At 37.5% G+C, this 243793-nt stretch overlaps 1 protein-coding gene across 1 annotated transcript; it reads right to left on the bottom strand.

Moving 5' to 3' along the window:
• Positions 1-2499: 2499 nt before the first annotated feature.
• On the bottom strand, positions 2500-197673 carry Arp10 (Actin-related protein 10). The gene is made up of 13 exons (XM_090370814.1): positions 197503-197673; positions 166176-166248; positions 161519-161598; positions 154576-154684; positions 109305-109412; positions 92226-92293; positions 85845-85927; positions 60257-60292; positions 46461-46552; positions 39320-39393; positions 39093-39174; positions 20542-20743; positions 2500-2712 (listed from the first exon to the last, which is right to left on the bottom strand). Exons 1-13 carry the CDS (start codon positions 197577-197579, stop codon positions 2582-2584), a joined length of 1215 nt encoding a protein of 404 aa, XP_090226940.1. The 5' UTR covers positions 197580-197673; the 3' UTR covers positions 2500-2581.
• Between the last annotated feature and the right edge of the window lie 46120 nt (positions 197674-243793).

The raw sequence follows: 243793 nt of genomic DNA, 5'->3' as shown, positions 1-243793 counted from the left end.
GAAAACAACAATGGACCCAAAACTGAATAACATTAGTCCACAAAGAGCAGTGCCCATTGATTACCACTCTCTGTCTTCTCCCACTCAACCATCCCTTTATCCATAGCAGCAATTTGCCTCCAATGCCACACTGCTCAAATTTGGGCAGCAGCCTTCCATGTGGAATAGTATCAAAAGCCTTTCTAAGATCCAAATATACAATATCAAAATTATTCTTTGCATCCAGTTCCTTTGTGACCACATCATAGTATCCAATCAAATTGGTCTGACAAGACTTCTCCTTAACAAACCCATGCCGTGGCTAAGCTATAACTGAAGTCTTGTCTAGATGATCCTGCAGTAATTTAATTTTAAACAAAGAATTAAAAAAAAATTTTTGTTAAAATATTACAGTGGGCTTTATATAATTGAAAATATTGGTTATTTTTTTATATATATAAATAGATGTAAATAGATATTTAAATAGATAAAAATAAATTTTACATAATAGATGACACAATTACTAACGATGTAGTAGTAACTTCAAAACACATATTTGGCCATTTCTTATTGGATGACGAAATGGCAAGCATGTCTGCTGGTGCCTTTGTAAATATCAATTCTTTATTTAAAATTAAGTTACTATCTGTTGGACTAATGTGCCTTTCTTGGCACATTACATCAAAATTAGCCTTATGTAATGTTTATTGAAATACTTTAAAAAATTTTAATATTTACAATGCTACTCCATTATAAGTTATTTTCTGAGCTTTGGGTCTGTTTCGTTTTGCTGTAGTAACCAATCACAAAACTCTATAAGGAGGATAATCCACAGGCTACTATCCTTTTACTTGAAAGTATTGGGCACAACTTTGTGCCACAGAGCATGGTTCTGGCAGGCAAAATAATTGTTCTACCACCCATAAGCTACTTACAGGGTTTTCTTCAAAAGGTGCAATCACGTCCTCTTCAACCACATGTCTGTACTACAGCCATCTTCTCTGTGTGTGAATCTTGACTCCACCTTAACCACCCCAATCGGCAGCCAAGTTTCAAGGGGGTCATTCATTGCGGCATTACTTGTATGCATTACATTCTTTGAATATAGACATGTATTCAAAATATGTACACTCAATGTACCGTTTTATGCATATATGTGTAAAAGAAGCAAACATGTTAAATACACTAGCAGTGAAAGCTGAGTGAGTGAGTTCAGAGCAGTAGTAGTATACTCAAGTCTATTAGTGCATGGTTTTAAAGACAATTAAAATAATACATACTAGAGAGCTTCGCTCGCCAACTCCCCCACATACGCTTTTCTACATAAAATGTAGAGGTATGACGGAGTAAGTCAAATTTTTTCTATGTAAAATACACACTTGTCAAAATGCACTGATCTATATCCAATCAGGAAATGACCTATGTAATTATTTACCTGTGCATTTGTAGTGACGTAATTGCCCTGCCCACTTGTACAGCATGACCCACACCTCTCTTCCCCCTTGGCTACCCCACCTGCCATGCAAAATTCTCGAGGTCGAATAAATATCACTATATAATTATTTACCTGTGTTTACATAGGTCACTTAGGAAAAGGCCTTTTGTTTTGGGTTGCACAATGCATGAGGAATATTGTTGCATCCAAAAGTGCAGGTCTAAAATATTTACAAACTATACAGATATTTAAAATATTTACAAAATACTAAACTACTTACAAATATACACACTATATTGGGACAATGGGTCCCTTCATCTATTTTTGATTAACTGATATACGTAGAAATATGATTATAAATATTTTAGTATTTTGTAAATATTTGTATAGTTTTATTATTATTTGTACAATAATAACATTATGCAGTACTAATATAATGCACTGAAATCTAATCAGGAAATGACCTATGTACAGTGTAATTACAGTGGATTCCGGTTTATTTGGGGAAAATCTTAAAATACAGAACCCAATCGAGAAAATAGCCAGGGTTCACTTTGCTTAATTGGGACAACATGCCGTTTAATCGGGGCAGGAGACCGCAGCACTGGAGATCACCCTACAATTGTCTCCGACTGTACCACGCGCTTACTACACATCGTATAGTGAACGGTTCTTTACTATTGTGAGTCCATCGTAATGTGATTCGATTGTACAGTGAACCTATTGTAAAGTGGGAGTCCATTGTATTTATAACTTTTTTTACGTGAAACTTCGGATAATTGGCGCAGCCGCTTAATCGGGCCAAAATGCACTAGTCCCGACGTGTCCCAAATAACCGGAATCGACTGTATTTACCCGTGCATTTGTAGTGATGCAATGATGCATCTGCCCTGCCCTCTTCTCCCATTGGCTCGAATAAATATCACTAGGAGGAAAACCTTTTTAATGTATAGAGAGATATACATATAATATTTTAATATTTTAAACATTTGGATAGATTACATTTATAAAATACATCTGTATTACTGTAAATGGAAAAACAATTTAAAATAACAGAATAAAGAAACATTACTGGTCTGCTGCACTAGAAAACCAACAAAATATAACTATTTTAAATCAAATAGAGAGAAAAGTTCAGGTATAGACTTCCTCTGCCTCAATTACTATTCACGTTAATGACTTTCCACTTGTATCATTCCATCTTTGATCAGACCAGTCAGGAATGTAATTCTGCTGAATGTACTGTTCACGGGTAAGAGTTCTTGTAACTACAGCATCTGTGGCTCCAAACATAGATGCTGAAAGGGAAACAGTGAATGATTAATTATATAGCACATTTTTAAGAATTATATTATACTTGAACATAAGAGCAAGCCTGTTTTGTTTGCTGGGTCAAAGTTTTATTGAATCCATTGCAGGATGAAAAAGTTGTGAATTATCTCAAAGAAAACTTACAGTACAATACAGTACAGTACATAGTATATTATAGTTGTCTTCTTCTTTGTCCTTGCCTTCTACCCACATTCATATGGGGTCGGCATCTGCTCTTTCCATTCATCGTCCCAATGTTCAATGTTCCTATTCTAACACTTTTCAACTCCTTCTTCATCTCTAGCTGAACTAACTTCTTTAACCAGACCAGTCCTTTGTTTGGTAGCCCCTGACACATCTACTTTCCATCAATCAACTTTGGTTTTGGCATATTTTTTATGACCGGATGCCCTTTCTGATGTCAAACCTCACCATTTATCTGGGCTAGGGATTTAAGCTGCCGATCTGCCAAGCATTATGCAGCTATATAGAAGTGGTAGCTCTTATACAATGGTGATGTTGCAATTTATGCCAAATTTCTAATTCCACCGAACAAGCAGGTGGCACTGCTGTAGTTCTTTTATCTCATGAAAATGGCTGACTCAGTAGAATGACTGTGACCTTGAAAATAACAGTAATAATAACTCAGCAACACGTGAGTATTTTTACATACAATTTAGTATCCTGAAAACTTCTACCGCAAAGCTATCAGGTAGCACAACTATTCCGCTAATAATTCCCAGTGACTGTTTATAGTTCCTTAAAAATTTAATGACCTTGAAATTTCCTATGTTTTCCTATATCCAAGAATAGTAATGATAGCTATTTTAAAAAAAGTTCACAGTCGGAAAATGAAACCAATGTGTAAATACCTGTTTCTGGGATTTCAGCCAATTCCACACGTACATAGCAAATGAATTAGGATTTTAATAATATTTTAAAAATGGGATTAAGCGGAATTAAATAGACAATGGTTTCTGTGCACTGAAAATCAAGAAAACGAAGATCGAAACTAACATAAAACAAGCAGTAAGAAAACCATAATACAGCTGGCTAGTTTTGATGTGGGAGTTTCTCATCAATTAGTGTATAACATGGCATGGCAATCTTCTGAATTTTCAGTTTGCATAATAACCAATGGTTGCATGCATGAGACACTCCTTGACAAATCTTTGTGAGAGGTTTCATTTTTATTTATTTATCTTTTTTCAGAGAAATCACAAATGTATTTTTCTGAAAAAATGAGTGACAATTTCAGAACAATTTCAAAATCAGGGCATAAAAATACAGCAGCATCATTTAATTTAGAAATGATTAGTTGATTAGAATTTCTTAGCATATCAACTGCAATGGTCACTCTGCACCAGTTTTCATATAAAAGACTGATCATTTAAATAATGCAAATGCGTATTTTTTTATTTTATTTAAAAAAATTTTTTTTTTATTAATCTGTTCAGAAAAGTGCATATGTACTTTTCTTAAAATTTAAATTTTGCTACATTCATACATGGCCGCCTTAGTTTGGAGAATTCAAAATCAGTATATTTTTTTCCCATTTAATAGGCTTTATTCATGAGAACCTTCCCAACTTTTTTTTTAAAACTCTACCTTGTGGTATCTTTCTCTTTATCAAGGCACTATTCTTATTACCTTTTACATTATTATCTCTGCAATGGTGGTGGGCTCAGTTTTTAGCAGATATGGCGGCAAGGTATCTGAGAGGTGTCATTTTTCTTTTTAATTGGAAAACGTTTTGAGTCTTTCTTGAATTCTGTTTGAACAATGGCTATATCTATGAGAATATTTATATTGATTTCAATGTTTTTTTTTTTTTTCATATTTTCTTAATGGATTGCCATACTTATTCTATTTAATTTTAAGTTTTAATAAAAAATTAAAATTTTAAAACATGCTATGTATTTTACTCACTATACTTTTTATACACATTAATCACTATATCAGTGATGAGTTAAATCTACCTCCTATTTTTTTTAAATTCTCAATAATGATAAAAAGATAAGATTCAAAAAACAAAAGAATTATTAGAGAGAAAAAACAATATTAGTATATATCTACATATTATTTGTATTAATATGCTTGTATTCGGTTTTTAAATCGATTAAGCCAACCGCTGTTACATACAAAATTGTCCCGTCCAAACTGCTTAGCAAATTTTTGCACTTGAGCCTTCAAGATCGGACTGTCTATTAAAATCCAGCACTTCTTTGTGTAGTGAACCATTGAAGCAATGCTTTATCAACGTTTGTAACTTCACACTTTCTAAAATTTTTTTTTGGTTATGTTCTTTTCCAGTGATTTGATATGTAAACATGTTTATTCTTTTCCAGTGATTTGATATGTAAACATGTTTATTCTTTTCCAATGATTTGATATATAAACATGTTTATTCTTCCACAAAATTGATACTGTTGAAGAGGACACAGAAAACTTTTTACATGCTTCAACGTTTTTTGCACCACATTCTAACTCAGTGCTACTCAAAGTGTGGTCCACAGACCAATGCCGGTCCATGAACTGTTTGTTACCAGTCCGTGACAAATTGGAAATCAGTTGCAGATGTTACAGGTCCCCAATGATTTGTCCATTACCGGTCCGTGAGATTTGTATTTTACAAAAGTACTGGTCTGCGACAGATTGGAAATAAACGAAACTGGTCCTTCATCACAGATAGTTTGAGAAGCACTGTAATCTAATTCACGAATAATTTTGACTTTTTCGCAAATCAAGAGGCACTTTCTTTTGTTAGTAGACATGTTTCCAAAGGAAGGGTTTGTTTCTAATTGATTTTACTTTAAAATGACAGTAAAGTGATCTGCATACAAAGTTCTTAGAAGTCCCATTTCCAAAATTCTTAAAAGCCCTGAAATAAATTTAAAGTTCAGTGAATACAAGACAATCTGTAAATAGGGTAATGCGACAAGCGGAACGCCAATGCACTACTGTATAGCCCCTCATCCCTAAAAGGACAAGGTCATAAACCGGCCACTAATCCGATGCGGGTGGTCATAAAAGCTAAGTCGCCCTTTTCATTTTTATCCCTAATCCCTAAAAGGACAAGGTCATAAACCGGCCACTAATCCGATGCGGGTGGTCATAAAAGCTAAGTCACCCTTTTCATTTTTGTCTATTCCAAGAATTGGGGTTTTCGACTATCCGAAAAATTAAGAATGTTTACATAGTTACCAAAATTTGTACGGTATATCCATGTAGTACACTCATTATAACAGTGAGCAATTGTATGGGATTACACAAATTAAAATCATTATGGCTTTTTGTTCATTACAACCGTGATCTTGTTATTTCCGTGCTTGTTATAACCAAGTTTAACTGTATTAATTCTGATTTAAATTTTAAAAAAAAATTATACATAAAATATAAACATAAATAAATCTATTAGTCAGTTCCATTTTCTAATTTTTTTTAATTAAAACCCCAAACACAAGAGGTATTAGAACCTATAGTACTTAGTACCGTAGTTGGGTTGGAGGTTGAGAAGACGAAAAGAGATATTTGTTGACATTAGACTTGAACTTCTGTAGCCTGTAATTTTCAGGAAATATGTATGAAGGAAGGTTGTTCCAGAAAACAGCAGTTGAATGAATAAACGAGGAAGATGAAAAGTTGGTTCTGTGAGTTTGAAGTTGGACAGTAAATGGATGTTCGCTGGTGGCGGCATGTGTTCAGACTGTTTTGAAAGAGAGAGTGGAAATTATAGAAGCCAATTCAGAAGAACAGTACCCATGGAAGTATCTGCAGAAAAGGCATGCAGCAGAAACAGTACGTCTATGAGACAGCGAGTGGAGAGACTCTGTTAGAGAGGAGTCATTAATTAACCCAACTGCCTTCTTCTGAATGGAATCGAGAAGCCTGAGAGAGGTTTTGGGGACAACACCCCAGATGTGGGAAAAATATTCCACGGTAGAGCAGATTTGCAATTTTTACAGAGCGAACAGCTGTTTGGAAGAAAAGAAATGTCAAGAGCGAAAGAGAAAACCAAGTTTTTTAGATGCAGAGGAAGCAATATTTGTAATGTGCCAAGGGAGATTAGAAGTCAGGGTAATCCCCAAAAGAGATATATCATTTTGCCTAGAAATCGGAGTGTCACCAAAGATAAGCATAGGAGCAGAAGAATCCTTTTTGTGAGATATAAGACAAGGCTGGGTTTTAGCAGGATTGAAATCAACTAAGTTGTCTTTGCACCACTGGAGAATAACCTGGAGATCGGCATTTAAGGAATTGGTAGTGGATATTCGAGATGTTGAAGCTGATTGAGCAGGGCAAGGTTTCTCAAACTGGAAAGTGGAATGCAATGTACTATCATTGGCAAAACTATGGATAGGAGTTCCAGTTAATGGAAGAAGGTCATTAATATAGAAGAGGAAAGGCGTGGGGGAAAGACCTGAACCTTGGGGGATGCCAGCATTAGTGGAGAAGTTAGAAGACAGAGAGCCATCTACCATCATCCTCAGTGAGTGATCAGAGAGAAAACTGGATAACCAATTATAAAAAACAGTCAGCAAACAATAAGATGGAAGCTTGTTTAGAAGACCTTTATGCCAAACACGATTGAAAGTCTTTGAGATGTCAAGGGCAACTGCTTGTGTTTCACCGAGATTTTCCATTGAATTTGTCCATAAATGGGTAACATAAGCCAGAATATCAGCAGTGGATCAACACTGACCGAATCCATACTGGCAATCGGTGATCAGACGAAAGGTTTCTAGGTAGTTTAAGAGTTGGCAGTTAATTAATTGCAAATGGGACGATAATTGGATGGGAGGGATTTGTTACCCTTTTTATGACCTGGTTGGATATGAGCAAATTTCCAAGCAGAAGGAAAAACACATTTGGAATAAGAAAGTGAAAAAAGGCAGCAAAGAACAGGAGTAAGTTCAGGAGGACAGGTTTTGAGAACAAGTGGAGAAATACCATCAGGACCTGGAGCTTTATTACCAACAAGATTCGTCAAAATCCTTCTGACTTCCTTTTGACGGAAGACCACAGGAGGCATTGAATGGAGTGTGTTGGGAATGGTGAGAGGTGTTTTACCAAGATCATTAATACATAAGTTGGGAGAAAAATGTAATGGGATTAATACATGAGTTGGGAGAAAAAAGTGACAACATAACCATCTGGTTTTGACAGAGGAGGGAGCAGATGGGAAAAAGTTGCAGCCAATAGCTTTGGCAAGAGACCAGAATGCTCGGCTAGCATTAGGGCAAGAAGCAAGTTTTCTACTCTTAGCCTGTTCAAAATCTAGTTTAGACTGATTAATAACTGCTTTAGAATTGTTGAGAGCTTTGCTGTAGGCAGAAAATGAAACTGAAGAATTGGAAACAAGCCAATTACAATATGCAACGTTCTTCTCTTGAACAGCCTTAGCACATTTAATGGAAAACCAAGGTTTAGTTAAAGGACGAGATTTTAAAGTGGAATAAAGGATTCCATTCCCATAAGAATAATTTCACTGACACAATCTGAGCAAACGTTGACATCAAAAGTTTTGAAACAGTAATCCGACCAAGGAAAAGAAATCTCACATCTCATCCCATTTTGCATTCTTGTAATGCCAAACAATGAGGTTAGGAATAGCCATGAGATAAAGGCTCCATTGGGGAAGAGACAATCACCAAGTTGTGATCTGAGGTGCCTAAAGGACCACTCACTTTGAGCATGTACTTAGAAGGGTTGTTTGTGAGAAAAAGATCAAGCGTGTTGGCTCTATGGTTAGGATTGTCCGGTATTCTTGTAAGTAAATGAACAATATTCTTGTAAGTAAATGAACAAGCAAGGTCATTAGTAATTGCAAAAGCCTCAGTATCTCGACCAACTGGGTCGGTGTGACTAGAAAACGGAAGCCAGCTGGAGTAGTAGTGGCATGTGATGCAAGAAAGCATGTGTATGCGCTTATGCAGCATCAGCCCAAAAAAAAAAAAAAAAAAAAAATCACACCATTCCCTCCAAATGCCTGTCCAGTTCTTCCTTAAATTTATTCAACCTATCAACTTCCACAACGACAGATGGAAGTTTGTTCCAGCAATTAACCACCCGCTGGCTAAAGGCAAATTTCCGCACATCTATTCTACATCTGTCTTTCCTTAATTTGAATTTATGCTCCCTTAGGTTTGTAATCTGAACAAGTGGAAGGATGCCATCAGAATTCAGCGTGCTCAACCCATTCAAGGCCTTATACACCTCAATCAGATCACCGTGCAGGTACCTAGTCTCCAGCCACTGCAATTTGCAGAACTTAAGCCTCTCTTGGTAAGAGGATCCCTTCATTCGCCTCACCAATCTTGTTGCCCTTCTCTGTACACGTTAAAGTAAATCTACATCCTTCCTAAAATGAGGCCTCCAGACCTGTATGCAGTATTCAAGGCGTGGCCTGACCATTGCCTTATACAGAGAGATAATCACCTCCTTTTCCTTTTCCCTGCTAGGAAAATTCCTATATATCATTGACATGACCCCATGACCTGCCCTGGCAGCCTGTTTGCATTGTAAACATTAAAATCACCAAGGAAAATTACCTCACTGTTAAGAAAGTTGGACTGGAGAAAGTCAAGTTGCGAAGAGAGGAAATCAAAGAACTCCGAGAGACTAGTGGATTTGGAAGAACAGTAGAGACAACAGATGAATTTGACAGAATTAGGAAGAGAGATTTTAAGCCAGAGAAGATCAAAAAGAGGAGATTCCAAGTCTCTGACAGGGAATATCGGAACGGACATAAGCACAAGTACCATCTTTGAGGTGAAAGGAATCATATGCGAATAACTTGGGCAACTGAGATGAGCAGTAGTTGAATCAACCGATAACTGAGATTCTGTCAGAAAATGTACATGTGGTTTGGCAGACTACATGTGGAAATGGACATCATTGAGATTAGAATTGAGACCGTTGAGATTAGAAATGAACTAGGAAGTGTTTGGGAGGTTTAGATCGTTTCGCAGATAAGCTAACTCTACTAGTTTGACAATTCATGATGTATTCAATAATAAGAAAAAGTTGGGGGGGGGGGAAATGCTGTATGAAGTAATTAAATTTTTTGGTATAGCGTACACATGGTAAGAATATACCCAGATCCTTGACATAATGTGGCCTCGACAATACCCTCCCACATACACGCTACTTGGACTTCCTCCAGTCACTATCTGGTATTAAGAGGCAGCAAGATTATACACTAGGTGATCTGGAAGCCTCCTAAAGACTTACCAATAGGTTCGGTCTGGTGTACTAACTAGTGGCCGGCCTGCAAACACCGTTTTAGAGCTGTACCCTCGAAATGTAAGGAAGATTGGATCTCGCCATGGTGTTCATCATAACCTCAAAAGTCATCAGTCATACTACAGGATGGAAGAGATGGGCAAGGGTTGACCGGAACTTAGCCCTGGAGACTAAACATGGGTTCCACCACTTCAAGCCTCCAATAAGCAAAGTGGCGGTATTGCACTGGTTGATGAGAGTCATCTACTACCTAGTACTGCCTAGTAACACAGAGTGGCAGCATTCCTCCATGTGGTGTGGGCGCCACACCTCGACCCCTGCTTATGTTGGTTCACACCTGGGTGGTCACCCACAGCGTGCTTGCACATGGGGGTTATACCCAGGATTACTAACAGTCCCACCATCATGAAGGTGCAAGCAGAGGATTTAGCTGTCAGAGACCATCCGGACTTCACCGAAATTGGGTTCACTTGACTTGAGTATCACCAGAATATCAGTTCCATCACCGTTTTAGACTCCCAGGTAGCAAGTACAGCTTGTCTCGCCTATCTATGTCTGTGACAACCTCAAGGACTTATTCCAGCACTTCTTTATGTAGTGAACCATTGAAGCAATGTTTCATCGTTTGTAACTTTCTAAAAAAAATTTTTTTTTTCGGTTATGTTCTTTTCCAGTGATATGTAAACATGTTTAATTTAAAAGAGTAGTGTGCAAAAGTTTGAAAGTGTGCATGTGATATATTTGTAAGGTCACCTGACAGGCAGCCAACTTTCTTTTTAATTTCTAGGAAAAGTTACTTTTTTTAAATTCTACTTAAATATTTAAAATATGCCGTGTCTGCTACATTTAAAAAAAATATTATTGTGCTGAAAATAAAAAAAATGTTTTAAATAAAATATAAACATATATTTTTAGTCTCTTCTGCCTTCCAGTACAAAAGACTGTTACAAATATGAACTTTCCAATGTGTGCAAGAGCACATACTGTTGCTTATTACTTCTACAAATATAAAAAAAAAAAAAAAAAGCACACATTTGATACTATTAGTTTCTTCTATTTTAAGATTTATTTAAAATTTTGAACACTTCACAGTGTGAGAAATTTGATATTACTTATGTTACTTCCTGCAGAGTAGCATTCATTTTGATAGAACATGGTTTTGTGTTCTTATCTTTATTATGTGAAAACAATAACAAATCTTATTAACATGGGATTTATTTTGGAAAGGCACCTGTCAGGTACCCAGAACAGCCATCATGCTATTATTTATATACATATTTACCAATCATGTAAGTGTGAAAATCTCCATTATTGTTATTTGAAAAAAGAGGGAAAGAGCACTATTTCAAATCACAACTACCAGCAAATTTCACATACCTGTAACTGGCAACCTCATTTTTTTAAGTTGTGCTTAATAGTAAGCATAAATAATTGAGGTGATATGAAATGTTTAAAAAAAAAAAATGTGCATTTTGAGTAAGATAATTAAATCAAAGAATGTAAACTGTTTAAAAAAAAACAAAGTTTTTAAAACAACTTGCAAAATAAAAACAGAAAACAACTTAGCCGATGAAGTGTTGCTCAGTCCAAAAGAACCCTTAAGAATAGATTTTTATTTATTTATTTTTTGTTTAATGTACAGGCTTTGTTTAATATATAGAGAATCAACAATATTAATTCACAGACATTCTACCATGTATACATCTAGATATGCTATCTCTGCATATCTAGATATGCATCATATCTAGATATGCATCAAAAACAGATAGATCTGATATTCAGATCCCACTTTTGAGCCAAGTGGACTGAATTTCAGCAAAATATTGTTTTTTCTACAACAACCAATCCTCTCCTTGTACCTTCACAATGGTGGGACTGTTAGTAAACATCGCAATATAACCATCTGCAATTTCAGGAAAACTGTACTTGGGTATACTGGAGGTGACCACCTAGGTGTGAACCAGCATATGCAAGGGCTGAGATGTGACAAGTGCATCACACAAATGAATGGTCAATTCTCTGCATCATCAGGCAATTATAAAGTAGTAGATGACTCTCAATACTAGATGCAATACCACTAGTTTGCTTAATGGAAGTCCAAAGTGGCAAAATTCATACAGACACAAAAACAAAGCTCCCTCCATTTCCTCTGCCATTCAGAATGGGTCATATCTTTAAAGGTTGTCATGGGCATCATGGAGAGATCCAGTATTTATTACATTTCAAGCGTATAGCTAAAATGGTTTTTTTTTGCAGGCCGGCCACTAGACAGTCCACTGGATAAAATCTATTGCTGATTCTCTAGGAGGTATCTGATCAGCCAATGCATGATCTTATTACCTCTACTCTGCCAGCTACAAACTGGAGGGAGTCAGAGTAGTGTGTATGTGAGGGTACACTGTCAAGGAGCTGAGTATATTTTTGCTCCCAATAATTTTTTTCTGAATGCATGAAGAACATTTAAACTGAACAGAACTTATCTGAAAAAAAGATCAAAACTGCCCCAAAACTTCCTCATTCATTTCACAAATATACACGATCCCAGGTCCTATCTCAATGTTGTCCATTTCCACTTACAATTTGTCAAAGCCTCACACTTACATTTTCTGACAAAATACCAATCACCAGTTGCATAAACCACCACTCACCTCAGCTGCCCTAATTATTTGTCCTAAGATTCTTTTCACTTCAAAGGTAGTACTTGTGCATATGTCTGCTCTGATATTCCTTTTCAATGACTTCCTAATCTGGATTCTCCTCTTTTTGATCTCTGGCTTACCCCACTTTGTCATATTCGTTTCCTCTAACATTTTCTCAATTCTGCAAATCACTGAGAGCTTTTTTACTTCCTTTCTTAGAAATTCCATTTTCTCCAATCCACATTTCCTAATATAGTTTCCACAAAGTAGTTTTCCTTGGCAATTTTAAAGTTCACAACTGCAGCAAGCTTAAATTTTCTAGTTACCCAGATCCAAATGGTTGAGATGCTGAGGCATTTGCAATTATTAATAACTTTACACAACCTGTTCATTTACCTATGAAGATACTAGACACCCCAAATCACACACTTCCACTCTTAATCTTCTGCTTGCAAACAACCCTTCAAAATGCACAATCAAGGTTAATGGTCCTCCATGCACCTCCAATCACAACTGGTTGTGATTGGAGGTGCATGGACTTGGTGATAGACTCTTCTCCAATGGAGCCACTCTTTCCTGTTGCCGGTCTTAGCCACAATGTAAAATTGGATGATCTGCAATCTTTCTATTCTTCTTTTCATTAGTTTTATTACTGTTTTAAATCTTCCAAATTAATGTTTGGCCAAATAACTTTGATATTATATATTTGGATCTTTGAAAGGCTTTTGATACTGTTGCACATGGAAGACTGCTGCACAAATTGGAGCAGTGTGGCATTGGTGGCAAATTGTTGCTATGGATAAAGGGATGGTTGAGTGGCAGAAGACAGAGAGTGGTAATTAATGGACACTGCTCATCGTGAACTAATGTTATTAGTGGAGTCCCTCAGGGTTCAGTGTTGGGTCCATTGTTGTTTTCTGTATTTATAAATAATATTGATGATGGTATATCAAGCTTAATGTCCAAGTTTGCAGATGATACAAAGGTTGGCAGGGTTGTTAAGGATGCTACTGACTCTATGCTGCTGCAACAGGATCTGGAAAGGTTGAGCAGATGGGCTGAGAGGTGGCAAATGAAGTTTAACATTGACAAATGTAAAGTACTAAATATAGGAAACAGCAACCCTCGAGTAACGTATCAACTCAGTGGTACTACACTGACAGTGGTAGAGAATGAAAAGGACCTGGGGGTAATTGTGCAGGCAGATATGAAGTTCTCTGCAGACGGGCTGGAAGAGTAGCTCATGGTGTCTTATCAATGATATACAGGAATTTTTCTTGCAGGGATAGGGAGGTGATTATTCCCTTGTATAAGGCAATGGTCAGGCCGCACCTTGAGTACTGTATACAGGTCTGGAGGCCTCATTTCAAGAAGGATGTAAAGCTGCTCGAACAAGTACAGAGAAGGGCAACAAGGTTAGTGAATGGAACGAAGGATTGCTCTTACGAAGAAAGGCTTAAATTTTGCAAATTACAGTGTCTGGGGACTAGACACTGGCGAGGTGATCTGATAGAGGTGTATAAAGTCTTGAATGGTTTGAGCATGCTCAATGCCGATGGGATACTGACTCTTTCTCAGAATAATCACCTGAGAGGGCATAAATTCAAATTGAGGAAAGACAGATGTAGGATAGATGTGTGGAAATTTGCCTTTAGCCAGCGGGTAGTTGGTTGGTGGAACAGACTTCCATCCCTTGTTGTGGAAGTTGATAGGCTAAATAAATTTAAGGCTCAGCTGGACAGGTATTTTGAACGAATGGAGGGGTGAAGTGGAACGGTTTTTTTTTTTTTTTTTTTGGCTGATGCTGCAAAAGCTTGCTTTCTTGCATCATATGCCTCTACTAATGCTCAGGTAGCTGATAAAGTGAATGAGTATTTTGCATCTACCTTCATACATAAGGAGTTATTCAATGAATGGAGTGCCAGAAGTTCATCAAACCCTAACAGGGAGATAAGTGATTTTGTAATTACTGGGAGCAAAGTGGAGGAGAAATTGTTGAAGTTAAACATAAAAAAGGCACCTGGGGTGGATGGGATCTATCCAGTTATATTACAGGAGGCAGCAAAGGAAGTAAGCAAATTCTTAGCCATAATTATGAGAGCTTCCTTGGACTTTGGGGAGGTTCCCATGGACTGGAGGTGTGCGAACGTATTACCAATTCACAAAGGGGGTTCAAAAGGTGACACAGATATCTATAGACCTGTTAGTTTAACTTGTGTTCCAGAGAAAATAATGGAATCACTGGTTAAAGAAGCAATTGCAGGATCATCTAGACAAGAATGCTGTAATAGTTAAGACACATTAACTATTTTGTGTCATTAACTAGTTTGTTAAATGGAGGTCTTGTCTGACCAATTTGATTGGATACTATGATGTGGTCATAAAGGAACTGAATGCCAAAAATAATTTTGATATCATATACTTGGATTTCAGGAAAGCTTTTGATACTGTTGCACATGGTAGGCTGCTGTAAAATTCGGAGAGGCATGGCATTAAGGGTAAGTTGCTACAATGGATAAAGGGATGGTTGAGTGAGAGACGACAGAGAGTGGTAACCAATGGATACTGCTGTTCGTGGACAAATGTTATTAGTGGAGTTCCCCAGGGTTGGGCCCATTATTGTTTTGTTTATTTATCAATGATATTGATCAGGTTTAATGTCCAAATTTGCAGATGATACAAATGTTGGCAGGGTTGTTAACGACAGTAAAGGCAGTATGCTACTCCAACTGGATCTAGATAAGTTGGGCAAATGGGCTGAGAAGTGGCAACTGAAGTTTAACAGTGATAAATGTAAATTACTGCATACGGGTAGTAGTAACCCAAGAGAAATGTACCGTGTGGTACTACACTCAGGGAAGTGGAGAATGGAAAAGACCTGGGGGTAATTGTGCATTCAAATATGAAGTTCGCTGAGCAGTGCAGATGGACTGCCATGGCAGGTCCTGGAGTCTTGTCAATGATATATAGGAATTTTGCTAGCAGGGAGATGGAAGTGATTATCCCATTATACAAGGCAATGGTCAGGCCACACCTAGATTACTGTGTACAGGTCTAGAGGGGTGAAATGGGAGGGTTTTTTTTGGCTGATGCTGCATAAGCTTGCTTTCTTGCATCATATGCCTCTACTAATGCTAATGCTAAATCATGAAATTATTCTTGTAGGGAATAAATTCTATATTCTTCATTTCACCTTAAAATCTTATCCTTTTTTCTAAACTTTTGTTATCCAATAAATGTGTTAAGCTGTTCAAGATAAAAATGTAGCATACAGGGCTTACAATTTTTTTCAGGTATTCAAATACAGATATTGATTCAAAAATACCGGTTTTTCGGTACTAATTAAAAAAAAAAAAAAAGTTTATAATTTAATCACATAAAGGTTATAAAATCACTTTTATGTGATTACGACATCCTTATCTCTACTAGCAAATGTTCGATAAATCATCGATAGGACACCATGCAACATTGCAACCTGTCCACAATTCTCGGACAACTTCATGCCTGACCGCATTGTAACTCCCAAGTCCCGTTCCTCCACTACTGACTTTAGTTCAACTCCACCACCAAATATATAAGTTATTTTGGGGTTGCTGTTCCCCAGGTGTAAGACCTTGCAGTTTGCTGAATTAAAGCATATAGCTGCCACTTTTCTGCAACCTCTGCTTGGTGGCGATCATTAACTACTCTACTGATCTTTTCATCATCTGCAAGTTTAGACATTACCCTATATCCCTTCATCGATGTCATTTATGAAAATCATAAACAACAGTGGTCCTAATACTCATCCTCATGGAACCCCGGTTCTTATATTAACCCAATCTGAGGAATAACCATTTATCACAATTCCCTGCCTAGTGCCCTTAAGCCATTGTGCTATCCACCTAAGGATTTTCCCTATGATTCCAGCCTGCTCCAACTTATAAAGTAACTGCTCATGTGGGACTGAGTCAAATGCTTTTCTGATATCTAAATAAACAATTTCGAAATTATTCTCTAAATCCAGCTCACAAGTGACCTGTCAAAATGGCTAACCAGATTTGTTAAACATTATTTTCCCTTTACAAAGCCATGCTGAATCCATTTCCATCTAAATGATCCTGAATTCCACCCTTGATCATTGCCTCCATGATTTTTCCTACTACTGAAGCTAGACTGGCCGGTCGGTAATTTCCCGTTACACTCTTAGAACCGCCTTTATGTTCCAATTTACACCAATCCAACGGAATCTCTCCTGAGTCCAGCGATGCTCTCATAACTAGCCTTAATGGTTCAATACACTCACTTACCGCCTCCTTTAAGATTATAGGGTATGTGCCATCATCCACAGGGGCCTTACTCACCTGTGTGGCGCAAACGTTTTCTCATTAAATCAACATGTGAAATTTCAACATCATTAATTAAATTTTTTTCAACTTCACCCCCATAATTTCTCATTGACGTGAAGGCCTTTTCTTCTGTAACTATCGATGCAAAGTAACTGTTGAGTTCATCTGCAACATCAGTTGGGGTATCTAATACTATCCCACGCAAATACATATGCATCCGATCTGATTTGTCCTTCTCTTCTTTGCATTTATACATGTGAAGAATTCCTTAACTGCACTCTTTGCTCTCTCCCAGACTCAGTAAAGATACTATAGTGAAAATTATACTTTGCTTAATAAAACGTTTCTCCTTCAGAAAATGATGAACATAATTCAAACATGGAAGACCAACATGGAACAGAACATCAGTGTTCTGCAAATTCTTTCCAAAATAAGAAATTGCCTGACTCCAATGAGATTTTAAAAGATGGACTTGAGTCAGAAATTAATGAAATACTTAACTAATTTTGCTAAAAAAGTTCAAAGCCTAGAAAATATGGACTGAGATCATCTACGATTATCTCAGCATAATAGTACCAGAATAGAATCCGAAAGGGCGTTTTATGCCGCTAATCAAATACTGTATGTACCAAAATTAGATCCATTTTAAACGATAATACTATTGATTGCTAATGTTTCTTAAGAGCTCACTTTATTCGGACAGGTAGTGTGGATGCTTAAACATAACTAAACTTTGCAGTAACAATGTGTTTTTTTGTTTTTAGAATAACTGTATTTTTAATGATTTTTTTTCAGAATATTTATTATCGCAATAAATGTTTATTTAAAACTTGAATTCAAGTACTTGTTTTTTCCTTACTTTATTAACTGTCATCAAAATTTATTGAGGAAAAACGTTTGTTTTTGGAATACCAGTATTAAGATTTTGACTGGTACTGTAAGCCCTAGTAGCATATCACAACTGGTTTGTATCCAAATTTCCAGCTGCATTTTCTGCCTACACTAAAGCTGGCAACAATTGTAAAACAATTATTAAACAATCCAAACTTGATTTTGAACAGGCTAAGAGTAGAAAACTGCTTCTTGTCTGAATGGTAGTCAAGCCTTCTCATTTCTTGCTAAAATTAATAGCTGCACCATCTGTCCATCTTCTATAATTCCACTTCTGTTACAATCTAATGGTCCTGTTGTATCCTCAGCTAAACACAAAGCTGACTTACTAGCATCTTATTTTTTTTCTAATTCTTGTACCAACAATCTTGGTAAAAACCTACTGTCATACCTGATACATCCACTCAATTCCTCCTTATGGTTTTCCAACAGAAGGATGTTAGAATTCTGAATAATCTTGATATCAAGAAAGCTCCAAGTCCTGATGGCACTTCTCCACTTGTTCTCAAAACCTGCTCCTAAGCTTGATCCTATTCCGTATTGCTTTTTTATATTTTCTCATTCCACTGGTGTTTTTACTTCTGCTTGGAAATTTGCTCACATCCAGCCAGTTCCTAAAATGGGGACAAATCTCCCCCATCCAATTATCGTCCCATTGAACTCACTTATACTATACTATTTCTAATGTAATGGAGAAATCCATTAATTGCTACCTCCTAAACCATCTCGAAACCTTTCATCTCATTAATGATCACCAATATACAAATTCCAAAAGGATCAACTTAATGGTGATATATTAGCTTATGTTACTCATCTTTGGACAAATTAAATGGAAATATCAAGAGAAACTCAAGCAGTTGTTCCTGACATTCCTAAGGCTTTTTATCATAAAGAGGGAGCTTATTTAGAAGATAAAGGTCTTCTAAATAAGCTCCATCTCATGGCTTTCCAAATGTTCTTTGCTATTCGGTAGCCAGTTTGTTCACTGTGGGTGATAGAAGATGGCCCTTTGTCTTCTAATTTCTCAACTAATGCTGGTATTCCCCAAGGTTCAGTTCTTTCTCTCACTCTTTTCCTCTTATATATGACTTTCTTCCAGTAAATGGGAATTCTATCCTTAAATTTTTTATTTTTTATTTTTTATGATAGCACACAACATTCCACTTTCCAGTGTTTCTTATTTCTTGCAAAAAGAGTATGTGATTATTCAATGATAGTCAGATTTCTAGACATATCACATCTTTATTAGGATCACCCTGACATTTACTCTGTCTGAGTAAACACATCACAAATACTGCTCACTCACTGCATCAAAAAAACTGGAGGTTTTATTTTTTTGCTCTTGGCATTACTTTTCTTCTCAACAGCTACTCTTTAAAATACCTGAAATCTACACTACCATCCAGGATACTACTAAAACCTCTCTCTCAAGCTGCTAGACTCCATTCAAAAGAGGGCACTCAGGTTAATTAATGATCCATCTCTTATAAAGTCTCTCTACTCTGTCACAAACATTCAGTTTCTGCTGCATGCCTTTTCTGCAGATACTTTCATGGGTTGTGTTCCTCTGAACTGGCATTTATGATTCCATAACTTTCTTCCAAACCAGTCCAAACATGTGCCTTAACCACTCAATATCCATTCATTGTCAAACTCCAAACTCACAGAATTAATTTTTTTCCCTTCCTCATTTATAAGTTCTGTTTATCAGAACAATTTTTTTCCTGAAACAATGTATTTCCTGAAAATTACATCCTACAGAAATTCAAATATAATGTTAATAAGTATCATCTGCATTATATATCTTAAACTCATGTACATATGATATACTATAGGTTTTAATAGGTCATGTTGGAGGTAATACCTGTTCTGTTTTCATTTAAAAAAAAAAAAAATCATTTCAAAAATGTAAATGATTATAATCTTTGAACAAAGTGAAATGTAAAGCTACACAAATAATATATTTGTTTCAAGGATAAAAAAAAACAGCGTGTGTACCCTGTACACACAAAAGATGTTTCATTTTATGTGAAAACATCCTTGGCTTGGAAGAAGTTAAAGAATCCGAACATGTTTAACATTTTAAAGCATTTATCCTTTTTTAACAATTTACTGTTGATGCTGTGTTTCAAAGACATTTAGACTCTTTACAATTTCAAGTGTACATTTCCTATTTTAGTTATCATAAACCCATTATAAGTAATTTACCTACTAAATATGTAGATAAGCTTTGTTCATAACTTGGAACAGCTAGAACCAAAGTTATGAACGATGTAATGTTTTATGTTTTGTCAAAGTTATGTTTTATGCTCACACTCACAACTTACTCTACTAAATCAACGTTAGTGACTGAGTTAGCATCATTCAGGAAGTGACGTCATTAGCATCATTTCCATCTTGCAATTCCGCTACCAATCGGTTTTACTTCAGTCTGAAATATTTAGTATGAACGATGTAATGATTTATGCTCATGCCTGCTACTTACTCTACTGAATCAACATTAGTGACTGAGTTAGTGTCATTAAGAATGTGATGTGATTTGCATAATTTCCGTCTCACATTTTCATTACCAATCAGTTTTACTTCAGTCCGAAAAATTTATTAATTCAATAGGTGTCGCCAAAAATGTTTTCACATCAAAAATTTATTTTGTTAGAAAGAAGGTATCACTAAACTCTGGTTTAACTATTGTTTATATAAGTTATCTACTTACCTCCAAGCCATCCAACGTAGTTCTCTTTAGCAGGAGGATGATGGATTTTTACATCCTTTATTGGTAACCGACTATTATAATAAGAGTCAGCAAGAAGCGACCTGACTTCAGCAAGAAAACGATGTTTGAAACCTGGTAGCATTGTTGTACCTCCAATAAGAATCAAATTGGAAACTAGTGTCTTGCGGGTATCTATAGGACACTGTCAAAAAAAATGTATTTTAAGAGATCAAATTCTCACGTTTAATTTTTTCTCTCAACTTGCCAAATACTTGTCAACTTGCCAAAAAACCTAAAATTCTCCCTCCCAAATAGGTGTTATAATACTAATCCCACCTGTTTTCGGACCTTTCCACGAAGCTTTGTGTCTTCTTTTTAAATCCAAGTGTAGATCTAAAAAATTGCCTTGGGGATGTTTTTTAAATCTACACCTGGAGATCTAACACCTAAAAGATCCTGCATAAAAAAAAAAAATAAAAAAAATAAGGCAATTAGAGTATTCCAAGTGCAGTCTCATAAATGCCAGACAGAATGGAATTATAACTTCCCTATCTCTACAAGCAACAATCTCCTTGGTTCTCCTTACTGTTTGTCTGCACTGCACAGAGAACTTTCATGTTTGCTCAAGTAGTGATCCCCCAAATCCATTATTTCTAATACTGTTTTAATTCAAACACTCCAAGTGCATAAGTTATTTGGGAATGTTATTGCTCAGTGTAAAACTTTGCAATTTGTAGCATTAAAATGTAGCTGCCATTTATCTGAGCATCCCTAAAACTTATCTAAATCATCCTGAAGGAATAGCATTCAACTCTTCCAATCTTCATATCAACTGCAATGATTTCTCTTGCTCTGTGGATTATAACAAAACTGATGTTACTAAAGATATTATCTGTTCTTATTATCCAATAGTACACTATTATTAATAAATTTTTAGATCAGTAAAAATCATTTACTAATGAACCTGGTTCAATATCATCTATTTTATATTATCCAATTTTTGTTCACTACAAAAAGATCAACATATTACATAAAAAAAAAGGGGCCTCCATAATCAAGTGGTCAGGAGTGGGAATGCAATAGCACACGCTCTTTACGAGTAGACTGGGTTCAAGCCTCTGACTGCTAAATACGGTCGATCTGCCAACCTGTACTGGACCAGTGTGGCAGATTATGGTCTATTTCCCTTAACACGAATTGTTGAGGAGGCTTCCATCCTGCAGTGGATTGATGATGGCTACATATTACTCATGAATTATCAAATCTGAATTCTTCTGAAAATATTTTTAAGGCAAGTAAAATCAAATTTAAGAGTACATTGTTCCTTGAACACAGTCTGATCTATATATTTTAGCAAGTACTTTTAGTTACGGTGAACTATATTACTATAGTTAAACAGAACACTACTGATGATGTGGCTAATTTTACACACTGGATAGGACAGTGGCTTTTTTTTTTTTTTTTTAAATTAACAATCGCATACTTGCTTGAGGGAGAATTTGAATGTTGTGCAAAATAAAAAACCAACCCTCACTGGGAGGTGGAGGGGATCAATATCTCTACTGCATATTAACTAACAACAGCCTCAACAGAACAGGCCTAAGAATTCCTCTAGCCCGACAGAATCTTAAACTTTAAAAAAAAAAAAAAACAGTAGTGAATCTAGTAAGCTGAATCTAGGACAACTGAACAGTATTAGTAGTGGCAAATGATATAAGAAAACAAACTTATACAGTGGGAGAAAAAAATTTCCACTTCACCTATCCATCCCGTCAAATAGGTTGTCTAGTTCTTCCTTGAATTTATTCAAACTATTCACTTCCACAAAAATGGATGGAAGCTTGTTCCAGCAATCAACAGATCGTCAGCAGCAGCATACTTTCATTGCTGTCATTAACCACCCTGCCAACCTTTGTATCATCTGTAAACTTAGACATTAAGCCTGATATACTTTCATAAGTATTATTTATAAATACAGAAAACAATGGGCCCAGTACTGAACCCTCAGAGACTCCACTAATAACATTATTCCACAAAGAGCAGTGTCCATTGATAACCACTCTCTGTTTCCTCCCACTCAACTATCCTTATATCCATAGCAGTAACTTGCCTTTAATGCCACACAATGCTTCAATTTGAACAGCAGTGTTTTATGTGCAACAGTATAAAAAGCTTTCCCGAAATCCAAATATATGACATAAAAATTTTTTCCATTCAGTTCCTTTGTTACTGCATAATTTTATCTAATCAAATTGGTCAGACAAGATCTTCCCTTAATAGACCCATGCTATGACTGAAGAATAACTGCAATTCTGTCTAGACGGCTTTGCATTACTTTTTTTTTTTTTTTTTTTTTTTTAAACAGTGACTCCATTATTATCCCTTTAACAAAAGTTAAGCTAAGATGTCTATAATTACTCATAACACTTTTTCAGTAACCAACCCACCAGTTCAAATCAATATCTGGAAAGTTAAAATCCTCATTAAGAGACATTCTGTTACTGGCCCACTATTTCTCTGTGTAGTTATTTGTTGTACTCATGACAATTTAAGCCTATAACGCATTCATACTCTCATTTTTGTTTTCCCAGTGCTTATGTCACACCAAACTCACTCGCCATTGCACTGGCCACCCATGTTGGCTGGATCCACTGCCTTAGATTTTATGCGATTATTAACTAAGCACATACCCCCTTCCCCACTCCTGCACTGTCCTGTCTGACCTTCTTGTACATATTGTGCACTCCCCATGTTAAAATTCTGAATCCCTTATATCTGAGTAACAAGATATTTTTGATATCCCTACAATTTCTGCATTTGATTACTTCACCAGCACTTCAAATTCATCAAATTTATTTGCTATGTTCCTAGCAATGGTGTACGTGTAAGTATACATGCACTTCTTCTTACCCTTAGTTACCCTAACACAGCTCATGTATTTCCTTATTCCATGATGACCCACAGCAGTTCTTGAAATCCCAGATAGCTTGCTTTCTGGGCTGCTGCAATTTGCACTGATTCTTCCGATACAAGCAGTGGCAGTGCAAGAATCACTTTCACCACTGCATGCAGCTATGTCAATCTTTCTGTGTATCCCCCAAAGCTAGTAATTTTCCGACCTACCTAGCACTGCCTTAATAGCATCAGCAAATATTTTTGAACCCTTTCTATTTAAGTGTATTCCATCCCTGTAAAGGCAGTCTCTCCTGTTAATAAGCACAAACCACGCTTTTAAAAATTCTACCCCATGAGTCTTGCATATTCTCTCCAGGGTTAAACAAAGTGAAAAGGATCTCATGATATACTCCCTCTTATCATGTCTGGGCAGAATTGCAGACTTTCAAATTTAACCCTAACTCACAACTTTTTCTTAGCAATGCCCTGTATTTGTTAAATCCTCAGATGAACTCTTAAATGTCATTAGTGTAAATGTGTAACACCTTTTGTGTCCTTAACAATATCACCTTTTGTGCCCTTAAAAGATGATATTTGCTCTACATCATCAACTTTTACCTCTGGCAGACACATCCTGGTCCCTTTATATTTATTGACCACATTTACAGAATATAAACTTTTTAAGAGTGGGCATAAGAAAATCCCTATATGTCAATGAGAAATTATGGGAGTGAAGTTGAAAAATATGTAATTAATGATATTGAAAATTTCACATAATTATTTAATGAAAAAACTTTTGAGCCTACAGATGAGTAAGATTCCTGGGGTTGATGGCATATACATTATAATTTTAAGGGAGGTGGCAAGTGAGTGCACTGAACCATTAAGGCTAATTATGAGAGATATTTAAAACATGTTCACCATAAATGGAATAAATGAATTGGAAAAGATGTTCCGCTATAATAATAATAATGAAAAAAGCAAGGACTTTTTAATGCCACATATTGCCAATACATAAAGGAGGTTCTAAGATTGCAGTGGTAAATTACAGACCAGTTAGTCTAACTTCAGTATTAGGGAAAATCATGGAGGCAATGATCAAGGGTGGAATTCAGGATCATTTAGATAGAAATGGAATTCTGAAGAATACACAGCATGGTTTTGTAAAGGGAAAATCATGTTTAACAAATCTGGTTAGCTATTTTGACAGGGTCACTCATGAGCTGGATTTAGGAAATAATTTTGATGTTGTTTATTTAGATTCCACAAAACATTCGACTCAGTCCCACATGAGCAGTTACTTTATAAGTTACATATAAGTTACTTTATATGGAACAGGTTGGAATCACAAGGAAAATCCTTAGACAGCAGGATGTCTTCAGGGCAGGAAGGCAGAGGATTGTGATAAATGGTTATTTCTCAGATTGGGTTGAAGTTTGTTTGTTTGTTTGTTTTTTGGATTTTAGGAGCATTAGCAACAAAGGCCATATTGCTCCGGAATATGCGGTGGTCATTCCCTAACCTTTCTGCATCCTCCGTATTAGGTGGTGACGGGCTCGAACCCCGGTCTAATCAAGAAGCGTGTGCTACGCACTGCTGCTCCTTCCCATCTGGCTACCAAAGTGTCTTGGGTTGATGTAAGAAGTGGGGTTCCCCAAGGATCTGTACTGGGCACTGTTGTTTTTAATTTTCTTAAATGACATTGATGAAGGGATAGAGGGAGTGATGTCTAAATTTGCAGATGATGTAAAAATTCAGTAAAGTAGTTAATGATCACTGCCAAGCAGAGCTTCTTCAGAGTGACCTAGAATCATTTATAACCAAAATTTTCACGGTTATAAATGATTCTAGAACTAGGGGCCATAAATTCAAGCTATGGGGGAAAAGAGAAGTTTAGACTGGATTGCAGGAAGTTTTATTTTAGCCAGCAAGTTATAGATTACTGGAATAAGTAATTTATAACTTGCTGACATTAGAAAACAGGCCTTGAGTGTTGGGCTGCATCACTATAAAATTTCTAGTAATTACCAACAAACTGGTTTAAGTTAAACTTAACTTTATTAAAATAAATAAATAAATAGATATATATATAAATAAATACATAAAAGCATTAAAAAAATATATAAAAAGCAATAAAATAGAGAAGCTTTTGAGGCAAGGTGTCCCTTCATCAGCATAATGTAAAATAACAAGACGACTGGGCATGATCGTAAATCACAACTCCGGTGCTGGTAATGCAGTATTATGCATGCGTAAGGAATGCCAGTGCTCATCGCACTGTAGTTATGGCATTTACTAATTCAACATCTATTTCCAATAGAGATGATCTTCCCAAGGGCAATTCAAGTCAAAGCATAAAGTCATCTGCGATAGACACTACATTTCTAGAATATCTTACATGGCAGTCATGTGTTCACAATTTGCATGTTACTGCAGTCCTGGATGTTGAATTGTCAGGTATGTCCCGTTTTATTTTTAAAAATCTAGTCTCCCTAAGTTAAGGTCTCAGACCCATGACGGACTTATTGCAGAAAGGGAAAACCTTTCATAATTTGGAGAGAGGACCAAATCCCAGCATCATGTATGCAATCCAGGGTTAAGTCTTTGTGAGGACCTTAAAAAACATGGTGAGGGCTCCAAGGATCAATTGTTTAGTGCTAAAATAAGTTGTTCATGCATTTTAAGGTGAGAACAGACTTTCACAATATTAACTACCTGACAGATGACGCTGCTAGACTAATGAGAAGGTAGCTAGTAAAATTCCAGTAGCCCAATTGGCAAAATTATTAAGAAAGAGGACAACTGTATTCAATGTGGATGAAACAGGATTGTACTGAGAGAAAAAAAAAAAAAAAAAAAAGTATTCAGAGACCTATACAACCAAAGAACCTAATTTTAAAGTAGATAAGAACAGACTAATTTTATAGTTAATGTTGCTAATGCTGCTGTTGATTTTAAATTGAAAACACTGCAAGCAGAGCATCCCTTGGATCTGAACAATTTGAATTGCAACATTAAAGGTGTTGCTTCTGGCTAGTTTCTCACCAACAAGTACAGTGTCCTCTGTGATAGTACAGTGGTGTAAACCCTTGTTACTTGTTTGGATAGATCTGGATTCAAGTTCAATCACAGACTGAATGATTTTCTAAAGGCTTCTTCAATGAAGGCTGTAGTTAGCCAATCTTAGGTAGGAGTAGGTTTTTAACCAGCAAGTTATTCTGGGTTTTCTACCATAATGTGTATTATGTCTGAACACACTAATACAGACATAATAAACATGGTATAACATGATCTAAGTTGTTGATGTGTCCAAAACCCAATAACAATAGAAGATATTTACTTCTACCAATTTCAGGACAAAATTAGTGACCCTTTGACATTCGTATATATATATATATATATATATATACTCATGAATACTACTTTTAAGCCTATGTTCTATTTTTATTAAATTTTCAGTTGTGACAATGCTGCAGTTATGCAGCGTTAATGCAATTGTAGAATTAAACAATTAGACATTATACACGCATTGATATATTAGGTCAAAGTCGCAAATGATTTTTGTTTTGCGAGTGGTGGTGAAATTTTTTATTGTTATTGAGCGGGAAGCAATAAAAAATGATCCATTTAATTAAGGCCTAACTAACTGGCTAGCCAGAGTTGTTCTAGCAGTTGTTGGTTCACCTACAGTTCCATGTTAACAATTAACATGGAATCAAGTTAACAAATATATAAATGTAAAGTTTGGAAAGATTTAAAGTAAGAGGAGAGAGGAAATATGCAACCTCTTTAAATTTGTAATTATTAAAGATTGAGTCAATAAATATTAGGAATATAGCTAGGAAGAATTAGGAAGGTAACATTCCTTCACATGGCCGTCTCTCAGCTACTTCCTCAGGGGTTTTGAGCAAACAGATAGCTATACTAAAAGAATGTCTCATGCATACCCATTTCTGTAGTCTTAATAACAGTTTTGCTTAGTAAGTATTCACATTTAGTTATGGATGTCCTAAAGTAATAAGGCAAATAAAATTTAATTGTTAATTTATTTTTAATTAATTTAGTTTTAAATTTTTGGATTATTATTATTATGATTAAAGAGGCCTGTGCACTCTGGATTCATTATCAAAACTAAAATTACTGTAACACAGAGCGAAAACGGATACAAAAATAGATTGTGACAAGTTTAATAATAGGAAATATACATATATTAGATTAGATTCATACAAACGAAAAGCTTTCGGTTGTTTTGTCAACCTTCCTCAGTTTAACTGAGGAAGGTTGACAAAACTAAAATTACTGTGTTACAGTAATTTTAGTTTTGATTTTGGATTATTATTTTCAAACTGTGATTGAGACCCAAAGCCCTACGTGTATGCTTCAGAATAAATATAAAAAAGTACATGTATAGGTATTTACCTGCGATCACTATAGCTGGTGGTTGGTACGAAAAAACACTTGCAATCTGCCCAGGAGCAGCTTTATAGGACGCCGGGGTGCCATCTGGTCTGACTTGTTGGTTAGTCTGTCATTAATAATTATATATGTATAAGGGATGGGTTAATTTGTTTGTTAGTGATTATGCGACCTGTATTAAATTTGTAATCGATGGTTAGGGATTACGGTGCCTATATAGATGTTTGAGTTAATACATTTTAAGATTACATTTTTTTAAAATCAAATTGGTAATGTTATCCACTGGACAAGCACTGGTATAATCTTTCTACAGCATAACAGTTCATGTATGCCCAGTGGGATAACTATATACATATTTACATACCCCCCATCGGTGATTTTAACCTTGCAGTGCTTTGGACTTTACTATAATCTGAAGGAGTGGTGTAGCGTGTTTGCGTTTGTTGCTGTTTATATCACTTTGCTGTCAATTTTATAATATCCAGTGAAGTTAGTACTATAAAGGGTTGGGATTGCTATGGGGTTTAATGTAGCCAGGGTCAGCAAGAGAACTCCTATTATAGTTATTGTTGTAGTATTAGGAGTTGAATTTGGACATCCGGGTTGCAGTGCAGTCAGACAATGAGCCTTGTCTGAGCACAATGAACCCAGGGGTCTAATAGGGGTCCAAACAGTTGCTCTGTGATCCTATTAGGATTAGTATTGGGGTGATGTAGGATTAGTATTGGGGTGATTTAGGGTTAAATTGGCTTGGATGGCTGCTTTAATATGGTATCAGATGAACTTAACAGGCATTTTGTTCTGGATTAAATTAGTTTTCAGTTTTTGTAATGTATCCAGTATGTTTTCCTGGTTACTACAGATGTGTATTATTCTGTTAGTTTGATTTCTGATTACATTACCATGTATTTGTTTTATTAAACTGATCTCCCAGTTTGTGAGTGTAATGGCTTGGAAGTTGAAATGGTCTCTTTTGTCAATGTGTCCTATGTAGACTATTTTCTTTGATAGTTATTTCACTGTCAAGGTATATGGCTTGTAGGTGGCTTTTAGGGTTGGTGTGTTCGATGGTCAGGTCTATGAGATATATTTCCAGTGCTAATCTGTTGAATTTATCACAATTGACAACTAAGACATCGTCAATTATCTGAAAAAATTATGTCATCTTTAATTTTGTTTTTGTAGTAGTGCAAGTAAAAGTTGGCAATGGAATTCGAGCTGCTTGCTCCCATTGCCACCCCCTTACTTTACACGTAGATGCTGTCTCCCATAAGTATGTAGTTACTAATTACGCATAAATTTATTAGGTCTATCTAGCCAGTACTGTTTATTACAGCCTAGAATTTCCTAATTTTCTTCGTAGTAGTCTACCAGCACTTTTTTTAAATTATCGTGTGAAATGCTAGTAAATAGATTTTTAAAATCGTAGGTGTACACTTTACTGATATTATTATTTTTGATATATTCTATGTATTTTCTATTGTCCAAAATGAACTTGGCATTGGTGAGTTGGTAGATATTGTTTAGTTTGGCCTCCAGTTTTGTACCGGGGTTTTTAATGTAGCTCTTCCTGCATGTGGTAATGAATCTGCAGCCTACAGGGACTTTATAGAAACTTTGGTATCCAATAAACAAATGGAAATCTACAGAATGAACAAATGGAAATCTGAAGTCTTGTCTAGATGATTCTGCAATGCATCTTTAACCAGTGACTCCATTATTTTACCCGGAACAGAAGTTAAACTAACTGGTCGGTAATTACTCGTGTCACCCTTCGATCCCCCTTTGTGAATTGGGGATACATTTGCACATCTCCAAGCCGTGGGGACCTTCCCTGAGTCCATGGATACGCTCATAATTATGACTAAGGGTTTGCTTACTTCCTTTGCCACCCACCTCCTTTAATATAACTGGATAGATTTCATCCACCCCAGGTGCCTTTCTCCACTTTGCTCTCAGTTATTACAAAATCATTAAGCACCCTGCTACAATTTGATAACCTTTTGGCATTTTCAAACCTTAATAACACCTCATGTGTGAATGTAGATGCAAAATACTTATTAAGTTTGTTTGCTACCTGAGCAGGATCATCAACAGTAGAACCATCGATATCAAGTGGACCAATCAGAATCATCCCCTTCCTTTTAGAGTTTATATAAGAAAAGAAATCCTTGCTGTTTTTCTTAGCATCCTTTGCGAAAGATTTCTTGTAATCTGCCTTCGCCTGCCCAACCTCCTTTGTGACTCGATTACAGACTAGCTTATATCTGCCATAAGCTTCTGTGTCTCCTGATAATTTATATGCATCCCATGCATTTTCTTCTCTGTCACGAGTCTCATTAGTTCATTTGATAATCATTAATCCTAAACCTTGAACAATATTTCTTAATAGGTATGAAACTTTTAGTAGCTTGCAAGATTAATTCCTTGAATGCTTCCCACTTAGAATTTGTGTTTTTGAGATGTATGTTTTTGAAGACGTATCGCAGGCAAATCTTATTTAGGGGTTTTATTTTGCTGTGCTTTAGTGCAAACAGTGTTGTAGACAGTTTAATGTTAATGGGATCATTATCCCATTCGGTGAGCAGCAATTCAAAATTGTTAAGTTTTTGTGCACTGGTAAAGTTGTAGTGACTGTATTCTTGCTGAACTTTATTGTTTCTTAGAGCACTTCTGTGTATATTTTTAGCTAGTTGGAATACTGTGTATGTGCATTGTTTCACCCCAGGGTAGGTGAAGTTTCTGCCATTGAACCTGTTGTTCAATCCTTATGGATATAGAGATTTGTATTGTAATATGTAGAGTTCTTCCAATATTTCCCCTTTTTTTTATGTTTTCTTCTATAGCTAGTATAACTACAGATATATTGGTGAACTGGTGCTTTTGGAAGTGTTTTAGTTCTAACTCCTCGGTGTATTTATCTAAAGTTATAGTGGTTTTGCATTGTATACGAACTTTGGTGGGTCTTTCTCAAAATTTCTTAATTTGTGATCTGTGCAGGTTCAGTCTTATATGCAATTCTGTACTGGTTTGTCCGACGTATTGTATCCCGCATTCTTTGCATGTAATAAGGTTTGTTGTTTGTTGTTGTTGTTATTCGGTTTTTAGGAGCATTAGCAACGAAGGCCATATTATGTAATAAAGTAAATGATGTTTTGGATGTGGCAAAATACTGGGAAATTTTCTGTTGTGGGGCTGTGCTTGTTGTGCATGTATGGACACATCTTACATAATTTACTAGAGCGTTCCTTAAATTTTAGTTGGTTCTGCAGGAGTAAACTATCTATATAAGCTTCAATGTATGGGAAAAATCTATTTCAATAGGGACCTTCCGGTTTCTTTTTAATCACCGGTAGGTGGACTGCATTGAATGCTATTTGACTGTTTACAAGAATTAACTGGTCCTTTGCAGTCTTGTCTAGGCCCGGGGTGCAATTTTTACTGTGATACTTTGTATATTATCAGTGATATTGATGAAAGTATATCAGGTTTAGTATCAAAGTTTGCAGATGATACAAAGGTTGGCAAGGTTGTTAATGACAGTAATGGCAGTGTGCCACTGCAACAGGATCTAGATAATTTGGGCAGATGGGCTAAGAAGTGGCAACTGAAGTTTAACCTTGACAAATGCAAAGTACTGCATACGGGTAGAAGTAACCCCAGAGAAACGTACCAACTGTGTGGTACTACACTTAAGGTGGTAGAAAATGAAAAAGACCTGGGAGTAATTGTGCAGTCAGATATAAAGTTTTCTGAGCAATGCAGACAGGCTGCCAGGGCAGGTCATGGGGTTTTGTCAATGATATATAGGAATTTTGCTAGCAGGAAAAGGAGGTGATTGTCCCTCTGTATAAGGCAATGGTCAGGCCACACCTTGAGTACTACGTACAGGTCTGGAGGCCTCATTTTAGGAAGGATGTAGATTTACTTGAGCATATACAGAGAAGGGTAACAAGATTGGTGAGGGGAATGAAGGGATCTTCTTACCAAGAGAGGCTTAAGTTCTGCAAATTGCAGTGGCTGGTTAGGCACCTGCGCGGTGATCTGATTGAGGTATATAAGGCCTTGAATGGGTTGCGCTGAATTCTGATGGGATCCTTTCACTTATTCAGATTACGAACCTAAAGGGGCATAAATTCAAATTAAGAAAAGACAGATGTAGAATAGATGTGTGGAAATTTGCCTTTAGCCAGTGGGTGGTTAATTGCTGGAACAAGCTTCCATCTGTCATTGTGGAAGTTGATAGGTTAAATAAATTTAAGGAGGAACTGGACCGGCATTTGGAGGGAATGGTGTGATTTTTTTTTTTTTTTTTTTGGCTGATGCTGCATAAGCTCATACACTTGCTTTCTTGCATCACATGCCACTAGTACTACTATTTGTACAGTGTTTTGCTACTTGTCTTTGTTCTATGCATGGTGGTTATTTAGTAGTATGGAATTTAAGGCTATATATATAGACAAATGTTTATATATTCAGTGTATAGGGAAGGGATGCTGACCTATCAATTGTAATTACTGTGAAAAAATTGAGAAGGCCTGTAAGGTGAAGGAGATAACCTGAAATAAATTGATTACCATAAAAATAAAAATAATAACGATGATATCTAAAGTAGTGGGTCCTAGGGCTTTAACTACTTCTTCAAAGGGTCGGCAGCCAAAACTGTAGGAGCCACCACAATAAGCAGGGTCTCTGTTTTTGTTATGATGTATACGTGCGAAATGTATAAATCATAGCTGACCCGACAGACAAAAAAGAAAGGAATAAAATTTAAACTTCAAAAAAAATAAATAATAAATAAAAATAATGCCAATAAAACTTTATTAAAACAAAAAGAAGAATAAAAATTTTTTGAAATCAAAAAGACCACTACATTACAAAAATTAAAAAAGTAACTGTAGCTTACAGGATAAAGCCAACTTACTGTGTGTTTGTTCTGGAATCGGTGAAATAGCTGCATGCAGTGTTTATAGAGAAACATTGGAGACTCAAGGAAGAAAGTCGATTGATCTCCCTTTTCTTCCTTGGGTCTCCAATGTTTCTCTGTAAACAGCACACACAGCTATTTCACCGATTCCAGTCCAAACACACAGTAAGTTGGCTTTATCCTGTAATCCACAGTTACTTTTTTAATTTTTGTAATGTATTGGTCTTTTTGATTTCAAAAAAATTTTATTCTTCTTTTTGCTTTAATAAAGTTTTATTGGCATTATTTTTATTTTTTTTATTTTTGAAAGTTTAAATTTTATTTCTTTCTTTTTGGTCTCTGTCGGGTTGGCTATGATTTATACATTTCGCACATATACATCATAACAGAAACAGAGACCCTGCTTATTGTGGTGGCTCCTACAGTTTTGGCTGCCGACCCTTTGAAGAAGTAGTTAAAGCACCAGGACCTACTACTTTAGTTAACATTGTTATTATTTTTATGTTAATCAATTTATTTCAGGTTATCTCATTCACCTTACAGACCTCCTCAATTTTTCCATGGTAATTACAATTGATAGGTCAGCATCCCTTCCCTATACACTGAATATAAACATTTGTCTATATTTCATTAAGGTTGCCAGAGTTTCTCTACTGTAACTAGTAGTATCCAGGATCCATGACACAGTTTAATAATTTTGTTTTAATACTTTGCTTGATTACTTTGTCATTCAGTAACCTGATTATTTTTATCAATATTATATATATAAAATGTGTAAAATTAATATTAAAGATAATAATATAGAAGGCAAATCAGTCAAATAATACCAAGCAGGAAACTAAGAAAACGAAAAAAAAAAAAAAAAAAACCATGCAAATTCAGCTCAGGGTCCTACTATAGGAATGGGTTTGTGATCCCAGGCATACCCGAGCTACAACTTATATCTTGTACTGTCTTTAAGCTGTCCTACATTCTTTGTTCTTATTTCTCCGAAATTATTAGGGTAATCCAAGGATTTAGGAGAAACTATTTCTTACCTATACTACTATTTTTTCGCCTTTATGGAGTTCAGGTTCTATTATTCCTACTCTATTAGTTTTTATTCTTACTATCTGCATGTTTTTCTCTTTGCATTAACTTAAATTTATTTAATTAATTAATTGATTGATTAATTAATTATTTTTATTTATTTTGATTTATATTTTTACCATATCCATCACATAGAGGGCACCACATATTAACTCACTAGGGGGATAGTTATTTTGACGACTATTGTTGTTATTACATTATGTCCTGGATACGGTAGATATGCATTATATACTATATATCTAATCTTATTTTAATTTTTAATTATTAAATTATGTTCTCTGTTGGGTCAACGATGATGAATATATGCTTACATTTAAAATTTCTTATTTGGTTTAGATTCAAATTACTTTATATATTAGCATATATTGATCATTACAGAAACAGAGAACTTTTGTCATTTTTTGCCTTCAGTCTGGGTGTTTGGCCCCAGTTGACGTCATCTGGATTGTGGGTAAACAGCGATAAGTTTTTTTTTTTTTTTTTTTTTTGTGTTTTCCTAGTTTCCTGCTTGGTATTATTTGACTGATTTGCCTTCTATATTATTATTTTTAACATTAATTTTACACATTTTATATACATTATGGTTGGAATGCATAATTGCTCCGCAACTGCATTGACCTATAAATATTATTTACAGTTTGTTACAATTATTAACTTTCTTTCATTATTACTCATATATATATATATATACTATTATTTGCTTTATGCTACTTTGCTATCTGTCGGGCTAATAGTCATCTCGCCCGTAAACTACAAATCAAAATCTGCTCATTACCAGCATTAGGCCATGATATCTTAACATTTCTAAACGACTTTACTTACTTCATTTTGGCTTATTATCAACTTTCGGCCTTTATTTCATAATACTGCCAAATTTCTTGATTCACTATGATACTACTGTATTATTATCTTACTATCTTATTTTTATAATACGGCTAAAATTCTTTATTCTCCATGGTATTACTTTATTACCTTTTATATATATTCGAAACTAATTTTACAGGCGGCTGACAACAGAAACAGATAGTTACGTTAATTATGGGCTGATATATTGAGAGGGTTAGCCCTAGATAAAGTCCCTTTCAATATATCTACTAACCCATAATTAACACATTTTATAATTTTTATAATTTTGCTTTATTATGTTATTTTTATATTATATTTTATTTTATATTTTTTGCTCTATCATATTTTGCTCTACCACATTTCTATTTTTGTCACTACCACCACTACTTTTTTCGCCTTCTGCTTTACCGTTTTACTTTACGTTCTATCTCATTTTGTTTTACTCTCACTTTACTTCTAGGTTTTTGCTACTGTGCTGGTGCTGGGACTTTGCATGTTACTTGGGCGTTTTTGACGCACAGGTTTTCCGCAGACTGTACCTAATCTTACTTAACTTGCTACCTCATTGCCAATCCGATAAATTTTTTATTTTTCTATCATATCTAGAACATATCAATACAGACCGATGTAATGCATAATCTGTCACTTAGATGGCATTAATCGGTGCTGATCTATATTAAAATTTAGTGAGTGAGTGAGTGAGTTTAGTTTTATTGGCGCAAAAACGACTAAGATTATACTGCGCCAAGTATCAATTAAAAGATCAACAAATATAAATTCTGGTAACCTTTAAAAAGGTTACCTCGTCAAATTGTTATTTCTATATATAGAGCAGTATAAGTTTAAAAGTAAATGATCCAATTTATATATGTTTGTATATATTAATGGCTTGTAAAAACTTAAAAACTGCTGACACGTGGTCGTTGTCTGATAAAATCTGACTGAGTGTATATGGCTCAGTCGGATGAGTAAAAGCGGTAAAATATATATTGCGAATATCGGTAAAATTAACGCAATCTATTAAAACATGCTTTACAGTTAAAATGGTGTCGCAAGACTCGCACATAGGAGGGTCATCCGCCCTCAGCAGAAAACAATATGTCAGATGAGTGTGTCCTATGCGGAGTCGGGCAAGAACAACTTCCTTGCTCCGATTCCTGTGCAGACCGGACTGCCATGTTTCAATTACAGGCTTTATTTGATATAATTTATTTGTTCTCTCTCTATGCCATAGTTCTTGCCATTGGGAATATATATTTTCTCGTATTATTTGCCTGTAGTCTGTATAGGGGACTGACAGGCAACGATTATTAGTGGGAGCTGCTGATTTGGCTGCAGTGTCGGCCAAATCATTTCCCTTTATCCCAATGTGGCTAGGAATCCAGCAGAATATTAAAATTTAGAAATAATATTTACAAATAAATTCTTTGCCTAATACAGATTGTGTGTATATATATATATATATATATATATATATGAGTGTCTCAAAAATACACGGCATAACTTCAGGAATGAGTTCCTCATATGTAAACAATAAAAATATTTTATATCAACATAGTTCCGGAAATATGAGGAACTCATTCCTGAAGTTATGCCGTGTATTTTCGAGACACCCTATATATATATATATATATATATATATATATATATATATATATATATATATATATATAATGATAAAATTAGAAGTAATTAATAAAAAATACAAAAAGATGGAGAAGTAAATAACACAAGGTGCCTTTCTCCCTAATAGGGGGAAAGAGAAGAGAATGAGAAATTAAAAAAAAAAAAAAAGAATGTTAAGAACCTAAAAATAAAAAAAATATAGAATTAAAGGCTGAATTGAGAAGCCAATTATATGTACATGAGCCGAAAGGGAAAGAAGAAATTAATCAATGTTAAATAATAGAGAGCATCAAAATGAGGGTGGTAGGAAAGGTAAATAGGAGAAGGAAAAAAAAAATCCTTTTGATGCAAACTAAATAAAATTGGTACATAGATCAGGTATTTCATCAGGGGACTACACCTGATCATGTACCAAAACACAGTGTTTCTATGCAAACTTATGTTGATAGAGAAAAGATTAAAATATAACAAAAAAGGGGGGGGGGGTGAAAGATAAAACCTCCAAAAACATAAGTAAGGTAGCCCCAACGCAGTGTATGTAATTAAAGTAAATTAAAGCAAATTAAAGTGTAAAAGCCTTATTTTCATCTACATGGCTTAAAAGTATAAAATGTAATGTAAAAGCCTTATTCAGGTACATGGCTGAAAAGTATAAAATGTAATGTAAATTCTGAATCATCTAAAGGATGAAAAGTTTGTAAAAAATTATTTTTACCATATCCATCACATAGGGGTCACCACATATATACTCACTAGAAGGATTATTATTATTATTTCATGATGACTATTGTTGTTACTACATTATGTCCTGGATACGGTAGATATGCCTTATAGATATGGCTTATACTTTACATTTATTCTTATTTTAATTATTAAATTATGTTCTCTGTCGGGTCAACGATGTTTAATATATGCTTACATTTATACTATCTTTCTTTTGATTCTAAAAAATTTTAACTACCTTTAATTGGTTTAGATTCAAATTACTTAATCTTTGAATTTATATATCTTAGCAGATATTGATCATTGCAAAAACAGAGAACTCCTTATCGTTTTTTGCCGTCAGTCTGGGTGGTCGGCCCCAGTTGAAGTCACCTAGATTGTGGGTAGACAACGATAAATTATATGTATATATATATATATATATATATATATATTTTTTTTTTAAATATATTTATATCTCTTGCGTTTCTTTAAATCCATCTCAGTACTGTCTGCTTGAATTATCTTCAATATTATATAACATATTTTATATATATATACACACACACTGTGCTGCCACTTTATTATGTACACCTACCTAGTAGCGTGTTGAGCCTCCTTTAGCCTTCAAAACAGCCTGAATTCGTCTAGGCATGGATTGAACAAGATGCTGAAAACATTGTGCAGGAATGGAATACCATGCAGACATGAGTGTGTCATGTAGTTCCTTGAGATTTGACAGAGGTGTAGGCATGCAGCAAAAAGCCCTTTCCAACTCATCCCAATGATGTTCAATAGGATCGAGATCCACGGACTGAGCGGGCCACTGCAGCAAAGAAAAGTCATTGTCATGTTCCTGGAACCATTCCATAGTGATTCAGGCGCATTATCCTGCTGGAAGTAACCATCTAACTGAGGATAAACTGTCAACATGAACGGATGCACTTGGTCAGCAATGATGTTTAGGTACGATGTGGCATTCAGACATGAATCTATGGGTATCAATGGACCCAATGTGTGCCAAGAAAACATTCCCCACACCATAACACTGCCCCCACCACCTTGCACAGTAGTCGTCAAACATGACAGATCCATGGATTCATGTTGTTTTCACCAAATTCTGACCCTTCCATCAACATGATGCACCAGGAACTTCAACTCGTCAGACCAAGCAACTGTTTTCCAATCCTCGATAGTCCAGTGCTGGTTTTGCTGTGCCCACAGGAGGCGTGCTCTCTTGTTCTTCATTGATAACAAAGGTATGCGATGTGGCCGTCGGCTGTTGTACCTCATTCGCGACAAAGTGCAACTAGTGGTCCATTGCGATATTTTGTTCTGCGCCCCAAGGTGTATTCTGAAGGGATGTGCGACATTGTGGCCCATCTGTTTGCTTGCACAATTCTAGCCATCCTCCTCTGACCTCTCTCATCAACAAGCGATTTTCTTCCACAGGAGTGCCGTTGAGAGGATGTTTTCTGTTCGTTGCACCATTCTCGATACACCCTTGAAACTGTGGTGTGTGAAAAGTTCAGGAGAACTGCCATTTCAGAGATGCTTTGTCCAACATGTCTTGCACCTACTACCATGCCATGTTCGAAGTCCATTAGATCATTCCTTTTCCCTATTCTTGCTATGGTTCGTACACTTAACTGGTACTTAATGCTGATACTAGAAAGGCTGTTCTGCTGCATTTATATCCACAACTGTGGTCATGTGACTTGCAACGTTATGGGACAAACCATTTGTGTGCACAGCATGAGTGTACCTAATAAAGTGGCAGCTCAGTGTGTATATATTCATCTTAGGGGACATGATCATACCCATAGGGCATCCAAAACCATGGTACAAAGAGATGCGGTATACTGAGGTTATATTATAGTTTTTCTATATTGATAGGCTGGTGCTACAATCAAATTGCCAATTTGCTGTTTTATTTAAATCTGCTCAAAATGTAGCAAAACACAATTAAAATAGTTCTAAGCAAAAAAATTCATTATTTTCTAGTTAAAAATAATTAATACCTATCAAGAAATTGAAGGATAAAAATTACCTTAAGTAAGGAATCTAATAGCATGGTAGTTACAGACTGCTCATCTCCATCTCGTTCAAACAACGCCTCTGGTGCCCATTCCCTAAAATTTTAAATTATGAAAAAGTAAATTTTTTTTTCTCCCTAAAATACAATTTTTTGGTGAAAGTTATTTTCATTAATTTATCTATTTATAGAAAAAAAAAAAAAAACCGCTTCATTTCACTAATAATAAAAAAAATAACTACCTGACATGTCCAGGAATTGTCATAATTTGTTCGCCATCTAGAGGATAGGTGACATCAAATGGAGGAGATGGCCGCTATAATAATAATAATGAAAAAAAAAACAATGACTTTTTAATGATATACCATACATTTGTATTTACAAAAGAAAAAAAAAACAAATGCAATACTTCATTTCCTGAACTTGTAAACAGGAATGCTGCATCTCTAGTATTAGTAGCAGCATACGATGCAAGCTTAAACAGCATTATCAACACACAAACGGCTAAGGTTGAAATAAAATTGTCGCACATCTACAGTGCAACCATCCTTTTTCAATTTAAATTTATATATATCCTCTTATATATGTTGTCTGAGAAAGCATAAGGAGTCCATCAGTATTTAGTTTATCAATTCATTTAAAAATCTTAAACACTTCAATCAAGTCTCCACACAGGTACTGTTATTTGCAGAAGTTTTGCTCGGTAAGAGATCCTTTTGTGCTCCTGCCTAACCTTGTTTTTTTCTACACCTGTTACAGCAGATTCACATCCTACCTAAAATGAAGCTTCCAGACTTGTATGTAGTACACAAGAAGATGTCTAACCACTGCCTTATACAATAGGATAATCATCTCCTTATTCCTGCTGAAAAAATTCTTATATATCATCAACCTATATGTTGTCCTAGCAGTCACTCCACTGCTCAGAAAACCATGTTTGACTGTACCCTAGGGTTTTTTTTTTTTTTTTTTTTTTGTTCTCCACTACCTTGAGTGTGATAGCACCCAATCAGTATGTTATTCTGGAATTGGTGCTATCCAAATGCAATACCTTACATTTATAAATGCTAAATCTCAATTGCTACTTTTCATCCCATCTGCCTAGTTTCACTAGGTCTTGTTGCAGCAATGTATCCTGATTCCTGTCATTAATTACCTTACCAATCTTGTATCATCTGTAAACTTAGACATTAAGCTGAACACTGACATATATACAAATCTCTCCGAATTGTGGGTTTGCCAAATGTGGATTTGAGATAACACAGTTTTATATTTGATGATCAAAATTTTACAATCCATAATTTTTTATGTATACAAATTTCAGCTGGCTCCAAATAACATGATAATTATTGCTCCCACCTCTTGTAGCTCACATTGGCAGGTCTAATGGGAGATAAGTTGTGTGTTAAGCTATAAAGCAACTAAGGATACGAGGCATCAGTATATTATCTCTAATTGTGGGTATTCTTTGATCAGTTTGCTGTTTGATGAATGAAACCCCAAATTTCCATTAAGGGAAAAAACTGTACATTGCAATGAAAATCCATAAAAATTACTCATGTTGTTGATGCAATTTGAACTCAAGCCATTTCCACTAGGTGTGGGAAGACAGTGTTTATAACAACTATACTACCAAAATCTGGCATTACCCAGTAGGTAATGCCAGATTTTGGTAGCTTGGGGATTCTACTGCACATATTTTTAGAGGCCCTGAAAATCAGTCAAAAGGAGTCCAAGACCAAAAGTTGTTGTTTCAAGGTTCCCTGTAGGAGTTGGACTTTGGTACAACTGTGCCACTGCACCTCAGTAAATCCACCTGCTATTGCATAGAGCACAGGGAAAGCATTTGTTTACATTCTGCCCTTTCAGTGACACACTTGTCAGACACTTAAATACCAGAGGTAATCAATTAATTTTCTTTTTGCTTCATATTAGTAAAATTGTACCTCCGGATTTTTTGGCCTAAAATTAATAAAATTAAGTACCGTATTTTCCGGTTTATAAGACGCTGTTTTTTTCGCGAAGAAATAGCCAGAAAATTACCCTGCGTCTTATATGGTCAATGTCAGATTAGGCCTAACGACTACTGCAATGCATCTTAAATGACGCAGTGCCGGTAAACTGAGTTCTGAAAACCTCCCTTTCAAATTCACACGAATTTTACTTAAGATTTATCTGTTGAAATATATTTTTAACAATTATCAGTGGTTACAATCTATGGCAACAATACATACCAGTAATCTTTTTTTCGTGGAAAATTTGTTGAAATCTGCGAGATATGATTCTCACAATCAGACGTTAGTAAAAACTTGTTTAATTTTCCCATGTGTTTGCTTCCTCTATAATATGATCTCACGCTTTTATGGTATGGCGGGCTAATCAGACTGGATCGGGATTTTTCAAATTCCATCCGCCTTTTACAAAGAGAAAGTGACGCCCGTATTTGTCTTAGGGTGAGTAAGAATTTCTGTTACGTTACTTCTGTCAGCTTTTTTCAGAAGCAAACATTTCATTATTGGTTGAACATTTACCCAAGCGTATACCATAATTTTGAGAAAAATATATTACTGTATTTAATTTTATTATTATTATTTTCTTTATCAATAATTTTTTTATAAATTTTTATTTACATCAGTCGGTAAAAGATCGCTTCTTAGTTTCGCCGTAAACAGTATCGAAGGATAATAGAAGGGTTATTATTTTTTCCAAAATATGAGGGCAAAACTAGCCCGTGCTAGTATGCCTGTGCATCTTATAAGCCGGAAAATACGGTAAATAAAATATCATATATTTTTAGTATTAGTGGCAAATGATGCAAAAAATAAAAAATAAATAAAAAAACCCCACTCTACCCAATTCATCTACATCCCATTTAATTTGTTGGCTTCTTCCTTAAATTTATTCAAACTATCCACTTCCACGACATCAGATGGACGTTTCTTCCAAAAATTAACCACCATCTGGCTGAATGCAAATTTTTTCAAATCAATTCTACAACCATCCTTTTCAATTTCAATTTATGTTGCTTTATGTGTATTGTCTAAGAATGACTAAGGATGCTATCAGCATTTAGTTTACTCAATCCATCTCAGGTCTTGCAAATCCCTAGTTTACAGGTGCTGTAATTTGCAGAACTGAAGTCTTCTATGGCAGTGATACACTTTTGTGTCCATAACTAAGCTTGAGATTTGTTCTTCTCTTCACCAATTCCAACAGATCTATATCCTTCTTAAAAAAGAGCTTCTAAAACTGTATACAGCACTCAAGATGCTTAGACAACAGGATAACTGACCCTTGTTCTGGTTAGCAAAATTTCTGTATATCATTGATGAGCTGTCCTAGCAACCTATCTGCACTGATCAGAGAACGTCACATAAAACTGCATAATTACCTCTGTTTCCTTTTATTGCAGAAGAAGAAAGTTGTATTTAATGTAATGTATAATCAGTTTTTTAACTACAACATGTCAAATTAAGGGAATCTGACAAAAAAATGCATAACTAAATAATTATTTTATGTGGAAAAAAAATATTCACTTACGCTGATTTCTTTTTGATCCACGAAAGACTTTTGATGGTAAACACTGACATGAGATATTTACATATTTTGTATTTGTTTTCAAAATTCTCGTTTGAATTCTCTTTGTAAAATTAATTTCTCACTGCCTGTTCCTCATACTCATCACTTACTTGGTAGTCCTCTGTTTCGTTTCCTTCAGGTATTGAATAATTACAACATTGATTTTACACTTAATCCATCTATGTATAAGAATTTGCTCCTTACTCTGTTTTCTTAATCTAAATTTTGTATACAGTAATACCCCGAAGTTATGCGATAGGCGGGTCCGACGAAAATCGCTTAAGTCGAATTCACGTAAGTCGGGGTACAACTTTGCATATAAATACATATAAATTTTGTTTAATTGGGACCAAGGACTAACAAAAACACTAGTTTAGAAGAAAAATATTAATAAAATTGTAGTTCTTTATACATATTAATACAAAATATGTATTAAAAAAATAAATGACTTACGTAAAAAAGTTATTTCAATGTCGATGGCTTCATAAAATCTAACAAATTCGTCTGACGACACAGCGCCTCTTTTTTTCCCGCAGGATTTCTTCGTAGCAAGCTAATAATTTTTTTATTCCTTGCTTTGTAGCTATAACGCGTTCTTCGTTGGAGTCTGTTTTCTAAAATTTTTAAGCCCTTTTCAATTGAGCTCAGACCTTCTGTCAAGTTTGCAATTATCATGTGCTTTTCGCCATTGACTCATTTAGGCCTGTAGCACTTGCAATATCACATGGTCTTTCATTTCGCTCAAAGCGTTTCACAATTTCATATTTTTTCTCTATCGACAGAGGCGGACTAGCCATAAGCCTTACTGGGGAAACCCCGGTGGGCCGGTGTAATTTTGGCCATAAACCATAGTATGAGGCCACTATAAATTTTCCCGGGTAAGAATTTTTGACCCAGTCCGCCTCTGTTTATCGATAATTGCTTTTCTTTTTCTCTCTGAATCTGCAGTGTCTTCACCAGGATGCTTCCTTTTCACACCTTTTAAGTATTTTACTCATTTTTAGGGAATAAAGCACAATTACAAAACGAGGAGGCACGCTTGATACGCATAAACAAAGCTGCACGCATGTAGAAACTGAATAAACAACACCATAAAGGCAGAGATACATTATTAACACCTCACATTTCTAGGGGTTACTACCATAAAACAATAAAAATCCAGTTGCGTTTCTGCTAGTGGAATCTGTTATAAACTGGTAGTAAACTCAATCTAATTGCATACCGATAGCTGGAATTGTGTTGGTTTTTACGTTATTATGGTGAAATGTGTTTCCCCTTCACTGATATAAAAAACATAAATACATTTTCAGAATCTTTTCTTCATTCCTATCTTGTTGCGTTCGGTTGGGATGATTCTGCGCTCGACTGCCATTTCTTGTAAACACAAAGACGAATCGTGCATAAGCCAATTCGGTTCGTGTTATTTTATAAGATATCGTTACCATATTTATAAATAGTGTATGATCGAATTTGTGTAGTGTAAACACGTGTTATACGAGTACTGACTGTATACGGCTCGACCGACGCGATCCATTTCTCTCGCGAAAACGATGTAATTTCCGACAAAAGTTGAGCACGAATTCGAATGCACACATATAAATATGACAGTTGGAATACAAATTCTTGTATTGTGTGCAGCTCATGCGCAGCAAAGTTGAATTTTGTTCATCTTTCCTTCTCGCTCTCCGCCGTCGCACTGTATATCTCGATAACATATGAAAAACGACCTTGAAGATAGTGGGCAGCAGTTTGCCAAATGAAAAAATCAAGAACCGCGTAACTCCGAGTTCGTGTAAGTCGGGGTATTACTGTATATTTTAATGCTAGTTTTGTATTGATTATTACTGTTTTGCATTTTCTGTAACTCTTAGCATTCTCACCATTATTTAGTGTCTGTGTGCCCTGTGTGTGAGAAGTCTGTACATATTTTTATTTATAAAATAAAAAAATGTTTTTAAGATTACTATGTTTGTTAGTTTGTTATACAATAATATTAATTAACATAACATTTATTTTATCTTTCAAAACATATTTACATTGTGTAAATAGAAAATGAAATTTACTATTTTTTTTCATATATTTTATTGGCCCACTTTCCCCATTTTCTATAGGGCCTTAGTCCTCCCAATCAAGGTTTTGCCATAACATGGTACTTCTCATGAATATATCTCCCATGTTGGCAATGGATTCCTGTATTAAAAACAAAGGGTACAGCAATGAACCCTGAGGGATTCCACAAATAACATTAGTCCAAGAACAGCAGTGCCACTTAATAACAACCCTCCCAGATTACCATATTGCTCAAATTTGTAGAGCAGTCTTGCCTGCAGAAAAGTCAAAAGCTTTACTGAAATTTAAGTGTACGATGTCAAAATTCTTTTGTATCCAGTTCCTTTGTAACTAGAACACCCCTTAACAAATCCATGCTGTGATTGCCATATAACCACGTTTCTGTCAAGATGATCCTGCATTACTTCTTTAACAAGCAATTCCATTATTTTCTCAGAAACAGAAACAGAAGTCAAGCTTACATGTCTGTAATTATTCACTTATCCCTTTGATCTCCCTGTGTGAATAGGAGAGAACCAAAGGACCTCTTATAATTATAGTTAAGGTTTGTTTATCTCTTTTGCTGCTTCCTTTAATATAAATGGAAGGTCTATCGGCACAAGAAGCCTTATTTATTTTTAATTTCAGCAATTTCTCTTTCACTTGCCTCTCAGTTATTACAAAATCATTTAGCTCCCTGTTAGAGTTTGACATACTTCTTGTCTCCCCATCCCTGAAAACTTCTTCACATATGAATATAGATGAAAAATATTTATTATCTGTCAGCAACCTGAATCAACAGTTAGGCCATTCATAGCTAGTGGACAAATGTAGTTCATCTCTCCTCCTCTGGTGTGAATGTAAGCAAAGAATTCTTTGCTACTTTCCTCATATTCTTAGCCAAAGACTTCGCATAATCTTACTTAGCTTGCTAAACCCCATTAGTGTCTTGATTATAGACTAGTTTGTACTTACTGTAGATTTCTGTGTCCCCTGATAATTTATAACACATTTTTATTCTGTTACTAGTCCCATCAGTTTAAATGACATCCATTTAAATATACTGTAACCTTCAACACAGTTGGTATAGAAAGCTTAATAGCTTCTACAATAACTTCCCTCAACATTTCTCATTTAGAATTTGCAGCTGTTAACATATATTAGTCCAGATGAAGAGAATTTGTGTAAGACCACTGTAGTCAACTCTCAATGCATGAACTACTACAGCTCATAATGCAATTAAGATTATTTCTTTCTCTTGTTGCCTCTCTAATATGATGGTGTACAAAGCAGTCATCCAATAAATATGGAAAATTTCTGTAACTGTGTGAGTGATCAACCCACAAGTTCCAGTCAGTACAGGAAAAGTTAAAAACCACCATCATAAAAGATTGGCACATATATTATAATGTATAACAAAACTATAAACTGTATAATAGCAAAAATTTTTGTTATTGCTCCATTCAATTTTTATTTAAGGGTAGCTGCTTTCTGCAGCCTTTTTGAATTAGACAAACTATTCACAAATCACAATAGCTAATTCAGGCTATGAATTTCACTGCAGACATATTTTGAATTATCAGTAATAAAATGATATAAAACTTTATATCGTTAGTCAGAGAACAGCTGTGATTTTGAAATACATCACATTTGAAATCATCGAGTATCGAATTAATGAGGATATACTATGACTGTAACTAAATTAAGTATTGTTATCATAATTATACTTAATTTCACCAAATTTAACTTTCTTACCTCTGGAAGTTCAGCTCCTTCAATTCTTTGAGCAGCTTCATAAGCCTGGAGCCTTTTGCCCCTTTCCAAAGGTGTTACAAAGCAGGTTCTGACTGTTCAATTAAAAAAAATATATAAATATGTCTTAAATACAAAATACAATACAAAATGATATCACTTCCCACAACACTGTTAGGTTACAGTAGAATTCCAATCTGCATTGGGCGCTGTAACTTGGCTTTTGGATCATCCTACAGCGCCAGTTGTGCTTACTAAAAGTGGCCCACAGGGCACTCACATCCTTTCATCCCGGACTTCGAGTCAAGCTGTTGTTGTTGTTGCTTAGGGGCTTTACGGCGCAAGGACAGCAAAGGCCATAATGTGCCTAACTATGGTGATGTCAAGTACATAGTTCTATCTGTATAGATGTTATTCAAGTTTATATCGTGTTGTATAGTTTTATCTGTTTGAGGAAATCAAAAATTTTGGTCACATGTGGTGTGTCTGCTAGTAAGTCAGAAATACTGAGAGAGGTGTTCATCGTGGGAAATGAGATAAGCATAGCTTGTCGCTCAGTACTGTACTTGGGACAATCAATAAGTAGATGGTGGACAGTGAGCTGAGTGTTGCAGTTTGTACACAGTGGTGGGTCAGTGGCTGCAAGCAAATAAAGATGTGTCAGGTGTGTGTGACCTATCCTTAATCAGGCTAATACGACTTCTTCATGTTGGTTTTCACGTATACTAGATCTCCATGGTTTCAGATCTTTTTTTATGCAAAGTAGCTTATTGTTGGCTTGATTCTTCCAGATATGTTGCCATTGTTCAAGGCATCGTTTATTTATAATGTACTTATAGTCAGATGTAGGTGTAGTGAAGGATTGGTCTATAGGATCGGTAGCAGTTTTGGCAGCTAGGTCGGCCTGTTCGTTTCCAGAAATGCCAGCGTGACCAGGGATCCAACATAACAGAACTTGTTGTTTCTTCTGGTTTAATTTAGTCAGAGTATTCCAGATCTGTCTAAGTAAGGGGTTATCATTTTTTGTATTGTGTTGTATAGCTTGGATGGCACTAATGGAGTCAGTATAAATAATGCTGTGCAGTCTAGTTCTTAAGAGCGTGTAGTTTTTTTTTTTTTTTTTTTTTTTTGGTAGTTGTTGGTGCATCAGCTTCTGTGGCCATAGTGCACCTCCCAAGGTTTTTGCAGTACTTTGATCCAAGCCCGAGGCAGGATTTGAACCCATGACCTTTGGGTTGCCAGGCAGGCACCTTACCCACCTGGCTAGCCTGGTCGGCGAGCGTGTAGTTTAAGGCTATGTGGATAGCACAGAGTTCTGCAGTATAGCTGCTACATTCAGTGGGGAGTTTTTTTGGACAAAGTGATGTTAGGAAATACTGCTGCTGCACCAACATGATTGTCTGTTTTAGACCCGTCTGTGTAAATTGGTGTGTACTGGCCGTGCTGGGTTCTCAATGCGGCGTACATTTGCAGTATGTTCTGTTGAGATAAGGTGTGTTTTCCCCAGGCTGTGAATGAAAAGTCACATGGCGGTATATGATACATCCATGGTGGGGCTGCATGAGAGGCAGTAGGCTGTATCTTACTCGGGTCAATTTGCCAGTCAGCTTGTAGTGAGCGAAGACGTATCCTGGTTGGTGGGTTTATAGATGGGTAAGCTCTATAAAGGTTTTCCCATTTAGGGTGGAAAACACCGTTCCAAGTGGGGTGGTTTGGATGCCCTTTGAGTTTTGCGGCATAATTTAATAAAAGCATTTATCTGCGTAGCTGTAAGGGTGTTTCATGCGCTTCGGTATATAGGCTCTGAACCGGTGATGTACGGTACACCCCCAGTGCAAGACGAAGAGCACTGTGGTGTACAGGATCAAGCCAATGTAAAGCGCTTGGTCTAGCAGAGCAATATACGACAGAACCATAATCCAGACGTGACCGTATTAGTGCACGGTAGAGATGTAGCAGCGTGTAACGGTCAGCTCACCACGTTGTGCCCGATAGAACTCTTAAAATGTTAAGCTTTTTAAGACAGTTAGTCCGGAGTGTTTTTATATGATCAAGGAAAGTGAGTTTTTGGTCGAATATCACACCCAGAAAGCAGACACTAGGGACCACTGGTATGACTTTATTTTCTAGTCTAAGTTCAGGATGTTGGTGTAGGTTACGATTCCTACAGAAGTGTATCCCAACTGTTTTTTGGTGTGAGAGACGAAATCCATTGTTTTGGGACCATTTAGCTATTTTGTTGATGGCACATTGCAACTGCCTTTCTATCATTTGCATGTCAGGTGAATGGCATGCGATACTGAAGTCGTCAGCGTAATATTGTTTGTGGTAGGTCGTGTGTCATTGAATTCATTATTATACTAAAGAGAGTGGCACTTAGCACTGACCCTTGTGGTACTCCTTCTTCTTGGATGGATTTTGAAGATAAGTGGTTGTGAACTTTAACTTGAAATGAGTGACAATGCAGCAAGTTTCTGATAAACTGTGGTAGGTGTCCGCGAAATCCCAGATCGTATAGGGTTCGCATAATACCATATCTCCAAGAAGTGTCAAAAGCTTTTTCGATGTCAAAGAAGACCACTGCAAGATGTTCTTTTCGGACGAAGGCATCACAAATGTTTATTTCTGTCTTGACCAAAAGTGTGGATCTACCTTCCCGGAAACCACATTGCACAGGATTTAGGAGATCATTTTGAGCTAGAAACCAAGTTAGTCGGGCGTTTACCATTTTTTCCATGACCTTGCTCATACAGCTAGTGAGTGCAATGGGTCGATAATGTTGTGGATTTGTAGGGTCTTTGCCTGGTTTTGGAATAGCCAGAATGTACGCATGATACCATTTGTCGGGGAATGTGTTTTCTTTGAATATTCTATTGTAGAGGAGTAGCAGAGTCTTGAGAGCCGGTTCGGTGAGTTTTGCTATCATGATGTAGTGGATACCATCTGTCCCTGCTGCAACTTCAACAACAAGTGATATCAACTTCAACAACAAGTGATGGAAGTCGGTTCCACCAACCAACCACCCGCTGGCCAAAGGCAAATTTCCGCACATCTATCCGACATCCGTCCTTCCTCAATTTGAATTTATGCCCTCTGAGCTGATTATTCTGAGCAAGATGAAGAATCCCATTGGCATTGAGCATGCTCAAACCATTCAAAGCCTTATACACCTCTATCAGATCACCTCGCCGGTGCCTAGTCTCCAGACTCTGTAATTTGCAAAACTTAAGCCTTTCTTCGTAAGAGCAACCCTTTGTTCCATTCACTAATCTTGTTGCCCTTCTCTGTACCTGTTCCAGCAGCTCTACATCCTTCTTGAAATGAGGCCTCCAGACCTGTATACAGTACTCAAGATGTGGCCTAACCATTGCCTTATACAAGGGAATAATCACCTCCTTATCCCTGCTAGAATGGCGTATTTATGACTTTGCTTTGTTTATTTTTCGTTTGGTGCGTTGGTACTGGGGACAACAATGACCTTGCCCATTCAGCTAGTGATTTACTTGGTGGTATAGTTACCTCCGTTTGGGTAGAAATTGATATGTGTTTTGTGGTTATTTGTGCATAAGTGGGCTTATTAGTATTTGGAACCGGTAGGGATTTTTTGGCCTCTTGGTAGGTTACGTTATGTTCGGTTTTGTACCGCTGTATCTTTTTTTCACGCTGCCAAAGGGAACACTCTTTGGAATATGCTGGGTGTGCCTCTTTACAGTTCAGACAGATTGGTCTTGTGGCTGTGCAGTCAGTACTAATGTCTTCAGTAGATCCACATGTGGCACAGGCAGATACTCCTCTGCAGACTGTCTGTGAGTGCCCAAACTTCTGGCACTTATAGCAGCGTAATGGGTTCGGGATGTATGGTTTAACTCAGCAGTTAAGGTAGCCTGCTTTTATCACTGTTGGTGGCTTGGGATTATCAAAAGTAAGTATTATGTTCCGTGTAGGAACTAGTATGCCATCTTTCTTTGTCATAATTCTTCTGACATTAATGATTCCTTGGTCGTGTAATTCTTGTTTTAGTTCTTCGTCTGACACGTTCATGAGGTCCCACTCGGTGATGCCGCCTCTTGACGTGTTCAGGGAAACGTGGGGTGAAACGGTGATAGAAGTTCCACCAAAAGTTTTCAGTTTTTGTAGTTGCTCAGCCTGTCGAGCAGTGGCAACTTCAACTAGTAGGTCTCCTGATCTTAGACGACGAACTGTCTTTGGAGTACCTATTGTGCTTTCTAGGCATTTCTACACTAGAAATGGAGGGAGCTTTCCAACTGGTTGTTCTTCAGTTGAATGAATAATCAAGAAGGTTGGAGTTCGGATTCTGCCTATGTCAGTGTTTTGACGTTTTGCTGCGACAGAACTAGACTCCCCTTGTTCTTGCCTTGTCACGGTTTCTTCTATGCACCCAGTGTTTTTCTGGGATTTACGGACTTCTTGCTCCATTTTGCCCTGGAAGGGAGACCTTTTCCCCTCCAGGTTACTGGCCCTGCCACGTGGAGGCAGGAGCAGTGCCAACTTTGTGATTCGAGTCAAGCAAGCCGGACTTCTCACCCATTTAAAGTTTGGGAATAGGTTGAGGTCGTTTTGGCCCCAAGGCCTCTAATCATTCGCTTTACCAGAAGAGACTGATTCACTCGAGTGCCGGCTATCTGGAGAGAAACTTTGGAGGGAACCAGCTACTAGATGGTTTGACTAGTCATTCGCCCCAATACACCAGTTATCAGAAATTTCAATTAAATAATTTTTTTTTTTTTTTTAATCTTTTTAAATAATTTTACTCAAAGAAACTGACGCAATTAATATTTAAGTGTAACAAATAAAACTATCATACGAATGTAATACAATTATGATTCCATAAAACTATGAATGAAGCAAAGAGTACATTTAATCCATGTCACTTCTTGTATAATACTAACCACACACAAATATCATCCATAAAATTTTCAAAAAAAAAAAAAAAAAAAAAGGCCACAAATTTATTAATACATTAATACAAGACAAAAAAAAAAAAGTTGTAATAGTCAAGTTGTATGATAAAAATGTAGCTAAACAAAGATGCAGGCAATCCAGGCTATCATGGTTTGATAGATGACAAAGCAGTTTCATCAGAGATGAAACTGAAAATAAAGAGGAACATTACAATAAAAGTAAACCATGAAAACTGACAGTTAGTGAAGCATTTAATACTCTTCAGACCGCTGTAGATGGGCCAAATCACAAAACAGAACTGAGTGCAAACTAATTATATATATTCCATTACACTGCTTTTCACAATTTAACAATGCCAATTTCAAAAATAATTTGCCTTTTGTTCCATTTTGCCAGCGTTTTCTCTAATTGGAAAAAATGAATCTTCTTGTAAACCCCACTTTGACTAACATGAGTTTGGTTAACATAAGTTCTCTTTTTGCACAGTAGGTCCCATTACAGTGAATACCATTTTCAGAAAAATTTGACTATAATGAAAATATTTCTATGTTCTGACTGAATTCTCTTATTATTAGTACTTTGTAAGCATAAAACTTAAATGAAATAGTTTTGAAGAAAAATTCGGTGAATGAATTATTTTCAAAGTTCACCTATGGCTAAAATGTAGTTTACAAAGAAGGAAAACACTTTATTGGAAAATTCCTTTCCACTTTCCAGTTTCGTAAATATGGATAAGGAAACATTTGCCTAAAGGAAAAACAGAGAAGTTTTAAAATATACAGCAAAAGGATTCAATATCACACCTCTATTTATTTTTACCACATTTTTCATTGATTAAGGTTTTTTTTTTTAACCTCTGCAGTATTGTAATGGCACTGTTTCACAAAAAAATAATAAAAATAAACAAATATATCAGATGATCTGTAATCAAGAATTTGAGTGCAGTTAGGGAAAAACAATGCTCAAACCAAAGAACACACATGAAAAGTAGATATGGCAATGGTAATGAAAGGGCCTCACATTTTCATGGTCAAGTCTTGAAAAATTCCTTTAAGCAGTTGACTCAACTAGCAAAAAAAAAAAAAAAAAAAAAAACTCTATCAGAATTAGTAACTGAATTCAACTTAGTGCAATCTGAGCCATACATTTTTGGTTTAATATATGAAAAATAAGTTGTTAGTTAGTTATTTGGTTTTTAGGAGCATTAGCAACTAAGGCCATATTGCTCCGGGATATGCGGTGGTCATACGAACCATCAACATATGAAATTATATTGAAGAACTTCCTGAAGATTTTGATCCAAAAGATTTGAGTTCAAATGAATTACCTGAGGATTTTCAATTGATTCCTGAACCGGCAAGACAGAGTATACTGCAACAACCAGCTTCGACTTTGAGGGCCTGCTAGAACGTAGTCTTGTCGGTTTGCTATGGCTGGAGAAATCGATTTAGAAGCCGTACTGATCGCAAAAAGAAGTGCGAGTGTTTCGTTGAATAACAACAGAATGATCTTGGCTAAACAAAATCATTTTCCACTAATACTGGCTTGTGCTATTACCATCCATAAATCTCAGGGAGATATTTTTGATTCCGTAGTTTATGAATGCAAGAAATGTCACTAACAACAACTAGCTTATGTTGCATTATCTCGAGTTACTGATATCAATGATCTTTACATTATTGCTGCAAATGGAGAGAAGAAATTTTATCATGGACTGAGACACGCTACATCCACTCACATACTTCATGCTGAAATGACCAGGTTGCCAAGTAATTTACCATGCTATATACTCTATTACTATATTTACCATGCAAGATACTTTATAGAAGTTCATCAGTAAATGACAAGATCTTTCCATTCTAATTTTAAATTGTCAAAGTTTACATGCTCACAGTGACAATCTCACTGAAGACGTCACACAACAATCCAATTTACTTCTACTTTCTGAAACGTGGCTAAATAACAAAGTAAGCATACCTAACTTTGATTGTCGTTTAATTTAAACGAGAAGATCAACAAGCTGGTGGTGTAGCAGTTTATCACAAGAGAGAAAATCATACTCATGTATGATTTTCTACCTGGAACAGATTAACTTCTGTTCCAGGTAAATTAATGGAGGCACTGGTTAAAGAAGCACTGCAGGATCATCTAGACAAGAATTCAGTTATAGCTCAGACGCAGCATGGTTTTGTTAAGGGCAGGTCTTGCCTGACCAATTTGATTGGATACTATGATGTAGTCACAAAAGAACTGGATGCAGGGAATAACTTTGATATTATATATTTGGATCTTAGAAAGGCTTTTGATACTGTTGCACATGGAAGACTGCTGCACAAATTGGAGCAGTGTGGCATTGGAGGCAAATTGCTGCTATGGATAAGGGGATGGTTGAGTGGCAGAAGACAGAGAGTGGTAATCAATGGACACTGCTCAACGTGGACTAATGTTATTAGTGGAGTTCCTCAAGGTTCAGTGTTGGGTCCGTTGTTGTTTTCGGTGTTTATGAATGATATTGATGATGGGATATCAAGTTTAATGTCCAAGTTTGCAGATGATACAAAGGTTGGCAGGGTCGTTAAGGACAATACTGACGCTATGCTGCTGCAACAGGATCTGGAAAGGTTGAACAGATGGGCTGAGAGGTGGCAAATGAGGTTTAACATCGACAAATGTAAAGTGCTGCATATGGGAAACAGTAACCCCAGAGCAACGTATCAACTCTGCGGTACTACACTGACAGTGGTGGAGAATGAAAAGGACCTGGGGGTAATTGTGCAGGCAGATATGAAGTTCTCTGAGCAGTGCAGACGAGCTGCAAGAGTAGCGCATGGTGTCTTGTCAATGATATACAGGAATTTTTCTAGCAGGGATAAGGAGGTGATTATTCCCTTGTATAAGGCAATGGTAAGGCCACATCTTGAGTACTGTATACAGGTCTGGAGGCCTCATTTCAAGAAGGATGTAGAGCTGCTGGAACGGGTACAGAGAAGGGCAACAAGATTAGTAAATGGAACAAAGGGTTGCTCTTACGAAGAAAGGCTTAAGTTTTGCAAATTACAGAGTCTGGAGACTAGGCACCGGCGAGGTGATCTGATAGAGGTGTATAAGGCTTTGAATGGTTTGAGCATGCTCAATGCCAATGGGATTCTTCATCTTTCTCAGAATAATCACCTCAGAGGGCATAAATTCAAATTGAGGAAGGACGGATGTCGGATAGATGTGCGGAAATTTGCCTTTGGCCAGCGGGTGGTTGGTTGGTGGAACCGACTTCCATCACTTGTTGTTGAAGTTGATAGCCTAAACAAATTTAAAGCTCAACTGGACAGGTATTTCGAACGAACGGAGGGGTGAAATGGGAGTGGGTGTTTTTTTTTTTTTTTTTTTTTGGCTGATGCTGAATAAGCTTGCTTTCTTGCATCATATGCCTCTGCTAATGCTAATGCTAATGCTAATGTTTTTATTTCTTATATGAAAGTGATTTATTGACAAACTGTTGGCAAATCCGTGAGTGTTAGACCTGTTGGAGACATTTATGCAACTGAATGCCTTCTTTCTGATGGTCAAACGATATTGTTGGTAGTCACTTACATTTCACCTAACCAAAAGATTGAACGCATCATTGAATTCATCCATTTCGTTTTACTTCCTTACACGATTGAAGGAGATGCATTGCTACAACAATTTTCTCACAAGAAATGCGACCGAATATCAATGATACTTAGTGGGAATTTCAACATTAATTTTGCAGATACTCAATCCAAACCTTTGATAGATTTCTTAGAAAATAAATTTGTAAGTAACCCATTGTAAGTAAATTACCTATTGAACATGTATTGCAACCTCAAATTCATGAAACTATAGGGAAAAAAAAAAAAAAAAAATGCTTTAAAATGTTCGGATTCTTTTCATACTAAACTCCTTTAACCTCGTCCAAGCCAAGGATGTTTTCACATAAAATAAAACATCTTTTGTGCATACAGGGCACACACTGTTTTTTGAGACAGATTGTGTGGCGATATTTAATATGGTCTATAAATTTAAATTTATTATTGAGAGTTAGTCCAAACAAGCAGATTGTGATTGTAAGAGGTATCAAGTTACTTTTGAGTATTATTTTAGGTTCAGGATGCATTTTATGTTTTCTGCAAAAGTGTACTACTGGTGCTGTTTTTTTGTTTGGAGAGGTGCCCATTGTCCTTGGTCAAAGTTTCTTTATTGTGCCCCGAAGTATTCTTAATCATATGCATGCACTGCAAGTGATACAAGATAGAAATTCTTGCATAGTGATAGGTTTCCACTATGTCATGTACATGTTTTATAATAGAGTTTTATAAAAAGGCTGCAAAAATTTCGAAGGAAGAGACCTGAATTGTGGAAGGATAGTTGGATACTCCATCAAGATGATGTTCCAGCACACAACACTCTGTTTACCAGTTTTTGGCCAAAAAACAAATCCCCGGGTGTGAGAATGCACCCTACATGACAGACCTGGTCCCTTGTGACTTTCTCTTCCCTAAACTGAAAAGAGAGAAGCAGCGATGACACAGTTTGTGGGACTCGTTGTTGTTGTGAGGGTTTACAGTGTAGGAGCTACACAGGCCATAATGTGCCTATCTTATGGTTATTATCAGAAAGTTTCTGCTATTAGCGAAATTAGGTGTTATATGGCATTATAGCAATTTTTTTTTTTTTTTTTTAAATTCTGTTTCAGGAAGGAGAAAAAGGAAGAGAGAGATGACCAAGCTGTCCAGTATCCATGAAAACTGATAAAAATGTGGACCAGGTAAGGACATTAATCAGAAATGATTGTTGCTTAAGCATTAGAATGGTTGCATCAGAACTCAATAAAAACAAAGAAACATATTTTAACTGAAAATTTAGTCATGAGAAAAGTGTGCCAAGATGGTGCCAAAAATTCTGAATGAAGATCAATGAATGAGACAGTGGGACCAACTAATGATGTTACCAACAGCAAATTCTAAGTGGGAAGCATTCAAGGAATTAATCGTGAAAGCTACTAAACATTTCATACCTATTAAGAAATATTGTTCAAGGTTTAGGCCTAAATGGTTGTCAAATGAACTAATGAGACTCGTGGAAGAGAAGAAAAATGCATGGGATGCATATAAATTATCGGGCGACACAGAAGTCTATGGCAGGTATAAGTTAGTCTGTAATCAAGTCACAAAGGAGGTTAGGCAGGCAAAGGCAGATTACAAGAAATCTTTGGCAAAGAATGCTAAGAAAAACATCAAGGATTTCTTTACTTATATAAACTCTAAAAGGAAGGGGATGACTCAGATTGGTCCACTTGATATTGATGGTTCACTGTTGATCCTACTCAGATAGCAAACAAACTGAATGAGTATTTTGCATCTACATTCACACATCAGTTATTCAGGATTGAAAATGCCAGGTTATCAAATTGTAGCAGGGTGCTTATTGATTTTGTAATAACTGAGAGAAAATTGGAGTAGAAATTGTTGAAGTTAAACATAAGAAAGGCACCTGGGATGGATGGGATCTATCCAGTTATATTAAAGGAGGTGGCAAAGGAAGTAAATAAACCCTTAGCCATAATTATGAGAGCATCCCTGGACTCGAGGGAGGTCCCCACGGACTGGAGATGTGCAAATGTATCCCCAATTCACAAAGGGGATTGAAAGGCGACACAAGTAATTACAGACTAGTTAGTTTAACTTCTGTTCCGGGTAAAATAATGGAGTCGCTGGTTAAAGATGCATTGCAGGATCATCTAGACAAGACTGCAGCAATAATTCAGACAAAGCATGGGTTTGTTAAGGGAAAGTCTTGTCTTCCAAATCTGATTGGATATTATGATGTGGTTACAAAGGAACTGGATGCAAAAAATAATTTTGATATCACATACTTGGATTTCAGGAAAGCTTTTGACACTGTTGTGCATGGAAGACTACTGTACAAATTGGAACAGAATGGTATTAAGGGTAAGTTGCTACAACAGATAAAAGTATGGTTGAGTGGGAGAAGACAGAGGGTGGTAATCAATGAGTGCTGCTCTTCATGGACTAATGTTATTAGTGGAGTCCCACAGGGTTCAGTGTTGGGTCCACTGTTGTTTTGTATATTTATCAATGATATTGATGAAGGTATATCGGGCTTAGTGTTGAAGTTTGCAGATGAAAACAAAGGTTGGCAGAGTTGTTAATGACAGTAATGGCAGTGTGCTACTGCAACAGGATCTAGAAAATTTGGGAAGATGGGCTGAGAAGTGGCAACTGAAGTTTAACATTGACAAATGCAAAGTACTGCATATAGGTAGAAGTAACCCCAGAGGAATGTACCAACTGTGTGGTACTACACTTAGGGTGGGAGAAAATGAAAAAGACCTGGGAGTAATTGTCAGTCAAATATGAAGTTTTCTGAGCAATGCAGACAGGCTGCAGAGCAGGCCATGGTGTTTTGTCAATGATATACAGGAATTTTGCTAGCAGGGTAAAGGAGGTGATTGTCCCTCTGCATAAGGCAATGGTCAGGCCATGCCTTGAGTAAAGGAAAGCTTTAGCCAGCGGGTGGTTAATTGCTGGAACAAACTTCCATCTGTTGTTGTGGAAGTTGGTAGGTTAAATAAATTTAAGGAGGATGTGGACAAACATTTAGAGGGAATGGTTGCGTGAATTTTTTTTTTTTTTGGCTGATGCTACATAAGCTCATATGCTTGCTTTCTTGTATCACATGCTATGATTACTATTACTATTAGAAGACTCCAAAGTTTGTGAAGATGTTTTTTTAAAAAATTGAAGATTTAAAAATTTTCTGAGTAGAGTAATACCCCGACTTACGCGAACTCGGAGTTACGCGATTCTTGATTTTTTCGTTTGGTGTATATCTAAAATTAGCTTACCAGTGATTTGGAAGTCAAATCATAAAGCTTGGGTGACAGCTTCCGTTTTTGAGGACTGGTTTGGTCACCACTTCATACCCGATGCAAATGTTATTGCAAGTCTAAACAGATTCCATTTAAAGTGATGCTTCTTATTGACAATGCACCCGGTAACCCTCCTGCCACCCTAATTAATTTCGACCCACGTGTGAAAGTTGTGTTTTTGCCTCCAAACACAACCAGCTTGCTTCAACCGATGGACCAGGGAGTCATCAAAACATTCAAGGCTTACATGAGGCATTCATTTGCATGTCTGAATGAAGCTATGAGACAAAACAGTGAGATATCTGTTAAAGACTTTTGGAAACAATTCAATCTTTTAGATGCCGTAAGAATCATTGAAGAATCTTGGGATGAAATTCACAAAAAAATATTGAATGGTGTCTGGAAGTAACTTTGTCCATTTTTTTTTCAAAACCGAGACGAAAACAACACCAGAAACTGATCATGTCACTAATGTGATAGAAGAAGTTGTTAATCTTGCCAGGCAATTAGATTTGGAAGTCAATGGTGATGATGTCAACAAGCTGTTGGATTCACATAGTCAGGAGCTGACAATGAATGAGCTCATAGAGATGCGTGAGCAAAACGTCACTGAAGTATCCGACACTTCAGACCCAGTTCCACCAGAAAAGCACATGACAATTGCAAGCTTGATAGAAGGTCTCAGCTCAATTGAAAAGGGCTTAAAAATTTTAGAAAACATAGATTCCAAAAAATAACACGTTATAGCTACAAAGCAAGGAATAAAAAAATATTAGCTTGCTACGAAGAAATTCTGTGTGAAAAAAAGAAGGCACTGTGTCGTCAGATGAATTTGTTAGATTTTATGAAGCCATCGACATCAAAATGACTTTTTTACGTAACTCATTTATTTTTTTAATACATATTTTGTATTAATATGTATAAAGAACTGCAATTTTATTAAATATTTTTCTTCTAAACTAGTGTTTTTGTTAGTCCTTGGTCCCAATTAAACAAAATTTATATGTATTTATATGCAAAGTTGTACCCCGACTTACAAGAATTTGACTTAAGCGATTTTCGTCAGACCCACCTACCGCGTAACTTTGGGGTATTACTGTACTGTAATTACTTGCAATGAAAGTTTGCTGTTCCAGTAAGACCCAAACTATAAAAGACAATCAATGCAATGAAAAACAAAATAGCAAGAAAGTTGAAATCAAAAATGAAAACCATGACTCTAGTTTTATTTGATATTAAAGGAATTATTATGGCTGAATATATCCCCACCAAATCAGACTGTCAATCAAATATACTAAACTGAAGTTCAGTTTAGACAAGTTCAGTTCAGACAAGGCTGTAAAAATTTTGAAGGAAAAGACCTGAATTGTGGAAGGATAGTTGGATGCTCCATCAAGATGATGTTCCAGCACAGAACACACTGTTTACCAGTTTTTAGCCAAAAAACAAATCTCTGGGCGTGAACATGCACCCTACATGACATACCTGGTCCCTTGTGACTTTCTCTTCCCTAAACTGAAAAGTGTACTTAAGGGAACTCATTTTCAGCAAATGAAGACATTCAGAAAAAAATGACTGAAGTGTTAAAAAGGCTTACAGAAGATGATTTCTACAATTGTGTCTGTGCTTGAAAGAAACATATGGAACAGTGTTTTTAAGGCCAAGGCAATTATTTTGATGAGGATAACTTGTGAGTTATGAAATATTTCATTATATTTATTTTACTGCAACAGTCATTATTTAATAGCCACACCTCATATGTACTTAATTTCACTGCCAAGCACTTCAGAAAAACCAAACTGATAAGGATATCAATTAAGCTTAATCAACATAATATAGCAAACGACAACAACAACAGAATAACTTATTTAAAAAAGATAATAGAAAACTAAAGCAAAATCTCATAAATAGAAAAACAAAAGAGGAAAAAAATTCTAGAAAATAAATAATTCCAGTTGATGCTTTTTACCTTTAATATCTTCTAGAACTGCTTCCTTCAATGGTTCTGAAATGAAAAAATAATTTATTAGCATTTATGTTTAATAAATTAAGAGAAAATTAAGATTAAAATAATTACAGAAAGAATTACATTCTCCAACAGGAAGTCAGTTTTCGGTGAATGGTATATTTTCCTTTTTTACAAATTGGCAGGGGCTTGAAAATAGTATTTCTTCAAATGCTTCAGAAAAAAAAAAAAAGTGGTGAACATATTGGATGTACCTAAACAGTCACCAGATATATAAAAACACAGTGACCTCATACTGTTCAAGGAAACAGTAATGCAGGAGGAAACATGGAACTAAATAGTTCCATGTTTCCAACTTGCTATCCAGACTAGCAAGTTTCCACTGAGAAGTTGTCCATTATCTTGTTCCCACTTCTAATGAATTATATCTTGTCATTGCTGTTTTAACTCTTTGCAGTCCAAGTCTAAAATAAAAAAAAAAAAAAAAGGCGAAGGTAAAGAAAGCCTGCAAAAGTTCAATGAAATTTACCGGTAAAAGTACTTTGCCGCAATGGCATTTGTATTGTTGCTCAGTAAACAGATGGTGGGTGTTATTGGTCAGGAGTAGAAACTGAATCCCATGGGAGATTGAAACCCTTCCAAAGTGGAGGGGGTAACCTGACCTTTTTTCTTTAGAATCACTGGTGGACTAGTGGATAAATTGTTTATTAAGAAAAAAAAAAAAAAAAAGCCAAAGGAAGCCCACACGAGAAACACGGCAATTTTTCGAAAGAGTTTACTGGTGAAACTATGTTATGAACATTTTTTATGACACCGGAACTTCCAATATGACTCTGTTCGTGATTCAATTAGTGATTCTAAAGAAAAAAGGTCAGGTTAACCCCCCCCCCACTTCGGGAGGGTTTCAAGCTCTCGTGGGATTCAACTTCTACTCCAGACCGATAACATTCACCGTCTGTTTACCGAGTGAGCAACAATACAAATGTCATTATGGCAAAGTACTTTTACCGGTAAATTTAATCGAACGAGAAGCACACAAAAGTTCTTTACCTTAGCCAAAAAAAATTACTACTCAGAATGTAACATTAAAAAATTATTTATTTTTGGGTTTACACGAGCTATTATAAAAACTGCATGGTAAGATAGTTTATAAACTCTTTATACATTTTAAATGTTAATTATTTATGATTTTAGTGTGTGCTATGTCATGAACTTTTCAAAATCTTGATTTTTAGGAGCATGTCTCTCAGTATCAAACTCTTTCTTTCCTCCTGTTTCTATTACTTCTGTCATTGCATACTGCACAGTTTTCTTCTTAGATTTTTATCTATTCTCATCACAAAATGAGGAAAGACATTCAATCTGACTTTGGCATCTAAACTTAATAGCCTTTTTTTTTTCTTAGATTAGAGCAAAAATAAGAACATTGAAATAATGTACAAAATATGAATATTCTTTCTTAGAAAGAATGTTCTTATTTTGGACATTACTACTATCTGAACAAGCAACTCCTTTTTGAAACTGCTTGAGATGAAGGTTCCTTGAGATAGATCTGCCATTTTCATCAAAATGACTCTGTTTGCAAATAAAACTTCTAAAAGCAAATGAGACTTCTTAAGTATACCTCCTGTGAAGAAGATCTGAAGATGAGATGAAGCATGATCCATGAGGTGAAAGTCTGGTCTAGTCTTATCAAGTCAATATTAGGCCTTCCAAAATATGGCATTATAGCTCTCATATCACCTGTTTCTAGTGAGCTGAAATAAGTACAGAGGCTCACTTTGTTGTTGGCTTTTGAGGGCTTGACATTTGAATGAAATCTGCTAATGAACCCAACAGTCATTCAATCTAATGCAATAATTCTTTCTAGAAAAAAATATTCACAAAGCTTTTCATTGAGCTCACAAAACCCTACTTTGAATTCTTTTTGTTTTTTATTTTGTTGGCAGGCAGGGCTGCAATATCCAAAATATCAACAGAAATCCCTCCTTCCTAAATATATTCTTAAATGGAATTCTGTCTGTCCATTCTTCATATAGGTTTTACTTCATATTAGCTTTTTTTATTTTAGTCCAATGTTAACACCAATAAATGCATTTAGTTCAATCATATTCTGAATCAGAAAGGCTGCTCATAATGTTGACACAGGTTTAAATACTTCACTTCTAAGAGTATAAGATACCCTTTGACTTCTAAAATGAAGAAAAACTACTATTGCCTGTTGTTAAAAATTGAATATAAACATTTACACTGTTTGTATAAGGTAAAAATAGATAGCAGTAGGGTAATTATGTCAGCTCACAGTGGGAAATAAATTTCATAATTGGCAACACCAACTGCCACACAACAGTGGTTCTCAAAATGTTAAATTCTTGTTAAAGTAATGGCTTTTTGGGGTTGAAACCTCTAGCAAAGTTAGGGATGGAACTTGCTTAGAATTTTTAGGAGGGAGTGCTACTCAGTAATCGCTGGGTAATGACACAGGCCAGTATTTAGTATACATTTCAGAAACAAAGTAGCTAGGGACCTAACCAGGAGCAGACCTAAAATTGTTGGAAACTGAACTGCATGCACAAAATCAAATACGAAAAGTCTAGGGAATACAGAATCAAAGCAAAAGAGATGTTAAGTTGTACTTCCATATTAATTCTATATTTAAATCTTTTCTTTTAGAAGCTATATTTGTTAACCAACAAGGTAGATCTCAGAAAGTTTACATCTGGCCAATATGTTGCCAACCACTGGAATAAAGAGCATCTCTGAGTGGTCAAGTCGAGAATCTGGTGAAATCTGAAGTGAAGCTGGCCAGATCAGTACCTTTTGGAGGCAGAAAGAGTATGATAAGAATGGATAAGTTCTTTTTGTCAGTAATGCTCCATATCACCTAAGCAAATTTGATAAGATAAATTAGTGATGGGATGGTGTAGATGGAATGATGAAGTCCATATTCTTTACCCAATGCAAAATCAATCTTACAACCCACGAAGAAAAAGAACCCAGTTTAAGTGCATTTTGGAAATTCTTCAAAGTCAAGAATGCAATGAATAAAATTGTAATTGCCTTCACTGACTTCATCATGAAGTCAATTCCTACTCCACAAATACTACAGAAAAAAATGTTATGGCTAAAATATCGGAATCTAAGAGGAGGCACTTGAAAACATGCAGGAAAGGATTAGTGAGTTTGGAATAAGAGCCTGTGATGTTTAAAAAAGAACTGATGGTGGTGCATACCAAAAAACTCAATGCTCAAGGCAGTTCAAATGAGTGAATTCAAAGCCTCAACATAATTACTTGATGGTTATGTGATGAAAGACAGATAAGAAAACAAAAGTAAGAAATTCAAAAATGACAGATTCCTTCAAATAAAGGGAGGCAATGAAGGAGCTTTTAAAAATGAGTACCCAAAAGCAAAGAGATTGTTTGGTGTGAAGAATATCTCAAATGTAGAGAAATCTTCCTCTTAGCAGCAAATTGGTTTTTATTTGGCTTACTGGCTTTCCTCTCAATCAGGACAAGGAAGTCCCGAATGAGAGGAAGAAAGCTAAGATATAACCAACTCCAGATTCCTTTTGCAAGAATGATGACACTGTCCTCAACTTCTGGATTTTAAGTTCCTGGTGCGTACATCGAGAATGTTTCATTCTTCAAGGAGTAAAATGATATGCATATTATATATTTAAATCAATAAAATTATCATTAAGCTAGTTTTTATTGAATAAGTTCAAAAAAAGAGTTAAGTGCTCAAATTTACAACTTTCCTGGAATCAATTAGTATAAAACACAAGTCTATTGCTTTGTATCTGTTATATTTTTCTGGAACCAGTTAATGGTGGATATTGAGAGCTCATTGTACTTGTCTTATCTTGGGAAATACCTGGCACACTTGAATAGTTGCCATGCCAGTTTTTATAATACTATTTCATATGGTTGTGGTGTGTATTATGTCTGTACAAGTGCATATATTCGCAAGCCAATTTGCACTCTGTGCAGACTGAAAAGCTCAGAATAAAATTACACTGTAAACTGGAATTCAGAGGAGTTTGCTGAAAGGACAGAATTCATGGGATACCTGGTTCCTAGGCAAGCAATGCTGTCACCCTTCTCGCTAGTGGATGAACCCACAGCTTGGCAAGTATATAGATACACTGCATTCACGTAGATGGTAATTCAATGTCAGTACGGATAAACGTCACAAGTCAACCGACTTTGAAAGAGGAATGATAGTGGGTGCCCAATGCATGAGTCACTCTATTGCAGAGGTGGTACAGAAATTGCAATACCCCTGTTCGACAGTATCAAGAGTGTATTGAGAATATGCCATTTCTGGAACAACATCTCATTGTGGATAGTGCTATGGGCGGAGAAAGGTGGTGGATGAATGTGGCCGTCGATGTCTGCCTCACATTGTTTCAGCCAACAGAGAGCAACAGTAGCACAAATAACCATTGACTTCAACGAGGGAGGTGCCAGAAATATCACCAAGACCATCATGTGATCATTAGCCGCAATAGGTTATGGGTGCTGCCAACCCAACAGAGTCCCATTGCTAACACCACGACACAGGACTCTAAGCCTCAACTGGCCAAAAGAACATTGGCACTGGACCTTGGATGATTGGAGATGGATTTCCTGGTCCAATGAGTCCATTTAAAGTTATTTCAAGTGGGATGGGAGGATGTGTATCTGGCCGAAACCACACACAAAGCTATGCACCAGTCATGTCAACAAGGGGCTGTTCGGGCAGGTGAATGATCGGTCTGGGGCGTGTTCAACTGGCACACGTTGGGACCTCTGGTACATCTAGACGCATCTCTGAACAGTCCAAGTTACATGCCCATCCTTGCAAACCATCTGCATCCCTTCATGGTCATTGTGCCCCACAAGGCAAAGGACTCTTCCAGCAGGAAGATGCGCCTCCACACAGAGTTGTGGTGACTAGAAGATGGTTTGAAAAGCATTCCGCAGATTTTACCACAATGGAATGGCCTCCCTGTTCACCGGACATGAACCCTGTGTAGCATCTTTGGGATGCTGTGGAAAGGTCCGTTCGTGCTTTGAATCCTCCACCCAACAATGCAACGGAATTATGGACAGTGGTGCAGCAAGCATGGATGGAAATACCCGTGGAGCTTTCGTGAACTAGTGGTCCTGGGAAAAAGGTGGGCCTACCTGTTACTAAGTAGGTATCTACTGATTTCTTTTCACTCAGTGTACATACATATACACGTCATTAATACATTTCTAAGGCATAGATGAGTTCTAACTTAAAAAAAAGGTTATAATCCATAAGTTCTTACTAATTTGTATAACTAATAGCACCTATTAGCACTATCAATTGTTTAAAAAAGTAGAAGCTAGATTACAGTTGAGAACATTAAGGCAAATAAGTTAGGGTTCAGGAACTAACTGCTTGTTAAAATATTTAGGTGAATATTAGGTAAATTTAGGGAAATAAGACAAATTCTAAATTCTTGATAAACCCACTTAAAATCCTATAATACAGCAGAATCTCAGAAATCTGGTGACTCTTTAACTTAACCCTTCTTAAATTTGTTAAATTTTTGAAATCTAATAATGTATAGTTCCAATAGTATTAAAGTAGAGGAATAAGTCAAAAGTAGCTAAACTTTAAAAATTTTCAATGTGCGCTGACAGTGGCAAAAAACAAAGACAGAGTTTTTGTGCTTATTTGTTATAGATTGTTGAAGTAGCCACTGGCAGCAATACATTACAGAAATGGTGACATACACTGGTGCAAAAAAGAGCACAATTCATTTTTTGGATAGAAGGAACAAAATCCACAATGAGTTAAGCACAAATTTCATACAAGATTCAACAAAACCCCAATTAGCAGACATTTATCTATGATTGACATGAGACTTTTGTAGCTAGGATGTTCTGTGAGTCAAGGCAAGAATACCAGCAGACTTTCCACAAGTGAGGAAACCTCACTTGCAGTAGGCCTGCTGGAAGAAATTCCTCTCCTTTCCAGTTGAGAAAGTAAGGAGTTTCTTTCACAGTCCACAAAATTCAATGTATAGAACATGGCGTACCACAAAAAACAGTGCAGATAGTGTTGCATAAGTGGTTGCATCTAAAACTATACAAGTTGCAGATGGTAAAGCCATTACTGCTAACAATCTCTGAAATCAGATCTGCTAACAAGATCTGATTTCAGAGATTCTGTGCAGAGATGTTTACTAAGATGGTAGAAGATGAAGAGCTGCTTAAATTGTGTTTAGAGAAGAGTACATGTTCCATATCACAGGCAAGGTGACTACACACAATGTGAGAGCACAAGGAAGTGAAAATCCAACAGAGTTTGGGAACGTGTTCAAGACAGTCCCAAAGTTAATTGTTTTTGTGCTGCATGTTGCAGAAAGGTGTATAGTCTTGTTTTTTTTGCAGAAAGAATGACCACTGGCTCTGCATATTGAGACAATAATTATCTTATCCACAAATTGCTCAGGATGATCCAGACAACAATGTACTTTTTCAAAAAAATTCAGCATTCAGCACAAAAGATGTTTTATTTTATGTGAAAACATTCTTGGCTTGAACAAAGTTAAAATGTTTTAGGAATGAAAAGAATTAACCAATTGGTAAAGAAAATACAGGACGGAAATGATGTCACCTCCTAAGTGACAATAATGAAAATCAAAATCATTTAAATTTCACCCAAGTTATGAATGATGTCACGTTTTATGCTCACACCTGCTACTTACTCTACCAAATCAACGTTAGTGACTGAGTTAGCATCATTTGCATCTTGCATTTTCGTCACCAATCGGTTTTACTTTGGTCCGAAAAATTTAGTAGCTGCCGCCAAACCTGTTTTCACATCAGCATGATGATGCACTTCCTCAAAAGGATGTTCAAAGCTGTTTGAATAACCATTTTCTATGTCAATGAGTAGGGCTCATAGATCCAATTCTGCAGCAATCACTGGATCTCAACACAATGAACTTCTTTTTGTGGGGATACAACAATAATTAACAGAATTGTCCAAACACAACTGTGGTAAAGATCATGGTATGATACGAGTGGACAGTCTGTAGACTTCTCCATGATCAGGTCAGTTTTTAAGATGAGTAGGTTTTTGTTTAATTAGGACTTGCAATGAGATGCTTGAAAAATTCTCCCATGGTTGCTGCTCTGCCAAGGAGAGAGAAACACACTAAAATTGTCAAATCTGCAACTGACCAACAAATACACAATGAAATTAATAACGTGATTTCTAGTTTTAAATTCTTGGAAAAGGAGAAACAAAAAAAAAAAAAAAACATGTTTATATTTAAGTTTATATGACATATACATAATAAATCTGAATAATAGTAACTGTAAATTTATTAGGAGCAATGAGAGACACAGATTTAAGGAGTTTAATTCACATCAGAAAAAATGCTAATTTGGGGAAATGCAGCAAACTTTCTGTTGGTTATATATAATTTTCAATAGCAAAAGCAACATTTCAAGTGTTGGAATTCTGAAAAATTTCTGGTTTATTATTATTTTGGTAGCATTTCAAAAAAATGCTGGAGAATTGTTGATTTATGAGGTTTTACTCTACCAACTATTTACAGGAAAAAAAAATATTGGGAAAGAAGGAAAAGAATCACTTACCTAATACTCCTTTGAAAATGCATTTCAAATAAATAAAAATAAAATATTACCTTTTATCAAAAAAGTGAGAAATTTGTATTTTGTGGTTATACTGAAACGCAATAAAAAAAAAAATCTTATAATAAATAAATATCAAATTGCATTGCATATCATGTCAAAATATCATTTAACTGAATTTCACTAAAATGAAACAATGTAATACACAGATAAAGTTTCATAATTTGCATAATTCATATTAGATATCACATGGAACTTGAGTGACTACAAGTATATAAATAATTTAAAAATTATCACATTCAAATATTTCTGTCTTCTCAAGACTTCTTTCTTTTGACACTTTTTACTGTCTCTTTACTCTTTTGCTGGTCTTCTACTCTTTATATTAAGAGTAGGAGACCGGCAGAATTACTTAACAAGTACAAGACAATGCTGAAAAAAAGCTGCGAGTTAGGGTTGAATTTGAAAGTGTCTGCAATTCTGCCCAGACACGATATGAGGAAGTATATGATGAGAGCCTTGTCGATCAATTCGGCCCTGGAGAGATTGTGCAAGGCTCAAGGGGTAGAATTTTTCTCAGCCTGGTCTGTGCTTGTTCACAGGAGAGACTATTTCTACAGGGATGGGATACACTTAAATAGAAAGAGTGCAAGAATATTTACTGATGCTATCGAGGCAGAGTTAGGTGGTTCGGAAAACTGCTAGCTTGGGGGAGGAATACACAGACTAATAGATTAACAGTAGCCGCTGGCAGAGGTAAAAGTGATTCTTGCACTACTTCTATTGAAATGCAATTGAGCAGCAGCCTGGAAAGCAAGGCAATGGGAATTTCTAGGACTGCTGGGAGTCATAGTGGAACAAGTAAATACATGGGCTGTGTTAGGGTAACTAAGAGTAGAAACAGGTGCATGTATACCAATGCTAGTAGTATAGTTAATAAATTCGATGAGCTTGAAGTACTAGTCAAGACATCAAAGGCAGATATTGTTGGGATATCAGAGACATGGTGTCACACAGACATAAGCAATGCAGAACTGGAATTTGGGGAGTACAATGTGTACAGAAAGGATAGAAAAGACAGAAAGGGAGGAGGGGTTATGCTGTTAGTTAAGAAACACAAAATCTAAGGAAGTGCATCCAACTGATGTTGGTGAACAATGCAATGTTGAGTCTGTTTGGTGTGACATAAGCACTGGAAATGAAAAAATGAGAGTAGGTGTGTGTTATAGGCCTAATGAATCTATGAGTATAATGAGCAATTGTGCAGAGAAATAGAGCGGGCCAGTAAATTAGAGTGTCTTATAACAGGGGATTTTAATTTCCCGGATATTGACTGGAATTTGTGAGTTGGTCACTCACACACTAGCAATGCTTTTGCGGATTTATTGGATGATTGTTTTCTACAGCAGCATGTTCGGGAGGCAACTAGAAGGAGTAATACTCTTGATCTGATTATCAGTGATGATTCTTCATGCATCAAGAACCTGCAGATAAAGGAACCACTAGGTGGCAGTGATCACAGTGTGCTGAAGTGGGATTTACTAAAAGAGGTAACTACCATCAACGGTAAAGGGAAGGGTTTTTGCTTTCGTAAAGGTGACTACGGTGGTCTGAGACAGTATTTAAATTCTATACGGTGGAACCAACTGATGATGTTACCAACAGCAAATTCAAAATGGGAAGCATTCAAAGAATTAATCTTGGAAGCTACTAGGCTTTTCATACCAACAAAGAAATATTGTTCAAGATTTAGGCCTAAATGGATGCCAGATGAACTAATTAGACATGTGACAGAGAAGAAAAATGCATGGGATACATATAAATTAACATGTGACACAGAAGCCTATGATAGATATAAGCTAGTCTGTAACCAAGTTACAAAGGAGGTTAGGCAGGCGAAGGCAGATTACGAGAAATCTTTGGCAAAGGATGCAAAGAAAAACAGCGAAAAGTTCTTTGATTATGTAAACTCTAGAAGGAAGGGGATGAATCAGATTGGTCCACTTGATATCGATGGTTCAACTGTTGATGATCCTGCTCAGGTAGCTAAAAAACTAAATGAATATTTTGTGTCAACATTCACATATGAGGAGTTATTCAGGGAGGGGAATGCCAGAGGTGTATTCAACCCTGGCAGTAAGCTAGATAATCTTGTAATAACTGAGAGTAAAGTGGAGGAGAAATTGTTGAAGATAAACACAAGAAAGGCACCCGAGGTGGATGGACTCTATCCAGTTATATTAAAGGCGGTGGCAAAGGAAGTAAGCAAACCTTTAGCTATAATTATGAGAGTTTCCCTGGACTCAGGGGAGGTACCCATGGACTGGAGATGTGCAAATGTGACCCCAATCCAAAAAGGAGGATCAAAGGGAGATACAGGTAATTACAGACCTGTTAGTTTAACTTCTGTTCCAGGGAAATTAATGGAGGCACCGTTTAAAGAAGCATGGCATGATCATCTAGACAAGACTTCAGTTATAGCTTGGACACAGCATGGGTTTGTTAAGGGGAAGTCTCATCAGACTAATTTGATTGGATACTATGATGTAGTTACAAAGGAACTGGATGTAAAGAATAACTTTGATATCATATACAGTGGATTCCAGTTATTTGGGACACCAGTTAATCAGGGCAGCCGTTTATTTGGGGCAAATCTTAAAAAACAGAAACCAATGGAGAAAATAGCCATGGTTTACTTCACTTAATTGGGACAACATGCCGTTTAATCGGGGCAGGAGACTGCAGCACTGGAGATTACTTTAGATTGTCTCCGACGGTACCACGTGGTTCGGTCGAAATTCTGGAGGTCACAACCATAAAACAATAAAAACAATTAGCAGTCACCTGTTTACTGGGCTTTTCTGTTAGTGAAATGGACAGTAAACTCGATCTTACTGAATTTGTGATAATACTGACAGCTGGAATTCTGTGGGTTATTATGGTGAAATGTGTTTACACTTCCATGAAATCTTCAATCATATAAAAAAATTAATTTTCAGATCTTCTCTTCATTCATATTTTTAAAGCTTTGTAACTCGTTACTCGGTTCTCGCTTGCGCGTATTGTGTTACTTGCAATTTGTGTGTGCCGTGTTCTTTGTTATTGATTGTTTATCTTTTTATTGTTTCAAATTTTACCCCCCACCCACAAATGTCAGTGAACAGAAATGTCAACTAGTTCTAATACATACTGTAATATGTACATATTACAGTATGTATTAATTATTCCGATTATCACGTATATTCTTCCGATTTTCATGTATTTTTTAATTGGCAAGGTAATAAAGGGTAAATTTCTGCTTAATATAATTTTGCTTTTATAGCCTGTGGATAATAGTCCTCCTATTTTCGCTAATTAGAATCGCTGTTCAATAGAATTAAAATTCAATTCACAAACGTGATCACAATGGCCGGCGCTTACGGCACATTGTATATTGAATGGTACTTTACTACGTTGAGTTCGTTGTAACGTGATTTGATTGTACAGTGAACCAATTGTAAAAAAAAGGGGGGGTTTATATTGTATTTTTAACTATTTATGTGAAATTCGGATAATTGGGGCAGTCGCTTAATCGGGCCAAAATGCACTAGTCCCGATGTGTCCCAAATACCCAGAATGGACTCTATTTGGATCTTAGAAAAGCCTTTGATACTGTTGCACATGGAAGACTGCTGCGCAAATCGGAGCAGTGTGGCATTGGAGGCAAATTGCTGCTATGAATAAAGGGATGGTTGAGTGGGAGAAGACAGAGAGTGGTAATCAATGGACACTGCTCTTCGTGGACTAATGTTATAAGTGGAGTCCCCCAGGGTTCAGTGTTGGGTCCATTGTTGCTTTCTGTATTCATTATTGATATTGATGATGGTATATCAGGCTTAATGTCCAAGTTTGCAAGCGATACGAAGGTCAGCAGGGTTGTTAATGACACTAATGACAGTACACCGATGCAACAGGATCTAGAAAAGTTGAGCAGATGGGCTGAGAGGTGGCAACTGAAGTTTAACATTAACAAATGGAAATGTACTGTATATGGGAAGCAGTAACCCCAGAGTAACGTATCAATTGTGTGGTACCACACTGACAGTGGTAGAGAACGAAAAGAACCTGGGGGTAATTGTGCAGGCAGATATGAAGTTTTCTGAACAGTGCAGACGGTCTGCAAGAGTAGCTCATGGTGTCTCGTCAATGATATACAGGAATTTTTCTAGCAGGGATAAGGAGGTGATTATCACCTTGTATAAGGCAATGGTCAGACCACACCTTGAGTACTGTATAAAGGTCTGGAGGCCTCATTTGAAGAAGGATGTAGAGCTGGAACGAGCAGGAAAGGGCAACAAGATTAGTGAATGGAACAAAGGGGGTGCTCTCACAAAGAAAGGCTTAAGTTTTGCAAATTACTGTGTCTGGAGACCTGCGAGGTGATCTGATTGAGGTGTATAAAGCCTTGAATGGTTTGAGCATGCTCAGTGCTGATGGGATTCTTCCTCTTGCTCAGAATAATTGCCTGAGAGGGCATAAATTCAAATTGAGGAAAGACGGTTGTAGGATAGATGTGCGGAAGTTTGCCTTTAGCCAGCAGGTGGTTGATTGCTGGAACAAACTTCCATCTGTCGTAGAAGCTGACAGCTTAAATAGATTCAGGGCAGAACTTCACAAACATTTTGAGCGAGTGGATGGGTGAAATAAGGGTTTTTTTTGGTTGATGCTATATAAGCTTGCTTTCTTACATCGTGTGACTTTGCTAATGCTAATGCTCACCACATAGTTGAATATAATAATGCTTGTTTCCCTGCATCATTCTGCTGATACTAATAACATTAAAAAAGAAATTTAAATAAACATCCTGCTGCCATTTGGAATGCTAATTTTGGATGACCAATCACAGATGAGCATTTCTGAACTTAAAACCACAAGGTCACACTCAAAGCGCTATCATTATTGAGAGGACAGAAAATGGACTGAAAGTATCTACATTCAGTGCCTCATCATTCTGTGTTTATATTCTATATAGATATGCCAACAGTCATCTTGTCTGAACAAGATGACTGTTGGCATATCACCATGTTTGAGTCATTACCTTGCAAATGTTCATGGAGGATATGAAATCGAAGAATGCCATGGGACATGTGATTAACTGATACTATGCGATGCCATTTGCAGTATATGGGGGAGGGGGACAAAATAATGGAAACCTGTGATAAGAGTCAGGTATGCACTAATATGGTTTTGGCCAACCCTTTTCTTTTAAACCAGGTTCTATTCTACGTGGAATAGGTTCATAAATCTTGAACTGTCTTGTGAAGAATACTGGACTATTCTTCATGGAGAAATGTTTCAAGCTCCTTGAGTGATGAAGGTGGAGGAAATTTGCTTCTCTCTCTCCTTCCAAACATGCCCAGTGGCTCAATAACATTTAAGTGTGGTGATTGTACAGGACATGGGAGGTGCTTAGCCTCAGTTTCATGCTCCTCAATCCTGGACACACCTAGCTGTGTGTAATAGAGCATTGTCATCTTGAAACATCGCACTGTTTGTGGGAAACAATATTTACACCATGGGATGAACCTGGTCACTCAGAATATCAAGGTAATGAGGGAAATTTACCTGTTCAGTGATGATAGGATCTAAAGAATACCAAGATAATGTTGCCCAAACCATTGTTGATCCTCCACCTCCTCCCCTATCAATGTTTAATGGTTAGAACAAGACAGTCATGATAATGTACTCCCATTGGCATTTACCAAAAGTAAACTTTCCCTGATGTTGCAAAATGTGTAAATGATGATTTGTCTGAAAATGTGACATGTTTCCAATCAGATGTCCAGTTTTGTGCTCCTGACACCTCTTCGTAGCATCACCATCAGTAGAGAGTGGCTTGGAAATAATGGCATTACCATAAATTTCAACTTTATAACGTTCTTACTGAACTGTTTTGCTACAAACTGGATGCTGAGACTCACATAAGTTCTATAGTTATTTTTGAGGTGGTAGTTTTTGTTTTTAGGCTACAATTCTTTTCAGTGTCAGGTGGTGGTCTCTTTCAGTCAGTTTTAATTTTCTGTCACAATTCATACTATCAGATTTTGTTTTTCCATATTTGGTGAATGCAGACATCAGTTTGGATATAGTGCTCTGGATACTTTAAACAAATCAGAAGTTTTAGTCACCTGAAGCACCTGCTAAATGTGCACCAATAGTGTGACTTTGAAATTCAAATTCAGACAGGCTGGCCATTTTCTTTATGTACTTTTTTTATATCATCTCTAAATAAGCATCAGCTTTCATCATCTTTCCTTTACAGTATTACCTGCAAGAAATAAAAAAAAATCACTGCATGCAAGTTAGTTCATTGGTCTGTCTGTGGCCAACTTGCCTGTTGGAAAGTTGAATACAGGCCAATAGGCTAATTTGTACGTTGTATGAGCTGAAAAACCCAGAATAATTCATGGGGCCTACCATCTCCACCTGAGATTGTCTAACTGCAACATTGATTGAGAACTTTCTCTATCATAGATAGGAGCTGAACCCAGACCTCTCCAAACAAGTGACAAGTAATGAAATCACTACATACCAAGTGCAGCAATAGTTCTCGGATTGGTGCTATTGCAGTCGTGTTTGATGAGTTTGAAAATAAACAGAAGTGGTGTGTTGTAGGTCAAACTTCTTCCAACAGAAGGTGGTACAGAAATTGTCCAGCATGCTGACAGGTTAAAAGTAACAACCAGTTTCCTTAATAGTGTTAATGTTCCATGTCATGATTTTGCAATGGAATTTGCAACAAATATCAAATTTTGCTTTAAATGGGGAAAATCACCAAAAAATGTATAAAATACTAAAAACCATTTATGGTGATGAAATGTTAATGCATATCAATGTGTTTGAATGGTATAAGTGGTTCAAAGACAGATGTGAGGATGTTCATGATGACCTAATAAGTGGGCATCAATCAAAATTTGTGTGTGCATGCACACCCGCACTGATTTAAAACTAAGGTTCACTGCCACTATCGCTTACAGAACTATACTTAGCAATACATAAGAACTTCTAATATTCAAAGGTCTGAGAGAATATAAATAACATTAACATTGGAATGATAATTTCAGTTCATATGTTAATGTTCCACCACATTTAATGCTGTCTTTCTTCTGTGTGGTTAGCACCACTCTACAACCAATCACTATTGTGCAAGTCAAATAAACTTATTCTATGCTTTGTTAAAAGGTGTTTTGCCTCTTGTATACATGCACATAACTGACAATGAACACGTGATGTCATATTGCCAGCCATTTTTTATCAAAAACTTGGTCTTGTAGACTGTTGTTTATTCTGTTTCCAACAGTTTTATAGCCAGCAACATTACACATTGTGAGTATGCAGGATTTTCCTAATACTGCATAAATAATATAGTTATATCACTAAAAAATTATACAGTAAATGACTAAGTTTACAATTTTATAATTTTGAAAAAACTAAAAAAAAAATAAATAAATAAATAAAAAAATAAATAAATAAAAAAGGAATAAAAAAAATAAAAAATATAAAAATAGTTTTTTCAAACAGTGTGATTAATAATTCAATTTTAAACTGAGTAAACAAACATAAAAAAAGTTGCATAAAACAATTCAATTCACATAAATATATATAATATACAGGTAACCCTCGTATAACAGGGTAGTGAGAAACTGTGTTATATGGGACTAAGAACCAGTACAAAAAATGGGGTTATGATCCAAAATCTAACAAAAATACACCATTTTTTTATAACTATCGGAAACTTAATTTTTATTAAAAATAGTAATAACTGAACAAACATCTTAAAAACTGTGATACATATGTCAGATAATGTACATATATTTAATTTTCGTCCTCTTCATTGCTGCTAAGTATAATCAAACAAGAATGTTTTCTCTGTTGCAGAATATCGCCATCTGAACTTTCTTCTGAAGCATCTAGATTTTGTGCATCTTCTGCTCTCTTTAAAAAATCAGCAATCTGGATTTGTTTGCTTTTGCTTGATAGATCTTTGTAAATTTCACGGTATAGAGCTACCCATTTTTGAAACTCCCTTTTGAACTTTGTGCTCCTTTCAGTCAAAGGATCTGCATTTGAAAAATAAAAATAAGATTCAAATTGCTTGGCTAAGTTCATGCCTTCCCATTTGCTTTTTAGTGGAAAATTTGGAACGTCAGAATTTCCATCTGTGCTATCATCCTCTGAATTGATTTGGTTTACCTCCGATACCATTTCCACCAAATCTGCTTAGCCAGCCTCTTTTTCTACCAGTAATTCTTGAGTGTCTTCAGTAGTCTATCATCAAAACCTTCCCCTCCTACCAACTTAGCAAGTTCTATTATCGCATTAATTCCATTTTCTGACAGTTCAACCATATTTTCTGAATGAACTGACTCTGGCCATACATTTTTCCAATGTGCATTTAACATTGACAGTTTTACTTCTTTGAGCAATAAAGGTATATTCTGATACAGTCCACAATTGAAAAATGTTTCCATGCCTCCATCACTTCAATAGATTTGGAATCAATTTTTTTACAAAATCCATTGTAACAATTTTCTGATGTAATGAGTTAAAGTTAGATATAATGCCTTGATCTAATGGCTGAATTAAAGAAGTTGTATTAGGTGGTAGGAACATTACTTCAACTTTTGGATGGCCTGGTATGTTATCCAATAGTAACAAAACTTTGAAATCTAGATTTTTCCACTTTAAATAGTTTTCCACAGCTGGCACAAAACAAAATTTAGAAACCATTCTTTAAATAAATTGGCAGTTACCCAAGTTTTTTTATTTCCTTTCCAATATACTGGTAATGAGTTATTATTTACACCTTTCATTGCACGCGGATTAGAGAATCTATAAACTAGCAAAGGTTTTATCGTGTAATCTCTTGATGCATTACTGCAGGTAAGTAACATTACACTATCTTTTGATGTCTTAAAACCTGGTGCAGTTTTCTCTTTTATTGAAATTAACATTCTGTTGGGCATTTTTTTCCCGCCAAAGACCTGTCTCATTGGCATTGAAAATTTGATGTGGTGCGTATTCGTGTTCTTCAATAATTTTTTGAAATTCCTCTGCATACTGCTTGGCAGCTTCATTATCAGTCAATGCATTTTTCCCTTGAATTCTTATGTTATGTAATGAGAAGTGATTTTTAAATTGCTCAAACCAACCTTTACTGCCAATAAACCCAGGTTAACAGAAGGTTCTCTCTAACCATTTAAAAGAAAAGGTTATAAATTTTTAGTACCTCTTGTTTAATTACACTGCCATCTAATGGAATCTGTTTTTTACTGCTATCGTCAATCCAAATACTGAGTGCTTTTTCTATTTTCTCAATTATTGGTGCTCGGGAACGAGCTGTCATATTTGCAAAAATGAAAGATCCTGCAGCAATAGCAGTTCTAATTTTCTGTTCATTTTTCTTTATGGTCCGGATTGTTGCTTCTAAATGAAGCAAGAATCTGGAAAATTAAAACCTTTTGCAACGTATGATACCTTTCCTCTTTTTAGAGACGATCCAAAATTTGTATCTTTGATTCTAGAGAAATAAAGTTTCTCTTGAGCAGTGCTTTTTTACTTTCCTTAGGCATAATTTAGAGCTTGAATTTAATTCACAACAAGAAAATTATTCCAATATGGTTCTTAAGAACAAAGTTTAGTAATACATACCCAGAAAAAGTTATAAACGATCAAATAAAAACCAAAATAACTTTACAAAAACCTTAAAAGTGACGAACTGCATGCTTCAAAGGCACAATTTTTTATGGTCTCAAACAAGCACAACAGCACAGAACCTAACATGTGGATTTCCAAAAACAAAATAAAATATGGAGATTTTATTGACTAGCAAGTCAGCAGAGGGGATTCACAAAAAAAGAATGGAAATGTTGAAAAATTACATCCAACATAATAGTAGGATTTTTCCCACACAAAAGCTGAAAAATATTGTATTTAGCGAGGATTGCTGCAATTTATCAATCCTGTTAGAGTGAAACTGTGTTGCAGAAGTACCGTGTTATACAGGGGTTGCCTGTATACTGGCTGACCACACAGATTGTAAATTTTTTACCGTTATGATTTTGTAGCTGATCACGCTTCATGGTTATAATAATACGAGTATACTTTCAGGTATTCATTATTAGAAAGTGCAAGTTGATCAGGAAAACTCAGTATACCACTGAGTAATATTAATACCTTGCCTGTGTTACTACAATGCATATCGAAAGATAATAAGCTTAAAATCATTAGCATTAGCATTAGTAGAGACATATGATGCAAGAAAGCAAACTTATTCAGCATCAACCAAAAAAAAAAAAAAAAAAAAGCACAACCACTACTCCCATTTCACCCCTCCATTCGTTCGAAATACCTGTCCAGCTGAGCCTTAAATTTGTTTAGGCTATCAACTTCAACAACAAGTGATGGAAGTCTATTCCACAAACCAACTGCCCGCTGGCTAAAGGCAAATTTCCGCACATCTATCCGACATCCGTCCTTCCTCAATTTGAATTTTGCCCTCTCAGGTGATTATTCTGAGAAAGAGGAAGAATCCCATCGGCATTGAGCATGCTCAAGCCATTCAAAGCCTTATACACCTCTATCAGTTCACCTCGCAGTTGCCTAGTCTCCAGACTCTGTAATTGGTAAAACTTAAGCCTTTCTTCGTAAGAGCAACCCTTTGTTCCGTTCACTAATCTTGTTGCCCTTCTCTGTACTCGTTCCAGCAGCTCTACATCCTTCTTGAAATGAGGCCTCCAAACCTGTATACAGTACTCAAAGTGTGGCCTGACCAATGCCTTATACAAGGGAATAATCACATCCCTATCCCTGCTAGAAAAATTCCTGTATATCATTGACAAGACACCATGAGCTACTCTTGCAGCTCGTCTGCACTGCTCAGAGAACTTCATATCTGCCTGCACAATTACCCCCAGGTCCTTTTCATTCTCTGCCACTATCAGCGTAGTACCACAGAGTTGATACGTTGATCTGGGGTTACTGTTTCCCATATGTAGTACTTTACATTTATCAATGTTAAACTTCATTTGCCACCTCTCAGCCCATCTGCTCAACCTTTCCAGATCCTGTTGCAGCAGCATAGCATCAGTAGTGTCCTTAACAACCCTGCCAACCTTTGTATCATCTGCAAACTTGGACATTAAGCTTGATATACCATCATCTATATCATTTATAAATACAGAAAACAACAATGGACCCAACACTGAACCCTGAGGAACTCCACTAATAACATTAGTCCACGTTGAGCAGTGTCCATTGATTACCACTCTCTGCCTTCTCCCCTTCAACCACCCCTTTATCCATAGCAACAATTTGCCTCCAATGTCACACTGCTCCAATTTGTTCAGCAGTCTTCCATGCACAACAGTATCAAAAGCCTTTCTAAGATCCAAATATATAATATCAAAGTTATTCCCTGCATCTAGTTCTTTTGTGACTGCATCATAGTATCCAATCAAATTGGTCAGACAAGACCTGCCCTTAACAAAACCATGCTGTGTCTGAGCTATAACTGAATTCTTGTCCAGATGATCCTGCAGTGCTTCTTTAACCAGTGCCTCCATTAATTTTCCTGGAACAGAAGTTAAGCTCACAGGTCTACAATTACTTGTGTCAGCCTTTGATCCTCCTTTGTGAATTGGGGTTACATTTGCACATCTCCAGTCTATGGGTACCTCCCCTGAGTCCAAAGAAGCTCTCATAATTATGGCCAGGGGTTTGCTTACTTCCTTTGCTGCCTCCTTTAATATAACTGGATAGATCCCATCCACCCCGGGTGGCTTTTTTATGTTTATCCTCAACAATTTCTCCTCCACTTTCCTCTCAGTTATTAGAAAATCATCTAGCCCACTGCTAATGTTTACTTCACCTACGACATTCCCTTTCCTGAATAACTGCTCATGTGTGAATGTAGATGCAAAATACTCGTTTAGATTGTTAGCCACCTGAGCAGGATCCTCAACTGCTGAACCATCAACATCCAGTGGACCAATCTGATTCATCCCTTTCCTTCTTAGGTTTAAATAGGTAAAGAACTCTTTCCTGTTTTTCTTTGCATCCTTTGCCAAGGATTTCTCATAATCTGCCTTTGCCTGCCTAATCTCCTTTGTGACTTGGTTACAGACCAACTTGTATCTATCATAGGCTTCCATGTCACCCATTAATTTGTATGTATCCCATGCATTTTTCTTCTCTGCCATATGTCTCATTAGTTCATCTGACAACCATTTAGGCCTAAACCTTGAACAACATTTCTTCGTTGGTATGTAAAGCCTGGTAGCTTCCAAGATTAGTTCCTTGAATGCTTCCCATTTTGAATTTGCTGTTGGTAACATCATCAGTTGGTCCCACTGCATAGAATTTAAATACTGTCTCAGCCCATCATAGTCGCCTTTACGAAAGCAAAAACCCTTCCCTTTACCTCTGATGGTAATTACCTACTTGAGTAAATCCCACTTCAGCACACTGTGATCACTGCCACCTAGTGGTTCCTTTATCTGCAGATTCTTAATGCATGAAGAATCACTACTGATAATCAGATTAAGAGTATTACTCCCTCTAGTTGCCTCCCGAACATGCTGGTGTAGAAAACAATCATCCAATAAATCCACAAAAGCCTTGCTAGTGTGTGAGTGACCAACCCACAAATTCCAGTCAATATCTGGGAAATTAAAATCCCCCATTATAAGACTCTCTGATTTACTGGCCCATTCTATTTCCCTGTACAGTATCTTATTATACTCATCAGAGTCATTAGGCCTGTAGCACACTCCTACTCTCAATTTTGATTTACCCATGCTTATGTCACACCAAACTGACTCGACACTGCCCTATACATCGATGTTGACTGGCTTCACTTCCTTGGATTTTATGTGTTTTTTAACTAATAGCATAACCCCTCCTCCCTTCCTATCCTGTCTATCCTTTCTGTAGACGTTGTACTCCCCAAATTCCAGTTCTGCATTCCTTATATCTGTGTGACACCATGTCTCTGATATCCCAACAATATCTGCCTTTGATGTTTTGAGCAAAACCTCAAATTCATCAAATTTATTTACTAAACTCCTAACATTGGTGTACACGCAAGTATACATGCACCTGTTTCTATTCTTAGCTACCCTAACACAACCCATGTGTTTACTTGTACCGCAATGACTTCCAGCAGTCTCTGAAATATCCTGCATATTGTTTTTCAGGCTTTTGCTCATTCCAATAGAAGCAGTGCAAGAATCTCTTTCACCTCTGCCAGTGGCTACTGTTAATCTATTTGTCTTTGTCTCCCCCCAAGCTAGCAGTTTTCTGACCCACCTAACACTGCCTCAATAGCATCAGCAAATATTCTTGCACCCTTTCTATTTAAGTGTATCCCATCCCTGTAGAAGCAATCTCTCCTGTTAACAAGTACAGTCCAGGCTGAAAAAAATTCTACCCCTTGAGCCTTGCACAATCTTTCCAGGGCCGAATTGATCGATAAGGCTCTCATCATATACTCCCTCCTATCGTGTCTGGGCAGAATTGCAGACACTTTCAAATTCAACCCTACTTCACGGCTTTTTTTCAACAGTGACCTGTCCTTGTTAAGTAATTCCGCTGGTCTCCTACTCTTAATATCATTAGTGCCAACGTGTACAACGTCATCAACCTTTGCCCCTGGCAGACATACCCTGGTCCTGTTCCACCTATCCTTTTTACAAAGCATGTTCCCCGTTTCCCTGACAATGGAGTCACCAACAACTACTCATAGCACAAATACTTAACCAGCACCAATTTAAAATATCTTTGAATATAATGGCCTACTCAAAAATACTTTATTATCAAATTAAATATATCAGTTATTATTACTGTACAATAAAAGATAACAAACAATTAATTAAAAAATATATACAGACACTGGATAAGAAATTAGTCACCTGTGTAATTTTTCAGTTAATGTGTAACCACTCCTTTAAAGAACAAGAATTACAGAATCACTTCACAAATTGTTGTTGCTAGTGTCCCTTTAAATAGTTTATATCAATATTAGGCCATTCTTAAAAGCCTGTAATTGGTTGTTAAAGTTTAAGAAAAATGATCTTAGTATCAAACTTATTGCTATGTTCTTGAAGCAAATATCATTTTATATAAATAACTGGTATGCCCCCTATAATATATGTTCCTGATAAACTATTTGTACTATTTCAACAGATATAAAAACTGTTGTGGTTTGACAAAGTCTACAGAATTGGCATTTTCTATAAGACTTAGCAAATTGTACAATATTGACTTTAACAAACTTACTTCTCTCTTTCCTCTCCCTTCCTCTAGCTTGCGTATTGTTTCTGGGTTAAACTTTGTGATAAACTTTTTTAAAATTTAAAAAATATATAAATTATGTTTTCATTTTGATTGATTAATAATTTCCTTTCCTTCATTGATAAATAATAATTACTCATATTTCAAATTTGGTATAAAAATATTTTTGAAAGTCAACTATATTCAAAGATATCAGCCAAAAAAAAAAAAAAAAACAACAACTCAACCCTTCCTACAAGACCTGTCCATCCTATCTAATAGTTTATCTAGTTCTTCCTTGAATTTATTCTATCCTGCAACCATCCTTTCTCAACTTGAATTTATGTCCCCCTCATGTGTAGTCTCTGAACAAGAAAAGGATGACATCAGCATTGAGCTTGCTCAATACGTTCAATACCTTAATCGCCTCAGTCAGATCTCCTCATATATATATATATTTTTTTGTTTTAGTTGTTGGCGCATCGGCTTCTGTGGCCATAATGCACCTCCCAAAGTTTTTGCATCTTACTCTGATCCAAGCCAGAGGCGGGATTCAAACGTGCAACATTCGCTGCGGCATCACTCACAGCATTGCAAAAGGACAACCCTGCACCTTCCTTGGCTTTACAGTAAACACAGCTGCGAATCAGAAAGAAGAAAAAATCAGACTACAAAGGCACTTACAGCAGGTATGGCAGGATCGATGGACTGCCACAACCAAAGGCGAAATTACAAAGAAATTTCTGCCCACCATAGACAGGGTGTACCCCAAGCCCCCACCCTGGTTTCAACCCGGTCTTTTTACAACCTATTTGCTGACAGGCCACGGAACGTTCAACGCGAAATTAGCATCTTTCAGAATCCTAGAGGACCCACGTTGCTCTTGTGGAGAGCCAGAAACCTGGACACACATAATGTATGAATGTACCAACTATGAAGACCTACGCTGCAGACTTATGACAGCAACCACATACTTCCCAAGACATCTCGAGTCGCACCTACTAGATTCATGCGAAGAGTACAAGGCACTAGCCAAATTCGCGCAGGAGTTGTTCACCCGGCGAAAAACACGAATTGCTGTTCACAGGGAACCACAATAATAAGGAGAAACTTGTGCAAGAGCTGCTTACCCCTCCAGCGCAAAACACAACTTCTGAATATAAGAAACTTCAATAAGGAGGGACCTCGCGGACTCTTAGCAAAACAACCTATCTGATAGAGACGCGGAAATATGAATGACGAGTGTGAGGATACCCGCTCATGCATCGCCTGCACAAAAATGGATATACAGTACTACTACTAGACAGGTCAGGACTGTCCCAGGAATGACGAACTTTCACGGCTTGGACACTTCAACTACTGGGACTACACGCAGCTTTGCTGCCGACGCCACAAGGCGATCCTACACCTGTGCTCACTTGCACAGGGCTTTTACTCCAATTCCTGGGCGGGGGAGAGAGGGGACGGTTCTGCTGTTTTTCTCTCCCCCTCGCCCACCCCTCTTTTCCTCCTGGTGGAGCATGAGCATGCCCCACTGACCTTCTCTGGGGCCGTCTTCCCTATTGACCCCATATTTCTGACTTTCCCCCCCAGCCTTGAGTCTCCTCCTCACTCTGACTAAATATCATAGTGTATGCCCCACACTACCAAAATTTTAATTGTTCAAATCAAGTCACGCATGCCCTTTTGGCCTCTAATAATCTCTTAGCATCTTACCCTGAAAATTGCCGCGTGTTGCATTACATTTTTTTTTTTTTTTTTTTTTTTTTACATAGGCCCTAGCCACTGAAATCTCAGGAAACTAGGTGGCAGGGCCTGCCAGAGTAACACTCCATACTACTGTGTACCTGGTCTGCCTCCACAGGGCCAAGTGTGGGCAACGTTGGGCCTCAGTAGGGGTCCAGCAGCTAAATGGCCAGATGAACAACGATACATAACATTACACTTATACAAAATCCATACACTTTTAAATCTCTGGCCTTCCCAGTGAACTGGTACACCCACAATGAAAGCAACGCGGAGATGGGGGGAACCCCTGGTGCTGTTAGACATCAATACACTTTACCTTTGGGTTGCCAGGCAGGCAGGCACTTTACCCACCCAGCTAGCTCAGTCGGCATCTCCTCATATATGCCTGGTGTAAAGATGCTGCAATTTGCAGAACTGCAGCCCTTCTTGGTAAGAGCACCTTTTGTTCATCCTCACTAATCTTGTTGCTCTTCTCTGCATCCATTCCAACAGATCAGCATCCTTCCTAAAATGAGGCATTCAGACCTGTATGTAGTACTCAAGATAAAATGGCCTAACCATAGCTTTATACAACAGAATAATCAGCTTCTTATATCTGCTGGCAAAATTTCTGTACATCATGGACAAAAACCCCATGAGCTGTGCTGGTAGCATGTCTGTACTGTTAAGAGAACTTCATATCTGACTACACAATTACCCCCAGGTCTTTTTCATTCTTCAGTACCCTAAGTGTGGCATCTGGTATGTTAATCCGGGATTACTGCTACCTATATGCAGTACCTTGCATCTGTCAATGCTAAACTTCAATTAGCACTTCTCAACCGATATGATTAATTTTTATGGATCTTCTTACAGTAGCATACATTGATTACTTTGAGTAATAACCCTGCCAATCTTAATATCATCTGCAAAATTAGACATTAAGCGTGATACGTCTTAATGAATATTATTAATAAATATAGAAAATAACAATGGTTCCAGCATTGAATACACTAGTATTAATTGCTCAGCCATTGTTGGTATACAGTGCTACAGCAAAAAATATTGGCATTCTTTAATGCATAAACAAGTATTAATTGCTCAGCACTAGTATTAATTGCTCAGCCATTGTTGGTATACAGTGCTACAGCAAAAAATATTGGCATTCTTTAATGCATAAACAAGGCAGTAATTTTACACTTACCCAAAGCTATACCATAATCTGCAACTAATACTTCATTTGTGATTGTTTGTGATACATGAGATCCAAGCAGATAACAAAATACCTAGCATTATGGTGTTGAGTTGTTATTAAATAACAAATATATTATATATACAAAAATTGTGTATATATATATATATATATATATATATATAAAAGACATACAATTTTTGTATGGATCTTCTGTTTATAAACTGATATAAACTGTTTTTGCATTATTTATTTATTTATTTATTTATTATGTCAAAAATAAAGGTTACATTTTAATGTCTTTATTCCCACTGATAAGCTTTCACATTTACAGTACATTATTTTCTTTTAATAGGAGTTAAAAAATAATATTTTCAAAGTTCACAGTTGAATAATATGTATATTCACGCATTAATTCTTATTGTATATTCTATATTCACTCACTCATTTGCCCACTATGCTTCATTATGGCATATTCTAATTTTCCACAATAGTGAGCAGCTAAATTGCATAAGTTTGTGATAAAAGCAAAACAATTTTCAATTATGTAAATCCATAATTAAAAAAAAACATAAGCTATTTAATTCTATACTAATTCATAAATTTGATAACTTGTCAAGACACTTTGAAATATACCTTTGTAGATGCAAAACTCAGGGGAAAGACATGGGAAAAAATATAGTCAAGAGTTTGATAATGTACTGTTTAGGTTTTAAACAAAATTTAAAACTGAACTTACCAGACAAAACAGCTCCTAGAGGCTTTTCACCCGGCTCCCTAGTTTTCACAGTAGCTTTTTCCATAAGTTCTGCTTCTATCCTTCTAATGTGTTAGACATTATTAAAATTTTCTTAAATTTGGTTACATTAAATTGACATTTTTACTAATAATCATTTAATTAAGGTAATGGCTTCAAATGCTATAAATGACGATAAAAAACAAACTTAAATAAAAATAATAAACCATTCTTTATTTAGATTAAATTTTAGGTTATAAATTAAGAAACAATTAATCTAAGACATGATCATAAACTAGTTCCAGAAGAACTATTTTTTTTTATATCAAAACTTTGAAGTGTATAAATAAATTAGAAATACTACTGAAACACTTTAAGGGCTTAAGCCTCAGACTGCGAAAGAATTAGACAATGTACAAGTTAGTGCAAATGCATTACAGTAATACCCCGACTTAAGCGAACTCGGAGTTACGCGGTTCTTGATTTTTTTTGTTTGGTGTATATCTAAAATTAGCTTACCAGTGATTTGGAAGTCAAATCATAAAGCTTGAGTGACAGCTTCCGTTTCTGAGGACTGGTTTGGTCACCACTTCATACCCGAAGCGAACGTTATTGCAAGTCTAAACAGATTCCATTTAAAGTGATGCTTCTTATTGACAATGCACCCGGTCACCCTCCTGCCACCCTAATTAATTTCGACCCATGTGTGAAAGTTGTGTTTTTGCCTCCAAACACAACCAGCTTGCTTCAACTGATGGACCAGGGAGTCATCAAAACATTCAAGGCTTACTACACGAGGCGTTCATTTGCATGTCTGAATGAAACTATGAGACAAAATAGTGAGATATCTGTTAAAGACTTTTGGAAACAATTCAATGTTTTAGATGCCACAAGAATAATTGAAGAATCTTAGGATGAAATTCATAAAAAAACATTGAATGGTGTCTGAAGAAACTTTGTCCATTTTTCTAAAAAAAATGAGACGAAAACAACACCAGAAACTGATCATGTCACTCACGTGACAGAAGAAGTTGTTAATCTTGCCAGGCAATTAGATTTGAAAGTCAATGGTTATGATGTCAACGAGCTGTTGGATTCACATAGTCAGGAGCTGACAATGAATGAGCTCATAGCGATGCGTGAGCAAAACGTCACTGAAGTATTCGACACTTCAGACCCAGTTCCACCAGAAAAGCACATGAAAATTGCAAGTTTGACAGAAGGTCTCAGCTCAATTGAAAAGGGCTTAAAAATTTTAGAACACATAGACACCAATGAAGAACGCGTTATAACTACAAAGCAAGAAATAAAAAAAATTATTAGCTTGCTACGAAGAAATTCTGCGTGAAAAAAAGAAGGCGATGTGTCGTCAGACGAATTTGTTAGATTTTATGAAGCCATCGACATCGAAATAACTTTTTTACGTAACTTGTTTATTTTTTTAATACATATTTTGTATTAATATGTATAAATAACTGCAATTTTATTAAATATTTTTCTTCCAAACTAGTGTTTTTGTTAGTCCTTGGTCCCAATTAAACAAAATTTATATGTATTTATATGCAAAGTTGTACCCCGAGTTACGCGAATTCGACTTAAGCGATTTTCGTCGGACCCACCTATCGCGTAACTTCGGGGTATTACTGTATATTAGTATGCAGCCTACTCTGAATTAGCAAAAACAACATTGTTTTAGTTAAATTTCATATTGTGAATACCTTCACAACAAGTTGACATGATATTGCACTACTTCAAATAAGTAACACTTCACCAAAGAAGAAGACTATTGTTACTTATTCTCAGCGGCTACCACCACCCAGACGGCACCGTTTCTTTGGTTGGTGGGTGGGTAGGTACCCTGGTGATGCAATGATGACAAAACAGTTGTGAAGTTTAACTCCACAATATGAGAGATGTCTGATGGTGTATAAAGTGAATTTAGACTGAAACACTTTAAAGTCTTAAGCCTGAGACTTATTCGTGCGATATGTAACACTATAGTGCAATACCATGGCAACTCGTTATGAAGGTATTCACAATATGAGATTTAACTAAAACAATGCCGTTTTTACTAATTCAGAGTTTGCTACGTACTAATATGATGTGTTTGCACTAACTTGTACATTATTAGAATACTACATAATGTTCTTTATTAGTCAGCTGCTTATTTTAAGAGTTCCTTAGATATCAACTATTGTAATAACAACAATAATAGGTCCTATAAATCTGTTTCATCATTTATTACCCTTTAAATGATGAAACAGAAGGTTACAATAACAGACCCTAGTTAGCTCCTGAGTGACAAAATTTTAGTTTTCCCAAATAGTGGGGAGGGGTGACTTTGTACAGTGCTTCTCTTGAGAAGTTAGAGGTTTACACGTGTCTGCATATCCACTTTAAGATCCACAAGAGATGGACCATATTGGAGAGATCTATTATTGAAAAAGCTAAAATAAATATAGGGATTTCAGGATTATTTTTTAGTTTATTTACTTTAAGTACAACTTGAGAAGCCAAAAAGGGAGTTGAATAGTTTTTTTGTCAGTGCCCAATGAGTGTCTCTGAAGTTTTGGATGGAATGGGCACTCTAAAAAATTTCAACAAAGGAAAACCACAGTCAGAGGATTAATGATTAACACATTCACTGCATCATGATGCAAATATGTGGCATCAGATTTTCAATCCACTTGAAGGAGGAACCCACTGACTTTCAGAAATTTTTTGTCCGATTTGACAGAAGAAAACCCAGATATTTTCATCAAGCAACCTTTCCCAGTGGCTGACTAATTCAGTCATATTGAGAATAAAGTCCAAAAAAAAAAAAAAAAAAGCCTCCCCAATCCAGTTTTACTAAATCCTAGGTCAAAAAGGTTATTGGAGAATCCAGCAGCAGAAGTGTTAAAGATATATAATTTATTTTTGTGGGAAATCAGCTTAAGATAAAAAATGCTGTTAAATTAATAAAGAAAATTGTTAAATAAGTAAATTTGTTTGTATAGGTTCATATCATTCTCATGTATGAGGATTGAAGTTTTAGATGTGGATTTTTGATGTGGAAGTTTGATGTCAATTAAAAGGAGTGAATATAGTGGATATAGAGAATAATTAGGGAGGCCAGCTTGGAGAAGTTTTCTTTGTGACAGTAAGTTCGTAAATAAACAGTGAGCCTACCAAAATCAGGAAAGATCTGGCCAATGAGCAGACTAAATCACCTACAAAAACAGAGAAAACTTCCTGAAGCAATAGCATGCTCATTATGAACAAACCCATGTGAAGCTGATGAAATTCAGAATGATCCTATTCAACCAGAATAAGTTTTAATATGGACCAAAAGCCCCTCCATGACGGCTGATTTGATATTCAAGCCAGCTCCTGCCTCTCACTTGCCTCATAAGTCAAGACAAGGAAAACAAGTGGAGGATAGTGTTTTATCATTGGAGCAGCTTATCAAGGTCATAAATGGATAATCCTAGGGGTCCTCAAACTTTGATCTACTGCAACTCCTGAAAATGATAAATGAATCTGAAACATGCTCACCTTGAATAACACTAACAATTTTATCATTAGAGTTTGACAAGAAATAAGTATAGCAACTTTTATTAATTAACCACATATGAAATAAAACAGGTTACCTTACTGCTTACTAGGGTTGGGGGATTGTGAACCACAGTCTGAAATAAATACATGCACTGCATATTTTTATTTGTATATAACTGATTTATTCTTGCACATTTTTTTTTTGCCAGATTCTCTAATTTTTTTGTCAGGGAGGAGGAAATTCCCCCAATATGATGATCCAAGTCTGAGGCAGGATTCGAACCCGCAACCTTTGGGTTGCCAGACAGGTACTTTACCCACCCGGGTAGCCCGGTCGGCTTTCCATCAATTGCACTATGAACATACCTACATGATGTTGTTGTTGTTATTTGGTTTTTAGGAGCATTAGCAACTAAGGCCATAATGCTCCGGGGATATGCAGTGGTCATTCCCTGACCTTTCCGCATCCTCCGTATTTGGTGGTCACGGGCTCGAACCCCGGTCTAATTAAGAAGTGTGTGCTACCACTGCTGCTCCTGCAATACCTACAAGAGACTGAGGATGAAGGTCTTTGAAAAATTTATACAACTAGGAACCTACTACTACATACAACCACTACTGTTTCAGTCAACTTGACTTCATACCTATATGTCTTTCACAAGAAATCAACACTATAAATCAAATGGGACACCTAATTCAGAGTACTCAATGACAGATCTAAACCTTCCAACTTGGAAGGCTGTCTGAGGTATGCCCCAAAAAGGAGTAGTTTTGTTGGAGTTGCTGCTTTGGAGTCATTCCTGATGATATACTCTCTTTCCTATGCAGATATTTTGAGATGTTATATGAAACTTCCCCCCCCCCCAAACAACTGAATTTATCAGTTGTTAGGGGGTTCACTCTACACATATCAAACCAGATTTAACTTCTTGAAGATTACCCGGCAATGAGAGGTCTACATCTGAATTACTCTAAGTAATCCCATCTCCTTCACTAAAAAGAGATCAAAGTTATGAATAATGATCGAGTATAAAGCATGGTTCATCCCACACTGACCTCAGCATCACCTTTTATCATTTAATGAAGAACAGGACAAAAACCTATGTGTCATTATATGGGACATCTTGAAGGGGACTGCCCAAGTCTCTAGAAGCACAGCGTTCCCAAAAACTGTGCATTCACTTGTGTGAAGCAGTATATGATGGATTTTGAACTTTGGAAACTTCTGATTCTCACATTTTGTGTAAAGGACATGTGGATGTCTAATGAGATTTATTAAATATGAGGAAAAAACTTTTATACCAAATGAAAAATACCTTTTCTTTCATTTAATGTTTTCTTAATATTAGTCCAGTGGGCAACATGTAAACATAAACTGCCTAATAAAAAAATTGTTTACAAATGACCTTTTGAAATGTACTAACAAACTCATCAAGCCAAGGTTGGGTCCACATACTCAGTGTATCACACTATTAATTAATTAAATATTGCACAGATGAGAATTACAGTTGGAATTGAAAAGTATGTTTTATTATGTTTCCCATTCTTCCAACACTATCATCAGATTCCACTTGGCACATTATTTTTCCAGATTCCAAATTTCCCAATTTTATTTAATATGTAATCTTATAATTTTACTCTGATAGCAAATAACTATTTGTTATCATATGACAATAAATATAACTATTTGTTACTCATCAAATAATTAAGTAAATTGAGGGCAAAAGTTTTGTGCCATCAGAAGTATATATACATTATTGTAGAGATTAGCCAATAGTTTTAGTTGTGTGCAACTAAGCAAACTGTTTGCTACGAAATGTATCATACTATTGTGAAGGTACTTCATCACAAGTTGCCTCAGTATTGCACTTCAAATAAACAACAATATATTTCTCCCTTTGAATCAGTGCTTTTTATTTAAAGTATGAGGTAAAATGTCGTGGAGATGTGAAGTGCCTCCAGAAAACAATATTATAGCATTTAATAGCAAGCTTAGTTTGCTCACAAGTATGTACAATTGAGACTAGTGACCTGATGTACTGGCTTTGTAGCCTAAAGCTTTTGTCTTAAATTTCAGCTTTAAAAATTCTGTACAATCAAGCACTCATATATTGTTGATAATTCTCATCGCTCAAATGTTAGGTCATTCGTTTATGGTACCTACTTACCCACTAAGCACTAAAACTGCAGTATGGGCAATGGCATGCATTTACATAACAACATATTTCTCCCTTTGGAGGAGTACCAATTATGTGGGTGCTATACGAAACAACTTGGGGTAAAATATTTTCATAATATGAGATTAATGCATTCAGTAGCAATTTTGTTTGCTCATAGCTACATACAAAACAAAGGCTACTGTTCTAATCTCCAGAACTACTTATGCATTGTAATTGTATATTACAGAGTTTCCCAACCTCCTCAGCCCAACCTGAAAATTTTTCATAGTGCATCCAGAAACACTGCCTTTAAACAATTTTATTTATTGTATGGCACCAGGGTGGGACTGTTTACATGTAACCCATTGTACCAGCATTAGGAACCAATGCTAATGTTAGAAATACTAACATTTTTACAGCACACAAAAAAAAAAAAAAAAAAAATGTAAACGCCTTCTGATTCTGCCTTGGATAAATCATACTTCTTGTGATTTTTAAGATTGAAAAGAGAGAAGTTAAATATTAAGCCTTTCACAGTAATGCTCTTATAGGTTTCAGAGCAATGTTAATGTTTTTAAAGGTAGTGACCATCATAATGAAACAAATGGCTGTCTACCACTAGATGAAAGACTTTTAATATGAGCCTGATTTTTAACAAAGTGTGTCATATGGTACTACAGAATCTTACCTGTGTATAGCCTGACCTCCAACAGGAAGAACATGACATGCATTTAGAATTGGTACACCTTCATATATGTAATAAAGTTAAGATTTTATCAGTGAAATAAAACATAATCTTCAATATACTTAATTAATTTCAACCAAACTCAATTCAGCATAAGTCACAATAGTAAAATTCTTGGAATTTTTATTCAATAAGCTCAGATGATGAGCTTAATAGAATTATCATCAAAATGCTGAATTCTATCAGGTATGGTTTTTAAGAAATACTTTACCTTTTTGTAAAAATTATAAAATCTGCAATTTAGTTCCTTCTGTTCACTTAAATAACAGATGAGTAAAACTTCACATATTTATGAAGTTTCGCTTATTTATTATTTACAGCTGAAATGTAGCAGCAATAGTGTTATGATGATGTGTTTTAATACCAGGGTCATATAATTTAACAAATATTGAAGTATGTTGTTGCTTGCGATTTCGTAAATTTCATTTTTGAAAGTAATTAAAATTAATGTTTTTAAAATTTTATTGTGTGTTATTATAAATTAAGTTACTATGTCAATAAATTATAAAATAGCCAAAACTATCTGGCCTAGTTGATAAAACAGTAAAAAGCACAGGACTACCATTTTCATTTTCTAATGAAGAACTAGAAACAGGCTGTTATAGCATTGTCCTGACTTTTAAATAAGTTGATTATATCATTTGTTTGAAAGTAGTTCAATGCCTAGGTAACTTGTGAAAAAAAGGTGGGGTTCATTCTGATATTACTGTTAACATTTTTTTTTTTTTTTTTTTTTTGTGGTTTATTTCTGGAAGTTGAAAAAAAAAAATTAAACTTCATGTGCTTTAAACTGTATGATAATTCACTATAGAACGTTCGGTGAAAATACACCATTCTTTGTACATAGCAGTGAACTACATCATAGTATAAAAGGTATCAATTTAATTGTATCTCATATTGTGACTACCTTCACAAGTTACCATGTATTGCACTACCAGACAGCACCGTTTCTAAGGCTTACTGGCATATCACCAGTGGGTTTTCACCAACAGAGAAGACTATTGGTCTTCTCCATTGGTGAAAACGTTACTTATTCGAGGTAGTGCAATACATGGTAACTCGTTGTGAAGGTAGTCACAATATGAGATATAATTAAATCGATGCCTTTTATACTACGATGTAGTTCACTATTATGAACAATGAATAGTGTATTTTCACCGAACGTTCTATAGTGAATTTCGTGAATTTCAAATTCATAATGTATTATGCCTTGAGTATTTATTTTTATTAAGTAATTATTACTATGTACATCTTTTAGCATCTCTCATAGTAGAGTTATACTTCATAACTGGGTTGATATGGTTGCAACACCAGAGTACCTGCCCACACACCGACGATAGGCCAATAAGCCTTGAAACAGTGCTGTCTGGGTGGTGGTATCCACTGATGAGCGTTACTTATTTGAGGTAGTACAATACATGGTAACTTGTGAAGGTAGTCACAATATGAAATATAATTAAATCAATACCTTTTATACTAAGGCGTAGTTCACTATTATGAACAAAGAATGGTGTATTTTCACCGAACATTCTATAGCAAATTTCAAATTCATAATGTATTATGTCTTGTGCATTTATTTTTATTTACTGTATAATAATATAATTTTCACATTTAATGTGAAATGAAGATTCATATGAATCTGTTTCTCTGTTACCTTGCATACTACTTGAAGAGAGCCTCATGGCTGTTTATTTTTTTTTTTTATTCTTCAGCATAACATGTATTGTTCAACTTATATGAATAATTCGTGATTACACCGAGCAGACTTTAGAACATATTTATTATACAAATATACAGTTAAAATCAAAATAACACTGCTTAAAAACATAAAATGGAAATATTGCATTAAAATGTTAAAATAGACTGGTTAAAAGAAATAAAAAAAATAATAAAATTTAAAAACATAGGCATTTTTAGCAATGGTGCCTTTATCAACTGTAAAAATTACATTAGAGATTACAGGGGTATCAGACAGAATAAAAGTGAACCTGGGTGGGGGAAGGAAAAAAGGGAGGAACATGTGAGGAAAGTGTGGGGAAGAGAACAGCTCAACTTGCTCATACCTATAGCCATGTCTTCAACTGTGACATTATAAAACTTGCTAATTACCTTACAAGTTTGCATTCTGCATAATTCAAGTAAGCTGAAGTTGTCTCGCAAGCATAGCAGATCATACCATACTGCCTAGGGATTAAATAGATATTCATGGGTTGTCATATACCCAAAGGACATTTCCCAGGCACTAAAAACAAAGCTTGATGCACATAGTTTTATAGTATGAACCTGTTTTATGTGGTTTCAGTTTGGTCCAATGGTTATGACCTCTTTGAAGAACTCACCTGCATTATGACAACTCTTCTCTTCAGGAAGGATCCACAATTGTATTGCATAACAATGCTCTGTGTCAAAGCAAGGTTAATAAAACAGTATTTTAAGGGAAGTAATATGGTACACTTCTAGCCTAGAATTCAGATCTGAATTCAACACCTCTGGAATATTTTTGCATAAAAACTAAGAGCCAGAAGAATACATCCAGGTATTTAAACAGAGAGCTAGCTGAAGTTTTTTTGTTATTTGGTTTTTAGGAGCATTAGCAACTAAGGCCATATTGCTCCGGGAATATGCGGTGGTCATTCCCTGACCTTTCTGCATTCTCCGTATTTGGTGGTGACAGGCTCGAACCCCAGTCTAATCAAGAAGCGTGTACTACACACTGCTGCTCCTTCCCACCTGGCTACGGAGGCGCCAGCTAGCTGAAGTAGGAGTGGAGCAAGATTCCACTATTCACATACTAAAAACTTGTATGTGATTAAGACCGATGTTGATTATAATTTAGTGTCCCAATACGTTACTTTTTTTAAATAAATTTTCCTATAATGTATTCAATTTCACAATACATCTGCTTGAAAGGAAGCAAAATTTATCAAACTCTTCAATCCTAATATTAATATAATTTATATTATAACAAACCAATAAAAAGTTATATATCTATAGATCATACAAGTCAGATACAATAGACATATGTCCTTTAACAATAATTTAAAATTACATTATTAAATTATCAGAATATAGGAAATGCTAATCTTGCACAGTCAGTTGCAGGAATATTTTTATAAATCTCCTGTACTGTGCCAAAGGTGTAAATATGTTGATTTTTGATTCATTCGTTTGAAAACTCAGTTAAAGTGTTGTATAAATGTTCGGGAAAAGTTCATTTCTAATACGGGCACTCTCCGACTTACACAATACTCAACTTCCGTAAATTTGATTTTACGTATGTTTTTTTCTGGCCTGTGCAAACTTAAAAAAAATAGTGGAAACGTATTTTGCATCCCATAGGAATAAATGGAGATACTGTGAAAACATTGCAATGTGAACCCAATAATACTTTTTTTTTTTTTTTTTTTTTGTAATTCGTTCAAGACCTTAGAAGTTGAAATTTTCACTATATAACTAAGCTATTTATATCTCTAAAAGGTCATTTTTATAATGGAGCACTACCCTTTCATCGTTATCATACATTCCATTATGAGAATCAATTTTAAACGCCTTTGTAACATTTTTCTAAACAATATTTCTTGATATTTCTACCATAAAACAATAAAAACAATTTCCACTTTCCAGTTTATTGGGCTTTTCTGTTAGTGCAATCTATTATAAATGTCGATCTTATTGCATTTGCGATAATCCCAATAACTGGAATTGTCTGGGTTTTTACATTACAGGCATACCTCGAATAACGAATAGGATGCGTTCCACGAAATTACTTCGTTAAGCGAAACTTCGTTTTCAGAGGTAAAAATACTATGGCCAGAATAGGGATACGTTCCTACGTAAAGAAAATGAAAAGCTTTTTTTTCGAACAAAGAAAAGTTTTATTAAATAAACAGTCAACTTACATACAAAGTGAAATCACATTTTAAAATATGAGTCTAAAGTTGATTGCTTATGCTTTTTTTCTCTTTCATTTAACAATTGCCTATACGGAGTTATTGCATTTAACACTGATCGCTTAACAATAAAACTTCTTCCTAAATCAGGATCATTTTCACTAAAAAAATTTAAAACGTTTTCAATGTCATTTAAGCCTTTTTAAACCTTTGGTTGTTAACACTTTTTCAGCAGGAACTTCTTTAACTTCGTCTTCATCTTTGTCTTCATTGCTAACAAGGTTTTCTAAATCTTCCACTGAAAAACCATCATCTTCTGCATTCAATAAATTTCTAACATCCTCTTCATCAACATTTTCGAAACCTATTGATTGAGCCATCTGGATAACTTCATTTCTAATTTCTTGGATGTTATTTTCTTCTTCTAGTACAACTTATGGCCATATTTTGCGCCAAACTCCATGTAAGCATTTCTTAGTGACTTCTTTCCAAGAACTATCAATGTTTTCAATTGCGTTTTTAATGCTGTAGTTTTTCCAAAAAGTTTTAACTGTCATTTCCTCTTTATCCTCTAGTTCAGTTAAACTGCTTAATGTTCGACGCAGATAATAAGCTTTAAATGATGCTATTACTCCCTGATCCAATGGTTGAATTAGGGAAGTTGTGTTTGCTGGAAGAAACACAACTTTGACAGAATGCATGTGTCCAACGTGTTAAGATCAGTAGGATGTCCCTGAGCATTGTCTAACAACAAAAGAGCTTTTTCTTCAAAGTTGTTTTTTTGACAATACCGTTTTACTTCAGGACAAAAGTGGTTAACAAACCAATCAGTAAATAACTCCTTGGTAACCCACGCTTTTCTATTTGCTTTCCATATTACAGGTAAATTCATTTTTATGTTACCTTTTAACGCCCTTGGATTTTCTGAATGGTAAACTAATAACAATTTTAATTTATAATCGCCAGAGGCATTTGATCCAAAGAGTAACGTTAAATGGTCTTTGGCTGCTTTGAACCCAGCAGCTGATTTTTCTTCAATAGAAATGAAGCTTTTTGCTGGTAGCTGTTTCCAGAACAAACCGCTTTCGTCAACATTGAACACCAAATTTGGTGGAAATTTTTGACGTTCAATTATTTCCTTTAGTTAGCATTAGCATTAGTAGAGGCATTTGATGCAAGAAAGCAAGCTTATGCAGCATCAGCCAAAAAAAAAAAAAAAAAAAAACCCACTTCCACTTCACCCCTCTGTTCGTTCAAAATACCCGTCCAGCTGAGCCTTAAACTTAGCATTAGCATTAGTAGAGGCATTTGATGCAAGAAAGCAAGCTTATGCAGCATCAGCCAAAAAAAAAAAAAAAAAAAAAACCCCACTTCCACTTCACCCCTCTGTTCGTTCAAAATACCTGTCCAGCTGAGCCTTAAACTTATTTAGGCTATCAACCTCCACCACAAGGGATGGCAGTTTGTTCCACCAACCAACCACCCGCTGGCTAAAGACAAATTTCCGCACGTCTATCCTACATCTGTCTTTCCTCAATTTGAATTTATGCCCTCTCAGGTGATTTTTCTGAGCTAGAGGAAGAATCCCATCAGCATTGAGCATGCTTAAACCATTCAAGGCTTTATACACCTCTATCAGATCACCTCGCTGGTGCCTAGTCTCCAGACACTGTAATTTGCAAAACTTAAGCCTTTCTTCGTAAGAGCACCCCTTTGTTCCATTCACTAATCTTGTTGCCCTTCTCTGTACTCGTTCCAGCAGCTCTACATCCTTCTTGAAATGAGGCCTCCAGACCTGTATACAGTACTCTAGGTGTGGCCTGACCATTGCCTTATACAATGGAATAATCACCTCCTTATCCCTGCTGGAAAAATTTCTGTATATCATTGACAATACTCCATGAGCTACTCTTGCAGCCCGTCTGCACTGCTCAGAGAACTTCATATCTGCCTGCACAACCACCCCCAAGTCCCTTTCATTCTCTACCACTGTCAGTGTAGTACCACAGAGTTGATACGTTGCTCTGGGGTTGCTTTTTCCCATGTGTAGTACTTTACATTTGTCAATGTTAAACTTCATTTGCCACCTCTCAGCCCATCTGCTCAACCTTTCCAGATCCTGTTGCAGCAGCATAGTGTCAGTAGTGTCCTTGACAACCCTGCCAACCTTTGTATCATCTGCAAACTTGGACATTAAGCTTGATATACCATCATCAATATCATTTATAAATACAGAAAACAATAATCGACCCAACACTGAGCCCTGAGGGACTCCACTAATAACATTAGTCCACGATGAGCAGTGTCCATTGATTACCACTCTCTGTCTTCTCCCCCTCAACCACCCCTTTATCCATAGCAGCAATTTGCCTCCAATGTCACACTGCTCCAATTTGTGTAGCAGTCTTCCATGTGCAACAGTATCAAAAGCCTTTCTAAGATCCAAGTATATAATATCAAAGTTATTCCCTGCATCCAGTTCTTTTGTGACTGCATCATAGTATCCAATCAAGTTGGTCAGGCAAGACTTCCCCTTAACAAAACCATGCTGTGTCTGAGCTATAACTGAAGTCTTGTCTAAATGATCCTGCAGTGCTTCTTTAACCAGTGCCTCCATTAATTTTCCTGGAACAGAAGTTAAGCTCACAGGTCTATAATTACTTGTGTCAGCCTTTGATCCTCCTTTGTGAATTGGGGTCACATTTGCACATTTCCAGTCTATGGGTACCTCCCCCGAGTCCAAGGAAGCTCTCATAATTATGGCTAAGGGTTTGCTTACTTCCTTTGCTGCCTCCTTTAATATAACTGGATAGATCCCATCCACCCCGGGTGCCTTTCTTGTGTTTATCTTCAACAGTTTCTCCTCCACTTTACTCCCAGTTATTTCAAGATTCTGTAGCTTACTGCTAGAGTTGAATACACCTCTGGCATTCCCCTTGCTGAATAACTCCTCATGTGTGAATGTCGATGCAAAATATTCATTTAGTTTGTTAGCTACCTGAGCAGGATCATCAACAGTTGACCCATCAATATCAAGTGGACCAATCTGATTCATCCCCTTCCTTCTAGAGTTTACATAAGTAAAGAACTCTTTGCTGTTTTTCTTTGCATCCCTTGCCAAGGATTTCTCGTAATCTGCCTTCGCCTGCCTAACCTCCTTTGTAACTTGGTTGCATATCAACTTGTATCTATCATTTGTAAGTATCCCATGCATTTTTCTTCTCTGCCATATGCCTCATTAGTTCATCTGACATCCATTTTGGCCTAAACTTTGAACAATATTTCTTAGTTGGTATGTAAAGCCTAGTAGCTTCCAAGATAAGTTCTTTGAATGCTTCCCATTTTGAATTTGCTGTTGGTAACATCATCAGTTGGTCCCACTGTATAGAATTTAAATACTGTCTCAGTCCATCGTAGTCGCCTTTACGGAAGCAATAACCCTTCCCTTTACCCCTAATGGTAGTTACCTCTTTCAGTAAATCCCACTTCAGCACACTGTGATCACTGCCACCTAGTGGTTCATTTATCTGCAGATTCTTAATGCATGAAGAATCACTGCTGATAATCAAATCAAGAGTATTACTCCCTCTAGTTGCCTCCCGAACATGCTGATGTAGAAAACAATCATCCAATAAATCCACAAAAGCCCTGCTAGTGTGTGAGTAACCAGCCCCCAAATTCCAGTCAATATCTGGGAAATTAAAATCTCCCATTATAAGACTCTGATTTACTGGCCCACTCTATTTCCCTGTACAGTTCCTTATTATACTCATCAGAGTCATTAGGCCTATAGCACACTCCTACTCTCAATTTTGATCTCCCAATGCTTATGTCACACCAAACTGACTCAACACTGCACTGTCCAGCGATGTCGACTGGCTTCACTTCCTTGGTTTTTATGTGTTTCTTAACTAATAGCATAACCCCTCCCCCCTTCCTATCCTGTCTATCCTTTCTGTAGACGTTGTACTCCCCAAATTGCATTTCCGCATCCCTTATATCTGTGTGACACCATGTCTCTGATATCCCAACAATATCTGCCTTTGATGTTTTGAGCAATACCTCAAATTCATCAAATTTATTTACTAAACTCCTAGCATTGGTGTACACGCAAGTATACCTGCACCTGTTTCTATTCTTAGCTACCCTAACACAACCCATGTGTTTACTTGTACCGCAATGGCTCCCAGCAGTCTCTGAAATACCATACATCTTGTTTTTCAGGCTTCTGCTCATTCTAATAGAAGCAGTGCAAGAATCTCTTTCACCTCTGCCAGTGGCTACTGTCAATCTATTGGTCTTTATCTCCCCCAAAGCTAGCAGTTTTCCGACCCACCTAACACTGCCTCGATAGCATCAGCAAATATTCTTGCACCCTTTCTATTTAAGTGTATCCCATCCCTGTAGAAGCAATCTCTCCTGTTAACAAGTACAGTCCAGGCTGAAAAAAATTCTACCCTTGAGCCTTGCACAATCTTTCCAGGGCCAAATTGATCGACAAGGCTCTCATCATATACTCCCTCCTATCGTGTCTGGGCAGAATTGCAGACACTTTCAAATTCAACCCTAATTCTCAGCTTTTGTTCAACAGTGACCTGTACTTGTTAAGTAATTCTGCCGGTCTCCTACTCTTAATATCGTTAGTGCCAACGTGTACAACTATATCACCTTTTGTGCCCTTAAAAGATGATATTCGCTCTACAACATCATCAACCTTTGCCCCTGGCAGACATACCCTGGTCCTGTTCCACCTATCTTGTTTACAAAGCATGTTCCCCGTTTCCCTGACAATAGAGTCACCAACAACTACTAGTTCCTTCGGGACCAGCGCATTCTGCCTTGGGGGTTGTCTCTGTGTCACGCGATGCCCAAGTGCAAGCTCTGGCGTTGATGTGGGCAGCTGAGAGCTTGATGGGCCCCTCAATTTAGTTTCTTCGAGGGCATCCACCCTGTCCTTCAAGCTCTCATATAGGCCCACAAGAACGCTGAGTTGTTGCCTGATATCGATACACTCCTTGCATCGTGCACACACAAAGACATCCCTCTTGGCAGTATCATGTCCCGTACCCGATTGCTCTGCAAACATCAAGCAAACAGTGCATTTTATAAGGCTGTGAGTCAGAGGACAACTGCCCCCCTCAGTTCTGCTCTGAGCCACGGCGCTTCCATTAGCTTGAGCCTTTTGCTTATTTATTTATTTATTTAGGCTATCAACCTCCACCACAAGGGATGGAAGTCTGTTCCACCAACCAACCACCCGCTGGCTAAAGGCAAATTTCCGCACGTCTATCCTACATCTGTCTTTCCTCAATTTGAATTTATGCCCTCTCAGGTGATTTTTCTGAGCTAGAGGAAGAATCCCATCAGCATTGAGCATGCTTAAACCATTCAAGGCTTTATACACCTCTATCAGATCACCTCGCTGGTGCCTAGTCTCCAGTCACTGTAATTTGCAAAACTTAAGCCTTTCTTCGTAAGAGCACCCCTTTGTTCCATTCACTAATCTTGTTGCCCTTCTCTGTACTCGTTCCAGCAGCTCTACATCCTTCTTGAAATGAGGCCTCCAGACCTGTATACAGTACTCTAGGTGTGGCCTGACCATCGCCTTATACAATGGAATAATCACCTCCTTATCCCTGCTGGAAAAATTCCTGTATATCATTGACAATACTCCATGAGCTACTCTTGCAGCCCGTCTGCACTGCTCAGAGAACTTCATATCTGCCTGCACAACCACCCCCAAGTCCCTTTCATTCTCTACCACTGTCAGTGTAGTACCACAGAGTTGATACGTTGCTCTGGGGTTGCTGTTTCCCATGTGTAGTACTTTACATTTGTCAATGTTAAACTTCATTTGCCACCTCTCAGCCCATCTGCTCAACCTTTCCAGATCCTGTTGCAGCAGCATAGTGTCAGTAGTGCCCTTGACAACCCTGCCAACCTTTGTATCGTCTGCAAACTTGGACATTAAGCCCGATATACCATCATCAATATCATTTATAAATACAGAAAACAATAATGGTCCCAACACTGAGCCCTGAGGGACTCCACTAATAACATCAGTCCACGATGAGCAGTGTCCATTGATTACCACTCTGTCTTCTCCCCCTCAACCACCCCTTTAGTTTTTCTGGAAACTTCTCCTGTTAATTTTACACTATGAATCCTGGCCCGCTTTTTAAATTTCTCGAACCAACCACGAGAAGCCCCAAAGGTTTCCGTAATTTCTTCAGTTTGTTTAGATTTCAGGTGATTAAACTGGAATATTTTTTATGTTAAATGGGGCTTGAAATTGCGGACTTCGTTATATCGAAGCTTCGTTATCAGAGGTAACGTTAACCGAGGTATGCCTGTATTATGGTGAAATGTGTTCCCCCTTCACTGAAATCTTCAATCATATAAGAAACATAATTAAATTTTCAGAATCTTATCTTCATTCCTATTTACTTATTACAACGATGAAGGAAAAGTGACCAATGGAAAGTGCAAGTGGTGGCAGTGCTAGGAAACAAAACAAAATTGATTTAGAAATGAAGATGAAAATGATTAAGTACGAAACAGGAAAAAGTTTGTCATCTATTGCACGGAATTAGATCTTGCTGCTTCAACAGTGAATGCTATTTTAAAGGACAGTGCGTGTATAAAAGAACATGTTAAAGGATCAATGCATTTAATATCAACTGTGATCACAAAACAGCGTTCAGGCACTATATCAAAGATGGAAAAGCTATTAATAACATGGATGGAAAATCAGATTCAGAAGTGAGTGCCACTGAGTCTAATGGCCATTCAAGCAAATACAACAAGTATTTATGAAGATATTAAGGATGAGTATGGCACACCCCAAGCCAAGTCCGTGGCAAGTAACAGGCGGTTTAATAGGTTCAAGCACCGCACTGGTTTCCACAACATTAAAGTTTTGTAAAATATAGAGTTCAACTCATACCTTTTTATAGAAAGTTCTTTGGCCCGACGCTCACATCAAAATAATCAAATTAATACATTATATAAAACTAAATTTATGACACAATATTATAGTTTAAAATTTTTAGTATATAGGGGTTTCTAAAAATAATCCTATATTCAATTTCCATTATCTACTCACTGCCAAAAGGAAGAGCAAAGTGAAGCCGATGCACATCAACTCACTAAAAACTAAACCAACTAGCAATAACTAACTGGAAACTGAAGACAATTGTGAAATTTACTAAAATATTTTAGACTAAACCTCTTAATAAGGGACTAAGTTATTTCGAAATGGTCCATGCTCACAAGAAGTAAAGTGACACTTAACAAAATCTCCACTCTCTTTTATAATAATAAGATTCAATTTAGCATTCCGCGATGAGATTATTTTTATTAACCAATGTAAATAATGTTATTTACACATGCGTGTAAAGGCCCACGAGTCCGAAATGGTGTATGGTCTACGTACATTTATAATGTTATGGTTTAACTTCATTTCGAGTGTTTCGACAATTAGGAGTTTTGTATATTCATATTGTGTATTAATTACTCTTGCCTCATTAAAAAGAAACACATGGTTTTCATGGATGGCATGAAAGGAAAGTTCAGACGCACCTGTCCTTTTTGCCCTCACAGTTGCCTGGTGTTGTTGTATTCGCATTGAAAGATAATTTTGGGTAGAACCAATGTAAAAAGAGTTATATTCCCCACACGCAATGTTATAGACTATGTTGGTACCATGTTAACAACTGTAGTTTTCTTCCTCATCTTCAATACTGTGTGGAGTTTACTTATGGGCTTGCACAACAATTTTAAATTCCGTGTTTTTAAGAATACTAATGAATTGTCTATACCATTGTTGTACATAAGGAACTTTAATAATGTATTTTTGTGTAATGTTTTTATTATTAAGCGAAACTGATTCTGATTTTTGTTTGGCCTGTCACTGAATATTCTCAACTGTGCCTAATATATATCTCCTGTTCAAAAATCTTGTAGAGTTCCCTAAGTTCATTATTAAGAGATTCCTGTGTAGAACTATATCTGTATGCATTATAGAATTGGTTAAAAATGATACTTCTTTTATAAGTAAAAGGAATTAAACCAGGAGAGAAATCTATAAATTTTCTTAATTTTACGTTAACTAGGGTCAACAATAACATACATTTTAAAATATACCGCAAAACAACAAACACAGGAAAATTTTTACATTATTCAAGTTATCACCCTTTTACTTATAAAAGAAGTATCATTTTTAACCAATTCTATAATGCATACAGATATAGTTCTACACAGGAATCTCTTAATAATGAACTTAGGGAACTCTCTACAAGATTTTTGAACAGGAGATATACATTAGGTACAATTGAGAATATTCAGTGACAGGCCAAACAAAAATCAGAATTGGTTTCACTTAATAATAAAAACATTACATAAAAATACATTATTAAAGTTACTTATGTACAACAATGGTATAAACGATTCATTAGTATTCTTAAAAACACGGAATTTAAAATTGTTGCACAGCCCATAAGTAAACTCCACACAGTATTGAAGATGAGGAAGAAAACTACAATTGTTAACATGGAACATACCAACATAGTCTATAACGTTGCGTGTGGGGAATATAACTCTTTATATTGGTTTTACCCAAAATTATCTTTCAATGTGAATACAACACCAGGCAACTGTGAGGGCAAAAAGGACAGGTGCATCTGAACTTTCCTTTCATGCCATCCATGAGAACCATGTGTTTCTTTTTAATGAGGCAAGAGTAATTAATACACAATATGAATATACAAAACTCCTAATTGCCGAAACACTCGAAATGAAGTTAAACCCTAACACTATAAATGTACATAGACCATACACCATTTCGGACTCATGGACCTTTATGCGCATGTGAAAATAACATTATTTACATTGGTTAATAAAAATAATCTCGCCACGGAATGCTAAATTGAATCTTATTATAAAAGAGAGTGGAGATTGTTAAGCGTCACTTTACTTCTTGTGAGCACAGACCATTCTTAGTCCCTTATTAAGAGGTTTAGTCTAAAATATTTTAGTTAAGGTAATAAGAGCTATTAGATGCTCAATATCTCCTATATTATATTAATTATTACATAATTAAACATCACAGTAATCCCCATTTAATTACATAAAATATTTTAGTAAATTTGACAATTGTCTTCAGTTTCCAGTCCATTATTGCTAGTTGGTTTAGTTTTTAGTGGGTTGATGTGCATCAGCTTTGCTTTGCTCTTCCTTTTGGCAGTGAGTAGATAATGGAAATTGAATACAGGATTATTTTTAGAAACCCCTATACATTAAGAATTTTAAACCATAATATCATGTCATAAATTTAGTTTTATATAATGTATTAATTGGATTAATTTGATGTGAGCATTGGGCCAAAGAACTTCCTATAAAAAGGTATGAGTTGAACTCTATATTTTACAAATAGTATTTAAGTAGGAAAGACTGAGCTTTATTTTCTTATATATTTTGAACAACGTTAAAGTATGCAGTGAAGTCATCAGTGCCGATTCTGCAGCAGCAGAGAAATTTTGTGATGTGTTGAAAAAAACCCCTTCTAAATTTCCACAGCCCTCAGCCTCTGCAGCGGCATACTTAGCTGGAGATGTTGATTCTGGCAACAATGCATTATGCCTGTCACCTCCCTTTTTTTTGTAATTTTATAATTTTGAAAATCACAGTTTTGTAATTTTTCCTATGCATGAGATAAAAAAATTGAACAAATAATTCTATTTACATGTTCATCGAACATTCCTTTTTTGCTTCAATCAAATTCAGCAAGCATAGCTGTGAGTGCTGCATAAGCCTTTAGGGAAATTCTGACTTACATAAAATTCGACTTACGCAGAGTACTGCAGAACGCAACCCTTACGTAAGTTGGGGAGTGCCCGTAAATCCATATTTCATAAGCTCTTGGGAAGACAATTAAAATTTAATTCTGGCAGCCACTCTACAGCATTCACCTTCTCTATTACCAACTTTTTCAAAAACGCCAAGTCCAAACGGTTCCTTAATTTAATTCTGGCAGCCACTTTACAGCATCCACCTTCTCTATTACCAACTTTTTCAAAAATGCCAAGTCCAAAAGGTTCCTTAAAGATGACTACACCACTATTTGTCCTTTTTTTTTTGCATCATAATTTAAATTGAATTTAAAACAGTACTTTATTAAATCCACAAGCTCTCGAGCCACTTTTAATAAGTGGCTCGAGAGCTTGTGGATTTGCTCATCTAATAACAATACTATGAATAGGGACAGGGGGCGTGCGGCTTCACCCCCTTTTTGAGGCTATAGTCCTCTCAAAAGATGAGCATTTCAGTTTACCACGTTCCCGAGCTGATTCCGGTTCTGGTGCACGTGTAGGAACTTTTGCTCATGTGCCTGATCAACCACGTGTGCCGTGAACCTGATACTTAAGGATGTGCTGCAGAAGCATTATTTCTTGTTGAAAAAGGAGGCTGACGCCCCCGAAAGCTACAATTGTACAGTTTTAACGCTTTTAAACCTTATATATTTTATTGTATTTTAAAATTTTGTATTTTATTTTGTTTTTAGGTTTTATTCACAATCAGTTATTGCAAATAGATTATGTTACAGTATCCTCTGTATTGTTTGTTTAATGTACAGTATTAAATTATTTTAATTCAAAGAACAGTTGGTGTATTAATGTAATATCATGAATATGAACTTTCCCAACCTCAGAGGCCTTTTTGAAGATACTTTATTAAATCTTTGGCAGAAGGGAAAGAGACCCACATAATTGGTGCCTATTCTATTTCAGGTGTAACAACAGCTTGATAAATTTTAAGTAAACATTTTGGTTAATAATGTTTGAGTTTACAACAAGTATAATACAGATACTTTCTGAACAGACCTAATATATTCTATTTTGTGAGAAAATTAGACTTCTTGTAAAAATCCTGATTTTCAATTCTTACTGTATGTTTTTGTCATTTTCCCGCCCTCATGTTCTCTCCTCTACACTCTCAATAGAGGTATCAAATAATAGGAAAGACATCAATAACACCAGTAACACAACTTGCAAGTATAGTAGACTCTCGATTTTCCAGGATAGATGGTAAGAAACAAATCCTGGATAATTGATTTCCCAGTTAATCCAAAAATACAGAAGTCCCCGACATACGTAAGAGATACGTTCCAGTACTTCTTACTTCATCAAGTTTTACATAACTTGGGAATGACTAGTAACATATTGCTACTATATTATTATTGACAAAATCTGAATTCAGTGCAATACTTGTTAACATTTGACCATTTTCATACAGCCTTATTAGTTTAATTTTCTGATCCAAATCGATCACTTTCCTTTTGTTGATAGATTTACTTGTAGCACTGTCACTTATTCTCTTAGTTGGCACCACGATAATGGTCAAAATGAAATTTTCTGGAAAGAACTTCACAGGGTTAAGGCGAAAGCTCACTATTATCACCCCGCACGAGCTCGCATTTTACTAAAGCACATTTCTGGAGGTCACCAAAAAAAAAAAAAACCAATTTGCACTTTCCGTTTTATTGGGCTTTTCTGTTAGCGCAATCTATTATAAACGGGTAGTAAACTCGATCTTATTGCATTTGCGATGATACCGATAGCTGGAATTCTGTTGGTTTTTATGTTATTATGGTGAAGTCTGTCCCCCCTTCACTAAAATCTTCAGTCATAAAACATAAATAATTGTAAGAATCTTCTCTTCTTTCCTACTTTTTTGCTTGTTACTCCAATCTCACTTGTGCAATTTGTGCGTGCCGTGATCGTCGTTATTGATTGCTTATTATTATTTTTTTGTTGTTGTTGTTTTAAATTTTACAATCCTAAAAAAAAATAAATAAAAAAAATTGAGTGAAAACAAATTTACGTATATCCATAGTTGAGTAAGGCGGGGACTTACTATATCGAAAAATGTTCAGCAACCTACATAAAAAATATGGCGACAGATAAAAAAACTTACCACGTACTACTCGCTTGTCCAATACGATGCTTCCCTTTATTTTTTACAATTTTGCGTATGGTTTGATCACCAACATTATAATGGTTCATTAGAGATTTAACGAATGCACCGTTTTCAAACTTTAATAATTTCAAGTCTTTGTTTAACTGAAAGTGCAACTCTTTTGCGTCTACCCATCATTTAAAAAAAAAAAAATTTACTATAAAAAAAAAATGTCGACATCCCTGACATAAATAACAAAACAAAATTTATCTTTTTGCTTTGCGACAGAACGCGACGCACTAAAACAAACTAAACATTTCTTCTCCCTCTCTCTCTTTTTTTTTTTTTTTGAGGGGCAGGTGTGAAGACAGCAGGGGTTGCAAGATAATAGGCACATTAATCTCCCAATGACGACTTATAATGCCAGTCATTGTCGCTTATTTATGATTTGCAAGACATTTGTTTATACCTATTCTAGTTATTACTTGAATTTTATGATTTCTGGTTGGGTTTTGTTTTTTTTTTAATTTAGAGTCTTGAAGTGTCCCAGTTAATCCGATCTCTGTAAATTGAGAGTCTGCTGTATTACTAATGTTACTTCACTAGTTTAACATTTAGTTTATCAGGTGGTAGCAGATCTTTCTTGTTGTAGCTAATATTTTAAAAACAGATTAAAATGCACTAAATAAATATAAAAAGTTTTAATACCACAAACAAAATGACAAATATTAAAAAAGACCCGTGATCAACACATAGCAACTGACTAAATTAGAGTTAAATATCTCTTTTGAAACAAAAAGTTTAATAACTTTAAGAAGTGATAGTAATTGGTTCTCAAATTCATGACTGACTTTTCTGCTTTTGCAAGTGCAAAGTATGGAATTCACACCCCACACTCCACCCTAATGAAAAATGTTTGAAATATAGCAATTATATACATGTGGCTTGGCTATTAAAATATTCAATTTGTAACTATTACTTAAATGAAATTCAAATAACAAACTGACAAAGGAATAAGATGCTAAGAAATGCTGAATGAATTCGAAAAATAACAAGTGTGATGAGGCAGATTACTTGTTTAACCTTAACATTATATTAAAAACTCACAGCTTCTAGTATAGCTTTTCAACAATTTAAGGAAACTCACTATTTACTAATTTACATTTAAAAAGGATATTGGAAGTACTACTGTTTCTGTATAGCCAGAATCTAACACTAGGGCTGACGATATCCCTAATGTAAACAGTGCCATCAGATGTGAAGGAACAAACAGCAATGATGGAACCTAAAATAGAAAAATGAATAAATGCAATATAAGTAAAGAATGGTAAGTTAGTTAAAAGCTGTCACCTCATTATTTCACCAAGTGACACTTTCAAGTAAAAGTAAAATTTAACCCAGGGATTAGTAGTTGTTACTGTCTGTACCTATTTAATATTTCCTTTAGTCTTGTGTGTACTCTTTTCTTTCTTTTTTATTATTCCATTGTGTTCAACCAAGTACAGTTTACTGTATAGTGAAATGCTGTTTTTCAACATAATGGTATGTTTTCAATACCCAAAAGCATCTCAAAGTTTACTTATATGGGCATTATTGTGGAAAATAAGACAAATTCCAAGTAGAGTTTATGGCTATGAACAGTAAAATCATCTAATGCCAGTGAATTTTCAAGTAGTGAATGTCACAAGAACCTTAGGGAAAAAAACAAAGGATATGAATGGAAAACAAAAGGATGTCTACAGGTGCAGATGCACCTGTTCACAATTTCAAAAAAAACCTTCATGTGTATCTGTTACATGCATGTGGATAAGACAGAAAAAGGATTGTTATTGCTTATGAGGTCTCTACATTAAATTCGACCGTTAATTCCTTTAACGGTCGAACCATTAAATTTTTTTTTTTTTCAAATATAATTTGAGGAAAAAATTGATAAATTGTTTCTTCTGTATATTTTGTAACTACATACAAAAATACAAGTTAATTAAGGTATATAGTGCATCACATTTCAAGCATGTTAGCAAATAGTAATAATTCATGATTCATAACAACAAAACCGCAGCCGAGTGGTCAGGAGCGCAGGTGCGGTAGCACATGTTCTTTGAGTGGACCAGGGTTCGAGCCCATGACTGCTAAATACAGTTAACAATTTGTATTGATTGATTTGTGACCTGGTGGTTGTGCTGGAGTGTAAACAAGAACATTTTTTATGGGTCTGACATAGCCCAGTGATCAGGTGCGAGAGTGTATCGCATTAGTGCATTTGAGTGGACCGGGGTTCAAGCCCGTGACTACTAAATACGATAAATATTTGTATTGACAATTTATTATAAACTCTACTGACCTTGGTTGTCATGCTAGAGTATAAACAGAAAATTTAATTTTTAATTAAAAAAAAAAAAATCAAAAAAGCAATGACTTTATGCACAAACTGAGAGCCATTTGTTTCTGCACATCTACCATACTGTCTATTCATTCCTCTAATCAGCACACAGCAACAACATTATATCCAGTGCTTTGTCTGCAATATAAAGTATATGGATAGCCTGTGTGATATGCATGAAAAAAGAAATAATTGCTGGATTTCTATTGTCCAATTTTAATAAAATTTGGTTGGCCCCACAAGTTTCTTTAAAAGAGCTAATTTTTAAAATTTCATCAAAATCCACACACTAGGAGTCAAATTATTACATGTGGATAAACAGACAAAAATAATAATTACAGGATGCCTATTGTCCAATTTTAATGAAATTTGGGATGACTCACCAAATTTTTCTAAAAGAGTGAAATATAAAATGGAAATCCAGCCATTAGGAGTTGAGTTATTATATGCAAATGGATGGACACACACAGTGAAAACAACAGGTGCTTTACACATATATATGCTAATGCACTTAACAAGGGTCAGTCCATAAGTAATGTCTCTTGAGCAACAAAAGTTTTTGTAAAAGAGTTATCAACAAAGTTTTAGATACTGCTGGTATAGATATTAAGACATAAATATGCTAAAATAAAAGTTTGTCTATTACAGATCTGAAATTATGTACAGTAAAACTAATGTTTGTCTTTGCCAACAGCTAGTGAGAGAATTCCTTTTTTCGTTAGGAGAAAACTCAGCTGCCCTGATTCATGAAACATTGAGGAAAGTATACCAACAAGACAAGACACTACTGAAATAAGCAATGTTTGTAGATGGCTTGCACGTTTTAAAGGAGGAGTCACTGACGTTTGTGACCAAAGTGCATTAAAGAAAATACCAAGATTTTGGATGAAATGATTCAAAGAGATAGGACAATAACCACATATGCAATGATTTAAGCAATGGGGCATTGAAAGAGAAATGCATTTACCATATTAGATTATAGGAGATTATACTGCAAATGAGTATCCAAGCTGCTAACAAGATGAATAAATTCTCCATGCAGAAAATTAACGCAAACTAATTTCAGGAGTGCAAAAACTTTCAAGGAGTTTTTTTTTAAAAAGGCCTAATAACAAGTGATAAGACTTGGATATTCAATTATGACCTATATTCTAAACATCAGTGTTCTGGGATAGAGAGGTCCCAGTTTTGGTTAATTTTTTTAGAGCAAGGTCGGACTATAAATATGGAAAGATACTGCCAAACACTTGATAAGCTTAATAGGGCTATAAAACAAAAAAGAAAAGCTCTAACAAGACACCAAATCAGATTATTACAGTCTGGTATTATTGCCATGATAATGCCAGGCCATATTTTTTTAGATTATAGGAGATTATACTGCAAATGAGTATCCAAGCTGCTAACAAGATGAATAAATTCTCCATGCAGAAAATTAACGCAAACTAATTTCAGGAGTGCAAAAACTTTCAAGGAGTTTTTTTTAAAAAGGCCTAATAACAAGTGATGAGACTTGGATATTCAATTATGACCTATATTCTAAACATCAGTGTTCTGGGATAGAGAGGTCCCAGTTTTGGTTAATTTTTTTAGAGCAAGGTCGGACTATAAATATGGAAAGATACTGCCAAACACTTGATAAGCTTAATAGGGCTATAAAACAAAAAAGAAAAGCTCTAACAAGACACCAAATCAGATTATTACAGTCTGGTATTATTGCCATGATAATGCCAGGCCACACAATGCCCACATGATTCAGAAGAAAACTGCGGACCTCACTGTTGCCACCCCCCCATTTGGACATATGAAGTGTTATCTTTGTGCAAAACCCTTTTTGAATGATGAGGAGCTGAAAAAAAGACAGTAACAGGCTGGCTTCAAAAGCAGGGTCCATCCGTTTACTACAGTGCATATGTGAGTTTGAACAGAACAGCAAAAATGTATTAATAAACAAGGGGAAACATATAATAATGTGTACATGCTCCCGAAGGTTTAATAATGATATAAATTTCACCTTTGTATTGTTTCTGTTGTCTTTATACTTTTATTGACAAAGAGGCTTAATTACAGACTGTATATAGAAGAACAATTAGCAATATTCATGCAGTTTCAATAATGTGATACACATTGTGTAGGGTTATGCTTATAAGTTTATAAGCACTTAAACAGAAGCGGCGCCTCCGTAGCCAGGTGGGAAGGAGCAGCAGTGCATAGCACACGCTTCTTGATTAGACCGGGGTTCGAGCCAGTCACCACCAAATACGGAGAATGCGGAAAGGTCAGGGAATGACCACCGCATATCCCGGAGCAATATGGCCTTAGTTGCTAATGCTCCTAAAAACCAAATAACAAACAAACTTAAACAGAGAGGATGCAAGAATATTTGCTGATGCTATCGAGGCAGTGTTAGGTGTGTCGGAAAACTTCTAGCTTGGGGAGGAAACATAGACAAAGATTAACGGTGGCTGCAGGAAGAGGCAAAAGTGATTCTTGCACTGCTTCTATTAGAATGAGCAGCAGCCTGGAAAGCAAGGTGCAGGGAATTTCCAGGACTGCTGGGAGTCATGGTGGAACAAGTAAATACATGGGCTGTGTCAAGGAGCGTGTGCTATGCACTGCTCCTCCTGCCCACCTGGCTACGGAGGCACCCTAGAAACAAGTGCATGTATACTTGCATGTATATCAACACTAGAAGTACAGTTTATAAATTTGATGAGTTTGAAGTGCTAGTCAAGACATCAAAGGCAGATACTGTTGGGATATCAGAGACAGTGTCACATAAATATAAGCAGTGCAGAATTGGAATTTGGGGAGTACAATGTGTACAGAAATGATAGATAGGGCAGGAAGGGAGGAGGGGTTATGCTGTTAGTTAAGAAGCGCACAAAATCTAAGGAAGTGCACCCAATTGACATTGGTGGACAATGCAATGTTGAGTCGGTGTGGTATGACATAAGCACTGGGAAAGGGAAAGTGAAAGTAGGTGTGCTTTATAGGCCTAACGAATCTGATGAGTATAATGAGCAATTGTGAATAGAAATAGACTGGGCCAGTAAATTCTTGAGGTTGTCACAAACATTCTCTCAGATATGCCAAACAAGCTGTACTTGCTACCTGGGAGTATAAAACGCTGATGGAACTGATATTTGGGTGATACTCAAGTCAAGTGAACCCAATTTCGGCAAAGTCCAGACGGTCTCTGACAGCCAAATCCTCTGCTTTCACCTTCACGATGGCGGGACTGTTAGTAATCCTGGGTATAACCCCATGTGCAAGCATACTATGGGTGACCACCCAGGTGTTTACCAACGTAAGCAGGGGTCGAGCACACCACATGGAGGAATGCTACCAATCTGTGTTATTAGGCAATACTAGGTGGTAGATGACTCATTAACCAGTGCAATACCACCACTTTGCTTATTGGAGTCTTGAAGTGGTGGAACCCATGTTTAGTCTCCAGGGCTAAGTTCCTGTCAACCCTTCCCCATCTCTTCCATCATGCAGTATGACTGATGATTTTTGCGGTTATGATGAACAGCATGGAGAGATCCAATCTTCCTTACATTTCGAGGGTACAGCTCTAAAACGGTGGTTGCAGGCCGGCCACTAGTTAGTACACTGGACCGAACCTATTGGAAAGTGTTCAGGAGGCTTCTGGATCATCTAACGTATAATCTTGCTACCTCTACTCTGCCAGATAGTGACTGGAGTGGCGTGTATGCGAGGAGCATTGTCAAGGCCACGTTATGTCAAGGATCTGGGTATATTCTTACCATGTGTACGCCATATCCAAAAATTTCATTACTTCATACAACATGTCCCCCCCACTTTTTTTTTTTTTTTTTGGTAGTTGTTGGCGCATCGGCTTCTGTGGCCATAATGCACCTCCCAAGGTTTTTGCAGTACTTTGATCCAAGCCCAAGGTGGGATTCGAACCCACGACCTTTGGATAGCCAGGCAGTCACTTTACTCACCTGGCTAGCCCGGTCGGCCACTTTTTTTTACTATTGAATACACCATGAATTGTCAAACTAATAGAGTAAGCTTATCTGTGAAAAGATCTAAACTTCCCAAACATTTACTAGTTCATTTCACAAATATACATAGTCTCAAAAATAAACTCAATGATGTCCATTTCCACTTATGGTCTGCCAAACCCTATGTACTTTTTCTGACAGAATCTCAGTTATCAGTTGATTCAACTACTGTCCATCTCAGTTGCCCAAATTATTCGCTGAATGATTCTTTTTGCTTCAAAGGTGGTACTTGTGCATATGTCCGTTCTGATATTCCCTGTCAGAGACTTGGTAATTTGGAATCTCCTCTTTTCGATCTTCTCTGGCTTAAAATCTCTCTATCTCATTCTGTCAAATTCATGTGTTATCTCTACCGTTCTCCCAACTCCACTAATCACTTGGAGCTTTTTGACTTCCTCTCTTTGCAACTTGACTTTCTCCAGTCCAACTTTCCTAACAGTGAAGTAATTTTCCTTGGTGATTTTAATGTTCACAACTCCAGCTGGTCGAGATACTGAGGATTTTGCAATTACTAATGACCTTGCAAAGATTTTTCATTTACCGACAATCCTAACCATACAGCCTACACACTTGATCTTTTTCTCACAAACAACTCTTCTACGTACATGCTCGAAGTTAGTGGTCCTTTAGGCACCTCAGATCACAACTTGGTGATTGTCTCTTCTCCAATGGAGCCTTTGTGTCACGGGTATTCCCAACCTCGTGTTGTTTGGCATTAAAAGAATGCTAAATGGAATGACCTGCGAGATTTCTTTTCTTCTTGTCCTTGGTGGGATTACTGTTTCAAAACTTCTGATGTCAACGTTTGTTCAGATTGTGTCAGAGAAATTATTCTTGTAAAAATGAAATTCTTTATTCCATACTCCACTTTTAAATCTCATCCTTTATCTAAACCTTGGTTTTCAAATAAATTTGCTATGGCTGTTCAAGAGAAGAATCTTGCATATTGTAATTGGCTTGTTTCCAATTCTTCAGTTTCATTTTCTGCCTACACCAAAGCTAGCAGCAATTGGAAAGCAATTATTAATCAGTCCAAACTGGCTAAGAGTAGCAAACTTGCTCTTGCCCTAATGGTATCTGATCATTGTGGTCTCTTGCCAAAGCTATTGACTGCAACTTTTGCTGTTCTCTGCTCCCACCTCTGTCAAAAACAAATGGTTCTGTTGTTATTTCAGCCAAGGATAAAGTTGACCTTCTAGCATTCCATTTTTCTTCCAACTCATTTATTAATGATCTTGATAAAACACCTCCCATCATTCCCAACATGCTCCACTCAATGCCCCCTGTGGTCTCCCGTCAAAAGGATGTCAGAAGGATTTTGACAAAACTTGATACTCAGAAAGCTCAATGTCCTGATGGTATTAATCCACTTGTTCTAAACCTGCATTCCTGAACTTGCTCCTGTTCTTTGTTGTCTTTTTTCACTTTCTTATTCCAAAAGTGTTTTTCCTTCTGCTTGGAAATTTGCTCATATCCAGCCAGTTCCTAAAAAGGGTGACGAATTCTTCCCATCGAATTATTGTCCATTGCAATTACTTCTACTCTTTCTAAGGAGAAATCAATTAACCGCCAACTCTGTGCAACGATCGCCAGTATGGATTCCGCTAGTGTCAATCCACTGGTGATATTCTGGCTCATTTATGGACAAATTCAATGGAAAAGTTTGGTGAAACAAGCAGTTGCTCTTGACATCTCAAAGGCTTTCGATCGTGTTTTTCATAAAGGTCTTCTAAACAAGCTTCCATCTTATGGTTTGCCAACTGTTTTTTGTAATTGGTTATCCAGTTTTCTCTCTGACCACTCACTGAGGGTGATGGCTCTCTGTCTTCTAACTTCTGCACTAATGCTGGTGTCCCCCAAGGTTCAGTTCTTTCCCTCTTGTGTATTAATGACCTTCCTCTATTGACCGGAAATCCTATCCATAGTTTTTCTGATGACAGCACGTTGCATTCCACTTTCCAATTTGAGAAACATCGTCCTGCTCAATCAGTTTCAACTTCTCGAATATCTGCTACCAATTCCTTAAATGCCAATCTCCAGGTGGGGCAAAGACAACTTAGTTGATTTCAATCCTTCTAAAACTCATTCCTGTCTTATATCTCACAAAAAGGATTCTTCTGCTCCTATGCTTATCTTTGGTGACACTCCGATTTCTAGGCAAGATGATATATCTCTTTTGGGATTTTTGTTTTGTTATTTGGTTTTTAGGAGCATTAGCAACTAAGGCCATATTGCTCTGGGATATGCGGTGGTCATTCCCTGACCTTTTCGCATCCTCCGTATTTGGTGGTCAAGGCTCGAACCCCGGTCTAATCGAGAAGCGTGTGCTATGCATTGCTGCTCCTGCCCACCCGGCTACGGAGGCACCCTTTTGGGCATTACCTTGACTTTTAATCTCTCTTGGCACAAGCACATTACAAATATTGCTTCCTCTGCATCTAAAAAACTTGGTTTTCTCTTTTGCTCTCGGCATTATTTTGCTTCCAAACAGCTGTTCACTCTGTACAAATCACAAATTTGCCCTACCATGGAATATTGTTCCCACATCTCGGGCGGTGCCCCCAAAACCCCTCTCAGGCTTCTAGATTCCATTCAGAAGAGGGCAGTTAGGTTAATTAATGACATCTCCAACAGTCTCTCTCCACTTGCTGTCTCATAGACGTTCTGTTTATGCTGCATGCCTTTTCTACAGATACTTCCACAGGCACTGTTCTTCTGAATTGGCTTCTATAATTCCTGCACTATCTTTCAAAATAGTCCGAACACGTGCCGCCACCAGCCAAAATCCATTTACTGTCCAACATCAAACTCACAGAACCAACTTTTCATCTTTCTCGTTTATTCATTCAACTGCCGTTGACGCCTCCATAGCCAGGTGGGCAGGAGCAGCAGTTTGTAACACACGCTTCTCGATTAGACCGGGGTTCGAGCCTGTGACCACCAAATACGGAGGATGCGGAAAGGTCAGAGAATGACCACCGCATATCCCCGGAGCAATATGGCCTTAGTTGCTAATGCTCCTAAAAACTAAATAACAAACAAACAACTGCCGTTTTCTGGAACAACCTTCCTTCATATGTATTTCCTGAAAATTACAGTCTACAGGAGTTCAAGTCTAATGTCAACAAACATCTTCTTTCGTCTTCTCAGCCTCCAACCCAATTACAGTACTAAGTACTATAGGTTCTAACAGCTCTCGCGTTTGGGGTTTCATATTAAAAAAAAAAAAAAAAATCAGAATGTCTTATAATGGGTGATCTTAACTTTCCAGGTATTGACTGGAACTTGTGGTTGGTCACTCGCACACTAGCCAGACTTTTGTGTATTTATTGGATGACTGCTTTCTACAGCCATCCATTTTTTCAACTTCAGGAAGCCACAATTTGTGTTTGGAACCATGAACTATCAGTTGATTATCTTCAGAAATTGATCTTGTCAATGCCTCGACGGTGTGCAGCTGTCATCAGGTCCAGAGGCAGTTCAACTAAATATTAGTTTGCACCTGGTGAACTTTTCATTTTCTTTCCATTTAAAATGATAAACAGAACCAAACTGAGGGCTTCTGATAATATTTCAGCCGTAATTGTTGTGTTTACCAAAACTGTTGTATAACGGTTGCAAATGCTCAATTTGGAGTATTTTGAGAGCACATGTCAAATATTACTTAGCTTTGCCTTAACTATTAATAAATATCTTTTGTTTATATTTCTATCTGTGATGCTATTCATTAATGTAACGTACCATTGTGAAAAAGGATTAGAAATGTGAAACACCAGTGTATATAGGAATTTTTCTAGCAGGGACAAGGAGATGATTATCCCATTGTACAAGGCAATGGTCAGGCCACACCTTGAATACTGTGACAGATATGGAGACCTCATTTTAAGAAGGATGTAGAGTTGCTAGAACGAGTACAAAGAAGGGCAACAAAATTGGTGATGGGAAACAAAGGAGTGCTCTTACCAAGATAGGCTAAGTTCTGCAAATTGCAGCATCTGGAGACTGGGCACATGTGAGGTGATCTCATTGAGGTGTACAAGGCCTTGAATGGGTTGAGCAAACTGAATGCTGATGGGATTCTGCCTCTTGCTCAGATTAAGAACCTGAGGGGGCATTCAAATTGAGGAAAGCAGCCAGCAGGTAGTTGACTGCTGGAACAGACTTCCATCTGTTGTTGTGAAATTTGTTAGTTTAAATAAATTTAAGGCTGAGCTGGACAAGCATTTGGAGTGATAATGGGTGAAATGGGAAGGGTTTTTTTTTTGGCTGATGCTGCATAAGCTTTCCCCCTCACAGGCCACGGGTCGATACAAGAAAAATTAACGTCTCTGGGCATCAACAGATGATGCACGCTGCCACTGTGGCACTGATGAATCTTGGCATCCCATAATGTATGACTGTCCTGACTATGAAGACTTGAGATCTATTCTGATCACAAAGATTATTAATTTTCCAAAGGACCAAGAACATATACTAATTCATACCCATGACAATTATAAATACTTCACCACTTTTGCACAGGATGTCTTCAACAGATGAAGAACATTAAGGAGCCTAAATCACCAAGAGCAATAACTTGAGACTGATTCTGGGCACCCCTCTACAGTAGCATCAACCACCAACCTCATCGAAGTTCAATTGAACTGAGATTCACTTCCTTCATCCAAGTTCCACTGGGCTGATATCCGCAACTGAATCTCCAGGCATGATCAACCAGTACCTGATCCCACTGAAGACTCCAAAATCCAGACACTGGAGACACCAGCAGCTTTTCTGCCACGAGACACATTGACGATCAAACCGAGCACTCTAGCCTGGTTTTCTTTTACTCCTCCCCGGCAGGGGGGAGGAGATTGGTTCTTGTCTCCTCCCCCTGCCACCCCCTTCTTCCGCCTGGTGAGGCCTGGGCCTGCCTCACTGATTTTCTGGGGTCGCCTTCTCTATCGTCTCCATACCTCTGTCTTTTTCCCCCAGCCTTCAGCTCCCCCCTACTCTGTCTATCTCACAATGTACACCCCACACAACTTATCAATTAATAACATCCAAATTTAAACCATGCTTACATATTACTCTTGGTCTTTTATATTCTAGCATTAACCCCCCCCTTTTATATATATATATATGTATTTATATATATATATATATATAATATATCATCATCATCATCAGCCATTTTCAATCCACTGCAGAATGAAGGCCTCTCCAGCAACTTTCCAGTTCCTTCTGTTTTGAGCACTGGCCATCCATTTACTACCCACAAACTCATGAATTTCATCTATCCATCTCCGCCTTTGTCTTCCAGGTTTTCTTCTAGCTCCTCTTGGGTACCATTCTGTTATTTTCTTAGTCCATCTGTCATCATGTCTTCGAGCTATGTGTCCTGTCCAAGACCATTTTAGTTCTTTAGTTTTGATAAGAATGTCCTTTACTTGAGTTTGCTGCCCAATCCATGTGTTTCTCTTCATATCTAACAGTCTGATTTCCAATATAATTCGTTCCATTCTTCGCTGTGTAGTTCTCAGCTTCTCTTCCATTCTTTTGGTGAATGCCCAAGTTTCACTTCCATAAGTCATGGTGGGGAGTATACATTGATTCATTATTTTACGTTTCAGACAAACTGGGATATTGCTCTTCAGTATGTGACTATATTTCCTGAATGCTATCCATCCAAAATTTATTCTTCTCTTGACTTCCAGCCATTTATCATTATTACAGCTAATAACTTGTCCCAGATAAGTATATGACTCCACCTTTTCAATTACTGCTCCTTCAATCATTATTTCCCTTTCCGTGGCATACTTGTTATTAATTACTTTTGTTTTAGCCATATTCATCTTTAGTCCAAAATCCTTACTAACTGTGCATAACTGATTAAGATTTTCCTCTAATTCTTTGGGATCGTGGCTTATAACCACAATATCATCTGCAAATCGTAAATGGTTTAGGTACTCTCCGTTCACATTGACTCCTTTCTGCGACCAGTCTAATATTCTGAAAGCTTCCTCAAGGGCAGCAGTAAACAGCTTCGGAGATATGTCTCCTTGTCGAACTCCTTTCTCGATTTTAAATGTGCTACTGTCTTTGTCTAGTCTAATAAAGGAGGTAGCACTCTCATATATTTTCTTCAAAATCATAATATATGGTGTATCTATGCCTTGTCTTTCCAGTGCCCGAAATTGGTGTATGGAGTCAAATGCCTTTTCATAATCCACAAATGCCAGGCATAATGGTGTTTTATATTCATTTGCTTTCTCCATTAGCTGTGATATTACGTGAAGGTGATCCATAGTTGAGAAACCTGTCCTAAAGGCAGCTTGCTCTTTTGGTTGATTCTCATCAAGTATTCTTTCTAATCTGTTAGTAATGACCCTTGTGAACAACTTGTAGATGTGGGATAACAAGCTAATTGGTCTATAATTTCCAATTTCTGATTTATCTCCTTTCTTATGCAGCAAAACTATGATTGCATTATGCTTTCATACTTTCGTAGAGAAGGATGCCTTCTCTGCTGTTTATAAGTACACCATCGCTATTCTTCAGTTTCAGTATCATCTGTCTTTCTGTATTACTGCTCAAGGCTGTTGATTTAAATCCTTTGTTTTCCCTTAATGCTTGTTCTACTTTTCTTGTGTTAGTTGTTAATCCATTTGGACTCTTCCATGTCCACTTTCTGTTCACCCTTTTCTTGAAAAAAGTGTTCATTACTGACAGTCCTTGAGATTCTGGAAATTCCACAAGTCTTTCACCTCTTTTATTTCTTTCACCAATTTCAAAGTTTCCTATAGTTCCTCTTTCTGCGCTGTTATGCCTTTTTCCAACTTTAGCATTGAAGTCCCCCATAATAATAGTGTAGTGGGTTTTCTACTCATCTAGAAGACTCAATTTCGGTGTACATTTCTTCAACCTCTTCATCATCATGGCTTGATGTTGGTGCATAAATCATTATAATCTTTAGCTTGTACCTCTTAGAAATCTTGAGTATTAGCCTTGACACCCTTGGTGATGTACTTTTGAATTCCAAAATGTTGTTTTTAAAATCTTTATGGACCAGAAACCCAACTCCACCTTCACTCCTTTCACTGTTTCCATTGGTGTACAGCAGATTTCCACTTGATAAACTTATAAGTCATTCATTTCTTCTTCTTGTTTCAGCCAAACTGATGATATTCCAATTCACATTTTCTAATTCCTTTTCCAGCTCTAATATCCTGTCTTTACCGATGAGTGATCGTACGTTATAACAGGCCAAGTTCAGTTTCCGTGCATGGCAGCCTGGTCGTACCCAGAGATTCTTAGCACCCTCTGCTTCCACTTTGATCCTCTCGCTGCCGTAAGAGGGAGAGTGAAAGCTGCTGGGGACTGAGGGCCATTTGTATTGTTGTGCTCTCATGCTGGAGGGTTTGGTCTTTTCCTCTTCACGCTGACCAGGCGTCTTGAAGAGAACCACTCTACACGTTCGTTGTCACCTAAGTGACATAACAGGGCTTACCATCGAGAAGGTGTGCATGAGTGGATTTTAGGGAGGCAGGCCAACCGGACTTCTCCTAAATCTTCTGTAATAGAGAGATATTGGATCCATCAGTGTTTTAGGCTGAGTGTCTGATAACACACAGGATACCTGTTCCCCTCTAAGCCCCCTATATATATATATATATAGGCCTTTGCCACTGAAATCTTTGGAAACCAGGTGGCAGGGCCTACCAAAGTACAAAAATCTACTGGGTATACCTGACCTTCCTCCCCGGGGCCAAGTACGGTAACGGTGGGTCCCAACAAGGCCCAACAGCTAAATGGTAAGAAGAATAACGGTACACAACACTACACATCCGTCGAGGTGCCTCCGTAAACAGGTGGGCAGGAGCAGCAGTGCGTAACACACGCTTCTTGATTAGACCGGGGTTCAAGCCCGTGACCACCAAATATCAGAAGATGTGGAAAAGTCAGGGAATGACCACCGCATATCCCCGGAGCAATAAGGCCTTAGTTGCTAATGCTCCTAAAAACCAAATAACAACAATACACATCCGTCCACTCCCCACACACTTTTTAGGATGGTAACATCATTCACAATATATCTTCTGTTAGTGAGGATGAAGTCGATTTCATTAGTTGTTAATCCATTTGGACTCTTCCATGTCCACTTTTATGGACATGGAAGAGTCCAAATTTATGGCTTGTTTGTTATTTGGTTTTTAGGAGCATTAGCAACTAAGGCCATATTGCTCCAGGATATGCGGTGGTCATTCCCTGACCTTTCCGCATCCTCCGTATTTGGTGGTGACGGGCTCAAACCCCGGTCTAATCAAGAAGCGTGTACAAATCTATGGCCTTCACAGAGTTCTGTACTACACAACATGGAGATGGGGAAAACCCCTGGTGCCGTCAGACAACTAACACACTTTGCATACGCTTGCTTTTCTACATTGTATGCCTCAACTAATGCTAATAGGTTTTTATTGCAAAATAAACCTCAGCAAAGCTTTACAAATATCTTTAAATACGATTTTAACACCAAAATTCACCTTAAGCAATGCCTCGACCCAACTAAGTGCTTAAGGTGAATTTCTGCAAAATTAAACCTCAGCAAAGCTTTAACAAATATCTTTAAATATGATTTTAACACCTAAATTCACCTTAAGCAGTGCCCCGACCCAACTAAGTGCTTAAGGTGAATTTGGTGTCAGAAGCTAGACAGCCCTCATTCAGGTTATACTAGAAAACTCTTAGCCTACTACATAAACAAATTTGCTTATGTGTAACTTGGTTGTTCCTTGGTTATGCCTACAAACAGTCATTAATTTGGCCAGTTAGCAGATGCTGGAAAATTGTTTAGCCAATAGTTAAGTTACACATAATTGGAATTGTATAACTTAACTTGATTACACGTATGAAGGTTGTTTGATAAGTGTCTAGCCTAGCACAGGAGGTATTATCCGATAATGCCATTACACTATTTTTCAATGTAGTCTCCTTGAAGCTCAATGCATTTTTTCCAACAATGTTTAGATTTGCAATCCCAGTTTTGTAGTCATTTTCTTGAAGGTCATGAAATAAAGGAAAGTACAGCTACTATACTTTATTATCTAATGAAATTTCCTTTCAAACAAGTTGGTTCTGCAGTTTCAAGAATACACAGAAATCATATGGAGCAAGAATATGTTGGGTGGAGCAAAAATTCACAGCCAACCTGATAAATTGCAGCCACAACAACTTATGTGCAAACAGGTGCACTGTCCCAGTGAAACAAAGCAAAACACCTTTACTCACCTTTCTTGGCCTCTGACTATCAGAGACGGCTACTATTTCTTGAATAGTTACTTGTCGATCATCAATTACCATGTCATGAAATTTACTGATCTTTCTCAAGTGGTTGCTGTTGATGAACATCTACTGTGCGGTTCATCTCTGATGCTGCTTCTGCCATGTTTAAATTCATCCTCCTAATTTTTGGCAGTTCTACATGATGAGACAGATTCTCCTAATGTATTTACCATATATAATATCTTCATGAATAACCCCTTTTTTGTAGAGATATTTTATTATGGCCTGATGTTCAATTTGAAAACTTAAACATTGAGCTTTATTTTTTAAAATTGAAACAAAAAAATGTGTGGAGCAAAAATCTTCTTTCTACAAGAGGCTAGAAATTTACCAAAGAACCCTTGTATAGCTATGGCTGTTAAACTGTTAAAATAAAATGACACAAATAAAGTGTCATTATAAACCTATCTACATAATTTCTTTACACACCACATTCTTTATGCAAGTTATGGTCTATGAGAATTTTGATACCATTTTATGATTTACACGATGACATTGCTGCATACAGCTGCCCACATAAAGAACTCCACTGGCCCTGCAGCTTGTTGATGGTGATTGCAAAGACCGACAGTACTGGAAACTGTATGTGTTGCAGTACAGATGGTGTCCAAATCAATAAATACAAGGAATAAAAATGACAGACTGGATTTATCCCTAGTAATTACCTCACATGTAAGAACCCTGCAGTGGGACTTTACGCACAATCAGGCATGGCCAACATCTGATTATGTGTAAAGAAAGCCAGAGTCCCAGAAGTAACGTTCACATTCCACAATGTTATAACAACAATGATCCTTCAGCAACAAACTGTGTGGTAGCAACCTAGGTAGTATCAATAACTAAGATTTTTGATACCTATGACCAAAATCACTAGAATATCAGAAATGTGCCTTTATTTTCATAAATGTAATTAAATTACTATATAAATTATCAAATTATTGTCAAAATTATACTTTTTATATAAAAGCAACAGATTTTTATAATAATTGATTTTAATAATAACTCTCATATTTTAAAAATAAATTACAGATTTTATTTTAAGTCTAACTCCACCTAGAGCCTATGATGAATCAGTGTTTATGGCTGCAGCCACTCCTCGCCATACCTTAATTATACACCACTGAATGTGAAATCACTGTGTTAGTCATTGGTGAAACAGATATTTTTTTATTTTTTCAATCTCGCACTTAGCATCAAACTAACAATGACACCATTAGTAAAGCAGTTTGTTGACAGATGGTGAAAAATTAAGTTACATACGAGCAAATTACCTAGCAGCAGGTCTTTTCTAATAATAATAAAAAGCAACTGTTTCACCCAAACACAAAATGTAAATTATGAATGAATTAATAATAATTTATTTATCCCTATTTTATGTTACACTTTTTTGGGAGATACCAGCAAAAAGGGAGGGAGAACACATAACCAATGGCTTTTTAGGGGGTGTTCCCTTAAAAAATGTACAGTTCTGAAATTGTACAGGTAATGTTCAACAGGAAAGACAAATAAACTGGAGTTTTTTGTAAATTTCTTTACAGAATACGTTGAAAAGCATCACTACTTATAATATCATTGTGAACATTTTTACAATTAAATGAGGAGAGAAAAGAAAATTGATGAGATACGTGCACAGAAATTTACAAACTATTTGCCAACTGCTTCCCCTTTAACATTTGTACATTATTTCCATGTTGGTGTTTTTAAAATCCAAGAGTTGAGTGGAAGGTAATTTGAATCAGACATCCCTGGTGATGTGTTCAATTAGTAGTTTCTTGAATTGATTTAGTGAAGTGACATTTTTGATTTTTGCAGGAAGTTTGTTACAGGTTTTAGCACCTCTGTATTTTATACTTTCTGACCTATGGCTTTTCTGAAAAGCGGAATCTTCAGGTTGGCTTCATTTCTTAGATTGTATGATATTTCTTCTTCGTCTGTGGTTATGAAAAAGGATCTGAAGAGCAGGGGAAAGTTTGCTGTCTTCATAGCATTGTAAACAAGGATCGCCTCGGCTTTCTGCAATAGCTGGTAGGTGTTTAGGAGTCTAACTTCCTTGTATCTCAAACTAACCGATGCATTCCAGGGAAGGCCCAAAATTGAACAAATGCACTGACTGAGAATTGAGTTGATTCTCGCAAGGTTTCCTTGGCTGGTGGTACCCCATGAGATGATTCCATAGGTGAGGTGTGGCTGAATTAAAGAAAAGAATACTTGTCTGAGAAGAGAAGGAATTAAGAAAAATTCTTTCCCCTATATTAAAATGCAGAAGGGAAAGAAATTTGAAAACTGAAAAAACAAATATTTGGCCAGACTCAGAAGGTACAAAAAAAAAATAAATAAATAAATGAAAATTATAAATAAAAATAAAAACAAAATAAAAATATCCTGTTCTGCCAACAAGCAAATACACCATAACATTTCACTGGATTTTAATCTCATACTCAGCATATAGACTAAACAATATCCACTTTAAACTGTAACAATAGCAGTCATGTGGATTTTATATATTGGTTTGTTTCAATTAAAAGGCATCAGGTTTATCTCTCTTATTTTTGGGTTTATGCTGTTTGTCACATGGACCTTTTTTTGTCATACCTGAGCTGAAATTTTTGAATTTGACGTTTAGATTTTATTATTTTTAAATTAAAATTGTGACTAATCAACTGCTTTTTTCTCAATGAGAAAGTTATTCCTCATCCTCAGTTTAGTCTAAAAACATAACTAGTGTAGTTACATAAACCAATTTTATTTGAACAAAAAAAATAAGATCGGTTGTAGTATGAGCAGATGCAATACAAACTATTGCCCTTGGACAGCCAGCTACATTATACAGCTGAATGCTGTGCACTGAAAAATGAACATTATATACAATCATTGTTCATTTTGTTTTTTTCTTTGAATTAAATTCATTTATTTTTGTTTCAGAAAAAACACTGATGGCACATTTAGACTAAACTGAGGATGGGAAACAACTTTCCCATCGAGAAAAAGAATTTTAAATCAAATCAATTTAAATTCAGAAATTGTACAATCTAAATGGTTACAAGCAATCCAATTTTAAAATCAAATTCAGAAATTTTACCCAAGATATAATAAAAAAGGTCCAAACAACAAAGAGCATACATAAAAAAATAAGCGAGATAAACTTTGTCATACTTTAACTGAAACATCCTATAAGATATCTGTGTGTGTGCGTGTGCAATTGATTATGCAAGGTTTGGTGGGATCAAGTCTGCCAACCGCAGGAGAAAAAAATTCATCAAGTTACTTTGATAACTGCAGCAAACCATTTTAAGATACCTATTACAACAAAATTTTAATCTACGCTGAGGTGAATAATTTATAGACACCCTGTATTACCTAATAATGATATTACAAATTTTGATATCAGGTTGCAATACAACCTGATATGTCAAAAGTTATCTTGTGTTCACTAGAATAAGTGCTGAATGTCTGAATCCATAAACCACTATGATGGATCATAACAACAATTGCATGATCCACTGTTAGCACAACTGTTTTACCTACCACACCAATGGAGCTATATAATTCCTCTTTTTTGATTATAAATTATCTGTCTTTAAACTGCAACAGCCAAGGATCCATGAGTTGGTTTTAAAACCGCTTCGGAACAGATCTAACTTTATAAGATGTTGTACTGAGAATAAAATTAGGTGTACCAATATTTTTTTTTTACAGGCTTAATAATCAGCAATTTATTTTTTCCAAGATTATTTAAAATTCTCAATTCTTTGAGGTCTGATTGTCCCCACCCCATTATTTCTATTGTCTTGCTGTCTGAAATGGCCACTAACATATGAGGGGCATTCAATAAATTATCTGCCTAAGGTAGTTCCCATAGTTATATTTTAATGATTCATGATTTATCATGTTCCTACGTATCTCAACTTGAATCATACTAATTTTGATCCCATTATGTTTTAAGTTTGTGCTATTGTAACAGAAAGAAGGAAGACATCTGTATCAAATTATGGATTTGCTGAAATTAGAGTATTCATAAAGTTTCTCACCATAAGGTTCAATCATAAAGTTTCTCACCAAAGAAGAAAAATGGGCCAAAGGCCATACATGAAAGGATGGTGGCTGTGTATGGCAACATAGCACATTCAGAATACCAGGTGAAATTCTGGTCAAAACAATTCAAGCGATGTAGAGTCCATTGAAGATGATCCACGTCCAGAAATGTGCCAAGCTGTGGAAACCCTTGTGCTGAATGAACATTTAAAGGTGTCCCAAATCTCTAGGGAATGTGACATCTGAGTGAACAGTTATAACCATCCTCCATGAACATTTGGGGATGAGTAAGGTCAGTGCAAGGTGGGTCCCCAGATTTCTGACTCCTGTGCAGAAGCAATTCACAGTAATGTTGTGAGGAGAATTTAGAGTTTTATGGAAGGGATCCTGAAGGGATCATCTTCAGAATTGTTATGAGTGATGAAACATGGGTTCATCACTAGGATCCTGAGACCAAGCAAGAATCAATGCAATGGAAGCACAAGGGTTCTCCACCACCCAAAAAAGTTCAGACACAACCTTTAGCTGGAAAGATTATGGCCACCATTTTTTGGGATGCTGAGGGAATTTTGTGCATTCACTACAAGGAACACAAACAGACAGCCACTGGGGAGTCACATGCACCCCTACTGTACAGCCTAAGGGATGTCATAAAGGAAAAACGGCATGGAAAACTTTCCAGAGATGTTCTGCTTCTTCACGACAATGCACCAGTGGTCACATGGTGTTGCTGCTGTTTTGAGAGAATGTGACTTCATAGAACTTACTCATCCACCTTACAGACCGGATCTGGTGCCCAGTGGCTATTTCCTGTTTTGATGGCTCAAGAAAAACGTATGTGGATGTTGCTGTGTTGATGATAATGAACTGAAGTCTGTTGCTGCATTCTTTGATGGACTGGACAAAGAATTTTATTTGTCTGGTATTTCCTCATTGTCAACAAAATGGAACAAGTGTAATGAAGTTCAGGGGGCACTGAAAAATATAAACGAATTTTTGTCCCTGTCTCATTTCCTTCTTAGATAGGTAGATAATTTATTGAATGCCCCTTGTATGTGTGTGCATTATGGATGTTTAGTAGTGCATAAGCTGCAGTGAATATAGTGTGCCTATTCATGGGAATATATAATAAAAATAACTAAGTGTAACCAATTCATTTTTATTACAGAAACCAATGCAGAATTCATGATATGCTCCAGTTTTTTTCAGAAAACAGAAAAATTTGTTGATGTCTGCCTCATCGGCAATAATATGCTGTAGTGTCATAGGTTCTCAAAGATTAGTCGGAGAAAGCAGGATGGTGTTCTGTCCTGATAATAGTGAGGGCAGTCGATCAGAATATGTCTGACTGTTAAATGTGCTGAACAGTGCAGACACTGAGGAGGATCATTGCCTGTGAGAAGATGAAGGTGGGTCGGATATATACCCACTATTGTAGTACTGCTTCTTTTCACACTATCTTAAAAATAGAATGCCAAAGCTTTGGGTCCTATTTCAAGTCAGAAAGTTGATTGCTGGTTTGGATGTTCCATGCTTTTTCCAATTTGCAAAGAAAAATGTTGCTCGTACGACTTATAGTCAGAGGCTAGTACAGGGATGGAGGTCAAATCTATAAAGTTGACATGGAGGTCAAATCTATAAAGTTTAGCAGCTTTATCAGCCATTTCATTCCCCTTCATCCTCGAATGTGCTAGGACCCAACAAAATGTCACTGGTTATTATTATTATTAGCCATATGGTGCAAGGAAGCCTGAGGCTTATACTGCACCAGCCAAAAAAAAAAAAAAATTTCTGAATTATCCCGAGAGCGAGAGAAGTAGAAGGGAATCACCAAGAAAGAGAAGAATGATGACATCCAGCTGGGGACCCTGTGTGTGCCAAGCCCATACTCACCAGATGTGAGCCCATGGTTGATGATGTTCTTCAATTTGCAACAGCAGGCTCCTGATTTGGCTTAAAACAAGGCAACTACAGCAATGCAAAATTCCTTCTTCGTAGGAAGAATTTTGCATTGCTGTAATTGAACTGGGAGTATCAGTGTATACTATACATTTTAAAGAAAGATATATAGAGATTCAGATTTGCTAAAGCTAATTTTATTGCACATAGTTCCACTGAGAAGCTGCTATACTCAGGTGGAAAGGAAGCTGAAATGATAGCAGAGGGAAATACTGCTGCTCCAATTTGAATGTGATTTGGAACCATTAGTATATATTGGCAAGAAATCAACATACTTCTGAATATGGTTTGAATAGAGTTGTAAATTGAGTGTTAGTAGGAGATTCTTTCCCCATTGACAAAGATAAGTATCAGAGGTCAGTTGATGAGAATGGGGAGAGTCAATGGTGGCTGGCATTAATTCATTACCTATTGACAATAGCAACTTTCCAACTCTGTGTTACCTCAAGGTGTAGGCCTGCTAGTCTTATTTTGCAAGGTTTATTTGTACAGAGATTTTGTAGCGGTGGATTGAAGCAGTATGGTTCAATAGGATGCAGACAGCAAACTTGTATTTTGGCTGCACAGTTAAGTGGTAGTGTTTTTCTGTAGAGGTATAAAGAGGGAATTTGTGTACTTCAATATACAGGGTGTCAAAAATATTGGTACAAATGTTCAGGGGAGGTGGTAACATCTAAAGGAATGTGAATCGAATAGGAACCCATAACCGGAAACATCACGGGAAAATAGTAGCAGAGGCACAAGAAGCAGAAATGACACAAGACAGTAATTAGTGGCAAACATTAATTTGACATTATATTAACAATGGAGTACGAGATGGATGCATTTCATGTTACAACAGATGCTCGAAGGTTCCACCATGAGACACAATGCATGCGTGACACCGACGCAGCATGAATTGGTGGACACGGTCAAACACACCTGGAGTTTCTTTGACAGTAACAGCAGCACAGACAAGTCTCACCACGAGATCCATTTCCGTCTCCACAGGCGATTCATACACGATAGATTTGAGTCCCCCCACAGAAAGAAATCATGGCTCGATAAATCAGGTGAGCGTGGGATCCAGGCAAAGGGTCCACCACGGCCAATCCATCGACGCCCAAAACGCCTGTTCAAATGGTCACGAACACACCTTCCATAATGGGCAGGCGCCGCGTTATATTGAAACCAAATGTTGCGTCTCACATTTGCTGGAACATCATCAAGTAACCCTGGTAGAACTTGTTCAAGACAGATTCGATATTTAGCAGAGTTCATGCGGGTGGTAACAGGTATGGGCCGACTAAGCAGTCACTGACCATACCTACCCACACATTTATTGCGAAGCAATGTTGTTCCGCATGGGAGCACACACTGTGTGGGCTGTCGTGAGCCCACACATGAGCATTATGCTGATTGAATAAGCCTTCCCGAGTGAAATAAGCCTCATCCGTGAACAAAACATAGGCTGGAAAATTCAAGTCTTGAACACTTTCTTGGAGAAACCACTGCACAAAAGCCACACGTGCGAGATGATCTTGGGGGAGCAGTAACTGAACCCTTTGGAGATGAAAGGGGTGTAAGTAAACGTCGTGCCAGACACGCTGTACACTGCAACGAGACACTCCTAAGGCAGAGGCAACGGCACGTGTGCTGATAGTAGGATTATTCTGGACGGCATTCAACACACTTTCTTCAATGGCAGGAGTTCGCGTCGAACGTCGTCTGCCCGCACTACTCCTGTTACCTCTAAATGACCCATAATCGCACAAATTTTGATGCACACGCGCAAACAAATGGTGGTCAGGTACATGTCTGTCTGGGAAGCGTTCCCCATAAATTCGTTGAGTGGCTCGTCCACTGCCCTCTACTAATCCAAACACTAGGTGCATGTCTGCCAGCTCACAGTTCGTATATCGATGCATGCTCTTCGTGAGGCGACTACTGCTTGAATGCATAAACCAGAAATTTTCCCTATCGTGAACTGATAAACAGCACCGTGTACCAACTTACGGTGACGTTTCCGGTTATGGGTTCCTATGTGATTCACATTCCTTTAGATGTTACCTACCTCCCCTAAATGTTTGTACCAATATTTTTGAGACACCCTGTATAAACTATGAGACAGAGATGTCCTGAAAGCACCAAATGCAATCTGCAATGCATTGTGCCATATAGGATCAAGCCATCGCAGTACACTCCTTCGGAGGGAATCATAGATTAGAACACCATAATCCAAACATGATCTAATCAATGCTCAATATAACAGCAGCGATCTGCACCCAAAGTACAGGGAAAATAAAGGTATGTTCAGTTTTTGAGACAGGTAGTATGTACAAACAATGTGCCTAAAGAAATTTAACTTGCTGTCAAGGATTAATCCAAAGAATCTGATGTTGTTGGCAATCAGAACGGTAAAGTCTGACATCTGAAGTTCAGGATCTGCATACAATTTATCTTGACTGCAATAGTTTTCTGTTGTGAAAGACAGCCATTGAGCACTGCCCACTTCTGTACTTTATTCAGGGATATCCGCAATTGCGATTCGGTAGATCTTTTCCAGCGAATGGCAAGAAATAGAGTTCATCAGCATAAAGGTAAGCCTTCAACGGTATTTGGGAGTTGTTTTGTAATAGAATCAATTCTAAGATCAAAAAGGGCTGTACTCAGTAGACCTTTGCAGTACACCATCCTGCAAGGATGCAATAAATAGAGTTTTAATGTTAAACTTGAAAAGAATGACTCTGGAGGAAGTTCCTAATGAATATAGGCAAGTTACTCCATAGACCAAGAGCAAGGTCACTGATAATGCCATAACACCAGGTAGTATCAAATGCCTTCTCTATACCTATGGAAACCATAACAAGGTGTTTGCTTTTCTGCAAAAAGCACTGAAATTGCAGATTTGGCCTTGATCGTGAAATCTAAGGATAACCTGTTTTGGAAAAAAAACCATGCTCACTATTATTCATGAAATGTTGCATTTCAATTATCCAAACGAGTTGACTGCGAATCATTTTTTCAAAGATTTATTGAGAGAGCTGGAGAGGGAGATAAGGTTTTAACTATAAAGACTAGTGGGATCTTTACAGGTTTTCAAACAGGCCAGAACTGTGGCATAGTACCAAGAAGTGGGATAAATGTTTTCCAAGAAGATTTGATTAAAAAAGACCATCAGCAGTTGTAAATTCTTGTCATCAAGATGCTGTAACATTACAAAATATATTCCATCCCATCTGACCCAACGGCAACGTTGCAAGTTGTTCTAATAGATTGTATAAGTTCAGAATATTGAAGAGACTGGTTATATGAAAAGAACAGAGAGGTTCGAAAGTTTATGGATTGCTGTTCAGTAGCAGTTTTAATTTTCTGGAATTCCAAAGAGTAATGTGATGCTGCTGAGACTTGGGCAACAGATTACAAAAGGCATTTGCTAAATCCAGAGGAGCAGAGAGTTCTTGCCTGTTCCAGGAAAGAATAGGGGAAGGGATGGTTGGAAATTTCCTGGAAAGCTGCCTAATTTTCTTCCATATTAATCTAGAGTCAGCATTTCTATTTACAGTAGATGCAAACAAGTCAAGGAATCCCTTCTTGGCTTGTTTTCAAGTGGGATGTGCTTTTGCCCTTAGCTTCTTGTAGTTAATAAGTTAAACTGTGGTTGGGGATTGACAAAATAAATTTTACGCTTTATTTTTTCCCTTCTTTGCTTTGTGAATTCATCATTCCATCAACAGTTAATGCCGTCAGGTTGGGGGATTTGATAATGGAATTGAGTATTTAGCTGCAGATAAAAGGTGCGATGTGATATAATCCATGACTTCATCTATGGGCTGAAGTCGTATAATATTCTTATCTGGGGTGATAGCTGACTAAAATTTTACAAAATTGGTTAGAGAGAATTTACAATTGCTTCCAGGTGGCTAATGGTGGGCAAGAAGAGAACAGATTATAAGCAATTGGAAAAAGGTCACTGCCCTATGGGATCATCCAAAATGGACCATTTCATGACTGGAAACAGTACCATGGAGCAAATCAAGAGATCAACTGCAGAAGTTTGTCCAGATGGTAACTGCATATGAGTGCACATGCCAGTATTAAGAATAATAAGGTTTCATTTATCCAGAAAGGTTTCAATAAATCAGCCATGCCCATCTAATTTAGGAAATTCCCATAAGGGGTGGTGGCCATTGAAATTGAACAACAGATAGATCAGGGAAGGTAACTGTATTAGAAGTTTTTCAAGATCTTTGCAAGAGAACGTATGTTTTGGTGGGAAATAGACTGAAACTAGTGTTAACACAATCTGGGTAATCAAACATACAGCAATGGCTTCCATTTTCAGTTTGAAGAACAATCTGCTTGGTTACACACCACTGTGCAGGCAGATATGAAGTTCTCTGAGCAGTGCAGACAGGCTGCAAGAGTAGCTCATGGTGTATTGTCAATGATATATAGGAATTTTTCTAGCAGGGATAAGGAGGTGATTATTCCCTTGTATAAGGCAATGGTCAGGCCACACCTAGAGTACTGTATACAGGTCTGGAGGCCTCATTTCAAGAAGGATGTAGAGCTGCTGGAACGAGTACAGAGAAGGGCAACAAGATTAGTGAATGGAACAAAGGGGTGCTCTTACGAAGAAAGGCTTAAGTTTTGCAAATTACAGTGTCTGGAGACTAGGCACCAGCGAGGTGATCTGATAGAGGTGTATAAAGCCTTGAATGGTTTGAGCATGCTCAATGCTGATGGGATTCTTCCTCTCGCTCAGAATAACCACCTGAGAGGGCATAAATTCAAATTGAGGAAAGACAGATGTAGGATAGACGTGCGGAAATTTGCCTTTAGCCAGCGGGTGGTTGGTTGGTGGAACAGACTTCCATCCCTTGTCGTGGAAGTTGATAGCCTAAATAAGTTTAAGGCTCAGCTGGACAGGTATTTTGAACGAACGGAGGGGTGAAGTGGAAGTGGTTTTTTTTTTTTTTTTTGGCTGATGCTGCATAAGCTTGCTTTCTTGCATCAAATGCCTCTACTAATGCTAATGGCCAGCATTTCATATATTACGATCTTGTCGATAGATAAAAAATAGTTCTTTACAGAGGCAGAAATTTGAGCAATTAGATGGGTTTCCTGCAGACAGAAACTAACTGAAAAGTAATTTTGCTATAAAATCCTCTGCAATTCCACTGTAAAATGAAAGGCATTATTTGAATTTAGTACACAAAACTGAATCTGATTGCTTTTTTAGTGTGGCAAGTTTGTGGCATTCAGACTTTAGTTGGTCTTTCTTTTTTTTTTTTTTTTTTTGGGAAGACAGCCCAACCAGTGTCCATACCTTTTTCAACATATATTTCTAATTTCTAGAATCGATGTGCCTTGAATATTCTTTCTTGATTTGAAACTTGGACTATAAGAGTAGGAGACCGGCAGAATTACTTAAGTAGGAGACTGGCAGAATTACTTAAGTAGGAGACCGGCAGAATTACTTAACAAGTACAGGTCACTGTTGAACAAAAGCCGAGAATTAGGGTTGAATTTGAAAGTGTCTGCAATTCTGCCCAGACACGATAGGAGGGAGTATATGATGAGAGCCTTGTCGATCAATTCGGCTTTGGAAAGATTGTGCAAGGCTCAAGGGGTAGAATTTTTTTCAGCCTGGACTGTACTTGTTAACAGGAGAGATAACTTCTACAGGGATGGGATACACTTAAATAGAAAGGGTGCAAGAATATTTGTTGATGCTATCAAGGTAGTGTTAGGTGGGTCGGAAAACTGCTAGCTTGGGGGGAGACAAAGACCAATAGATTGACAGTAGCCACTGGCAGAGGTGAAAGAGATTCTTGCACTGCTTCTATTAGAATGAGCAGAAGCCTGAAAAACAAGATGCTTGATATTTCAGAGACTGCTGGGAGCCATTGTGGTACAAGTAAACACATGGGTTGTGTTAGGGTAGCTAAGAATAGAAACAGGTGCAGGTATACTTGCACCAATGCTAGGAGTTTAGTAAACAAATTTGATGAATTTGAGGTATTGCTCAAAACATCAAAGGCAGATATTGTTGGGATATCAGAGACGTGGTGTCACAGAGATATAAGTGATGCAGAACTGGAATTTGGGGAGTACAACGTCTACAGAAAGGATAGACAGGATAGGAAGGGAGGAGGGGTTATGCTATTAGTTAAAAAACACATAAAATCGAAGGACGTGAAGCCAGTCGACATCGGTGGACAGTGCAGTGTTGAGTCAGTTTGGAGTGACATAAGCATTGGGAGATCAAAATTGAGAGTAGGAGTGTGCTATAGGCCTAATGACTCTGATGAGTATAATAAGAAACTGTACAGGGAAACAGAGTGGGCCAGTAAATCAGAGAGTCTTATAATGGGAGATTTTAATTTCCCAGATATTGACTGGAATTTGGGGGGTGGTCACTCACACACTAGCAGGGCTTTTGTGGATTTATTGGATGATTGTTTTCTACATCAGCATGTTCGGGAGGCAACTAGAGGGAGTAATACTCTTGATTTGATTATCAGCAGTGATTCTTCATGCATTAAGAATCTGCAGATAAATGAACCACTAGGTGGCAGTGATCACAGTGTGCTGAAGTGGGATTTACTCAAAGAGGTAACTACCATTAGGGGTAAAGGGAAGGGTTATTGCTTCCGTAAAGGCGCTACGATGGACTGAGACAGTATTTAAATTCTATACAGTGGGACCAACTGATGATGTTACCAACAGCAAATTCAAAATGGGAAGCATTCAAAGAACTTATCTTGGAAGCTACTAGGCTTTACATACCAACTAAGAAATATTGTTCAAGGTTTAGGCCAAAATGGATGTCAGATGAACTAATGAGGCATATGGCAGAGAAGAAAAATGCATGGGATACTTACAAATTAACACATGACACAGAAGCCTATGATAGATACAAGTTGATATGCAACCAAGTTACAAAGGAGGTTAGGCAGGCGAAGGCAGATTACGAGAAATCCTTGGCAAGGGATGCAAAGAAAAACAGCAAAGAGTTCTTTACTTATGTAAACTCTAGAAGGAAGGGGATGAATCAGATTGGTCCACTTGATATTGATGGGTCAACTGTTGATGATCCTGCTCAGGTAGCTAACAAACTAAATGAATATTTTGCATCGACATTCACACATGAGGAGTTATTCAGCGAGGGGAATGCCAGAGGTGTATTCAACTCTAGCAGTAAGCTACAGAATCTTGAAATAACTGGGAGTAAAGTGGAGGAGAAATTGTAGAAGATAAGCACAAGAAAGGCACCCGGGGGGGATGGGATCTATCCAGTTATATTAAAGGAGGCAGCAAAGGAAGTAAGCAAACCCTTAGCCATAATTATGAGAGCTTCCTTGGACTTAGGGGAGGTACCCATAGACTGGAAATGTGCAAATGTGACCCCAATTCACAAAGAAGGATCAAAGGCTGACACAAGTAATTATAGACCTGTGAGCTTAACTTCTGTTCCAGGAAAATTAATGGAGGCACTGGTTAAAGAAGCACAGAAGGATCATTTAGACAAGACTTCAGTTATAGCTCGGACACAGCATGGTTTTGTTAAGGGGAAGTCTTGCCTGACCAATTTGATTGTATACTATGATGCAGTCACAAAAGAACTGGATGCAGGGAATAGCTTTGATATTATATACTTGGATCTTAGAAAGGCTTTTGATACTGTTGCACATGGAAGACTGCTACACAAATTGGAGCAGTGTGACATTGGAGGCAAATTGCTGCTATGGATAAAGGGGTGGTTGAGGGGGAGAAGACAGAGAGTGGTAATCAATGGACACTGCTCATCGTGGACTAACGTTATTAGTGGAGTCCCTCAGGGCTCAGTGTTGGGTCCATTATTGTTTTCTGTATTTATAAATGATACTGATGATGGTATATCAAGCTTAATGTCCAAGTTTGCAGACGATACAAAGGTTGGCATGGTTGTCAAGGACACTACTGACACTATGCTGCTGCAACAGGATCTGGAAAGGTTGAGCAGATGGGCTGAGAGGTGGCAAATGAAGTTTAACATTGACAAATGTAAAGTACTACACATGGGAAACAGCAACCCCAGAGCAACGTATCAACTCTGTGGTACTACGCTGACAGTGGTAGAGAATGAAAGGGACTTGGTGGTGGTTGTGCAGGCAGATATGAAGTTCTCTGAGCAGTGCAGACGGGTGCAAGAGTAGCTCATGGAGTATTGTCAATGATATACAGGAATTTTTCCAGCAGGGATAAGGAGGTGATTATTCCCTTGTATAAGGCAATGGTCAGGCCACACCTAGAGTACTGTATACAGGTCTGGAGGCCTCATTTTAAGAAGGTTGTAGAGCTGCTGGAACGAGTACAGAGAAGAGCAACAAGATTAGTGAATGGAACAAAGGGATGCTCTTACGAAGAAAGGCTTAAGTTTTGCAAATTACAGTGTCTGGAGACTAGGCACCAGCGAGGTGATCTGATAGAGGTGTATAAAGCCTTGAATGGTTTGAGCATGCTCAATGCTGATGGGATTCTTCCTCTTGCTCAGAATAATCATCTGAGAGGGCATAAATTCAAATTGAGGAAATACAGTTGTAGGTTGGATGTGCGGAAATTTGCCTTTAGCCAGCAGGTAGTTGCTTGGTAGAACAGACTTCCATCCCTTGTCTTGGAAGTCGATAGCCTAAATAAATTTAAGGCTCAGCTGGACAGGTGTTTCGAACGAACGGAGGGGTGAAGTGGAAGTGGGTTTTTTTTTTTTTGGCTGATGCTGCATAAGCTTGCTTTCTTGCATCAAATGCCTCTACTAATGCTATGAGAAGTAGTAGAAATCACTGGAGGGAGTGGAGACATCGCTGGTATTGTAAGGAGTATCAGTTGCCTAGTTGGGGGTGCTTAGGTACATTGGACTGCTGCCGAGAGAGGGCATATCAATTCCCAAGCCCACTCAGAGGCTGATAAGTTTGGGGTGGCCACTGCTTGTTGTAACTCAACAAACATCTTACAAACTGCGACAAGGCGTTGAAAATTTATGAAAACACCTTGTTCTGTCTAAAAGGCAATAATTATATAAATATCACAGTACATCTATGTCGGTTAATATGCACAAAATATGTTAGATAATGTACATTCATTTAATTTTCTTCCTCTTCGTTGCTGCTAAGCATAATCAAACGAGAACATTTTCTCTGTTGCAGAATATCATCACCTTCTGTACTTCCTTCATGGTTATTTCGTGCATCTTCTGCTCTCTTTAAAATATCAATATTCTGGGATTGTTTGCTCGATAGATTTTTGTAAATTGCATGGTATGGAGTTAAGCATTTTTTGAAGATCCCTTTTGAACTTTGTGTTCCTTCCAGTCAAAAAGATCTGCATTCAAAAAAATAAGATTCTAATTATTCGGCTAAGTTTATGCTTTCCTGTATGCTTTTTAGTGTAAAATTTGGAACTTCAGAAATTTTATCTGTGCTATCATCCTCTAAATTGATTTGATTTGGTTTACCTCCGGTGCCATTTCCACCAAAGCCGCTTTGCCAGCCTCTTTTTCTACCAGTAATTCGTGAACGACTTCAGTAGTCATATCATCAAAACTTTCTCCCCTACCAACTTATCAATTTCTACTATCGCACTGATTCTGTTTTCTACCAGGTGGACAATATTTCCTGAATGAACTGACTCTGGCCATACATTTTTCTAATGTGCATTTAATGTTTAAGGTTTTACTTCTTTAAGCAATAAAGGTATGATTCTGATACAGTCCACAACTGAAAAATGTTTCCATGCCTCCATCACTTCAATAGATTTGGAATCAATTTTTTCCAAAATCCCTTGTAACAATTTTCTGATGTAATGAGTTTTAAAGGTAGATATAATGCCTTGATCTAATGGCTGAATTAAAGAAGTTGTATTAGGTGGTAGGAACATTACTTCAACTTTGGGATGACTTAAATCATTTGGATGGCATGGCATGTTATACAATAGTAACAAATCTTTGAAATCTAGATTTTTCCGCTTTAAATAGTTTCCACAGCTGGCACAAAACAATTTAGAATCCATTCTTTAAATAAATCAGCAGTTACCCAAATTATGCCCAATTTCCTTAGGCATAATTTAGGGCTGGAATTTAATTCACAACAAAGAAATTATTCCAATACACATCCTATGAACAAAGTTTAGTAACACATACCCAGAAAATTTAAAAACAATCAAATAAATAACAAATTAAAAATTCTGTACCAGCTACATAATGTGTCCTGCCGCTAGCATATTTAAATTGTTTTCCATTTAAGAGTAATCAGCAGGCTTTAAAAGCGATTTAATTTTCAGATATTAATAAAATTCATGGATAATAATATAACAATATTTTTATTTTATTAATAATAATTACATATCGGTTACTGAAAGTGTGATGACTAAAGTAGGATATATAATTTTTACATTGAAGTGTTCACGACTAAATACACCATCTATAGTTGTTCCATTACATGTAGTATTTATCGAAAGACATGTACAAACTGAAGAATGTTTTCATAAATGTACAGAACTTTTTTCCAGCCTCAGAGCTTAATTGTAAAGAAAAAAATTACATTCAATCTGAAAACATCAGGTCACTTGAAAACAGATGCATTTTCGAATTAATGCATTTTTCAGTTTCCAAAAGTTGGAAACCTTAACATTTCTGTTTCTAAATTCCTCAGCTTTCCAATGATATGCTATACATCCACATTATCCCATTTGCTGTGTGAGAAAATTTCCTTGATCACATGTTCATATTTTCCACTCTCCTGGAAAAACTATTGCAATTTTCAGAGGTTTGAAAGTTAGTTCACCTAGTTTAGAGCTAAGATGAAACTCCATGCAAATTTTCATTCAATTTGGTCCAGTAGAAGATAAATTATTGTTGCCATCATACAAGTATGACTGCAACAATATAAGTTACAATAATTCACTTCTGGCGGAAGCTGAAATGGCATCACTTCCATAACACTTTTCACATGATGGATTTTAGTCACAAAATTTTTGGAATAATGACAGTAAAAACGTTTTTAACATCAAAAACAAAATAATCTTTAAAAAACCTTAAAAGTTATGAACTGTACACTTCAAAGTCTCACATTTTTAGGGTCTCGAACAAGCACAGAACCTAACACGGAGATTTCCCAATAATTTTTTTTCTGCATAAGGACTAGCAAGTTAATAGCGGGGATTCACAAAAAATAATGCAAATGTTGAAAAATTACACCAAACATAATAGCAGGTTCCCCCCACCACAAAAACTCAAAAATACCGTGTTATGTCTGGTTTTCCGCAATTCTGTAACCGAGTTAGAGTGAAACTGTGTTGTGCAAGGACTGCTGCAATTTATCAATCATGTTAGAGTGAAACCGTGTTGTAGAAGTACCAACTTTATTTTACAATTTTTTTTCTAGCCTTTCCATCTATACCTTGAGTATGCAGGACGGTTGCTTTTTCAGGTGGGGAAGATTATTCTGTTGTCAAACAATCACTTTGAGTGTGATCAGAGAACCAACAGTTGGGGAAAACCAGGTTCCTTCTGTATGTCATCTGAGAGTGGCCATACTTTTGGCACTTAACATTTCAAGGGATTGGGAATGTATGGAAGAATGTGACAAAGTAAATAATGTGCTTTTACTAATGTGGGAACGTTTGGGGTATTAAAGGTAAAAATGATATTCCTAGTAGGTTTTTAAATCATAATTCATTTGGCTGCTATTACATTTTGTCCCTGAAGCTCGAGTTATTTCTTCCTCCGTGACATTTAACAGATCTCAGCTAGATATAACACCCTTAGACGTGTTTAGGGAAGTACTTTTGCTGGAATTCCAGCAAAATTTGTAATCTGTAGGAGTTTTTCCTGAATGCCCCGCAATTTATGGTTTCACTAGGAGAGCTCCTGATTGCAATCTCATAAATGTCTTAGGAGATCCTGCAATACTTTCCAGGAGTTTTCAGATAAAGAAGGGAGATAGTTTACACAGAGGATGATCTGTGAGTAAGCAAAATATGAGAAATGCAGGAAAGTCTCTTTGCAACAAACTTTCCTGCATTTCTGCAAAGAAACTAGTTTTGAATCTCTTTGGTGGGAAAGTGTCCTGGTCAGTTTCTGTCTATGGCTGAGAGCCTGTCAGTTCTAAAGGTGAAAACACATTGTGTTCCATATTTGCTCCTTGTGGCCCTTGGCAGAGCAACTTTTCAGCCAAGGTTTCTGGACCTGCCATGGTGAGGCAGGAGCAGTGCCTGATGTGACCAAGCAAAGATTAGTAAGGGTTAGTACCTAAAAGAAAGGTAGCTTTCCTTTCTCGCTCTCTTAAAAAAAAATTTTTAAGAGGAGCTGCTAGGAAATAAGGAGTTTTAATAAATGTGGAAACTTAAAAGAACTATCTTGGTGATAGCACATATAAATTTCTTAATCACAATCACTTGGCACCTCGTGCTAGCACTAGCATGTATTGGATCTTCCCTAAAAAAAAATGCTCAAATTTAATTGAATACAGGCAACCCCCGTAATAAAATGGTACTTCAACAACACGGTTTCACTCTAACAAGGTTTGAGAATTGTGGCAATCCTAGTACAACATGGTACTTATATAATATAGTTTCACTATAACATGGTTTGAGAACTGCAGGAAATCTTGCACAACGCAGTATTTTCGAATTTCTGTTGACTCACTAGTCGTTATCGCCTTTGTGATATTTTTCCAAAGCACATTTTTGGAGGTCGCTACCATAAATCAATTTGCAATTTCCGGTTTATTGGGCTTTTCTGTTAGTTATTAAAAACAGTTATTAATAACTGTTTTTATTTCCGATAGTTATTAAAAAAAGTGTATTTTTGTTAGCTTTTAGGAACGTAACCCCCTTTTTGTACTGGTTCTTAGTCCCAATGCAGTTTCTCATTACACAAGATTTTGTAGAAACCAAACTACTGTGTTCTATGAGGGTTACTTGTACATATATATATTTACCAAAAATATATCAATGCACTTGTACCTCTGAACAGAAATCTTAGGAAAGTAGAAATCACACGAAGACATTTTTCAATATGTAACATCAGCATCAAAATATTTCATAGCTCTCATTGATAGGTGGAACAGAACCAGGGTATGTCTGCCAGGGGCAAAGTTTGATGATGTTGTAGAGCAGATATCTCTTAACGGCACAAAGTGTGATATTGTTGTACACATTGGCACTAATGATATAGAGTAGGAGACTGGCAGAATTACTCAACAAGTACAGGTCAAAGCGAAAAAAAGCCATGAGTTAGGGTTGAATTTGAATTCTGCCCAGACACGATAGGAGGGAATATATGATGAGAGCCTTGTCGATCAATTCGGCCCTGGAGAGATTGTGCAAGGTTCAAGGGGTAGAATTTTACTCAGCCTGGTCTGTGCTTGTTAAAATGAGAGACAGCTTCTACAAGGATGGGATACACTTAAATAGAAAGGGTGCAAGAATATTTGCTGATGTTATCGAGGCAGAGTTAGGCAGGTTAGAAAACTTCTGGCTTGGGAGGGATACACAGACTAATAGTTAACAGTAACCGCTGGCAGAGGTGAAAGTGATTCTTGCACTGCTTCTATTGAGATGAGCAGCAGCCTGGAAAGCAAGGCAATGGGGATTTCCAGGACTGCTGGGAGTCAGTGGAACAAGTAAATACATGGGCTGTGTTAGGGTAACTAAGAGTAGAAACAGGTGCATGTATACTTGCATGTACACCAATGCTAGGAGTATAGTTAATAAATTTGATGAGCTTAAAGTGCTAGTCAAGACATCAAAGGTAGATATCGTTGGGAAATCAGAGAAGTGGTGTCACAGAGACATAAGCAGTGCAGAATTTGAATTTGGGGAGTACAATGTGTACAGGGAAGGATAGACAGGACAGGAAGGGAGGAGGGGTTATGCTGTTAGTTAAGAAACATAAAATCTAAGGAAGTGTGCATCCAACTGATGTTGGTGGACAATGCAATGTTCAGTCCATTTGGTGTGACATAAGCAATGGGAAAGGAAAAATGACAGTAGGTGTGTGTTGTAGGGCTAATGAAGCTGATGAGTATAATGAGCAATTGTGCAGAGAAATAGAGCGGGCAGTAAATCAGAGTGTCTTATAATGGGAGATTTTAATTTCCAGATATTGACTGGAATTTGTGACTTGATCACCCACACACTAGCAAGACTTTTGTGGATTTATTGGATGATTGTTTTCTACAGCAGCATGTTCGGGAGGCAACTAGAGGGAGTGATACTCTGGATCTGATTATCAGTAGTGATTCTTCATGCATTAAGAATCTGCAGAAAAAGAAACCACTATGTGGCAGTGATAACAGTGTGCTGAAGTTGGATTTACACAAAGAGGTAACTGCCATCAAGGGTGAAGGGAAGGTTTTTTGCTTTTGTAAAGGCGACTACGATGGTCTGAGACAGTATTTAAATTCTATATGGTGAAACCAACTGATGATATTACCAACAGCAAATTCAAAATGGGAAGCAGTCAAAGAATTAATCTTGGAAGATACTAGGCTTTTCTTAACAACCAAGAAATACTGTTTAAGATTTAGGCCTAAATGGATGTCAGATGAACTAATTAGATATGTGATCGAGAAGAAAAATGCATCGGATACATATAAAATTGCCTATGATAGATATAAGCTGGTCTGTAACCAAGTCACAAAGGAGGTTAGGCAGGAAAAGGGAGATTACAAGAAATCTTTGGCAAAGGATGCAAAGAAAAACAGCAAAGATTTCTTTACTTATGTAAACTCTAGAAGGAATGGGATGAATCAGATTGGTCAGCTTGATATCGATGGTTCAACTGTTGATGATCCTGCTCAGGTAGCTAACAAACTAAATGAATATTTTGCATCTACATTCACAGATGTCACAGGTGTATTAAACTCTGGAAGTAAGCTGTATTCTCAGTTATTTCAGTAACTGAGAATACAGCTTAACTTTATTCTCTGTTATTACAGTAATCCTGTAATAACTGAGAATAAAGTGGAGGAGAAATTGTTGAAGATAAACATAAGAAAGGCACCTGGGGTGGATGGAATCTATCCAATTATATTAAAGGAGGAAGCAAAGGAAGTAAGCAAACCTTTAGCCATAATTATGAGAGCTTCCTTGGACTCAGGGGAGGTACCCATGGATTGGAGATGTGCAAATGTGACCCCAATACGCAAAGGAGGACAAAGGGAGACACAGGCAATTACAGACCTGTTAGTTTAACTTCTGTTCCAAGGAAATTAATGGAGGCACTGGTTAAAGATGCATTGCAGGACCATCTAGACAAGACTTCGGTTATAGCTCGGACACAGCATGGGTTTGTTAAGGGGAAGTCTTGTCTGGCCAATTTGAATGGATACTATGATCTAGTCACAAAGGAACTGGATGCAAAGAATAATTTTGATATATATTTGGATCTTAGAAAGGCTTTTGATATTGTTGCACATAGAAGACTGCTGGACAAATTAGAGCACTGTGGCATTGGAGGCAAATTGCTGCTATAGTAAAGGGATGGTTGAGTGGCAGAAGAGAAGACAGAGAGTGGTAATCAACGGACACTGCTCTTCGTGGACTAATGTTATAAGTGGAGTCCCCCAGGGTTCGGTGTTGGGTCCATTATTGCTTTCTGTATTCATTATTGATATTGATGATGGTATATCAGGCTTAATGTCCAAGTTTGCAAGCGATACGAAGGTCAGCAGAGTTGTTAATGACACTAATGACAGTACACCAATGCAACAGGATCTAGAAAAGTTGAGCAGATGGGCTGAGAGGTGGCAACTGAAGTTTAACATTGACAAATGGAAATGTACTGTATATGGGAAGCAGTAACCCCAGAGTAACGTATCAATTGTGTGGTACTACACTGACAGCGGTAGAGAGTGAAAAGGGCCTGGAGGTAATTGTGCAGGCAGATATGAAGTTTTCTGAGCAGTGCAGATGGTCTGCAAGACCATCTGCACTGCTCATGGTATACAATGATATACAGAAATTTTTCTAGCAGGGATAAGGAGGTGACTATCCCCTTGTATAAGGCAATGGTCAGGATACACCTTGAGTACTGTATACAGGTCTGGAGGCCTCATTTTAAGAAGGATGGTTGGTTGGTTAGTTGAGTTTTATTGGCGCATCAGCAACTTAGGCTATAATGCGCCAAAACTTTGTCAAAAAAATTAGTAAAACATTCAGTGACCTAATGAATTAGGTCACTCAGTCAGAGTATAAAACAATTATAAACTGTAAAAGACAAATATCTGTAAACAAGTAACAATAGTAAATCTTAAAATAATAAGATTTTTTTAAATATGAGTTAAAAGGTTTTTAGGAAACTAAAAATAGCAGACACATGGTCATTGTCGGATAAAATCTGACTGAGTGTATATGGCTCAGTCAGATGGTTAAAAGCGGTAAAACGAGCATTTCTAAAATTGGTACAGTCACATAAAATATGTTTAACGGATAAAATGATGTCGCACTGCTCGCACATAGGAGGGACATCTTGCTCGGCTCCGCATAGGACACATGAGTGTCCTATGTGGAGCTGAGCAAGAACAACTTCCTCTTTGCGATCCCTGCGTAAGCTGGACCGCCAAGGATGGATTATAGGCTTAATTTGACATAGTTTGTTTGTAGTAATCAGTCGATGTCACGAATCTTGCCACTGAGATTGTAGGTTACTACGGATCACTTGCCTGTAGTCTGTATAGGGGACTAACAGGTCAAGATTACCCGTTAGGGCTGCCGATTTGGCTGCAGTGTCAGCCAAATCATTTCCTCTAATCCCGATGTGACTGGGATCCAGCAGAAGCGGATATCGAATCCACTTACATAGAGGCTGTATATTATCTGCTGGATTCAGCACAGGGTTGGATGATTAGTGTGTGACATCGCTGATAAAGCCTGTAGTGCACTCATTGAATCGGCATATATAATACACCGTTGGTAACGGTGTTTTCTTATGTGATCTAGAGCTAACTCTATGGCATGCAGCTCTGCAGTGTAAATGCTGCAGTCAAGGGGTATCTGCTCTGATATGGTATTATTTGGAAAGACAGCAGTAGGTCCCACATACGATTCTGACTTCGAACCGTCTGTGTAAACTGGCAGGAAGTCAGAATGTTCTGCACGGTGTTGTGAATAGAGCTGAAGGTAGACAGAAATTGGAGTATTCGACTTCGTCACAATCTTGAGCGAGAAGTCACATGCTGGTGTTTGTGCATGCCAGGGTGGAAGGGGCTCCTTTGGTGATCGAGCGACCTTGTCTACCGAGATGTTAAGCTCATTGAGTAGCTCTTGAACACGAATGCCGAATGGGCGATTGGCGGTCCGTTGTGTGTTGTAGAGATTTTCCCATCGTGGCTCGAAAACGGATGTCCACGTGGGATGGTCTGGCAGGGACTTCAGCTTGAAGGCATATTGTAGAGACAACTGCATTCGTCGAAGCAACAAGGATGGTTCATTTGCTTTGACATACAGACTTTGGACAGGTGATGTTCTTAATGCACCGGTAGCAATACGAATGGCTTGATGATGGATGGGGTCAAGCCAACAAACAGCGCTATTTCTGGCAGATGCATATACCTAAGACCCATAATCTAATTTTGAGCGTACAAGTGCACAGTATAGACGTAGGAGAGTGCATTGGTCTGCACCCCAAGAGGTAGGGGAGAGAGAGAGAGAGAGAGAGAGAGAGAGAGAGAGAGAGAGAGAGAGAGAGAGAGAGAGAGAGAGGAGGATGTTAAGCCCTCTCGTGCACTTTGTGCGAAGCTGATGGACGTGTTGGACAAATGTCAGCTTTTTGTCAAAAATGAGTCCCAGGAATTTCGCCTCTGATACAATTGGAATGGTGCTTTGTCCAAGTCGTAATTCAGGCTCAGGGTGGAGGTTACGTTTGCGACAAAAATGTACGCAAACAGTCTTCTCCGGTGAGAACTTGAAACCATTGGCCGTGGCCCAGGAGTTAAGACGGTCAATAGCTTGTTGTAGTTGTCTCTCAATAACCCTCATATTGCATGATTGAGAGAATATGCTGAAGTCATCGACGTAGAGTGCACTGTTTATAGTTGGAGGAAGTTGTTCAGAAATAGAATTTATTTTAATGGAAAAAAGCGTGACACTTAAGACAGATCCTTGTGGTACCCCCACCTCTTGGCAAAAGGGCCGCGAAAGGGAGGATCCTACACGAACTTGGAAATAACGGCAGGATAAAAAATTTTTAATAAAAATTGGAAGGTGGCCTCTTAGACCGAGGTTGTAAAGGTCTTTTAAAATACCAAATCTCCAAGTTGTGTCGTACGCTTTTTCCATGTCAAAGAAGATGGACACCAAATGTTCTCTTTTTAGGAAAGCATCTCGGATAGATGTTTCCAGTCTAATTAAGTGGTCCAGTGTGGACCTGTTTCTTCGGAAGCCGCACTGAAAGCGGGAGAGAAGGTCGTTCGATTCTAAATACCATAAGAGACGGGCATTGACCATTCTCTCCAATATTTTGCACAGACAGCTGGTCAGAGCAATGGGACGATAGTTTTTTGGACATATAGGATCCTTTCCTGGCTTAGCAAAAGCAAGAATAGTTGCCTTGCGCCAGGTATCCGGAAAATGCTCTTCAAGGAAGATTCTGTTGTACAGGAAGAGCACATGGTCCATGGATTCTGGTGAAAGATGTTTGATCATTTCATAATGGATGTTGTCTGGTCCAGCAGCTGTAGCCTTTGTACGGGCGAGTGCTGTTTTCAGCTCATTGATATTAAATGGCCCATTGTATAGGTGGGAACCCTTCGATGTGAATTTAAGGGCCTGTTTTTCAATGTTGTGCTTTAAGACCAGAAACTCTGGGGAGTAAGATGATGTTACAGAGATGTTAGAAAAAGTTTCCCCAAGAGCATTGGCTATTGCAGTAGAGTCTGCAATAGTACATCCATTATATTCAAGGACCGATGAGGGGTGTGCTGTGTATTTTCCCTTCATTTTCCGGATTTTTTCCCAGACCACCTTAGTACTGGTCGTCTGGGTAATGGATGATGTGAAACGGATCCACGATTCCCTTTGACTCTGACAGCGGATGTGGCGTGCTTTGGCTCGGGCACGTTTAAAGGCTAATAGGTTGACTGTGGTAGGATATCTTCGAAATATCCCCCAAGCCTTGTTTTGAGCCTTTTTAGCTGCTGTGCATTCTGGATTCCACCATGGCTTTGGAAATGGAGGAAACCGGGTGGATGTTTTTGGAATTGTAGTTGCAGCTGCATGGACAATATTTTCTGCTATGTACGTAACTGCATCATTGATAGGCTCCTGACTGACTGTAGAGTTGTCAAATTTTGCCAGGTGTTGAAAGGCACTCCAGTCAGCTTGATCAAACTTCCACCGCGGTAGCCTGACAGGAAGACAAGGTCTCCCAGTAATTAAGGTGGTTATCACGGGGAAGTGATCACTTCCATACAGGTTCCCTTCTACCTCCCAGGTAAGTGACGAGAGAAGGCGAGCTGATAGAAAGATCAATGGCAGAAAACGTATGGGTAGGCATGTGGAAAAAGGTGTTTGTTCCCACATTAAGAAGGCAGAGGTCACTGTCAATGAGCATACGCTCTATGACTCGTCCTCTTCTATTAATGCTAGCACTACCCCACAGGGTGTTATGTCCATTAAAGTCCCCAAGAAGTAAGAAAGGGGGAGGCAACTGCATTACGAGATCACCAAGGTCTTTCTGGCAGATGTCAGTACCAGGTGGCAAATATATAGAGCAAATGGTTAGTAAAAACCCCACTGTTATTCGAATTGCTATTGCCTCTATGATGGTAGTAAGTTGCAGATGCTGAAAAGGGGTATGGTTGCCCACAAGGATTGCGACTCCTCCATGAGCGGGGCCCTCCCCAGTTCTATCCTTGCGAATGATAGTAACGTTGTGCATCCTGGGGTTATCATTTGCCCTTAGGTAAGTCATAGGTATACATAGGTATACCTTAGGTATACAAAAGCACGATGGTTTGTGCTTTTGCAGGCGTGCCTTGATGTCTTCTGCATTTTTCCGGAATCCACGACAATTCCATTGTAGGAATTTAGCCATTATTTTGGCTTGGTAGGTCCATCAGGCGGCTTCCGAGGTGCTGAGGGCTTACTTTTATCAGTCTTGGGTTTATCTTTTTTGGGGAAGAATGGACGCTGTCCCGTGTCCATTTCTTCCTCCGCAAAGAGTTCCAAGACTGAATCTTCGGGTACCTCCTTCTGCTCGACATCCATCTTTTCTTGGGTACTAGGGGGAGACTTCCCCTTTCTTATTCTTTTCTTTCATAATTACCTTTGTTACTAGTGGAGCATTAGGAGGTACCGATATAGGAGTGGCAGCTGATTGGTCCTTCTGTGCAGGTTTTTGAGTACTTAGGAGATAACGCGCGATGGGAGTGAAAGACTCCTTTGGAGGAATGGTCATGTCCGTCTGAGTTCCGACGGTACATCTCCCTGCTACCTTCTGGGCGTAGGTAGGTCTGTTGATATTCAGGGGTTTCACCGATTTCCTTGCCTCCTGGTATGATATGTTAAGCTCTGCCTTCAGCCGTTGAATCTCTTTTTCTTCTTTCCACCTCTGGCATGCTCGTGAGTAGGCCGGGTGTTCGCCTTCACAGTTAATACAGGTGGGTTTTGTGGCTGAACATGCTGTTGTTTCGTGGTCCTTTGCACTGCATCGAGCGCATGCAAGGACTCCACGGCAGGTGTTTTAAATGCCAGAAGAATGTCCATACTTCTGGCATTTAAAACACCGTAAAGGGTTAGGAACATATGGACGCACTGAACAATTTATGTATCCAGCTTTAATCTCATCAGGAGGTTTAGGAGAGTTAAAAGTCAAGATAACGCTCCTGGTTTTAACAATTTTTCCATCCCTTCGCGCAGTAATTCTCTTAACGGCAGTAACTCCTTGTGGTTTCAATTCTAAGCAGATTTCCTCCTCGGTTACGTCAAGAAGGTCCCATTCCGAAATGACACCTCTCGATGAATTGAGTGTTCTATGTGGTGTCACTGTTATGGGTACTCCTCCGATTGATGTTGCACGGAGTAGCTGCTCAGACTGCCTGTCAGTTTTGGTTTCAATTAAGAGGTCTCCAGAACGGAGCCTCTTAACCGATTTGGGTGACCCTGCTAACCCATCTAACCCTTTCTGTATGAAGAAGGGCGACATTTTGCCAATCGGTTTTTCTATGGTAGAATGAATAATTAAAAATCTTGGAACAGGCCCAGATGATATTTCTGTTCGCTGCCTCTTTGTAGCAATAATGCTATCTGCCTCTCCGTCTGTATTTTCAGATAGGGACCAGGTTGGGGCCCCTGAAGAAGTAAGTTTATCAGGATTCATATAGGTTTTAAGTTGTTCAGTGCCCGGGCTCCCCGCCCACCACGGAGCCCAAAGGGACGCCCACTACCCCGCATGCAATAAATGCGCTCGGGAGGGGAACGCCAGGGCTACCCAGACACTATACCCGCACCGCCGCCAGCCTGAATCCTGTCCCTCGGACCATGAGGGTAGGGGCGTGGCATTGACACGGTTGACCCTCGCAGGCGAGCCTACTAGCCGATTGATCCTAGCCGGGCCTTCCAGGACCACCCGTCTTGTCGAAGCAGGGGCCAAAGTGGTGGATTGAAGCTGGGCCCCTCAACCACCAGGATCACCCTTTCCGAATTTCCACGGGTCGCAGCACACGGCAAACACGCCGGATTCCATTGATGTAAGCCTGGAACCTGGGCTGTGGGCGTTGGATCCCAGTGATGCTATTCTGGAAGTCCAGCAGCGTCACTGGGAGGTCCCCTCACCACGTACAGGTGCTCACGTCGAGGGGTTTAAGAAGGATGTAGAGCTGTTGGAACGAGTACAGGGAAGGGCAACAAGATTAGGGAATGGAACAAAGGGGTGCTCTTACAAAGAAAGGATTAAGTTTTGCAAATTACAGTGTCTGGAGACTAGGCACCTGCAAGGTTGGTTGGTTGTTTTGTTGTTTATTAGCGCATTGACAACGGAGATCATAGTGCGCCAGTTCGTTTGTTATATTATGTCTTTGTATGCATATTCATTCGCTATATTTTGGTTGAATGTACAGGAGTTAAATATTTTCTGTGATTATATACCCTATCATTATTTACAGTAGATGGTAGATGTTGATTTTCTGCATGAATCTGAAAATGTCTGATACACGTTCCTTGTAACCTAGGATATCTCTGAGGGTGATGTCTTGATTTCCTTTATATAATGATGAGAAAATCTTTCGTCGATCATTTTCATAGGTTGGGCATTCTATGAGTATATGTCTGATTGTTTGGCATCTTGGAGGTTCTTCGGCATGTAGTAAATAGCCATGTGTGATGTGTGTATGTCCAATTCGTAGTCTTGTCAGAAAGACTTCCTCTCTCCTTGATTTCCTTGTGCTTGTTTTCCAATGTTCAACTTTTGGTTTTATTTCATATAATTTATTTGAAGTTTGTTTTTGCCAGAGTTCTTGCCACTGTGTTAGAGAGTGGTTTTGAATGACTGGTTTGTAATCCTGATACGGCACTGGGAAAGGTTGTTTCTGAAGGTTAGTTGTTGATTTTGCAATTCTGTCAGCTTCTTCGTTTTCTTTTACCCTTTGTGTCCTGGTATGCAGCAGAAAAGAATTTCTTGTTTTTCTTTTGTTAAGTCTGTTAATATCTGTTTAATTTGCACGAGAGCTGGATGGGTTATATTGGTCGTGGTTTGAATGGCTTGTATTGCACTTAATGAATCAGAATATATTACTGTTCTCAAATGATATGTGGTTCTGAAGTACTCCAGGGCTATCTGAACTGCTACTAATTCTGCAGTGTAGACACTGCATTCTTTTGGAAGTTGGCATGCCAGTGTAGTGTCTGGGAATACTGCCGATGCTCCTACATGGTTCTCTGATTTTGATCCATCTGTGTATATTGGTACATGGTTGGGATATTTAGTTCTATGTGCTGCATGCAGTTGTTGAAAGTTAATGTCTGACAAGTTATTTTTATTCCAGTTTTGTGTGGAGAGTTCACAAGTTGTGGAATGGTTTACCAATGGTGGTATTATGTGCCTTCCAAGATTTGCAACATCATCTACGTTAAGATCATATGTTGTCAGTAGCTCTTATGGTCTGATTCCTAGAGGCTTGTTTGCACTTTTGCGATTCCTATATATGTTTTCCCATTTTGGTGAGAATAATGATGTCCAAGTCAGATGGTTTCTTGTGGATCTTATCTTGTATGCATAGAGTAGGGCCAGCTGTTATCTCCTGAGGAACAAACCTGTGAGGTGATCTGATTGAGGTGTATAAGGCCTTGAATGGTTTGAGCATGCTCAATGCTGATGGGATTCTTCCTCTTGCTCAGAATAATTGCCTGAGAGGGCATAAATTCAAATTTAGGAAAGACGGTTGTAGGATAGATGTGTGGAAGTTTGCCTTTAGCCAGCAGGTGGTTGATTGCTGGAACAAACTTCCATCTGTCATTGTAGAAGTTAATAGCTTAAATAGAGTCAAGGCAGAACTAGACAAACATTTGGAGGGAGTGGATGGGTGCAATTAGATTTTTATTTTTTTTTTGGCTGATACTATATAAGCTTGCTTTCTTGCATCATGTGACTTTGCTAATGCTAATTGGAAATGTTTCATTGCTCCATTCAGATTCTTCACTGATGCTATTCACAGCCTTTGAAATTTCTTGCTTTAGTTCTTTAACTTGTGTAGATTTCTGTAAACAGTATCTTAAAAAAACTCCTTAGGAAGCATACTTAAGGAGTGCAAAAGTTTGCCTTCAGCTAGCAGGTGGTTGATTTTTGGAACAGGCTTCCATCTGTTGTTGTGGAAGTGAATAGTTTGAATAAATTCAAGAACCAGACAAATTCTTGGGGGGGGGGGATATGAATGGGTGAAGTGTGTGGGTTTTTTATTTTATTTTTTTTTTTTTTTGTGGCTGATGCTATATAAGCTTGCTTTCTTGTGTCATTTGCCAATACTACTTCAATATTTCACTGCCTGCCTCCAAGGGAGCATACTGCTTGTCTACATTTTAACTACTTTAAATCAGTCAGCAATTTAATGATGCAATTACACTGACTTGTTTGTTTGTTATTTGGTTTTTAGGAGCATTAGCAACTAAGGCCATATTGCTCCAGGGATATGCGGTGATCATTCTCTGACCTTTCCACATCCTCCGTATTTGGTGGTCACAGGCTCGAATCCCGGTCTAATCAAGAAGGGTGCTACGCACTTCTGCTCCTGCCCACCTGGCTATGGAGGCGCCGCACTGACTTGTATATCAGTCAGCAATTTAATAACTGCAAAATTTTTGTTACCTATCCTAAGAAATACACATTTTGCATAAAAACTAATATGTCAGAAAACAATGCAGTTTAAAGAATAATTTCATATTTAGGTATCTCTTAATGACAGGAGATTCAGGTGTCAACTTTTATAAAAGACCAATGTGAGGCAGGAGAAAGGAACACTAAATATCATGTCAAGAAGTTGTAAACTGTCAATCCTATCTAACATGTTCAGCATATATATGGAAAATTTATTTTTTACTTTATTACTGCAATCTTTTTCATTTTCATATTACTGATAATTATTTTCATGTGAATAGTACAACCAAAAAAAAATCTGAAAATGAGTTCTTATTCAACAAAACTGAAACAACACAACATATATCTATTTCTTCTGAATATATAAAATTAAAAATACTAATATAATCACCTCAAAATGCTGAAACAAGACTTTTGCCAACATTTCACGGAATGTGGTTGGACAAAGAATGGATTCAACAATTACAAGTCTTCTTTCTTTTGGATTGACTACTAAGCATCTAGAATGTAAAGTTTTCATTCAATAAGGTTATATATATATCATCTTTTTTTAATATCAAATTTAAAACAAGAAATATTTGATCAATATACAGAATGGTTATAAAATTTATAACAATCTCTTATTTTGATGTGGAATACCCAAGTAACAAATTTGAATGATGTCAAATTTACACAGTACTTCATCAGGGTTAAGAAAGTTTTTGATAGCAAAATGAAATAGCTACCAGTCAATTCTATTTTTGATATTCTATAATCCATGTGCAGAAAATTACTCTTTCCAAACAAATCATAATCATCATCACTAAAAGAGTAGTAGTCTGGCAGCTATGTCAATATTGGCATAGAATAATGCATTCTTCTGAGCCCAGTGGTGTTCAATCTTATCTCTATCATGTGCTACTATTTCCAGGAAAAAACTCAAATTACAGTAAACTTACACTTTTCTAGCTCCTCGAGAATAATAGGGCCAGAAAAAGAAAAAACACCCAGACATAAGAGAGTTATACCTATAGCCTGACATATACCTATGAATTACCCCAAAGTGACAAAAAAAGAAAGATTCAAATTAATTATTAATTCTTCAAAATATAAAACCATATAAACTGTATCATGCTTTAAAAAAGGTCTCTCCTCCTTAAAATTCATGGGAACCATATCCATGTTTCCAGCTGTGACTTTCATCACACATGCCTTTGATAAATAAATCTTTTTACCTTTACCATAGCTATTACATTTTTGCAGAGGACAAACATCCTTCAGGCACATAATGCCAGAAGAGTTTATGATTAGTAATTTAACAAGAATATTATCATTAATCATGTGTAGTGGCCACACAAAATCAAACTATGGTCAACTGAAACATGTACTAGCAAAATGAAATAGCTATCAGTCAATTTCTATTTTTGATATTCTATAGTCCATGTGTAGAAAATTACTCTTTCCAAAAAAAATCATCACCACCAAGAGTACTAGTCTGGCAGCTATGTCAATATTAACATAGAATAATGCATTCTTGTGAGCCCAGTGGTGCTCACTGGGCTCAAAAGATAATAACAAGAATATTATCATTAATCATGTGTAGTGGCCACACAGAATCAAACCATGGTCAACCGAAACATGTACTGCTGTACTCCTTTGCTGATCACTTGGCTATGTTAGGCCTAATGTCTTTTAGAGGTAGTTCAGACTTAAGTCATGTTTCTATGCCTTAATATTGTAGAATGTTGACAGACATATATATTCTTTTTAATAGTTTTCTTGTTATATCCTTTTTCTAGTTTACTTATTACTGTATCTCTAGTTTTTTTGGTTATTGTTAGCAGGGGCATATTTATAAATTTGCAGACCTTACACAATATATCCATAAGTGAATTCCTACATAGCAGATCTGAGAAAAAAGTTGTCATAATGATGCTCGGAGCAAATTTTATTTAAAAAAGAATATTTTTTAATTTAAATAATACAATTAATGCAACAGACTCTGGATCAGAATTGCCACAGGCCTTGCCAATGTCTAATTTATCTAGGCATAAATTTGGCAATACACTTATGTTTCAAATTCATAGCGGATGGTATAGACATTTATGGCAAATAACCAAGTATTTATTTCACTGGTAAAAATAACATTTGGTGCATGGGGACTATCAACAGGCATTTAGTAAGAGTCGAAATCTATTACTCCTTACTTCCTAAGGATGTCTGCTGGTTCAAAGCACTCAATAAAAAGGCTTCATTAAAAGTTCTTTTGTGATATAAATGATCAGCAGAGAGAAATGAGGTTGATCATCTAAAAATCTCATGTTCCTATACTGAAGGGCACAGAAGGCAGAGCCCGATGTTAATTCTATCAAATGTAATGACATTAGGGAGCTCACAAATCTAATGTCATTAGAGAGCTCACAAATTCTCACTTCCAATCTTCTGAATGATTCCTTAACATAAATACTTGATGTTTAGAATTTTGAAATGTCTGAGCATCTATTTGGTGGATTTAGACACTATGAAAAATATTAATACATCGAGATACTGCTATTTTTGCTCTTTTCACTAATGATTGGCACATAAGGTATACTGATATATGGTTTATCTGGGACTGGCTTTTGCTTATTATGACTGCAAAGGGTTGTGGTAATGACACAGATGAATATATTTCCAGGGTATCCATTCTTTCTGGCTACTTTAATACTCTTGAGGTCATCCAAAAGGATCTTTCCTTAGAAAATATTTAGGGCTCCTTTGGGGTACGTAAGAGCTCAGTACTGACAATTTGGTGAGGTGAGAATGACTGATTGTAATTCAAAATGATAATTGGCCTGATAAAATAATGTTTGTGTGTGTGTGTGTATTGTTTAGAACCGTGGTGGCAAACCTATGACACGTGGGTCAGATACTGATCCACGAAGGCTTTGTAAGTAACCCACGCGCACGCGTTTATTGTAATATTGGCTACTTTTTTTAATTATAACAGAGAGAAAAGATAATCAAAAATATTAAACAATTATAAAATATAAATATGTAATGTCAGATTTATAAGAAAAAAAATAATAAAAATAAAATATATAAATAAAAAATAAACAAATCCAAGTGGAATGTGGACATCGCACGTCCACGAACAGTGTTCTATTGTATTAAACTACGCGTGTGGGTGACTCATTACATTGTGACATAAACTTGGCACGATTTGTCGTTGCACTGAAGAACGGAGATGTATCGGGCTAGTACAAAGTTACTAGCTTGCACTCTCGCAGTGTTGGAAAAAGAGGCAGACTTGATGTACGCATCTAGAAGTGTTAATAATAAATTGATTATAACTTAATTTTTCTATTGTCAAATTTTCTCATCTACATAACCGATGTAAGTATATTAAGTGGGCCTATGTTTATAAAAGTTCATCTAAAATTATTGCATCCTACATATATAATATATATGTAGGTTATAAAAATATACATATTATATATATTTTTTGCAGGCGTAGCCCTGAACTATGTCTGTGGTTAAAAAAATGAAAACTAACGGTACAAGCTCCAGACTATATCAAACAGAATGGTTTGATAAATATGGTGTGATTGAAAAGAATAAAACAACTCTGTGTGTAATTTGTAACAAAAAAGTCACCTCTCGTACATTCAATGTAAAAAGACATTTTGAAAAGTTGCATTCAAATCTCAGCTTCCCAACAGACGAAGAAAGGAGAGAATATTTTTTACAAAAGAAAAAACAGAATGATTCACAAACAAGTGTTTTAAAAACTTTTTTGACTCCAAAAAATAACATTACAGCTGCTAGTTTTCAAGCAGCCCATTGCATTGCTCGCCATGGGAAACCTCTTTCAGAAGGAGAGTTTGTAAAACAAGCATTTTTAGAATGTAGTGCTATTCTGTTTTAAGATTTTAAAGAAAAAGACTTGATTATAAAGCATATAAATGAGTTACCAATAAGTCGCAATACTATTAAAGATCGAGTAATAGAATTAGAAAGAAATATTTCTTCTCAAATACATAACGACTTAAAGTCTGTAGAAATGTATTCGATTGCTTTAGATGAGAGTACTGATGTAAATGGTTATACACAACTAGCAGTTTTTGCTCAATATAATGAAAGAAGAGTTAATAACACTAATAACACTGAAAGGAAGGTGTACTGGTCTTGATATTTTTAAAGAATTTGATAATGCATTTAAAAAAAATGGAAATTGACCTACAAAAAATTGTTTCTGTAACAACAGACAGTGCTCCCAATATGGTGGGAAAAAACATTGGTTTTATTCAGCAGCTTAAGCAAAATATTAGACATTCTCTGATAGAATTTCATTGTATAATACACCAGCAAGTTCTATGTGCGAAGCAAGGTTTAAAAACATTTTCTAATGTAATACCAGTTGTAATTAAAGTTATTAACTTTATAAATGCAAGAGGTCTTAATAAGCAAGAATTTGCACAATTATTAGAGGAAATTGAGTGCCAATATTCTGGGATTTTGACATACAACAATGTTCGATGGCTCAGTTGCGGCCAAGTTCTTAATTGGTTTGTCATTTTATTAGACGAAATAAAGCTCTTTTTGAATGAAAAAAAACAATAGTTATGACGAATTTTCAAATATAGATTGGCTAAATGATTTAATGTTCTTATGTGATATCACTCAGCATTCCAATAAACTGAATAAAAAACTTCAGGGACATGGACAAATTGCATTAATGATGTTTGAAAATATAAAAATATTTATGAAAAAACTTGACATCTTTACTAAAGATTTAGAAATGAGCACCATGAAATATTTTCCTCAATTATAAAAACATTTTCAAAACACTAAAGATATTGAAAATATTCTTGACATTCAAGAAAATGCAATTAAAAAATATTTAACCATTTTGCAAGAAATAAAACAAGCTTTCCATGAGAGATATGTTGTTGTTGTTTGTTATTTGGTTTTTAGGAGCATTAGCAACTAAGGTCATATTGCTCCGGGATATGCGGTGGTCATTCCCTGACCTTTCCGCATCCTCCGTATTTGATGGTGACAGGCTCGAACCCTGGTCTAATCAAGAAGTGTGTGCTACGCACTGCTGCTTCCCACCTGGCTACGGAGGCGCCTCATGAGAGATATAATCAATTTAAAAGTTTGGAAAATACATTTCGCTTTATTTTATGCCTACATAAAGCAGAGTATGATACAATGCAGCTAAACAATTTTATGTGGCTAGGTAGGCATCACTAACTTAGAAATGGAATTAATTGAATTCCCAAGCAACATAGTGTGGAAAAATAAATTTGGAAACTTGATTTTCGAAGTAGAAGGAAAAATTTCAGAAAGTAATGCAGATAGGCCTAATGAAGATCCCACACTAAAAGTTGAAAATATTATATTAAACACATGGTATTCTTTACCGAACAATTTTATATGTATGAGGAAACTGGCTAATGCTCTTCTCACAATGTTCGGGTCCACATATTCATGTGAAAAATTGTCTTCCTCAATGAATTTTGTTAAATCTTCCAACAGGAATAAACTTGGAAATGAATTGACTGCAAAATGTATTAAAGTAATGAACACGAAGTATGTACCTAATATTAAGAAACTGTCTGAAAGTAAGCAACAACAAATTTCGCATTAAATATACTTTTATCAACTTTATTACACATACTGTATCTGTAATTATGTTAATTATTAATGAAGAATATTTCAAAATAAAAGTGTTTTCTTTTATTCCTTGCTCATTCAAATACTTTGTGCAGAGGCAATACTGGTCATGATGTCACCTGGTGCGGTACAAGGTATCAAATCAAGCTTCGATATTTACTTTTTTTTTTAGCTCTTCACTTGCAAAAGTTAAAGTTATAAATCAAAAAGGAAACTAAAACTTTTTTTGAATTATTTCAAAAGTGAGAACCAAAAAGATTCAACTGTCAACTTTATCTCTTAACAAAATGTTAAGAGATAGAGAGAAAATGTTTGATGTTTCCAAATAATTGACACCCTTTTTACCCCCCTTTCTAATTGAGGCCACTAACTTATGACTCACGAGCTAGTATTTAAAAAAGAAATAAAAATAATTGACCCACTCTTCAAAAAGGTTCACCATCACTGGTCTAGAAGCAAACTAAGCAGTTGAGAGTAAAATAGGGAAATTTTATGAAACAGATAAAATGCTCCAAATGCCCCAAAACATGCAGGGCAGCAGTAAAGGAAGAAAAAGTATAAAAATGTGTAGTTTGTAACATAAGTATAGAGTCTGAAAAGATGGAAAAGAGAAGTACACAGAGTGCCTGAACTAAAAGAGGTTTAAAGGAAAGTAGAAAAAGGAAGTAAAGTGTAGTGAAAAAGTGAAGAATTTTAAAAACCTAGTGCAATAATGAAATGGGACTATGGAAGAAAACAATATACGAAAAATTACTAATTACCAAATAAATAATAAAGAGATATCACTGTATTCAGATATGGGAGGGCAATTTTTGAAAAGAAGGTCGAATATAGGGATGACAAATTTGCAGAATCTGAGTACAGTAAAATTAAAAATGATACATGGCCAGGCATTTCATCAGGGGACTACTCCTGACCATGTATTAGGCACTGCATTTCCAAACTTGTCTATAGTATAAGGAAAGGGAAAAAGCAAATATGCGGCCCCATCTTAATACTATCAGACAAGGTATTAAGATTTAAGATAGGGGCTGCATTATTTGCTTCTTGAAAGGGTCCAAAGATGGGCAACTCACATGGTGAAATCAGAAAAAGGGTGAGGAAAACTCTAAATATGTGGGTTACAGAGCTTGGCAACCAGGCAGCACCCTAGAGGTGACCTGACTGAGGTTTATTAGGCACTGAGCTCGTTGAACTGGTTAGTAAAATGAATGTTAAGTGGAATTTTCACTGTTATAAAGAATTCAGAACTAGGGACCATAAATTAAAATTACAGGGAAGAGGTTTAGACTAGATTGTAGAAAGTTTTCTTTTAGCCAGCGAGTCATTGACTGTTGGAACAATTTGCCTTCGCAGGTAGTTGAGGCTGACAGTTTGAATAAATTCAAAGGTCAACTGGATAGTTACCTGTGTGAGGAGAGAAGCAAATAATTTGTATATTCTTATCTACTAGGGGTTTTCCCCCCTTTTTTTTTTTGGCTGGTGCAGCAAAAGTGTGTGCCTTTCTAGCACTATATGGCCATTACTATAATAAGACACATAGTACAATACAAATATACACAAGTTAATTACCAGTAAAACTTATCTATAACAAAATATTAACATGATTAAAAAATATTTTAAACATTAAGAAAATGTTTTTTCTTTATAAAAACAAATTATTTATTATAATAATAAAATGTTCAGTAACTTACTTGAAATACAACACATGAAGAAATTCTTTTAGAATAATATGCAGATCTTCTGCATTCTTGTAGTTCCAAATATTCACAATCTAAAATGCAAATTATATGTGAATAATATAATAACAAAAGAACATATTTTAAAAATATAATTTTTTTTTTAAATCTAAAGAATAGATCATTTTTATACTTAAATGTCAATATTAATATTTATTCATTATTTCAATGTCTAATTTACAGCACAGGCATGTAAAACACTTTTATTTATATAATTAAAACCATTATATATAATGATAAAATTTATTTATAAAAATAGTGATTCTTTTGAAATAATTTTCAGCAATTAGAATAAAACTTTTTAATAAAATTTTGATAAAATGAAATTGTATCAAAATTGCACCCCCAAGAAGTTCATTATATCAGATTTTACTGTACATTCAAAATATTTATCAATGCCAACTCCTCAAAGCTTATTACAAGGTGAAAAAGGCAATCCCATTCATGTGTTAATCAATATTTTATTATAATCAACCAAAAATACAGGACAGCATCCTTTTGAAAGTGTTTATATTAATTAAAATAAAAACATTCATGAAGAGCTGAGTTTTTCAAAAACAAATATTTTTTCTGTCTTGTGTCCTCAGAGATAATTGATTAATATAACTTACGTCTTTAACAAATAATAATAAATGCTACAAACTGATCACATCAACACAGGTTCCCAAAACCACATTGCTATGGCTAAATTTGATATCTGCAGGCTGTGTCACTCTCCCACCTAATGATACCAGAATCCACTAGGGCAGTCTAGAAAGGTGATCTGCCTATGGACTGTGGAGGTCATCATCCAGAATTCTGAACTGATCCAGAATTCTGGGGACCAGAATTAAATACATTTGGTAAAATGCCTTCATTTATTTTAGTTTGATAAGCTAATAAATGCATTTGATATACTTTAAGTTATGGGCAGAATGATACAAAACTGCTATACTGCTTATTCAATGCAGGCAGAATATAAAAAAAAAAAAAAAACAGACTTTTGAAACAGACATGGTTTTCTTTCTTAATAAGGATTGATGTATTTGTGTGCATGTGTGTGTGCATGCATGCATAAGTAATAAATTATTATCTTATGCCTAGATTTTAACTTGTTTACTGTACTGGGATGAAAGACTTGAGGGTTACCTACAATAATTTTATGTATGATCACCTCTACAGGTGATATGAGGTCTGGATGACCCTGCTTTTAAATATGTGGACATCATTATTAGCTATGAGGCTAATAATAAATAAGCCTGTTTATTCTGCTTATCATATTGGAAGGACAACCCCTACAGAGAATGCGAGGAACAGAAGGAAACAGACTCAGAATACTCAAAGGTTATCCTGTCTAGATCAGATCTGAAGAAGCAATTTTTCACAAAAGCCATATCCTTCTTATTTTCATAGGTCATAGTTTTCAGTATTCTACAATTTTGGCACAATATATAAACTATATATACTACACCCACACAAAGATGTTGGTATAGTGAGTGTCGAGACAGGAGGAGGGAGCCCACAAAGTTACAGGATGCCAAAAATGCCAATTTCTGACTATTCTGGTAATCTGACATGGAATGGATGACACTATAATATGAGACAGGTTGGAAGCTGGTTGAATTATTAATAGTTGAATGGTTAATGGTGGAATCACTGATAGTTAAGTAATGTCCTACTCAAGCACCACAAGTCAGATAAAACTATAAATATACTCATAGGCATTTGGGAAGACAGCATTATGACTGTGAATGCAAGATGTGGTGATCAATGGGATTAACTGATTTTCAGTGCTGAATTATAATAGAGTGCCACATAGGCAATGGGTCTGTACGTGACATTTCAACAGCACAGAAGAACCCTAGGTCAACAAATGATGTGGTCTGCAAATGGAAGCAGACTGGTACTGAAACTGGCATGAAATGACCAGGAAAATCTCCAAAACTACAGAACATGACAGGAAAGAGATGAGGGGGGGTATGCTACACTACCTGTCTATCCCCTCTAATCATTTGTCTAATTCTTTAAATTTATCCAAAGTATCCACCTTGACAACACTAGATGCTAGTTTCTTCCAAAAATCATTTAACTTTGGGCCGAATACAGCCCACAAATAATTTTTATATGGCCCGCATGGAAAGTGAACTAAAACAGCATTTTAGAGAATCACGCCACTATGTGTATAGGCAAACAAGCGTTGAGCTCGACTGTATCGAACATGTACACGTAGTCCAGTGCAATCATATGTATGCTAAATATCAATGTTTTCATATTGTGAAATTCTACTATTTTGATATAACTTGTTCATTGTATTGAATTATTATTAATTTGTACTGAATTAAAATATCGTCCTTAAAAATGTTCCGAAAGAGGAAGGTCGAATTGGAGTGTCGTGTTTTTAATCAAAGGTGGACTGAAGACTATTTCTTCACTGAGTATGATGAAAAAGCAGTGTGTTTGGTGTGTAAGGAGACTGTATCAGTTTTCAAAGAATATAATTTAAAACAACACTATGATTCCAAGCATAAATCTTAGGATCAATATAAAGGAGCGAAAAGAAAAGTGTTCAAAGTTACAAAACAAATTAAGAAAAGAACAAAATAGACTGAAAATGTATCAGTCAAGAAATTTATCTGCTGTAAGTTCCAGTTATCAAGTTGCATATTTGATCACTTTTGAAAGTAAACCATTCGATGATGGCGAATTCATTAAATGTTGTTTGTTAAAAGTGGAAGAAATTTGTGCCCAGAGAAACGAACAATGACACAAGACATTAGTTTGTCTTAGCAAACAATTATGTGAAGAGTAGAAGATATTGGAAAGAATTTTGTTTGAGCAACTTTCGGAAAACATAAAACAAATGAAATATTTTAGTGTGGCACTGGATAACAGTACTAATGTAAATGACACAACCCAACTCCTTATCTTCATATGTGAAAATAACGATAATTTTGTACCAGTTGAACATTTAGCTTATCTACAGAGTATGCACAGAACAACTACAGGTGAAAATATTTTTGAAAATTTTTGCCAATATATTGAAAAGTTAGGATCAAATATTAAAAACCTCATAGGAGTCACAACTGATGGGGAAAAACATATGATTGGTAAAAATTGGGCTTATGGGTAGAATAACCAAGAAAATGATAGATATCGGAGCTGAACCTTCGATTGGAATTCAATGCATTGTGTGGGAAATTATTAAATTTCCAACACATTATGAATGTGGTTATTTCAACTGTAAATTTTATAACATCACATGGCCTTAATCATAGTGTGTTTCAACAATTTCTTTCAAAAATTGAAGCTGAATACGTAGATGAAATTTTACATTGTGCAGTGAGATGACTTATTCGTGGCAAAGTTTTATATCGTTTCTTTAAACTGCATCATGAAATTTATATTTTATGACAGAATAAGGGAAATCAAACAAAAAAAAAATTTCATATATGGAGTGGTGTTTAATTGTGCAATTCTTACAGACATTTCTGGTAATTTAAATGCTCTTAATTTAAAACTACAAGGAAAAGGAAAATTGGTCTCTGATTTGTATGGTGACATCAAATCATTTTGGAATAAGTTATTATTTAAATCCCAAATTGAGCAAGACAATTTTGAATGTTGTACCGAGCTAAAAGAAAAACATATTTCCAAAGAATCGTTGCCTCTTTTTATTACGATTACTTTTTTGATGAGTTTGAAAGTTGATTTGCTTGTTTGAGAATTCATTTACTTTTATGGCTGAAAACTACAATCCCAGCTTGCAACTTGAAATTGATCTTCAAGCCAAAACATGGTTCAAAAATAAGTTATGAACATCCATAACATTTATGCCCATAACATTAATGTTATGGGCATAAATTCAAGCTGAGGAAGGATGGTTGCAGGATAGATGTGCAGAAGTTTGCCTTCAGGCAGTGGGTGGTTAATCATTGAACCTGGATTGAATTGTTGAAGCTGTTGTTGTGGAAGTGGACAAGTTGAATAAATTCAAGGGAGAACTAGACAAATTGTTGGAGGGTACAGATGGATGAAACGCTTTTTTTTTTTTTTTTTTGCTGATGCTATATAAGCTTTCTTTCTTACATTATTTGCCATTACTATTACTACTTACTAAAATGCCATGAAAATGGCAACTGTTTGGATCGATGTACGTTTGTGAGCAAATATTTTGCTCACAAATGTACCATTCACTGAGTACCACTTGGTATTCACTAAGAATAAGTAACAATAGTGAAGCATTATTTATTTGAGGTAGTGCAATACCATGGCAACTCGTGAAGGAAGAGCAAATAATGCCTCCCATACTAACTACCATTGTAGTTTCTTAAGAGTTATCTATGGTGATCTACACTGATATTACATTAGATATTAAACTCTTAAGTCTTAAAGTATTATGCCTTGTGCATTTAGTTATTTTTAAATAGCTTTTATATATATGCTACAAAAATTACTAATGAACACTTATGATAAAGAAACCACGTTTTCTGTATGTATCTTTCTGCATGGAACAGTTATGTTCCATGCAGAGAGATAACAAAAGAATATAATCATTTGGAATACTAGTAATATAATATTTGTAGTAATATAATGATATTTGCAATATAATTGTAGTTTGAAATTGTTATTCTACCTGGCCAGTAAGGGGATGATGAATTTCACTTGGAATAATTCGCCTGGGACCAGTTTCTCGTGCAAATCCACATCTAAAAAAATATTTGGGGGAAAAATAATTTCAAAATGTGAATTAAAAAAAAAAAAAAAGTATTGAAAAACTCATCTATAAAATATATTTGAAAAGAACATAAGATCTTTTGTCAATGAATTAATTTTGCAATTCATTATAATACAATCATTATATTCACCAAAGAAAATCCATCAAAAACATGCTTTTATTTATTTTTTTTCACAAACTATAAAACTGACACCAATCTGAGAAGGCTACAGCAGTACATTTTATCCTTTAATCTGGTTTGTTTACTAACACGACAAATGGATTTTGTCCAGGCCAAAGTCATGCTTAAATAAGACTTGCACATTAGCTTAAATGCAAATATTAGGCAAGCATTGAGAATTTCGATGTTTATTCAGTTCAAAACTTTGATAAATGCATTGCATTTGAGTAGCAGTTAATCACAGGATAACACAACATTTCAGTGAAACCAAATTTAAGGTAGGTAGTTAATAATGAAAAATACTTGGGGGGGGGGTAGTTGTACAGTCTGATATAAAGTTCTCTAAGCAATGAAGAAAAGTTGCTAAGTGAGATCATGGGATTCTGTCAATAATACATAGGAATTTTACAAGCAGAAATAAAGAGGTGATTATACAATTGCATAAAGCAATGGCTAGGCTGTATCTTGAGTACAGATCTGGAAGCCACATTTTAGGCAAGAAGTATATCTGTTGGAACAGACAGAGAAGAGCAAGATTACTCAGGGACACAAAACTCTTAGTAAGAAAGATTTAATTTCTGTGAATTGCAGCATCTGTAAACTAGGCATCAATGTTTAAAGTCTTAAACATTATAGCATTTAAGGCTTTAAATGGATTGAGTAAACTAATTGCTGATAACATCCATATGCTTTCTTTGTCAAAACACACAAGGGAACATAAATTTAAATTGGAAATGAGCAGTTGCAGAATAGATATGCAAAAATTTGCATTCAGCCAGAGATCACTAAATGATTGTTGGAACAAAGTTCCAAACAGTGTTAGTGGTTAGTTTAAATAAATTTATTAAAGAAGGATTAAAACAAATTATTAGACATGACAGGCAAAATACAGTATCAAAAATTTATAATTTGAACCTTCGTACATATTTTCACACACTCTTTAAAATATGGAAAATGAAAGAAAAGTATAGGTTTTTAAGTTAAGTTTCAAAAAATCTTATTCTCTCCATATCAAAATAAAATTATTCAGTAATTAAATTTATTTTCATACATTTGTTATGGTAACAATATTTTTATCATGAAGAAAACATAATACAAGAAATAATTACAGTAAACCCTTGCTTTAATAGACTCTGAAAATAACAGTGTCCACTTAACGAGGCATTTCATCTAAAGAGGATCTGGTGAAGTAAATGCCTCTATCTGATGGTATTTGCTATCAATTAAAATACCTGTATTTTCACAATAAAGCAGAGTGCCAGAGCCAAGATTTTCAACACCATCACCTTTCATCAGACAATGGAGTGTATCATACCTCAGTAGAGCATCATTTGAACCACAACATAGCTTTGTATCTTTGTAGCAGCGTAATCAGTATCAGAAGAGGCTAAAAAGCTTTAATAACTTAACTTTATAACAAAGTTTGTAATGTACGACATTAATATTCATAGAGCTTTTAGTAACAGCGATTTGCCGTAGATACTGTATCACAAATAGGTCGCTAGAGAGTTCAAAAGACATAGGTTGGCAATAGTTAAATTTATACAAGAGGAAAAGAGCGGGGGAAAGAATTTAACCTTAGGGGACACCAGCATTAGTGGAAAAGTTAGAAGACAGAAAGCCATCTACCATCACCCTCAGTGAGTGATCAGAGAGAAAACTCGATAATCGATTACAAAAAAACAGTTGGCAAACCATAAGATGGAAGCTTGTTTAGAAGACCTTTATGACAAACACGATCAAAAGCCTTTGATATGTCAAGAGCAACTGCTTGGGTTTCACAGAAATTTTCCATTGAATTTGTCCATAAATGGGTAACATAAGCCAGAATATCACCAGTGGATCGACACTGACCATACTGGCAATCATTGATAGACGGAAGGTTTCTAAGTAGTTTAAGAGTTGGCGATTAATTGATTTCTCCATTACTTTAGAAAGAGTAGAAGTAATTGCAAATGGGACGATAATAGGATGGGAGGGATTTGTTACCCTTTTTTATGACCTGGTTGGATATGAGCAAATTTCCAAGCAGAAGGAAAAACACATTTGGAATAAGAAAGTGAAAAAAGGCAGCAAAGAACAGGAGTAAGTTCAGGAGGACAGGTTTTGAGAACAAGTGGAGAAATACCATCAGGACCTGGAGCTTTATTACCAACAAGATTCGTCAAAATCCTTCTGACTTCCTTTTGACGGAAGACCACAAGAGGCATTGAATGGAGTGTGTTGGGAATGGTGGGAAATGTTTTACCAAGATCATTAATACGTGAGTTGGGAGAAAAATGGGATTCAAAAATGGGATTCTAGCAGGTCAGCTTTATCTTTGGCTGAAGTGACAACAGAACCATCTGGTTTTGACAGAGGAGGGAGCAGAGATGGGCAAAAGTTGTGGCCAATAGCTTTGGCAAGAGACCACAATGCTCGGCTATCGTTAGGGCAAGAAGCAAGTTTTCTACTCTTAGCCTGCTCTACTCTTCAAACTTCTACTCTACAAAATCTTGTTTGAACTGATTAATAACTGTTTTACAATTGTTGCGAGCTTTGGTGTAGACAGAAAATAAAACTGAAGAATTGGAAACAAGCCAATTACGATATGCAACGTTCTTCTCTTTAACAGCCTTAGCACATTTATTGGAAAACAAAGGTTTAGATAAAAGACGAGATTTTAAAGTGGAGTGTGGAATAAAGGATTTCATTCCTAGAAGAATAATTTTACTGACACGATCTGAGCAAACGTTGACATCAGAAGTTTTGAAACAGTAATCCGAACAAGGAAAAGAAAAGAAATCTCGCAGGTCATCCCATTTAGCATTCTTCTAATGCCAAACAACACGAGGTTGGGAATAGTCATGAGATAAAGGCTCCATTGGAGAAGACAATTACCAAGTTGTGATCTGAGGTGCCTAAAGGACCGCTCACTTTGACTGTGTACTTAGAAGGGTTGTTTGAGAGAAAAAGATCAAGCATGTTGGTTATGTGGTTAGGATTGTCTGGTATTCTGGTAGGTAAATGAACAATCTGTGCAAGGTCATTAGTAATTGCAGAAGCCTCAGTATCTTGACCAGCTGGGTCGGTGTGACTAGAAAACGGAAGCCAGTTGGAGTTGTGAACATTAAAATCACCAAGGAAAATTACCTAATTGTTAGGAAAGTTGGACTGGAGAAAGTCAAGTCGCAAAGAGAGGAAGTCAAAGAACTCCAAGTGATCAGTGGAGTTGGGAGAATGGTAGAGACAACAGATGAATTTGACAGAATGAGATAGAGATTTTAAGCCAGAGAAGATCAAAAAGAGGAGATTCCAAGTCTCTGACAGGGAATATCGGAATAGACATATGCACAAGTACCACCTTTGAGGCAAAAAGAATCACACATCGAATAATTTGGGCAACTGAGATGGACAGTAGTTGAATCAACCGATAACTGAGATTCTGTCATAAAAAGTACATGGGGGTTTGGCAGGCTGCAAGTGGAAATGGACATCGCCGAGATTAGAATTGAGACAAAGTATATTTGTGAAATGAACTAGCAAGTGTTTGGAAGGTTTAGATCTTTTCGCAGATAAGCTAACTCTATTATTTTGACAATTCGTGGCATATTCAATAGTAAAAAAAGTGGGGGACATGCTGTATGAAGTAATGAAATTTTGGATATGGCATGTACATGGTAAGAATATACCCAGATCCTCGACATAATGTGGCCTCGACAATGCCCCCTGCATACACACTACTCGGACTCCCTCCAGTCACTATCTGGCAGAGGAGAGGTAGCAAGGTTATACAATAGCTGATCTCTGGAAGCCTCCTAAAGAGTTACCAATAGGTTCGGTCCGGTGTACTAACTAGCGGCCGGCCTGCAAACAGCATTTCAGAGCTGTACCCTCAAAATGTAAGGAAGATTGAATCTCACCATGATGTCCATTATAACCTCAAAAGTCATCAGTCATACTGCATGATGGAAGAGATGAAGGGCTGACCGGAACTTAGCTCTGGAGACTAAACATGGGTTCCACCACTTCAAGCCTCCAATAAGCAAAGTGGTGGACTGTACAGGTTGAGGAGAGTCATCTACCACCTGCTGCTGATTATCAGCAGTATTTATTCATGCATAAGAATCTGCAGATAAAGGTACCACTAGGTGGCAGTGACCACAACATGCTCATGTGGAATTTACTTAGAGATGTAACTACTGTCAGGGGTAAAGAGAAGGGTTTTTAAATTCTATACGTTGGAAGCAATTGATGATGTTACCAACAGCAAATCATAAATGAGGAAATATTGAAGGAATTAATCTTGGAAGCTACTAGCCTTTTCATACCAAATAAAAAATACTGTTCAAGGTTTAGGCCTAAACGGATATCACATGAACTAATGAGACTCATGGCAGAGAAGAAAAATGCGTGCAATGCATATAAATTATCAGGTGACACAGAAGCCTATGGTAGATATAAGCAAATCGACATTCAACTAACAAACGAGGTTAGGCAAGCGAAGGCAGATTAACTATGAGAAATCTTGGGCAAAGGATGCTAAAAAAACAGCAAAGGCTTCTTTTTACTTATGTCAATTCTAGAAAAGAGGATGAATCAGATTGGTCCACTTGATATTGATGGGTTGACTGTTGATGATCCTGCTCAGGTAGCTGACAAACTGAATGAGTATTTTCCATCTACATTCACACAAGGAATTCTGAAGTGGAGGCCAGAAGTTTATCAAACTCTGACAGGGAGCTAAATTATTTTGTAATACTGAGAGGAACATGGAGGTAAATTTATTGAGGTTACACATAAGAAAGGCACCTGAGGTGGATGGGATCTATCCAATTATATTAAAGGAGTCAGCAAAGGAAGTAAGCAAACCCTTAGCCACAATTATGAGAGCATACTTGGATTCAGGGGAGGCCCCCCATGGACTGGAGATGTGCAAATATATCCCCAGTTCACAAAGGGGGATCAAAGGGTGACACGAGTAATTACAGACATGTTAGTTTAACTTCTGTTCAGCAGAAAATATTGGAGTCACTGGTTAAAGAAGCAATACAGGATCATCTAGATAAGACTGCAGTTATAGTTCAGAAACAGCATGGGTTTATTAAGGAGAAATCTTGCCTGACCTATTTGATGGGATATTACGATGTAGTCGCAAAGGAACTGGATGCAAAAATTAATTTTTATATCATATACAGTACTTGGATTTCAGGAAAGCTTTCAATACTGTTCCACATAACAGACTGCTGTACAAATTGGAGCAGTATGGCATTAAGGAGGAAGTTGCTACTATGTATAAAGGGATGGTTGAGTGGGAGAAGACAGAGTGGTAATCAATGGTCACTGCTCTTTGTGGAGTCCCCCAGGGATCGGTGTTGAGACCATTGTTGTTTTCTATATTTATCAATGATATTGATGAAGGTATATCAGTCAATGTCCAAGTTTGCAGATGATATAAAGGTTGGCAGAGTTGTTAATGACAGTAATGAATGTATACTGCTGCAACAGGATCTAGTAAAGTTGGGCAGATGGGCTGAGAGATGGCAACTGAAGTTTAACATTGACAAATGCAAAGTACTGCATATGGGTAGCAGTAACCCCAGAGTAACATACCATGTAGTACTACATTCAGGTAACGAAGAGTGAAAAAGATTTGGGGTAATTGTGCAGTCAGATGTGAAGTTTTCAGAGCAGTGCAGACAGGCAGCCAGAGCAGCTCATGGGGCTTGTCAATAATCTACAGGAACTTTACTAGCAGGGATAAGAAAGTGATTTTCCCTTTGTATAATGCAATGGTTAGGCTATACCTTGTGAACTGTGTACAAATCTGGAGGCTTCTTTTTGGAAGGATGTAGAGCTGCTGGATCAAAAACAAAGAAGGGCAACAGGATTGGCAAGGGGAAAAAAGAGGTGCTCTTACAAAGAAAGGCTGAAATTCTGCGAATTGCAGCATCTGGAGACTCTTGCTCAGATTACACACCGGAGGTGGCATAAATTCAAATTGAGAAAAGACAGTTGCGGAACAGATGTGCGGAAATTTTCCTTTCGCCAGCAGGTGGTTGTTTGCTGGAATATATGTCCATCTGTCATTGTGGAAGTTGACAGCTTAAATAAATTCAAGGAAGGACTAAACAAACTCTTGGAGCGAATGGATGGGTGAAATTGGGTGGGTTTTTTTTTTGTTTTTTTATTGGGTGATGCTGTACAAGCATGCTTTCTTGCATCATATGCTTCTGCTAATGCTAATCCCTATTATTAGCATATGCCAAGTAACTGGGATAACTACTTGTATGACATAACATTCACACATCACTACTTACAATTAATATGGTGTGCCATTGATTTAATGGCAAGCTCTTCCAGTGAGATTTTAATGTATGTAAGTTAATTATAATGTTCAATTTAATATTCCTATTATTCATTGTAGCTTATTTACAGTGAGTTTAGTTTATTTACATTTTTTTAAATAATGTTTATTTATATTTAGTTTTTTTGGGTTTCTGAAGGTACAAAAATCTTCTATAAAGAAACCATGCTTGTATACTATTAGGCAACAAAATCAAAAGCCACCTATAATGAAGAGACCTCAATATACCCAATCAATATAAACCCACTACCAATCCATTATCCTCAGTAGTTATAGTAGTTTTACCAATTGCCATGCATTTGGAAAGATATGGGTTTGAATCAGGTCATGGACTGGAGAAACCCTTCTCGGAACAAGTTTCCACTCCTGGAGCGAGTTTTTTTTCAAGGAATTATTTGGAAGTTTTCTAAAAACTGAAAAATTATGTTTATGATAGATTGTATTTTGACTTCATAGCCAAACATCTTTTAACATTGGCCTAACTGGTATTATTGTCAAATAATAAAATCATATTAAAAGTGTATAAAGAAAGAGCTATATTAGCATTAGCATTAGTAGAGGCATTTGATGCAAGAAAGCAAGCTTATGCAGCATCAGCCAAAAAAAAAAAAAAAAAAACCCACTTCCACTTCACCCCTCTGTTTGTTCAAAATACCTGTCCAGCTGAGGCTTAAACTTATTTAGGCTATCAACCTCCACCACAAGGGATGGAAGTCTGTTCCACCAACCAACCACCCACTGGCTAAAGGCAAATTTCCTCACGTCTATCCTACATTTGTCTTTCCTCAATTTGAATTTATGCCCTCTCAGGTGATTTTTCTGAGCTAGAGGAAGAATCCCATCAGCATTGAGCATGCTTAAACCATTCAAGGCTTTATACACCTCTATCAGATCACCTTGCTGGTGCCTAGTCTCCAGACACTGTAATTTGCAAAACTTAAGCCTTTCTTTGTAAGAGCACCCCCTTTGTTCCATTCACTAATCTTGTTGCTCTTCTCTGTACTCATTCCAGCAGCTCTACATCCTTCTTGAAATGAGGCCTCCAGACCTGTATACAGTACTCTAGGTGTGGCCTGACCATTGCCTTATACAATGGAATAATCACCTCCTTATCCCTGCTGGAAAAATTCCTGTATATCATTGACAATACTCCATGAGCTACTCTTGCAGCCCGTCTGCACTGCTCAGAGAACTTCATATCTGCCTGCACAACCACCCCCAAGTCCCTTTCATTCTCTACCACTGTCAGTGTAGTACCACAGAGTTGATACGTTGCTCTGGGGTTGCTGTTTCCCATGTGTAGTACTTTACATTTGTCAATGTTAAACTTCATTTGCCACCTCTCAGCCCATCTGCTCAACCTTTCCAGATCCTGTTGCAGCAGCATAGTGTCAGTAGTGTCCTTGACAACCCTGCCAGCCTTTGTATCATCTGCAAACTTGGACATTAAGCTTGATATACCATCATCAATATCATTTATAAATACAGAAAACAATAATGGACCTAACACTGAGTCTTCTACATATATTACTTGATTCAGTTTACCATGTTTAAATCATTAGCACTTGTGATGACTCTACTGAACCCACCCCCCTATGAATTTGCTTAGGTCATAATATATTGGTTTTGGTATAATTATATTTAAAAAAAAAAAAAAATTGGAGGCCCAGAATCTATTTTTTGTAACATTATAGCAATTAACACATTAATCAACCTCTGGGTCTGAATTACTGAGAATAACTTAAATTTTAGCTTGTTTAAGCCCATATTAGCATTAGTAGAGGCATTTGATGCAAGAAAGCAAGCTTATGCAGCATCAGCCAAAAAAAAAAAAAAAAAAAAAAACCCACTTCCACTTCACCCCTCTGTTCGTTCAAAATACCTGTCCAGCTGACCCTTAAACTTATTTAGGCTATCAACTTCCACGACAAGGGATGGAAGTCTGTTCCACCAACCAACCACCCGCTGGCTAAAGGCAAATTTCCGCACGTCTATAATACATCTGTCTTTCCTCAATTTGAATTTATGCCCTCTCAGGTGATTATTCTGAGCGAGAGGAAGAATCCCATCAGCATTGAGCATGCTCAAACCATTCAAGGCTTTATACACCTCTATCAGATCACCTCGCTGGTGCCTAGTCTCCAGACACTGTAATTTGCAAAACTTAAGCCTTTCTTCGTAAGAGCACCCCTTTGTTCCATTCACTAATCTTGTTGCCCTTCTCTGTACTCGTTCCAGCATCTCTACATCCTTGAAATGAGGCCTCCAGACCTGTATACAGTACTCTAGGTGTGGCCTGACCATTGCCTTATACAAGGGAATAATCACCTCCTTATCCCTGCTAGAAAAATTCCTATATATCATTGACAATACACCATGCGCTACTCTTGTGGCCCGTCTGCACTACTCAGAGAACTTCATATCTGCCTGCACAACCACCCCCAGGTCCCTTTCATTCTCTACCACTGTCAGTGTAGTACCACAGAGTTGATACGTTGCTCTGGGGTTGCTGTTTCCCACGTGTAGTACTTTACATTTGTCAATGTTAAACTTCATTTGCCACCTCTCAGCCCATCTGCTCAACCTTTCCAGATCCTGTTGCAGTAGCATAGTGTCAGTAGTGTCCTTGACAACCCTGCCAGCCTTTGTATCATCTGCAAACTTGGACATTAAGCTTGATATACCATCATCAATATCATTTATAAATACAGAAAACAATAATGGACCTAACACTGAGTCTTCTACATATATTACTTGATTCAGTTTACCATGTTTAAATCATTAGCACTTGTGATGACTCTACTGAACCCACCCCCCTATGAATTTGCTTAGGTCATAATATATTGGTTTTGGTATAATTATATTTAAAAAAAAAAAAAAAATTGGAGGCCCAGAATCTATTTTTTGTAACATTATAGCAATTAACACATTAATCAACCTCTGGGTCTGAATTACTGAGAATAACTTAAATTTTAGCTTGTTTAAGCCCATATTAGCATTAGTAGAGGCATTTGATGCAAGAAAGCAAGCTTATGCAGCATCAGCCAAAAAAAAAAAAAAAAAAAAAAACCCACTTCCACTTCACCCCTCTGTTCGTTCAAAATACCTGTCCAGCTGACCCTTAAACTTATTTAGGCTATCAACTTCCACGACAAGGGATGGAAGTCTGTTCCACCAACCAACCACCCGCTGGCTAAAGGCAAATTTCCGCACGTCTATAATACATCTGTCTTTCCTCAATTTGAATTTATGCCCTCTCAGGTGATTATTCTGAGCGAGAGGAAGAATCCCATCAGCATTGAGCATGCTCAAACCATTCAAGGCTTTATACACCTCTATCAGATCACCTCGCTGGTGCCTAGTCTCCAGACACTGTAATTTGCAAAACTTAAGCCTTTCTTCGTAAGAGCACCCCTTTGTTCCATTCACTAATCTTGTTGCCCTTCTCTGTACTCGTTCCAGCATCTCTACATCCTTGAAATGAGGCCTCCAGACCTGTATACAGTACTCTAGGTGTGGCCTGACCATTGCCTTATACAAGGGAATAATCACCTCCTTATCCCTGCTAGAAAAATTCCTATATATCATTGACAATACACCATGCGCTACTCTTGTGGCCCGTCTGCACTACTCAGAGAACTTCATATCTGCCTGCACAACCACCCCCAGGTCCCTTTCATTCTCTACCACTGTCAGTGTAGTACCACAGAGTTGATACGTTGCTCTGGGGTTGCTGTTTCCCACGTGTAGTACTTTACATTTGTCAATGTTAAACTTCATTTGCCACCTCTCAGCCCATCTGCTCAACCTTTCCAGATCCTGTTGCAGTAGCATAGTGTCAGTAGTGTCCTTGACAACCCTGCCTACCTTTGTATCGTCTGCAAACTCCGACATTAAGCTTGATATACCCTCATCAATATCATTTATGAATACAGAAAACAATAATGGACCCAACACTGAGCCCTGAGGGACTCCATTAATAACATTAGTCCACGACGAGCAGTGTCCATTGATTACCACTCTCTGTCTTCTCCCCCTCAGCCACCCCTTTATCCACAGCAGCAATTTGCCTCCAATGCCACACTGCTCCAATTTGTGCAGCAGTCTTCCATGTGCAACAGTATCAAAAGCCTTTCTAAGATCCAAGTATATAATATCAAAGTTATTCCCTGCATCCAGTTCCTTTGTGACTGCATCATAGTATCCAGTCAAATTGGTCAGGCAAGACTTCCCCTTAACAAAACCATACTGTGTCCGAGCTATAGCTGAAGTCTTGTCTAAATGATCCTGCAGAGCTTCTTTAACTAGTGCCTCCATTAATTTTCCTGGAACAGAAGTTAAACTCACAGGTCTATAATTACTTGTGTCAGCCTTTAATCCTCCCTTGTGAATTGGGGTGCATTTACACATCTCCAGTCTGTGGGTACCTCCCCTGAGTCCAAGGAACTCAGGGGATTTAACAAACTTCTTTATAGCAATTTTTTTTGAATTCCCAAGGGATTGTTTTTAATCAGTTTTACAATGCATATAAACAGTGGTGAGCTATAGTGGGCTCACAAGAGCCCATTGTTATTTTTTTTTGAAAATTTGCGAGCCCATTGTTGAGACGATCATTTATTTTACAAATGAAATCATGAATGCAATTATTAAGTATCCAGAGCAGAAAATACGATGGGACGAGCGGGGCCCCTATCCCCAGCATTTTAATGGCAAATCAATCAGTTCTTTTTTTAAAATTGCTTCATTTCTGATTTAACAAGCTTCTTTATAGCGAATTTTTTTTTGAATTCCCAAGGGGGAGGATTTAAAAAAATGAAATTGAACGAAAAAAAAATTTCCATATAACGAACAGATGAGACAATTCTGTACGCATTGTTCTCACCTCTGGCCTTTAGGCAATTAGAAGTGAAAGGGATTATTGTTTCACAATGTTAGTGATGCCCATAAAACCTATGCAGTCACATACCGAGAAGTTGTGCTAGTCAATATGCTTTCCCAAGCTAGTCAGAGGATTAAGAAGATTCTCAATGTGGATAATAGTCTCTGGTCAACTTGTGTTGTGGTTCTCCTTTACTCCGACAAACGGGCATATTTTTTTCGGAGAAGTGAGTGATCCATGCCTTCCAGTAACTTTCTCCATCTATGTTTACATGGTCATAGCAGCTGAGTATCAGTGTGATTCTGGCATTTTGCGCAGTATTCAAAGAACTAGTGACAGTAGCAACATGGGGGGGGGGGATTGAGGCACCTAAGATATTACATAAACTTTACGAAGATGAAGTGTTGGCAGATTCTGAAACTTTGAGGCTTTCACTGTGCATAAAATATTCTAAAATATAATGGCATCCAGGCAATAATTAATAAAAAAAATGTATGCATTATATCACCAATTTCCAAAAAAAAAACAGCACAAATTAAGGATGATTGCTAAAGAACTTTATGTGGAAACTATAAAGATCTGTCGTGTGTTCAGGCCATGATGGGCAGCTTGTAGCTTGGAGACGGCAATTGCAAATTTTGAAAGATTTATCCCAAACATTTTGAATCAAAAGTTATATATTTGGGATTAATAAACCGACTTTTAATGTGGAATTTCTTAACGATTTAGCACTAATGATCGACATCCTACAGGAGTTATCGTACCATTTCAGAAGCTTTACAGGATCACTATGGTAAAAGCAAATAAATTAGTTATTCTCACTATCATGAGATACTTCCGCTTGCTCAGATTAAGAACCTGAGGGAGCATAGATTCAAATTAGGAAAGACAGTTGTAGAATTGATATGTGGCAGTTTCCTTATAGCCAGCGGGTAGTTGATTGCTGGAACAGGCTTCCATCTATTGTTGTTGAAGCTGTTAGCTTAAATAAATTTAAGGCTGAACTAAAAAAAACATTTGGAGTGAGCAGATGGATGAAATGGGAAAGTTTTTTTTGGCTGATGCTCTATAAGCTTGCTTTCTTGTATCATATGCCTCAACTAATGCTAACTTTGCAGGCAAAGGCAGATTATAAAAAATCTTTGGCAAAGGGTGCAAAGAAAAACAGCAAAGAGTTCTTTACTAATGTAAACTCTAGAAGGAAGGGGATGAATCAAATAGGTCCGCTTGATATCAATGATTCAACTGCTCAAGTAGCTAACAAACTAAATGAGTATTTTGCATTTACATTCACATGAGGAGTTATTCAGGGAGGAGAATACTAGAGGTGTATTAAGCTCTGGCAGTGAGCTAGATGATTCTGTAATAACTGACAGCAAAGTGCAGAAGAAATTGTTGAAGATAAACATAAGAAAGGCACCTAGGGTGGATGGGATCTATCCAGTTATATTAAAGGAGGCAGCAAAGGAAGTAAGCAAACCCTTAGCCATAATTATGAGAGCTTCTTTGGTCTCAGGGGAGGTACCCATGGATTGCAGTTGTGCAAATGTAAAACCAATTCACAAAGTAGGATCCAAGGGCAACACAGGTAATTACAGACCTGTCAGTTTAACTTCTGTTCCAGGGAAATTAAAGGAGGCACTGGTTAAAGAAGCAGTGCAGGATCGTCTAGACAAGACTTCAGTTATAGCTCAGACATAGCATGGGTTTGTTAAGAGGAAGTTTTGTATGACCAATTTGATTGGATACTATGTGGTCACAAAGGAACTGGATGCAAAGAATAATTTTGATATCATATATTTGGATCTTAGAAAGGCTTTTGATACTGTTGCACATGGAACTGTTGCACAAGTTCAAGCAGTGTGGCATTGAAGGCAAATTGCAGTTATGGATAAAGGGATGGTTGAGTTTGAGAAGACAGAGTAGTAATCAATGGACACTGCTCTTCGTGGACTAATGTTATTAGTGGAGTCCCCCAGTGTTCAGTGTTGGGTCTAATGTTGTTTTCTGTATTTATTAATGATACTGATGATAGTATACCAGGCTTAATGTCCAAGTTTGCAGATAATAAGAAGGTCGGCAGTGATACTAATGAGAGTATGCTACTGCAACAGGATCTAGAAAAGTACAGCACATTGGCTGAGATGTGGCAATTGAAGGTTAACATTGAAAAATGTAAACTACTTCATATGGAAAGCAGTAATCCCACAGTAATGTATCAACTGTGTGGTACCACACTGATGAAGGTAGAGAATGAAAAGGACCTGGAGTAATTGTGCAGTCAGATATGAAGTTTTTTGAGCAGTGCAGACATCTGCAAGAGTAGCTCATGGTGTCTTGTCAATAATATACAGGAATGTTTCTAGCAGGGATAATCAGGTGATTATCCTCTTGTATAAGGCAATGGTCAAGCCACACCTTGAGTACTGTATACAGGCCTGGAGGCCTCATTTTAAGAAGAATGTAGACTGCTGGAATGAGTATGGAGAAGGGCAACAAGATTAGTGAATGGAACAAAGGGTTGCGCTTACAAAGAAAGGCTTAAGTTGTGCAAATTACAGTGTCTGGAAACTAGGCACCTGTGAGGTGATCTGATCAAGGTGTATAAAGTCTTGAATGGTTTGAGCATGGTAATGGAACTGTTCCTCTTGCCGAGAATAATCGCCTAAGAGGGTATAAATTCAAATTCAGGAAAGACAGTTGTAGGACAGATGTGCAGAAATTTGCCTTTAGCCAGCAGGTGGTTGACTGCTGGAAGAAATTTCCATCTTTGTCATTGTAGAAGTTGATAGCTTAAATAGATTCAAGGCAGAACTAGACAAAGGTTTGGAGCAAGTGGATGAGTGAAATGAGAAGTTGTTTTTTTGTTTTTTTTTTTGCTGATGCTGTATAAGCTTGCTTTCTTGTATCATATACCTTTACTAATGCTAATTAGAAATGCAGAATTGGAATTTGGGGAGTACATGTACAGAAAGGATATACAGGATAGGAAGGGAGGAGGGGTTATGCTATTAGTTTTCCTTCCTTATATTTTGTGTGCTCAAGAAGCACACAAAATGTAAGGAAGTGCATCCAGATGACACAGGTGGACATTGCAATGTTGAGTCAGTTTGGTGAAACATAAGCATGGGGAAAGCAAAAATGAGGGTGGGAGTTTGTTATAGGCTTAATGACTCTTTATAATTGTTCATTGTACTCTGATGAGTACAATGAATTATATTATACAGGGAAATCGAGTGGATCAGTAGATCAGAGTGTCTTATAATGGGGGATTTTAACTTCCCGGATATTGACTGAAACTTATGGGCTGGTCACTCACGCACTAGCAAGGCTTTTGTGGATTTATTGGATGATTGTTTTCTACAGAAGCATGTTACAGAGGAAACCAGAGGGAGTAACACTCTTGATATGATTATCAGCAGTGATTATTCATGCATTAAGAATTTACAGATAAAGGAACTACGAGGTGGCAGTGATCACAGTGTACTTATGTGGAATTTACTAAAAGATGTAACTACCATCAGGGAGAAAGGGAAGGGTTTTTCTTTCATAAAGGCGACTACAGTGGTCTCAGATTTTTTTAAATTCTATACGGCGGGACCAACTGATGATGTAACCAATAGCAAATTCTAAATGGGAAGCTGAATGCTTCCCATTATTCAAGGAAGTAATCTTGGTAGCCTTTTTGTTCCAACTAAGAAATGCCGTTCTAGGTTTAGGCCCAAATGGATGTCAGATGAACTAATGAGACTCGTGGCAGAGAAGAAAAATGCATGGGATGCATATAAATTATCAGGCAAAACGGAAGCCTAGGGTAGAAATAATCTAATCTGTCTGCACAAAGAAGATTAGGCAAGAAAAGGGAGATGAGAAATCTTTGGCAAAAGATGCAAAAGAAAAACAGCAAAGACTTCTTTACTTATATAAACTCTAAACAGAAGGGGATGAATCAGATTGGTCACCTTTATATCAATGGTTTGACTGTAGATGATCATTCTCAGATAGCTGCCAAACTAAATGAGTATTTTGCATCTACATTCACACACGAGTTATTCGAGGAGGAGATGGCCAGATGTTTATCAAACTCTAACAGGGAGTTAAATGATTTTGTAATAAATGAGAGAAAAGTGGAGGAAAAATTGTTGAAGTTAAACATAAGAAAGGCACCTTAGGTGGATGAAATCTATCCAGTTATATTAAAGGAGGTGACAAAGGAAGTAACCAAACCCTTGGCCATAATTATGAGAGCATCCTTGTACTCAGGGGAAGTCCCCACTGACTGGAGATGTGCAAATGTATCTCCAATTCATAGATGGGGGATCAAAGTCAAATTAAAGACCTGTTAATTTGACTTCTGTTACAGGAAAAGTAATGGAGTCACTGGTTAAAGAAGCATTGCAGGATCATCTAGACATGACTGCTAGGGGAAGTCTTGTCTGACCAATTTGACTGGATACTATGACATGGTCACAAAGGACCTGGATGCAAAAAATAAATTTGATATCATATACATGGATTTCAGGAAAGCTTTTGATACTATTGCACATGGAAGACTACTGTGGTAATGGGAGTAGTATGGCAATAAGGGCAAGTTGCTGCAATGGATAAAGGGATGGTTGAGTGGGAGATGGCAGAGTTGTAATAAATGGACACTGCTCTACATGGACTAATGTTACTAGTGCAGTCCCACAGAGTTTGGTGCTGAGCATATTTTTGTTTTGTGTAATTATTAATGATATTGATGAAGGTATATCAGGCTTAATGTCCAAGTTTGCAGATGATACAAAGGTTGGCAGGGTTGTGAATGATAATAATGACAGTATGCTACTGCAACAGGATATATAAAAGTTATGTAGATGGGCTGAGAAGTGGAAACTGAAGTTTAACATTGACAAATGCAAAGTACTCCATATGAGTGGCAGTAACCCCCAGAGAAATGTACCAACTGTGTGCTGTTACACTCAGGGTAGTTGAGAATGAAAGGGACCTTGGGGTAATTGTGCAGTCAGATATGAAGTTTTCTGAGCAGTGGAGACAGGCAGGCAGAGTAGGTCATGGCATCTTGTCAATGATATACAGGAATTTTGTGTGTAGGGATAAGGAGGTGATTATCCCCTTGTATAAAGCAATGGTCAGGCCACACCTTGAGTACTGCATACAGGTCTGGAAGCCACATTTTAGGAAGGATGTACAGTTGCTAGAACGAGTACAGAGATGGGCAACAAGACTGGTGAGGGGAAGAAAGGGGTGCTTTTATGAAGAAAGGCTTAAGTTCTGCAAATTGCAGCATCTGGAGAGTAGGCACTTGCGAGGCAATCTTATTGAGCTGTATAAGGCCTTGAATGGATTGAATATGCTCAATGCTGATGGGATTCTTTCCCTTGCTCAGATTGCAAACCTGAAAGGGTATAAACTGAAATTGAGGAAAGACAGTTGTCAAATAGGTGTGTGGATATTTGCCTTTAGCCAGCGGGTAGTTGATTGGTGGAACAAACTTCCATCAGCTGTTGTGGAAGTTGATAGCTTAAAATATATTATGGATGGGTGAAATGGGAAGGGTTATTTTTTTTTTATTTATTTATTTTTTTCACTGATGCTGTATAAGCTTGCTTTCTGTATCATATGCATTTACTAATGCTAATGTAGAATAGATGTGTGGAAATTAGCCTTTAGCCAGCAGGTGGTTAATTGCCATAACAAACTTCTGTCATTGTGGAAGTTGATAGGTTAAATAAATTTAAGGAGGAACTGGATAAACATTTAGAGGTAATAGTTTAATTGTTTTTTTTTTGTTTTTTTTTTTTGGCTGATGCTGCATAAGCTCATACACTTGCTTTCTTGCATCACATGCCATTACTACATTTGGCCAGAAAAATGGATCATTAGAAAGTTGAGTAGTAACACTATTAATAACACTAGGCAACACGATTTTTACCTCCAAGAACTTAAATGCTGTTTTTAACCACTTTTTGCGCATAGATTTCGAAAATCACCATGACAGTTTCACACACAGTTATTAAATATAGGGGGTGTTATGTTTTACCAAAATATGCCAATTTCGCATAATCTAGCCAGAAATGTATGACACATTGATTTATTTTAAGGGATATAAGCTAATTCTCTTAATTTTACCAATCGATTCTGGCCACTGTTTTCTCGTGATAAACAAAATCAGACATCTACCTCTGGTTCTTAGGTTCAAATTCCGATGCAACAATTTACAATTTGGAGAGAGAGCACACAGCGTTTTTGGTGAGGATTTTTGTAGGCTGTGTCAAGGTTTTCCAAGTAGGTTCTAGGTTACAACAGTGGAATATACTCGCAGAAGAAACAAAGATTTCAGTGTTTCGAAATAGAAATGAAACATTTGAAATATTTTACTACAGAGGATAGTATGTATTTTTGCAGACATTATTGGACTTCTGAAAGAACTTTATCAAAAGGTTGCATCCTCCTCTGAAAATTTTCAGAGCTACTGTTAAATAGAAAAATGGCTACCATTACTTATAAACATAACTCATACATGGTATCACATCCTTGTACAGTTTCAAGACAATATATACATACACTGATGTAATTTGTTGATACCTGTGTTGCAACAACCATCAAAATGTAATAAATGTATGGGGGATCAAAATGTTCTGAAAGCAAGATATATATATAAGATATATTAATAAATCATACATTACCCAACATGATTTTTACCTCCAGCAAATCAATGGTTGTTTCCGGTCAAGTGTTATGTATAGAATTTAAAATCAATCATAAAAATTTCCTATCACATCTCAGTTTTAAGATATAGATAGATAACTGGATTCTGTACAAAGATATCATTACTGTTTGAAATACAATTTTTAAAACTTAATTAACTTTTGGTTGGTTTTGTTTATTGGGCAAAAGTTAAGCAAGTACATCATTACTGTTCTTGCAATATAGTATATTTCGATTTTGATTCACTTTTCCAGACAAGTCAGTATTTTTATTCATTTTATTACACCATTCAACTGTTCAATATATAGTGTATGATAAATTGCGCTACAAGAATTCACCTTCTGTTCAAATTTACCAATTACTTTTACTGTTTTTAAGTTAATGAATTGTAAGCAATGAATTGTAAGAATTGAAAGCACAGAACTTGCGTCAATCACCCAGACAATTTCTGCTATATTTGTGGACACTTAACCCCAAAAACCTCAAGGATTGTCAGTAATGAACACTTTTTTCAAGAAAAGGGTGAACAGAAAGTGAACACGGTAGAGTCCAAATGGATTAACAACTAATGAAATCAACTTCATCCTCACTAACAGAAGATATATCGTGAATGATGTTACTGTCCTGAATAAGGTAAATGTTGGAAATGATCACAGAATGGTAAGAATGTACACTTGATATAGATGCAGGAAAGGGAAAATCTGACTCGATTAAATAATACAAAGGTCTTTGAGATAACAGAAGAGGAGAAAAAGCAGTATGTACTGGAACTTAAGAACAACTTTGAGCTTCTGCAGACTGCTCAGGACCAAGATATCGACGGGGAATATTACAACTTTCTGAAAGTGATAAAGTTCAAGAAACCTATAGGGAAAAAGAAATCCAAAGAAGAAAAAATTAGTCAAGAAACACTTGTTAGGATGAACCAAAGGCGACAAATGAAGAGAAAGATAAACACTGACAAGAAGAAAATTGAGTATACTGAGTTATGCAAAGCCATTAGAAAGAGATTCAGAGAGGACATAAGAATATTTAACACAAGAAAAATAGAACAAGCATTAAGGGAAAACAAAGGACTTAAATCAGCAGCCATGAGCAGTAATACAGAAAGACAAATGATACTGAAACTGAATAATAGCAACGGTGTACTTTTTAATAGCAGAAAAGGTATAATTCAAATAGCGGAAGACTACTATAGAGAATTATACAAGGAGCGAGGGAACGATGCCAGCAGCGGGGAAGATGAATCGCAAATTAGCAACAAATACGACATACCCGATATTCTTCTTGATGAGGTAGAACATGCATTGAAGAAAATGAAGAATCAGTAAGCACCGGGGGAAGATGAAGTTACTGTAGAGTTGTTAAAATTGGGAGGAAGAGACATAACACAAAAACTGGCAAGGCTCTTCACAAAGTGCATTAGAAAAGGTGTGATGCCTAAGCAGTGGAATAATGCAATCATAGTTTTGCTGCATAAGAAAGGAGATAAATAAGAAATAGGAAATTATAGACCAATTAGCTTGTTATCACACATCTACAAGTTGTTCACAAGGGTCATTACTAACAGATTAGAAAGAATACTTGATGAGAATCAACCGAAAGAGCAAGCTGGCTTTAGGACAGGATTCTCAACTATGGATCACCTTCACGCAATATCACAGCTAATGGAGAAAGCAAATGAATATAAAACACCATTATGCCTGGCATTTGTGGATTATGAAAAGGCATTTGACTCCATACAAGCATAATTGACTCCATACAAGCATAATTGACTCCATACAGGCAATGTTTTGGGCACTGGAAAGACAAGGCATAGATACCCCATATATTATGATTTTTAAGAAAATATATGAGAACGCTACCTCCTTTATTAGACTAGACCAGTGGTTTTCAACCGGGGTGCCGCAACAACATTCCAGGGGTGCCAAGTAATTTTGGCTTAAGTTAGTTAAATTTATTATTATTTTTTAATTTATATGTTTATTTCATTATAGAAAGGTGTACAGTATCTTTTTCATTTTGTGGTGATCTCTAATTGATGTTTACTTAGTACCTCTATATAAAGAATAAAATTATATACTGTGTATATATATATAATTTGTATTATGAAATATAATTTTTATAATTATATATATATATATATATATATATATACACATGGATATATACAGAAAGAGAATCACATATGACAGGCAAAAAATTGAGTAGGGGTGCCACAAAATAAAATATTTAGGGGTGCCGTTATTAAAAAAAGGTTGAAAACCACTGGACTAGACAAAGACGGTAGGAAATTTAAAATCGAGAAAGGATTTCGACAAGGAGACACGATATCTCCGAAGCTGTTTACTGCTGCCCTTGAAGAAGCTTTCAGAAGATTAGACTGGTCGCAGAAAGGAGTCAAGGTGAATGGAGAGTACCTAAACCATTTACGATTTGCAGATGACATTGTGGCCATAAGCCACGATCCCAAAGAATTAGAGGAAAATCTTAATCAGTTATGCACAGTTAGTAAGGATTTTGGACTAAAGAGGAATATGGCTAAAACAAAAGTAATGATGAACAATGATGCCACAGAAAGGAACATAGTGATTGAAGGAGCAGTAATTGAAAAGGTGGAGTCATACTTATATGGGACAAGTTATTGGCTGTAATAATGATAAATGGCTGGAAGTCAAGAGAAGAATAAATTTTGGATGGATAGCATTCAGGAAATATAGTCGCATACTGAAGAGCAATATCCCAGTTTGTCTGAAATGTAAAATAATGAACCAATGTATATTCCCCACCATGATTTATGGAAGTGAAACTTGGGCACTCACCAAAAGAATGGTAGAGAAGCTGAGAAATACACAGCAAAGAATGGAACAAATTATATTGGGAATCAGACTGTGAGATAAGAAGAGAAACACATGGATTAAGCAGCAAACTCAAGTAAAGGACATTCTTATCAAAACTAAAGAACTAAAATGGTCTTGGACAGGACACATAGCTCGAAGACATGACAGATGGGCTAAGAAAATAACTGAATGGTACTCAAGAGGAGCTAGAAGAAAACCTGGAAGACAATGGCGGAGATGAATAGATGAAATTCATGAGTTTGTGGGTAGTAAATGGATGGCCATTGCACAAAACAGAAGGAACTGGAAAGTTGCTGGAGAGGCCTTCATCCTGCAGTGGATTGAAAATGGCTGATGATGATGAACCCTAAAAACTCACAGGAAGAAAATATACAATGTCACAAAAGTTGCATATTCACTGTAATTCAGCTGCAAGATCGGTGACCAAGAAAAAAATCTGGCTCCACATATCTGCTGTATTACTTGTATAACAAACTTAAGGCTGTGGTTATATGGCAAGCCGAGTGCATTACCTTTTGCCCTCCCTATGGTGTGGCATGAGCCCAAGAATCTTTTCGACAACTGCCATTTCTGCATGACAAAAATAAAAGGTATTTCCAAAAAGAGCAAGCACTGCATCAAATATCCCTTCAGCAATTAGGCCAGTGCCACACAGTAAAGAACTGCCAGTACCTGTGCCACCAAAATCTTGGGGTATTGGAAGTAGTGATGAAGGTACAGAAGAAATCGTTTTACCAGATGCTGCAGAACCATGTACTTCACATGATTTGGACTACAAGCCAGAAAAAGAAAATGCCCCCACACTACGTTGAACAAGAAGAATTAAGCGACTTGATCAGAGACTTGTGCATACCCAAAGAGAAGGCTGAATTACTCGGATCCAGACTACAACATTGGAACTTACTCACCAAAGATACAAACATTACAATATAGCATAAGCGAAATGAAGAGTTTTCAAGATATTTTGCAATGGAAAACAACATGTGTGTCTGCAAAGACATCGTTGGTCTTATGCATGAACTGAATATTAATCACAATACCTCTGAATGGCGTTTGTTCATTGATGCGTCAAAGCTAAGTTTGAAAGCAGTATTGCTTCATAATGGAAATACTTTACCATCAATTCCTCTTGTTCATGCTGTTGGCCTGAAAGAAACTTACAATAGTATGTCCCAGATTCTTGCTGCTATACGTTACAATGACTATGGTTGGAATATTTGTGGTGATCTCAAAGTGATTGGACTGCTTGTTGGGTTCCAAGGTGATTTTACTAAATACTATTGTTTCCTGTGTTTGTGGAATAGTCGTGCAACAGCCAAACACTACATCGTACAACACTGGGACAAGAAAGATGAATATATTCCTGGCAAAAGCAATGTAAAGTATGTTCCATTGGTTGATCCACAAAAGGTTTTTCTTCCTCCTTTACACATCAAGCTTGGACTGATTAAGAATTTCACTAAGGCACTGGATAAAGAAAGCAGAGGTTTTACTGAAAATGTTTCCAAATTCATCTCATGCAGAGCTGAAGGAAGGAATTTTCATAGGTCCTCAAATAAGAAAGCTCCTAAAAAGATGAAGAATTTCAAAGAAACCTGAATGAAAACAATACCAAGGTCGCTGGAACTGTGCCATGATGGGAGATTACTATTGGTTCCTGTTTAAGGAACCAATAGTAAAAAGGAAATCATTGAGTGGAAAACATGTCCAAGTAACATATATTGTGTGTTATATTATTTGGTTTTTAGGAGCATTGGCAACTAAGGCCATATTGCTCCAGGGATATGCAGTGGTCATTCCTGACTTTTCTGCATCCTGCGTATTTGGTGGTGACAGGCTTGAACCATGGTATAATCAAGAAGCGTGTGCTATGCACTGCTGCTCCTTCCCACCTGGCTACGGAGGCGCCTATTGTGTGTAATAATTACAACTATATATGCTGATATTGTATAAACACAAGGAATTTAAAAATGCACATATCTTTTGATGTAGACGTGACAAAAGTAAAAGATTGATATTTTCATAATCAGGACATTAATTTTGTTCAGAATAACCAACTTTCGTTCCAGAGGTATGACGAAAAAAAATTTTTTGTTGGGTAGTGTTACAGAATGGCTATTTTGATAGGTTAATGTCTTATAAAATAAAATGAAAAAAATTTTATGTCATTTCTTCTGCAGTTTCTCAAATTTTATTTTTTATGTTGTTAGGTAGGTGGTGGGGCTTAGAGTGGAACAGGCATTCTGTGTGTTATCAGACACTCAGTCTAAAACACTGATGGATCCAATATCTTTCTATTTCAGAAGATTTAGGAGAAGTCCAGTTGGCCTGCCTCCGTAAAATCCACTCATGCACACCTTCTTGATGGTAAGCCCTGTGATGTCACTTATGTGGCAACGAACATGCAGAGTGGTTCCCTTTAAGATGCCTGGTCAGCATGAAGAGGAAAAGACCAAACCTTCCAGCACGTGACAGCACAACAAAACAAATGGCCCTCGGTCTCCACCAGCTTTCACTCCCCCTCTTATGGCAGCTAGAGGATCAGAGTGGAAGCAAAGGGTGCTAAGAATCTCTGGATACGAAGTAATCTCTGGGTAATCTCTGTTACAATGTAAGATCGCTCATCGGTGAAGACAGGATATTAGAGCTGGAAAAGGAATTAGAAAATGTGAACTGGAATATCATCAGTTTGGCTAAAACAAGAAGAAATGAAATGAATCGCATAAGTTTATCAAGTGGAAATCTGCTGTACACCAATGGAAACATGGAAAGGAGCCAAGGTGGCTTTCTAGTCCATAGTGATAAAAAAAACAACATTTTGGAATTCAAAAGTACATTACTAAAGGCATCAAGAATACTACTTGAGCATTTCCAAGAGGTACAAGCTAAAAGTTGTTATTATTAGCCGTATGGTGCAAGGAAGCCTGACACTTATGCTGCACCAGGCAAAAAAAAAAAAAAAAATTATGAATTACCCTGAGAGAGAGAGAGAGAGAGAGAGAGAGAGAAGTAGAAGGAATGATGATATCCAGCTTAGGACCCTGGGTGTGCCAAGCCCAGGGTCCTGAGCTTGGCACACCCAGGGTCCGTAAATCAACACAGTGTGTTGATTTACGCACCAACACCAAGCCATGATGATGAAGAAGTTGAAATGTACACCAAAATTGAGTCTACTAGATGAGGAGAAAACCCACTACACTATCATTAGGATGGACTTCAATGCTAAGGTTGGAAAGAGACAAAACAGTGCAGACAAAACTCCCCAACATGACTTATGGAAGTGAAACTTGGGCACTCACCAAAAGAATGGAAGAGAAGCTGAGAACTACACAGCAAAGAATGGAAGAATTATATTAGGAATCAGCCTGTTAGATAAGTAGAGAAACACGTGGATTAGGTAGCAAACACAAGTAAAGGACATTTTTATCAAAACTAAAGAACTAAAATGCTCTTTGGCAGGACACAGCTCAAAGACATGATGACAGATAGACTAAGATATTAACACATTTGGTACCCAAGAAAATCTAGAAGAAAACCTGGAAGACAACAGAGATGGACAGATGAAATTCACAAGTTTGTGGGGTAGTAAATGGTTGCCCATTGCACAAAACACAAAAAACTGGAAAGTTGCTGGAGAGGCCTTCATCCTACAGTGGATTGAAAATGGTTGATGATGAGGTGGAAGAACAGCAAACCGACCATTATTCAGTAATCAAATTTTTGAGAAGAGGGCAGAAAATCCTAAACAGATCCACAAGAGAAAGTATTGCCCAGTTATGATACTGTGGCAAGATAGTCAGCAAAGTTCAAAAGAGGGCAGGAGTCAGTTGAGGATGATCCAAGGACTGACTGGCCATGTGAAAAAATTAATTGGAAACAACTGGTCTCACTGAAGAAAAATTTTAGAAAACACAGAGATTAAAGTGTTTGAATTTGAAAAAAGTACGTAACATTTTCCATGGAAGCATTTTAACAGTACACAGGCATTTGGAATGTCCGCTGTTTGTGCAAGATGAGTTCCCAGGAACTTTTCCCATTCAGACAAACACCAGTGGACGGAGACATTAAAAGAGAATTTAAAATTAATTCTTGCTAATCCAGATATATTTCTATCCTGTTTGGAGATTTGTAATTAAACGCAGTTACATTTTTCTGATCCTGAATCCAAATTAGAAGGCATGCAGCAGAAGCACAAGGGATCTTCAATGGTGTGATTATCTTCCACCTAAAGCCACAATAATAGGGATTATGCCAGCCTTATGCCAAAGTTAAAAGCTACAATTTGGGGGAAAAAAAGATAAGGGAAGCTGGGTCATTAGCTTTGATCTCACAAAATCAAGTGTGGAACCCCCAATACAATCAAATGAAATGATATATATGAAAGAAGACTTGTCACTCAGTGACTAAAATGGCCCAAGAACTCTGATGTCTACTAAAATCACTGCAAAACAAGAAAAAGTTAAAAAAAAAAAAAAGTTAACCGAAGAACTTAAATATCAATCACCTTTACAGTTATCAGAAAATTTCAACTGTTTCTAACTTCATAGTTAGAAACAGTTTCTTCATAGTTAGAAATAGAGTGGGTCGGTAAATCAGAGGGTCTTATAATGGGGGATTTTAACTTCCCGGATATTGACTGGAATTTGTGGGTTGGTCACTCACACACTAGCAAGGCTTGTGGATTTACTGAATGATTGTTTTCTACATCAGCATGTTCGGGAGGCAACTAGAGGAGGGATTAATACTCTTGATCTGATTATCAGTAGTGATTCTTCATGCATTAAGAATTTGCAGATAAAGGAACCGCTAGGTGGCAGTGATCGCAGTGTGCTGAAGTGGGATTTACTCAAAGAGGTAACTACCATCAGGGGTTAAGGGAAGAGTTTTGCTTTCGTAAAGGCGACTACGGTGGTCTGAGACAGTATTTAAATTCTATACGGTGGAACCAACTGATGATGTTACCAACAGAAAATTCAAAATGGGAGGCATTCAAAGAATTTATCTTGGAAGCTACTAGGCTTTACATACCAACTAAGAAATACTGTTCGTGGTTTAGGCCTAAATGGATGTCAGATGAACTAATGAGACATATGGCAGAGAAGAAAAATGCATGGGATACATATAAATTAATGGGTGACATGGAAGCCTACGACAGATATAAGCTGGTCTGTAACCAAGTAACAAAGGAGGTTAGGCAGGCAAAGGCAGATTATGAGAAATCCTTGTATTATGAGTTTACATAAGTAAAGAGTTCTTTACTTATGTAAACTCTAGAAGGTAGGGGATGAATCAGATTGGTCCACTTGATATCGATGGGTCAACTGTTGATGATCCTGCTCAGGTAGATAACAAACAATGAATATTTTGCATCGACATTCACACATGAGGAGTTATTCAGCGAGGGGAATGCCAGAGGTGTATTCAACTCTGGCAGTAAGCTAGAGAATCTTGTAATAACTGAGAGTAAAGTGGAGGAGAAATTGTTGAAGATAAATACAAGAAAGGCATCTGGGGTGGATGGGATCTATCCAGTTATATTAAAGGAAGCAGCAAAGGAAGTAAGCAAACCCTTAGCCATAATTATGAGAGCTTCCTTGGACTCAGGGGAAGTACCCATGGACTGGAGATGTGCAAATGTAACCCCAATTCACAAAGGAGGATCAAAGGGCGACAAACACAGCATAGGTTTGTTAAGGGAAGTCTTGTCTGACAAATTTGATTGGTTATTATGATGTGGTCACAAAGGAACTGGATGCAAAAAATAATTTTGATATCATATACTTGGATTTCAGGAAAGCTTTTGACACTGTTGCGCATGAAAGACTACTGTACAAATTGGAGCAGAATGGTATTAAGGGTAAGTTGCTACAATGGATAAAAGGATGGTTAAGTGGGAGAAGACAGAGGGTGGTAATCAATGGGTGCTGCTCTTCGTGGACTAATGTTATTAGTGGAGTCCCACAGGGTTCGGTGTTGGGTCCACTGTTGTTTTGTGTATTTATCAATGATATTGATGAAGGTATATCAGGCTTAATGTCGAAGTTTGCAGATGACACAAAGGTTGGCAGGGTTGTTAATGACAGTAATGGCAGTGTGCTACTGCAACAGGATCTAGATAATTTGGGCAGATGGGCTAAGAAGTGGCAACTGAAGTTCAACCTTGACAAATGCAAAGTACTGCATATGGGTAGAAGTAACCCCAGAGAAACGTACGAACTGTGTGGTACTACACTTAAGGTGGTAGAAAATGAAAAGGACCTGGGAGTAATTGTGCAGTCAGATATGAAGTTTTCTGAGCAGTGCAGACAGGCTGCTAGGGCGGGTCATGGGGTTTTGTCAATGATATATAGGAATTTTGCTAGAAGGGAGAAGGAGGTGATTGTCCCTCTGTATAAGGCAATGGTCAGCCCATGCCTTGAGTACTGCGTACAGGTCTGGAGGCCTCATTTTAGGAAGGATGTAGATTTGCTTGAGCGTGTACAGAGAAGAGCAACATGATTGGTGAGGGGAATGAAGGGATTCTCTTACCAAGAGAGGCTTAAGTTCTGCAAATTGCAGTGGCTGGAGACTAGGCACCTGCGCGGTGATCTGATTGAGGTCTATAAGGCCTTGAATGGGTTGAGCACGCTGAATTCTGATGGGATCCTTCCACTTGTTCAGATTACCAACCTACGGGGACATAAGTTCAAATTAAGAAAGGACAGATGTAGAATAGATGTGCAGAAATTTGCCTTTAGCCAGCGGGTGGTTAATTGCTGGACCAAACTTCCATTTGTCGTTGTGGAAGTTGATAGGTTAAATAAATTTAAGTAGGAACTGGACAGGCATTTGGAGGGAATGGTGTGATTTTTTTTTTTTTTTTTTGGCTGATGCTGCATAAGCTCCTACACTTGCTTTCTTGCATCATGTGCCACTACTACTACTACAAATAATTATAGACCTGTTAGTTTAACTTCTGTTCCTGGAAAATTAATGGAGGCACTGGTTAAAGAAGCACTGCAGGATCATCTAGACAAGACTTCAGTCATAGCTCAGACACAGCATGGTTTTGTTAAGGGGAAGTCTTGCCTGACCAATTTGATTATATACTATGATGCAGTCACAAAAGAACTGGATCTAGGGAATAACTTTGATATTATATACTTGGATTTTAGAAAGGCTTTTGATACTGTTGCACATGGAAGACTGCTGCACAAATTGGAGCAGTGTGGCATTGGAGGAAAATTGCTGCTGTGGATAAAGGGGTGGTTGAGGGGGAGAAGACAGAGTGGTAATCAATGGACACTGCTCATCATGGACTAATGCTATTAGTGGAGTCCCTCAGGGTTCAGTATTGGGTCCATTATTGTTTTCTGTATTTATAAATGATATCGATGATGGTATATCAAACTTAATGTCCAAGTTTGCCCACGATACGAAGGTTGGCAGGGTTGTCAAGGACACTATTGACACTATGCTACTGCAACAGGATCTGGAAAGGTTGAGCAGATGGGCTTCGAGGTGGCAAATGAAGTCTAACATTGACAAATATTAGTACTACATAAAGGAAACAGCAACCCCAGAGCAACATATCAACTCTATGGTACTACACTGACAGTGGTAGAGAATGAAAGGGACCTGGGGGTTGTTGTGCAGGCAGATATGAAGTTTTCTGAGCTGCAAGAGTAGCTCATGGTGTATTGTCAATGATATATAGGAATTTTTCTAGCAGGGATAAGGAGGTGATTATTCCATTGTATAAGGCAATGGTCAGACCACAACCTAGAGTACTGTATACAGGTCTGGAGGCCTCATTTCAAGAAGGATGTAGAGATGCTGGAACAAGTACAGAGAAGGGCAACAAGATTAGTGAATGGAACAAACGGGTGCTCTTACGAAGAAAGGCTTAAGTTTTGCAAATTACAGTGTCTGGAGACTAGGCACCGGCGAGGTGGTCTGATAGAGGTGTATAAAGCCTTGAATGGTTTGAGCATGCTCAATGCTGATGGGATTCTTCCTCTTGCTCAGAATAATCACCTGAGAGGGCATAATTTCAAATTGAGAAAAGACAGATGTAGGATAGACGTGAGGAAATTTACCTTTAGCCAGCGGGTGGTTGGTTGGTGGAACAAACTTCCATCCCTTGTCATGGAAGTTGATAGCCTAAATAAGTTTAAGGCTCAGCTGGACAGGTATTTCGAACGAACAGAGGGGTGAAGTGGAAGCGGTTGTTTTTTTATTTATTTATTATTTTATTTTATTTATTTTTTTTTTTGGCTGATGCTGCATAAGCTTGCTTTCTTGCATCAAATGCCTCTACTAATGCTAATGAGTTTAACTTCTGTTCCAGGGAAATTAATGGAGGCACTGGTTAAAGAAGCACTGCAGGATCATCTAGACAAGACTTCAGTTATAGCTCAGACACAGCATGGTTTTGTTAAGGGAAAGTCTTGCCTGACCAATTTGATTGGATACAATGATGTGGTCACAAAGGAACTGGATGCAGGGAATAACTTTGATATTATATATTTGGATCTTAGAAATGCTTTTGATACTGTTGCACATGGAAGAATGCTGCACAAATTGGAGCAGTGTGGCACTGGAAGCAAATTGCTGCTATGGATAAAGGGATGGTTGAGTGGGAGAAGACAGAGTGGTAATCAATGGACACTGCTCATTGTGGACTAATGTTATTAGTGGAGTCCCTCAGGGTTCAGTGTTGCATCCATTGTTGTTTTCTGTATTTATAAATGATATTGATGATGGTATATCAAGCTTAATGTCCAAGTTTGCAGACGATACAAAGGTTGGCAGGGTTGTTAAGGACACTAATGATAGTACGTTGCTGCAACAAGATCTAGAAAAGTTGAGCAGATAGGATGAGAGGTGCCAAATCAAGTTTAACATTGACAAATGTACAGTACTACATATGGGAAGTAGTAACCCCAGAATAACATATCAACTCTGTGTACTACACTGACAGTTTTAGAGAGTCAAAAGGACCTGGGGGTAATTGTGCAGGCAGATATGAAGTTTTCTAAGCAGTGCATACAGTCTGCAAGAGTAGCTCAGCTCATGGTGTCTTGTCAATGATATACAGGAATTTTTCTAGCAGGAATAAGGAGGTGATTATCCTCTTGTATAAGGCAATGGTGAGGCAACATCTTGAGTACTGTATACAGTTCTGGAGGCCTCATTTTAAGAGGAATGTAGAGCTGTTGGAATGAGTACAGAGAAGGGCATCAAAATTAGTGAAAGTAACAAAGGGTTGCTCATACAAAGAAAGGGCTTAAATTTTGCAGATTACAGTGTCTAGAGACCAGGCACCTGCGAGGTGATCTGATTGAGGTGTATAAAGCTTTGAATGGTTTGAGCATGCTTAACGCTGATGGCATTCTTCCTCTTGCTCAGAATAATCACCCGAGAGGGCATAAATTCAAATTGAGGAAATACAGTTGTAGGTTGGATGTGCGGAAGTTTGCCTTTAGCCAGAGGGTAGTTGGTTGGTGGAACAGACTTCCATCTTTTGTTGTGGAAGTTGATAGCCTAAATAAATTTAAGGCTGAGCTGGACAGGTATTTGGAACAAACGGAGGGGTGAAATGGGGGTGGAATTTTTTTTTTTTTTTTTTTTTGGCTGATGCTGCATAAGCTTGTTTTCTTGCATCATATACCTCTACTAATGCTAATCGTTCATGCATACACCACGAAATAGCCAAAGGTATACACAAAATGAAAGCTAAACTTGTTGCCAAATAAGCCAAAAGCACAAAAAAAAAAAAACAACCAAAGTATATCAACGATAACCTTTTTAAATAAAATGGCATACACGTGAACTAAATAGTCCTTATTTACCAGTAGTAACATTTTTATCACAGACAGGCATTCATTTTTGTATCATAAATTATTTTGTTTTATATTGTACAACAGTGTATTTTCTCCCGACCCACCATATTAGATATACCTCAAAAGTTCAATTCTATTGAAAACCAGAAAGCGCATCACAGGCTTTTCAGAAACAGTATACAAATCACCACGTAAACAAACCTTAGATTCTTGATCTTAGGTTCTAGGCTATTAGAAAAGGCCAATATACAGATGCCAATTTTTCAGATAAAAATGAATATTGAGAAACTGGCGTGTTGAAACTTTAAAGAGCCGTTAGATAACCAGAGATTTCACCTGGCTTTGCTTTTTAAGAGAATACAATTCTTTAATTTTCCCTATCGTTGGTATTTACGCACAAGCAAAAAATAAAAATAAGAAGGGTGGCATTTATGAATTTCTTACTTGGTATAAACATGACCAATATCAAGAATAACAGAATGCTTCTCTGAAACAACTCCTAATCCTTCGTACAAAGGCATTTTTATATTATACGAGTTTTACACGATTTAAGCTTAAATTACATGCATATGTTTGTTTATCAGCATATTTCTTCCAACAACCTATGCCACTCAACCATTCGTATACACCAGAAACATGACTAATCAACAAATTACTTTAAACCAGAACTCTGTACTGCAGCGCCACAAGACGACAAAGAATCGATTTAAAAACACATGGCAGATATTGATGTCAGTCGATCAGAACTGTGAAAAATAAAGCAGAACTAGGAACGTATAAACATGGAAATGATCGTATTCTGGAGTTAAACACAGAAGTGGAAAATTAATATAGTATTATTGAAGGGGCCAAGGGGAGAATTATAATTTGAAAGTCCTTCACAAACTTTGGAGGCAATGTGCGGGGGCGAAGTGGGGGTTGCACACGAGCGCAATTTTCAAGTGAGCTTATTATATAGACACACAGAAATTCATTCAGCCTGATACTCACCTGACATTCAGCGTCAACAATACAAAGACAGCAAAATACAGAATCTAGCAACGTTACTTATAGTTTTAAAAAATAAAATTTCATTGTGAAATTACTGCATATACTAAAACATGAACGTTGGAAAAAATTTTACAGTGAACAGGCGCTTTCAAATGAACCAGTTTAAATAAACTTATAGGTTTTAAAAAGTTATTATTATTATTATTATTATTATTATTATTATTATTATTATTATTATTATTATCAGCCATATGGTGCAAGGAAGCCTGAGGTTTATGCTGCACCAGTCAAAAAAAATTTCCAAGTTACCCTGAAAGAGAGAGGTAGAAAGGAATCACCAAGAAAGAGAAGAATAATGATATCCAGCTCAGGACCCTGGGTGTGTCGATCCCATACTCACCAGATGTGAGTGACTGGGGTCAATTTTTAATTAAATTTAGTCGTAAATTCCATTTCAATATAATTTAACTCTCTTTCCTAGATTGGCAGATTTTTTGAATGCTGTTTTCTGTTTTGTTTAATTTTCGTTATTAATTTATTTCTTTGTATTAGTCTAAATTCGTCTATTATTTTTAAGTCCTGTTAATTAAAACACCTGACCACTGGCTCAGAGACTATTGCAAGGCACGGTCACAGCTCTTGCAATATATATTATGTATACACAGTGCGCCAAAAGTTTATCTTGATGAATGTTTGTCTCGACCAAGAGTGTTTGAATGGTTTTCTCATTTTCGTAAAGTACATGAGTCATTAGAGGATGATCCCCCACCTGGCCTACGATCTCTCTCTCTGGTCTACGGTCAATTTTTGGCAAAAAAATCACCGAATGCCTCCCCACCATATTCCTCGGATTTGACTCCCGCAGATTACTTTTTGTTCCCCAAAATCAAAACAGCCACGAAAAGAACGCGATACGGGACGATAGAGGACATCCAAGATGCAGTGACCGACCAGCTGAAAGCGGTACCAGAAGAGGAATTCCAGAAGTATTTTCAAAACTTGTATAAAAGATGTAAAGAGTGTGTACACATCGGAAGTGATTACTTTGAAAATATATAACTTTACTTTGCTGTTAGTGTTATTCTTTTTTTTTTTTTTTTTTTTTGTAGTAGCGTCAGTCTCGTTATTTAATTGGCACACTGTATATATGCAGTATTATAAACAGGCAGCAAGAAACAACTTAGTGACACAAGCTTCACCTATGTAAGCTTATAATCAAAGTGATGTCGCGTGGTCGCCTTTTTCTGTATGTTTGGTTTTGATTACCATGAGCTTAGTAAAGCAGTACAACTTCACTGCACTTGCCGCTTTCTTTACAGTTAAACGTTCACATATTTAAGGCTGTTGTGTTTTGTGTGTTAAGCGGAAAGGCAGCAGCAAAGTACAGGAGGTGTCACTATAATCTTTCTATATTTCCTTGTGTCCTTTTGTCATTTGAATATTTGATAAAATGCTAGTTTTAGAGAGACAATAATCGTGCAACGCACTCCTAAGACTGTCGAATTTGGTGTTAAAAAACCCTTTAAGAATACCTTATCTCTCTAAAGGATCGAAACCAGACTTTATCTACATAGTGTAAAAGAAATATGATCATAACCACTGTGTCAGCCACAAAGGTAACATGCATTCTGTAAAACTGAAATTGCAGCATCCAGAGGAATGAATGATTCGAAATGCTTGCAAATCAACAGGCAGATGAGTTCACACCAAAATATACAAATGACTGAAGCACGGGAACAATGGGGTGGAAGCAACGCGCGTTTGACACAGTTAACGGACCCCCCCTCTCTCTCTCTCTCTCTCTCTCTCTCCCTCTCTCTCTCTCTCTCTCTCTCTCTCTCTCTCTCTCTCTCTCTCTCTCTCTCTCTCTCAGGAACCGACTTCAAATAGATGAGAGCCTTGTCGATCAATTTGGTCCTGGAAAGATTGTGCAAGGCTCAAGGGGTAGAATTTTTTTCAGCCTGGACTGTACTTGTTAACAGGAGAGACTGCTTCTACAGGGATGGGATACACTTAAATAGAAAGGGTGCAAGAATATTTGCCGATGCTATCGAGGCAGTGTTAGGTAGGTCGGAAAACTGCTAGCTTGGGGGGACACAAAGACTAATAGATTAACAATAGCCACTGGCAGAGGTGAAAGTGATTCTTGCACTGCTTCTATTGGAATGAGCAGAAGCCTGAAAAACAAGATGCAGGATATTTTAGAGACAGCTGGGAGTCAATCCGGAACAAGTAAACACATGGGTTGTGTTACGGTAGCTAAGAATAGAAACAGGTGCATGTATACTTGCGTGTAAACCAATGCTAGGAGTTTGGTAAATAAATTTGATGAATTTGAGGTATTGCTCAAAGCATCAAAGGCGGATATTGTTGGGATATCAGAGACGTGGTGTCACACAGATATAAGGAATACATAACTGGAATTTGGAGAGTACAACGTCTACAGAAAGGATAGGAAAGGAGGAGGGGTTATGTTATTAGTTAAGAAACACATAAAATCCAAGGAAGTGAAGCCAGTCGACATTGCTGGACACTGCAGTGTCGAGTCAGTTTGGTGTGACATAAGCATTAGGAGATCAAAATTGAGAGTAGGAGTGTGCTATAGGCCTAATGACTCTGATGAGTATAATAAGAAACTGTACAGGGAAATAGAGTGGGCCAGTAAATCAGAGAGTCTTATAATGGAGGATTTTAATTTCCCAGATATTGACTGGAATTTGGGGGCTGGTCACTCACACACTAGCAAGGCTTTTGGGGATTTATTGGATGATTGTTTTCTACATCAGCATGTTCGGGAGGCAACTAGAGGGAGTAATACTCTTGATTTGATTATCAGTACTGATCCTTCATGCATAAAAATCTGCATGTAAATGAACCACTATCGTAAAGACCATCGTAAAATATCTCAGACCATCGTAAAGGCGACTACGATGGTCTGAGACAGTTTTTAAATTCTATACAGTGGGACCAACTGAAGATGTTACCAACAGTAAATTCAAAATGGGAAGAATTCAAAGAACTTATCTTGGAAGGTACTAGGCTTTACATACCAAATAAGAAATATTGTTCAAGCTTTAGGCCTAAATGGATGTCAGATGAACTAATGAGACATATGACAGAAAAGAAAAATGCATGGGATACATATAAATTAACACGTGAAACAGAAGCCTATGATAGATACAAGTTGATCTGTAACCAAGTTACAAAGGAGGTTAGGCAGGCAAAGGCAGATTACGAGAAATCTTTGGCAAGGGATACAAAGAAAAACAGCAAAGAGTCCTTTACTTATGTAAACTCTAGAAGAAAGGGGATGAATCAGATTGGTCCACTTTATATCGATGGGTCAACTGTTGATAATCCTGCTCAGGTAGCTAACAAACAAAAGAATATTTTGCATCGACATTCATACATGTGGAGTTATTCAGTGAGGGGAATGCCAGAGGTGTATTCAACTCTGGCAGTAAGCTAGAGAATCTTGTAATAACTGAGAGTAAAGTGGAGGAGAAATTGTTGAAGATAAAGACAAGAAAGGCACCTGGGGTGGATGGGATCTATTTGGTTATATTAAAGGAGGCGGCAAAGGAAGTAAGCAAACCCTTAGCCATAATTATGAAAGCTTCCTTGGACTCAGAGGAGGTACCCACAGACTGGAGATGTGCAAATGTGACCCCAATTCACAAAGGAGGATCAAAGGCTGACACAAGTAATTATAGACCTGTGAGTTTAACTTCTGTTCCAGAAAAATTAATGGAGGCACTGGTTAAAGAAAGACTGCACGATCACCTAGACAAGACTTCAGTTATAGCTCGGACACAGCATGGTTTGTTAAGGGGAAGTCTTGCCTGACCAATTTGATTGGATACTATGATGCAGTCGCAAAAGAACGGGATGCAGAGAATAACTTTGATATTATATACTTGGATCTTAGAAACGCTTTTGATAATGTTGCACATGGAAGACTGCTGCACAAATTGGAGCAGTGTGGCATTGGAGGCAAATTGCTGCTATGGATAGAGGGGTGGTTGAGGGTGAGAAGACAGAGAGTGGTAATCAATGGACACTGCTCATCGTGGATTAATGTTATTAGTGGAGTCCCTCAGGGTTCAGTGTTGGGTCCATTATTGTTTTCTGTATTTATAAATGATATTGATGATGGTATATCAAGCTTAATGTCCAAGTTTGCAGACGATACAAAGGTAGGCAGGGATGTCAAGGACACTACTGACACTATGCTGCTGCAACAGGATCTGGAAAGATTGATCAGATGGGCTGAGAGGTGACAAATGTAAACGACTACATATGGGAAACAGCAACTCCAGAGCAACGTATCACTCTGTGGTACTATACTGACATTGGTAGAGAATGAAAAGGACCTGGGGGTAATTGTGCAGGCAGATATGAAGTTCTCTGAGCAGTGCAGACGGGCTGCAAGAGTAGCGCATGGTGTCTTGTCAATGATATACAGGAAGTTTTCTAGCAGGGATAAGGAGGTGATTATTCCCTTGTATAAGGCAATGATCAGGCTACACTTTGAGTACTGTATACAGGTCTGGAGGCCTCATTTCAAGAAGGATGTAGAACTGCTGGAACGAGTACAGAGAAGGGCAACAACATTAGTGAATGGAACAAAGGGGTACTCTTAAGAAGAAAGGCTTAAGTTTTGCAAATTGCAGTGTCTGGAGACTAGGCACCAGCGAGGTGATCTGATAGAGGTGTATAAAGCCTTGAATGGTTTGAGCATGCTCAATGCTGATGGGATTCTTCCTCTTGCTCAGAATAATCACCTGAGAGGGCATAAATTCAAATTGAGGAAATACAGTTGTAGGTTGGATGTGCGGAAATTTGCCTTTAGCCAGCGGGTAGTTGCTTGGTAGAACAGACTTCCATCCCTTGTCTTGGAAGTCGATAGCCTAAATAAATTTAAGGCTCAGCTGGACAGGTATTTCGAACGAACGGAGGGGTGAAGTGGAAGTGGGTTTTTTTTTTTTTTTTTTTTGGCTGATGCTGCATAAGCTTGCTTTCTTGCATCATATTCCTCTACTAATCCTAATGCTAATGCTAAAGTGCAAAGATATTGTAGAAACAACTGAGAAGTGGACACCAATATTAGCGACTTCCACAGAGATTATGCACCTTCGAGAGGCTGGATAGTCGCTTCATTTATTCATTTTCTACGCTGGCTGTAGAAAGGTATGACTGCTCATCACATGGGTAGTGGAGCACGACGGACTAGTACAGAATGGGAGGATTATCTTATCTCTCGACAGATTTATACCGCATCTACAGCCAAGCTGGCTACCGTTCGACGAACTGTTACGTCTGCTTCTGTCACTCTGTCATCCGTCGAATTATTGCAGTAGTAGTAGGACTTAAGGAGCATCAGCGGCTAAAGCCATATTACTTCGTGTATACTGTCTGTAAGTTACGTGTGTTCTATGGTAGATTTTCTGTTTTCTGGACGAAAAACCCGAGTTTCCGGAAGAAAAACCATGCTTCCCTCGCCTGATTAACTCAGTCACGGTGTGAAAAAAAGGTCCATAAAAATTCCTCACATCATCGAGGGAATTAAAAAATTATTATTTTAGGGTTGCCCGTAATTAAATACATTAACCCGTATTTTGTGTCTGTAAATTGCGTATGTTCTATGGTTGATTTGCCTGTTTTGCTGGACGAAAAAACCCCAGTTACTGGGGAGAAAAACCTTGCTATCTACGCCTGAGACCAACTAACTCAGCCACGGAGTGAAAAAGGCCCATTAAAGTTCCTCGCGTCATCGACGGGATTCGAACCCAGGCCTTTTCCACCCAGTGTTGGGGAAGGACGGCGATTCTACCAACTATGTTACCCACAAGGGCAAATCATTCCACGCCGACTGGCAGAAGGGAAGGCTCGGTGCGTATTGGCTATTGTGTCAATTACCACTGACGGCTACTCATCATCAACGGCGTCTGGAATGATGCCGCACACGGCCCCCTGCGATACAGAATAGCGTCAAGTAGCCTTCAGCGATGAATCCAGCTTCTTGGAGTCAGTTGATCACTGCTGCATACACATGTGGCTAAGACATGGTGAAACCAATCCTGATTGAGTCGTTGTTGAACGCCATACTGCAAGCGCTGCTGATGTTGCGTTATGTCTGCGCGAGTTCCGTCAATGACAAGAGGAAATTTTATGGACTATTTTCACTCAGTGGCTGGGTTAGTCGGTCTCAGGAGTATATATATCAAGGTTTTTTTTCCCTCGGAAACTCGTTTTTCGTCTAAATCGACAAAACAAGCAAATCGACCAAAGAACACAAGCATAATACGCTTGGGAAGATGAATGAATATTATGGGTGGCCGTAGTGTGATATTTATTTATTCGATGTTGCCGTGTGGCGAACGATTAGTTTTGGTAGTTGGTCGTCGTTGGTATTCGTCAATGGCAGTCTAACTGCTCGCCGTTATTCTCTGTCATCGAGATTCTGGATCCGGTCTGAAATTTTCCTTTCTTACTAGGGTGCTGGGCGCCATTTTTCAGGAAGAAAAGCCCCGAACACACATTGCGAGCATTTCTCCTTATCATTATTATTAGCTATATGGTGCAGGGAAGCCTGAGGCTTATGCTGCGCCAGCCAAAAAAAAAAAAAAAAAAAAAAAATTACCCAGTTACCCTGAGAGAGAGAGAGAGAGAGAGAGAGAGAGAGAGAGAGAGAGAGAGAGAGAGAGAGAGAGAGAGAGAGAGTCAAAAGTGGAAGGGAATCACCAAGAAAGAGAAGAATGATGTTATCCAGATCAGGACCCTGGGTATGCCAAGCCCATACTCACCAGATGTGAGCCTATGTTTTAGTAGTGAGAACGTACTCTCTTGGCCAGCCAGGTCTTCGAATTTCTCCCTATCAGCACATATGGGTCACGATTGGACGCTAACTGCAGAGCCGACCCGTAGTCAACACAGGCCACGGACGTTGTGCGCTTTTCGTTGTCACGCACAATTTCTGGCAATTAGAGCGATGTCCATTATTTTTGGTAGAATAGTATAGTACAGTAGACAATAACAACGAAAATCTAATGAAAATAATATATACATTATATTAAAATCATTCTGATGAAGAGACAGTATATCTCGACGTTCGTATAGTGAACTTAACCAGTTTTACCTAAAGAAGTTAAGGCAAAACGAGAAAACTGAAATAGATAAAAAAAATTGCTGGTCGAAATTAAAAACGATAGTATAGTACATTTCATCGTTACTCGAGGACCTTTATTATTTTTTCTTAAGGCAGCCCAGTTAATAGGTTTCGAAGCGATCTCGGAGAATAGGGGATTACATCTGGTGAGTGTACTATTGGCACACTCAGGGTCCTGATTTGGATATCACCATTCTTCTCTTTCTTGGCGACTCCTCTCTCTCTCTCTCTCTCTCTCTCTCTCTCTCTCTCTCTCTCTCTCTCTCTCTCTCTCTCTCTCTCTCTCTCAGCGGAACTGTGAAATTTTTTTTTTTTTTTTTTTTTTTGGCTGGTGCAGCATAAGCCTCAGGTTTCATTGCACCATATGGCTGATAATAATAATAATAACAGCAACAACCACCCTGTGTACTTGGTAGCAATACACATCACAAGGTGGAAACCCCAATCAGGGAGAAATAATAATAATAATAATAACTCTTGTGGACAAGATGGAAAAGGCTATTTTGTACCTACCTGATTGACATAGTGGTGCCCAACACTAGCAATGTCCAAAAACCCCAAGAGGAAAAAATTAGGAAGTACACGAACCTGAGACATGAAATCAAGGAGATGTGGCATATGCAAGAAGTATCAACCATCCCGATCATCGTATCAATGACCAGGATGGTACCAAAGACTCTACATAGCAGCCTAGCAGCAATAGGTCTCCCAGAGGAACTGCAAGGAACTCCAGAAAGTCGCAATCCTGAACACCTGTAGGATAGTCAGATATTTCCTCGACCAACAGTAACACCAGACATTACAACTATCCTGTGTACTTGGTAGCAGTACCCGTCACGGAGTGGAATTCCCCAATCAGGGAGAAATAATATAAGAGCAACAATAATTATAATAATGATAATAAGCGTGATGGCGCAGTGGTTACAACACTGGACTACCAGCTTGGTGGACCCGCGTTCGAGTACCGCCTTGGCGGAAGCGAACGCGACTCCATCATGCTGGAAGACCGGTATAATAATAATAATAAATTAGAATAATAAATTAATTAATAGTGATAAAAATTAATTAATAGTAATAAAAAAATAATTAATAGTAATAAAAAATTAATAAATAAATAAACATCGTGAAAATTGCTCCAAGGGACCTATTTACCCCAAGGTTGGAGTGGGAGTTAAGGGACATTGTTGGGCCATGTGGTGTCAGTCCCGAGAACTACCGCTGGACATAAGCCGAAGCTAAACAGGTCCACCTGCATAGATGGATGATGTTGCAGAGAAATATTAATCATACTGCATCGAGTGTGGTGCAGGATAAAGTCACCTTAGGCAGAGGGGTCGGTTCGAAATATCAGACACGGTTTCCCAAGGAAGACAGTGGATCGAGTAGTGATGTCCCCAGTATGGCTACCACAAGAGAAGGGCAAGACCATGCAGCTCCACCAACTGGAAGTGCTTCCTGTGCTAGTGACCACCCAGGAAGGGAGAAAACGCCAACGCACGAAGTGGAGCATCGAAATGAATACATACATCATGCAAGCATACTACGAAATAAGGAAGCTGGAGACTAATATGACAACTTACAGGGCGAGACTACATACCAAGTGGCTGGAAAGATTCCCGGATATTCAGGTCACGGAACAGCGGATAGTGGACCAGAGAAGGTCCATCGTCAAGAAGAACCTGATAGCTCCTGCAATCTTGGAAAAAATCAAGCAGGGCGTAAGCAATCAACCACAAAGGGTAAAGAATATGGAACCAGAAAAGGAAGAACATGCCACCACCCAACCAGAGGAGGAAGAGCAAGGAGAAATACAGTCCACAGCAGCTGAAGTGGGAAGAGACGAGGTCATGGTATCCAGAATAGAGAATGATTGGAAGAAGGCCCTAACAAAATTCGAAGGAATGGACCCCCCACAAAGTCTCACGTGATATCGAAGCAGAGGCCGAATAGAACCTTGTGGAGAGTCACAGACCACCTGAAGTGGTACATAATACAGCATTACCTCGACAGCAATGTTGCAACACTGGAAACCATCCACACATCAGTGTTAATCCTTGTGCTTTGATAGCAGCCACGAGGATTAATGGAAGAGAAGCGAGACACTAGCAGAACCGACCAGAAGAAGCGAAAACAGAAGGAACCACCAACTTGGAAAAGAAGACTTCAGCAGAGATAGAAGAATTAAGAGTCAAGATAGGCCAATTGACCCAATACCAACGGGGCAATAGGAGTAAGAAATTAATTTGAAAAGTGAAGCGCATCCTCAAGAGAGAAAGCTCCACAGCAAACATGAGACAAAAAAAAAAAAAAAATCAGAGAATAGGAGAGTACAGTATTTGGACACACTGAAGTGCGAGAAGGTTCACCGATACAAAGGGAGCTCCCAGAGGAAAATAAACAGAGGAAAATTTTTCAATGAGGACCAAAGAGCTGGAAACTGGGTGAAGATGAGAAAGCAGGAAACGGACCACCCGGGAAGAAGACGATCGAGGAATTCTGGGGAAATATCTGGAGCAGTGAAGTAAGACATAACGGCAGAGCACCCCGGTTAGAAGTAGAACGGAAGAAAAATGAGGGCATACAAGAGATGAGAGAGTGGGAGATTCGATAAGAAGAAGTAAAACAGTTGATCAGGAATACCCACAACTGGCGAACCCAAGGAATTCATAACATCCACAACTACTGGTACAAGAAGCTCACCTGCACACACAAGCACCTAGCAGAGCAGTTCACTCGAATGATAAGATACCCGAATTCAATCCCGAAGTTTCTCACTGAAGGAGTCACAAACCTGAAGCCTAAAGACGAAGATACAAGAAACCCGGCGAAATACAGGTCAATCACCTGCCCCCAAACGATGTTACAAGATACTGACCAGCTGCATAATCAAGAAGATATCATACCACTTAGAGAGTCAGAACATAAGAGCCAAACAGCAGAAAGCAAGTGGGGGAGCAAAGGATGCAAGGAGAAATTTGACATGATACCGCAGTTAGGGAGCAAGCCTGCAAGAAGCACCGCAACCTACACACGGCCTACATCGATTACCGCAAGGCCATACCTCATGGACTCCATACCTCATAGCTAGCTAATAGAGACCCTGAAAATCTACAAGGTCAATTCGATAGTGACAAACTTCCTAGGGGCAACAATGGCGAAATGGAGTACCACCATTAAGGTCAAGAACATCACAACCAGGCCAATCCCCATGAGAAGAGGAATCTTTCAGGCAGATGCTCTGAGCCCATTGTGGTTCTGTATAGCACTCTACCTGCTGTCCACCGTGCTTAACGGCAGCAAGTATGGATATAACCTCAAAAAGGAAGAAAGAACCTGTACACCCTCACCCACCTGATGTAAATGGATGACATCAAGATCTACGCGGCAACCGAGAAGCAACTACTCCGGATCACCGAAGAATTCAGCAAGGATACTAGGATGGAATTTTGTCTAGACAAATGCAAGACCCACACACTGCACCATGGAAAATTAGTTGGCCGAAACTACCAGCTGCTGACTGGTAAAGAGATCAAAGCTATGACAGAAGGAGAGACCTACAAATACCTAGGGATGATGCAGACTCAGCAGTTAGAGCATAAGAAAATCAAGAAGTGCCTGACCGAAAAATATCATCAGAGACTGAGAAGCCCCCTGAAAGCAAAATTGAACAGAGGGAACATGGTTAAAGCCATAAACACCTATGCAGCTCAGTACTAAATGCACCTTCGGGGTCATAGATTGGACTAACACCGAGCTAGAAGATATCATGCGAAAGGCAAGGACAATGATGACCAAGAGCTGCCAACACAACCCAAAGTCAGCATTGGGGAGACTAACAATAGCTCGGAAAGAGGGAGGAAGGGGCATGATAGACCTGATAGAGTAACAGAAAACAGCGATAGGATTAGTTCAAGAACAACAGAGCACAACTCCACCAGGCCATAAGGAAGATAGATAAGTGGTATCTATCTTCCTTATATATCCCACTCAACCTAAGCGAGGAACCCCCTCCCACCTAGATGGCACAAGAAACGAAGCTAGAAAAATGAGCAAAGACACTCCATGGCAGACTCTACAATGACCTCCATCAAGATCACATCGATAACATTGCTTCCAATGCATGGCTCACAAACGGGACGCTCTTCCCCGAGACTGAAGGATTCATGCTGGCCATCCAAGACTAGGTAATCAACACCAGAAACTATAGAAAATACATCGTAAAGGAGCCCGGAATGTCAGATGATACATGTGGACGATGCCACATGCCCTCAGAAATGATCCAACACATCACCGCGGGGTGCAAGGTGATCATCCAGACTGAGTACACTCGTAGACACGACCAGGTAGCCAGGATAATACATCAGAAGCTAGCGAGGAAATACCAGTTGACCAAAGAAAGTGTACCATACTACAAGTACGAACCCCAACCAGTACTAGAGACCCGAACCCACAAGCTGTACTGAAACTGCGCCATAATAACAGATAAGACCATCCCGCACAACAGACCGGACATAACCCTTGGGGACAAATGGAAAAGGCTGCCTACCTGATTGACATAGCGGTGCCTAACAGTCGCAATGTCCAGAAATCCCATGAGGAAAAAATTAGAAAGTACACGAACCTGAGACATGAGGTCAAGGAGATGTGGCATATGCAAGAAATATCGACCATCCCGGTCATCGTGTCAACCACTAAGCCAAAGACTCTACATAGCAGCCTAGCAGCAATATGTCTCCCAGAGAACACCTGCAAGGAACTCCAGAAAGTCGCAATCCTGAACACCTGTAGGATAGTCAGAGATTTCCTCGACCAACAGTAACACCAGACATTACAACCATCCTGCGTATTTGGTAGCAGTACCCGTCACAGTGTGGAATCCCCCAGTCAGGGAGAAATTAATATAATAATAATAATAATAATAATAATAATAATAATAATAATAATAATAATAATGCATGATTATATATAAATATAATCATGGTTTTTGCTACTAAAATCTCAGATATTTTGTGCCACCAAATAGACAAAGCGACCATAGGTTACATGCAATACACGAAAAGATATAGTAACGCTCCCCTAACCTTAGCTGCCTGTGCGCAAATTTTAAATAGTCTGACTCATTAATAAAATTATTTTTACTTTACTGCCTTGTGTTATTACTTTTTATTTACTATATTTCAATGGCTATGAAGCAAAACATGTAATTAACAACTTATCATGTAACACTTTGATGTGCCCACAATTATCCTCTGGCATTTTCTGCCATGAAGGGAATTTGTCTCATAACATTCCACATCATGATTAGTCAACGAAATTGTAATAATGAGGCAATTTTGAATAAGCCACAAATTGCTCATGAAATGTAAGTTGACTTTATATCCTTGCTAAAAATGTACTTCGAAGTACACTTTGCAAAAAATAATAAAATTAAAAAATAAATAAATCGACGTTTAATCAAATTTAAATTGAAGACAATATCAGAATATTTAACAAACATTTATCTTTTTTCAGACACTAATATATTTTACAATAAATAATTAGCGTGTTGGACCTTCTAAGATGGCCAATAACAGCCCCGCAGAGACATTAAGGTCAAATATTTAGCGATGCCAAAAATCCTACTAATCTATCCCGGAAAATCCTAGCTTTCGATTTTCCGGGATAGATGGTAAAAAGAAATTCCCGGATAATCGATTTCCCGATTAATCCAAAAATACAGTGTCTCCGACATACCTAAGAGATACGTTCCAGGACTTCTTACGTAAGTCCAATTTTACGTAACTCGGGAACGACTAGTAAAATATTGCTACTATATCCCTGATATGCCAAAATTACAAAAACCACATAATATCCTCAGAAGAATGAAGAAATATAGTTATATATTTTTAATTAGTTCAATTGAAAACTTTATCTGGGGACAGCAGTGAAGTAGCCGGAGTGGCACATAAGAAAAGGAAACATAAAAGGAAGAAAACACGCATGTTATTGTACTTTAAAAACTGATATGTATTTCGTAGCCTTGTTTATTATAGTTGACTTCATTGGTGCCGATAGCTTTACCGCTTCTCGTATTCTGTCTTTCTCCTTTATTGTATTCACCGTTGCCACTGATAAATCTGAATTCCGCGCGATACTTTTTAACGTTTGGCCATTTTCAATACATCCTTATTATTTTAATTTTCTGATCCAACTCGATCGCTTTCCTTTTCTTGATACATTTACTAGTAGCGCTGTCATTTATTCTCTTAGTCGGCACCCTGATAACAGTCAAAATTAAATTTTCTGAAAAGAACTTCACAGGGTTAAGGCGAAAACTCACTATTACCACCCCACGTGAGCTCACATTTTACTAAAGCTCATTTCTGGAGGTCACTGCCATAAAACAAAAAAAAAAAAAAAAATGCACTTTCCGGGTTATTGGGCTTTTCTGTTAGTGCAATTTATTATAAATGGGTAGTAAACTCGATCCTATTGTATTTGCGATAATACCGATAGCTGGAATTCTGTGGGTTTTTACGTTGTTGTGGTGAAATGTGTGTCCACTTCGCTAAAATCTTCAGTCATATAAATGAAATCTTCAGTCACATAGTCCGAAGTTACGTAAGTCGGGGACTTACTGCTATCGAAAAATATTCAGCAACCTACGTAAAAAGTATGGCGATAGATAAAAAACGAAAAAACTTGCCACGCACTACCGCGTGTCCAATTCGATGCTTCCGTTTATTTTTTACGATGCCGATTTTAAATCTAATAGTTTCCCTTTATTTTTAACAATGTCGCGTATGGTTTTCACCAACATTATAATGGTTCATTAGAGATTTAACAGATGCACCGTTTTCAAACTTTTGAATAATTCAAGTTTTTGTTTTTGAAAGAACAACCCTTTGAGTTTGCCCATCATTTTCGCGATTTCTAAACACACGCAAGAAAAAAAAAATAGTTACAATAAAAAAAAATATCCGACATCCCTGACATAAATAACGAAATAAAAATGATCGTTTTGCGGTGCGAAAGAACCCACCAATCGACGCGACGCACTAAAACAAACTAAACATTTGGTCTCTTTTTTTTTTTTTTTTGAGCGGCGGGTGGGAAGACAGCGGGGGTTGCAAGATACACTAATCTCCCAATGACGACTTATAACGCCGCTTCTTGTCGCTTATTTACGACTTGCAAAACATCTGTTTATAGTTCTTGGTCTAGCATTTTTAGTTGTAAATGGGTTTTGGTTCTGAGGGGTGGGATGGACCTCTCCCCGCGCTCTCAGATCCAATTGCTTTGTTGGCCGACTGGTTGGAGGCGTTGTTCTCCTCCTCCAGTCTTGCCATTATTTTCTTTTCTACTGCCAGTTGCCGTGGAATTGTATAGTTTTAACTTTTGTTCAGCCCTGCAGGTTGAGGTTTTTTTTTTTTTGTTTGTTTGTTTGTTTTTTTAATGCTTATCTATGCATTATTGTTAATACCAAGTGTCTTGTTATTTGAGACAGTTTTGTTTTTCGCAGCTTGTGGTAGCAGCTTTGCACTTGCTGGTTATGTACATATGTATATAGATTAGATTACTTGTGCAGAGACATTTTCTCTGCATATTCATTAATTATTGCTTAATACTTAACTTATTATTTTGATTTTGATTTGTTATACTGAGATTTAAATTTAGAATTGCTTTTGATTTGGTTAACTAATTTATTTGTACAGTATTTATTGGTTTTGCCTTTGGCATATCTTTGCCTTGGGTGAGTTCTGTTTGTTGGATTATTGTTGCTTGTAATTAATTATCTCTTTGTGTTTTGTATATATGTTTCTGCATTTTTTCTAGTTGACTATTTCTGTTAATTTCTTGGTTGACGGGTTTTTCAGCTAAGATTTTAATTACTTATTTTGTGAATATTGCATATTTTACTCTCTGCTTATGCAGTGTAATTTGTTAATATGTTTACTGCTATGTTTCATATCGGTGACATAAGTATTTATTATTTATCTTAATTTATTCTTTTAAGTGGCTATATAATAGCCATTTGTACATTACCTATGTTCTTTCCTTGAGACTTTTCTTTTTCCCCTTATCGGTGCAACCTGCACCGACAAGGGGAAAAAGACAAGTCTCAAGAAAAGTCCCTTCCTTCCTGGCCAGGAGAATCTTTCTTTCAAAATTACAAGCCTTCAGGCTTCAAAATTTTACTTCTTCAAGCTCTCTCGCTTGTTAGATTTTCCAACTAGTGTTTTCCTCTTTCCTATTACTTCTTTTTCCTGAGAGAGTGTTTTGCTCTCTTTTCTTCTTCTACTTTATTTTCTCCTACTTTCTCCTCCCTATTCCTTATTTATTATAACCGGGATTCCACTTGTTGGAATCCCACTTAGTGTAATTTAGATAGTTCCTGGAGCGCCTCCATGTGGCTAGGGACGGGAGTCGGGACGCAGGTAGCTTGCTCTCTGCCTCCCGGCTGCTAACACTCCAGGGCCGGCAAACAACAACCATCACAACACACATATATAAGGTTGTTAGTGTCTAACGGTATGTTAGTGTCTAACGGCTCCTGGGATTTCTCCCATCTCCGGGTGTACATTGTATCGGGGCCAGAGATTTGAAGTGTGTGGGGGTCATGTGCTGTATATTGTGTTGTGCCCTTTGTTCCTCCGGTCTATTAGCCGCCTAGCCCCTAGTGGGACCCGACGTTACCATACCATGCCACGGGGAGGCTGACCGGGTGTACCACTGTAGCTAGAGTACTCTGGCGGGTCCTGCCACCTACTTTCCTGGGATTTCAGTGGCTAGGACTAGATTTGAGAATGAGATGATTGCTGTTTCTTGAGCAAAGGTTGTAATTTTAACAGAGCGTAGGGTTGTTCGCTGATAACTTGTTCTAGGGCCAAATAGGTCGGGCAGTAATTTTGATGTTTTTAGATTTAGACCTGTGGGGTATATATATATAAAGTTGTGCAAGAGAAAAGTAAGGGAGGAAGGCAGAAGACTGGAGGGTAGGAAACAGAAGAAAGGGGCCAACAGGGAAGATGGCTCCTGATGACAGTGTGGCATGCCCAGTGCCTCACCAGAGAGAAGAGTTGGATGGCGGGTGGGCGAAAACCACCTCCCCACTAAAAAAAAAAAAAATCATTCTGTAAGAGAAAAATAGGGGCGGGGATAGTAAAAGAACGGATGGTAGGAAACAGAAGAAAGAAGCCGAAGGGGAAAAAAAAAAAAAAAAATGAGAGAGAGATATACCCCGCAAGTTCAGGGTAGGTACAGCTAGCACGGCCAGTCAGTTGGAGCCGACAACTTGCTGGAAATCCAGCAGTGTGAGTGCTGCTATGGTGGATGGGTCATGTTCAGTAAGGTCTAGTTCAGGTGCCATCATTGGGACTCCATTTGGTGAGTCTGTGTCGCATCCAGACTGAAGGCTGGTCCAGTAGTCCATCAGAACGAACAGTGGGGGGTGGTCAAAACCGGGAGTCCAAGATTGATGGTCAAGTCCAGGGATCGATGGTGGGTCTCTTCTTGATGAGATGTGTCACGTCTGGTCGAGAGAAGTTGGTCCGCACACACACTTACACACACTTGCCAGCTATAAATAACCTACAGATGCTACAGCGGTATATAGGGGTAACCCTGGAGGCCGCAATCAATACAAGAATACCTTGTCCCTTGTCCTTATACATATTCTAGTTATTACTTGAATTTTGTGATTTCTGGTTGATTTTTTTTTTTTTTTTTTTTTTTAATTTTGAGTCTTTAAGTGTCCCAGTTAATCTGATCCCGGTAAATCGAGAGTAAGTCATCACAATCCTGATCTTGATCAGGATTGTGATGACTGATCTTCTTTAGAATGTGATGACATGATTTTCTTTAGAAGATCATGATCGCAGTTGGCAACACGATTTTCGTCTTTTCTACTGACGAATATTTCTTAATACCATCGCAGTAAGATGTATCTTTGTGTAACTGCAAGCAGTACCATTGTTACAGAATTATAATCTTTATTTTGCATTTGTTTTATCACGAAGGTTTTATGAAAAAGATTTCTTTGTTTCAAAACTTTTTTATACATTCACTTGTTGCGTAATTTTTATTGAATTTTTTGTATACAAATTTATGGTACTGTACTTATATTCGTGTACTGAAAAATCCAATAACTGATATCCCAATTCATTAATAAATAAGGAAAGGATGAACAAAAGTATATTTCATTTGCATGTTTCTTTAGAGAAGTAGAAATCATAAGAGAGGTAAATAAACCACTGAGCAATTAATAAATAGTTTCATGCCAATATACAGGGTGTCTCAAAAATACATGGCATAGCTTCAGAAATGAGTTCCTCATATGTATACAATAAAAATATTTTATATCAACAAAGTTCCGGAAGTGCTTGGTTTCCGAGTTTTTACGGTCTGTCTATGACACTTAACTGTTCACATCACCTTATAGTAATTGTTCAAAATGTCTACCTTCTGCCTGAATACAGGCCTCACATCGACGTCTCATGGACTCGCGAAGACGATGCGAAATTCCTGGCATGTTTCGTATTGTCTCACAACCTGGCATGTTTCGTATTGTCTCACAACCTGGCATGTTTCGTATTGTCTCACAACCTGGCATGTTTCGTATTGTCTCACAACCTGCCACAATTCGATTGCGGAGAGTTTCCACATCAGCTACCGAAGTCGAATACAACAATGACTTTAAATGGCCCCACAAGAAGAAATCAGTGAGCGTGGAGGGCAGGCAGTTGGTCCACCTCTACTTATCCACCGACCAAGGAAACCTTCGATTCAGGTAATTGCGGGCTAGGTGGCTGAAATGTGTGGGAGCGCCATCGTGCACGAAGTGTGCTTGTTGACGAATGATCAGTGGCGTGTCGTCCAAGAAATCAGGCATGTTGTTTTCCAAAAAGTTTCTGTACGCCTGCCCTGTGAGTTTGTTTGGAAGTACATGGGGCCCAAATAACTTATCACCAAAAACACCCTCCCAGATGTTGAGGCTAAACCGCTGTTGGTGATGTGATGGAAGAATTGCATGTGGGTTTTCCTCAGCCCATACATGCTGATTGTGAAAGTTTTGGATTCCGACTCGTGTGAACTGTGCTTCATCTGTGAATATCACTAAGGCAGGAAAGTGAGGAGTTGTTATTGTTATTGTTGTTATTTTAGTTTTTAGGAGCATTAGCAACTAAGGCCATATTGCTCCGAGATATGCGGTGGTCATTCCCTGACCTTTCCGCATCCTCCGTATTTGGTGGTGACGGGCTCGAACCCCGGTCTAATCAAGAAGCGTGTACTACGCACTGCTGCTCCTTCCCACCTGGCTACGGAGGCGCCTGTGGGCGAGGAGTTGTACCACACTGCTGCAAGAACCACTGGCAGAACATTACTCGCGCAGCGTAATCTGCTGGTGACAAAGCCTGTACACGTTGCAGATGGTAAGGATACAGTTGGTGTTCTCACAACACTCTCCAAATAGTCGAACGTTGAACAGCCAGTTGCATTGCTATTCTGCGTGTGCTGATTCCAGGAGTGGCATGCACAACATCCAAAATCTCCTCCTCTACTTCAGGAGTCGTAGATCTTGGTCGTCCTCTGTCGGTAGCACGAGGTGTAAAGATCCCATGTTCACAAAGGCGGCGATGGATACCTTCAAACCTTTTCCTGTCTGGACATTTTCGTTCTGGGAACCTTTCGTGGTATAAACGATGAGCCTCCAGAGCATTGCCGTCCGCCAAACCGTACATAAAGTGCATATCCGCTTGCTCCTGATTTGAGTACATGGTCGGAATGGAAAACCACCAGAATTTGTCAGTACCTTGTGATGAAGGAATTCACCTGCGGGAGATAAAACATTCCGGTTAATAACTCAGGAACCAAGCATTTCCGGAACTATGTTGATATAAAATATTTTTATTGTCTACATATGAGGAACTCATTCCTGAAGTATGCCGTGTATTTTTGAGACACCCTGTATAAGACTATTTATTAATTGCTAAACTAAAGCAATTTGTTGAAAATGGCTCTGGAACAAACTGCATGATTTATCCTTCACTATCGTAAAGCATATCGTAAATATTTTTAATATGGTAAATGTACCATTTACTATCGTATATCCCCCATTAATGGGAATTTTGATGGAATTGCGTGTACTCGTCTCACTTTCAAAATATAAAAATAGTGATTGGAATTTCTTGAACATTTCCAGCACTTTAAAATTAGCTGAAAATGCGAACAAGTACACCCAATAACAATAAACTACATTACCATTATAGACAAGTTTCAGAATAGTTGATTTTTTTTATTCTTTAGTTTCAGAAATGTTTAGAAAGGACGAGTTCGCGTACTTGTGCTGGGCTATACGGTGCTCGTTTATGCAGAACGCGCTTCTTTTTTTTTTTTTTTTTTTTTTTTTTTTTGTAGAGATTTTTGCTATTGTTGTCCATTCCAAATTGTCTAATTATAAAGCTTCAGAAAGGAGATGATGGGAAAAAGAATTTCCCGTGCCTCCCCGATAGCGAAACTAATGGTGTAAAATATTAATATTTTTAACTCTGATCTGTGAAGCGCTGATCAACAGTCACTTTAAATGTATAGAAAATCACTATGAGGACTGCCCTTTTCTTTACTCCAGGTGCGTTAGAGCAGTAATAGTCATGTAAAATAAGTAGAAAGTAAAAATCTATCCTCATAAAGAATCAAACATGACTGTCTACCTAATTACAGTATAGCAAAGTCCTATAATATTAACCAAAATGGACCCGAAATATGCGATTTAAAGTTATTAAGGGAGTTCGAAAATTAAAGTTTTTCTTCCGGTTCTATCTCTTTTTCTTTCTTTGTATTTTTTTGTTTTTTTTCTTGCTATAAATTTAAAGATACCTCATATAGAAATATAAATTCTGCAAAAACGACTCATACGTTACCCCATAGTCAAAACAATTAATCAAGCAATTTCCCACAAACTGATTCTGTTGAATTTAAATCCCACCCCAGAGGCAGATTTGGCAATCCACATATCGTCTATTCACGAATGTATATACAGTATACATATACATAGGACGAACGTCGATATTTCCCAATAGAGAACAAGCTCTTCTTCTGGGTATTTCATAATAGTGACGATGATAATGACAACCGCCGTGGCTAAGGGTTAAGTTTGTGTCTTCAAGTGGAAACTTCATTAACGGAGCTTGCGGATGAATCGTAGTTCAACAATGACACGCGACATCCCTCCTAACGTTGACCTTTTTCCCATTAGCCATGCCCGCATCACTGCTGCATCCACGACCAGGCTAAATTAGTTTTTTTTTTGTCTCTCCCTGCTTCCCTTATACGGACTTGCAACTCTGCTCACTGTTGCATGAATAGGCCTAAGGTAGCTTGTGACGGAGAGATTCCAACGACTTATTTAGAACCCCTGTCTGATATTGCAACATATGGAACCAATCACTGCCCTTACTGAACATAAGGTAGGCGTGGGAAGTAGGGGAGGGATGAGCGAACTCCGCTCTGGTAGCCTTATTTGAAAACAACGAGAAGGTGGTGATTTCCTGCAATATCTGTACACAACTTCGTTTGTTTATTGCTGTTTTCACGTACATTCAAACAAATTTCGTTTATAGAAATACGGTCGGTTTATTCTCTGACAAATAACTCTGGTATGACCACCAAATATTATTGGTGCTTTTGGTCTTTACAGGAATAACCCAGTTCAGGACAAAAAGTGCTTATTTTGTTAAAAACCATATAGTTTTACTTGTTGTTTTCATATGAGCCTTTTTTCTGGGGGAGAGGGATCATTCGTGACAGTCCAAGGGACAGGTTCAGTGAATGAAGGATTTTTATAATAATAGTGTTTTTAAAACGCATTTTTAAGGTAAATATGTCTAATATAATATTACATAGTAAACTATAGATTACCAAAATATTTTCGGATGTATTGCGTAAGGAATGAATAAGCACCATCATGATGACTAATGAGTACAATAAAAGCGACGAAAGGATTTTAGAGAATTGCTTTTATTTATTTATTTTTTTTTTAAAAGAGTATTATAATAATTTTATCGATATTCTATAAATTTAAATTATCGTAGAACAGGTCAGACGCTTTCCAAAAAATACACTGTATAATGTACAACCATGCATATTGTATTGTATATAACAATTAATACTGTACATTAGTTAACGAGTTAGTTAATGTACATGTACATTAACTAACTTGTTATTTGAAGCATATGATGAATGTGTAGTTTGCTTTCTTCAAGCGGCCTAACTACCACAGGAAAGGATGTTTTACAGTATGTGATATTTTTGTTGCCTCATTGACAGTTATTTTTGGAGCGAAAGCCATTTCGTATTTTTTTTTCTCTAATTTTTTTCTTTTCTTTTCTTTTTTTTTTTTTTTTTTTAATGTTGTGTGTCGGTTGTAGTTCTGGGTTAGCTAAATTGGTTACTGATATGCATGGTGCGCGATCGAACTTATCCTCAAGGGCAACAAAAAATCATTATTAAATGGCACTGTTATACGAATATCTGCTGCCATAAAAATAATTAAAATGAAGTTGTAAAGTCCTCTTGTTGACACTAAGGCCAATGACGTTCGTACATCGTCATCGTTTATTATCATCCGGAATCAATTTCAGATATTGAAGATGAGTTTTGTTTTGGCAGGTGGCCACTCGTTATCGAGTAGTCAGTAAAAGTACAGAGCTACGCACGCCGCGCTTTCGAATCAACATGATTCCACAAAATATGGCAAAATTCTTCGAAGTCATTATAGTTAGTATTAGCATTAGTAGAAGCATATGATACAAGAAAGCAAGCATATATAAAATCAGCCAAAAAAAAAACCCTTCCCATTTCATCCGCCCATTCCTCCAAATGCTTGCCTAGTTATGAACTTATTTAAGTTTTCTACCTCCACTACGACAGACGGAAGTGTGTTCCAACTATCAACCTGCAAATTTCCGCATATCTATTCTACAATTTCCTCAATTTGAATTTCTGCCTCCTCAGGTAAGTAATTTGAGCAAGACGAAGAATCCCATCAGCATTAGAACTGTCACACCATTCAAGACCTTATACACCTCAATTAGATCACGTCGCAGGTGCCTAGCCTCCAGACGCTGCAATTTGCAGAAATTAAGTTTTTCTTGGTAACAGCAACCCTTTGTTCCACTCACCAATCTCGTTGCCCTTCTCTGTACTCGTTTCAGCAGCTCTACTTCCTTCCTAAAATGAGGCCTCCAGACCTGTATGCAGTACTCAAGGTGTGGCCAGCCCATTGCCTTATACCAAGGGATAATCACCTCCTTATCCTGCTACAAAATTTCTGTATATCATTGACAAGACACCATGAGCTACTGTTGCAGCTTGTCTGCACTGCTCAGAAAACTTCATTCTCTACTACCCTGAGTGTTGTACCGCAAAGTTGGTACGTTACTCTGCGGTTACTGCTTCCCTTATGCAGTACATTTACATTTGTCAATGTTAAACTTCAATTGCTACCTCTCAGCCCCTCTGCTCAACTTTTATAGATCCTATTGCAGTAGTGTACTATCATTAGTGTCATTAACAACCCAGCCAACCTTCGTATCGTCTGCAAACTTAGACATTAACCCTGATATACCTTCATCAATATCATTGATAAATATACATAAGAACAATGGGCCCAAAACCGAATCCTCGGTTACTCCATTAATAACATTAGTCCACGAAGAGAACTGTCCATTGATTACCACCCTCTGTCTTCTCCCCACTCTTCCATTCTTTTATCCATTGTAGCAACTTGCCCTTAATGCCATACTGCTCCAATTTGTACAGTAGTCTTCCATGTGCAACAGCATCAAAAGCTTTATTAAAATCGAAGCATATGATTTTAAAAACAATTTTTGCATGCAGTTCCTTTGTGACCCCATCATAGTATCAAATCAAATTTGTCAGACAAGACTTTCCCTTAACAAACCCATGCTGTGTCTGAACTAGAACTGCAGTCTTGTCTCGATGATCCTGCATCGCTTCCTTAACCAGTGACTCCATTATTTTCCCTGGAACAGAAATTAAACTAAGAGGTCTGTGATTACTCTTGATTCCCCTTTGTGGATTGGGGTCACCCCCCCCGAGTCCAAGGAAGCTTTCATAATTATGGATAACGGTTTGTGTGCTTCCTTTGCTGCTTCCTTTAATATAACTGAATAGATCTCATTCACCCAAAGTGTCTTTCTTATGTTGAATTTACATAGTTTCACCTCCAATTTGCTCTCAGTTAATCAAAATCATTTAGCTCCCTGTTAGGGTTTGATAAGCTTTTGACCTCCACTTCCCTACAGACTTCCGCATGTGTGGATATACATGCAAAATACTCATTCAGATTGTCAGCTATCTGAGCAGGTTCTTCAACAATCGAACCGTCGATATCAAGTGGACCAATCTTATTTATCCACTTCCTTCTAGAGTTTACGAGTTTACATAAGTAAAGAACTCTTTGCTGTTTTTCTTTGCATCCAAAGATTTCTCGTAATCTGTCTTTGCCTGCCTAACCGCCTTTGTGACTTGGTTACGGACTAGCGTATATCTACCATTGTCTTCTATGTCGCCTGATAATTGATATGCAACTCATGCATTTTTCTTTTCTGCCACGAACCTCATTAGTTCATTTGTTAACCGTTTAGGCCTAAATCCTGAACAGTATTTCTAAGTTGCTTCCAAGTTGCTTTTATGGTGCTTCCTAGTAGCTTCCAAGATTACTTCTTTCAATGCTTCCCTATTTAGAATTTTCTGTCGGCAACATCATCAGTTTCCCATTGTATAGAATTTAATACTGTTTGACACTACTGTAGTCACCTTTAGGAAAGCAAAAACCCTTCCTTTTACACCTGATGGTAGTTACGTCTTTAAGTAAATCCCACATCAGCACCCTGTGATCACTGCCACCTAGTGTTTCCTTTATATGCAGATTCTTAACGCATGAAGTATCACTGCTGATAATCAGATCAAGGGTATTACTCCCTCTAGTTGCCTCTCGAACATGATGCTGTAGAAAAAAATCATCCAATAATCCACAAAAGCCTTGTTTGTCACCAACCCACAAATTCCAGTCAATATCTGCGAAGTTAAAATCTCCCATTATAAGACAGCTGATTTACTGGTCCACACTGCTTCTCTGTACAGTTGTTCATTGTACTCATCAGATTCATTAGGCATATAACACACTCCTGCCCTCAGTTTTGCTTTAGTAGTGCTTATGTCACCCCAAACTGACTCAACATTGCACTGGCCAACCATGTCAACTGGATGCACTGCCTTAGATTTTATATTTCCTAACTTACAGCATAACCTCTCCTCCCTTCCTATTCTGTCCATCCTTTCTGTACATATTGTACACTCCAAATTCCAATCCTGCAATTCCTTATAGCTGTGTGACACCATGTTTCTGATATGACCACAATATCTGCCTTCGATGTCTTGACCAGCACTTCAAGTCCATCAAATTTATTTACTCTACGCCTAGCATTGGTGTATTGCAAGTATACATACACGTGTCCGTACTCATAGTTATCCTAACCCAGCCCATGTAATTATCATGCTTTTCAGCACCTTGCTTTCCAGTTGTAAACTCTTGTCCTTGCGTGGCCGGCCCACAGCATAATATATATATATATATATAATTATAAAATTATAAAAAGAAACTTTAATTAAATAACCGGTATTTCACCCATTTGTACAAGTAGTTTTAGTATGCATACTGGAAAATTCAAAAATAAACAGGATATAATATATATGAGCTGTGTAGTTGTTGCACTATAAATAAGCAGTATGACATTAATGAGCACTGCCATTTCATCATGAAATCTGACTGGAGGAATTTGGCTAGTTGTAAAAGCGTTGTGTATATATATCCCTTTTCTTTACTAATCGCCTATTACTTCTATAAATGAGTAAAATCCTTCGCTCTATCTCTATTTCTCTTTCCATCACAACTTTAACACAAAAATCCCAGTTTCTCCTGTTTACACAACAAATTCTTTAAGTGGGGTTCTACATTATGGAAAAGGGAAGAGGGAATCCGATGTTACAAATCTGTAGAGACTACTAAGGTTTTCGCTTAAAGGGAACAGGTAAGTTTTTTATGCTTTGGTCTTGCAACAGCTTTCAATGCTGTTAATGGCCAGACTTATCCCCCTCTTTAACCTATTCTGTGGGATATGAAATGATCTTCTGCTCATTATTAATGCTTCCCTTTTTGGCCAATCACTATCACTATTCATTGGGAATTCATCTCTAAATAAAAATGCAGGAAGGGACCCTTTGAACCTTTCGTGTGCTTATTTTTTACCTTATTTCTTCTTCAGTTGGCATCATATGTTGAGGATCTCAAAGTCTGAGCAATCTCGAAGACTCTTCCGGCGCTGTTATTAAAAGCGCTTGCCAGATCATTGGTTTAAAATAACCTTTAATCATTAGGTTTGAAATAAACACACGCAGGCATCCAATAGGAATCTTTTCTTTTTTTTTTTTTTTTTCTATTACTTCATTCTGTCAACAGAAAAATTAAAATAAATGATATAAATGAACAAAAAATAAAAAAAGCAAGTCACTGGGAAGCGCATTTACTGATTAAATTAACTAACATTAACCTCGAGTTAAATTTTTATATAACGTTATTATATTATTAAATTCATATTTATCGTAATATGTTAAATTATTTTTGACCTTTATGGCATTTTACGATATTTTATGTCAACGATATTTTATTTCAAAAAATCGTTGACAAGTCGATCACAGAATCCGGGATACTATTTGGTAAAGTAAAATGGCTACTTCGCATATGTGTTAGAACCATACTAAGTATGTAATCATAGTACCAGTGCCGGACCAAAGTATTTTCGTGTCCGGGCAGAAAGATTTTTCGGAGCCCTCTTTACTAAGGGATACCTTTCCTATATATAAAAGGGGGTTTGGAGCCCCTTTATCATATATATATATATATATATATATATATATATATATATATTTTTTTTTTTTTTTTTTTCATGATTTTTAAAATTTGGCGCCCCTTAAAGAATGGCGCTCCGGGCAAGGGTCTTACCAGCCCGTGCCTTAATCCGGCACTGCATAGTACTAATACACTGATGTGCAAAACTTAAGAACCAACACTATTTCTAAAGGTTACAACCACATAATCTTTACTTAAGGTACTCTTTACTGATGAGAGTAGATTCAGTCTCAGCAACAATTCTGGACGTCAGCTAATCTGGCTAGAGGTTGGTACACGGTATCACCCCGCAAACATCACTGAAAGGGATCGATATGGCTGTCGAGGTGTTCTCGTCTGGGGAGGCGTTATCTTGGATGGACGTACACAACTACAGATATTGGAAAGCGGTACTGTAAACGGTGTACGCTACTGTACTGAGATAATCCTTCCCCACGTGCGTATGTTCCGAGGTTCCACTGGCCCCGAGTTCGTGTTTATGGATGATAACGCCACACCCCACCACACTGCAGCTGTTGATATGCTTTTGGAAAGTGAGGACATTGTTCGTATGGATTGGCCTGCCCGTTCCATCGATCTAAATCCCATCGAACACATATGGGGCGTTCTGTGAAGACGCCTAGCGGCACGTCCACACCCACCAGAAAATGTTCACCAACTGAAGATGGCGCTGACGGAGGAAAGGACGATGTTACTGCAAGAACTTGTCAACAACATTGTTCTAAGTATGGACAGGCGGTGCAAAGCGTGCATAGACATTAGGGGTGGCTATATCTCCTACTGAGGACCACCTCTTCCCTTTGTTCCATTTTTAGCATCTGTATCATGGCAGCCAGTGCTATGTTGCCAGTTTTGAATAAAGTCCCTCTGTACCGTTTTGTTTCCTTCATCATTTCTGCACCTCACGAGGTTCCTTTGGTATGCTTTCCCATATCCAGGCCACTCCTATGAGAAGCTAAAGGTGAAAACCTGACTGGTCCTTAAATTTTGCACATCAGTGTACTTAACATTCATAACAGGCATTCTCAAAATATCCTTGAATACAGTCAAATTTTCAAAAACATTTATTACCAAATTAAATCATCACAAGCTGACCTTATTCGGCGTATGTCAAGTAAGATTTAAAGTACTGCCTTTTAAATAAATAATACTATCGAAAAAAAAAAAAAAACCAAAAAGAAAAAATTAATCGACCACAATGGAAACAGCGACATGTTACAAGCCATGTTATTTATTTATTGATCGAATGATTATCAATATGTATTTATTTGCTCGCAGTCTGCCACACAGCAATCATTTTAAATAAAATATAATTTTATTATTATTGTATTATGTTTTCAAATGGAGGACTGTATTCTTATAGTGTCTGCCCGTTTTATATAGTTTCAATGGAATTTAACCCGAACTTCATCCATATTTATTAACTAGTACAGTATTAAAATATTTTTTAATTTTTGTAATTATTAATCCTCTATCTTTTAAGATATTCCTTAATAGCAGAGGGCGCTTCAGCTAGAAATTAATAAAGATAAATCTTTTGGTTGTTTGTTGCTGCTTGTTTTAATGTGACTGAGGTATGAAATATTTTTCGCGATAATATGGAACAAACAAGTAGATTATTTTGAAAATATTAAATCAAAAGTAATATATAGTATAAATTTTATATTACTGTAAAATTTAAAGAGGTATTGTTTTCCTATCTTGTAGCTTATACTCACATCCAAGGAAGCCTGCTTTCGTGTGCTGTTTACTTCTTGTCGCATGAATTTGGTACTAAATGGCGACTGACTATTGACAGTCAGTTTCTAATTTCTGTTATGTTTGGTAAGTATGTATTGTATTCTACAGCGACTTTGTAAATCAGTTAAAATTTCAGGATTATGCGGCTCGGCTGAATTTCTATATTGCTTTGTATCTTCTTTTTTTTTTTTTTTAGTTCTTAGCTCATGAATATTTTCTCATGAAAGTTCTTAGCTCATGAATATTTTCTCATGAAAGTTCTTAGCTCATGAATATGGACTGTTCACAAATTATCGCTTTATTTTTTGAACTTTTTTGTGCCATGTCGATTGGTAACAACAGCTTTAATCCACTTCCCTCCCCTAATGTTTGCTAACGAAAACTTTAATCTCCCGCAGCCTTTGTAACTTACATTCTTTTTTAAATTTAATATAATGCGAAAAATATATTAGGTTATTTATGATCAGTTAGTGTTTAATGTAATGGATTGTAAACGAAACGCTTATTAAACACCAACTGCTAGAACTGATTATAAATAACTTCGAGAACTGATTAATTTACTTTAAACAAGTAAGAATATAAAAATGAATTTACTTTAAACAAGTAAGAATATAAAAATGAATTTACTTTGAACTAGTAAGAATATGAAAATTGATTTACTATAAACAGGTAAGAATACCACCGTGGCCTAGTTGTCTTGCTCGAAGGTGCATAAGTACACGTGCATTGAGTAACCGGGTTCGAGCCCGTGACTGATAGATAGCGTGCTGTTTTTTGTATTCTATCTTGTGAATTCGTTTGGTTGTCTCAGAGTATGAAAAGAAAATTTAATATAAAAATGAATTTTTATAAATAACTAATGTAGACATGTATAGTATCTTATGTAGGACGGCACCTGAACGAAAGTTCAACTCCGTCTTTGTACACTGTGATGGTTACAGAAAGCACTGTAACAGGCCAGAAATGTGTGTAACGTTATGTTCGTGCAGTGTATGTGTTGTTTAGTTGTTTCTGGCCGTTTTGTCACCAGGCAGGCGATCACCTGGAAAGCCTGCCCAGTGTCCGTCTACACCACGGGGAGGTAGGCCACAACTGCGCAAGAACCATGGCCAACCTCAACAGTCACGTACTGAATGTCCAAAGAGGGTTTGGAGCCATTCAAAAGAACCCGCGCCAGCAAGCCGGCAACAGCACACGCGCGCGCGCGCACACACACACACACACACACACACACACACACACACTCCCAGGAGACAGGACAGCAGAAAACGAAGAAATAAGGATGAGAATAGCATAAAATAAAAAAAAAGAGAAAAAAAAAATAATAAAATTAAAATAAATAATAATAATTTAGACTAAGGCGAATTTAGGGCTAGAGCCTCAAGCTGCGAACAAATGTCAATGATGCTAAGCACTTTATATACATAATAATAATTATAAATAACTAATATGAAGCAAGACTAATAGAGCTCACTTCTAATGTGTCTATTCAGTATTTTAACCCCTACGATTATTACAAAGTGGGTTACGATCGCTGTTCCCCTGCAACGTCTGTAGAATGCTCTAATTTTAATGCAGTCGAGACGGGAGGAACTTTTATATACTCAGGCAAGGATTGCACATCACCCATGCTAGTTTTTCATCCAGTTAAACATGCAGGCCTATCGTTGAATGCACTCAATAAACGGCTGCCTCTTGAGAAGCTTTAGTTACTTTGGTACAAAAACTAACAAGAAGTCAATACTTATTATTCTAGTAGTTTCTAGAAGAAGTTCTTTGTAGATATATATTTGCAGGGGCGTATTCAGTGGTGGACAGAGAGGGCATATGCCCCCTTAACCAAAATTTTTAAATTAAAGTAAAAGAACGCAGGAAGCATTCTAAAAAAAAAAAAAACTCGGCTAAACTCCATTATTTGGGTACCACTTGTCTCCGCGCAGTGGACGTGGTCGTAGAACGGAGTGATTGTACGGTCGAGTTCTGTGATTCGGTGATTATTGTGAAGGCGTTTTCTTTCTGATTGTTTTGTGTCGTCGAGGAGGGGGTGCTTAGCTTAGGTAGGGTGTTTTCCCTCCATCCTGCTGTTTTGAAATGGAAAACGAGTCCCCGATTTAAAAACAGTGTCAAGTGGAAGGGGGGGGGGAACACCCTAGGCATATCAACCTAGGAGGACAGTAGGTAGGGAGAGCAGTGAGTGGCACCTGTCAATCACTGCTTTTTTCCTGTCCGTTTGTTGAAATATGGACTAATACCCAACATCTGCAGTTTTACCAAAAACTCAAAAGCCTGGTCGCAATGCTCCTTACGATGGTACGATGATACCTTACGATGATACCTTGACATGGTTCCCATTCCCCCCTTACGATGATACCTGGATACGCCACTGGATATTTGTATCTACAAACATTTTGTAGATACAAAAAATCTGGGGTTGTTTTTAAGAGGTTTAAAAGCGGCTAATTGCCAATATGGCAGCCAACGATAAAACATCTTTAAATTGTCGTAAGCTCCTTGCAGCGACTTATTCTGTTTGTTTGCGATATCGCTGCTATTATCTGCACACTTTTAAACCTGCTCCTGCTTTGCAAACGTTCGCGCATTAGCTGTGACGTTATAATACTTTTTTTGGGGTGGTATATACCGAGTGGTTATAAAATAAGTTATCCTATTCAGGAGACCCTAGTGTCAAAACGGTTAGAGATAGCGCTATGAAAATCTGTGGGTATGTCATTTAGGGTATGGGGAAGCGATTTGTAGAAGAAAAAAAAAAAGTGGTTCAAATTTTCGCCACCAGGGGAGAAACAACTGGCACTGTAAACATGAGATGAAATACTCAACTTAGGATTAGATTTTAATATCAGAACTTAGAAATTTACAGATATTGTTCTGTGTGCTTTCCTTCACTTGAGATGACATTCTGAAAACGGAGGACTGTGTGCGACACAGTTTCGCGTAGCATCTCATTGGGGATGTTGGCTACATGCTGTTTAATGCTTGCTTTCAAATTGACAAGCGTCTGTATGCCGTCACGGTAAACTCTGCCTTTCAGGTGTCCCCATATCCAGAAATCACAGGGGTTGAGATCTATGATCGTGCTGGCCAGAACTGCGGAAAGTCTCTAGAAATGATGCGATCATTTCCGAATGTTGAACGGAGCAGTTCCTTCACTTTTCGACCAACGTGGGGAGTGGCACCATCTTGCATGAACACTGCGGTCTCCAAGCATTGCCTTTCTTGCAGAGCCACGAGGTGTAGCCTCTTTAAAGAAAAATGATCCGATTATAAACTCTGCTGTGAATCCACGCCATACTGTAACATATGGACTTTGTAGTGGTCTTTCGTGCACAGCAGATGGACGAGAAGTTCCATATTGGTAGTTTTGGGCATTTACAGCCCCATGAAGAGAGAAATGTGCCACAGGATCACAAGACCACAAGATCATTCCAGCCCATGTATAGTCAAGTTCCATACGAGCCAGAAATCGTAGAGCAAAGTCTACGTTGTTGCTGATCACAAGACTTGCACTACGTGAATCTTGTACGGGGACCAGCGTAACATTATCGAATCACTTTACGTACAGTAGACTAAGTAAGGTTCAAGTCTCTTGACACATCTCTGGCAGGCACTACCGACTGGTAGTGTTTCGCATTCTGACCATTGCAACCGCCATTTCATCCACTACCTCCGTTCCGATACGTGGTCGTCCCCTGCCTGGAATTACACCTAACTCCCCTGTCGGTTGCTTCAGATTTCTTTATTAGTTTTCGAAGTCCCACTGACGTCAAAGGTCCTTTACGCAAACCTTTAAGTTTCCGGTACTCACGTAGTGCTGCATTAGCGTTACTATTCTTCTGATAGAACAATTTTACTTAAAGAGCATGTTCCTTTTTTGTAAGAGCCATAATGGTTATTGACGGTGGCGTTGGCCTTTCTGCTTTTATCTGATATTATGTCATCTGCGTAAGCAGCGTGTCTTGAAGTAAATGACAACTTTTACATATGTGCAGCGCCGTTTCCCCACTGGTGGCGGAAATTTGAACAAAATATTTTCTTCTACAAATCGCTTCCCCATACCCTAAATCAGTGGTTTTCAATCGGGGTGCCGCGGCACACTAGACTGCCGCAACTATGAAGATCTACGTGGACCCCTGATCACACAGATACAATTCAACCGCAAAACCAGGAGCATTATCTACTGGAGAATGAAGCAAATTACAAGATATTCTCCAAATTTGCCCAGAGCCTTTACGGCAGACCCTCCCGCCACCAGCAAACCCTGAGCAACCAGAACCAACATAGCTCATTGCTTGTACGACCACACCAAGCCGTACTGACTTGCGGAATAACCAGCACAACAAAAACAGGAGTCTTGAATCCCTATTTCCCCATTGTGACTGAATCCAAACATCCCGACTTTCACTCCCGGACAGGCCATAGGACCCACGGAGAAACCACGACTACCAAAGACAAGTCCAACCTATAGCGTGCAAATGACTCTGCACACCCAGGATGGGACCAAAGCACAGAAATGAACATGCAAAGGCCGCCACTATGACGAGAACACATCCCACAAGTGGTGATCGTAAAGATCTGACTCTTTTAACCCACAGCCGGGGCGTTGCCCAATCTACAAAGACTAACGACCAAGCAGCTATCGCGCTGCACAGACACCAAATGGACACCTGATGAAAATCCTTCCCAACTGACACACGGACGGGACTCAGTCCCATGAGCGACTCTCACCAAAAGATGAAGAAGAACCTGCACAGTCGTTGTAGGGACATGACAAGAAAGCCTGAACGAATTCAGTTAGCCCTGGATAGTAGGCCACTGATGATAGACGACCACTTCGCAGCCACAGGCGTTCGCGCCCTATGGACGATCTGTGTCAGCTCCCTTGTCTGGCCCACTATTCCTCCCCTTCCCCGGTGGGGGAGGGAGACGGCAAGCCGTCTCCTGCAACCCCCACCACCCTTCTCTTCTTTCTGGTGGGGCATGGGCATGCCCCACTGCAAGCTGGAGCTACCTTCCCTATCGGCTCCTTATTTCTGACTATATTCCCCCAATCTTCAGTCTCCCCCCCAGACTCTAACTATACGCAAGCGAAGGTCCCACAGAATCCAAATTTAACCATCAAAATAAATTTCGCCCAAAACTCTTGGCTTCTCATTCTAGCGCCTTCGTTTTGTTTGTTTTTAGTTTTTAGGAGCATTAGCAACTAAGGCCATATTGCTCCAGGATATGCGGTGGTCATTCCCTAACCTTTCCGCATCCTCGTATTTGGTGGTGACGGGCTCGAACCCCTGTCTAATCAAGAAGCATGTGATACGCACTGCTGCTCCTTCCCACTTGGCTACGGAGGCGCCCTCTAGCGCCTTCACCACGCGAACTAACCTATACCAATTGATGTGTATGTATATGCATTTTTTGTATGTATATATATGTGCACTCTCTTTTTTTTTAATTTTTATTTTATTTTTTTAGGTCCTAGCCACTGAAATCTCAGGAAATTAGGTGGCAGGACCTGCCAGAGTAAATAATTATAATACTGGTGTACTTGGTCTGCCTCCACGGGGCGAAAGTGGGGTAACGTTGGGCCTCAGTAGGGGTCCAGCGGCTAAATGATCAGATGAACAATAGTACACGACACTACACATATACAATATCCATACGCTTTTAAATCTGGCATTTCCAGCAAACTGGCACACCCATCACAATGTAAACAACGCGGAGATGGGGGAAACCCCTGGTGCCGTATGACCCTAAATACACTTTAGGCTGCCGCAACAACATTCCAGGGGTCCCATGTAATTTGGGTTTAAGTTATTTAAACTTTTTTTTAAAATTTATGTATTTATTTCATTATAAAAATGTGTACGGTAACCATCATACCGTATCCTTTTAATTTTTTGGGTGATCTGTAATTGATGTTTATTTAGTACCTCTACATAAAGAATACAATTATTATATAAGTATATATAATTTGTATTGTGAATTGCAATTTTGTTTATAATTATATTATTATAATAACTATCGTATAACATATATTTTTTAATATTATATATGTACACAGATTGAATCGGATTATTAAAAGGTCGAAAACCGCTGTGTTAGGTATTTCTTTTGGCCTAGGGGTTCCGTGAACCGAGAAAGTTTGGGAACCTCTGCCCTAAATGATATACCCATCGATTTTCACAGAGCTAACTCTAACCGTTTTGAAACTAGGGTCTCCTGAATAGGGAAACTTATTTTATAACCACTCAGTATATACTCGTATTAGCTAGATTGCAAAACACTAGAGGAAGATGCAGTTCTCGTAATTTGTATTTCCTCGACGATAAATCTTGTAAAAATTATAAGAAACGAGAGCGTTCCTATCCTAAAGTCAAGTGATGTGTTAATCTTTTATTATTTTTTTTTATCAGGCGCATCAGCAACTAGTAATAACTCGTGTTTGTAAAAAAAAAAAAAAAAAAAAAAAAAAAAACCGAACAAAAAGCAACTTATGCGCATATATCTCACTGACAACATTTTTTTTTGAGCATCTGCCTTATTGCCTGTTCATTCCTCTAATCAGTGCATGGCAACAAACATTATCCAGTGCTTCAACAATGTACAATGTATGGATATATAGCTTATGTATGGTTATATGTGATATGTGATTATATACATATGTGATATGTATATAATTGACTCTTAAAGAGCCATAGAAAGTTTCATAGAATTTTATAAAATTCTATGAAACTCCATCTACTGGATTGAGTTGTTATATATTGAGGCCGCCGTAGCCTAGTGGTCAGGCGCGCAGGTGCATAAGTACACGTGCCTTGAGTGACCGGGGTTCAAGCCCGTGACTACTGAATACGGTGCTGTTTCTGGTAATCTGTCTATCTTGTGAACTCCTCTGACCGCTTGGTCGTCCCGGAGTATAAACAGAAAATTTATTTATTTATATGCGAACGGACAGATGGGAATGGTGGAGACAATTGGCGCTTTATTCATATATCTCAACGCGCCTAAAAACCAGATGTGCAATATTCGTGCGAATTTTCCTCTCTTTTTCTTAGCGCATTGTAACATTTTTACTTCTGCTTGCTTTACCTAATTTGTGAATAGCTTCTAAGAAAAAGCTGACAGCTAATCAAGGATATATACAGAAATTTAATTGGGGGGGGGGTGAGATTAATCGATAAAAAATTGATATTATCAATTTTATCATAAAGTGTTTGTTCTATTGATAAATATTTTTCTGCGTCTTGATTTCTAACCCGACCTTTTTTTTATTACGATTATTTCTTTATTCTTTAAAAAATGCTTCGTTCTTTAATACTATTGTTGTTATTTGGTTTTATTAGGAGCATTAGCAACTAAGGCCATATTGCTTATGCTCCGGGGATATGCGGTGGTCATTCCTGATCTTTCCGCATCCCCCGTATTTGGTGGTCACGGGCTCGAACCCCGGTCTAATCAAGAAGCGTGTGCTACGCACTGCTGCTGCTCTTGGCTACGGATGCGCGCTTTAATCCTATTAAGTGGTCCATCTTGACAACAGAGGACCATGTACTTTCGATTCCGCTGTAGGCCAGAGATATTCTCTGTAAAATCATTTTTCACTAAGGCTGTATTTAGTGAGTTTCGTGCGGAGAATTATGATTTTTATTGCAAGAACTCTGGTTTCTGCTTCTTCATATTCATAAATCAGCTTATGCAATTTATAAAACAAAGATATACCACTGTCTCGTGAACAAAGATACCACTGTCTCGTGAACCTAGTTGCTTCAACGCTTATCTTAAGAACCCAATCCTGCTAGACGGATTCTCTGCATATTGTATAGTACATTTATACATATATCGTGTGTTATGTAGGGCAGCTCGAGAACTTTAATTCAATTCTGCCGTGGAACTATGATGATACATAAATAGTAAATAGCCAGAAAGGTGTTGTGTTTGTGCAGTGTAAGTGTTGCTGTGTTGTTTAGTTGTTTCTAGCCACTTAGTCACTAGGAAGGCAATCACCTGGAAAGCCTGCCCAGCGCTCGTCTACACCGCGAGGAGGTGAGCCACAACTGTATGTACCGCAGCCCATCTTAACAATCTCGTATGCCGGTCCTGAAACGACAAGGTCTCGCACTCACTGGAGGTGGTGCAATACCAGTGGGTGCCGACCATCTCGTATTTAAGACAGCCCTCGTCTCAACTATCAACAGTTGAAAAAAAAAAAAAAAAAAAAAAAAGAAAGAAAGAAAGAAAGGGGGAGAATGGAGAAATTTAACTATGATATAAAATAGAAAAGCCACGCGACACACCGAATTAACAAAATAATTCAGAGAAATACCTTAGCTAACTACCATTAACATTAACTAAACGCATTTTAGGGCTTAAGCCTCAGACTGCGTGAAAGTTTAACTGACGTACAAGTTAGTGCAAGAGCACCATGTTAGTACGCAGAAAACACTGGTAACGGCATAATTTTAAGTCTTCTCCATTGGTGAAGCGTTTCTTATTCAAGGTAGTGCAATATCATGGCAACTCGTTGTGAAGGTATTCACAATATGAGATGTACTTAAAATAATGCCGTTCTCAGCTATTTTAGAGTTTGTTGCGTATAACATGGTGCTCTTGCATTAACTTGTACGCCATTAACATTAACCAAACTAAAACAGCAATATATACAAATAAAGTCATCATTATCATCATCATCAGCCATTATCAATCCACTACAGGATGAAGGCCTCTCCAGCAACTTTCCAGTTCCTTCTGTTTTGTGCAATGGCCATCCATTTACTACTCATGAATTTCATCTATCCATCTCCGTCATTGTCTTCCAGGTTTTCTTCTAGCTCCTCTTGGGTACCATTCTGTTATTCTCTTAGTGCATCTGTCATCATGTCTTCGAGCTATGTGTCCTGCCCAAGACCATTTTAGTTCTTTAGTTTTGATAAGAATGTCCTTTACTTGAGTTTGCTGCCTAATCCATGTGTTTCTCTTTTTATCTCCACAGTCTGATTCCCAAAATAATTCGTTCCATGCTTCGCTGTGTAGTTCTCAGCTTCTCTTCCATTCTTTTGGTGAGTGCCCAAATTTCACTTCCATAAGTCATGGTGGGGAGTATACATTGGTTCATTATTTTACGTTTCAGACAAATTGGAATATTGCTCCTCAGTATGTGACTATATTTCTTGAATGCTATCCATCCAAAATTTATTCTTCTCTTGACTTCCAGCCATTTATCATTATTACAGCTGATGACTTGTCCCAGATAAGTATATGACTCCACCTTTTCAATTACTGCTCCATTAATCATGATATCCCTTTCTATGGCATACTTGTTCATCATTAATTTTGTTTTAGCCATATTCATCTTTAGTCCAAATTATTCTTACTAACTCTGCATAACTGATTATGATTTTCCTCTAATTCTTTGGGATCGTGGCTTATAACCACAATGTCAACTGCAAATCGTAAATGGTTTAGGTTCTATCCATTCACATTGACTCCTTTCTGCGACCTGTCTAATCTAATTTCTGCGACCTGTCTAATCTAATCTCAAGGGCAGCAGTAAACAACTTTGGAGATATTGTGTTTCCTTGTCGAACTCCTCTCTCAATTTTAAATTTGCTACTGTCTTTGTGTAGTCTAATAAAAGAGGTAGCGTTCTCATATATTTTTTTCAAAATCATAATATATGGGGTATCTGTACCTTGACTTTCCAGATCCCGAAACATTGCCTTATGCTGTATGGAGTCAAATTCCTTTTCATAATCCACAAATGCCAGGCATAATGGTGTTTTATATTCATTTGCTTTCTCCATTAGCTGTGACATTACCTGAAGGTGATCCATACTTGAGAATTCTGTCCTAAAGCCAGCTTGCTCTTACCGTTGATTCTCATCAAGTATTTTTTCTAATCTGTTAGTAAAGACTTTTGTGAACAACTTGTAGATGTGAGATAACAAGCTAATTAGTCTATAATTTCCAGTTTCTGATTTATCTCCTTATGCAGCAAAACTATGGTTGCATTATTCCACTCCTTAGGCATCACACCTTTTCTAATGCATTTTGTGAAGAGTTTTGCCACTTTTTGTGTCTTCCATGTCTCTTCCTCCCAATTTTAACAACGCTACAGTAACTTCATCTTCCCCCGGTGCTTTCTGATTCTTCACTTTCTTCAACGCATGTTCTACCTCATCAAGAAGGATATCGGGTATGTCGTATGTGTTACTAATTTGCGATCCATCTTCCCCACTGCTGGCACCATTCCCTCGCTCCTTGTATAATTCTCTATAGTAGTCTTCTGCTTTTTTGAATTATGCCTTCTCTGCTATTTATAAGTACACCATCGCTATTCTTCAGTTTCAGTATCATTTGTCTTTCTGTATTACTGCTCATGGCTTCTGATTTAAGTCCTTTGTTTTTCCTTAATGCTTGTTCTATTTTCTTGTGTTAAATCTTCTTATGTCCTCTCCGAGTCTCTTTCTAATGGCTTTGCATAATTTAGTATACTCAATATTTTCTCCTTGTCAGTTTATCTTGCTCTTCATTTGTCGTCTTCGGTTCATCATGACCAGTGTTTCTTGACTAATTTTTTTTCTTTGGATTTCTTTTTACCTATAGGTTTCTTGGGCTGTATCACTTTCAGAAAGTTGTAATATTCCTCGTCGATATCTTGGTCCTGAGCAGTCTGCAGAAGCTCAAACTTGTTCTTAAGTTCTAGTAATACTGCTTTTTCTCGTCTTCTGTTTTCTGTGGGTCCTTCGAATTATTTACTTGAGTCAGTTTTTTCCTTTCTTTTCTTACATCTATATCAAGTATGCATCTTACCATTCTGTGATCACTTCCAACATTTACCTTGTTCAGGACGCTATATTCACTCACGATATATCTACTGTTAGTGAAGATGAAGTCGATTTCATTAGTTGTTAATCCATTTGGGCTTTTCCATGTCCACTTTCTGTTCACCCCTTTTTTGAAAAAAGTGTTCATTACTGACAATCCTCGAGATTCTGCAAATTCCACAAGTCTTTCACCTCTTTCGTTTCTTTCAGCAATTCCAAAATTTCCTACAGTTCCCCTTTCTGCACTGTTTTGTCTCTTTCCAACCTTAACATTGAAGTCCCCCATAATGATAGTGTAGTGGGTTTTCTGCTCATATAGAAGACTCTCAATTTCGGTGTACATTTCTTCAACCTCTTCATCATCATGGCTCGATGTTGGTGCATAAATCATTATAACGTTTAGCTTGTACCTCTTAGAAATCCTGAGTAGTAGTCTTGACACCCTTGGTGATGTATTTTTGAATTCCAAAATGTTGTTTTTTATATCTTTATGGACTAGAAAGGCAACTCCACCTTCGCTCCTTTCACTGTTTCCATTGGGGTACAGCAGATTTCCACTTGATAAACTTATAAGTCATTCATTTCTTCTTATTTTTTCAGCTAAACCGATGTATTCCAATTTACATTTTCTAATTCCTTTTCCGGTTCTAATATTCTGTCTTCACCGATGAGCGATCTTACTTTGTAACAGACCAAGTTCAGTTTCTGTGCATGGCAGCCTGGTCGTATCCAGAGATTCTTAGCACCCTCTGCTTCCACTCTGATCCTCTCGCTACCGTAAGAGGAGGAGTGAAAGCCGCTGGGGACTGAGGGCCATTTGTTTCGTTGTGCTGTGATGTTCTGGAGGGTTTGGGCTTTTCCTCTTCACGCTTACTAGGCATCGTGAAGAGAACCACTCTACACGTTTGTTGTCACCTAAGTGACATATCAGGATTTACCATCGAGAAGGTGTGCATGAATGGATTTTAGGGAGGCAGGCCAATTGGACTTCTCCTAAATCTTCTGAGATAGAATGATATTGGATCCATCAGTGTTTTAGACTGAGTGCCTGATAACACACAGAATGTCTGTTCCCCTCTTAAATCCAAATCAGTGAAATAGGAATTACACACAAGTGACATACAAAGAATTGGGACATCAGGTCAAGTCGAACAGTTCTTTTTTTTTTTTTAAGTCAAATCAGTAAGCTGTATAATAGAATTAACATAGAAATGTATTTTACAAGTCACAATAATCATCCGATACATTGCACAAGTACATCCAATCAAAGCTTCAATTCCACTTACAGTGTATGAAGATTGTAGGTTATTGGTTGGTAGAAGTAGTATTTTCTGTAATGAGAAGTCCTCAAGAACAAAGTCTTGCATTGCTTGAAAATTATTCTTAGAAGACAAATATATTTTCTTAGCCAGATAAGACAGGACCAGCGATTGAAAATAATCTTTAATTAGTGGATTCATAACCTGGACAGTTAAATAATACGAGGAACGTTCTCGGGAGCGCCACGAAAACATAACTGAGTTATGAAAGGTTGAGGTCCATGGCCGGAAAGGATATTACAAGTGAGTGAGCTCTGAATGAACCCCTGGAAAACAGTCTTTCTGAAAACAGAGACGGATGGAAGAAACTTATAAGTAGTTCTACCTTTGGATGAGGAGGACTAACGGTCTTGCCAATGAGAAATTAAAATTTGGAAGCAGCGAGATTTTGTCATTAAATTCGAAGAATGACCTTGTTGGATGTAATAAGAAAGATTCCTGTTTACTGAGAAAAGATCAAGGGAAAGGGTACAAGCAAGAATTTGGAGTGATTCTCTGCATATTGCAGGACGCATTGCAAATGCAGTGGATCGAAATAAGTGGGCCGCGATCCCCCTAGAAAATCTCTAGGGAGTCGCGGCTAATAAACATACAAAACTTGGGCTTTGATCTAAAACCACAGTGGCGGGTGCTTGTAACCAGCTCAAACTAGGTGGCGTCCGCCACAAAACGGTATGTGACGAATACTAAGGTGAGAATGAGATGTTAAGAAATTTTAACACATTTAGCGAGTTCTAAAACTGGGAAAAGCTATTATGAAGCGATTCGTTTTATGTTAGACGGGAATGGTATCAGCAAATAATCTAGAGAACCATTCTGCACTTGGATTACGTAGAAGGGGTCAAATGTTTTTTTTTGGCCGGGAAGGATTCGGTTATTATGCGCTTGTAATCAGTTCTGTATTAATTGTAATTAAGCTTTTTATGTAATCTTTCATCTAAATCCTCAGCCTCTCATCTCATCTCTCTTGGGCATCCCACACACACACACACACACACACACACACACACACACACACACACACACACACACACACACACACACACACAGAAAGAAAGAGAGAGGTTCTCAGAGGGTTTTAGGGGGAGTGAGCCTCATCATCATTTACCATTTACCACACCAAATACGGAGGATGCGGAAAGGTCATTCAGGGAATGACCACCGCATATCCCGGAGCAATATGGCATTAGTTGCTAATGCTCCTAAAAACCAAATAACAAACAAAAAAAACAACAACAACAACCATTTACCACCAGGTGTTTTCCTCCTTTATAGGTATATCCTTGTCGGAACTCTTCTTTTTTCCAAAAGAAGTGTCCTGACACTTCCTACTGCTCGTTTTCGGTGACGAAAACGAGCAGCAAGAAAATGGGGAAAAAAGGATATTGGATGCGGAGGAGATGGAAACAGTATTACTTGTTACATCCCTCTAGTTATCATTCTCAAATTCTGTGTGGCTCTCTCTCTCTCTCTCTCTCTCTCTCTCTCTCTCTCTCTCTCTCTCTCTCTCTCTCTTCCCCATCATCTTTTCCTGCCCTCCCACTCCTACTTCTTTTTTCTAACATGGCCATGCCAAGCTAAAGTTTTTTCTCTTGTAATCAGTCTCTTAAAATGTTTTCATTCTGAATTCAGCGTAGTTTTTTGTTGTCATTTTCGCTTAATTATGCAGATTTTAAATCGTTCTGAAGCATCTTAGAAACGTATTTGAAGCATTTTTGTGAGATGACTACCATATGTGGTGTACTGCCTTTTTGCATAACGTGTTTATCTCGAGTCATATACATTGTTAGAAAAATGAATTGATTTAATTAAAAAACGCGAGATGTATTTTTATCGAGAGAGAGAGAGAGAGAGAGAGCTCACAACCAGCCCGTAAATATTAGGAAAAGTGACCGCTATAGATGACAATATCAATAGCTCCAGGTCTTTGAGAGAGGAACTTAACTAATTTGAGCTGTAGAATTCTTGAAACGTATGGCAGACAGGGTCCTCAGCCCCTTCTAAGTGATAATTATGCCTCCCTTCCATAGAATATAACTGGCGGAAGGTTTTATTCAGATTACAGACGTTTCCGGAATGAAGCGGCCAGCGACTTTTCAACCATTGGGAAAAAAAAAAAGCATTTCTCAATCGACTTCTTAACCACCACGCGTTCATCAAAAAGCAACCACTTCCCATTCGCGAACCGAGACCATTTCTTTTCTGTGTATATCCATCATATTGACTATTCATTATAAAAATGAATTTTTATAATGATTAAAATTATTCATTATAATTCATTTTATTATAACCTTTTGTTATGCTTAAAACAAAGAAATAACAATATCTGGATTTCTGCTTGTTCGATTTTAATGAAATTTTGGATGATTCCACAAATATTTTCTAAAAGAATCGAAAATAACATTTCATGAAGATCCGCTGACTACGAATCGAGTTATTATATTAGCATTAGCATTAGCATTAGTAGAGGCATACGATGCAAGAAAGCAAGCTTATTCAGCATCAGCCCAAAAAAAAAAAAAAAAAAAAAAAACCCTCTCCCATTTCACCCCTCCGTTCGTTCGAAATACCTGTCCAGTTGAGCTTTAAATTTGTTTAGGCTATCAACTTCAACAACAAGTGATGGAAGTCGGTTCCACCAACCAACCACCCGCTGGCCAAAGGCAAATTTCCGCACATCTATCCGACATCCGTCCTTCCTCAATTTGAATTTATGCCCTCTGAGGTGATTATTCTGAGAAAGATGAAGAATCCCATTGGCATTGAGCATGCTCAAACCATTCAAGGCCTTATACACCTCTATCAGATCACCTCGCCGGTGCCTAGTCTCCAGACACTGTAATTTGCAAAACTTAAGCCTTTCTTCGTAAGAGCAACCCTTTGTTCCATTTACTAATCTTGTTGCCCTTCTCTGTACCCGTTCCAGCAGCTCTACATCCTTCTTGAAATGAGGCCTCCAGACCTGTATACAGTACTCAAGATGTGGCCTAACCATTGCCTTATACAAGGGAATAATCACCTCCTTATCCCTGCTAGAAAAATTCCTGTATATCATTGACAAGACACCATGAGCTACTCTTGCAGCTCGTCTGCACTGCTCAGAGAACTTCATATCTCCCTGCACAATTACCCCCAGGTCCTTTTCATTCTCCACCACTGTCAGTGTGGTACCGCAGAGTTGATACGTTGCTCTGGGGTTACTGTTTCCCATATGCAGTACTTTACATTTGTCAATGTTAAACTTCATTTGCCACCTCTCAGACCATCTGTTCAACCTTTCCAGATCCTGTTGCAGCAGCATAGCGTCAGTAGTGTCCTTGACGACCCTGCCAACCTTTGTATCATCTGCAAACTTGGACATTAAACTTGATATCCCATCATCAATATCATTCATAAACACCGAAAACAACAACGGACCCAACACTGAACCTTGAGGAACTCCACTAATAACATTAGTCCACGTTGAGCAGTGTCCATTGATTACCACTCTCTGTCTTCTGCCACTCAACCATCCCCTTATCCATAGCAGCAATTTGCCTCCAATGCCACACTGCTCCAATTTGTGCAGCAGTCTTCCATGTGCAACAGTATCAAAAGCCTTTCTAAGATCCAAATATATAATATCAAAGTTATTCCCTGCATCCAGTTCTTTTGTGACTACATCATAGTATCCAATCAAATTGGTCAGGCAAGACCTGCCCTTAACAAAACCATGCTGCGTCTGAGCTATAACTGAATTCTTGTCTAGATGATCCTGCAGTGCTTCTTTAACCAGTGCCTCCATTAATTTACCTGGAACAGAAGTTAAACTAACAGGTCTATAATTACTTGTGTCAGCCTTTGATCCTCCTTTGTGAATTGGGGTTACATTTGCACATCTCCAGTCTATGGGTACCTCCCCTGAGTCCAAAGAAGCTCTCATAATTATGGCTAGGGGTTTGCATACTTCCTTTGCTGCCTCCTTTAATATAACTGGATAGATCCCATCCACCCCAGGTGCCTTTTTTATGTTTATCCTCAACAATCTCTCCTCCACTTTCCTCTCAGTTATTACAAAATCATCCAGCTCACTGCCAATGTTTACTTTACCTACATCATTCTCCTTCCTGAATAACTCCTCATGCGTGAATGTAGATGCAAAATACTCGTTTAGATTGTTAGCCACCTGAGCAGGATCCTCAACTGTTGAACCATCAATATCCAGTGGACCAATCTGATTCATCCCTTTCCTTCTCGAGTTCAAGTATGTAAAGAACTCTTTTCTGTTTTTCTTTGCATCCTTTGCCAAGGATTTTTCGTAGTCTGCCTTTGCCTGCCTAATCTCCTTTGTGACTTGGTTACAGACCAACTTATATCTATCATAGGCTTCCATGTCACCCATTAATTTATATGTATCCCATGCATTTTTCTTCTCTGCCACATGTCTCATTAGTTCATCTGACAACCATTTAGGCCTAAACCTTGAACAATATTTCTTAGTTGGTATGTAAAGCCTGGTAGCCTCCAAGATTAGTTCCTTGAATGCTTCCCATTTTGAGTTTGCTGTTGGTAACATCATCAGTTGGTCCCACTGTATAGAATTTAAATACTGTCTCAGACCATCATAGTCGCCTTTACGAAAACAAAAACCCTTCCCTTTACCTCTGATGGTAGTTACCTCCTTGAGTAAATCCCACTTCAACACACTGTGATCACTGCCACCTAGTGGTTCATTTATCTGCAGGTTCTTAATGCATGAAGAGTCACTACTGATAATCAGATCAAGAGTATTGCTCCCTCTTGTTGCCTCACGAACATGCTGGTGTAGAAAACAATCATCCAATAAATCCACAAAAGCCTTGCTAGTGTGCGAGTGACCAACCCACAAATTCCAGTCAATATCTGGGAAATTAAAATCCCCCATTATAAGACTCTCTGATTTACTGGCCCACTCTATTTCCCTGTACAATATCTTATTATACTCATCAGAGTCATATAGCACACTCCTACTCTCAATTTTGATTTCCCTATGCTTATGTCACACCAAACTGATTCGGCACTGCCCTGTCCATCGATGTCGACTGGCTTCACTTCCTTGGACTTTATGTGTTTCTTAATTAATAGCATAACCCCTCCTCCCCTCCTGTCCTGTCTATCCTTTCTATACACATTGTATTCCCCAAATTCCAGTTCCGCATTACTTATATCTGTGTGACACCACGTCTCTGATATCCCAACAATATCTGCCTTTGATGTTTTGAGCAATACCTCAAATTCATCAAATTTATTTACCAAACTCCTAGCATTGGTGTACACGCAGGTATACATGCACCTGTTTCTATTCTTAGCTACCCTAACACAACCCATGTGTTTACTTGTAACGCAATGACTACCAGCAGTCTCTGAAATATCCTGCATCTTGTTTTTCAGACTTCTGCTCATTTCAATAGAAGCAGTGCAAGAATCACTTCCACCTCTGCCAGTGGCTACTGTTAATCTATTAGTCCTTGTATCCCCCCCAACTAGCAGTTTTCCGACCCACCTAACACTGCCTCGACAGCATCAGCAAAAATTCTTGCACCCTATATGCAGACAGACAGACGGACATGGTGACGACAATAGGTGGTATACACATATAGGCAAACGCAACTAGCAGTACAGACTCACAGAATTTGCTGTCTTTTCTACTAATCCATAATCAGCAGCTGCAAAGATTTTATATATTCATTAACTA

Source organism: Mastigoproctus giganteus, chromosome 3 (genome assembly GCF_048544385.1).
Source record: "Mastigoproctus giganteus isolate SK-2022 chromosome 3, ASM4854438v1, whole genome shotgun sequence".
Taxonomy (NCBI): Eukaryota; Metazoa; Arthropoda; class Arachnida; order Uropygi; family Thelyphonidae; genus Mastigoproctus; species Mastigoproctus giganteus.
The sequence above is the reverse complement of the archived record's forward strand: the minus strand, read 5'-3'. Positions and strand labels throughout refer to the sequence as shown.

Coding starts and splice junctions, on each gene's coding strand:
- Arp10 (XM_090370814.1), bottom strand. CDS start 197,579: ATGCCTTTGTACGAAGGATTAGGAGTTGTTTCAGAGAAGCATTCTGTT. Junction 85,928..92,225: donor GGAGGTCAGGCTATACACAG/GTAAGATTCTGT, acceptor CTAACACATTAG/AAGGATAGAAGCAGAACTTA. Junction 2,713..20,541: donor CTACGTTGGATGGCTTGGAG/GTAAGTAGATAA, acceptor TTTCCCTTTCAG/CATCTATGTTTGGAGCCACA.